Source organism: Diadema setosum, chromosome 10 (assembly GCF_964275005.1).
Source record: "Diadema setosum chromosome 10, eeDiaSeto1, whole genome shotgun sequence".
Taxonomy (NCBI): Eukaryota; Metazoa; Echinodermata; class Echinoidea; order Diadematoida; family Diadematidae; genus Diadema; species Diadema setosum.
Window position 1 is genome coordinate 19756920 of NC_092694.1, and position 224235 is coordinate 19981154.

At 39.2% G+C, this 224235-nt stretch overlaps 5 protein-coding genes across 5 annotated transcripts; all 5 read right to left on the reverse strand.

The window, feature by feature from the left end:
* Positions 1-20429: 20429 nt before the first annotated feature.
* Positions 20430-21080, reverse strand: LOC140233839 (3'-5' ssDNA/RNA exonuclease TatD-like). Its single transcript, XM_072313931.1, has 2 exons — positions 20983-21080; positions 20430-20727 (listed from the first exon to the last, which is right to left on the reverse strand). The coding sequence occupies exons 1-2, from the start codon at positions 21078-21080 to the stop codon at positions 20430-20432; spliced, it is 396 nt and encodes a 131-aa protein (XP_072170032.1).
* Positions 21081-26450: 5370 nt separating this feature from the next.
* On the reverse strand, positions 26451-27509 carry LOC140233840 (uncharacterized). The gene is made up of 2 exons (XM_072313932.1): positions 26989-27509; positions 26451-26715 (listed from the first exon to the last, which is right to left on the reverse strand). The coding sequence occupies exons 1-2, from the start codon at positions 27507-27509 to the stop codon at positions 26451-26453; spliced, it is 786 nt and encodes a 261-aa protein (XP_072170033.1).
* An 11047-nt stretch (positions 27510-38556) lies between these two features.
* On the reverse strand, positions 38557-43300 carry LOC140233841 (uncharacterized). Its single transcript, XM_072313933.1, has 2 exons — positions 42773-43300; positions 38557-38593 (listed from the first exon to the last, which is right to left on the reverse strand). The coding sequence occupies exons 1-2, from the start codon at positions 43285-43287 to the stop codon at positions 38557-38559; spliced, it is 552 nt and encodes a 183-aa protein (XP_072170034.1). The 5' UTR covers positions 43288-43300.
* A 44977-nt stretch (positions 43301-88277) lies between these two features.
* LOC140234098 (mediator of RNA polymerase II transcription subunit 23-like) lies at positions 88278-214702 on the reverse strand. The gene is made up of 34 exons (XM_072314179.1): positions 214573-214702; positions 207622-207653; positions 207207-207294; positions 205316-205440; positions 204709-204820; positions 200827-200867; positions 196327-196384; positions 159745-159849; positions 159014-159083; positions 156286-156398; positions 155214-155309; positions 153915-154118; positions 148107-148250; positions 146267-146412; positions 142714-142787; positions 140566-140743; positions 139918-140057; positions 138632-138806; positions 138116-138279; positions 137302-137496; positions 136444-136510; positions 135641-135809; positions 134202-134273; positions 131715-131885; positions 129172-129288; positions 128420-128519; positions 118886-119015; positions 118527-118633; positions 114851-115010; positions 104070-104142; positions 101880-102115; positions 100828-100948; positions 89661-89746; positions 88278-88687 (listed from the first exon to the last, which is right to left on the reverse strand). The coding sequence occupies exons 1-34, from the start codon at positions 214627-214629 to the stop codon at positions 88519-88521; spliced, it is 4095 nt and encodes a 1364-aa protein (XP_072170280.1). The 5' UTR covers positions 214630-214702; the 3' UTR covers positions 88278-88518.
* LOC140234068 (uncharacterized) lies at positions 197228-200484 on the reverse strand. The gene is made up of 3 exons (XM_072314148.1): positions 200093-200484; positions 199240-199529; positions 197228-199063 (listed from the first exon to the last, which is right to left on the reverse strand). The coding sequence occupies exons 1-3, from the start codon at positions 200370-200372 to the stop codon at positions 197774-197776; spliced, it is 1860 nt and encodes a 619-aa protein (XP_072170249.1). The 5' UTR covers positions 200373-200484; the 3' UTR covers positions 197228-197773.
* Positions 214703-224235: the final 9533 nt, after the last annotated feature.

Genomic DNA, 224235 nt, shown 5'->3' on the forward strand with positions numbered 1-224235 from the left:
ATGACCCTTTGTAACGCAAATATCAACGCAATTACAGTCGTTCCAAAAGTGCATGTCTCAAAAAAGTCGTTCCTTGAGTTTTATGACTATCAATTGAGTTTTATGTTTATGTATAATTATCGTATGGTGCTATAATCATTGTAAATTCTTTTCATTCGACATAGTTTTACGCACCTCATTTTCTGTTACAAAGAAAGTGATGTCTATCTGTTCTTGTTGAAAATGAAATAAGAATTAAATTGAATTGTATTGAATTGGATTCCTGCCATATCAAGACACTTTTTTTTTCTATAGAAATTGTCGGAGTACAGATAAAATAACAACATCGATCTACAATGTCTATGCAGTCCAAAGGGTTCACTTGCAGAGACCACATTGGGAGAGGTGCTCAAAGTAACTCCATGCATCCTAAAGGCGATGAAAAACATGCAGTATATATACAACCGAGAAAAATGTTCCATGGTTACATACCTCTGAAAAGCTGTTCCGCCTGTGTAGCACATACGCTTTTATTTTCGTAAAATGCAATTAAGGTGATATAGGAGACGTTGCTTTACAATATCTATTTTGTTAAGCCCTTGGGAAGTGCCCAGATTACCCCTATCCTTTACTTTTCATGATTTTTAAATGGTAGAGACACTGCTTTACAATCATCATATTAGTCAAAGGGGTGCACATTCAACGGCAACCGAGTGGGATGTGTTCAAAATCATCTAACCCCAGGGCAATATAAGAAACATGCACTAGCATATAGCACAAATATGTTCAATTTTCCATGCCTTCACATTGTCCCGATCGTTACGGTTGTACAGCAGTTGCCCTTTTGTTTGTAAGAAATGCAATATGATTACAAGAAGAAAAATGCTCTACATTAACTACATTGTCAAAAGGGTGAACATTCAAAAGTAATCCCTTGGGAAATGTCCAAAATTACACCGCCGCTCAAGACCCGTAATTAAATCACACGGATACTATGAACGCAAATACCGACGTTCTTTCGTGCATTGTTTTAGAAGTAGTTGCAGCAATACAGCTACACACTTTTATATCAATGAATGTCGTGGAAATGATAGGAGAAGCATTGCTTCAAAATATCTATTTAGTGGGAGGATGCACATTAAATGCCAATCCTGTGGGATGTGCCCCCAAAGTACACCACCCTCATGGCAATATAGAAAACATTGAATATTATTAACGCAAATACACTATATGTTCCAAACGCACATGTTTTCAAACTTCGATCGTGCCGTAAATCAGGGGCACTTTTGCTTTCAAAAATACGTTGTAGTTAATAGAGGAGACATTGCTGTACAATATCCATATCGTCAAGAGGGTGAACATTAAAAGACAACCCCATGGGAATTGTCCAAAGGTACACCTACGCTCAAGGGCCCTTAAGACAAAATATAGATATTAGCAACGCAAACACCGTTGTTCTAGCGTGGATGGTTTTAAAAGCAGTTCCGGCAATATAGCAAATACACTTTTTAACGATGAAAAGTCATGGAAATGATAGAAGAGGTTTAACTTTACAAGATCTATGCAGTGCAGAGGGTGCACATTAAATGGCAACCCTGTGGTATGTCAATTGTATGTGCCAAAAAATATTCCACCCTCACGGCAATATATAAGACATATAAAATCATATAATGCGAATATGTTCCAAACGTGTATGTCTTCAAAATGCCATCATGCCGTACAGCAAAGGCACTTTTGTGTCCAAGAAATACAACTTATTAATAGAGGAGACATTGCTCTACAATAACTTTACTGTAAAAAGGGTAAACGTTCAAAATTAATCCCTTGGGAAGTGTCCAAATTCACACCTAAGCTTACGCCCTCTTGTTACAGAACACATATATTAGCAACGCAAATACCGTTGTTCTTGCGTGAATGGTTGTAAAAGTAGTCCTGGCAATACAGCAAATACAATTTTCATCGATGGGAAGTAATGGAAATGATAGATGGTGCGCATTAAACGGCAACCCTGTGGGATGTGCCAAAAATACTCCACCCTCACCGCAATATAGAAAACATTATAATATCATATAACGCAAATATATATATGTTCCAAACGTACATGTTTTCGAAATTTCATCGTGCCGTATAGCAAAGGCACTTTTGTGCCTTGCTCTACAATAACTACATTGTCAAAAAGGTGAACATTCAAAGGTAATCTTTGGGGAGGTGTCTAAATTTACACCTACGCTCACGGCCTTTATTACAAAATACGGATATTAGCAACGCAAATACAGTTGTTCTAACGTGAATGGTTTTAAAAGTAGGTCCGGCAATGCAGCAAATACACTCTTACATCAATGAAAAGTCATCGAAATGATAGAAGAAGATTTACCTTACAAGATCTACGTGATAAAGAGGGTGCTCATTGAAGGGCGACCCGGTGCCGTGTGCCCCCAAAATGCCCTTTATCCTCTTGGCAATATAAAAAACATATATTATCTTATAACGCGAATATATATGTTTCAAACTTACATGCTGTCGTGCCTTATAGCAAGGGCACGTTTGTTTAGAAATGCAATGTAATCAATACAGATTGTCACATAGTTCTTTACCTCAAGTGTGACATCCCAATTAATATATTTTAATAAATAGAATACACAAGCAAAATGACACTTGACAGATATGTTGAAAAGTTGCACTCTCATTCCATTGCCTAAACCTGTTTCCGAAGCTCTTTCTTGTTGTCATGGAAACAATTTTGGTGACCATGGTTAGCCTTACAATGAGTTGAGTCATCTAGTGACTGGATACTTTTACTGGGCACCTACTTATTTGAAAGTTATTAAGCTTAATTTATAACTATTTGCGTAGAAAGAATTACATTTTATCATTTAGGTTTTTTTTTCAGGAAAGCGTTACCATGGCAATGACCATATTTCCCCCATATTAACACATGATTAAGACGGAAATTGGTTTGGCACTTCAGTGAAACCAACAAGACACATCAAAAAACATATATTTAGACATTCTTATTATATTTCAACAAATTAAATGAAAATTAAGAAAATTATTATGAAAATTTTTGTTTATTTCTACTCCGTCAGTGTAAGGTTGCTACAGAAACGCTACTGGTATGCGTACAACTCACCAGCTCAACTGAAAATGAGCATAATTGATGGCTGATGACCTGAGGTACATGAGAAATAGCATTACAGTAGCTAGAATCACTTCCTTTCCGAAATATTCCATTTTTATTATTAGAGATGTCGAAGTGACAATTACTCTAGCAAAATTGCAGTTCTTAAGAAGCCATTTTGATGACGTCATTTGAGCATGTTCCGATTAGATTTTTGGGGGTAAATTTCCTGTGGGATATTGTCAGGATGTATACTTTTTAAAAAAGTTGAAATTTGCTTGTTATACGATAGTTGCCAGTTGAGCCTTTTTTAAGCCACTTTTTGGCCATCGTCTGCAGGCCTATTAGAACTCGAACTATCCTACTTGAAGATTAAATAATTTATTAAATTGTTAAACCAGTGTTTACTTCTTTAGTTATTTTTAGATAGAAGTCATTGAAGAAAACTCCTCGACTCAAAATTGAAAAAAATGTGAAGATTGACGTTTTATCGCAAAAAGCTGCCAATAAGCGCGCAACGGTCTACTCAGACCATATTAACACCAACTCGTACAATCTGCCTTTGGTGAATTTCTTCTCAATTTGTATGTCCTTTATCTCCTTCACTTTCTCTTCCTTCCGCGCCTAGAGCACTCTGCAGAGTGGATTTGGCGCTATATAAATCATACCATATCAATCAGTATCAATCTGACAGATTTGGCCTACCAAAATCTCTTAGAGAAGCATCTCCCATTGATGGTTTCAAAAAGAATCTCAAGACATACATTTTCAATTTAAATTGACCATACCTGTATGTATATGGGTACGTATATATTGTTTGTTGGTTTATTGTCTTATCATTTTCTGTGATACTGTTGTAACGTGACACAATATGTACTCTGTTCTATGTATAGCGCCTTGAGTATCTTTTTTTTTTAAGGTAGAAATGAATGCTTTATAAGAGTCTCACTATTATTATTATTATTATTATTATTATTATTATTTAAACGCTTTTTCGTCAGACACTTATACGTTCCATACTTGCGTGAGGGAGTTTGATATAACAGTGATGAAATCGAATTAGCGATTTATTAAAGTTTCCCTGAATTTCCTGCAAATTTTGTATTTGACAGTAATAACGCAAAGGACAGAAACATCGAACAAGCATTTTCTATGTGTTCCTTAAGGAGAGAAAATTCTTTTGATTCGGTCTGTCAATTTCTTCTATTTTGTCACTCGCTAGAAATACGGGGAAGGTTCGACAAAATAAAAGAAATCCCTTATTGGGTAAATCTGTCCAAATATTTCACCCAAAGTGTGCACCAGGTTGCTGAATTTCAATTCGTGAATGAAAAGTCTCTCTCGTGTGGAAGGGGGATACCCCTTCCCACACCCTCTCCCGTTTGGTCTATTTTTATGGACTTGGTACACCTTTACATTGATAGATTTACAAATATTTTATCGCAAGTATGCACCAGACCTGTCACTTCACTTAAAAAAAAAAAAAAATTCATAAGTTCCGTCGTGTGTGTGTGTGTGTGTGGGGGGGGGGGGGGGGGGGGCGTAATTAGGGAGCTTTAGATTTTAGACGCGCGGACGTTCAGAGGGAAAAAACTTGTTCTGAGCGTGCGCAGTAGCGCGCGTCAAGTCGATCTATTTTTAGCTTGCGTCGCCTGAGTTTTTCACTATGCGTACTATATACTGGGCTGTTTTTTACGTCCGCAAAAAAAAAACAAAAAAACAAAAAAACACCACTAGCTCTACAGTGACTGGAATGATGCGCTGATAGCCAACATAGTCGCCAAGGTTATAGTTGCTATCCAGCCTATAATTGTCCAAGCCGTATCTTCCGCTGTTACCGCTGCAATGAAGACCTTGCTTGAGGAACAGAAGACTTGGAAGGAACAGAATGAGGAAGGAAGGGCTAGTGGGAGAATGAAAAGGTCTGTTCAAATTGGTCATTTCGAAGTAGAACGACTCGAACAATACACAAGGAAGGAGAACCACTCCTGTCGTATTTTCACCCTGCTCCTCCTTCAGACCGTAGTCTGAAGGAGGAACAGGGTGAAAATACGACAGGAGTGGTGCTAGACCTAGCGAAGCAAATGGGAGTAGACATCAAGGCCACAGATTTGAGCATCTGCCATCGATTGGGCTCAACACCGGCGGATGACCATCAAAGGAAGAAAGAGCGCACCGTCATTGCTCGTTTCACCAGGCGTGAGGCAAAGGCAACCTTCATGCGAGCCAAGAAAGGTCTAAGAAAGAGAGAGGATCTGAAACATGTTTACATCAACGACGACCTCACCCGTCTCAGGAGCAAAGTCGTCCAAGAGATGAGGAAGGACACAGGCATACTACGTGTCTGGACAATAGATGGAAAGATCCATTACATTAGTAAGTCCGATGGGAGGCAGAGCATCAGAGTTCTAGATTCGCTGGACAATCTCCATCAGGATCTCCGTGACATCGGATGGGACGAGGACCGCATCAAGAAGTTGGGGGTTTACCTTGATATCTAGGAACTCGCGGCACATGCCTGCTCCGATGACCATAAATATCATTGCTCATCGATTTCAAGGCTGAAGATTGCAGGGCTAAATGTTTGCGGTATTTCTAAGAAATGTGATTATGGCTTCCTACAAGATTTTGTCAAAAAGCATGATATCAGTGCATTTTGTCTCAGTGAAACTAAAACCGATTTGAATTATTCTGAGTATTTTCCTGGGTATCAATATGTGACGGCCCAGAAAAGAAACGTCTCTATCCCCCTCAGTGGGACTCATGGGTTAGCAATAATTGTTTCTGAGAGATTCAAGGGCTGTTATGAAATTTGGAATCAGACTCAGTCTGATTCTATTTTGTGGATTAGACTTGACTTTTCTGGATTCTCTATTTTGATTGGCTCAGTGTATATTCCGCATGAAGGGTGAAAGTACTATACTGACGATATTTTTGACATAATCTTGAATGATTGTACCACTCTGCGGGCTAAATACGATCTCCCGTTTTTGTTGGTAGGAGTCTTTAATGCTAGAACAGGGATACTTGGTGATTTTCTTACAGTGGAAGATGAGATTCAAAATGAAATTGGTTTGTCATTCATATCCGAGAATATAACTGATTCTCAATCTGAACTTGAATTGCTTGGTATTTGTACTAAAAGGTTCAACAATGATCGTCATGTTAATAATAATGGTCATAGATTATTAGATCTTTGCAAAAATATGGATATACAATTACATGTATAGTGAATGGCAGATTCGGTGATGATTTCGGTATTGGTCGTTTAACATGTGGCAGTGCCAGTACTGTTGATTATGCTCCCGAAGTGTTCACAAAAATTGAAAATTTCTCCATCGGTACTTTTGATAAATTTCTATCAGACAAACACTGTCCGATTTCACTCGAAATTGTCAATAAATTTGCTCATGCTGTAGAAAGATCTACTGGAAATTATAATGTTTTTAGAACAGACGTAGGTAATTGTAATGATGAAAAGTCAATCAAGATCAAATGGGAGGATAAGAAAAGAAATATGTTCCTTCAAAATTTTGATGATGCAGAAATACTTGCATCAATAGATTACATAGAGACACTTACTAAAGGAAACATCTCTCAAAGTGAAATTGATAAGATCGCTGGTAATCTACGTAATATCTATTTAGATGCTGCAGTTGCGTGTAATATGGTTATTGAGTCTAAAGCAAAGAATTTCAAGGCACGCCGAAACAAATTTCACGCATATCCTTGGTTTGATAAGGAATGTTCTGATGCAAGAAAAGATTTTATACGATTAAGAAATGTCTTCCGTCGAACTAAAACTGATCGTAGTGAGAGTGAAATGAAACGTAAAAGTAAACTGTACAAAAATGTTATCCGGTTAAAGAAACAAAATCATACCTGGCAATTAAATTTCAGCGTTAAGGAATTTAAAAAGTTCAAATCCGAAAGACTATTGGAAACTGATTAATAGGAAGAATAGATACTGTGAAACATCTCAAGAACTATATATCATCGCATGATTTTTATGATCATTTTAAAAGTTTGGGTAGTGGTAACGTACGATCTTATGATGCTGGTATTGAAGCACTGCTTAATGATAATTTTATGTCAAATGAAGAATTAGACAGAGAGATTGAAATATCGGAAGTTGTCTATTAAATGAAATGACTTAAGAATAACAAGGCACCAGGCCTTGATTTGATTTTGAATGAACTTCTGAAGAATAGTTAAAAAAATTTGGTCAAGTTGATAACCAAATTGTTTAACCTTGTATTCGACAGTGGCATTGTCCCAACAGATTGGGTAAACGGTTTGATAAAACCATTGTATAAAGGGAAGGGCTCACGAGATTGTGTTGACAACTACAGAGGTATTACATTATAGAGCTGTGTTGGGAAGCTATTCACGGCAGTATTAAATGATAGAGTAACTTTGTTTGTAGAATCACAATGCCTGTAGGGGAGGCAGGAGAGGAACAAGCTGGTTTTAGATGCGGATATTCAACTATGGTCCATGTATTTTCATTACATACTATTCTTGATTTTTATTTACAGAGAAGGAAAACGGTGTATACAGCTTTTGTTGATTACAAAAAAGCATTCGATTTGGTTGATAGATCTTCACTGTGGTTGAAATTGTTTGACCATGGAATTAATGGTAAATTACTCCGGGTCGTTAAGGATATCTATAGAAAGTCAAAATCCTGCGTTTTTTATAACAATTCTAAATCAGATTTTTTTAAAGAGTAACATAGGTGTAAAACAAGGCGAGAATTTATCACCAATATTATTTTCGTTGTATTTAAACGATTTTTCGTCATTTCTGTCTCAGAGATACCCTGGCCTGGATTCTCTTTCGTCAGGTATCAATGAAACGTGTTCTACCGAAGAAGTGAATATGTTTGTTGATTTATTCACATTACTATATGCAGATGATACGATTGTGTTGGCTGAAAATGCTGAGGAACTCCAGTTAGCTCTTGATGCTTTATTTGATTATTGCCAATTGTGGCATCTGACCGTTAATACTGCTAAGACTAAGATAGTTATTTTTTCCCGTGGAAAAGTTAGAACAGCTCCTACCTTTCTTTTCGGAGATGACAAAATTTGTGTCTGCGATGATTATGTTTACTTAGGAACGACGTTCAATTATAATAATAATTTTAAGAAAGCTATAAACAAACAAGTAACCCAAGCCAAAAGAGCGTTGTATTCCATGAAAAGTAAAATTGTACCTCTCCTCCTTCCAACTGACGTAAAACTAGAGCTATTTGAACATTTGATCATGCCTATTTTGCTTTACGGCAGTGAAATTTGGGGTTTTGAAGACCTCGCCCAAATTGAAACTTTCTTTTGTAGATATTGTAAGGAACTTCTTGGATTACATAAGCGAACTCCGAATTGTATGGTTTACGGAGAAATAGGTAAAGATAGATTACAAAAAACAGTGACCCTTCGGATGTTAATGTTTTGGTTTAAACTGCTTAACAGTAATATGTCAAAGATAGCGCATGTTTTGTATAATTTTCATTATGTTTTATCGGCGAGGCAAGAAAATTCGATGACATGGGTGATTAGGATAAAAGAAATATTTAACAACTTAGGTCTTACTGCAATTTGGAACAGCCAAGCATCACATCTCACTTTAGCTGGCTTCAAAAGTTTAGTTAGTACCAGATTAAATGATATTTACAAACAAGAGTGGCATAGTAATGTAGACAAAAATTCTCAATGTTTAAATTATCGAATTTTTAAGCAGGATCTTCATTTTGAAAAGTATTTTCGACACCTTAATGATTCACAGGCAAAAATTTTATGTAAATTCCGTTGCGCTAATCATAAACTGCCAATTGTTTCTGGAAGATACAATCAGATTCCAAGAAACGAAAGATTTTGTACCCATTGTAATGAGGAGAAAATTGGCGATGAATTTCACTACCTTTTTCAGTGTAGACTCTTTAATGAACAACGAAAGAAAAAATTAAAAAAATATTACTGGAAATACCCAAATACTATGAAGATGGATCAATTATTTAATTGTCAAAAGAAAACAGTCCTTTCCAATTTAACCAAGTTTTGTAATTTTATAATGACACATGTTTAGATTATTAGTATTTTTTATCCTTTTTGCAAATACTACATGCCTTTTTTACAGGCTGTGCCTTCTTTACAATTGATATATAACTTATTTGTCTTTTCACTCACTCCTCCTTTTTTCTTCCATCTCTCTACTTCTTCTTCTTCTCGTTCCCGTCTCCATATTTCCTTCATTCTTGTTCACTTAGCGTATGAATTCATGTCCGTATGTCTTTGCGTTTTCTTTTTTCTGTTTCTATTTTTCTTTTTTTTTCCTGAACCAAAAGTCACTCGTATATCTTTTGTTAATTCACCAGTCTTGTGTCCTTCTCACTCTCCCTCTTCACCTCCACATCCCTTCTCTCTCTCTCTCTCTCCCTCTCTCGTCATATTTCCCTTTCTTTGTTTTGTTTTGGTTGTTTTTTTTAACCATATATCGTGTATATATTGTATATTTCTGTACATTTTTTTTTCTTTTCATCAATTGCATTTCATTCTTTTTTTTGTTATAGTTGTTTTGTACACTTTTCAGAGTTATTTGCAATTATTATTTATTGATATTATAATGTGCTATATGTTTTTCATTGGACTCCGATACCCAGAGTTTGGGTTGTGAGTAAATAAACTTTCAACTTTCAACTTTCAACAGTTTGCAACGTAGAGAGCTACTTCATGGACTGATCATATGGGGGCGCGATTTTATTTTTTATACGTTGCGTCCCAGCGTAATCTAAAGCTACTTTTCAACGCGACGCACGGGAGGGGAGAACGTCCAGCGCACTCGTCATCTCAAACGTCCGCGCGTCAAAATCTAATGCTTCCTATAATATCTCCTTTCAATTAACCCTTTGCCCGCTTGGTTTCCCTCCATATTATTGGTACACTAAAAGTCTTGGGGATTGAGAGCTTCCTAAATTCCAAATGTCTTTATGAGCTGTTTTCATTGGAATTCTAACAAGAAAAAGCAGAAATTACGCGGTGCGTATATGTCCCTGATATGTCCCCGCCGGAAGTAGCATTTTGTAGCAAAATGTACAATATGGGTCAAAAATCAACGTCAAAGGTCAAAGAAGTCAAAGGTCAAAATTCTGTGTAGCAGTTTTGAAGCCCTCACCTAGTGCCATCACATAAAGCAAACGGAATCGAAATCGGGTTAGAAATGGCGAAGGAGTAGCATTTTGTAACAAAATGTACAATACAGGTCAAAAATCAAGGTCAAAGGTCAAAGAAGTCAAAGGTCAAAATTCTGTGTAGAAGTTTTGAAGCCCTCACCTAGTGCCATCACATAAAGCAAACGGAATCGAATTCGGGTTAGAAATGGCGAAGGAGTAGCATTTTGTAGCAAAATGTACAATATAGGTCAAAGGTCAAGGTCAAAGGTCACAACTGAAATTCTGTGTAGAAGTTTCAAAGTTCCCATGTAGTGCTATCATATAAAGCAAACGGAATCAAAATTGGCTCATAAATGACAGAGAAGTAGCAAATTGGACGCACACACACACACACACACACACGGACACACACACGTACGGAGCCCGTTTCATAGTCCCCTGCTCGAACTCGTTCGGCGGGGACAAAAATGCAACAGCTTCCTCGTATGCAGGAGCATCAATCCCGGAGGACAAGGGGGCAAACGTCACCCTACAATTCTCGAAATTGTATTCATTTTTTAATAGAAAACTGTCCAAGTATTTAATTCATTGTGCAATTGAACGGACTGTTGAATTTCAAGTCTGAAAATGCAAAATCTTGAAACCAAATAATTTATATTCAAAAATTCCCTCAAGGAGTCATCCTCTTTGATTTATGTTTCCCCCGCTCGGTTCCTACCCACAGACTCGACACATTTGGGGACTGACAATTTTCGGAGTATTTCATGGAAGTGTGCATCAGGGGGCAAAACGAGTTTTTGCCCCCCCCCCGCCCCCTGCCCCCTGTAACAAATAACTGATGAATTTCTCGAAAACCAACAGAAACAATAAAGGCACTTTTCTAGTCTAAAAGTTGTCAATTCTATAACTGAAAATGCGATTTTTTTTTTTTTTGCCCATAACGGGGCGAATAATACACTAACAATCGTATCCGGGCAATTACCCCCCGGCCAAATACTGGTTAGTGGTAAGGTAAGAGTAAAGATTAGGGTTAAGGTTAGGTTTAGGGTTAGGAGTTTGGGTTAGGGTGAGGGTTAGGTTCAGGATTAGGATTATGATTAGGGCCAGGGGAAGGGTGCGGGGTAATTGCCCAGGGGGTTATTGCCCAGGGGGTAATTGCCCTAGACCCCTAACAATTTACAGATACACTAATATCCCCCTCCTACACCTTCCCCCGCATGGTCGCTTCGCCCCCTCGCGAGGATCTCACACCGTCACATAATGTACCCCCGTATAATCTAATCAAAGTCCTTTACAGTGATCCACCAGAAATTTGCTTTTGATGCTCTAAGATACAAACGCGACTTTTGTACTGTGCTTTTACAAAATGTCCCTACCGTGGGAGGGGGTATCCCCACACACTCCCCCGCTCGGTCGCTTCGCTCCCTCGCCGAAGATCTCACACCGTCATTAATGTACCTCCCTATGTTATGTTCATAACAATCCTTCAGTGATATTTTACGTTTAAATCCCTAGAAATTTGATTTAAAATGGCCTAAAAACGCGTCTTCTATACTCTGTTCTTACAAAAAGTCCCTACCGTGGGAGGGAGTACCCCCTCCCACACCCGGCCTCGCCGAGGATCTCACACCGTCACATAATGTACCCCCATATGTTATAATCATAGTCCTTTACAGTGAATTTTCCACCATGTTTGATTCCCAGAAATTTGCTTTTAGATGCTCTACAAACCCGACTTTTGTACTCTGCTTTTACAAAAAGTCCGTACCGCGGTACCGTGGGAGGGGGTACTCAGTAGTCCTTCACAGTGATTTTTTACGTTGTTTAAATCCATAGAAATTTGATTTAAAATGCCCCATAACAAAACGCGTCTTTCATACTCTGTTTTTACAAAAAGTACACTTCCCAGTCCCCCCTACCACACCCTCCCGGGCCGCTTGGTCGCTTCGCTCCCTCGCCGAGGATCTCACACCGTCACATAATGTACCCCATATGTGTTATAAACATAGTCCTTTATACAGTGAATTTTCCACTATGTTTGATTCCCAGAATTTTGCTTTAAGATGCCCTTCAAACGCGACTTTTGTACTCTGCTTTTACAAAAAGTCTCCACCCGTGGGAGGGGGTATCCCCCCACACCTTCCCCCGGTCGGTCGCTTAGCTCCCTCGCCGAGGATCTCACACCGTCACATAATGTACTCCATATGTACTTAATATAAACAGAGTCCTTTACAGTGAATTTTCCACTATGTTTGATTCCCAGAATTTTGCTTTTAGATGCCTTTCAAACGCGACTTTTGTCGTCCCACACCCTCCCCCGCTCGGTCGCTTAGCTCCCTCGCCGAGGATATCACACCGTCATAAAATGTATCCCCCTATGTTATAATCATAGTCCTTTACGGTGAATTTTCCATTTTACTAAATTCCTAGAAATTTCGATTTAGAAGCTCTACACACGCGACTTTTGTACTCTGCTTTTACAAAAAGTCCGTACCGTGGGAGGGAGTATCCCCCTCCCACACCCTCCCCCAATCGGTCGCTTCGCTCCCTGGTCGAAGATCTCACACCGTCATTAATGTACCCCCATGTTATAATCATGGTCCTTTACAGTGAATTTTTCATTATGTTAAACTTAATGCTCATGAATACGTGCCACTAACAATGTGTGTATATACATGTATAAGTACAGCGTATTATATAAATGTACATGATGATACAGGAAACTAAAATGTAAAAATAAGAATTTCGCAGTGTACATTTAGTGTCAAAACGCACCCCCTTGAAAAAAAAGCTGTTGACGCCCCTGCGCTTACGTGCAAATTTATTCTTCTATTGTTGACAATGTGTTACCATGGTAACAAATTTTTTTCTCTAAGAAGTATACAAAGATATTGTGGATTTAGCTAATTCCTTGAGTATTTGGCCGGTCCCCGAAATGTACGACCCTGGATCCCAACACAAACACACTGCGCTGACACATACTCAATCTAGGGACCGGTTACATTAAAGGCAAAAATATAGACTTTAACTCTTTTCATTAATACGTTGTACTAAATATTGTATTTTGTGCTTTTCTAAGACACGAAGTGACTTTGATTATCTGCAATGACTGGTCGGTCCCTGAATTGTACCCTGGATCACAACACAAATACACTGGGCTAATGCATTTAAGCAAAAGTATTGTGTTGTTAGTATTGTTCATTTGGTTGGATTCAAACTGATTTATTACCATTGTTTTACTATTTTAATTATATATGATTTGAGAATGAAATCAATAAAGATCAAGGAAATATGAAAAGATGTGTGATTTGAACAATACCCTTAATACTGGACGCATTCCGACTTCAATGACCGCATCCAGCTCTCTTGTCCGGACTTCTGTTATTATCAAAACGCCTCAAAGCGGTAAGGGCAAGAAAATGGAAAACTCCCATAAAACTCACGCAATCTACATGATAATATACAAATGATGCACAGGATAGAGTGTGTTAGTGAAGGTGCGGCGCGCTCGAGAGTATTGACAATGGTGCGAAATGCACGAGGCGCAGCCGAGTGCATGTTTGCAACCGTTGTCAATACTCGAGAGTGCGCCGCACCTTCACTAACGCCACGAAATAATCCTGTGCATCATTTGTTTTATAAGATGGGTCGAAAACTAACAGCATTATTCACGTACCTTTGTGGGTCAATACCAGTCAGCTACATGTAGCACTCGCTCAAAAGTCAAGATGTCCGAAGATGTTCGTCCCAAACATTTACGCACGTCGCACTCGGAATCCCGCACATAAGTACTGTACGTACGTATAAGAGTATACGTACGCCACGTGTTATGCACAAGAAAGGCCGCCGGCTGTTGTGGCAGCCCGCGGCCCGATCCCGAACTAGAAGTTGTTTACAGGATTGACAGCGCGTATAGTAGCGCGTGACGCACTTGTAACAACTGATTGAGTGCGCACTGCTAGTGTAAACATTGTGACGTACGTCAGGCCAGGGAGGTGGAAGAGAGACCTTTCTTAGTGCATTTACTAAGAAATTAATGCACGCACACGTGACTCATTTCAGCGCTTCCAATTGGCTACATTCTTGAACCCATTTTATGACATTCGCTACAGTAAGACGTTACGAATTTTGCATTTAAATATGTCATTTTCATGACTATGCGCTACTGTTGCGGTGTATAACTACGTAGCTAGCTGCCACGGCACGGGTCAGCAGCCTACTGGTACTCATAAATAGGCCCTACATTTTTTCTCTCATACAGCGTAGCCTAATCTTTTATCCGGACGGGCGCCGGTCCCAACATATGGCTGAATAACAGAGGTCGGACGGTGTATTTGAAGCCCATAGGGCAAGGAGGTTATGTTTTTGTCGGCGGAGTTTTATCTGTCAGCAAAATACATGTAACTCAAAAATGTTGCGAACGGATTCGGATGAAATTTAAAATGGAAAAGTCAATTATGACACAAGAACAAATGATGAAATTTTGGCTGTGATCAGGGAATTTCTATGAATTTTTGAAAGATTTATTATATTTTGGCATATAGGGTCGATGAACTTGGGAGTTCAAGCTGTGTATGTATTTGAGGTTTGCTTACCCAACGTTGCAGTATTATGTTAAAGGAAACCAAAACCAAACTAAAACTATCACTGAAGATTGTAGAATCACGCAAAAGAAGGTAAAAGAAAACTATTATTGCCGTTTCATCCAGATCTTTATTTGGTGTCCGCTCGTGATACTCGAAACGTTGACAATACGTTTCATCCGTGATAGTCTTAATTCAGTCCGTGTTACATTATTCTACATCTCCCCCCCCCCCAAGCTAATTAATCTCACAGTCCAAAGTTCCGTTGAAATCATTCTTCAGTCCAACAGTTCTTATTAAAATTCTTCGGCAGTCCTTTTAAATTTCTATTTTAGGTTAGCTCATTAGTTTATTTTTTTTTCTCAAATCGAGAGCCGCTGTGGTGGTTTTACTAGACGACCTGATCAAGTTCTCGTCTCAGGCGGCGCTCGTGCATGGTTGTGAGTCCCCCTGTTGGCCCCTGGTTACCTGCTGGGCTCGTGGTGGACTCGAAGACGCCTCCAGCTCAGCAACTCGGTTGTCCCGTGGCACCTCCGCATAGACCTCCTCTAGTGGATCCTGCTGCGGCATTGTGGATGACTGCCCCTGGAGAGCAACCAAGGCACTTCTGTTCCGTCGCACTATCCCCTGGTTTGTCTGGATATGGTAGGACCTCGGCTGTTCTGCTTTTCCCACCACCTCTCCGAAGCAAGCTTGATCTCGAACTCGAGACGGCATCTCCTGGCTGAAGATCTCGGAAAACATGCGATGAATGGCGCCTGTCATAGTTCGCCATTTGGTTTGTGCGATATCTGTCCTCCTTCTTTCTCACATTCTCCAAGTCTTGTGTTTGCACTCTAGGCATGAGTGTTTGAGGGAGAACAGGAAGTTGCGTCCTCAGTCGCCTTCCCATGAGGAGCTCGCATGGTGCCATACCATTCTGCAATGGTGTCGACCAGTAGCTTAGGAGTGCAAGCTGCATGTCCTCGTTTTTCCTCAGCAAGGCCTTCACTGTGCGCACTCCCCTCTCTGCTTCACCATTCGCTTGTGGATATCTTGGTGAACTGGTTGTATGGACAAATCCATACTCCTTGGTGAACTTTTGGAAGTTTTCGTTTGCAAATTGTGGTCCATTGTCCGAGATTACCAAATCCGGAATCCCATGGGTTGCAAAGATCTCCTTCAGCGATTGGATCACTGCTTCCGAAGATTGGCCACATAGTACTTTGACCTCGATCCATCTTGAGTAGTAGTCAACTACTATCAAGAACAACTTTCCTTTGTGTTCAAAGAGGTCCATGCCTAGTCGTTCCCATGGCCTTGTAGGAAACGACGATGTCATCAGTGGCTCCTTTGTCTCTTGGCGGTGGATGGCACATGTTATGCATCTGGAAATCATTTCCTCCACATTCTTGGATAGACCAGGCCACCACAATGATTCTTTTGCTCTTGCTCTGCACTTTGTGATTCCCAAATGTCCTTGGTGTAGTTTCTGGAGGATGTCCATTCTCAGGATCGTAGGAATCACCAATCTCTCATCGTAGAGCAACAGATCATCAACGACGGTCAAGTGTCCTCTTTGTTCATAGTACTGTCTCAGGACTGGATTGTGTGGCATGTAGTCTGGCCATCCTTTGACACAGTACTGTCTGATTTGAGCACATATTTCATCTGACTTTTGTCCTTCTCTGATTTGATCCAGTCTTTCTTTGGATGCTGGATGATTCACGGTTGTGGCTGATGCGAATGTTTCAACCTCGTCGACCAAGGCGACTTCACCCTTTCCCGGCATCATGACAGGTGCACGTGATAGGGTATCCGCCGTCAACTGCTGCTTTCCTGGAACGTAGACTGTCCTTGCATCAAATCTCATCATTCGCAATCTGAACCGTTGAAGTCTTAGGGGCATTTTTGCTAGTTCTTTGGAGTTCAAGAGTGTGACTAGTGGTTTGTGGTCAGTCTCTACCTGGAAGTGTAGACCGAGGACATAGTCTGTGAACTTCTCGCATGCCCATGTTGCTGCTAGAGCTTCTTTTTCTATCACCGTATACATCTGTACTGTCTCTGTGAGTGAGCGTGATGCATAGCACACTGGCCTGTGCTTTCCATCTGACTGCTCTTATACAGGACTGCCCCCATTCCTGTATTGGATGCATCTGCGGCAACGATTGTAGGGAGTCCTGGGTCATAGTGGGCTAATACCTCAGGTGATACTAGCTTGTCTTTGATTTGCTCAAAAGACCTCTGCTGTTCTTCTCCCCATTTCCATGCATTGTCCCCGCATAGGAGCTGACAGAGAGGCTCGTTCATGTCTGCAAGTCCAGGTATGAACTTTCCTACCTGGTTCACCATGCCCATGAACCGCGTTGAAGTTCCTTCACATTCCTGGGGGCCGGGAATTCTCTGATCGCTCTCGTTTTGCTTGGATCAGCCTTCACACCAGTTTCATCGATGATATGCCCCAGGAATTTCACCCGCTGCTGTGAGAACTCACATTTGTCATTCAGTGTGAGTCCTGCTTCTTGTAGGCGTTGAAGGACTGCCCGTACTCTGGTGTCATGTTCCTTTTGATTTTGTCCATGTATCAGCACATCATCCATGTGACAAATCACCCCATCATCCAGTCCTTTCAAGATGGATGACATTGTCTTTTGGAAGACCTCCGGTGCTGACGCTATGCCAAAGGGTAGTCTGTTGAAGCAAAATCTTCCATAAGGTGTGATGAACGTGGTCAGGAGTCTTGATTCCTGATCTAGCGGTACCTGCCAAAACCCGCTGTTCACGTCGAGTTTGGAAAATATAGAACTTTTTCCCAGCTTGGCAAGGCTTTCATCCACAGTCGACATCGGGTGTATTTCTCGTTCGACTGCTTTGTTGAGTTGGGTGAGATCCACACAAATTCGTATTGACCCGTTTGGCTTGGGCACTGGGACCATCCCTGAGCACCATTTTGTAGGCTCCGACACCTGAGAAATCACTCCTTGTGCAAGCATTGAGTCCAAATCTTTTTTCACTTTGGGAAGCAGAGGATGGGGGACCTTTCTCGGTGCATACAAACAATGTAGTTTAGCATCCGCAGACAGGGTGATATGGTGTGTCCTCTTCAGATGTCCCAGTCCTTGAAACTCGGGGAATTCCTTTCGGACATTTTGCTTTTCTGCTGAGTAGTGAGCATGGTTGATTTTCGATCACATACATTGTTTCTTTGATTTGTTTGTCTTTGTACTGCAGGTTTGCTTTCATTTGTCCAATGACTGTAAGAACTTTTCCTCCTGGACCATGTAGTTTCTTACTTGTTGACTGAAGAATGCTTCTGTCCAGCCATGGCGTAGAATCTGAGAGTACTGAAACTGCAGCACTAGTGTCCAACTTGAAGTGTGTTTCATTTCCATTCACTTGAATATCAGCACTCCAATACCGTTTGTCTGTTTCTCGGACTTCACCGAGGAAGGGAACCTCAAGAGAGGAATTATCATCTCCTTCCGCTCCATCTATTTCATGGACTCTCCCTTGTTTTGGTTTGTCTTTGTATGTGTTTGGTGGAGGCTTTCCGCTACGGCACACAGACTGAAAGTGGTCCATCTTTCCACATTGATGACACTTTGCAGGGCAATTTACACGGTTATGTCTAGCTCTGCCACACCATTTACAGTTACCTTGTGATGGCAGGAACATCTTCCCACTTCCCTGGTTGTGTGAAGTGAACGATTTGCCCCACGTATTTGTAGCCGTAGGCTTACGCTTGAAGCCAACATGTTCAACAGCAGGGTTTGATTTTGTACCCTCTGATTCCCCTCTGACAACGGGCTTATTTTGTTTCCTTGCTTCAGCTTGTCTGCTTAGTTGTACTGCTTTGGTCAGGTTTAAGTCCTCTCGTGATTGCAAGTGATCTGATAAGGCATCATGCACTCCAACCACTATTCTGTCCCTTTACATCAGTTCATCTTTCAATGTTCCATAAATTCACAGTCTTCAGCTAATCTGTACAGGTCATTGATAAATGAGTCAACACTTTCACCCGGGCGCTGTGTGTGTTTGTTGAACTTTGCTCTCTCAACAATAGTGTTTTTCCGTAGATTGAAATATTTGTTCAGTGCTGTGATCACCTCATCATATTTCGCTGTTGATTCATTCACTCCGAGCATTACTAGTATGTCATCAGCACAGTCACCCATTGCATACAGTAGTGTACTGACCTGTTCGCTGTCTGACTGCTTTGCAAGCCTCTGTTGTAAAATGGCCGGTATTGCCTACTCACCTCTTGTCTTGGCTTGTAGTTATCAGTCCGGGTGGCGAGTTGGCGGTCAGTGGTCTGGGGTGTCTTCTCTCGGTCTCCGTGTTGTCCGTCTCCGTGTTGTCTGTCTGTCTAGTAGATCCGTCCGGGCGTCCCACAACACCTCGGGGTTGTTCATCCGTGTCATCGAGACAGCTCTATACGGGCACGTACGCGCACCTGCGTGTGGGGGTACATATAATCATATATTGTATTTCACTACTTCACTACACACCCCCCGGCAAACAAAGCTAAGACCCACTTTTTCCAACTCTAAAACCCTACGGTTTTCTTTAAAAAAAAAACCTTCACCAATTTATTTAATATAATCTTCAGAAAATTCCTATCAACTTTCCAATTACTGATCAATTTGTGAAATAACGTACCCACGTCATTTTCGGAGAGATCCTTCCATTCTCCAATTATATATCTCAACAATATCCTTTACTCAAACATCTTTCAATATACTGTAACTACATGTACTTTATCATTCCGATTTCTTTACAAAGAAACCCAAGTAAACATATATCCACATGAGTTTCCATAATATTCATTACAAATTTCAATTTCACTGCTGATGTATTTGAACAGTGACCCAACCTAACCTGGCATTTACATGCAATGTAATTCTTAATTTCAAATTGCCGGGGTTATATAATATATATTCCCAGCGGCGTTCATCCGAAGCCAATGGCTCATCAACAGTTGGGGCAGAATCCAAAACTGTCACTAGTGACTTTCACTAATAACACATACTGTAACCAAATTTATAATTTGATATCCCAACCATAAAGGGTGACATTTTCCATATCTGCCCTTAGTCATCTAGGGGGGCGTCCGCAGGGCCGACCGTGAAGTGACCTTTCACTTTGGAACGTATTCCCTGGACAGTTCGGCCCAGTACGTCGAGCAGACTTCTCAGCCTGAAAACAGGCCTAGTCCCCTCAAATACATGAAAGGGCTTCCGGCTAAGCCCACACGAAGCCCACAACCCAGAGACCCTTGGGAGGTATGTTCTGAAAATTATATATGGTGTTAGCCTAAGCCTCCAACCGACCAGGACGGGTACCCGTGAAAACATCACCATCCCACCTCCAGAGAAATATATAAATTACCTATTATTAACCATTAGCTGCAAAAAACAACACAGCGAATAATCATTATCTCTGAAGGGTAACTTTTCCTTTTCTTAACCTTATCATACAAAAAGGATAACTTTCCCTTTTTCTTAAAACGTTATCATTCTATTCAAATCTTACTCTACAATTTTCACGGGTGATTTTCCCTTGTACATTACATTACAGACCATTACAAACTAATGCTATATTAATACCCGTACAGACACTGGGCATTGGCGGTTGTCACCGCCATCAGCCAGGCCAGAGGGAGACCCCTGATGTCGGCCACCAGCCTGCCCATGTCACCCAGGAAGCGTAGCATGTTGTAATGCATGCCGGGGTGAGGGGCGAGGTGGGGCGCATCGATTTCCAACAGGAGATGGTCTAGGGGGATCTCCCTCACTGCTGTCCGCTGGGGATCTGACAGGGACCGGACAAGCGCTGACACCCCAAAATAGCAGTGGGGAAATCGGGCCGTCCAGGCCCTGACCTGGAGGCTATCTCCACTAAAAGAGTGGAGATGAATCCGTTGATCCCCAGGGCAGCTTTGTTGGATAAGGCACTGGCTGATGGCATGGACGCCCGTTTGATCTTCCACACCTCGGAGGTGGAGGGTCACTCAGGATCCTCCCCCTCGTGCCCAGATCCAGACAGTTCTCCTGTTCTGGCCACTGCCGGGGGGGGGGGGCACCGTGAAGTCTAGCCCGACTTCACTAAGCCCGATCACTCGGGGGTGACTCAGATGGTGTAAGAGGGCCCACCAATGCTGGTCGGTGAACGTGGAGGCGTTTTTGGGGTGGATCCCCAGGGCGAGCTTCCAAGTATTGCCCCTGTCCTGAGTCGCCACCACCCGGTCCATGAAGTCGGGGTCCAGGTAGGTCACAGTAAGTGAGTACCCCCCCCCCCCCCGACCAGGTGCACCAGGTGGTCGGGGTCCCTGCCGGGGTTTGGTTGACTCCACATGTGGTTGCACAACCGATCCGGATGGAAATGTGAGTCATATCCTGGCAGGGGCTCAGGAGCGGGGACAAGCCTCATCAGGCCCCTGCCCCGACTCATGGCTGGAGCTGGAGTCATCCTGATAACAGCTTCCAGCCCTTGGGTGGAGCCTCTGTACCCCGGGCCATCTCCACCCATACCCGAGCCACAGCTTGGGAGTGCTGGGGGCCGGGGCTTGGGGCCCACTGGACCTTGCCCTGAGCCGTCGAGCTCTCCTCCTATGGGTTCGCCTCCTCGCTCCCGTGGGAGGTGCCGCCAGGGGTGGAGGTGAAGGAGGAGGGGATGGAGGAGGTGGAGGAGGAGGCAGAGGAGGTCCTGCTTCTACGGATTCCCCTGTGTCCTGCGGCTCCCCTCCTGCTGGATCTTCTCCGTCGAATACACGCAGGTCCTCCATGACCTCGAGGAGATCTTCCATAGTTATGACCTGCAGGATGAAATGGTAAGCATTGCCCGCATTCATATAAAAGCGCTATTTCTTCTGCTTACAGAAGGGGCAAAAATACTTATCTATGTTCATACTGTCTGCCTCTGTGATACGGACGCAGGCGCCATGGAACCATTCATCGCAGCCATCACACTGGATCATAAGGGAACCATCATCAGGCTTCCTGCAGAAACAATACAGTTCTTTCCCAAAGTTACTTTTGGGGATCTCACTGAGATCTGTACACCCCTTGAGTCTATCGTGATTCACAGTAAACACCTTGTTCCTGTATACGACTCGATATAAATAGGGGGTGTACCTTTTGTGGATTACGGCAGGACCCTTCCATGGGGATAGTAACTTCTTGCACTTCCCCTTGGGGGTACCTGAATCAAGTAGACCCTGTCTCCCGAAACTGGCGTAGATGCGTTTTTACGTCATAGTCCCTCTTTATCCGTCTCTGTGTCGACTGGAGTGTAGTTCGGGCAGTGTCATGTGCCCGACGAATATTCTCCGCCAGTGTAGATGAATATTCATCCAGTGATCCGATTGGGACGGATGGGGGAAGGGGGAAGACTAGTTCTGCGGGCTGGTTGGTTTCCTGACCTAGCATCAGCTGGTTTACTTGGTGTGAATCCGGTGCTGCGATTCACAGTGGAACAAATGGCCCTTGCTATTTGAGCAAGATACTGGTCCCACTGGCGTTGGGACTTATCAATATAGCAGCATACTGCATCCATCAAGGTTCGGTTGAATCTTTCAACCTGCCCATTGGCTGATGGCCTGTAGGGAGTTGTCCTAGCCTTGTGGATGTGTAACAGCTTGCACATGTTGGTGAACAGCTTGCTCTCAAAGTTTCTGCCCTGGTCAGTGAAGATCTGGAAGGGGTACCCAAACCGACAGAAAAATTCATTAAAGCAGAATACTAAAGGAAACGCATATTTTGTTAGATTATTCCCCCATTTCAAGCTTAGAGCATGTTAAACACAGCGGCTTTTAATTCATCCATTTAGAAAATTGTGTTTTGGAGAACGGCTGCTTAGAAAAATTGTATCCTGAATCATGTTCAATCGGAAGATCCGTGGTTATTTTGGGGGCATGTCCATGATGTCATGGGGTGAAGGGCAAACCCGGAAGTATCACACAACAGCCTGAGCTTAAGTATGCTCCCGATGAGAGCGAGATGTCGAGGCTCGATCGTACCCCGAAATCCCAAGACAGTTTTTATCAGAATGTCACAAAAAATTAAATAAAATTGTTTTCTACTTCAAGTCTCCCTCGTTTAATTAAACTATGTTACGTGTTATTTAGGCCACGAATACAGAAGTTGTCAGGCCTATAGTGCATGTAGTGGGCGCTTAATTCGTAGTCGATAAGTCACATGCATGTGCCCATCACCGGCCGCGTATGTCGCAGTGCAGTAACCTTCGTGTATCAAAGTGCGGAGAAGCCTGGGCTTCGTACCTCACGTACAATGTACTATCAGCAGCTCCTTGGTACTGCTACAGCTGTGTACGCCATATATTTAGCGAGTCTTTTTTTTTTTTGCGAATCGGGACTTGCCAATAATTTCGCGAGTGCTTAAATTCGTGGTTGTAGAGTACACTACAGAAGGGGGAAATATATACGGAAAGAGAGTTAATATTTTCTCGTGTTTTGAAATTCGCAGAAAGCACCAGGTTCGCGAAATTGGCGGAAAAAAAAAAAAACCTCGCGAAACATTCGGCGTATGTGGATCGCGAATATGATACTGAGTACTACGCAATGTGAGGGCATCGGCCAAGTCGAAGTCTTGACTAGGCGCTAGGCTGGCCGGCTTATATCTGGTGATAAAATAAACAATACAGAGCACTGCGGTTTTCATCGATAGTGATAAAACTTTGATGGACTCGGTGAAGTAATGAATGGATCGTGCAGTGAATTTGTGAGGGTTCCTAGCTAGATAGAATGCTGATGAGCTTTGACCGGGAGTACGGAGTGAGTGTGATGTGATAAGATACTGTATGATACTAGTAAAGGTACGTAGCCCGACCAGACGCCACGCTACTTACAACGACTGGGCTGTGTATAGTTAGATACTGCATCAATGTAGGCCTACTTATGATCTACAGAGCCTTGTTACGGGCCGAAATCGCCAAAAATGTGACACAAAAATGTAGAAACGCTAAGAAATTCACCTTAATTCACCTCCGATTTAGAAGATGTCGATATATCACAAGATTTTATCGCGAAAATTGTTCGAAATGCTCATGTTAGACCTTCTACTGCACAGTTCAATACCAAATCTGTGCCTCCCTTTGCCGATTTTCGGTTTGCTCGGTAGAATTAATGGGTTAAGTTGCTGTGGTGTATCGTGAAAGACGTCGATTATTCCATGACGAAAATCGTCCTGAATTATAATGCGATGTTTACATAGCGCTACAGTATAAAGATAACTTTTCGTAGAAGGGTTGATTTGCAGTTTATTATTCCAAAAAATCAGAGTGAATGATTAGATCTAATTTTGTTTTTTTCGTGCGTCCATGGTAGCTGTAGTATAGGTGTAGGCGCCTATATTTTTTAAACAGACTGCCCGTTTTTCCATTGAAAAGCACGTACAGTACCCTAAATCCAGTGAATGGGCAAGGTAGGGGATACCTTTTACACCTCCCAGAATGCAGCAAAACATTAAATATGAACCTCAGGGGACTTGTTTAAGCCACTGCTGAGAAATTTGGAAGTCAACAGTTATCTACAATTTTAATAATGCACAAAACTCAGTAGTTCTGTGTGTCAGCCACACTTAAGCCTTTTTGTTGCAGTCTTTATCTATAAACACAAATCTAAAAGTATAAGAGCTGATGCAATAACATATAGAGTGTGTGGCAAGAATGTATATAGAAATGTTTGTAAGTTTTGATGAACTTTCTTCACAAAATATACATGATGGACACACATGCAGTGCATGGGTCTGCAAAGGTAGCCTAGTAATGTACTGGAATTTACGGTGAGCCCCGAAAAAATTCAATTCAAAATCTAACGGTCAATAAAAATGTACTAAATGTTACCTTCCACTTTCAATACTTTATGGGAGTTTCTAAAATGATACTCTCTTCAACATGGCACTGTATTTATACAACTCTTCATTTAAGGCATGCAAATGGGATTCTCTACCTAATTATGTGTATTTACTACCTTAATGAGGATATTCTTCAATTCTTTTTCCTCCTATTACCTCAAGTTATTTACATGTAGGCCTAGGACTTATCCCCCTATTTTTTCTTGATTTTTATCAATGTGCGAATGTTTCAGCGTATTGCGCCCCGGCCCACACGTATTTTTGATTTTATACGCGAGAAAGCCTTTGAGGGCCAGGGTGGAAGATGGTCGATCTTCGATGAGTAGAGTAGGGCCTAGGGCCTATAGAAACAAAGGTCAGTGTACGATCTTTGATAGTAAGTCTACTGACTGTAGTAGACTTACTATCAAAGATCGTACACCGACCTTTGTTACTATGTAATTCTGGAATCCACTCTTCTTAACGTTACATATGGCTGAGCTGCGAAGTTGAGATTGTGTGAAGGATAACTAGGGCCTAGGCTATACACAGCCAAGTCGCTGCACAGCTGCGTCTGGTCGGGCTAGGCCCTACGTTACTTACTTACTTTACTTTACTTTACTTTTCCGGAACGATGGTGTAGGACAGAGCCTGTTCATCGATCAGGTAGAGTTATCTCTTGATGCTCTCTTTCCAATCAAGCAATTGTCCAGCGCTGTTACCCTTCTAATACAATTAACAGCTCAACTTCTATTGCTCAACTTCATGGTTACTAGAACCAATAGTGCTACGTAACTTCGTAAGGATATAGATTAATGATAGAAAGACCTAGGCCTACTGTGCTGAGATGACACTGAGACCTGAGTCAAGAGCGATATTACGAAGTTAATGTGTCTCACATTTACATCAAAGCGCATCACACAGCCGAAATTTTGACTTCTATTTTCTAAACGCAGCTAAAATCTTACGGTAGGCCCTAAAGCCTAATAACGTTAGACCCGAGTTAGTACAGCGACCAGCCCGATTTAATATTGTTAGGCCTAGGCCCTACTGCTGCTCTGAAGTATGAGTTCAAGTCAGCACTAAGCTCGGTTCATTTTCAGTTCAGAATAAAAACAACTCTCACCAATCTAAATTTTGAAGTCTATCTGGCATTGGTCCTGCGTCACCAGCATTGTCCCCTGACCTGCCATGTGGCAAGGGCTCGTACTGCCAATCTCCAGGAAGGCCGTCCGCTTCAACCGGACCACCCTGGGTCTTGCCCCCTAGCTCGCCCGCAGCGTCTCCCTCCTGCGCCCGGCCGTGCAGCTCGTCATCAACATCTATCTCTCCAACTTCACCAGGGTCATCATCACTAGTTTCATCATCGCAATCATCACTAGTGTATATCACGCAGTTCATCATCGCTTCCACATTCAAATTCCACCAAGAAATCATCCTGATCATCACTGACCTCAACGTACGATGTCATTATCGAAAAACAAACTTTCTTTTTATACCATGTATCTACAACAACTTGTACAATACAATGCATGCATTATGCGCACGGGGCCCTGCGGCGCTCGAGACCTTGCGCGATTCCCTTCACCCCATGACGTCATCGGCAAAGCCTCGAAATTTACGCTGTGACCTAGATTTCAGGGGGGTGACAGGTGTAAATCTTCAATATCCTCTAACTCCACTTCAAAAAGCTAGGCCATTTTAAACGATGTAAACCACAAATTGTTCTATGTGTCCCACTCTTTGGCTTCATATATAATATAATATCTTCAGTATTCCCCTTTAACTGCGGCCTGGGCTGTGACTTCAGCTGTCTGCGAGGGCAGGGGGACACATTCTATCCATTTGGTGAACTGGTCCACCATCATGAGAATGTACTCGTTGCCCTGTGTGGTTTTGGGCAGTGGGCCAATAAAGTCCAGGCGTACTCGCTCCATGGGGGCTCCCGCATGATAGTTTATCAAGGGGTGCCTCCCATACCTGACCGTTTTCTTGCTCCGGTTACAGGTGGTACATACACCTCTTGATATACTCCTGAATGTCATGTGACATGCCATACCAGAAGTATTTGGACTTTAGTTTGCTTTTTGTTCGAGTCACACCTGCATGTGCTGCGGAGGGTAGGTCATGATTTAACCTCATCACCTCCTGCTGCAATGTTTTTGGCACCACTAGCAAAGACTCGTCATCATCCTGTTTTCGAATGACGCCATCCTTTAAGAAAAACATGTCTCGGTTGATCCAGAGGAAATTGCTGGCGGGCTCCAACAAGAGAATTGTGCCCTCATCTAGCTCTTCCTTTCTTACCACCTACGTAGAAGGGACAGTTGGGCGTCTGCCCCCTGTTCTTTTCGTAGGAAGTCTGTCAAGTCTAAGTCGACTGAGCAACTGGGGGCGGTTTCGTCAGCTGCCACTCCATTAATGGACAGAGAGGGGGAACCTTCCTGACAATCTATGTCTAAATGGGTAACTAAGAGGTTCCCTTCTACACTCTGATCCACTGTGATCTCCGAGATGTTATTTCTTTGTGCTAGTGGAACAACGTCATCTATGACATCAGCAAAAAGGGACCAGTTGTTATGTGCCTTTCTGCAATATGAACATCCACCACAAGGTAGATCATCTGGCTCCATGCCCAGGCGATAATTCTCACAGAGAAAGTCACCCCGGGGCATGCGCGATAATGCGTCTGCATTCTGATGCTTCGTACCGGGTTGATGTTCGACCTTCATGTCATATTGACTAAGTTCTTCAAGCCAATGGGCCAATTGGCCTTGTGGCTCCTTGAAGTTCATCAACCATGTCAAGCTTCCATGGTCAGTGTGCATTGTGAAGTGTTTTCCCAACAAGTAGTGTCTGTACTGATGTGTAAACCTCACGACCGCGAGCAGTTCACGCCTAGTGATGCAATACCCAGAAATGCCAAAGCAATGTCCCAATTCAGCCCTCTGAGGACGAGGTTCATTGCCCTGGAGAAGGTCGCGGGAGCATTGCATAAGCCAAAGCCCATATGCACAAACTCGTATAGCCCATGCTTTGTGAGAAAGGCTGTTTTCTCCCGGTCTTCTTTTCGGACATTACCTGCCAATACGCAGAATTGGCGTCGAGTTTGGAGTACAAAGAGTTTTCAGTCAGAGTGTCCAAACACTCATCAATGCAAGGAAGGGGGTATACGTCCTTTTTTGTGACTTTGTTAAGTCTACGATAGTCGATACACCATCGGACGCCACCATCTTGCTTCCTTATCAGCACTGGGGGGGGGGGGATGCCCATTTGGACACTGAGGGCTTGATCACTCCGGCCGACAACATCTTGTTTAGAAGTGCTCGTTCCTCTTGAATGAAATTCATGGGTGTGCGCCTCATCTTCTGCTTGATGGGGGTTGCACTACCCGTATCGATAGAGTGGGTAACCTCTGTGAAGTTCCCTAGGTCAAATTCGTCTTTGGCGAAAACGCATTCAAATTCAAGAAGTAAATCCCCAAGTACCTTTTGTTCTTCAGGTTCAAGTTGAACCCGAAGACCTTTCCCACAAGCCTTGCAAATGAGGGGGGATTTTGTCCTCAGTAACGTTAACTTGATGGACCTGCATATTGTCTGACATATCACTATTGGGGGGCTGATAACTGAGGCTTCCTGTGCTTGCCCAAATACCTGGTCCCTTCGCCAACGTATGTGATTGTCTGTTGGATTCAGAGAATATATCTCTATGTGATCTCTTCCCTCATGCAGCGTCCTAGGGATTAAACCGACTAGGCTCCGATCCGGCTCCACCACAAACTGTTTCCAGGGTACGCAAGTTTTAATCTTGCATTTCACCCTTTTCACAGATCGAGGGGGATTGTGACTGGATCGGAAATGAACACTTGTGCTACTGCACCTCCTTCGCCAAAGGTCATAGGTAAAACTTCTCCCTGAAAGCAAAGTATGGAACCTGGTATATCTATGCATGCGTGATGTTTACGGAGGAGATCTGCTCCCAGAAGCATGTCATCTTCGATTGGAGCCACGTATATATGCTCATTCAGAACATGTGTCCCCAATGTCATTTGCACCGGTCCCACTACCATGCCTTTCATTTTCATGTCCCTCCCAGCTGCATTCAAAGTTACTTCTCTGATGAGGGGAGGGGTGGGTTGAAGCATCTGGTAAGTCTTATCCGAAAGAATGGTCACTTCAGCTGCTGTATCTACCACCGCATGAACGGGCCTCTGTCCAACGGTGGTGTCAATTCTGAAAAGTGATGACGATTTGACTCGGCACACCACTATTTCATCAGTGTCTTTCAAGGTGTTCATAGTACTATTACAAGGTGGGGGCCGGGAGGGGGGGTGTTACCCAGGGACTCGGTGGAATAGGAGGATGCCCGTCACTAGTAGCATAGGAAGTTTTCACTTCTTCTTGCTCCCTGGGGGCATCCTTTCTTGCTCCTCCTGATGAGGTGTCCCTGTCAGCATTGCCCTGGCCGCCTCCCTTGGAGAGTTCCTTCCTCCCCTGAGAGGCTAATGTTTGAGGGCGCTGGTCTACTTGGATCGGGTTGGGCCCTCCTCCCTTCCCGATCCCCCGTCGTTTCCCTCTTCTTCACCCATGAAGGACACTGACTTGTCACTATTCACTTCGGGGCATTCCCTAGCAAAATGGCCAGGCTTCCCACACCGGTAACACAAATTGCTCCTACCGGGAGAGGGCCTTGGTCTTGCCGGGGAGCCCCTTGGTCTCGCTGGTGAGGCTCGAGTCTTTGCCATCATCTCACTCAGGCCCTGGATGGATCCCTTTAATCCCTGCATGTTGGTTTGTAGGGACTCCATCTTGGCGCAAGTTGCTGTTAGCCCTTGAACTGTGGCTCTTAGAGAGTCCAGTTGGTCGAGGACTAGATTCATCTTGCCCTCGAGGGCTGACGCCCTTTTTTCAAGTGGCCCTTGCTCCTTTCCCTCATTGGGCGGGGGCGCACTCACGATCTGAACAGTGGGCTCTCGGGTGTCTTCCTCAGAGAAGGCGACCTGCCTCACCTCTTTCCGGAGCTTCCCAAAGATGGCCCGATGCGTGTGTTGATACCATTTGAGGACATCAACTGCTTCGTCAAGATTTCGTGGGCGGGAGTTGAGGGCATGTTGCCCAGTCTCTTTGTCCGAAGAACCCTGACAGAAACGCATAACAATCTGCCTCTGCACGTAGCCCTCCGGCAGTCCGGGGAAAGCCTGTGAGGCCAAGGTCAGGAGGCAATCCGCCCACTGCGTGGTAGTTTCCTCGGGGGCTTGCCGCGCATATGTGAAGTGCATTTGCGACACTTCTGGTAGCTCCCGCCGGGTGAAACGGTTCTCGAGCTTCTTATGACCAGAACACAATAATATATGTCTGGTTCTCGCTCTAAGATTGCAGCAATGTAGTTGCTGGCCTCATCCTGCAACGTCCAGCATAACTGGTTCTTTCTCTGTGCCGAGTTCCACTGACTTTCATCAGCGAATAACTGGAATTGGGCAAAGAAGGCCTTCCAGCTCCCAGTGCCATTGAATGTAATCGTCCTGGGAAGGGTGACTGGCCTGTAGTTAGACCCTCCGCTCCATGTTGTCGAATAGGAGGGGGGTGCTGTTTGTGTAGGCCTGGCCCTATAGTCTACCGAGTACCGGGGGGCTTCCACCTCAGAGGCCGCGGCGTGCCTTATTGGCGGCGAGGTTCTCCTTACTGGTGGGGGCGATGCAAACGTGACTGATCGTGAAAAATCTCGGCCGTCTCGTGCATAGGGCGCACAGCCCCACCTGTAACCCCCGTGATGCCCTGGTGAAGGGGCTCTTGCCTCGCGCCTGTGATATTCATTGTCTAACCGCGGAGGTGGAGACCCGCGATGCCGGTATTCCACCTGTTCGTGACGAGGGGGTCTCATAGTAGGGGTCTCTCGGTCGTGGTGGAGAGGACGGCTCCCATTCACTCTCCTGATAGCATCGAGGGGGAGTTTCATATTGTCGCTCTCACCTCGACCGAGGCGGTGACTCGTAAAGTCTGTCCTCCCTCTGCCGTCTTACCTCGTATTGGGATCCCCATGCCTCATAATCGTGGCTACGCGCCGTCGGAGATGAACTACGTTCGTGCCGCCGCGACCCGGATATCGTTATCTCACCTGGCGCTGGTAATACCTGTACCACCCTCCTCCTTCCGTCCTGCGTGGTGAACCTGTGTTATAGCACTGGTCGTACCCAGCATGTCGGGAAGGGGGGGCAGTCATTTACAGAGGGAGAGCTTAATTTCTTACCTTGTAAGGATCGCTGGGGAGACTGATCCGGCCTTACCTGTGCATTGCCTTTGTTGCTGAGGTTATTTTGGGCTGGGGGGGCCACCCAGGCGTTTCCCTTCCGAGTTATCACCCGTGGGTTTGGTCTGAGTTTTTTCCCTCACACCCGTCTTGCTAGCCGGAGGGGGGTATTTTTTCGTATGGGTACTGCACGATCTTTTCCGAGCTAGAGCTTTCCTCGGATTTCATGCCACCATTCGTTATACCCTCAGCCTCCTCGGCCGATGCGGACTTTGACTCATTCCCTGTGGCATGAGGTGGGGTACCCTCTGACTTAATCCTGCCGAGGCTTTCGCGTCAGAAAGAGTTACTTCAGACGTGAATGGGGTGAAGTCAAAGTACTTAACCAACTCCGGGACGTTTCTGATACCAGAAATGGTAGCCAGCCTTTCCGGAGTTAAGTCTTCCCCATCACGAATATAAACGATATGCTCAGCCAAGGTAATTGATCCAATGCCTGGTACCCGTCTAAGTTCCTCAATATCACAGAAGTTAATTGCCACTTTCTCCATTATAAATAAAAACAATCAGCCCTGATTATTCAAATTCACAATTCGGATACTCGAATTTATTCCTGTGTATACCTATGTCCCTTGAAAAATAATGGAATATAGATGTTCTTTAATCGCGTTACCCGAATAGAACAAAACTATCCGATAACTTCCATGGGACTGTGGTAAATTGCCACTATGGCTACTGTGCCAATAACCTAATATGGTATACCAAAGCCGTATGCAATACGAGTATAACTTTAACTGTAAGCTAACTTAGAGAGATTGTTTGCACTCTCTGCTGGCTCATATACTAGTACCTCGACGTCAATTCGCTGTCGGATGAGTTTGTACATATACGCGCATCGGTATCAATCACGAACTATATCTAATAATGATCAGCAATCATAAAATAATACTTATCTCAATATACACACCTCGATTCATTCAAAATTAATCGAAAACGCTCCAGATTCATAACAGGGAATGACAAATAATTGAATATATTCATACACTTCCCTTGTACGTCACAGAAAAAAAAAAACAAACAAACGAGAGATTAAAATATATGCACTCACTGTGAATTGCAAAGTGTACAGCCCTGTATGCAATGATCGCAAATCCTCGGCTCTCCTTGGAGCCGAATACTATATACGAACGTCACTCTGAATTTGCACTTCACTTAAGATGTCACATATATGCATATGTTTTCATCACTGCAGTGAGTGTGCATATGTGGTATATTTATATGCGGATTCCGCGGTGATGACAAAACACGATACAACACAAACCAAAATCATAGAATGATATATTACTTACTGTGTTTCGCAGCTGTATCCAAAGTTCTTAGCTTGAAAAACGACAGTGCCCGTGCAGTTATATAAATCAGTATATCTATCTCCTATATATATACACTACAAATATGACTTACATAACTCCAACCCCCACTATCTTTCATGTGGCGCCTGAGCGTGCACCAGTACTAAATATACAATTCCTATTGCAGCGGTGCACAATTTACAGTATACTTATGACGTATAATCACCAGTATTGCCACAATAAATCACGGAAACCGCAAAATACGCACTGTATACAGCATACCCACTAAACTTATTATGTTTGAAACAACCATATGAGTAGGCTATGCCTATTGGTCTAGTGACCAAGTCGTATACTTACCCGCTTTATACCGAACAAGTGCGAACCAAAATAAGTCCGGTCAGCAGTGCTTATATCTGCACGACCTATATATATCTATATGGCAGCCTATTAAAAAACAGGTGCCGAACTGATCGCGCGACTATAATTCGTAATACGAAACTCTTATTTAACCCCGTGTGGGAATATGAGAATTTTTATACAAGATTGTTAAAGAATGCTGTTGGTATATTTAAGGACACCATAGCAGGAAAAACAGCTGAGAACAGTGAACACAAATAATCACAGCACTGGGGAACCGAATCACTATGGTTTAGCTGTGTGTTTTGATAACCCTATACCCCACCATAAAGTAATCCCACACCAACCTCTTTTGTTTGTTTAGATTAAGGGATTAGCACCCTATAACTTTTGTTTAAAGGTTGAACATTGAATATTACTTGTATATGTGTAAGTACAGTGTATGTCGTGAAAATGATACATACCGCGGCGAATGGATATGTAAAGTTTGTTCAGTGGTCAGTCCCCAACTTTTCTTGGGAAAGTGCTGACCATGTGAAAAGATATGACCATGCTGAAGGATGACAGCACAGGATGGGTCATCAAGGGTGCTGATTCAAGAGCAGAATTTCTTGTGTTTAGATACAACATTGAGGTATGTACAATAAGTATTTTAGTTTGTTATCATTTGTACTTATTCTAGATAGAGTATTAAGACGGAAGGATACAGTTTGAGAGTTATGGAATGTTGGAGTATGTTAGTAATGTGCTCGTGGTGAGATGGAAAGTTTGTATTGTTCATACAGTGCACAAGAACAAAGAGAGTTTAGGTCAAGCTGTAGAAGGTGTGTATCCACTAGACTTTTATCAAAGGGGAAAGTAAATTGAAAGTCTGGTAAATGCAAGCAGAGGATGTGTAAGCATAGGACACAGTAGAGATGTGATATAAAGATCAGAAAGCCTGTGTATGGCAAGATAAATGAAAAAAGTTAAGACTCACTTTCTTTGGTGTGTGTGCATGCTAGAGGATGATCACAGGGCACACATGCAGTGCAAGTTCAGTAGGTTTGTTTACTCTGTTAGATAACACATAGTCTACTAGGTCAGACAATAGAGAGGCAATGCATGTTGAGAGGCAATGCATGTTGAATGTGCATAGAAATGGCCTAGCTTATATGTTGATGGTCAAGTGGATAATTAATGGTTACTGTCAGTGACAAGATTATGTTATATGAAAAGTGAGTAATTATTGTGTGAAGTTAGTGAGATTGGAAATTGCTCACTATGGGTTGAATAAGGTGCTTTAGTTATGCATATAGAACTATTTAGTCTTTTAACCAGACCCACAAGGATGTGTAGATTAAACAGTGTCCCACTAATTTTATGGATGCTCTTTGAAGAGATGCAGACGTTTTTATTTAACATATTGCATACATGTTATGTGTTACAAGACGTGAGATGACTCCTATCAAGATATTTTTGGAATGATAGATTTTACTCACTTTTTGTATGTTATGTATACATGTATATCATTTACTTTAGTCAAACACATGCTAACGTGTGTGTGTGTTGTAACAATCATGGTAATAGGAGTGGAGAGAGAGTGACTTTCCCAATTAAGATTTACATACGAAGAATATGATATTTATGTCAATTTCATGTTTTTGTTAACTGTTGGGTTACAGTTATATAATTGATTATGGCCATGCATTTACTGGTTGTTTGCTTCTGGATTACTACACCCAAGGAGTTAAACGTTTCTCTGATATTAGCTTTGAGCTAGAGGGGAAGAGTGATCAGTGGAGTGAGCCAATACATTTATTTTAGATGAGTAGTGCATAGTCCACCATGATTATGAAAGATAATCACTAAAGTCTTGTTAGGTTTATGAGCTGTGTTGAAAGTAGTTGTTTCATTGTGAACATTCAATACCGGATAATAATCATACTGTAAATGAAGTCAGAGTAGTGTATCAATGATGTGAACAAATTGGAGCAAGCATGTATTTATGATTGTTCTTTTTGTTCTCTTCTGCATTATGCAGAGGTTTTTCTTTTTGTCCTTTCCTCTCTCTTCCTCCTCTCCCATTTTCTTTCTTACATCTGTCTTCTACTACCTGGACGTTGAGTTTGTATACAGCGGAGCATAGCCAGAATGAATTCCTATTCAACCATACAACCCGAGTCTTCGTATTTCGTCTGGTAGTGCCTGTCCTGACAACCCCCTTACCAGACTACGACACCCGCAATAATTAATCGAAGAACAAAGTCAAATAAAACTCAATGTTTTTCATTCACCTCCAGGTGCGAAAACAGATGAGCTCATATGAAAAGGAACGATGCGAAAAACAACCGCTCGATGTTCCCGACAAAGGGCTAACTTACGCGAAAGATGCGGAAAATAATTTCCCAGCGCAAGCCAGCACGTATAATAGGCTTACAATGGAAATCGATGGAAAAGCGAAAACAAGACAAAAAGGGAAATACGAATATGCTTCTACTGAAATTATCTTGTCTCCAATATTCGGATCATTCCTCTTTGTGAAGTTTTCTTCACGTCAAGAACGTCCAAATTGTGGAAAAAACTGACTGATTTACGTGCGAAAACAACCAACAGAAATTGCGTATTCAAAGTACAGACATTAATTATAACAAGAGAGCGTCAACAAATATATAGCATAGAAATCAAAATAGAAATTGCGTTAACAGAAAACAAGCGTACACAATTATGAGCATCAAAAGTAAAAAACAGATGAATGGAACTTATCACCAGCACTAACGTACACGCATTCAATCATCAATCATCAAACAAACTCGTCGGATAACGATGCGATATGCAACTGCAATTCTTATATGATATGCCCTAATGCAAAATAAATGCAATTATTATCGGGGATGCTGCGATTATCTGTTCCGCAACGCGATCTGGTTAACGCGAAGTTATATGAAAACGCAGACCACCGCGAAAATCCAAGTTCGGTATCCGAAAAGTCGCCGAAAATCAAGAGGCGAAAAAAAAATACAAGTATTAACTTGAAAAAGAGGAAGAAAAGAAAAGCACGTAAACAAATGTGGGCAGTAATCCAATATATATGCCGCTAACTCTCAAGTAAAGCCGTATCAATCGTCTTCAAACCAGAGAGAAAAGAAAGAGCAAAGAAAAATATAACGTATCAATAGACTTATACTTCAAATAGACACAATATGATTCGAAATACTCTGCAAAACAAGTCAGAACTACAAGAATTGATACTAAAAATCTTCTCCACTTATACAAGTTAGATACTAGGCCTAGTTCCGCAAAGAGGGAATGAAAGAAGAAACCGAGAACAAAAACGCAAGATATTCTACCTAAGGCATACACGGTACCAGATAATCTAGTCACGCCTGTTAGCCCTGATGAAACAGAAGCAACTACCAGAAAAAAAAAATCGAAGTTTGTACATACACCCTTTCTCATATGCACGTGTACAGTGTAGCGAGGAAGAAAGAAAATAGTGCGAATCAACGAGAGGAGAAGGGGCAAAAGAGTATAAACTTTTCAAATCCCGCAAGTTGTTTCGTCACGTATAGAGCCACACACATCACTTTACAGTCATGTATACAAGTACAAAATATATGCGGAACTTTTTAGAACGAACAAAGTGCGGAGAAAGTACAAGTAGCAAAAAGAAAGAAAGCCGTGACAAAATGCCAAAAAGGAATTCTACTTACGTCCATGCGGTATCCACCACCCTGGTGCGACGGGAGATGGGGTTTTGTTCTATCCCAAAGGAAACAGGTGGATGCTCACAAGTCGCGAAAAATAATGAAGCTTAATGGGAAAAACACGCGAATCGGTGATCACGAGCTGCAACAAGCGCGCTTCCCGACAATGGCAGCATCTGCACGTGTAACCGATTTAATGTATAGTTTAGCCAAAATTCCAAAAATGCGAATTTTAGACTTCGCCTGATCTAGCCCTTCTCTATCTCTGACAGGGGGCAATGATAACCGAAAAACCACACACACAAATCGAATGAAAACGTGCTCTTACCGAGCTCCCGTTCCTCTCGAATCCGGTTTCTCGCGGCGGAAAGGTTCACAGGATCCTCCTCGGAAACTCTCGTATAAGGTCCCCGAAATTCGGGACACTTAAATAACTTACAAAATAAGGAAAACGAACTAATCCTAACCTAATGCTCTAACGGAACAATATTTGACTAATTCCCCTATCCACGTAGTATCTCAAAAAAAAAATCCATTACATGCCACAACACTTATACGCAGAAAATAAGAAGAAAGAGAGAAAAATATATATAAACATATCTACTAAATAACTATTAAATCCAAATCTATTATCACAGTAATACTAATACTGTAATATCAAAAACTGACTCGGAAACTCCGTCCAGAAAAGGGTAGGCGGCAGGAGTCCTAAACTCCCGCCAAAACGCAACCCTGGAATTCTCGGCACGCCGTGGGACAATGAAATGGTAGACGGACAAAAGCTCCTACTTTGCTTATAAATAGCCTGCGCGGGAACCGATTCTATACCTTAATGTCCCACTCAAATACCCAAATATCCCATAGACTGTTTAAATCTGCTATATTTCTACGGAAAAAAAAACTTCCCCACAATAATATTTAGTGCCCGAGGACCTAAGAAATCCTAGAATATTAACACTAGTCATAAGCGGTACTTGCAAAAACGCGTAAACTTTGTAAAGTTCCTGCGCTGCTGCTATATTCTAGTATAGTAGTAACTGAAAAAACAACAACAACAACAAAAAACATAACACGAATATAACATTATGAAAGAGACCGGAAAGAAACTCTTGCCGGTACCTTTTACCGAAAAGAACACACGAAAACGCAGTTTCTTTTTGCTCGCAGCGCCACTGTTGTGAAATGGCCTACTCACCTCTTGTCTTGGCTTGAGTTATCAGCCCGGGTGGCGAGTTGGCGGTCAGTGGTCTGGGGTGTCTTCTCTCGGTCTCCGTGTGGTCGGTCTCCGTGTTGTCAGTCTCCGTGTTGTCGGTCTGTCTAGTAGATCCGTCCGGGCGTCCCACGACACCTCGGGGTTGTTCATCCGTGTCGTCGAGACAGCTCTATACGGGCACGTACGCGCACCCGCGCGTGGGGTACATAAAAATCATATATGTGATGCGCTCCGTCGGAATGAGTCAAAAGTCGCAAAAAATGAAATCGTAGTTATGCCTATATGTGAATTCTACAGACTCTAAGCTTTACTCTGATATATAATACAACTCATTTCGACATCCCTATAGATCATAAAAGTGAATATTAACTACGCTTATGATGTCAGTCCATTTTCTAAATAACGGAGAAAATCGCTCTCAAAGTTCAGGCTATGTTCAAGCTCACGACCTGTTTCTTTCATGGGACGAAACAATACAACAGTCCTGCTTAGCGACGGCGTTTACGCTCCATCGCACGCACTACCATATAAGGCGATAGCTTGAGTGTGTTATGCTAGGAGTCCACTGGGCCGGCGCCAGTTCGCGCCAGTTCACGCCAGTGCAATTTGCTGTGGCGCCTATTGTCGCCAATAAGGTGCTTAGTGGCGTGCAGTGGCTCAAACTGCCTCCCAACTGGCGCGCGGTGGCCCGTAACGGCGGCAAAAATTGAATTTGGCGGCAAGAAAATTTCAAAATGTTTGAAATCTTCGTCGTCGCGCCACTTTCAGCGCGAAGTGTCCACCAAGTGGCACCAAATGTCGCAAACAATCCGCCTATTGGAATCCACTGGAATGTAATGGCGCGCGCCAAGTTGCGCCAACGAGATTTTGCGCCATGTGGCGCCACCTTGCGCCACAGAGGCGGATAGTGCGCGCCAAAGCGCTCCAAATCAACAGTGGCGCGAGCCAAACGGCACCTTGGATTGGTGACTATTTCGCGCCAAATACCACTTGGTTTCCGCCATTCGGCGCCACTTGCCGCCTATGAAAGCATGACTGCATCGCAGGACTTTCTCACATAACTTTCTGTATTCGACTCGACAACACCTCTGTAGACGTTTGTCCTTCCTGTTTTTCCTTCACAATTTCTACAAGATTTCGCATAATTTTCAAAGAAGATGCCCCCAAAAGGCAATAAAGGCAGGAGCAAGGAGAAGAATGACAAACTTGAGCAGTCCATGAATAAGAACCCCCAACCCAAGAAGCTCAAATTGAGCTCCAGAGCGAAGCCCCCTGCAAGCAGAAAAGATGACGAAGAGGATGAAGACCTCCGCGCGGTGGCGCTGGGCATGGCTCAAGCTGATAGAGGCTCGGCTCCAAGACCTGCTACCCCTGTCCAAGATGTTGCTCCAGACCTTCCACCCCAGGCCCAAGAACAAGACCAGCCCTCCCCAGCTTCACCTCCATCCCCTTCCAGTCACCATACAAGTGAGGATGAAGAGGAGGTTGCACAAGCAAGTCCTGGTAAGTAATCACATTGGTCCAGATTATCCACTGCCTCCTATGGTAACTTTATGGACTTAAGTTGTGGACTGTAATTGTATTGTGTTAGCACTATACTGCGTTGTCATTTGTTATGTCAAAAACTTAGCGGGGGCATAAATGGTGTCTTTTTTTGATCGGTGCATCTTGCTAGTAATTGGTTGATTGTTTTGTTGATAAAAATGTACTATTTAGAGTGGTCTCGGTAATATGTTATTACTTATTTCTTACAGCAGTACCATATCATTTATATTTATTTCAAATATGGGTATTTGTTGTTTATGTACAGCTGGGCCTTCCTCTCCCGAGGAGAAAGAGGAAGAACCCACAAACACGAGGCAGACTAATAGGGGAGGTTCTGGAGCAAGGCGGAGGACCGTTAAGCTCAATGATGCTCTGGAGGAAGAGGCAAAAGAGTACTCGCTGGGGTGCCCGGGCCTCTACAACAAGCGGGATGCCATGTGGGCCGAACCTGGCAAAGAAAGATGAGGCCTGGAAGAGGCTGGCCGACCAGCTAGGGGTGGACGTCAAAGACATCCACACTTGGTACAAAACGCTGCGCAAGGACCTGGGCAAGCTTCGCAAGAAGTATCGGAAGTCGGGGCAGGCGGGCTGGAGCTTCCACAGTATGCAGAGGTGGGACCGGTGGGAGTTCCTGATGCCGTTTGTTTATGAAGTGAACATTCGCTCGACTCCATCTGTAAGTATTTAATGCTATGTCCAAACTGTCATAACCCTGGTTGACAAAATTATTGATGTCATTTCCATTATAAGAACAAATAATAGCAAATGCTTCAAAGTAAATTTATATATCCCAAGTACAACATTGAAAATAAAATCATGTAAAATGGGATTGAACAATGCAACCAATCATACTCGTAATAACTACCTCAAAATAAACCTAAAACTGTTAAGTTTATAAGAATTTATTGACAATTTGTCAAGATATAGCATGCAATTTGATATCTAGGAATTTTTGAAAAATTTTCCTCAAAATAAACTGCAAATAAATCAAAATATTTTCAACATAAACCTCATATAGTAATACTTAATTGATACTTTGTCATATACCATTGCAGCTTCAAACACCTCTGGCCGCAGCCCGCACAGCAACAGCCGCAACTGCTGAGAGCGACCTCGAGGAGGATGCTGAGGATGGAGATGGGGACCGAACAGCCCACCTCCTGCTGGTGCTGGCCGTCCAGCCCTTGCTCTTGCTGCTGGCTGTGCTCCCCCTCCAGCTGGGCCTCTACCTCTTGCTCCTGTTCCCAGAGACCCATTCCGTGCCATCATCGCAAGTAGCAGAGAGCAGACCAGGGACATCCTACAGTACCTGGCAGCCCAGGGTCAAGCCCATGTTGACCCCGAGGTGCAGCAGCGCATAGACTTTGGGAAGTACGTCACCTCCTCCCTCAGGATAATGCCAGATAACATTTATCACCAAGCCTCTGGTGCTATTAATGACATCGTGCAGGGTGCTCTGAGGGACGTGGACGAGAGGCGTGGTCATCCAGCAGCAGAAGAAAGCTCCTCAGCAAGCACCCCAGTTCCAGCCACAGACACAACAGCAGACTGCACCCCAGTTCCAGCAGCAACAGTCAAGGCAGCAGTTCGCTGAACCTGGGCCTTCTTCTGGACAGCCTCCTCTCCAAGCCCAGGTTGATACTTCTGGTCACATGTGGCAACCCAACCCCTGGCAGTGGCACGCTAATCCTCCGACAACTTCAGTGTGGGGTAGCCAGTCATGTGACTACATGAGGGAGTTCACAGCCACACAGGCAGAACCTTCCACTAAGGACTTATAGAACAGGAGTACCAGTGTTTTATTGATGGTTATGGAGCATTGCGTTTGTCACTTTTATTGACACTTAATGAGCACTATGTTTCTTACTATGGCTGACACTTATTCATGGAGCTTTAATGTGTTCATGGATGTAATTGGATAGTTGGGTGATTGTTTTTTTAAGTGTGTGATGTATGCATATTTTCCTTATGTCATTAAAATTCCATAAAAATGTCATTTGTGATTTATTGTTGTCTTGTTATAAAGGTGTTGTATATAAGTTTAGTAGAGCACACAGCCACACGGACAGAACCCCCTGTAAGGACTTATAGAACAGGAATAGCAGTGTTTTTATTGACGGTTAATTAGCATTGCGTTTGTCACTATTTTTACATTTAATGAGCATTGTGTTTTTACTATAGTTGACACTTTTTCATGGAGCTTTAATATGTTTATGGATATTATTGGACAGTTGGATGATTGTTTTTGTTTGTGACGTATGCATACTTCCTTATGTCATGAAAATTCCATAAAAAATGTCATTTGTGATTTATTGTTGTCTTGTTATAAAGGTGTTGTACATTGTATATAAGTTTAGTAGAGTACACAGCCACACAGGCAGAACCCTCCAGTAAGGACTTATAGAACAGGAATAGGAGTATTTTTATTGACGGTTATGGAGCATTGCGTTTGTCACTATTTTTGACACTTAATGAGCATTGTGTTTTTACTATGGTTGACACTTTTCATTAAGCTTTAATATGTTTATGGATATAATTGGACAGTTGGATAATTGTTTTTGTTTGAAATGTATGCATATTTTCCTTATGTCAATAAAATTCCATGAAATTGTAATTTGTGATTTATTGTTGTCTTGTTACAAAGTTTTGTCATGAATAATATATTGTTCGGGGCCATTTGGTAGAATGGCTTAAATGTTTAACAGTGAAATACTAAATACTGCCAAATATTAATGCATGTATTTTTCCTTAAATTACTATTTACTTTTGCTATTTGATGATTTACCAAAACAGCAAAAGTATTTTAGTAGTTTAGGAATATTTGATATACATTCTATTTTTTTAACTGCTAAACATGGATAAATTTTACTTTCTACAAATAATATGTCAGCACTAGACCTTTATCATTCATAGAACATATTGACACAAAGAAGTAATTGTCATGAGTGTTGAGCTTTATTGCAATGTGATAAAGCTAAGTTTTTCATAACACAATTCAATATGACAAAAAATTTCATACAACAATACAATATGACAAAGAGCACTATGTTAAAGGTAATCTGGAGTATCACGGTAATGGGTGAAAAATCTTTCAATAGAGTTCCCATCTGTTTGCTTCCCTCCTAAAAGCATCTTATTTTAATGTTGTTCTATGAAAATAATTAAACCAAAATGTGCTGAATATTTGTAGAATTCGAAGTTAAATCATGGTGTTATTTTTTGTGTTCGCCACTCGGCAAATATTATACAGCCCCATATATACTTTTCTGTGTTGCTACTTTGCCAACATGGTTATATAATTTTGACATTTCTTTAAATCTAACATGTTCTCTAGTTCTCAACAACATCAATGTGTACCAAAATGTCATTTTATGTGACATGAGCAATAAAAGAATGATTTCTAGCAGTGTCTGTCAAAATGAAATCAGAGTGCAGGTACTCCTTATTTATACCTATAACCAGACTAGTGCATCACATCAGTCCACAGTGAAATACAATATCACAATCAATGTTTTCTAAGACAGTCTTTACTCCTGTGCAAAAGTACTACCATGGTACAAAATGTTGTCTAGACCATCTTATCCTGCCATACAACCGCTCCCGCACTGTTGAAGTAATACTTGAGCGTATCCCTCTGGCGTTTGGCTAGCTCAGTGTCCCTGTTTCCTCTGATGGGCCTGTCCAAATCCTCTGTGATGGCGGCAGTTCTCCAAGCTCCAGGGATGAGGTTGTGCTGGGCATCCTCCTGGTCCAACATGCGGACGTCCAGCGCCTGATAGCGCTTCCTGATGAGGTTGTGCAGCATGATGGCAGCTTCAACGAGCAGGCGGACTGTGTCTGGTTCCTGTCTCATCTGACCAAGGAAGCACTGGAACCGCAAGGCCAGAATACCAAAGGCGTTTTCAACAACACGCCTTGCCCTAGACAGCCTGTAGTTGAAGATCTTCTGCTGTTGGTCAAGGTTACGACGGCCATAGGGTTTCATCATGTACGTCCTCATGGCGAAGGCATCGTCTCCCACGAAAAAGTACGGCATAGGGTGGTCGTCATCATTATGGGGTAGAGGAGCTGGATCTGGGATGCCTAAAGTGCCAGCATCAATGCACTCCTTCAGTTCACTGTTGTTGTAGATCTGGGCATCAGATTGATGGCCAACCCCACCCACATCGATCCACAGGAACTGGTATTTTGAATCTACGAGAGCCATCAGGACAACCGAGAAGAACTGCTTGTAGTTGAAGTAAAGGCTGCCTGAGTTGTTGGGCTTCTGAATACGGATGTGCTTTCCATCCAAGGCTATCAGACAGTGAGGAAGATTCCATCTGGCTTCAAAATCACCTGCAACCTCAAGCCAGCCTTCATTGGTTGTGGGGAGGGAGATGACTTCTGCAGCATACTCATCCACTATCGCTCTAGCTACATCAGGGACAAACTTCTGGATGGTTTCCTTGCCCACTCGGAAGTTGTAACCCAGCTCGGCATACGTGGCCCCAGTGGCGAGATGGCGCAGGAAGACGCACAACTTGAGACCAGGGGGAATGGCCTTCTTGAAGTTTGTGTCCTTCTTCTGCAGGTGGGGTGTAAGCCTGATCAATAGCTCATCAAACATCTCTGGGGACAACCTGGTGTAGTTCTTGAAGTTCCTCTTGTCATTCTCCCTCAGCTCATTCATGAGGGTATGGTACTGTCCACGTTCGGCCCTCAGCTGTGGGTGGAGCATGGGTCTAAACCACCATGTGTGCTTCCTTTTCTTCTTACGAGGCTCTTCTTCTTCAGGATTAGCCACCATAAGTTGATAGGCAGTGGCCACCTCAGCATCTCTCATGATCTTCTGATGGAGCAGCATCATCACTCCAACATTATCAAAAGCCTCGGACATATCGAAATTGTAAATATTTAGTAGATATGTTGTTCATACAGCAGCTGAAGAGGTTCTGAACCAGGTAGTCGATGGCCGATATTTATATTGTCGGCAAGTAGCGCAAAGTGGCGGCAAGTTTAAACCAATTTTGCGACCTTTGGCACAAACTAATCACCAAGTGGCGCAAAGTAGTCGTCCATCGGCGCAAATGGCGCCAACATGGTGAAATTTGGAATCAAATGGCCGTGTAATGGCGCGAACTGGCGCACCATTTTGAAGCAAGGCAGGTGGCAAATGGCGCACGCCATATGACACCCAGTTTATTCCACTTGCCGACACACATGCCGAGCGAACATTAATTCGGCGCCACAGCGAGCCACTACGCGCCAATCACATAATCTTTGGCGCGAACTGGCGCGAACTGGCGCCGGCCCAGTGGACTCCTAGCATAAGATAATTAAGCAATCGCAGGACAGGTCTATCAACGATTCTGACCAATACGGCAGCCCGAATGTAAACTTCGGTGCGGTTGTGTCGGTGCCGCTGCCGCCGCATGAATGAGTCGGTACGCGTTATGGGTGTGTCGGCTGCGATGTAGTTTGCCGCAAGTTTTGAACTCACAAACAATGGGAAACAGTAGAAAGAAAGAAAAAAAGGCACGCAATGCGTATTACGAGAAGCGTCTTTTGGTGAGGGCGTTGATTGCTTCCATTCTCCTCCCATGTTGTTGTCAATGGAAACGTTTAGCAAGTACCAATAGCTAAATAGAACCTGTGAACCCATTGCAGAGAAAATCAATGAAGTTAATTAACGATAGTCGTCTTTTGAGATCGTGTTCTTTGCATGTACTAAAACCCCTCAAATTATGCACATGGTCGTAATGTTGCAGAACATCAAAGACTGCTTTCGCGTCTGTTCTGCTGCAGCTGTATACAGTCGTAACATTCTGAATTCCTGCCATATTAGGCATTCCTTTATAGACGTTGCGTCCACAGTAATTATCGCTTATCACACTTGCCAATGCTGCACATACTATACGTATCAGAAGCAAAGGTTGATGTAGGCCTGGCAGCCTCACGTTGGGTTTATATGATTGTATCATAAATATACTTCTTATTCTCGGTCACTTTTGTAATACCATAGCATATAAAGAACCATTAATTTAATGTTTTTTTACATCACATTTACAGTTACAATCTTTCTGCATTTGAGATAGATAATTATACTGACAAATATTCGGAATTAATACTTAGGCCTTCCTCATTTCGTTTTGTATTCACAAACCTTACTAAAATAAAAATGATTGCTTGATTACTTTCGGGTAAAGGAACCACCGGAAAAGGAACCGCATTTGATTTTCTTGTTAACGAACCTAAGCTAATAGCGAACCATATTTCATTGTGTGATTAACGAACCTTCAGAACAATCAATTGTATTACCCCCCCCCCCAAAAAAAAAAAGCGCATTTCAATGTCATGCGTTGTCAATAGTGATAAAGGGCCCTTTTTTATTTCGTAGTGTGTCTTAGTACTCCTGTGTTTATTTTTAAGGATGTGCCTCTCTTTATGATTGCGATTGATGTTCAACTATTTCTTTCCCACAAGCTTGAAAAGGAAGAAGCTAAAATTGAGGCAAGGAGACGAGTTTTCTTCCATGAGATACAATCATTAAGACATACATTTATTCCCGAAAGTTGTGTGATTGCTTATGCGCTAAAGAATTATGTCCATTACATGTATCAGGCACTATACAAAACGGTTGAAATGTGCTGAAAGACGAACTTAGTTTTTTTTTTCTATTTCCATTTCAAGCGGGGATAGACTAGAAATTAGTTTGTCTATATTGGCAGGAGACATTAGTTTTCCAGTACATACTCCGCATTTAAACAGTCGCCATATTTTCGTGGTCAGAATCAGATAATGGACACGTGATATATTATAAAAATGAAAATACAAAACAACGAACATGTCATATGTACAAACATTATGAATTTATACTTACCTGTAATATTCTGCATAAAAAACAAGCACGCCGATTAAATAATTTCATAGAATTAATAGAACACACTGTACACAGCGATATCATGCATGACAGATCAAATCAAGTTCAATTGGTGAGAAAGCTAAATGCAGTTAAAAAGTTGACTTCTTTACGTTTCTCTTTCAATTTATGAAAACAGAATTACATTGTATATCTATTGAAGCGGATTGTCTCTGTTGCGAACGATCGTCATACATGTATATAGCATTGTTAGTCTTCTGAGTAAATCCGAAACCCTTAATACTTTAATTTTTGCTTGATAATGTTATAACCCTTATAACTTTATAAAGGACTCGCAAATTCAAAGTTTCAAACCGTATACTAAAACATTACATTTTACACGATGTATTTTAATGCGTTGTGGCATAGTGGATAAGACTCCCGACTCCCGATCGGAGGACCCGAGTTCGAATCCCGCCCAGTGCTTACGTCCTTGGACAAGATGATTTTACCCATTGTGTCCCTCTCGACCCAGGTGTATAAATGGGTACCTGGCAACGCTAGGGTGATAATGATAGCAGGGCCCTCTAGTAGAGCAGTGGCAACACTGAAGAGGCTACCCTGGGTAAATAAGACATTATTATTATTATCATTATTTTTATTGCGCGTTATCATGTTAATAGCATCAATCTGCTTTCTATTTTCCGTACGTAAAGCGCACAGAAACGTAACCAGACGTTACCAAATACAGTGGAATGCATTGTACGGCGTGGTATTATCATTAGAAGTATATCCCATTCCTTTTTACTTTTATTTGCTTGAAGCAGTAGTCAAACCATGTGTCATTTTCGTAGCGACATCACTTAGGAATTAGAATGTATGAAGATAATCGTTACTTAATTATTTTGCGCTATCATTATAGCATTTACATTTTCCAACTGTTTTTGACAGGATTATGTTACTGTGATGGTTACGATTACGAATGTTGGTTATGAATCCAAAAGACTGGTTCATTAATCGAACTATAAAGGTAATAGCCGTTTTGAAAGTAGTTCGGTACAAGTTCAAAACGCAGTCGAAGTCATCGTCATAGGGAGAACTGATAGCTCTAGAAAACTTGTTTAGGCCAGTAAAGATTGCCGTATGCAATCTTTGTAGAAAGTTTTGACTTAGGCCATCTTTTGAGTATTTTTGAGAAATTATATAAAGAACTAATTGTTTTGATTATGCTTAGAATTAGTTTGAACTATGAGAATAAAAAGGCGCGGTTACCTCAACAATGTCGTAGTGCGATTAGACATGATTGGTAAAGTGAATTCATGACTTGTTGACTTATCCTTACTGAATTGATGATCACTTCTGTAAACCATCAGTTAAGTCTTGTAGATGATACCTCTGTAATCGTAGTCAAAATTCTTTTGAGCGATGAGACGAAAACCAACAAACAAAATGCCATGTATCATCGCTCGAGTTTCCAACATTTGGCGTCACCCGACCATTAATAAGTGCCGAATCAAATGAAACATTATATTGTGGGATAGCAGACTGTGTTACGATTTTTAAATATTGCGAGCAATTGTTAAAAAAAAAGAAAGAGAAAATGAGGCAAAGTTCAAGAAATTCGAAAAAGCATGTAAATGCAGGCGATCATGTTTAATAGTCAAAGTAAGATATTACAATCGGCCATGCGGATGTATATGATTGCCTTATTTACAATCCCCATGTCTGATTTTTGTAAACTATGTTATATTCAAATGTAAGTTCCCTTCCCTCCTTGATAAAAGTTGTGTTGGGTTTTCGCTAAAGGCATTTATTAGGAAACGCTATAAAAAAACGACAACAAATGCCTACTATACATCAAGAGATGACCTATATATACATGAAACACAAAAATTCTGTACGTTCTGATATAATGCAACTGCTTGTTTTTTTGTTTGTTTGTTTGTTTGTTTGTTTTGAATTACCATGGTCTTTGTCGGGGTAAAGATGAAGAAAAATAGTAGAGTGTATCACTCTCAAATCGGATTATTGCGATAAGTGTGTATTCCCGCCCTTTCTATACAGGTAAACGATTTAAGCTTGGTATGCTTTTATAAAAGCCTGGTGTCACGCAGAAGAACTGATTCCGCGATCGCTTTTAACCTTTCATAAAATTCACGTTTTAAGATAGTAACGATAGCTTGTAAGAGATAAAGTAAGTTAGCGTCCCTGACTGTGGTTCTGAACACAAAAGGGGACTGAAAAATTCTTTTACAAATTAGCAGACATAATGCCGATCCTCCAACACTGTTGCTCCATTAGAGTATGTCACTGATTCTGCTATCAATGGCGAAGAAAGAATGCTGGTTGCGTGATTATCCATCCCTTGATAGCAGGAAGTTTACCTTTCATTGTTCAAGGCTTCGTTGATGCGGGGTTTACTCGGATAAAAGGCGTGAACAGTGTCGCCCGAGTTCTTTCATTCGAATTCCTCACAATACACAATTCAATAAGCAATTAGCGCTGCTACTTCGCAAAGCTGTTAGCCAAATTCTTTGCAGACGTCTTGACCTCTCACAATGTCAGCTACACGTAATACACGACAAAAAGCTATCATTACAAACATTCTGATTAAAAAACAAAACAAAATGAAGCACACTTTTGCGTAGCGACACAGCTTTCTGTCACTTTCTCAAATAGGTCTTACTTCTAAAAAATACACAGATGACAAGAGTCAGAATATCCTCCAAAGGAAACACGAGCTATTTGGGCATAATAATAATGTTTGCCTTCCGATTTCTCTCCATGCCGTCATGGCCCAAACCATCATAAGTAAATAGGGCAATAATTTTTATTAACCAGGGAAATAATATTACGCATTTCATACATTTGGCTAATTATCACACGAATTGTCGACTTTATAAAAACGAGAATAATTGACAACTTAGGCCCTACTATATCTCCAAAGATGAACTTTAAACAGCAAGTCACATACTAGGGAACGAAAGTTATAATCATTTGAATGAATGCATTAATGAGGCCAATAACCGTTGTAAAAGTACACACACACATCACTAGAGAGGTTTCAAGTTCGATATGTGATCATTTTAGCTCATTGATAAAGTATCATAAATTTTGCGTGATCGTCGTTGGAATAAAAATTTTCAGCGCCATTTGTGCGTCACATCAATCACCACTTCATGAAATGTGGTGCATGTATCAAACGCAACTCGCTGGTCATGCAATTGATAGCCTTGGTCAGTTCACTGTTATTGCGTAATTCTAAAGCCCTCGCCGCCGCCGCCGCACGCACCATGCTTTGTTTTGTCTTCAATGGGGTCAAGAGCAATGCTTCATTAGCATACGCCCTAGCAACGGAGGCGGAGTCTCCATCGGGCGAGAACAATAGGTGCGAAACGCAACGCAAAAGCGAGCGTTCGAAAAAAATGGTCTCAGAAAAACTGTGATTTGGGACACTTGTACTCATTTTTACACGCTGAAATTTTCTGTACAAATAGATAAAACATCAAGGAATCAAAATCCGTCATAAAAAAATGTCGACCCGAGCAGTGCTTCCCCTTCATTTTCGGCTCATTACGGGAAAACTCCCCGTGCGACTTATTGGTCTGAATTCACGAAGGTGGTACAAATGAAACCATGGTTTAAACCATGGAGCGTCAAGTGCGGCATGGAATTTTTCGTTAAGAAATTGGTCATTTCGTCGACAAAATGACCGTTTCGTCAAAGAAATTATCATTTCGTGGACGAAATGTTCATTTAGTTACAAAATGTTTTCATTTCGTTACAAAGTGATAATTTCATCCACGAAATGACTGATTTTGTAACGAAATATTCCATGCGGCACTTGGCGCTCCATGGTTTTTGTCCATGGTTTAAGCCATGGTTTCATTTGTACCACCTTCGTGAATTCGGGCCATTTTGTTGGAGCGTCACACATATTGTATTTCACTACTTCACTACACCCCGATGCAGTGCGATAGCGGCTGAATCTCCGAAGCCATTTCGGCCACTGTTCTGCCTGATTTAGTCCAGCGATTTTCTCGAAACTTTCTGGTAAAGGCAGATTTTTATCAATAGTTCGTTTACCGCCGCTGCCACCATGTAGAATCACACAAAAGAGGGTAAAAGGAAACTATTATTTCCGTTTCATCCAGATCTTTATTTGGTGTCCGCTCGTGATACTCGAAACGTTGACAATATGTTGTTGTTGTTGTTATTTGAATTTATTTGGCGTTTATCATTCCTCGATGAATATTTACGCCAAATCTATATTCATAAAATTTCTATAAATTTCCAAATTTTACCATATATTATTTTCATTGTATTGCAAATAATTCAAAATTAATATATCATATCAAATCAAATAAATCTCCCTCACTGGCCTCGGTTCGAGTTGCCCAATCGACGATCGTATTTTCTGGCCAGTCCGGCTCGGTGCCTTGAGCAGACTTCTCGGCAAGGAGGGGCCGTGACTGGCTGTCCACCTGCCTAGGCCACTCCAATACACGAGAGGGGCTCGATCGGTGCTCGTGATTAATCGGGAGTATTTAACGCGAATTTTATCACAAATGTACATGAAATTAGAAAAACAAAACAACGCTAAGATATAAAGCAAACATCTGGGCTGTGTGCAATGTGCAAAATTATTAAATCAAAACATCCTCTTATGTAGTAAAATTATGTGTTTGAGTAAATCTTTTTGTCCTCTGGACATACTGAACAAAAGCACGCATATGCTTTGAGTTAGTAGTTCCTATAACAAGGAATATAACTATAACAAAATATGACGCGTCAGTGGTATCTATTTCTGCTAATAACATACTTCTTTCTATTATATACTTTGGACATTCACATAAAAATGAGTGACTGTTTCAAAAATATGTGGACAGTTCGGACACATTCCATTTTCATGGATATTCAATCTAAACAAATCATAATTCAAAGAAATATTTCCCATTCTCAATTTATGCATAATAGACTGTTCCTTCCAGTTGCTTAGGGAACATTGAAAAGTTTTCTTAACTGTTTTTTGTATCAACTTCAGTGGAGATTCTGCTTTTTCCCATCGTTTTTGCCATTTTTCCATAAAGTGCTAAGTTATATATTTACATTCTGCCATATTCAAACCATTTTCAATATCGATAACATTTCGACACAAAGCAGCTTTTGCCTCTTTGTCCGCGACTTCGTTTCCATTAATGCCACAATGGCTGGGTATCCATTCAAAATTTATATCTATTCCTTTATATTTTAATTCCGTACATCTTATAATAATTTCCCTTACAAAACTCTCCGGCCTATTTGAATTTATAGCCTGTAAAACACTTAATGAATCACAAAAAATAACCTCTCCAGCATACAAATTCGAGACTTGTTCTAACCAGATCAAAGACATAATAATAGCAATCCGTTCAGCTCTGATGTACACAGACGTAAAGTCTTGTATGCGTTTTGCTTGTGCATATTTCCAATAAGGAACATAAAAAGCAGCGGACACTTTGCAAGTTTTGGGGCACTTTGAGCCATCGGTGAATACAGGAACATAATGTTGCCATTTCCTGTTTATCAATTCAAGAGCCATTTGCTGCTGATGTATAACATGATCACACTTTGATAACATCATGTCTGAACTTAACTCCATGGACACTGCTGGCATCTGCCAGTGCCAAAACGGTTGATGAAAAGGTTGTAATTTTTCCATACATTGGGAAAATAATATGTCTTCACTTTTCATGATTCTTTCGTCGAAAGGGGAGTGGGGATTTTCACTTTCGTAAAAATCAAATTGCCAGCACTTTTTGATATCCCGTATTAAGGGATGGCTTGGAACAGTGTCAATGTGCCTACGAAATTGAGCAGTCAACATCTGCCTACGCAGATCTAGTGGTAATTACTTCACCTGATTCTACTTGCAGGGTTGTCAGAGAGGTGCCTCTATACTGGCTCCTAGACAGATTTTGAGAGCTTGGTATTGTACTGAATTGAGAATGTTTTTTACATACGATGAAGCTGAATCATATGCTTCACAGGCGTAATCTATCAAAGAACGAATTATTGCTCTATATACAGACAGTAAATCATTGGAGCATGTAATCCAATTCACATGAGTTAAACTCTTTAGTATATTGATATTACGTTTGCATCTGGATGCCACTTCTTGTATATGGGCTCTCCAATTTAACCTCTCATCAAAGATCACTCTTAGATATTTATAATCATCCTTTGTCGTTAAAACTTCTCTCCCTATCTTGAGGGACAAAACATGTGAGAGAACAGCATAGGTGTGGATTTTGTGTGAGAGATTTTAGGTCCCCGCGATGAAAACCACCCATCCAAGGTGTTCAAATGTTGTTCTAACGCAGTGGTCATTATCATAATGTCCTTTCCCGACTGCCAGATTACACAATCATCAGCATACAACAAGGTGTGGATGTCGGTCCTGAGCGGAATGTCAGACATCATAACATTGAATAACAATGGGCTCAATGTGATTGATCGTCAGTTGTACCAAAAGCAGAAGAAGCATGTTAACTACCTTATTCGCCAACGTAAACAATCTTATTACAGAAAACTCATCGATGATTGTGGCAACGACTCTAGACAGCTTTTCCAGGTGGCTAATCAGCTTCTCTATCGGAAGCAATCATCTCCACTTCCATCTGCCACATGTAGCAAATCCCTTGCAGATACATTCAACAATTTTTTTGTTGACAAGGTTGAGTCAATCCAGCGTAGCCTATCTCCAGATATCTGTGATCGACCACTGCTGACGGATCAAGTTTTTTAAGTCTTCGAACCAACCACGGGAGACGAAATTAAGACACTCATCTGTGATACTCCAGCAAAGTCATGTGAACTGGACCCCGTGCCAACTAAGCTGCTAAAGGAATGTGCTTGTGTAGTTGCACCTGCGATTCATTCATTCATTCATTCATTCATTTATTTCCATATCAAAACATAACATCTACAAATATCAAAACACAATTACCTTAGTACATTTATGCATTTTGAATGGAGGGATCATAGAAAGCACACACGAGGTTTGTTGGAAATGATTCCCTACAAACAATTATCATTACATTTCAACTAAACAATTATACAAATTCAGTTGATAAAACGAAGGTCAAAGATACAATGAAAAGAGAAGAAAAGAGGCAGAGGTGGAAACAATGCATACTTATGCTTACAGTTTCAGATACATTTCATCAAAAATATATTTTTTTAAAGCCTTTTAAATTGACGTAAGGTCTTACTACTCTTGACTGTTGGAGGAAGAGTATTCCAAAGAATAGGGCCATGGTAAAAAATGGAGGATTGAGTTTTTGAAATCCGGTTTAATGGTGTGTGAATATTTTTGGCATTCCTGGTATTATAATTGTGTATAGAACAATTCAAAGTGAAATGGTTGTGAAATACTTCAGGAAGAACATTGTTGGAAACTTTAATCATAAAAATCATACTTTCCAAAGAAATAAATTCTTGAACAGGTAAAATTTTCATCTTAAGAAATAATGGCTTACTGGGAGCTAAATATGAAGAGTTGGTTATCAAACGAATACTGCGTTTCTGTAATTTATGAATACGATCAATATTTTTCTTTGTAGTAAAACCCCAAACAATACTACAATATTTTATGTGAACTGAAACAAACGAATAATGCAGCATCTTTAAAATATTCTGTGGAAGAAATTGTAATTTGTACAGAACACCAATACTTTTCGATATTGTTGAACATATATGATTCACATGAGAATTCCAGGACAATTTATCATCAATAAAAACACCCAAAAATTTTATATCATATACTCGTTTAATCTCCTCATCTCTATACATCAATTTCAAATTACTGTCAATTTTAGTTCTTGTTCCAAATAATATATAATTGGTCTTATCAACATTCAAAATCAATTTGTTTACTGACAACCAATTTCTTATACAATCAAGTTGAACATTCATATTATAAAATAATGTCTTTGGGTCTGTGCCTCTACAAAATACACTCGTGTCGTCGCCTTTACAAAATACACTTGTGTCGTCTGCAAATAATATATAATCTACATCATATGTTGAATGCGGCAAATCATTTATATACAATAAAAAAAGAAGAGGCCCAAGAATAGACCCTTGTGGTACTCCACATTTTATTTCTTTAAGTTTAGATGGGACACCATTAATATTTGTTAATTGTTTACGATTTGAGAGATAACTTGTAAATAATTTTAATGGAGTGCCCCTCACACCATAATAACATAATTTTTGTAACAAAATGAAATGGTCTATAACATCAAATGCTTTGGTTAAATCAATAAATACAGTTAACGCATATTCTTTATCATCTATAGCCTGATTTATCTTATTAATCAGTTGAAATATTGCCGTTTCTGTTGAATATCTCTGCCTAAAACCATATTGATTACTCATAAGTATATTATGTTTATTCAAAAATTCTATTAACCTATTATAAATACATTTTTCTAATATTTTCGAAAATATAGGCAATACTGATATTGGACAATAATTATTCACATCAGTTAATTGTCCTTTTTTTATGTATTGGAGTGACTCGTGCAGTTTTCATTTTTTTAGGGAAAGTACCAGTACGCAAACATTCATTAAAAATAATACATAATGGAACACAAATCAATGAAATAACACATTTTACCACCTTGATTTCAATATCATCGATACCAGAGCTGAATGTTGTTCTTCATGTTATTAATTATAGTTATTATTTCATCATATGTTATTGGCTTCAAAAAAAGAGTATTACTATTTGGCATTTTCAAATAATCTTGAAAAGACTTATTCTCACTGACATCATTTTGTAAATCTTGCAATTTTGAACCAATATTAACAAAATATTCATTGAATGTGTTAACAATATCTTGACTGTTGGTAACTTTTTCATTACCGAAATGAAGAGACTCAATAACTGTATTTTTCTGTCTTTTATACAAAATACTATTAATCAATTTCCAAATACTTTTCATATTACCTTTTACTTTATCAAATTTCCTACTAAAATAATCTCTTTTAGCTTGTCGTATCTTCATAGTTACATAATTCCGACATTTTCTATACATTTCCTTTCGATACAAAGTGGGATTCAAAAGATATTTCTTATACAATTGTGATTTTTTATGACAAAGCTTTAATAAATCCTTTGTTAACCATGGTTTTTTATTTCTATTCTTTGGACAAAATGATTTCTTCGGAAAACATTCTTCATAATTTTCTCGAAATATTTGCAAAAAAATACCGTAATTATCATTTACATCATCTTCAACAAAAACATTTTCCCACCGTATATTAATCATCTTCATAAAAAACATCCGTAAATTTGATTCATTAATCAAACGTCTCTGATTTTTACATGGCGACACATTCTTGATATAAGTAGGGTCTGATAGAATGGCAAAAATCGGTAAATGATCACTGATGTCATTTACAAGAATGCCTGATTGCATAGGGATAGTTACCTTCTGTATCTGTACGGATTCTTTGTTCGTCTTCTTCTTCTTCCTTCTTTCTGGACAAAAGTTGTGCATCTACTTATTCAGAAAGTTCTCAGAGTATCAATTTCAAACTTATAGCATATATGTATCATGTCCCAAAGACGACAAATCTAATGTATCATTGTGATTGGTCAACCGTGACGTCACTATGACGTCATTATAGGAAAACACATTTTCATTCTCATTAATGGAAAGGAATTTTTCAATGAAATTTACGTCACATATATTTCAAGTCAAGCGCATTCTGCTCACATTATCAAAATTCATATTTATTATTAAAAAGCGCGCGTACGCGCGCGTTGAAATATTTGTATGCTCGAGCTCAAATTTATTTTGCACACGTTTCAGACCATTTGCAGCATTTTTCGAAAAATTGAAAAAATTGGACGGGCGCGTACGCGCACGCATATACGCACCCACAGCTCATATGCAATAGAAATTTCCCGTTTTTTCACTTTGATCGGATGCCTGAAAAGTCAAGGAAGATTTCTACCAAGTTTCAAGTCAATCCGACTCAATATGACGTCATACGGGCCCGTCAAAGTTGAAATTCCGCGCGCGCGTCAATGGCGATATACAGTGCAACTATGCCAAAAAACCGCCAATTTTAAATCCGATTTTACTCGTCAGGATGGACGGTGACCCCCCATTTTCTTTACATATTCTGAAAGCTGATGAGTTGTACATGTCATTTCATGGGTTGACGATGCAGAAAAAATGATTAAAAGATATCAAATTTCTTAATAAAATAAAAGAAGTAAATTTTCAAAATGACGTCATCAAAATTCAAGTTCACTCGAGCGTATCTCACTTATCCTTTGCCGATTTTCACACAAATTTCAGTATGTTGTAGCTTATTAAATGCTCTTTCATTGGTATTTTGATTGGATGACGGCATCACCTCGTAAAAATGGATTGAAAGTAATCTTGTCAAATTTGACCAGTTTACGTGTTATCTCTATGGGAGTGCAGTTTTTCTGGAAATGAAAATTGACATGACTATCTTTCTCGAGCACTGGCTCACTTATGCTTCGGTGAATTTCTCCCAAATTTTAATATGTTGTAGCTGAGACTTTAGGCTATCGCAAATGTGCCCTTCGTTTTTTCATGCGATGTCGGCATCACGTCAAAAAATCTGGTTGAAATTAAAGCTTATCTTCGATGTATTGAGATATTTCTTTCTTTCTGCAACTTTCTTTGCAATAACTCAAAAAAGACAGTCCCTATCACCTCCATGTTTTGCACATGTTTAGTTCATGTTACGTACATTATTTCATAAAATAACAACTACTTGATCGGACACCATCTTGGGTATGTAAATTAGGGTCAAAGGTCATAAATATTTCATCCTGTATCTTAGTAAATACATATCCTATCTTTCCCATATTTTGCACACGTAAAGACCATGTTACAACAATCCGTTCACAAAATAACCACTTTTTGCTCAGATGCCATCTTGTCTGTGCAAAGTGGGGTCAAAGGTCATATGTACTTTTTTCTGTACCTTCGTTATGACGTGTTATCTCTATGGGAGGGAATTTTTCTAGATGTGAAAGTTGACATGATTGTCCTTATCGAGCACTAGCTCACTTACCCTTCGGTGAAATTCTCCCAGATTTTAATATGTTGTAGCTGAGACTTTGCGCTATCGTCAGTGTGCCTTTCGTTTTTTCATACTATGTCGGGATCATGCTAAAAAACTTGGCTGAAATTAAAGCTTATCTTCGATGTATTGAGATATTTCTTTCTTTTTGCATCTTTCTTTACAATAACTCAAGAAAAACAGCCTCTATCACCCCCATATTTTGCACATGTTTAGTTCATGTCACGTACATTATTTCATAATATAACAACTACTTGATCGGACACCATCTTGGGTATGTAAATTAGGGTCAAAGGTCATAAATGTTTCATCCTGTATCTTGGTGAATAATTGTCCTAACTTTCCCATATTTTGCACACGCAAAGACCATGTTACAAGAATCATTTCACAAAATAACCACTTTTTGCTCAGATGCCATCTTTGGTGTGCAAAATGGGGTCAAAGGTCAAAATATACTTTATTCTGTATCTTCGTTAGTGCATACGGAATTCGGTACCAAAGATGGCAGGTCTGACTCCCTTTTCTAAATGAAACTTCAAACATCACATGGCCAATGTCCCCTCAACACAGATGAAACCTGTATGGTCATGCCTATTGGGATCTGGACTCAAATCATTGATTTCCCAATAGATTGGATCACCTAATTTGTCAGTGTTGACAAATTCCGAGTGTAGTTACATTTGTAAGGATATTATCTAACAAAGAAGCAGATGTTTGGGTGATCCGTGTAGGACTATTGATAACTGGTTGCATATGAAAACTTAACAACAAATCTAGAAATAAATTAACCTTACAATTAACATTCAGTTTTGTTAAATCGACATTGAAATCACCCAAAATAAAATAATTGCATAATTTCAAGTCTATCTTATCCAACAGAATTGTAAAATCTGTAATAAAAGCATCAATATTTTGACATGGTGGGCGGTATATAACACCTATAACAGTTTTTTTTTTTTTTTTTTTACAGTGAACATTACCAGAGATTTCTACAAAAATGCTTTCATATGACTCAGAAAAAGCTGTTAAATCATTTCTTACAAAACATTTCAATGACTCATGTGTATACACACCTGTTCCACCACCTCTCTTATTTTTCCTATTATTACAAAAGCATTATAACCATCAAGGGAATACATATCTATTGATGATGATGAATTCAACCATGTTTCTGTTACTCCTATAACTTTAAATCTATGACTAATACTACTGAGACAGACATTCATATTTTCAAAATTGCATGGTAAACTTCTGCAATTAAGATGAACTAAGGAAAATGAATTTAAATATACATCCCCAAACTTTAGATTGAATTCAGAAACATCAAGGTAAGTATTTAATAAATGTGACCCGCTACAACAAAATGATCCTAAAGTCGGGCGAGGTCGATTATTTGAAAATTGCACGATATAATCCCCTAATCTTTCTGCTTTAGATTGATATATAACACATTTTAAAGAAATAATCGGCTGCGGAGATATCGATGTTTAAAAGAGAGCATGTCGAGACGTCTGGAAAATCACTGTTTCGCACATCAGCGTCGGAGGTCTCCTCACCAACCAATCAGTGACCAGGATGTGAGAAGCGGCTGAGCATAGCGCATCCCGCCCGCACGCACCAGTCGACTGGGCAATGTGCGAGCTTCACGCTTCGGTTAGCAGCAAGCAGCAAACTGACCAATGAGATCACTCTGGTCGTTGTTAGGGGCGGAACCAATCTGTGGCGCTCAATCCAAATTTTCGAACCAGTTTCTGCTTCGTTGAAACGCCAAAAAACATGGCTCAGAAAAACGCTATTTTTTGGTCTTTCCTTTGATCATTTTGCTTCAAAATTTCGACAGATGATAGAAGACATGTTAGACTCCAATAATGTATCAAAATCAGAAAATCGTAAGTTTTGACCAATTTTAATGCTCTGACTTCAAACTCGATTTTCACGGCTTTGACCGTGCGCGACTTTAGGACCTTTTTGTTGTAGCGGGTCACAAATCATTACTACTCATTGCATTGGCATTATCCATTTTGAGGTGATTGGGGGTTATTAAAAATAAGACTTTTTTTACACTTTTTGGGTACTGAAAGTAAGACTTTCGACATTTTTTTAAGGCAAAATTTCATACAGTAGTGTAATTGTGCATAGATGAACATACATGTATCATGACTAATTGAGTTTCCAATAGAACAGAGGTTAGAAGTAGAATGAAGAGAAAATACACTAAAAACAAAATATTGACACATTAAAAAATGTTATTTTAATCAAACACTACAAACTAACAACCAAATTGTGATCTCACAAATGACAATGATAAGCTGGGTAGGAGCACTGGATTGATCATATATTAAAGTTTACCAGGAAAATCAATAGCAGGAGGCATATCAGAAAAAAAAAGAAAAAAAAAAATCACTGTTACATTTCTGTGAAAATACCCTAACGCAATTTCTGCAGGTCCTCTTCGCAGGTGATCAGCTTTGTTATGTTTTTCCCCCCAGATGCAGCGACAAGAGCTATTATGCGTCCGTCTGAAGACCAGGCCGATTTGACGTTTTCTGCACTGCGAGCCATCGAGAGAAGTTTTTGATTTTTCATGGTCAGGTCTTCCACAATCACAACTCCTGTTCCTTTCAGCTTTCTGCGGTTGGCGATGATTTCCCTCCTTTTTCTGTAGCTGGAGAGCTTGACGATGATTGGGCGGGGATGAGCTTTTCGGTTGGATGCTCCTTCCGAAGGAGGGACCATCGTTGAGGGTGATGATGCGTCTCGCACTGATCCTGTGCGATGAGAGCGATCGATGTCCTTCATCGGATCCAATGACACGCCCAGCTTTGACCTGATGATGTCAGCAGCTAACGTGTCAGTATTCTCCCCTTTTCTCTCTTGCAGGCCGAAGATGCGGATACAAATGACCTCCTGGAATACTGCTCCTGATTGTTCAGAGAGTTTTCCAAGCGTGTGCTGTTTTGTTCCAGCTTGGCTATCTTATCCTCCAGGACTTTCACTCCTTTGTCTTTTTTCTCCAAATTTTGTTTCAGGTCAAAGACTTCGCCTTGAATGGTTTCCACTTTTGTGTAGATTTCGCCAAGTTTCTTTTCGATGGCATTGCAGACAATGGACTCCAGCAGGCCAGCAAATTCCTGATTCTTGACAAGGTCTGTCGTCACTTGGCTTGCAATGGCAGCTGTTTGCCTGGTGTTCAGCTGAGTTGCCATTGTGCTGGATGTGAATGGCAGGATAGCTAGAGCAGGAACAAAAGCTTCAGTGGAAAGGCGATAAGCTGGCTTCCAGAGAGAAGGTGGCTTGAAATCCTTACATGAAGATCAGAATATGGGACCAGCACAGAAATTTCCTTTAATCATTGCTGTACATTTGCCTCAAGTTCCAATCCAGAATAACTCCAAATGGGAAAGAATTAGAGATCCAACATAGTCCCTGCCTGTCTTGGTGTTATTCCTGATGAAGGTACAGTTTTCAATTTGTTGATTAGGGCAGATAAACCAAGTAAAGTTGAGCTCAATTACAGACACAAAAATTACAGGACTTCAATGAAGGCCGCCATCCAACATGAGTCTAACTAGCGGAGAGGTTCCCAAAGCACTGAAGTTGGCCTACATCCATCCGACACTCAAGAAACCCTCTCTGGATCCCGAGTCGCTCTCTAGTTACTGGCCTATCTCTAACCTCCCGTATCTATCTAAAGTACTGGAGCGTGTTGTTTTCTCAAGGCTGTCAGACTATCTACTTACCAATGATCTGATTGACAGAAGACAGTCTGCATATCGCCCGAGTCACAGTGTCGAGACACTCCTGGTGAACTTATCGAACGATATATTGTTAGGGATGGATGTTGGGCGGGTAACAGCTGTTGTTCGTCTAGACTTGTCTTACGAACTGCATTTGATACTGTTCACCATGGTATACTTTTGAAAGTACTGTCATCTCTTGGTCTAAGAGGAAAGGTCTTAAGCTGGTTCGAGTCTTATTTAAGTGATCGGTACCAACTGGTGTGTGTAAATGAAGCAAAATCTGCTCAAGTTCACCTCAAAAGCGGAGTCCCCCAAGGATCTGTAGGAGGGCCCCTGCTTTTTTCTGTGTACCTCAGTCAACTCCGACATGTGTTACATTAGCATTCTGTGAAGTACCACTGTTATGCTGATGATGTGCAGTTGTATACATCTTTCGTACCTGGTCAAGAAAACATTGTATCTGCTATAAAGAAGCTTGAAAAATGTATTGAAGATGTTATAGCATGGATGCGCTCACACTCACTCAAAGTCAATAATGCAAAGTCTGAATTTATATTGTTTGGTTCTAAGGCCCATCTGTCAAAGTCTGGAGCATGTGTTGTCAAAGTAGGGGACTCATTAATTCAATTGTCAAACAAATGCAGAAATCTTGGTGTTACTTTCGACTCTACTATGTCTATGTCATATCAAGTCTCTAGTATCTGTCAGTCTGTACGATACCAACTGCGTAACTTGGGATTTATCAGAAAGTACCTCACTCAGTCTAGTACAGAAAAGATAGTGCATGCACTTATTACTTCTCGTTTCGATTTCTGTAATGCTCTACTGTATAACACGTCAAAATTACAACTAGACCGCCTTCAAAAGCTTCAAAATAATGCTGCCCGTTTAGTTTCATTGTCACCTACAAGAAAACATGTAACGCCCTTACTTATCTCTCTACACTGGCTCCCCATTCATTATCGAATCATGTTCAAGTTACTGCTATTTGTTTTTCATTCATTAAATGGAACTGCTCCTCACTACAACTGTAGTTTGATTACCCCTTACAATCCTTCTAGGCGCCTTAGGTCTTCAAACTCATCTCTACTTGCCGTACCACAAACTCACAATTCTTGGGGTGATCGATCATTTCTGTATGCTGGCCCATTCCTATGGAATAGACTCCCACACAACATTCGCAATCTGTCCTCTCTAAGCGAGTTTAAGAGCTCACTTAAAACTTGGTTATTTAGACAAGCTTTTTCGTAAACATTTTCTTTATTCCTTTTCTCATACCTCCTTTTCACTGTTTTTTTTCTCTCTGCCTCTCTTTCTTGCGCCATGAGCATCTTTTCATGATGGATACCGGCGCATTACAAGTGTTCATATTATTATTATTATTATCATTCAGTAGTTTCATTGTTTTGGATAATTCATGCCCAACTCGAACTTGAAAAGTACGTTTCAATAAAAATGCTCTTAGAAATAAGTACATATTCTCACATACGCCCAGTTTCGATAACTTTATGAAAAGAGTTTTATTCAACACAGAATCGAAAGCTTTCTCTAAGTCAATAAAAATTGCCAAGGTTTTGGCGTTCACTTTCAGATGTTTCTGAATTTCATTTTCCAAATTAACAATGTTATCCACACATGTTCGATTTTTCCGAAAACCTTGTTGTACTGGGATCAAAATATTATGTTTTTCTATGTACATACTCAAACGTTCTTTCACCATTCCTTCCATGATTTTCATAAAACATGAGATGAGACCTATCGGTCGATATGATGTCATTTTGTCTGACATCTTATTTGGTTTTAAAATGGGTATCAATATGGAATGCAGCAGGGACTCAGGTATGTCCCCTGTTACCCATATCTTGTTATATATTCGTAACAGTACTAATTTTGATAATTCAGGTAAATGCTGATATACTTCGTATCCTACCCTATCTTCTCCTGGGGTAGACCTTTTCCTGGATATTAGATACATGTCTAACTCCGTCATATGAATCAATTCATTTAGGACGGACAACATTGATGTATTTTCGGAATATTTCACTTCTTCAAACGCTGTATATAATGTCATCAGATGTTTCTTCCTGTCCACATGATCTATAGTATTCTCTCAAGTAATCTGCTTTCTTCCCATCTTCCACAATGGGAAGCCCATTCGCTTTTAAAGTTGGGATGGTTGGTATACCGGTGGAAGGGGTTCCATTGAGGGTTTTTAAAGTTTTCCAGATTTGAGATACTGACGTGAAACGATTAAGACTGAGTTGAAAAGATAACCAATAATTTCTTTTTGCTTGTCACATTATTCTTTGAGCTTGAGACTTTTTCAAATGGTAATTTTCTTGCAATTTCGTAGTCCAATGTTTATTTAATTTATTTCTAATTTGGTTACGCTCTCTTATGATTGTGGAGCACTCTTTTGTCGTCCATGGAACTGGTTTGCTTTTGCCCTTTGATTTGATTGGACTTACTTCTTCTAATATTTGTGTCAAACATCTCATGAATTTACTATGCAGGTCTGATGTGGATATTTCAAAACTTCCGAAACACCTTTCGTTTAATTTTTCCTCACACTTTTCCTGAAATATGGCCCAATTTATATTTTTTGTTGACCATTTCCTTCCCACTTCTTTCTGTTCAGTGTGGGATTTCAATGTACTCCCTAAAAATAACTTTGTACCAACTATAACATGGTCACTCCTGTGTTCCACTGGTATGACTTCCCAGATGCATTTGGTAGCCATTTCAGCTGACACTATAGTCAAATCCAAACATGACATTTTTCCTGAGGACGGGTCCTTTCTAGTACCAGATCCGTCATTTAAAACAACCAAATTTGTATTTAACAAAAACTCTTCAATTATTCTTCCATTATTATCTGTTTTTACACTGCCCCATAAAGTGCTGTGGGAGTTCAAGTCCCCAACAATGATTACTTTCTTGGGGTTTGTTACATGCGTCATTAATGCATTCATGATTTCCATGCTGATCTTTTTGCATGGGTTATAGTAGTTAACTATCGAGATTTCTGAATTTTCTATATACAGCTTAATCGTCTGCATTTCTACATCACTATCATCTGTCAAATAATCAAAATATAATGAGTTATGTATATAAAAAGCCACGCCTCCTCCACACTGGTTTGTGCGATTTTTCGAAAGACATGTATAATTCGGAATTTGGAAAGACTGGTTATGTGTAAACCATGTTTCTTGTACACATAATTATGACGTGGACTGTTTCATGACACTCAGACTCTCTATATGCTATTAAATCTCCTCCATGTGAGTGCATTCCCTGTGCATTCCACTGGAGGATGAATAAACTTGTTATCACACAATGTGACATTAGGGACATGGTAAGAATTGCTCAGCTATGGTTGTTATTATAGTGCGCAATTCTGATTCCGACTTATCTTTAATAAAAGTCTGAATCACGTGAATCATAAAACCAATAATATCTTGGTTTGATGCTGACATGAAAAAATTTGAGTGCCATTTGGTGGGTTCCTCATTCTTTCGTACTGAGTGGTGGGCTTCTGGCTCAGGCTGTCTAGGGATGGTTGTGTCCTTTACGTGTTGAATGCCACTGCCATGGTTTTGTTCAGTTACATCATCCTGCTTATTCTGGTTGGGAGTAACAGGTGCTCTTGCCGATTTGTTTAGCCCGTTCTTCTTTGTGACTGCCTGTGTCGTATTACAATGACTATCTTTACCTAATTGATTTGGTTGGTTGTGTGGGATTTGCATCTTTTCTTCTTTTTCCTGCCACTGACGGGCAGCTTGGGCGTAGGAAAAGTTATTCACTACTTTGATTTTCTGAATTTCCTGAGCCTGTTTAGCCATTTTACAACCATTGTATGCCGCGGAATGTTTTCCGCCACAATAATTCACACATTTCGGGTCGTCTTTCTGTTGGCACTGGTCAATAATGTATCTCCCCACATCTGACGCATCTTTGTGTAGCTCGGCAGTTTTTGATGGTGTGGCCGAATCTCCGACAATGAAAGCATCCGACTACGGGGGGAATGTACCGCTTCACGGAGAATTTTTGAAAACAAAGGGTCACTTCTTCTGGTAATTCTGTCTTTTCGAATGTTAGAATGACGCTGCGCGTCGGAGTGGGTGCTGCTTTGTCACTCTTTTCTTCTTTGCTTTGATTCTGTTTCTTATGATTTCGCATGATTCGCTTTGCATGCGATACTCTCTGTTTCTTTAATTCCGTTTGTATCTCAATATCCGACATTTCTATCGGCACGCCAGAAATGACACCCTTTACGTTGAGACCCTCCTCCCGAGCTTTCACATGTACGTACATTGCCAATTGACTGAATTTCCAGACGTTTTTGACGTTGCTTTTGGTTTGTACACTTTACCATAATGCCATCTTTGGTTGGCTTGATAAACTCTGGGGATGAACCACGACATTTCTGAATGTCACGAGCGACCGTTATTAGGTTGATGTTCTTCAAGAATTTGCGTGAATCAATCGGTGAAATGTACACCTTCAAGTCGGGAGGTTTGGATCTAGGGGTGCCAAATGTAGAGTTTTCATGTTCTCCGTCTGAGGAAGATTCTACCCTAGTTGATAGTTCTTCAATATCTACACTTTCTTCGCGCACCTTGCGCTTTTTTCTTTGAACTTGTTTCTTAGACTTAACTACACGAAAGTGCAAATCCACAGAGGTTTCTTCCTCCATACCCTCTGTGGTGCCCGCATCAGAATCCTGATGGGAGTTTAGGGGGGCAGAGGCGGCCATATCGGTGCCCCCTTTCAAAAGGCGGGAAATTGAAATTGAACCCTCAACCTCGGGTTACTGGTGCAAGTTGCGCAAAGAACAACAAAATATCCCAGAGTTTGCTTACCTTAACGTAAACTGCCTTTTCGATGCTCCGTGTTTCTGCTCTACTATGTAACCGAATTCCGAAATATATATCGGAATAATTTAAGTAAATTTCAGAAAATATTCTCCACTTCGATGATCACTTGCATGCGCCCTGGCTGCGCTGCATGCTGGTTCGTTTCATCCGTGATAGTCTTAATTCAGTCCGTGTTACATTATTCTACAAAGATGATTAATATCCCTGCTCCAGCAGCTCAGATTCCTATGAAAAAGAATTGGACGCGAGTTACTGCGATCACAAACTGCAACTCAAAATTAAGCAAGATCTCTCACGATCTCTAATTCAAATTCAGATGTGAGGTGTTCAATTTTGTGTCCGGGCAAGGATTTCCAAATTTGTGCATTAAAATTAGGTAAGATAAGCAAATGGGCACTATAAGCACTTAAAGGTCCTGTTGACCTTCGGGAGCAGTGATTAAAAAAAAATGTTTGAGATATCACATTTGATGCATACGTTATGTAAGTCAGTAGTATCACAAAACATCCTACCATATAAAATTTTTGCAATAAAGCCTAAAATGTTAAATCACAACTGTGTACAGTTTAGTCTGGAAACATTTTTATTATAACTACTGTTCAAATTTTGTATATTCAACAATACTTATCATCTATTATACTGGTTATAATTTTTACATTGTTTCTATCTCTAACTCACATTTTAGAACTATTTTGAAGCACTATTGCTGGGTATTTGTTTCATCTGCAAATGGTAAATTATGCCTTTAAAAACAGCATTTATTTTTAAGCAAGTGATTTTCAAAATTTAGCATTCAATTTCGTAATGCATGTATACATGTACTTGTAAGTAGGCAAGAGTGATTACATCCAGCTAGTCATTGAATGTGACTTTTGCTTTTAGTCTTACATTTCATCATGATAATCAGCATTCATTTGAGTTATTTGAACATCCAGATTGCTTTCTTTTACTTAACATGCTATGTAAATGTCAATATAAAATCCTAATTTCCCTCGTCATCTCATGGCTTTATCTCTAATTTACATCTGTATTTTCACTAAGATCATTATATAAATTGTGTGTTCAATTTCATCTATATCTTAATTATGATCATCACACAGATTTCTGATCTTCATCTATAGTAGTAGGTCTAGGCTCTCTAGCAAGAGATATTGTTTGAAGCGGAGTGTATGAATGGAAGGATTAACGAGTGACAAAAGGCGACGGAAGAAAAGGATTAGGCATATTGATAAAAGATGCAGCCGCAATAGTAGGAATAGAATTAAAAGATTAACTAGTGTAATCCATTCTTTGTGAATAACTTTGGCGTTGGTAGTATAGGTGCAGCTGCGGTAGGAAAGGGGAATGAAAATGAAGAAAGTTGGTTTGGTTAATGGAAGGGGAAGTGATAAAACAAAGGTCCGTCGTTGTATCATTTGTTGCTGGATGGAGGATTATTCCGGTGCGCCAGTGGAAGAAAATGAAGAGAAATATAGAAAGCCTTTCTTTGTAAATGACTTTGGCGTTGCCAGTACAGCCACAGCTGCGGTAAAAAGGGATGAAAATGAAGAAAGTTGCTATGGTTAATAAAAGAGGAAAATGTTAAAACAAAGGTCCGTCGTTGCATCAACTGCAGCTGGATAAAGGATTATTCTGGTGCGCCAGTGGAAGAAAATGAAGAGAAATGCAGGAATCCTTTCTTTGTCGTTGCCAGTATAGCGACAGCTGCGGTAAAAAAAAGGATGAAAATGAAGAAAGTTACTTTGGTTGATAAAAGAAGAAGTGATACAACAAAGTCCGTCGTTGAATCAACTGCAGCTGGATGGAGGATTAATCTGGTGCGTGGAAGAAAATGAAGAGTAACATAAACAGTGGAAACAATGGCGCTGGGAAAGAACCAGACGAAAGATAGAAGCTATATAGGGTGCCGAAAGATAGAAGCTATATAGGGTGCCGAGCGTCAATCTCTTGGTTACTTCTCCTATATATATTTACATAGAGGAAGGAGTAAAACGAATGAAATATATACAAGTGCAAGGAATGGTACGTTTATCAAGCTGTTTTACGGCAATGCGAAAGATAATTGTACGCTTTTCCCCCTTAACGTTGATTTGAATATCTACATAAAAAGCATTGACACTGTATTCATCTAGACAAAATGAGTAACAGAGTATTTGTATAATTGTTTTTATTTTGTATGGTATAGGCACGGTTGTGAGAGAAGAAGGAGAAAGGGTTGTCGGTATGGCCAAAAAATAGATTACGATCTCTATGAATTTGAATCGGGATTTTCACCATTTCAGTTGGGGGAAACGTTTTGCCGTTGATAGCAGGCAGCGATGAAATATTTGCTGTCCATGGTGTTTGGAATCATTGCTTTGGATGAGGAGTAAGAGCAATATCAAAATGTATAACAAATTACAACGAACAAAGATGATAACATTGCAGCTTCGCCATATGAAAGCATGGGGAGGGGGCTCAAGGAAGCAGAACAAAAGAAGAAAGCATGCGTACATTTTACAGAGGCGATGTAATTGAATTTACATTGGTACATGTCATGAAATTTGAGCATCTATATCAGCTTTCTTATGCGATTTTTTGTTTTTTTGTTTTTAGAGCAGTAGGTTGTTTTTTTTTCTGCTCAAGCATCACAATATAATTCCACATATCTAAGACATGTAGCTGTAGATTTATATAGGGCTTACTACATGATATGACATTACAGTAATCGTACTGACGTTCCCCTTTAACAATATACTGTAGTAGTCTGCGATGGCAAGAAGATCGTGAGCGCGTAATATTTTTGTAGAGAGTCATGATGAACGCTTTGATTTGACTTTATTTACGTGCCGATTATGCAAAAGTCAAGAATATCCATCGGATTGACGAGATGATTGCACAGCATTAAGAGAAACGCACTTAAAAAATACATCTGCGGTGAGATTTTTTGCTTGTTTGTTATAGTCGCAGTGTACGATTAAAAAAAAAAAAAAAAAAAAAACACCCAGTAAATTGCAAGACGCAGATGGTCCGATCAAGTTTATTATTTCTTTACTTCGAGCGTACTCAAAGTACTGGCGAACACGTACTAAATCATTGCGTAGCGCAAAAAAAGTCATATGTAGCAAATGTTGCCACTGTAATTTTGAGAGGGAGTGTTAATATCATGCGGTGATGAAAGGATGAAACGCTGTCAATGAGTACTGCAAGTGGCTGTTTGGAGATGAATCGAATGTGAATTTATAGCGCGCAATTTAAACGCTACGATGGGATCTTTGTTCAAAAGTATCTGTACAGTGTCAAACCTCATTTTCACCGTTCAGGGGGCCCGTTTCATAAAACTTGTTATTAGTGACAACTGCCACATTTCTATGACAAATTTGTTCTCAGCCAATCAGATGCAAGGATTTCAGTAGCTTGTCACATCTATGACAACTTGTCACTGACGACAAATTTTATGAATGGCTCTGGCTTTTATGTCGAACACATTTGCGCTGTTAGAACTGAAACAAAGAGTATTTCCCCCATTTTTTTTAACACGATTAAAAAAAAAAACAGTGAAGGGAAGAATTTTTGATAACTTCATGCAATTACTTCAGAGGCTCCTATATTCATCATTCCTACTTTCTCACCGGTGAATACCAAACATGGCTCCTTCTTCAACTTTATCATAGGCAGCTGTACCTGTGGTAGCAGCTATACTTGAGAAAACTGTGCGCGTCAGTTGGCAGAAAATGCTTTTCATGTAAGATGCAAGACGCACTCTGGTATCGTACTGTTTGTGTTGTGGATAATTTATCACGTTGTAATGATCGAGTGTCGCTTGCCATATTTTTGATGATGTGAGTAATGTTAAAGTCGATGTTGAAAGCTTAACTATATTGTTGAGTAGAATAAAGATGATTGTGACACGTGATAATGTAGGCCTAGTAGGTAAAACACGTATCTGAAATTGTCTGTACCGATACGATGGCTATGTTTTGACTTTTCAGGAGAAAAAAAGAAATAATTTGCCGATATCTGAATTTAGTTTTGAAGATCTCATTTTAATGTATAGTCGTAACAAGTCGAAACAAGTTTGATTTTACAAAATGGATAAAAAAAAAAGCAGACATACAAGGAACGAGAGCATTGACTATTAAACAAGAATATAAAGTGAAAAAAAAAAAACCGGTGGATGAATTGTGTGAGAGGGGATAGATTTGAAGCGTTCTGAAAGAAACAACAGAAGAATAACTGAAGGTAGTGTGGAATTATTTTATGCTTGATTTCTTCACTATGCATTATCACCGCATGCTTTACAACAGGATGCTCACACTAAAGTGAAAACCAAAAATCATCAACAAGAAAGACCAAAGTTGCCGTTCCCTGCCTGGGTTATTGAGCTGGAGAAGACATTGATGGAGCTTTTTGAAAAGAGGAGGCAAGCACGATGCTTTCGATGTGGAAAGGTGTGACATTGGAAGAGAGAGTGCCCTGTTAGACTGAAAAACAAAAACACGCAGGTAAGAAATTTGGTGAACAGTGTCTCTATCAGACCCGTTAGATCGCACAAAATTCGTGTTCAACAAGAGAATCATAACGCACGATTTTAAAATTATGCCGTGTACATGGTTATTGTCAAACGAAGAAATCAATCGAGTTTCTTGCACTACTTTTTTAGATTACAATACTGTCGGTGAATTTCAGTTTCCATATTGCGATGATAAAGACTAATGTAGATTTCTTACAAGCGGATTTCATAAGAGACAGAAGTGTATATCGTATTAAACATTTTCTGTGAATATCGTTAGTTTGTCATAATAACGTAGTTCCGGATCTTTGACAAGATTTCGATGTGATATCTTTTTATCGATTTTCCCAACCTTATTTTAACGTATTTGATGTTTGACGAATATTTTTAAACTTTACTGATTTACACTTGTACGATTGTTCGTCACGAGCATCACGTTCAGTAGCATTTCTTAACGATAAAAATATTTCGTAAGTGGTCAGAATGTCTTTGGTACTTGGAGATTATATTTGATAGTTGATTTGAGTGTCATGACATACCTACGTGTTGTGAATGTTCACACATGCAGTCATTCAAGCGCGTGAATATGTTTAATGAAGTGACAAGAGAAAACGAAGCAGTTTGAAAAAACACAACAACAACATTGAAACGTGATACTTGTTCATTAAACAGCTGATATTGTGAACGAAGGAATACAATCTTTGAAAAATGCGTTCTTTTTCTGACAGTATATAGATGATTAGCTCATGGTACATGTACAGTGTGTTTGTGTGTGTGTGAGTGTGTGTGTGTGTGTGTGTGTGTGTGTGTGTGTGTGGTGCGTGATTTATCCTACATAAACTGTTCCCTTTCGAGAGGTGTTTGCGGCGTTCCCGGTATATCCTATACTATCGTAAATCACGATGTAAAGTTAACGTTTGCAGTAACATTTCGATACGTTACAAATTTCTAGTCACATATTTTCTATTCTACATCAAAGATTTTGATGTATTCGATACAAACATGAAATAATTTACAATCACAAAGAAACACAGGTGCGCAAAAATTCGTACTCATTGATACTTTTCGCAACTTGTCTGAACATCTTTTGATATTTGACAAATATTCCTGTCTTAATAAAGAGTCTGTATGGTTGTTCATCGCGAGCATCATGTTCAGCAACATTTTTTTTTTTCTAACGATCAAAATATCTCGTACGTTGTTACAATGTGTTTGATATTTGAAGTTTTTGTTTGATATTTCGTTTAATCTTGTCAAACGTTCTTTAGGTAATAGCATTAAAAATGAATTAGTGTTGTTTTTTTTTCCGGAACGGACTTAAAGAGCGACGACAAAAAAGTCAACGATTGTTTTAATCGACGAAACAACAACAGAATGTAAATGATTGTTTTAATCGGAAACACAAGGCATTTCTACTCCGCATACACACGTTTCTTTCACTCTCAGACAAATTGCAAAAAGTATTGACGACTACGAAGTTAGTCTAAAAGATGAGTAATATCTTCCTTTTTTTTCAACTGCGCTGTTTTCTCACACAATATTTGTACAGAGTCACGCACAGAGCGCATGATTTATTTCCGATTTTATTCAAGCAACATTTACAGCACGCTTTTAAATGAAAAAAAAAAAGATACGATAACATGTATTTATGCGCACCTGTGTTTGTTTGTGATCGCAAATTATTTAATGTTTGTATCGAATGCATCTAAATCTTTGATGAACGTACATAGAAAACGTCAAAGGACGAATATTCTTAGATTAATAAACAGTCTGTATGGTTGTTTGTCGCGAGCATCACGTTCACTAACAATTTTTTAACGATCAAAATATCTCGTAAAGTGTTACAATGTGTGTGATATTTCAAGTTTTGATTTGATATTTCGTTTAATCTTGTCAAACGTTCTTTAGTGGCGACATAAAAGTCAACGATTGATTTAATCGACAAAACAACAACACAATCGACAAAACAATAAGACAATGTAAATACTTCTTTTTATCGGAAACATAATGTAAATGTTCTAATCGATCACACAACGCACTTCTACTCATGCACATGTTTCTTTCATTCTCAGACAATTTTCGAAAAGTATTGACTATGCACAATGTAGATAATTGTTTTAATCGGAAATACAACGCATTTCCACTCCGCATACACTGTTTCTTTATACACTCTCAGACAATATGCAAAAAAAAAAAAAAATTGACGACTACGATGTTAGTCTGAAAGATGAGTAATAACTTCTTTTTTTTTTTTTGAACTGCGCCATTTGTTCACACAATATTTGTACAGAGTCACGCACAGAGCGCATTATCTATCTCCGATTTTATTCAGGCAACATTTACAGCAAGCTTTAACCTGAAAAATTACGACCACATGCCGTATTTATGCGCTCCTGTGCTTGTTTGTGATTGTAAATTATTTAATGTTTGTATCGAATGCATCTAAATATTTGATGTACGTACAGTACATAGAAAACATCAAAAGACGAATATTCTTAGATTAATAAATAGTCTGTATGGTTGTCGCGAGCATCACGTTCACTAATAATTTTTAACGAGCAAAATATCTCGGAAGTTGTTACAATGTGTTTGATATTTGAAGTTTTAATTTGATATTTCGTTTAATCTTGTCAAACGTTCTTTAGGTAATAGCATGAAGAATGAAATGGTTTTGTTCGGAATGGACTTACAGAGTGACGACAAAAAAAAAAAAATGTCAACGATTGTTTTAATCGACAAAACAACACAATGTAGATAATTGTTTTATTCGACAAAACAACAACACAATGTAAATAATTGTTTTTATCGGAAACAACGCATTTCTACTCCGCGTACACACGTTTCTTTCACTCTCAGACAATATGCAAAAGGTATTGAAGACTACGAACATCAAGTTATATATATCTAATTAGACTATAAACTTCGTAGTCAATACTTTTCTTTTTGGCGTTTCATCATACTAGAGAGATAACTTTGTCAGCGTTTGTAGGACCTACACTCTAAAAACGCAAATGTTGAATCAACATTTAAAATGTTATCATAAAAGTTGGATGCAACACTTCAAAAATGCTGTCACTCCTCGGCCCTTTTAAATGTTGATTCAACATTTGCGTTTTTAGAGTGTAGGGCCTACAAACGCTGACAAAGTTATCTCTCTAGTATGATGAAACGCCAAAAAGAAAAGTATTGACTACGAAGTTTATAGTCTAATTAGATATATATAACTTGAAGTTCGTAGTCTTCAATACCTTTTGCATATTGTCTGAGAGTGAAAGAGACGTGTGTACGCGGAGTAGAAATGCGTTGTTTCCGATAAAAACAATTATTTACATTGTGTTGTTTTGTCGATTAAAACAATCGTTGACATTTTTTTTTTGTCGTCACTCTGTAAGTCCATTCCGAACAAAACCATTTCATTCTTCATGCTATTACCTAAAGAACGTTTGACAAGATTAAACGAAATATCAAATTAAAACTTCAAATATCAAACACATTGTAACAACTTCCGAGATATTTTGCTCGTTAAAAATTATTAGTGAACGTGATGCTCGCGACAACCATACAGACTATTTATTAATCTAAGAATATTCGTCCTTTGATGTTTTCTATGTACTGTACGTACATCAAATATTTAGATGCATTCGATACAAACATTAAATAATTTACAATCACAAACAAGCACAGGAGCGCATAAATACGGCATGTTGTCGTAATTTTTCAGGTTAAAGCTTGCTGTAAATGTTGCCTGAATAAAATCGGAGATAGATAATGCGCTCTGTGCGTGACTCTGTACAAATATTGTGTGAACAAATGGCGCAGTTCAAAAAAAAAAAGAAGTTATTACTCATCTTTCAGACTAACTTCGTAGTCGTCAATTTTTTTTTTTTTTTGCATATTGTCTGAGAGTGTATAAAGAAACAGTGTATGCGGAGTGGAAATGCGTTGTATTTCCGATTAAAACAATTATCTACATTGTGCATAGTCAATACTTTTCGAAAATTGTCTGAGAATGAAAGAAACATGTGTATGAGTAGAAGTGCGTTGTGTGATCGATTAGAACATTTACATTATGTTTCCGATAAAAAGAAGTATTTACATTGTCTTATTGTTTTGTCGATTGTGTTGTTGTTTTGTCGATTAAATCAATCGTTTACTTTTATGTCGCCACTAAAGAACGTTTGACAAGATTAAACGAAATATCAAATCAAAACTTGAAATATCACACACATTGTAACACTTTACGAGATATTTTGATCGTTAAAAAATTGTTAGTGAACGTGATGCTCGCGACAAACAACCATACAGACTGTTTATTAATCTAAGAATATTCGTCCTTTGACGTTTTCTATGTACGTTCATCAAAGATTTAGATGCATTCGATACAAACATTAAATAATTTGCGATCACAAACAAACACAGGTGCGCATAAATACATGTTATCGTATTTTTTTTTTCATTTAAAAGCGTGCTGTAAATGTTGCTTGAATAAAATCGGAAATAAATCATGCGCTCTGTGCGTGACTCTGTACAAATATTGTGTGAGAAAACAGCGCAGTTGAAAAAAAAAGGAAGATATTACTCATCTTTTAGACTAACTTCGTAGTCGTCAATACTTTTTGCAATTTGTCTGAGAGTGAAAGAAACGTGTGTATGCGGAGTAGAAATGCCTTGTGTTTCCGATTAAAACAATCATTTACATTCTGTTGTTGTTTCGTCGATTAAAACAATCGTTGACTTTTTTGTCGTCGCTCTTTAAGTCCGTTCCGGAAAAAAAACAACACTAATTCATTCTTAATGCTATTACCTAAAGAACGTTTGACAAGATTAAACGAAATATCAAACAAAAACTTCAAATATCAAACACATTGTAACAACGTACGAGATATTTTGATCGTTAGAAAAAAAAAATGTTGCTGAACATGATGCTCGCGATGAACAACCATACAGACTCTTTATTAAGACAGGAATATTTGTCAAATATCAAAAGATGTTCAGACAAGTTGCGAAAAGTATCAATGAGTACGAATTTTTGCGCACCTGTGTTTCTTTGTGATTGTAAATTATTTCATGTTTGTATCGAATACATCAAAATCTTTGATGTAGAATAGAAAATATGTGACTAGAAATTTGTAACGTATCGAAATGTTACTGCAAACGTTAACTTTACATCGTGATTTACGATAGTATAGGATATACCAGGAACGCCGCAAACACCTCTCGAAAGGGAACAGTTTATGTAGGATAAATCACGCACCACACACACACACACACACACACACACACACACACACACTCACACACACACAAACACACTGTACATGTACCATGAGCTAATCATCTATATACTGTCAGAAAAAGAACGCATTTTTCAAAGATTGTATTCCTTCGTTCACAATATCAGCTGTTTAATGAACAAGTATCACGTTTCAATGTTGTTGTTGTGTTTTTTCAAACTGCTTCGTTTTCTCTTGTCACTTCATTAAACATATTCACGCGCTTGAATGACTGCATGTGTGAACATTCACAACACGTAGGTATGTCATGACACTCAAATCAACTATCAAATATAATCTCCAAGTACCAAAGACATTCTGACCACTTACGAAATATTTTTATCGTTAAGAAATGCTACTGAACGTGATGCTCGTGACGAACAACCGTACAAGTGTAAATCAGTAAAGTTTAAAAATATTCGTCAAACATCAAATACGTTAAAATAAGGTTGGGAAAATCGATAAAAAGATATCACATCGAAATCTTGTCAAAGATCCGGAACTACGTTATTATGACAAACTAACGATATTCACAGAAAATGTTTAATACGATATACACTTCTGTCTCTTATGAAATCCGCTTGTAAGAAATCTACATTAGTCTTTATCATCGCAATATGGAAACTGAAATTCACCGACAGTATTGTAATCTAAAAAAGTAGTGCAAGAAACTCGATTGATTTCTTCGTTTGACAATAACCATGTACACGGCATAATTTTAAAATCGTGCGTTATGATTCTCTTGTTGAACACGAATTTTGTGCGATCTAACGGGTCTGATAGAGACACTGTTCACCAAATTTCTTACCTGCGTGTTTTTGTTTTTCAGTCTAACAGGGCACTCTCTCTTCCAATGTCACACCTTTCCACATCGAAAGCATCGTGCTTGCCTCCTCTTTTCAAAAAGCTCCATCAATGTCTTCTCCAGCTCAATAACCCAGGCAGGGAACGGCAACTTTGGTCTTTCTTGTTGATGATTTTTGGTTTTCACTTTAGTGTGAGCATCCTGTTGTAAAGCATGCGGTGATAATGCATAGTGAAGAAATCAAGCATAAAATAATTCCACACTACCTTCAGTTATTCTTCTGTTGTTTCTTTCAGAACGCTTCAAATCTATCCCTTCTCACACAATTCATCCACCGGTTTTTTTTTCACTTTATATTCTTGTTTAATAGTCAATGCTCTCGTTCCTTGTATGTCTGCTTTTTTTTTATCCATTTTGTAAAATCAAACTTGTTTCGACTTGTTACGACTATACATTAAAATGAGATCTTCAAAACTAAATTCAGATATCGGCAAATTATTTATTTTTTTCTCCTGAAAAGTCAAAACATAGCCATCGTATATCGGTACAGACAATTTCAGATACGTGTTTTACCTACTAGGCCTACATTATCACGTGTCACAATCATCTTTATTCTACTCAACAATATAGTTAAGCTTTCAACATCGACTTTAACATTACTCACATCATCAAAAATATGGCAAGCGACACTCGATCATTACAACATGATAAATTATCCACAACACAAACAGTACGATACCAGAGTGCGTCTTGCATCTTACATGAAAAGCATTTTCTGCCAACTGACGCGCACAGTTTTCTCAAGTATAGCTGCTACCACAGGTACAGCTGCCTATGATAAAGTTGAAGAAGGAGCCATGTTTGGTATTCACCGGTGAGAAAGTAGGAATGATGAATATAGGAGCCTCTGAAGTAATTGCATGAAGTTATCAAAAATTCTTCCCTTCACTGTTTTTTTTTTAATCGTGTTAAAAAAATGGGGGAAATACTCTTTGTTTCAGTTCTAACAGCGCAAATGTGTTCGACATAAAAGCCAGAGCCATTCATAAAATTTGTCGTCAGTGACAAGTTGTCATAGATGTGACAAGCTACTGAAATCCTTGCATCTGATTGGCTGAGAACGAATTTGTCATAGAAATGTGGCAGTTGTCATTAATAACAAGTTTTATGAAACGGGCCCCCTGAACGGTGAAAATGAGGTTTGACACTGTACAGATACTTTTGAACAAAGATCCCATCGTAGCGTTTAAATTGCGCGCTATAAATTCACATTCGATTCATCTCCAAACAGCCACTTGCAGTACTCATTGACAGCGTTTCATCCTTTCATCACCGCATGATATTAACACTCCCTCTCAAAATTACAGTGGCAACATTTGCTACATATGACTTTTTTTTTGCGCTACGCAATGATTTAGTACGTGTTCGCCAGTACTTTGAGTACGCTCGAAGTAAAGAAATAATAAACTTGATCGGACCATCTGCGTCTTGCAATTTACTGGGTGTTTTTTTTTTTTTTTTTTTTTTTAATCGTACACTGCGACTATAACAAACAAGCAAAAAAATCTCACCGCAGATGTATTTTTAAGTGCGTTTCTCTTAATGCTGTGCAATCATCTCGTCAATCCGATGGATATTCTTGACTTTTGCATAATCGGCACGTAAATTAAGTCAAATCAAAGCGTTCATCATGACTCTCTAAAAAAATATTACGCGCTCACGATCTTCTTGCCATCGCAGACTACTACAGTATATTGTTAAAGGGGAACGTCAGTACGATTACTGTAATGTCATATCATGTAGTAAGCCCCATATAAATCGACAGCTACATGTCTTAGATATGTGGAATTATATTGTGATGCTTGAGCAGAAAAAAAAACAACAATCTACTGCTCTAAAAACAAAAAAACAAAAACAAAATCGCATAAGAAAGCTGACATAGATGCTCAAATTTCATGACATGTACCAATGTAAATTCAATTACATCGCCTCTGTAAAATGTACGCATGCTTTCTTCTTTTGTTCTGCTTCCTTGAGCCCCCTCCCCATGCTTTCATATGGCGAAGCTGCAATGTTATCATCTTTGTTCGTTGTAATTTGTTATACATTTTGATATTGCTCTTACTCCTCATCCAAAGCAATGATTCCAAACACCATGGACAGCAAATATTTCATCGCTGCCTGCTATCAACGGCAAAACGTTTCCCCCAACTGAAATGGTGAAAATCCCGATTCAAATTCATAGAGATCGTAATCTATTTTTTGGCCATACCGACAACCCTTTCTCCTTCTTCTCTCACAACCGTGCCTATACCATACAAAATAAAAACAATTATACAAATACTCTGTTACTCATTTTGTCTAGATGAATACAGTGTCAATGCTTTTTATGTAGATATTCAAATCAACGTTAAGGGGGAAAAGCGTACAATTATCTTTCGCATTGCCGTAAAACAGCCTGATAAACGTACCATTCCTTGCACTTGTATTTCATTCGTTTTACTCCTTCCTCTATGTAAATATATATAGGAGAAGTAACCAAGAGATTGACGCTCGGCACCCTATATAGCTTCTATCTTTCGTCTGGTTCTTTCCCAGCGCCATTGTTTCCACTGTTTATGTTACTCTTCATTTTCTTCCACGCACCAGATTAATCCTCCATCCAGCTGCAGTTGATGCAACGACGGACTTTGTTGTATCACTTCTTCTTTTATCAACCAAAGTAACTTTCTTCATTTTCATCCTTTTTTTTACCGCAGCTGTCGCTATACTGGCAACGACAAAGAAAGGATTCCTGCATTTCTCTTCATTTTCTTCCACTGGCGCACCAGAATAATCCTTTATCCAGCTGCAGTTGATGCAACGACGGACCTTTGTTTTAACATTTTCCTCTTTTATTAACCATAGCAACTTTCTTCATTTTCATCCCTTTTTACCGCAGCTGTGGCTGTACTGGCAACGCCAAAGTCATTTACAAAGAAAGGCTTTCTATATTTCTCTTCATTTTCTTCCACTGGCGCACCGGAATAATCCTCCATCCAGCAACAAATGATACAACGACGGACCTTTGTTTTATCACTTCCCCTTCCATTAACCAAACCAACTTTCTTCATTTTCATTCCCCTTTCCTACCGCAGCTGCACCTATACTACCAACGCCAAAGTTATTCACAAAGAATGGATTACACTAGTTAATCTTTTAATTCTATTCCTACTATTGCAGCTGCATCTTTTATCAATATGCCTAATCCTTTTCTTCCGTCGCCTTTTGTCACTCGTTAATCCTTCCATTCATACACTCCGCTTCAAACAATATCTCTTGCTAGAGAGCCTAGACCTACTACTACTATAGGGCTTTTTACACTTGTGTTTCTTAACCCCGGACTTTCTCTGACCCAGGACTATCGTTAGTCCCGTACCAATTTTTTCAGCTTTTTACACTCGCCAATTAGTCCCGTACTATCTCTTGTCCGGGGCTAAGGAGAAAACTGACCTTTTTACACTCGTCTTTCTTAGCCCCGGACTTTCCAAACCACATGAATATTCATAATTACGCTGTGTACTGTACACGTACACGCACGCACCGGCAGCACTTGATTACCTCGTTTCTGATTGGTCAGTGAGGGTCGCACTTCGTCTCCGTCGCTTAGCCCAGGATTATTTTTTCGTTCTGTTTACACTCACTTGCTTGGCACCGCAATTGCGGTGCTAGCACCGCAATTGCGGTGCTAACCCCTGCTATTTTGCAGGGCCAGATAGTACCGTACTATCGATGGGGCTAGCCCACTTTGGCAAAAACGAGTGTAAACAGAAAGTGGGCTAAGGATAGTCCCGTACTATCGGTGGGGCTAAGGCCCCCCCTTAGCCCCACCGATAGTCCGGGGCTAAGCAAAAATTTACAAGTGTAAAAAGCCCTTATCTATATCGTAATTATGATCATCACACAGCTTTCTGATCTTCATCTAATATACTTATTTGCTTTGTCATGTGTGATCCACATGTAGACGTTTTCAACATTCAATTTAAAATGCAGTACAAGGAATGTACTTTTTAATGGACACTGTACAGGTTTAACTTGAATGCTCCTTTTATTAACTTGTCTGCCCATGTTTGAACTTGATCAGACACCATTTTGGGTATGTCAATTAGGGTCAAAGGTTATAAATGTTTCATTCTGTATCTTAGTGAATACATGTCCTATCTCTTCCATATGTTTTACATTGATATAGCTGATTCTGGGTACATGCACTGGTCGGGGAGGAAGGTCTCGAGCCTCGGTGATTAAGTTTGCCTTTTCCTCCCCTGGCAACCAGCAGCATGCACCTGGAACCACCACAATTTTTATATCATGTATTTACGATTTTCTGTTTGTATTTTATATCAGCTTGTATTGTACATTGTATATTGAATTGCCGAAATAATAATAATAATAATAATAATACTTGGAAAGAGAAAGAAAAATTGGTTGTCAAATTAGTGAATTTGCATGAGGAAAATGATTTTGACTGACCGTATTTTGATGAGTGCCCAAATTTGACAAAAATGCATGTTTCTAATACAAAATTGAATGACAAAACAATGAAACTGGCTGGGAAAACCTATAATAGCGAGTTGGAACTCCAGCTCTTGATCCTCCTCGGTTGAATTATCATTCTTGCATATTTGTTCTTTGTCTACAGTGAAAGCATAAAATTATCACTGAATGAAGCTGTTGAATTTAATGCCACATACCTTTCTTTTTATTCTACACACATTCATCTTCTGTAACTAAATATTAGATGGTGAAATTACATTTTCAAGCAGACCTTTTCTTTTCTGGAAGTGAAATATGCCTCTTCTCCAGCATCATCGGCCTATATGTATATATTCTCCCCTCCCCCCCCCCCCAAGACTGTCCACTGTAAGAAAGCAATGACAATGTGAGTTGGGATTCATTTTTTTCTCAGGAGGCAGTGTACATGGTGCTTATCAGTACTTATAATCAACAAGAGACCCGGAGGTCTCGCGCTCACCCGAGTATCGCAAGTTCACCTTCCAAGCATTCTTGCAGACTCTTGCTTGAGAACATCGGAAACTTGTGGTGGGGGTACCTGGGGGCATGGCGTCCATTTGCATATTCCATCACACTGGTAAAAATACCTGCCAGGTACACTGTACTTTATAGAATGTTGGATTATGCAGTTTGAAAAAAAAGAATTAAAGCCCTATCACTTTTGATTCTAGAGAAGAATATTACTGGATATTCCTTAATATAGGAGGTTTGGGCCCCCTGGGGCCCCCAAGGAAAGCATGGTGCCCATTCAAACACTTTGAGATCCTATCCTCCCAAGGAATGCTACTTGCCAAGTTTGGTGAAAATCCAGTTTGTTGTTTTCAGCAAGAAGATGAAAATTCAGGTCCACATTTTGCCCTGGATCTGCAATGAACAAACTTCGAACTACACTCATCAATGTACAAACTCAAAGTAACTTTGCTTTATCACTTCTGGTTCTAGAGAAGAACTGTAAATATTCCTGAATGTTGCGGGGGGGGGGGGGGGGATTGGGCCCCCTAGGGACCCCCAAGGAGAACATGGTGCCCTATTGAACAAATTGAAATCTTAACCCCTGGCATGCTACCTGTCAAGTTTGGTGAATATTCATCAAGGGGTTTTCAATTATTATAAACATGTACAATTTACAACACTATTTGGACCCATCCCACCCCACTCTCTTGGATCCCAAGGGGGAAGGGGGCACCCCTGATTCTGCCATGAACATACTTGAAACAACAGTCATCAATATACTGACTCATTGTATTAACTTAGCTCAATCATTTCTAGTTCTAGAGAAAATCTTTACTGGGGTGGGGTGGGCCCTCTGGGGGCCCCTCAGGTGGGGCATGGTGCTCATTTGATGGAATTGAGATTCTATCCCCCTAGGTATGCTACCTGCCACGTTTTTGTAACAATTCATCATGGAGTTCTCAAGAAATTTACAATTTAGTCCCGAATTTAGGCCCCCTTGGGGCCCCCATGTGGGACATGGTGCCCATTTGATAAAAATGAGATTCTATACCCCTAGGGATGCTACCTGCCAAGTTTGTTAAAAATTCATCATGGTATTTTCAAGAAAAAGATGAAAATGTACAATTTGGGCCAAACTAGGACCCCTCCCCACCCCCTCCCTGGGTCCTAAGGGGGGCACCCCTGATTCCGTCATGAACAAACTTGAAACTACAGTCATGAATATACTAACTCATAGTACAATATATTAACTTAGCTCTATCACTTCTGGTTCTAGAGAAGATTTTTTTTTTTTAGGATTCCTTAATTTTTTTTTTTTTTTTTTTTTTGGGGGGGGGGGGGGTTTGGGGCCCAACCCCCCCCCCCCCCAAAGAAAAAAAAATGGGCGCCATGCCCCAGGTGGGGCATGGTGCCCATTTGATCAAATTGAGATCCTAGCAACCTAGGGATGCTACCTGCCAAGTTTGGTGAAAATCGTCATGGATTTCTCAAAAAGAAGATGAAAATGTAAAAAGTTTACGCACAACAGACGACGAACGATGCACTACAGACACCGGATGCCGGACGAAGAGCGATCGCGATAGCTCACTAGAACCTTTGGCTCAGGTGAGCTAAAAAGGGCTTAGAGTTGCTATCTTTTTCATGAGCTGCACTTCATAAAAAGTTACACTCCTTTGAAAGTATATATTATCTCATTCGCACATTTTCAGTTTATTCACAGTGGATACAAGATAAGAGCATTTTCATTTACACAACACCATGACACGAGACACATGCAATTTATCACAACATTGAACAGGACTGGAATGGCTCTAGAGCCACTTCACATACAATCAAAATTGAAAATCAATGCATTTGTGTAAAAACAGATATTCAGCTTACACGTTCACTACCAAAATATGACATTCAAGCTTACAGAGTATGTAATGTACACATTAATACAACAGCATATAAACAATATAGAAGTCCTACTAAAATGCTGGATGCTGGTTGAGGATTTGTGTGAGTGTGTGTTTTGATGACACAACAAACAATCCACTGTTACGTGGAATATGCCATGCTTCCCCATTTTGCAAAACTGCCATTTTGAACTTTGTTTACTTTAATTACAGACAAAGGTGACAAATAGTCTTGCATGTTCATCACCATTTTGTGAAGAAAGTGGGTACAGCAGTCTACGTTAAATCAGATACTGTTAAATTGGGTACTCCACTTAATTGACGTACAAGCTGAAAAAACAGTTCTGATGTGTGTTACATTTACCAGATAATCGGTACATGTACAACGTGTACATGTGTACGTTGTACATGTGTATTTGGAAAGAAGCCTTTACAATTTGCCATATCACTGGTGCAAATAGATCATTCACTTGTAGTATGCATGTCGTGTACAAACCCTTGCACAAGCACCACATCCCTACCAACACACAGAGTGACACGCCAATCATACATGTGCCTATAGCTACATGTAGCTCTCAAGAAAAACAAATAAACTAACTCCACTGAGACTCTAACCCTTCTTTGAGTCGTTCATGAAAAATGAACTTACCATCCCAATAAAACACGGGGACAGCAGAATTCAATGCACGCAGTATTCTTGGCTGCATACCATGCATAGACATCTAGCTGAACATGACAAATGTTTAGAAATGTGCATGTGGCTTGATGAAGACTTGGTTTACATGATATGTTGGGGCTGTATGGAGATTGTTTATAAACTGCTGTGTAGACAATAAGTAAGGCTGTTGTGTGACTTATGAGGCACTCCACTTCATTGGGTAAGAAATGCTCTGCCAGACACTTCTAGATTTGGTGCGGACTACTGTGCCTGTAATACTTTAGCTGTTAGTGGTCTGTCAGAATGAAATGAAAATATAGCATGAGAACCTGATATATACAACAGTTATGTACAAACAAATAAATAGTGGTAAGTAAATTGAAAATAGGAGCCCTTGGGGCCTGATGCTTATCTAAGCTGGAAAAACAAATTCAATCTTCCTCAAATTTGTGAAATTCTACCGTCGAGACGTTTTCATTGCAACTGATTGACAAATTGCCCTACACTGACGTAAATAAGCATCAATTTAGGGCAATTTGGCAATCAGTTGAAATGAACACATATTGAAGGAAGAATTTCACAAATTTGAATAATTATGCAGTACCCGCTGCATGCTATAAGGATAAGAACCAACACTTGCTGTCGGGCGGAAGCTCAGTGGTCTAGTGGAGATGATGCCTGTCTGGAGATCAGGAGGTCGTAGGTTCAAATTCTCCTGAAGTATGTACGCCCACGATTATTTTATCATTGCTACTACTAGAACACTGATCAATTCAGTACACCAGCACTTATTTATATCGATTTTAGGCAATTTGTCAATCACTTGCAAATTCAAGCTTGTTGCATCTTTCCTCTGATGCTCCTTGAATATACGTCATGAACTAGACTTTGTTATAAAATGGATTCAAGAATGTGGCCAATTACAGCAGAAGCGCTCAAATGAGTCGTGTGTGCACTCTTGATTTCCTTACTAACATGCAAAGTTGTGCAAAAAGTGTGCAATGAAAAAGCATAACAGCATAGCATGTTATCCTATGGGACATTACAAAGAAAGGATAACTGCTCACTCACTGACGTCACAACGTCTATACTAGCAGTGCACACTCAACCATTTGTTACAAGCGTGTTGCTTGAGAATTCTTACTTGACTTTTGACCCTTTTATAAATTTATGCATTGAGTAATTTTCAGGGTGTGGAGAAAAAAGTGTAATTTCAGTATTAAATAGTAAAATAAGAGCATTTTAACCTGGATTTTGACCTTTGACCCTCTGGCTCTAGAATTCCCAGGAGAATCTCTGTCAGATGTAACATACATGTGCTAAGTTTAATGATACCTTGAACCACTTTTGAGATAAGAAGGGAAATTTAGCACTTTCACTTGACATTTGACTTTTTGGCAAGAAACTTCCCAGAGAATCTGTTGACTAATACGTGTGTTGCAACATAAATTGTTGCCCCCGGCTCGGGGCGACAATTTTTGACAGAGTTGGCGGCACAAATTGTCGCCCCGTCAAATTGTCGTCTGGCGACAATTTTTAATGCTTGTGCAGTTCCCAATTTTTGACCTCAATGGGGACAATTTGTGATGGCAAAAACAATTGTTGTGACATAAATTGTCGCCCCATCAAAAATTGTTGTCAGCCATGCACTGTGAATCATGTGGTTGGGGTGGTTGCTGCGGTGTTATGCTTTGGTGGGGTGGGTATGACTGGTAAGTTATGCGTATGTGTGTGTGTGTTAGGGGGCTGCATTTTATGTGCTGTGTATGATTTGTAGGTGCGTACACCGGTAATATGTGACTTGTGTATGCGTTTGCGTATAGCTGTGTGTGTGTGTTTGGAGTATGATAATACAATATGTGGAAACTGTGCATGTGTGGTGGTCGTATAGTGGTAGTGGTTTGTTTGTGTGTATACGTGTGCCTGTATGCGTACGTGTGTATGTAGGTACGTGGCGTATGTGTATAGTGTGTGTGGTGATGCGTGTTTGTAGGCGCAGTTTTGTGCCTGCATGAGTGTATATCTGAGGGGTTTGGTGTACGTGGGCTACGTATGTATGTGTGTTGTGTGCGAGCGTTCGTGTGTCTACATAAGCACGCAGGAGATAAAAGGAATGAAACATTGGAGCGGCACAATTCCCACAACACGCACAATGCTCCATCACACACACACACACACACACAGGGACACTCAATTATCACGTGCGCGCGCACATACACACTTCCTTGAAACCTCACTGTGACTTTTTACATGGCTTGTTTGCATGGATGTAGCCATGTAAGTTATGTTTTGGTATTTCAATGACTATGTCAAGAATGATAATACCCAACAAAATGTGCTTCGAGGGCGGGCGACAATTTTTGCTGCCAGCTGTCATCATAAATTGTTGCCAGACGACAATTTATGACGGGGCGACAATTTATGTCGCAACATACGTATATGCATTAAGTTGAAAAAATATGCTGCAGGCATTGTATAAATATGAGGGTAAATAGTGACATTTTAAGGAGTTGACCTTGACCTTTGGCCCCTGATCTTTGACCCATGACCCCCAAATTCCCTAGATAATCACTGTCAGTCAATACATGCATATATTCTAAATTCCATGAAGATACCTTGAACCATTTGTGAGATATGGAGAAAAAAGTGATATTTTAACATTTCCACTTAACCTTTGACCTTTAACCTCATAACCCAAAACTCTTTCTGGAGAATCTTCATTTGGTAGTACATGTATACACTAAGTTTCAAGAAAATACCTTCAGGCATTACATAGTTATGGGGAAAATAGTGAAATTTTAAGCATTTGACCTTGACCTCTGACCTTGATGAGCATGTGCACCTAATGTTGATAGGCACAACTTCCCCCACTCATACAAGTACATATACATGCCAAGTTTCAATAGGATACCTCAAACGGCTTTTTAGTTACGCTGTCCACAAAATTGATTACAGACGGAAGGACAGACGGACAAACCGAAAACATAATGCCTTTGGCACCACTTTGTGGCAGAGACATAAAAACAACTGCATGATACGTAAACACACAAATTTGCATCTGGGACACTCTCCTTGAGTCTTTAATGGTGTCACCACAGTAATGTGTCACCGTTAACTGCTTCTAGGGATGTTTCCTACTAAGTCTGGTACAGAAAAGGCATTCACATTGAAGAGATGAAAATGTTGGTACTTACGATTGACCCTCACCCTACTTATTCCCTGATATATCCACTGTAATGAACTCTTTCTGTTCATCTATAACAGTATCTAAATTTAGTACAAATAATTTGTACTTTTCTAGACTTGAAGAAGACCTTTGGAACTTACTTTTTGGGCTTTTGCACCAAACCCTCAGCCTCTACACTTGAAAGTAATTTTAAGCTGTTTGTCCCATAATGGTTTAATCATAAGCATCTAGTGCTTCCTTTGCTGCTAAGTGAAATTAATCTAAGACAAAATATTGACAAAAAGGCATTGCGATAGCTCATTTGAGCCTCATACTGCAAAACTGGATAATTCTGAGACCGCTGTGCTCACATTTTGGCATAATACATGTAGTAACACATATCTTTACTGGATACAAGAAATCAGTGCTTCAGTAAAGTAGTCCACTTCACCAGCTCAAATTGTTAAATGAGAAAAGAAGAAGCCATCTTTGCTAATTCCAAAAGTTTCAACAAAACTTTGCACTGAGAATCAGAATGGCTAGTAGTACAAATCATAACTCAAAGGACAAGAACATTAGCAAATAGAAGAATATGTCAATAAAGACATTGGTCAGTGACTTGACATAATAGATTATCAAGACAGCTATATTGTTTAGCTGGATGTCCTTAAAACTGCAAAGTCATAAGTGGTAAGTTGTCTGCCAGTTTACATCACTCAAAGACAACAGAAGCGATGGCATCAAAGGGCCTGCAGGGAACTAGAACAAGCCAAGAAAGAATACAAAAAACAAAACTGTCCTGTAAAGGGTATTCCTAAAACAAGCTTGACAACTTCAGTGTTTGATTAATGGCATCTTGTCAATGATCTTCAACTGAACACTGCAAAATCAACCAAGTTTGGTGACAACTTTGGAGCAGACAGGAATGTGATGAAAGCAAGTGTGGGGACTACAAATGTTACCATGTTATTGTCAAGTTCAATTATTGTCAAACAGAAAATTATGTTTGTGCAGCATTGCACGTTGAAAGATGCAAACATAATGACATGACAAAATATGTGTAACTATAAGCTCCTTAAAAGTGATAAATAGGTACAAATGGCCTCATCAGATGAATGTTTAATAGGTGTGTGATGGTGTTGTTTCTCTGTTACAAACAGCATAATACAACCCATAACTCTGTTTGTGAACACATACAAATTCTGTAATAGAGTTTAGGGGAGGGCATTCCTCCCATGCTCAGCATCTGAAGATACTTTTGACCCTTTTGCTATGAAATATACACATAGCCATGGTAAGACCCTGTTTACAGTGCAGGCCTGGGCCGAGCCTAGCATCAGTTGTGGTACTTGGCCCCGCAATTCTGTTCATTTACAGTGGAGGTCTCGGCTGGGGCTTTTTATTAATACCTTTCAATATTTTGTCGTAGTGGCACTCTGCTTGTAAACGAACGATTATTTATTTGGAGCGCGCCAGGCGCAGTTTGGTACTGCATTTGGCCCAGTTTGCATTTACAGTCTGTAGCTGTAGTACTGAAGAGATTGACCTGCAGCAGTATCAACCATCTCAGAGTGCATTGATGCTGTAGGAGGCGGGTCTGGAACTAACAGCAAGGCTCTCCACACCCTTGCTGATAAACCGCATTTTGGTGCGAAGGGGAGGCTTGAGTCCTTTTATGACCTTCTCTGCTTCAGCCTTGACCAGATCCCCTGTGAACATGTACTTCATGTGGTAGCTGAATGGCATATCACTGGTTAAGGAATCCAAAATCACATTTTAAAAAAGAAAGAAAGAAAATATATATATATATATATATATATATCAAGAGTAAAAACAGTTGTATAAACACCGCAGGAGCCAAAAAATTGGACTGACGTCAGTCCAATTTTTTGGCTCCTGCGGTGTTTATACGACTGTTTTTACTCTTAATATCAATTTATTACACACCGACGCAGAACTTTCATATTTTGATGGTACATATATATATATATATATATATATATATATATATATATTACAATGAAGTAGGGATTCCGGCACAAATATTGTGTTGACATCAAAAGGCAAAAAAAGAAAAAAGAAATATACGTGTATCACTGAAATTACTCTTTTAGAACAAAATGGCTTATTTGATACATTCAGATTTCCCTCACCTCCTTTGCCCTCTTTTTTTTCTTTGCATCTTGTATTTCTCCTTTCTGGTCAAATTTTCTTACCCGTTAACTGTGCATATTAAGCCCATTATGAACATACTACAAAATATCAGCTCTAACGAAATAATGATAATACAATTAACTTTCGTACAGTTCTTGATCTTATCATGTCATTTCTGTTTTTATTACTTGAATTTCTCAGTGACATGGTTTGATGCAATGATAGACAGTTCTCTTCCTTATGCTTTTTACATGTACTGAAAGCTAATAGGACAAAGTACCATAAACTCTGAGCCAATTTACAGCTAGCAGGTGTCTCCTCATGTGCTTTCAAAACTACATGGCATTGTCTACTTCAATGCCTGAAGTCATTATGGCTACACGTGGTACTTACAGTCTGTCACCCACACATGCATGACACCTACAGGTACAATGTACATTGTAAATGTCTTGGTGTTGAGTGCTAAAATACCCTACCTCTTGCAAACATCACATCAGTAAATCTACATATTCCTGGTCCAGGTTCTTCAATGTTTTAATGACAACAAAGGATACAAGAAGTCACAAATTGTGTCAGCATGGTTGATCTGTTGGCTGTGCCTGTCCACACTCTGCAACATCTCATACAACTCCACAGCAATCTTCACAATATGGTAATATGAAAGAAAACACATTCTAGGGTGATGCTATTGTCTTATATCGTCACTGGGGTGACAAGACCTCATATCTTCACAATGGCAAATGTTCAGGAGAGCAAAAAAACATGGCAGCCAAAGCACTGTATCAAATGGGAGAGCCTTTCCTTTGACATGCCATGGTGGCTTCATTTTTGGGTTAAGACAGCTATGATTTGGACAGGACATCATTTAAATCGATTAACTTACCATTAATAAAGAACAAGTCATTTTTACCAAAAATTCAGATCCGAGGTCTGGTCGCCACAGCAATGATATTCAATAGACAAAGCAAAGGAATAATAAATTACACAGATACTGTGGATTCTCGAGACACTGGATCTCTTTCACGCATTTATATGCTCACACTGGTGTAAGAAGTGCAAAATACTTGGGATGTAGTAAAAATTTCAGTATATCACATTCCCACATGTATCTGCAAACTCAATAAAGATGGGTAAATTTTATGTATATCATCATCTTCAACACTATACCACAATTCAAAATTAAATATGGACATATATGGAGATAGGACAGTGACAAATGCGCCCTGCCATGAAATGCAAAAGACACTCAGACGAAGACTCATTTTTTGGTGTCTACAATACCCCTTTTATACTGCAAGCGGGTTTCAGAGCCTCCTCGAGGCAGTTCAAGAGCCCACTCTGAAAAAGCAGCTTCTCGTTTGTCTTCACTGCTTGCCAAAAGCAGGCACTAGCAGGTCTTAGCAGGGCCAAGTGGCTCCTTCCCTCTGATACATGGCGCAGGCTTTTGCATGAAAGTGTGTAAGTTGAAAGGCTTTCTTCAGCGGGGATTGATCAAGAAGACTGGGTTGTTTATGTAAGCAGCCGATGACCTTCAGCAATTACCTCCGGGTCGGCTAAAAGCAACTTCTCGAACCCCCAGTGTTTATACTGCAGTCGTGGCTCCTCGAGGCTGTAGCAGCCTCTGAAACCAGCCCCTGAAGGTGGTTTCAGAATCTGACCTGATCGGATCTCCTTTTCTGAATTTTGTCTGTTTATATTGAGCTGAAAGGCTGCTTGAGGCTGCTATAGGAGGCTTCAGAACCCCCTTTTTGCTTAGTATAAATGGGGTATGAGTCATAATGATGTGGGTGCTATCACAAAATATGATAGAGGGCTACATTTCTAATGTCCACCTTCACAGCAAGTGTGGATAAGTGCACAAATGAATAGCAATGTTGGTCTCATACTTGTGAATAATTTTCTCGAGACACACTTGTTTAAAAAGCAGACTCAGGGGTCTCACGCTCACACCAATATCGCAAGTTCATCTTCCACGCATTCTTGCAGATTTCTACCTGAGAACATGGTGTCCATGTGCATAATCCATCACACTAGTAAAAAAAAAAACTACAAAGTACACTGTATTTAGAAAATTTGACTATGCAGTTACAAAAAAAAAACAACAACTTAAATGTAAAAACTGCTCTCCCATTCGATCCCTGCCAACCTGGATCACTGGATCTACTATGAATAACCTCAAAAGGGAAGTCATTAATTTACTCCAAGTATATCTACTTTTTAACAATATTTGTGTGTTCACTTTTTTTATTTTTTATTTTTAGAAATGGGGTTTTGGGGTCCTTGTGTAAAGTACATTAATTGCCACCTTTGTGATAACGCACTGGGTTCGGTCACAAATTTGACCGTGTGTTTCCGAGAAAAAGAAGGAAATGTGTTGGTCCCCCCAACTTGAACCCCCTAGAACTACAGTATCAACTTAATAGTATTTCACTCATATTCTCAGTCTTGGTAATCATAACGAAGAATGCCGCCTGTGCGTATGCGCTTACTCATAATGCTGGCGCCATTTTCTAGAGCTAATTTTCATCGAAGCAATCCTTCAACATCGTACATTGTATTTTGTTGTTACATTCCTTTACCTGACTTTCCTGTATTGGACAACAAACAGCATCATTTTCAAGGGGTATATGGTTACCAGCGGAGAAAAATCTCTGTTAAATTTGGCTGTTTTTACTGCCGACATGATTGCCACGGGGGTAGGGCGAGCCCTTTGGGGATCCCTGCAGCTGCAGAGATAGCCACCTGACTCGTACGAGCAAGGCAAAGCCAAGCCTGGTGATGCAGGGAACACTGTTAAGAAGAACGCGATGGCAGCGAAGAGTGGGAAGGCAAAAGCAAACCCCCAAACCCAAAATCGCACTGTCAGGTGAATCTAAGACAAGTTTGACAGTGGTGCAAAAACTAGTTTCTGAGATGAGATCCCTGCCAACCTGGATCACTGGATCTACTATGAATAACCTCGAAAGGGAAGTTATTAATTTACTCTAAGTATATCTACTTTTTAACAATATTTGTGTGTTCACTTTTTTTATTTTTTATTTTTAGAAATGGGGTTTTGGGGTCCTTGTGTAAAGTACATTAATTGCCACCTTTGTGATAACGCACTGGGTTCGGTCACAAATTTGACCGTGTGTTTCCGAGAAAAAGAAGGAAATGTGTTGGTCCCCCCAACTTGAACCCCCTAGAACTACAGTATCAACTTAATAGTATTTCACTCATATTCTCAGTCTTGGTAATCATAACGAAGAATGCCGCCTGTGCGTATGCGCTTACTCATAATGCTGGCGCCATTTTCTAGAGCTAATTTTCATCGAAGCAATCCTTCAACATCGTACATTGTATTTTGTTGTTACATTCCTTTACCTGACTTTCCTGTATTGGACAACAAACAGCATCATTTTCAAGGGGTATATGGTTACCAGCGGAGAAAAATCTCTGTTAAATTTGGCTGTTTTTACTGCCGACATGATTGCCACGGGGGTAGGGCGAGCCCTTTGGGGATCCCTGCAGCTGCAGAGATAGCCACCTGACTCGTACGAGCAAGGCAAAGCCAAGCCTGGTGATGCAGGGAACACTGTTAAGAAGAACGCGATGGCAGCGAAGAGTGGGAAGGCAAAAGCAAACCCCCAAACCCAAAATCGCACTGTCAGGTGAATCTAAGACAAGTTTGACAGTGGTGCAAAAACTAGTTTCTGAGATGAGATCAACCTTGAAAAAATCTAGAACATCTGGACCATCTGGCGAAGTCATGTTGGGTCTCGACAAGCTGGAGCAATGTTCACCAAATGGATAGAGTCTCTGATCAGCCCTTCAGTGGGTGAGCAAACTTCAGTGCCTACAGCGCTGAAGTTACCATGCAAGAACAGGAGTCAGAGCTTTTTGTCGACTCTCGATCTGATTCGCAATATCCTTCCTAGGAAGCTGAGGATTATGAGAACTTAGGTGCACCCTCAGAGGGGGAACCAGAATACAAGATCCCATTCATGGCAGCAAAAAATTTCTACCCTGGGGGTTGGTGATCCAGTAGGTGATGACACTGCAGAAACTATCGATTTCATGATGGGACAGAAGCTAGATGAGAAAGCCATGAGACATCAGATAAATATCCATGCTCCCAAAGATTGTGGTGCGAGTCTGGAAGTACCCAAAAAGTGAACTCCATAATTTGGGAAAACATCTCTATGCTAGTACGTTCCTGAGATTGAGACTGCAGTCCATTCAGAAATCCCTTGTAAAGAGAATTATTGCCCTTGCTCAGACAGTCGACTCAAACATGTAAGAAATCCACCAGGATGCACTGGCATTCCTTTGTGACACACATTTTTCATCCAACTATTTCTGCAAGGAGTGCATCAAGCCAGACATGAAATCAAAATCAAAGTTACATCCTTCTTGTCTGGTGATGACCTTGGCCACCAGGTAAACTATGTGTAGATTTTCTGAAGAGTGACTGCATGCTCAAAGCTGTAGGAAATTTAATACTGGGAAGTAAATTACATGTAATCTTCTCTCTATAGAGGTCTCTTTAGTTCTCTATAGAGGCAGCATCACCCAAATCCATACATGTGTAACTGTCTTCTTCCACCTTTACCTTTACACCTCTATGGAAACTTGGAAGACAACTAACCCATGAATGTGTTTATTCACACTTTCATCCTGTGATTTTTTTTTTTTGAACAATGAAGGGAAATTTTTATAAAACTGCACTCTGTGAAAGCATTTGTTCTGATGTAGTAAGGAAACTACTCTTCCTACAAGTATATGTATCACCACATTTGCAAAGATGAATCTAAAGGGTACTGCCAGGCAAGGAATTATTTTTGCTATATGACAGATACATTACATACATCTTTCACAATCATATTAAAAACTCTTTCCCTCTCAAAATTTTTACCAACTCCACACAGCATTTGTGCACTCTTTTGGCAGGTTGATGCTCTGCTATTAATGATACATCACTCAATCCAATCATATAATAAGATGGGTTATCTCTGGCCTTGCATGCATCCAGTAACAACCTTTACGTGTGAAATGCCTCATAACATACAAGAAGCTAGTTTAAACCTACATGTACGGTATGTACATATCTGAGCTGCTTCGAGGCACTATCTGTAAATGTAGTGCTGCTTGAAATTCCTGTTGCTGAAAGTATGTGACTTGTACATAATCATACTCATTTGTGTTATTCCGTGTCAGATTTGCAAAGGTTACAAACTGTTAGCAATCCCATACATTGTAGTCAATGCCAGTTTGTCAAAACTAGGAACTTATGTACATATGTCTAATGTCTAGACATTGTAAATGTGTTCAACTTCAAGTTTCCACTTGTCATCCTTATGATTGTTGAATTTAAGCAAAAAGACTGAATGCCAGAATCCTAACTGATGCTAGTCTAGCCTCTACATCTATGCCTAGATCTAGGCTAGTTCTTTAGCATAGAGTTAGATGATTAGATCTAGACACCTAGATCTAACTTGTCAGATCTAATATAGAGACCGATAACTCTAATTTGCCTGTTGGGTGGCCGCTTCTTGAGAATTGAGGAAGCCTGTTGTTAACAATTTTCATGGTCAGCCCCTCACTTTATAGACATTAAGAGCTAGGACCTAGCTCTAGTTCTAGAGTAGACAGTAGACAGACATAAATTCAGACAGAAATCTCCATTCACTCTGTCTGGTAACTAGTAGGCTCTGATGCTGTAGATGTAGAGTCTGGTCGGGGTAACCATACAACTGCAGCCAAGTAGACGACACATAGACACATGATAGAATTTCCCTTTTCTGTTGGATAAGAGATGATAACAACTGGCAGACATACTTTCATATAGACTCTACTCAAGGAATGAGTAAAGCTCACCAATTTCATGATTTATTCCTCTTTTACTAAAATTCCTGTGATTTATTGGCATGATCGGGTAGACACAAACTAGCCAGTAGTGTATGGTCTTCCAAGCTGACTGATGGCTCAATAGGCTAACAGCCACTGCGTCCAAACCAAGCGAAGTGGATAGTGGTGTACCTGTGTACACGCAAATACTCTTAGTAGATTGGGCATCTGTACACAGAATAGCAGAATGAATGAACTGTCCGTATTACTCGCTCGACCGTATCCATACACCTGCCAAACAACGAGGCTGCTTAAATTAGTACTATGCCAATAGATTCATTATTACTTTTATCTAGATCTACATTTTACTCAAAGGACAAATGTCCTTTTATTATGTGAGAAAAGTGAAAATATGATGCAGTATTTGGTACCCTGGGGTACCAAATGAAAATTCGCCATTTTGTTGAATTATTTTTTTTTTTTTCAGCGCTCTACCCTGGCTTACCAAAAAATGTGTCAAAATATTTTTTAGTATTATTATGCACAAAAATGTTTTCTTATTTGTGATTATGCATCAATTAATGCATGCAAGTGTACTTCGGAAAACACCTATATGGCGGTAGTTCATTGCGACGACTTTGCCGTATCCGAATTCAGAATCGGCGTGTCTGAATTCGGATACGCATTATAAATAATGGGCATGAGATGGCGCTATACAACGCGGTACCCCGGGTTACAATGGTACCCCGGTGTACGGCGTGCCGAATCATATGTTGAATTTTCTTTTTCTTTATATCGTTGTACACATATGACATCACAGGCTGTAGCAGTCTCCTCATCCAGTAGTGACTGAGCAGAAACTTGAAAAATTCATAACTTTTTAACGGGTTGTCATATTTTCCTCAAACGTTCACTGATGTGTTCTACTGGATATTGCTGCATTCACTCAATCCAAATGTCTATGGAGGTGGATTTGTCCTTTTCAAGTGGATATAAATCAAATATGCCATGCACTGTTTTCGAGGTACCAGTTGAAATGTGGACCCTCTGAATCCATAATTTCAACCGGAACCTCTCACTGCATGGTATATTTGATAATTATGCACAAATGAAAGTCTTAGGTAGAACAAACAAGGGGAAGAGGCCTTAATATATATGTATTGTCGCTGGGGCGACAAGACCTTGTATCTACAAAATGTCAAATGTTCAGGAGAGCAAAAAAAAACATGGCAGTCAAAGCACTGCATCCAGTGGGAGATAGTGGTGGCTTTATTTTTGGGGTAAGACACCTAGGATTTGGACAGGACATCACTTAACTGACTATCTGACCATTTGGCATTAATTCAAAAAAAGTCATTTTCACCAAAATTTCAGATACGAGGTCTTGTCGCCTCAGCGACGATATACTGTAAAAGTGGAAATTTACACAGTATTGAAATTTTCGCGCATTTCGCGCAACCAGAAACAAGCGCGAAAATAAAAGCACGCGAATATTTTTGCTTGCTACGTATATGTTCCAGTAGTTGATGTCTTGATCCCGCCGAATTAAAACATGCGAAACTCTTCTTCCCGGCCGAGTGTGAAAAATAAGTCACGCGAAAATATCCACATTTACAATATATATATATACATATATATATATATATATATATATATATATATATATATATATATATATATATATATATATATATATATATATATACATATACATATATATATTATATATCTACAGTTGAACCTCTCTTATCCGGCCTCCCTTTATCCGGATCTCTCTATTATACGGACGCAATCTCGCTGTGATTTTCTTTTTTTTAATAATAATTACGGGAGGAAAGGGGGATTCCCAACTCCTTGAGAACTCCTACACAAACACACATAAATTACATATACCTTTCTTAATAATTATTTAGGTAAATCATCCCAAGAATTTATAAAAGAAAATGATTTCATTCTTGCAAACACGAACCTCTATTTTGGGGTCTGTTACCGAGTGTAACAATCAAAAGGTTGCAGTATACACATTACTACATGTGGTACTACAATAGGCTACATCAGTACATGTGTATGTACATGTACATGTATAAAGCATTGAGTCTCCCGTATCCGGCCAAATCCCTTACCCGGATGAGCCCCGGTCCCGACTTGTCCGGATATGAGAGGTTCAACTGTATATATATAGTTTTGGCCATGGGGGAATTTCTAGGTGAAAACCAGGTATCCTAAGGGGAATCCGTCCTTATGGCGAAATATTCGATCCCCCTTGGTGTTAAAGCTTGTTTACACGTTTTCCTGTACCCTTACACTCTTGAAACTGCGTGAAATGAAACATAGAGGGCAAGGAGAATATTACACTATAGGAGAGTTCTCCCAGTGCACCCTATATTTAGCCACATGGATTTGTCATATAATTCACCTTAGCGCATTTCAATGCACTACGTAAGGGCAACTGTTAAAGGACAAGTTCACCTTCATAGACATGTGGGTTGAATGAATGCAGCAATATTAGTAGAGCACATCAGTGAAAGTTTGGGGAAAATCCAACAATTTGTTCAAAAGTTATTAATTTCTAAAGTGTCTGCGCAATCACTGCTGGATGAGAAGACTACTACAGCGTATGACGTCAGATGCGTACAATGATATAAGGAAAATAAAAAGAGAATTTCACAAAACTTTACTTTTTGAAGAAAGTGCACATTTCTTCAACTGTTACTGACATATATTAAGGGTAATATCATTACCCCGGCCTTCTAAAAGAGAGAAGTCGAGTGACCTTTTGTTATGCGAAAAAAGTGAAAATATGTTGAATCTTCTTTATACTTTCTTTATATCGTTGTACACATGTGACATCACAAGCTATGGTAGACTTCTCATCCAGCCGTGACTGAGCAAAAACTTTAAAAAATCGTAACATTTGAACGGATTGTCCGATTTTCCTCAAACTCTCACTGATGTATTCTACTAATATTGCTGCATTCACTCAACCCTCATGTCTATGAAAGTGAACTTGTCCTTTAATGTACAAAAAAATCTATAATACAATATCAATCTATAAAGCAAAGGAAATAATATTCTTTTGTTATACAGAACAGTTTAGTTGGGTTGCTAGTTTTCATTCATGGGATCAACTGTTTCATTAAAATGTTTGTTTTTGTCTTTTTTATAAAATTCCCCCTAATTACCGAATTATCATAAAAATGCCAACAAATTACATAATTCCCCCTTTGCCCCAAAATAGCATTTTATATATATATATATATATATATATATATATATATATACATATATATATATATATATAATAATAATAATAATAATAATTGATGTGATTTATATAGCGCCAAATCCACTCTGCAGAGTGCTCTAGGCGCGGAAGGAAGAGAAAGTGAAGGAGATAAAGGACATACAAATATCAAGTACATGTAATGAGTAGTCAAATTGAGGCTTTAAACAAGTGAGTTTTTAGACTGCTTTTAAAGGAGTCTGATGAAGAACAATTTTTTACGGCTGAAGGTAAGTTATTCCATAAGGTGGGAGCAGCATGGCCAAAGGCACGTGTGCCCCATATTGTAGTGAATATAGCGAAAACTTTGAGCAAAGAAAATGGGTTTTCATCGGGATCCCGATGAAAACCCATTTTCTTTGCTCAAAGTTTTCGCTATTTATTATTACAATTGTTTCTGGTCACACACACACACACACACACACATATATACATGTATATATATACATATATAGATATTTTTTACTGTGTTTTGCATCTGTTGGCAGTGTGGAGGTGCTAAGAGATGAAGAGATGAGATGGTAGGTTTTATGAGCTTGCCTGCAAAACTCAGTGCTTCTGTCGAGAAGTGCAAGCTCCCTTAATAATATCGATTCAGTGAACCTGATAATTTAGAAGCAATAAGCACTGGATGTGCAAATATCATAAAAATGTAAGACATAAATTCTGTAAACGGCGTCAATTAGCTATTGGTTTCCTCTTCACAGAAATCTTAGCCATGTTATAGATATTTCATTGGCATGTGTTTTTTAACAGAATTGTAACAAGGAAAATGGCTTAATATTCAAAAATAAGGAAAACCATACATTTCTGGAAAGCTTAAGCAATAGCAATACAAATGATGTTTCACAACATGATCATCTGGTCCTCCACAGTGACCTGCAGCTCCTCCACTCTTCCAAAGAGGTCTGCCAATAAAATGGAGTGTATGCATATCCTCTCCCCCATAGAGGCCGCCGTCTCCATGAATCACCATTTTTTGTCAACCACGCGAAAAGCCAGTCTGTGAAAAGGAGTTGCCAGCGAACAAGATAAAGATTTGCTGAACACAACGGTATGCAGTGCGAGGAAAAGAATTGGTCATGGTCCTCTTGACAGAACTTAAAAGCAGAGCGAGTTCCGTCGTGCCAGGGTTTAATTTTTTTGCCTCATCATCCACACTCGAAATCGAAATCCATGAAATGGTTTGGTAACTTGATCCCTAAATCGGCATAAGGCGCACGCGAAGAGAGTCCTTTAGCGAGGGAAGAAGCGGATGCATCCCCCCACTCCCCCTTGATTACCAAAAGAGGGAGTCACCGTGGGAGCTCTCTGTAAACTGGAAACGCCCCCAGAGAGAGGAACCCTGAGACATGTCTCTCCCCCCCACTCCTATATCGAGCAATTCGAGGGAAAGCCAGAGAGGGAACAAGCTCAGGAATTCAGCCTGAGACTGACTGCCGCACAGCAGGGACGGCCCATGCTACAGGATTTGTTGCGTACACTGTACACTTGTTGCAGGTCAGAGGGGGGCTACCGCGTATATCGGCAAAGGGGTACCCACAATATTGAACATAGAAGAATGAGCCGTACACACACTGCAATGATATAGGAAAGTCAAGAAATCTTGAAATAGCACAGAACAATTGAGAAACTGACCCTTCGGAGCAGGGGCCTGACTGGAGGGACTCCCTGGCGGGAGTATCATGGTCTCGGCGGAGGAGGTACTAGATGCCACAGGTGTACTGGCTGTATCATTAGATACATGCCTGCCTGCACTTGTTTCCACAAAGCTCGAATCAGGGGGTGGGGTAAAGAGTGTAGCGGGAGCCGCTGAGGTTTTACTAGAGCGAGGCATGGTAGGTAAATATTATTCCGCAAAGGAGTAAAAAAAAGATTTACGTTCAACGCAGTCCACCAACTTTCAAAAGAGAAAATAAGGAAACACATAAGAAACACAAGACAAACACTTAGCCATATGAGATACACACCAGTCTACCAAGTAAGAAAAGAAGTCTACAAAATAAGAAAATTGGTGCGAGATCGAACAAAGGGATCCTCCTTTGTGTACGGGAAGACTTCTCTCTGCAGTGACACAGAGAGGGGTGGGGGGGGGGGTGGACTCCTAACCAAATGAGTCCCCGAATTACCGGCGTAAATGCAACCGCGCAAGCCAATTTCTAACTTGGGGTAAGAAGGAATTCAGCTGGGAAACTTTTGATTCCTGAAAAACACTTTTCTGACTTCTATTAACTGGGCCGAAAACCTATCAAAGGTGTCAACAGAAATTATACTTAATATAGGCAAGCACATACATCTCACCAAAGGATCAAGAAGAAGGATCCAACATCAACGGAAATTTTGGAGAGTTCAGAAAGAGCCCAGAATGACTATGGCGCGATGGAGAAAAGAGGAAGTGTTGGGGGCTGATGGGGCATGCTAGCATTGTACGCAGTCAATTTTCAGTTTGGGATCATTTCTAGGGAGAATACAGCGTTGGTTATGAGATAAACAAAAGGTATGATATTCCTAGAAGTACATAAGAACATTTGCTTTAATGGGAAAGAATATCTTAGTGTTTACATAGTCTCATTGTTTTACTTGTGTTTCACTTTAGGAATGACTTTCCTCACCTCAATCAAACACCTGGTTCTTTCTTCATAAAACCGCTGAAGGAATGGTCCAACAATGTGGCAGATAAAGAGGAACTGGTCCTCTGTCTTGACATGGGGCTTGACTTGCTCCCTAAGAAATCTTACAAAGACAAAAACACACACAAGAAAAAATAGCCCAGGGGCATGATGCTCAAGTGCTCTGCAGTCAAATTAAACATAAATACAAATTTCTTGCTGTAACCCTTGATGGAATGCCATTACTGAATAAGAACTAGAACTTTTCAGAGGCTTCACAAAACAATCGCCATGTATTATAATTTCTATAAGTTATTCTATGCAAAATACAATTACTGTAAAAGTGGAAATTTTCGTACATTTCGCACAGCCAGAAACCAGCATGAAAATAAAGACCCACAAATATTCTTGTTTGTCATATGGTCCATGTTAATAAATGTCTAGATTCCACAGAATTAAAAATACGCAAAATTCATCTTACTCAGCAGAGTTAAAAAATTACTCGTGCAAAAATAACCACTTTTACAATAACTTGACAGAGAGGATGATGACTGAAATTCACTGCTCTTCCTAACAGTTTCCCTACCCCAACGTTCCCATGGGCACCACAAACATGTTTTGAAAACTTTGCACTCTCTACCCGTAAAAAGGATTCCTGCCAAGTCTGATTAGCATGCACTATGAAAGACAGGATCAATTCCATTACTGGGTCCCACCCTGGAGATGCCACAAAAATCTCCCCCATAAATAATCTGCACACAATAGCACTTGTGTCCCACATGATCTAGAGATGTTATCCATCATCAATGCTTCAGATATTTGAGACAATTACTTTTAGGGCCCTGATCTGGCCTAAAAAGGGGTGCCAAATTAAATATACTCCCCCCCCCCCCAATATTCCCATGGTGTTTTTGGTCCTGAACCAATCAAACAACTTTTATCTCCTGCAAAGTTTGGTAAAAATTGGACCTTGGTATGTAGAGGAACAGATGAAATGTGAAAATGGTTTATTGACATGCAGACTGAACAAGCAAGTACACATATGGTTAACTCACTGTGGAAGCGGTGTTAGCTGCCCAATGTTAGAATGGTGCCATATAGCATGGGTGATTGCAATGACATAGGCACTGGCTGTCTCTGTGTAGAGCGGGTGAGTAGAGGCAAAGTTGAGCTCTGCAAACAAGTGGGTAAGGTTCGTTCGGGAGGTCAGTGGCACAACCTTTGACCAACCAAGGTGCTCACTGCACACAATCTCTACAATCCGGTCCTGGATGACCTCACAGTAGGACTCCTGAAATGCAGAAACAAGTTAGAATTAAGTTACTCTACTGAATCTAGGAATTCTGAAAACTATAATAAGTACATTCTGTTTAACAATGAAAACACATTTTTGTTGACTTTATGTCAGTGACATATTTTTATTTTTTCGATTCAGTAAATGACCAAGTTATTTCATAAAATATCATGTTTTCATTCCAAACATGGTTGATACTGACTTCTTGGAATTACAATTAAATTGGAATTTTAACATATATCTGGAATTGCTTTTCTGACCACTTTATGCCAAAAGGGAGAGTAAACTTGGGGTATTTTCCTGTTTATATGTATATCAATTTGGGTGAATATATTTTCATCTGTGAAAACCATACAAAAGTACAAATCACATATCATGTACATATCAAATAGCAACCCTATCAGTCCTCAAGAAGTTTAAGTTCTCACTGTATACTATTCATTCATTTTCTAATCTTCTTAAAGCTTATCACAATTTAACGCTAGAATCTAGGTAAGACTTTTCAGATTGATAGATGCACCAAACTCCATGGATACTAGTAGCAAGGAACATTATGATATATAGGATCTATTGGATGGAAACATATATCAAAAGGTTCGATATGCTGCTGAAGAAGACTATGATGAGAAAAATGTGTATGATCTGTACAGCAGAAGTCATCATCTGTTTAAACATGGGTTAGTCATCATCTGTTTAAACATGGGTTAGTCAAAATCCTTTTAAAAATGCAAACCAGGTACCTTCTAAGTTATCTATTCATTTATCTTTTTTTTTAGAAGTCATCAAAATGCAGTATCACTGCCAAGACCACAGCATGCACAGCCTAGGGTTTTGCACCTCATGTGGGCATTGCATATCTGAATTTGTGTTCCCAATTATGATGCACAACTTCCCCAAATAACACTTCTGTAAGCATTACAAAATATTGGTTGCTAGGGTTTTAGCACCATACAGAGTAGGAATACTTATTCTATCATCTGTAACTGTAGTAACATATGATCTACACTGTATATGAAAATATTTTTGTATGGAAGAATATTTCCAGAATGTGAACATGAAAGAGCACAGCAAATGATCTTGTTTATGCATACATATGTGATCTGCTACAACAAAAGGATCCTGAAGTCGCTGACGGCTGAGATGAGAAAATTGAGTTTGAAGTCACATCCTCAAAATTGGTCAAAACAATCGGATTTCTGTTTTTGACATAATTCTGTACTCTAATGTTTTGTCTAACATCTGCCGAAATTTCGAAGCTAAATGATCAAAGGAAAGGCAAGAAATCAGCGTTTTTCTGGGCCATGATTTTCCGACTTTCAATGTAACAGAAACGTGTCCGAAGATTTGGATTTAGCGCCGCAGCTAGGCTCCGCCCCTAGCAACGAGGGAGTGATCTTATTGGTCAGTGCGTGGCATCCTGATTACTGATTGGTGGTGCGTAGACCGCTGGCGCTAAGCTTGAATGAACATCGCAGAGGTAGCTAAGAGCCTACCTTCTATTGTCATGCGGTGAAAACTGTCTCGCCTCCCCTTGATCATGATAGTGTCAGAAGGATAACTTTGAAGGCATTTTTCTTGAAACACTGATTTCCTCAACCACTTGACATGCGCTAATAAAATCATTGATATCTCTGTAACCAAGTACTTTTATGAGTTGTGCTACATATGAAATTAAAGTAGAAAAGTAAGGAGATAAATCCGTGCAGTTTTCAGAAAATTGTCCTCCCCCGACTTTTGGAGCCTTTTGTTGTAGCGGGTCACATATAATATGACAAGTTCATGTAGATGCTTGTCCTTGTCTATTTTGTGGTCAATCTTGCTTTTTTTTAAGGGCAAATAGAGCATTTGATTATATAACAGCTTTCCATTATGTGTTTCATAATCTTTTTCAGATCTGAAAATCTGACTAAAATGTCATTACAATGCATAAAGTACAAGACAGTGTATTTACTGGCAAGGAGGTGAGGACAAGAGCAATGGCATTGATCCACATCATGATGTTTTCACGAGGCAGCTCTGAGGGGCTGTAGTTAACACAGGTGTGAAGGAGTACATACAGAGAGACTTTCAATTGCAATCAGAAGCACATCAGAATGTATACCATTATCATCACAAATCATCTGGACATTATTATAAAATTCAGACAAATCAGAAACAGAATGGCATTTACAGCAGATACAATAATTGCACAAGTAAGGTCAGAATAAAACTTGAGAACACACACACACAAGAAAACAATGTATATATATATATATATATATATATATATATATATATACATATATATATATATAAACCCTTCAAAAAAAGTTTGGAAATCTGATTTCAGTTGTAAATTTCTCCAGTTTGTAAGCATTATACAATACATGCTTGATATCAATGGAAGAGTATTAAATTTTCTTTAAAATGATATCCTACTCATTATGATTATGCTATCAAGTAAAGAACTGTACTCAAAAGTGTCTGATAAGGTCTGCATTGAAAAGTTGCAAAACGAACAAGAACTGTCCTTATGAATGAGAATGGTCGTGAAGAGTACATAAAGAACATGTTCTTTGGTGTTATCTTTTGTTCTCAACTGGTCAGCCATGAAGGCAAATTTCAATAGACATCTTAACTTCACATTCAAATTTTCAGTGGTGGCATGCCAGGCAATGTTGATAGCTCATCAAGTTTTATGGTTTGTACATCATGCCACTTGTAAGCAATTTCCAAAAACCCCGTGCCATAGGGCAAATTTAAGCTGAGATGCTTCAAAAAGATGACAACGCAAAACCACATAGAGCGAGACATGTGCGCAACTTTCAAGAGAGAGAGAGAGAGGGCATCATTAGAAATGGACTGGCCTCCATACAGCCCCGACCTCAACCCCATAGAACATTTTTGGGATCAACTTGGTCGAGCTGTGGGGAAGAGGGTCACAAATGCAACAACATATAGGCAGGACTCCGTCAGATACTGGTTGACACCAACCAACAGCATGAGGACACGGTGCCAGGCGGTGGTGCAAGCACTTGGCTCGTCCACCAGATGCTGAGCCCCGATCATGTTCATTGACAATATAAAGACAAAGTAAACATAAAGTAAACACAAAATAACGACAAAATGAAGACAAAATAAAGATGAAATTCCAATAAAATCAAGACCATGCCATTTCACTTCTTTATGTCTTTGTTGCGGTTAATGTGGCGAGGTTCTGCGAGATGAAATGGTTTGAGTCATGATCGTTTGTGCGTGTGTGTGTGTGTGTGTGTGTGTGTGTAATGCTGTGTATGTGTGTGTGTGTTTTTATCTGTTTGGTTGAACGCATACATGTTTCACTCCATAAAAATGCTGATGTTACAGTAAATGAACACCAAAGAAAAAATGGGAACTCACTCATCAAGAGAAAAATGCATTACGGATGTCAAAAACTGGGCCATTTTGCAGCTTTTCAATTCTGACTTTACCTCAAGCACTGCACCTCCATGTATACAATAATCATAACAAGTATGGTATCATTTTTAAAGAGAATTAAACAATCTTTCTGTGGTACTAAGCACAAATGAATCATTTCTAAGGAAATATGAGAAATCATTGATCAAACTCAAATTTCCAAACTTTTTTTGAAGGGTTTATATATATATATATATATATATATATATATAAATCCCAAACACTAACCCTAAACACAAACCTGCAGTTATGGAGGTTAGCCTTTTAATGTTACCACTTTCGTTTACAGACCCATCCATTCAGTGAGAGATTCATTGTTCCTTCATGTGACACTTAAACTTGGAAAAAGTGTAATATGTTTTTGTTTCTTAAAAGTTCATGTGTTCAGTCATGCATGACATTTTCAGCATAATTAGGTATCAGCGGAAAGAGAAAGCGTTCCCCTTTCCTCACAACCAACATTGTGCTCTCCATAGCTGACAATTATGAATATATATATATATATATATATATATATATATATATATATATACAACGCATATAAAAAAAATCCAGCTTTGGAGGGCTAAAATTTCATAATTGTCAGCTATGGAGAGCACAATGTTGGTTGTGAGGAAAGGGGAACTCTTTCTTAAGACTTCTTAACTCTTTCTTATATATATATATATATATATATATATATACAATGCATATAAAAAAAAATCCAGCTTTGGAGGGCTAAAATTTCATAATTGTCAGCTATGGAGAGCACAATGTTGGTTGTGAGGAAAGGGGAACTCTTTCTCTTTCCACTGATACCTAATTATGCTGAAAATGTCATGCATGACTGAACACATGAACTTTTAAGAAACAAAGACATATTACACTTTTTCCAAGTTTAAGTGTCACATGAAGGAACAATGAATCTCTCACTGAATGGATGGGTCTGTAAACGAAAGTGGTAACATTAAAAGGCTAACCTCCATAACTGCAGGTTTGTGTTTAGGGTTAGTGTTTGGGATTTCTATAAAACATCTTATGGTTAATTTAATATGGCCACCTGTCTGAGTGGTCACTCCTAAGACCAACCCACACAGTCCATTTTCCCCTGTCCATATTCAACACATATTAGCTTGCATCGCTAAACCATGTCTTGAATATGAAGAGAGAAAAAATGCATATGGTTTAGCCTTTGTGGGAGTAACGAAGTTACCAACAATGGTGGCCATACTGAAGGTTACAGACCATAAAAGGTTTATATAGAAGAAACCCTAAACACAAACCTGCAGTCAATGCACGCTGGCCTGTTAATGTTACCACTTTCATTGACAGATCCTATCCATTCTGCGAGACAAGAATTGTTCCTTCACGATAACACTCAAACTTGGAAAAGGTGCAATTTGTCTTTTTAAAGTTAATGTGCTCAGTCATGCATGATATTTGTCAACATAATAAGGTATCAATGAAAAAGAGTTCTTTCCTCACAACGTTGCACTCTCCAGAGTAGACAATTATGAAATGGTAGCCCTCCAAAGTTGGATTACCTTTTTTTTTTTTTTTTTTTTGATACGCACTGTATATACTGGACATGGTGTCACAGCATTTGGCAAGTGCAATCTTTCTGCAATCTCTCAAATATCAAATATAACCAGACAACATATATCATATCTATACTGAGGTACAGGTAGGTAGGAACTGGAACTGGATGTTTGAAACTTTCAGATATCACTGTGGTACAGTCACAAGTAGAACTATCACTGAATGTGATTAATATTCCAGTACCTAAACCTGAGGGTGCTAGCTCATTCCACAATACTCACAATTTAGTATGTTCTTTACTGAAAAATTTTACCATGGTAATGCATTGTTCAACATTATGACTAAAGATGTGTTTTGCTCATTTGAAAATTGGTCACATATACCAAATCTCAATTCAAATGCCCCCAAACTAAGGGAGTAAGCAAAATCCACTGGTAATTGATATAATTTTCTTAAAACATTGCTGTTAACCATGGCAACACACTGTTTGACATTGACAAAAGATGAAGTTTGCACATCTACATGACAAAGCAGTCACATGTATAAAATTTCAAGTTAAGTGCTGAAAAACTGAGGAAGTTTGTTAAATCCACAAATTTTTCTTGTTGTTTTATTGAAGAAGATGTGGATACCTTGGCAATGCGTTATCTAATACTTCAAAAAGATGCGTTTTGCACATCTTAAAATGCATAAATTAGCATAATTTAGCATAAATGATAATCGAAAAAAAAATTAACTTCATGGTACTTTAGATTATGTCATGGGCAATGTGTGTGCCAATTTTTGTCGCGATCACGCAGTCGATGGCCGAGATCTGGGCATTGCTAAAATATGTGTTTGGCACATTTGACATTTATATTGGTCAAATGTGCCAAACCTCAAGTCAAATGCTCAACTAGAAATGTCGCTACGGCAACTGGTATGCCTCCGCCATAATGCATGGTTCTCCTAATAGGTCTATAGTACATGTGGACAATGTGTGATTACATTTTCACAAAATTGGCAAAATATCAAAATGACAAGTTTGTCACAAATGTGTTATATGCTCACCTTCCTTGACCTAGGTTTAATTGGATGAATAGGAGAGCATGTATTTGGAGATTTAAGAACTTAAACTTGACTTTGATCCATTCATAAGTTTATGCACTGAGTAATTTTCAAGGTATGGAGAAAAAGTGCAATTTCTGTATTGAATAGTAAATTGTTGCCATTTTCATCTGGCCTTTGACCCTAAAATTCATATTAAGATAATCACTGTCAGGGAGAACATGCAGAAATCTGTAGTAAGTTTCAAGATAACTTGAACCATTTCCTAGATAGTATTAACAGTCAGTCCGCAACACGTATGCTAATGAGCCGATCTGGCAAGATTTATTCAGCACTCTCGTTGACGATCTTTACGTTCGAAAGGTGTCTTGTCGTGCGAGATTTTGCGAGACTTTGATAGGGCTATGGTTTTCACAGTGTAGCGACTTGTACATACATTCGTCATGGCTACAAGTCACGGTAGATTGTTCTCCAGACTTTGATCTTTATTTTGATACTAAATTTACGTATAACATCGGATCTTATCATGACTATAGAATCAGTTGAATTTGCGTAAATTTTACCTGCTTTTCACGGAAGATTTTGTCGTCTAAATTTCTTTTTTGGTTCCTGACCGGATTAAGAAACTGTTGTTTCTGATTTTGGCTTTTTCGTAGAGAGGAAACTTAGATGCTCATCATATGTTGGAGTCAAGGAGACGCAAGCATGATTTATACTAGTTTTTCCGTTTTGAAATGTCTGTAAAATTCACTCCTAAGCCGGAAGTTATGCTCCACACAAAGTGTACAGTGGCGCGAGAGAGCTCTCTCATTGGACAGTGCTTGCCTCCAGCACTTGAACTTGGCTTGAACTACACCCGTGCCAAGAAACCGCAAGTGGCATGAAACCGTTATGTAGCAGCGCAAACGTAATGCAAGTGCTTAATGCAAGCGCTGTCCAATGAGAGAGCTTACTCTTGAGATTGCACGGTTTCAAGCTGATCAGCACTGACATCGATGTATATTTTACTGGTTCCTGACCGGATTAAGCAACAAATTGTCAAGATATTTACATGGATACAAAGATTTGGAGATGGACTACCAAATAAAGCATTTTCATTGAGACGCAAGGTGAATTTGGTATTTTTTGAACGTCTTGAACATGTACTGCATGAATTACTTTTTTCATCATTTTTCAAGCTCAAATTACGCTATGATATTTTTCATTTACAATAATTTGAGTAACATGTGACGATAGTTTACATATTTTCCTTGAATTTGATACCAAATTTGTGAACATAAGGTGTATTTTTGTTGCCGAAAGCCCAAGGACAAAATCCCCTTACGCAGCTCATTACGTATGCAAGCCTAGAGCGGGCTTGCATACGAGTTGAATAAATACGAGCGAATTATCGGGTGCTGCGGACTGACTGTTATGGAGGAAACAGTTAGTTCAGCACTTTCACTAGATCTTTGACCTTTTGACCTTTGAAGCAAAAAAGAAAAGAAAAGAAACTTAACAGAGAATCTCTATTGGGTTATACATGCATACACCAAGTGTACAAAAAAATAATCCTGCTGGCATTGCATAAATATGAGGGAAATAGTAAAATTTTGAAGTGTTGCCCTTGACCTTTGACCCCTGACCTTTGACCCCATGAACCCTAAATTCTCTAGATAATCACTGCCAGTCAGTTCATGTATATATACTATGTTCCATGAAGATACCTTGAACAATTTCCAAGGTACAGAGAAAAAAGTGAAATTTTAATAATTTTACTTGACCTTTTGACCTTTGACCTCATGACCCCAAACTTTCACCAGAGAATCTTAATTGGGTAATACATGTATACACTAAGTTTCAACAAAATATCTTCAGGCAATGCATAGATATGGAGGAAATAGTGAAATGTTATGTATTTGACGTTGACCTTTCGACCTTGAGCATGTGCACCCAAAAGTTGATAGACACAACTTCACCCCCTAATACACATACATGCCAAGTTTCATTAGGATACCTCTAAAGGTTTTTTAGTTACGCTTGCCACAAAATTCATTACGGACGGACGGAAGGACGGACAACCCGAAAACATAATGCCTCCGGCACCACTTCGTGGCGGAGGCATAAAAACTGAGAGTTAGCTAATTCCACTGGTTATTTGCATGATTTTAATGAAAAAGATACCATTACCATGGCAATACATTGTCCCACAATGAAAAATATGAAGTCTGCACATTTACGTACTATAGCAGTCACATGTGCCAATGTCAAGTCAATGTTAAAAAATGAGAGAATGAGCCAAATTCACAATATTTTCATATAATTTTTGTCAAAAATGCTCTTATCATGGCAACACATTGTTTGACAATGACAGATGAAATCGCACATCTACATACTGTAGCAATCACATGTGCCACATTTCATGTCAAATGCTCTAAAACTGAGGGCGGTAGGTCATCCACATAATTATTTTTGTATAACTTGTATAAAAGCTGCTGTTGCCATGGCAACTGATTACATAACACTCACAAAAAAAGGTGCCTTGCACAACTACACATTACATTGATGGCATGTGCCAAAAAGTCAGCAGTAATTGCTTCAAACTGAGTGAAAAGTTTGTTCCACCACATTTTTTTGTGATTTTTATGAAGATTTGTGGTTGCCATGGCAATGCATGTGATCCTCACAAAAAAGGTATTACGTACATCTACCTATGATAGAGGTCACACATGTGAAATCTGGGGTAAATCGCTCAAAAACTGATACCCCCATCTCACTAGGAAGGTGATCACAGTGACCGTGGCCATCTGTGAAGATTTCACAAATTGTGGCACAATCACCCTCCATCTTCATTTTTGGCCTACGAGGCAATTATACAAGGTTTCCCCACATTCAACCTGCGCTGAAAGCGATAGTACCATGATTATAGTACAACTCTGCCATGTTGTTGCCACTTTCCAGGCCCAACGAGATGTGCTGCTTCTGCCATCAGACAAATCATATTGCAATAGACCTTGCTCCAACAGTGGTACGATCAGAGCACTGTGATAGGGGTAATGCCAAGCTCATGATATGATCTCAAGCGATTGGGGTATAAACGTGTATATGGGGCTACATGATTGAATTTCTTCAGTCAGATGCCAGTGTTGCACTAACAAGGTTGTGCATAATATGTTTCAACCTAGTAGCATTCTAGAACAACACCAGATGAACCTGGTGTGAAATTGCACTGTTAGTTAAGTCATCCATCCAACTAACAGGCCATGGGTGAAATTATGCATACTAAAGCAGGCCTCGAAATAGGATTTTGGAGGGGCAAGGCCATTTAGAAAAGGGCACTTTTTCCAAGAGGCCAGGGCACCAAGGCCACATTGGAAAGGGCATGTTGGGTGTTTATACGTGATGTGAATGCCCCATAGAGCTGTATGCTATTGACCGTGCTGCTACACTCCAGCAGCGCACGCATGCATAAGATCTCTCCGCAGCAGACAACGTTAGGCAGTAGGCCATACGCTATACGATGTAGGTTCTGTAATACAGTACGTTCTCAACGTGTATGCCGCGCTCGCTTTGGAGCACTTCCGGCGCCATTTTGCTTTGAGTATGAATGCAGAGCGAGAGAGATGGTAATGCTCGCAGCCGTCCTACAGGCCTGGCATTTTTTAGCATGGCTTGCGACCACTTGCTCTGGCCCGCCGCTGCCTAGCTAGTAACTCTGTGGCTGCTGCGCTGCGGAGGCAGTCGGGACGGTAAAAGCCGGTCGGACGTACATGTACGTAGACTTCTACACGTCGTCTCGTATCTCGAAAAGATACTTTGAGTTTGAATCAGATATATTGGGACGCGAGTGAACTGAAGGTATGATATTTGAGATCAGGAAAGTTGTTCAAGCTTATTAAAGTGTAGACTTTGAGAAAGGGCATATTATTATACGTCATAAATAATAACTTTCATTCTAAAAGGGCACCACGGCCACAAGAAAAAGGGCACATTTTTTTTTTTGCCATAACTTTTATCAAGGAAAAAAAGGCATTGTGGCCAACGAGAGGGGCACCGATGGCCATGGCCTTCGGTGGCCGTCGGTTAATTCGAGGCCTGCTAAAGAACCGGCCTATGAGCTACAATATAGCTACAAATCATATCGAACAATGAGCCAATTTTATGAAGATATTTGCAATGATTGCAACTTAAACCACTTGCATTGGATAGCAATGGTAGATGAAAAACAAACAATTTTTTAGGTGAAAATTTTCATGGGCAATGGCGGCCACTAGCTTTGATGCGCTCGAGTTACACTTTACAAGTTGCTACCACGTTAGAGCTACAAATATGCCACTTTTGATACATTCATGAGCTGATTGTGATATGCTCTAAAACCACCCCACTGTCTGTTGTGGAAGTTTTGGACATGTTCAAAACTTGATGGTGACCATGGCGATGGTGGCAACCCTCAACACTTCTGAAAGGCTCAACATATGATGGAGAAGATTTGAAGTGATCAAGCCAAGATATGCCACGCTTTGTTGATTTTTGAGGATCATAGCGGAATCACATCTTGTGAGATGGTGGTATGAGGGAGTTAGGTCAGTCTACAAATTTTTAAAGGATTTGTATAGAAACTTGTTGGCCCATGGCAACAGATTTTTTAATACTCAAGAAAAAGGTGTCTTGTACAACTATACATTACATTGCTTACATGTGCCAACTTTCAGCTGAATTGCTTTAAAACTAAGAGTAGTTTGATCAACAATATATTGTGATTTTTATGAAAATTTGCTGTTGCCATGGTAATGCATAACGGGGTACTGAAAAAAAAAAAGGGTCTTGCACATCTTCTCAGGAAAGTGGTCACACAAGCCAAACTTTAGGTCAATTGTTCAAAAAAATAACAGAGCATTTTGAGCCATGACATTTCGCCCGATTTTTACGAAAATTTGTGGTTACCATGAAGGTAATGCATTGCTCCAAACAGACGGATAAGGCGTCTTGCACATTTTCCTATGACAATGGGCGCACACGCCAAATTTGAGGTCAATTGCTCAAAAAATGAGAGAGTAGTTCAAGCCAGAAGTTTTGCAACCAACTGACTGACCAACTGCCTGACCGATTGCCTGGCCACCTGACCTCAGTGTGATTCCTACATATATATCTGGGTGGGGGTATAATAAATCTGGTGAAATTCATTGTAAAATGTCATGTAATACAATCTAAGAGTGAACAAGGAAAAGTAGAAATTACGCGGTGCGTAAAATATGTCCCCGCCGGAAGTAGCATTTAGTATCAAAATGTACAATATCGGTAAAAAAATCAAGGTCAAAGAAGTCAAAGGTCAATAATTCTGTGTAGAAGTTTTGAAGCCCTCACCTAGTGCCATCACAAAAAGCAAACGGAATCGAAATCGGGTTTTGATAGAAATGGCGAAGGAGTAGCATTTTGTAGCCAATTTACAATATAGGTCAAAAATCAAGGTCAAAGGTCAAAGAAGTCAAAGGCCAAAATTTTGTGTAGAAGTTTTGAAGCCCTCACCTAGTGCCATCACATAAAGAAAACGGAATCGAAATCGCGTTAGAAATGGCAAAGGAGGAGCATTTTGTAGCCAATGTACAATATAGGTAAAAAATCGAGGTCAAAGGTCAAAGAAGTCCAGGGTCAAAATTCTGTGTAGAAGTTTTGAAGCCCTCACCTACAGACTGTAGTGCCATCACATAAAGCAAACGGAAATGAAATTAGGCTAGAAATGGCAAAGGAGTAGCATTTTGTAGCAAAATGTACAAGGCAGGTCAAAAATCAAGGTCAAAGGTCAAAATTCTGTGTAGAAGTTTTGAAGCCCTCACCTAATAACATCACATAAAGCACACGGAATCGAAATCGGGTTAGAAATGGCGAAGGAGTAGCATTTTGTAGCAAAATGTACAATATAGGTCAAAAATCAAGGTCAAAGGTCAAAGAAGTCAAAGGTCAAAATTCTGTTTAGAAGTTTTGAAGCCCTCACCTAGTGCCATCACATAAAGCAAACGGAATCGAAATCGGGTTAGAAATGGCGAAGGAGTAGCATTTTGTAGCCAATGTACAATATAGGTCAAAAATCAAGGTCAAAGGTCAAAGAAGTCAAAGGTCAAAATTCTGTGTAGAAGTTTTGAAGCCCTCACCTAGTGCCATCACATAAAGCAAACGGAATCGAAATCGGGTTAGAAATGGCGGAGTAGCATTTTGAAGCAAAATGTACAATACAGGTCAAAGGTCAAGGTCAAAGGTCACAACTGAAATTCTGTGTAGAAGTTTCAAAGCTCCCATGTAGTGCTATCATATAAAGCAAACAGAATCAAAATTGGCTCATAAATGACAGAGAAGTAGCAAATTGAACATTTTGATCACACACGGACGCACAGACAGACAGACAGACGGACGGACAGACAGATGGACGGACACACGGACACACACACGTACGGAGCCCGTTTCATAGTCCCCTGCTCGAACTCGTTCGGCGGGGACAAAAAGAAAACCAACTTATTCACTTCAGCTTTTCTACTATCAAATTGATTTAAGTAATTAAATACTTTGCGACTGCTCCTTTGGGAATAACTACTGGATGCAAAAATAAAGACATATTTGCCACATAAAGCTATAAATTGATATCTATGTGTATGTAATCATTATATCATTGGCACCATGCATAAGAAGGCTACTACGAAAAAGTAGCCTGATGTCATAAAGAATAAATGTTAAGTGTGCAAACATGGTACATTCACTTACTTTTTCAGCACCACATCCAAGACAGCATTGCCTACCATCTTTGGATAGGCTGGGAGAGCCATCAGCTCAACACATACACAGTACAAGGCATGAGCTGTGATGTTGGGAAACTCATTGAAACGCCAGTCAAAGGATGGGAAAGATGACTTGTCCTGCAAGGCTGAGAAAGGGCTAATATCAAGGGCCACAAGAACTAGCCAGAACAAATCATAATTCTGTCATGCACTCTTAAACAATATTACAATTGATCAAAATACTAAGTGACCAACAGTCCTCATTGAGGTATACAAGTACATATTATCAGTAACTCTTAAAGAATATGTCACATACAATATTATAGGCAAGACATCAATCCCATTTGGTAAAACATTAAAAAAACCCACAATAATTACATGAGGCCATTCAAATGAAGTCACTCTATGAGCATCCATTGAACCTTTACTCTTATCCAATGATGCACATGTACTTTGAACTCTGTACATTATTTCATCACTCCCCAAGCTATGTATGCCACACACTATGGGCTCCAACAGTCGTAGAATAACAAGCACATTTCTGAAATTTAGACAGTTATTGGTATATGTGGTCACAAAGGCTCAGAATCCTAGACCCTGTTTACAGTGCGAGGCTCAGCCACGGCTCGGACCGAGCCGAGCCCACCTTCATTTCAGTGTAAACGCGCAAAACGCGAAAACTAGTATAATTTAAGGTGGTTTTGTCCTGCAAAGGATTTTTTCCTTCGGCAAAGACCTTTGCCTGAACGGCGACTTTGTCGCCTTGGAATTTAGTTGGCAAAGGGTCTGAAAACCAGACTATACCAAATTACATTTGTTTACAAGCAGAGCGCCACTACGACAAAATATTGAAAGGTTTGAATCAAAAGCGCGGCCGAGCCCAGCAGTGTAAACGGACAAAATTGCGGGGCTCGGCCTCGCAATTGAGGTTGGGCTCGGCCGCGGCTCGGCCCAGCCTCACACTGTAAATGGGGTCTTATTGTATAAAACATAAAACCCCTCATCAGACTGAAAATTGTCCAGTTTGGTTGAAATCTACCATGCATTTTCCACATTGCTGCTCTCCACCCAGGAGTAAAAATTGGTACTCATGGTTTATGTTGGTCGATCAACATGTATTTGCCTGTAAAATGGCAACTGGCTGAAACATTCCCAAGGGAGTGGCAAGTGAGCACTGTCAGTGGTGGTTGGAGGTATCGGTAATGTATCCTGTGACTGGGGTGATAATAGTCTGCAAAGCAACTACTTTATTTAAAGGGACTGTACAGTACTGGTTGATGTGGGGATTCATGTTTTGCACATTCCTAAGTGAGATAATGAGAAACCTCTTATGAAATATGAAAGAGCATGTAATTTTAAGAACGGTTCAACGTTTGTTTGATGAAAATTGGTTTTCAAATGGCTGAGATATCCAAAAAAGTGATAATAATAAAAGGCGACATGCCACAACTTTATTAGGATCTCTTTGTTTCACCTTGTTTTTGGAGATCTCGGCCATTTCTTAACCGATTTTCATCAAATAAACTTTTGATACCCCATGGAATTGGATGCTCTTTGACATCTCATAGAGTGGTTTCTGAATATCCTGCAAAACACTAAAAGCTAAATTCTCGCCTCAACCAGAACTGTACACACCCTTTAACATACATTTAAATATATATATATATATATATGTTTTAGCTGTGAAAACAAGCTTTTGTGATCTTGCATTTAATTCTTGGTCAAGTACACTATCAGGGTGATAATTTCAATGTAAAAGTAGATTTGTAAATGGAATCAGGGCAAAGTGATTTCTTTTTTATAAAATCAAATATTAGCTAAGTTCCACAAATTTAGTCCGGGGAGAGGTGTGGATAAGTGGTTAAGAAGTAGATAAGAGATTATCATTAGGCCAAAAAAAAAAAAAAAAATGGTTTGTTTGCCCTTCGCGACTGACCGAAAAACACAGAAATTTTGGGTCGGGTTTTTTTTTTTGCTCTTTCAAGATTATTTTTTTTTCCACAAATTTCATCTTCTGCAAATTTGTGAACGGTTTTAAACCCAAAATTATCCATTTTAAGCTACAGGAAGAATGAAAAAAAAAAAGTCTAAAAATGTTATTTCATCTCATCGACCCGTCGTAATCATGTTCGGGCCGCGCAGGGCCGCAGGCTACGTTTTATAGCATGCACTGCATGCTAGCAACCTTTTTGGCTCACGTGCATAGGTAGTGCGCTAGCTAACTGCGACCAGCAGCCCCATACGCATAGCGTAATGAGGCTGTGGACTGTAGCATTCAGGATCATGACAGGGTAGTATCGCGGACAAATATCAACTTAAAATCGAAAAATTTCTTCAATTAGAGGACTTACCAGTGAAGTCGAGAGGAACCTGGGAGAGCTACAATGACATCTTATCCAGTCAATGGATTTGAAATTTGTGCGCATGTGATGTGTGCGCATGCGCTGGCCATCAATTCAATGTAGCTCTCCCAGGTTCCTCTCGACCGAGTCACATTAAGTCATCAATTCGAACAGAAAGGGACTATTGGCAGAACCAAACGTTGCACGAAGCCTGTTGTCAATACTTCAACTTCATTGGTAAGTCTTCAAATTGAAGAAAATTTTCAATTCTAAGTTGATATTTGTCCGCGATACAGTCATACTACCCTGTCATGATCCTGAATGCCACAGTCCACAGCCCCATTACGCTATGTGTATGGGGCTGCTGGTCACAGTTATGCGCTAGCTAGCTAGCTACCGTACCGGCCGCAGCGCAGCGCGACTGCCAAGATGGCTACTTTTGCAGCATCCGTTACCAGCTGTCATGGCACCAAAACTGTTTGGAGTTCAGTTGCCAGCATTTTACTGGAAGGTGCTTTTTTGGAGCTGTTTGCAAAATTTAACAAAAGGGGTCATATACTTTAACCACAGTACAAAGCCGTTTCAAAACAGCTTTGCTTTTATCTTGCTTCAAAGGGCTTCTAGAAACAGGTTTCTGGAAACATGTTTCGGAAACCTGTTTCTGAAAGCACAAATTTGCGGCTTTCGAAAAGGCTTTCCAAACCCCATAATCAAAACAGCTTTGCATTTATCAACTCGTAAAAATTCCTTGAAAGCTGTTTGGAAAACCTGTTTCTGCCGAGAAAAAGAGTTGATAATCGCACTCAAAGATGAACGTTATAGGTGTTTGTCAGTGAGTGTTTCTGCCTCACCAATATGGGTCCTGGCAAGACGTAAATTTGAATGAATCCCTTGTAGTTTTGAGTGCATTAAACTTGCGCCCCATCCTGTACGAAGTTGAACGAGAACTCAAAGTACTGCCAGAAGGATGAGTGTATTACGAGATGCCCTACCAAAGTTACAAAATTACATGGGTAAAAAGGGTATTTAAAAAAAAACAAAAAAACCAAAAAACAAAAAACAATTTTTTTTTTTTCCCTTATGCATTCGAATGAATGGAAATTTGTACCAGGTCACAGGATGCACAATGGACAACACATGACGAATGGTGAATGGTAAAAAATACAAACAGAGAATGTGAAGTGGAGTAAGTTAGTACACTTATTCAGATACTGTGACATTGAAATACTTTTGAAGACTGTTGCAAGGAAATAAACCCTGCTTAACCTGCAGAGAATTGCTGGGATGTGCATGACTCAGCAGCACAGATAAAGAGGATACTGTCCACCAGCCTCTTGATGAGGTTTATGTAGAAGTCATGGTCAGGCTCCCAGCCAACATCATCCTGGGGTTTGGCAAGGAAGTCCAGATAGGCCTGTGTTAGGCACCTGAAAGAGATGTCAGAGTTCATGAAGGTCAGACCTTAGACATGAAGATATTGCTCTAATGAAGTACAAACTATGCAATTGTATATTGCAATGAATTCAAAAAGTTTTAAAAAACTCTCAAAAGTCATGGTCAATATGCTTGGTTTGATTACATTTTAACAGTAGAGTAGTTTAACTTCATTCGAACTGGAAAAAAAGTAATACATGAAGAAGACAGAGTGATCCCATTCTGAAAGAAATGAAGTTGCATACCAAGTAGGTGGCCTGATTCCCTTCTGGGCACTGATGATTACTCCAACCAGCTTCCTCTTTAGGGCAGGACGATCTCTCAGCTTCTTCTCATAGTAGTGCAGAGTATTGAAGAGATATGTCACAGGACGATCTAGGAGATACACAAGACAATAAGGCAAATACTATGAAGACAGAGGAAACATACACAACATAGACGGCACACATTCAGCATGAAGATATTGATGAGGTATAAAGTATTGACATTGGCAATCTTGTAAACATGTTCTGGGGCCTGCCACATAGAGAGTTAAGAGTAATTGCAACTCCCAAAATCAAGAGTAAATCTTTTGAATCAAATGCACCTTTGAGGCCTTGAGTGTGAACCTGTGGCTTTGCAGATGATCTAAGAGCTTGTGCAAAGTTGTATTTGGTTTTTCAAGTCAACAGGACTGCCTTCATTGTAACAAAAGGCTACAAATCAGCATCCTCATGCTGGTAATTTGAAAATTATCACAAACAGGAACAATCCCTTGCAGTGAGGGTGCCATACAAATTATCAGAAATATTTGTTTAAAAGCCAATTATCATACAGTGAGTATTCGATGTGATTGCTGTAACACAAAACTCCCACTTAAAAAAACACACACAAAAAAAACACAACCCCCCCCAAAAAAAAACAACAACACACACACACACACACACACACACACACACACACACAAAAAAAAAAAACGGTCACACTACTCAACCTACAGGTACTCAGGTATACTGGATGAACTTACTATCATTATAACAATTGCTCTGATTGAACTTAGAAGTATGATTAAAACTGTTATTATCTGCAACTGCAAAATCCTGGTAGTACTTAATTCTAAGGCAACCATTCATGTCATCTATTATGGTAGATGAATTATTATTGGATCATAGAAGGCATTGTACAATCACAGAACGAAAGCTAGCCTTGATTTCTATTATCAATTTTGACAGCAGACAACCATTTATATACATGTATAACTTACATTGACTTTTAAAAGAGATGGGCATACATTGTAGAGATACAGTAGATACTATGAACACTAGAGGGCTTACTCTCTCATATTGCTGTGTGGATATGCAGGAGCACTCTGCAAAATGTCTGTTTGTGTGTAAGACTCTGTATGTGTGTATGCATATGCATGTGTATGTGTGTGTGTGTGTGTGTGTGTGTGTGTGTGTGTAGGCAAAGACTTTTAACTACGGGAACAATGCAAACTTCCATACAATGCAGTATCCATGATCAAACATTTTCAGGCAGAAGTCTTGAGCACTGTCAAACATGTACTCACAGACTCGAATGACTACTTACTAGAGCAAGAACTATCTCAAGGAGATGACTACGGCAACCAACATGTCCAATGACCAATTACTGACTGCTTAACTGGTACAAACAAATTTGTATAGATTTTTATTGTCTCAACAAGTTATAGTAGTTGTGTTTGACCCACAGCCAAAGCCAAATTAATACGAGTTATTTGCTTCTTTCGTGGAGAGTACCAGTAAGTACTTCAGCATTGGCAAATTCCCATGAAAGTCACAGACAAAACCAAAACTGCACTTGTAACTCCTGTTGGTCAGTATCAATTTCAGTACATGCCGTTTGGTTTGGTGACTGCAGGAGTACAGTTCACTAGAATAATGAGCAAGTTTTGAAGGACATTCTCCACGTAGCGAATGACATAGATGACATACTAGTCCAGATAGAAACATAGGAAGAGCATCTAAAAATTCTAAAAGTATGACGATTGGGGAACAAATTAATCACTTGTCTCGTGAAGAAAATCGTAGTAGGGAGTACAACTTGTCCCTCGCTACTGCTGAGCTTCGTCAGGTACAACAAGACATGGTTGTGTGTGCACATAGGTTATAGGTCTAAAACCACTATTTCGGCACAATTGGACAATCTCAAAACGGGAAAATTAAAGTTGTTAGAACATGTTTCATTTTGATACCAATCCACGAGACAAATATTCAAGTTTGTAGTTGAAAAATATGAACACATAATTTTGCTTCATTTTTGTGGTGTGATAATTTCTTTCATGGGATGTAAATTTCATCATGTAACATACGTTACCAATGTCACTCTATCTCAAATGCTTTAAGATTGGTGACTACAGTCTATGATTGAGATAATTACGCGTCAGATGTGAAGTATACCATTGGCTGCCATGTTTGTAAATGCTGCCTGCAGATGGGAAGGATGGCCAATGACCTGTATGCTATACAAAACACAGCATGTCCTATTGTGTTAAACCTTATTTCATGTAATGTTAATTTGTTTTCTTGATAATTTGATGTCAGACTTTCTTCAGAAAATATTTTCAACATTTATCAGTCCAAAATTGCCAGCCAGTTCTTGAGTATCATCGATGAAACATGTGAAACTATGTGCGTAAAAATATATTCGTTAGATTCCATGTAATGTATGTTTCACGTTAATGTAACGTAAATTACAAAGATAATACTGCTACATGTGCAACTCCTTTTGGTACATTTTCTTTTTGGTTTAGGTATATATTCTTTCATTAATTTCTCATCAACTCTAAGTGAACGTATATTATAACATGATGTCGCAATATTATGGCGATACAATTCTCAAAAAATACAATTAAAATAGTTGTAAAACTGCAAGACTTTATAACATGTTCGCGTATAAACTCTGAAGTAGAACAGTAATCCATAACTGTTGATATTTTGAAGACAATTGGCTTCATACTACTGATTTTATGGCATTGAAATGATAAGAGTTCGGAACATGCTGTTTTGTGCCTTAACGGACGAAAATATTGTCATGATGTACGTATAATATAAAACGAGTGGTGGGTAACGTAGGTTTCACTTTAATTTTATAATGAAAGTTTTCGTATGGTTGATGTCTTGTAACTTGTTATCTTCATCATTGATGTCTTGTAACTTGTTATTTTCATACTGTTGTAAGATATGTTTTGAATCCATAACTTTGCAGTCTCATCAGCTGTCTAAACAGTAACTCTATGCAGGAACAGTCTGAAAATAGCAGTTGCAATAAAATGTTAAGTATTTACAAAATTTTTTTATGAAACAAGAAACGGCAGAAACGAGATGATTACTCTGTTAAAGTGCTTCATAATGAACAATAACGCCGTATACACAAGATTTAAAATGTCTGAACTCGGTAAGCAAGAGATAGGGAAAGAAGAATGTTCTTTGTTAATTAAATAAATGACCACTTTACTAAGTTGGCTATAGCAAATGAGGTCCATGAAATAACGTCAAATTACATTTATTAGTTGCATTAGCACAATACTGGGTAGGATGAATGAAATTGTCATTAGTAAAATGATGTACTCGTTTTCATTGTTATGTATGCATAAAACACCATAATCCACAAGGATAACAAGAATAACAATTCTTGCATTAACAATTCTTGCCGCATGTTGAAACTGTCTCCTGCAAAAAAGTTTTGAATCTTTAAAAAGAAAAATGAAAGGACAAATTGCTAAATGTACAACAAAGGTACTAATAATGATTACAGGCAGGCCCGTAAGTAGGATTTTTATGGGGTGGGGGTGGGGTCAGAGTTAGAAAAAGTGGACCACTTCCAGGTTTAAACACCTGACAGGCAGAAAAATAAAAGCTCCCTGTGCCATTTTCTTTTGTTTCATTTCTTTTGCTGTTTTTCATCGGCTGACAAGCAAGAAAAAAAGAAAGAAAGAAAAGAAAATTGAAAAAAAAAAAGGCTTCAGCTCAATTTTATGCTGCCAGTACAAGCCCAATTTCATGTTTTAATTTCAAAGGGGGAGGGGGGATTCCGCGATTCACTTTTTTCTTTTTATTTCTTTTTGTTTATATTTTGACTGCTGACAAAGGGGCGGGGACCCCCCGAACCCCCCTCCACCTATAGTTACCCTGATGTGGTAGGGTAAAAAAAAAAGAAGGTGACTTTGCTTCTTTTCTTTGTCAACTATGTGACGGGTACATGTTTTTTTTTCTTGAATCTTTGCCTGGAGATAGATGCTTCTTCGCCAATCTGATTGCAGCTTACGTTCCCTATACTACTATATATGCGGATTGAATCTCAGCTCTGCTCTTCCCCATTGCAGCTATATTAACTTCAACGAGAAGGAAGAAAATAAATGTTAATGTCTGAAACATATAACTTACTGAAACATACATTACTATGATTATTATATAGGCCTAATCTATGATGTTATACACAGTAATAGTTGAAATTACATTCTTTAATATTTTTGTTGCCTTTCTTCATTCAAAATGTGTTTTTCTTCACTGTGAGATCATCAACGATATTACGATACAAATTTGAGGTAATTTTCTTTGTTAAAAATAGTCAGGTAGTAAGTCACCAAATTGGCTTATGATTACCGAAGATAAATATAATTGAAAAGACGTATTTCCCTACAGAATTTCTTCAACAATAGTTCTAGAACAATTAAATATTATATTTATCCACGCACATTCTCTAAAATACCCTTTTTCAATGACATGAACTGATGAAACTTACATTACCAAAACTAGAAACTTAGTACATTACTACTTTATTGCAGGGGCCTGATCCACTAATTTTAAAGTAGAAATCTGCATAATCAATGATTTTACTAGCTATTCATTGAATTTTCTTAAAACAATGTTAAATTCATTGTTTATACTTGAAATATGACATCATTAAAGCCAAGTTGAACATCAACGCCCACCAAACTAAATTTTTAAAAAGATACTATGATTATGTCCCCTTTCACTGCATCCTCCAAACAAACAAGAACATACAGCTGTAAATGAATTTCATATGTTTTGACGGAGAAACTCATCAACATCATAACTGCAACAATTAAATTGTTTCAAATTAAACATTCTTTTCCGTGGATTGTCTGTTATTAACATGAAAACATCTTGAAACTTACGTTACCAAAATTTGAAACGTACGTTACTTAATAAATTGAATAATTTATTTCAAAAGAATAGACCTGTACAGCAAAGTAATAACTGGATTTTTATGGTGGAAACTACTGACTTCATAAACACATAATAAACAGATTTGTGAAGTAAAGCATGATTCTATGAAAAACAACAACACATTTCCAACAATCAAATACTTACACAGTTTTCAACACATCATGTTTGCAGGTTTAAAGGTATTTTGCGCGCTGCCAATGCTCAAGATGCCAGTGAAAGAGGTTGCTAAGCTATCCCATGACCTCAAATCGATGGCACAGATTCGAGAAATGTACATTTAGAAGGTAATTAATGGTGTCATTGAGCTTCCTGTCATTTGGTGGTAACGTAAGTTACATCACGTATGTTACATTTGTGGATTAAATCGTTATAAGTTAGCAACATAATAATGAATCTTTTACCACCCATGGGTATAAGGACAGTCTACTCCATCAGTCTCAACTCTAGAACAATCATTCAGAGCCATGCACCTTCATACTTTTCACAAAGATGGTAACGTATGTTACTTCTCTTAAAACTCCCTTTTTAAAATCTATATTTTCGAGATTAGCAGTTGCATGTCTCTTGAAGCTGAGTGATAAATTTTTTTTAACTTAAACTTAGACCCCTTTTGGTCAGAAAAACAATACAATTGTGTAGTACTCACTGTAATAGCATAACCAAGTTTGCAGTTCAAAGATGGTAACGTAGGTTTCAGCAGATCGGGAGACACATTTCGTTCAGGTATTTTGTTGGAGAATGGTTAGTTTAAAAAGTTGTGTTAGGTTTTCATAGAACGTTAAGCTACTTTTCTGAAACTGCAAGTATGCTTCTTCTTTATGCTCATATTTTCCCACAGATTTGAGAAAACATAAAAAATCATCGTTGGCGGCATGCACTTTTTAGCCTGTTGGCCGAACTTAACCCTCCATCAATGACTAAGTGGTATAATCTCGCCTTCGAAATGATTTCAGTTTTTGTTTATATGTCCTTTGGCATCACATAAAATCACAGGAGCATTTTGAAAGAGTTTTTTATCTCTCCTAGGTGAGTAGGAACATAAGCGACACGATTTTTGACCAATTGCGCCAAAATAGTAGTTTTGGGCCTATAGCGTGTATGTGGACATGGTAGTGGGCACGATGTTACCGAGGCCGGGTCGGGCAGTGCGCCATCCTGTGTCCGCTGTTTGCTGCATTCATGCAGACCTAGTTGGCAGCACGCCGCCTCCCACAGCGGGGCGGGCAGTGTGCCATCCTGTGACTGCTGTGGTAGAGTTATTGAAAACAACAACTACAAAAGAAAGGTATTGCTAATCAATCTGTTGAATTGTCTTCCTTCATAACAAACGAGAAGTTGTGTTTTATCTGTGCTTAAGGAGTACTTAAGTCGAACAGAACCCTTGCATCAGGTTTACGGTTTGACTAAACTTTTTATTTCTACTAGAAACCTCACAAAGAAGTAACCACTTCTACCCCGTCTAGGTGGTTTAAGGGCACATTGAATAAGGCAGGCATAGATACATCGGTTTTCTGCTCACAGTTACCACCGTGCCTCAAGTACTGCAGCTTTTAATCAAGGCGTTACATCGAGGAGTTGCCAAATGCCAAAACCTTTCGAGATTTTTATTTTAAGCCAGTTCAAGAAGCAAAATTTACTTCAACCATGCTCAGCTCATCTTCATAAGTTATAAGAAATATGGGAGACACTGGATACATATGTAACTCACAGAAGTTGTCAAAACTATATTGTTCTTTCCTCCTTGTGATCGTGTGTTCAGACGGAACATACACCTTGTCATGGTACTATCAAGATTTACTCATGAATGAAATTTGACCTATTATGAACGTCCATGTGCGACAGCTGTTTCATTGCCTGAAACATATCTCACCTGACAGTTTCTGTGTTGAACTTTGAAGCTGCTAACCCTCTGAAAGCTTGTATGAAGTGTTATGTAATAGAATTCCTAAATTATGCGAATAATATTATGAAGTATAATTGGAATTCTATTGATAACAATGAAGTACAAGATGAAGAGGGTCCCACCCAACGCGTTGCGGGTTCATAACATATTGTTTGATAACCCTCCCTCTATCTTCTCGTCACAGAAACTAGGTATTCTGCCCTGTGCAAGGTTATTGGAGACGGATGTTGAGTGATCGTGTGGATGTTTGGATACTGCCTCGGATACTTTGAAAAGATGTCGAATAGTGGGAATGCCAGCTAGGGACTGGGGCGCCAAACTCATTATCATAACAAAAGACTTTGAATTTCCTTGGTGTGATCTCTCTGCCAAAGCACGCAGGAATATGCTAACCCTCTTCATCTTGAACTTCATTGTTAATAGAATTCCAATTATACTTCATAATATTATTCACATATCTTAGGAATTATACTGCAAAGCAAGATATTCTCGTGGCTTGAAGTTTTTGAGAATTGGAGCCGACAGCCTTTTTCATGCTTTAAAATTTTCACTAATTGTCACTGACATTCAATAGTGTAGATAAGAACTTAAGCGTGCCTTTTAATTTTATGAATCATGTTTCTAGAAAAAGGTAGTCGAAGTTCAGAGGTCAGCTTTGTCAAGAATACTTGGTTTATTCTTGTGAAATGCTTACTACAATATGAAGTAACTCATCAGCTTTAATTTGACACCTTGCTTGCATCAACATTGTTCTGCATCACAAAGTTAGGGTCCTTCGAAGGTGAAGGGTACAAAATCTCCTTATTCCAAGTTTTGGTTTGTAAAGTACTATATCCTCATAAAGTGCAGAGCATCATCAACTGCTGGAGAGGGATTTCCAAGAGGCTCAACTTTCGAGGCGGCTCCTGGAAAGGATTGAGGGCAATGCCAATTTCCTGCAAAACATGTTGTTGGTGATGAAGTCGCATTAGCATGGATGGGAAAGTGAACACCCATAATGTCGTGGAGTATGCGGCTGCAGGACATCCACCAGAGTTCAATTATGATGTGAACATGAGCAGACAAATATGGAGTGTGGGGGCTGGCCTGTGTGGAAGTGGCCAAATAGTTGGGCCATTCTTATTCAAAAGAAACATGAATGGTGGCATGTACTTAAGACTTGATCAACGAGGATATTGTGCCCCAGCTGGAAGAAAACTTTGAAAAACAGGATTAAGGAGTGTTCCGGCACCTCTGGTGGGTACAGGATGGTGCTCCAGCTCACCATGTTCGAGCTGTCTGTGAGAGGCTGGTAGAGCTACATGTATTTGGCCAATGCATAATAGTTCTCAATCATGAGGTGGAATAGCCTCCACGACCTCCTGACTTGACACCCTGTGCCTTTTTTCTTCTGGGATACCTAAAGAGCAGGGCATACACATCCCCGTTACGTGATTTGGATGACTTGGAGGCACGTATTATTCGGCATGAGATCAATGTTCTTCGTCATGATCCCACAATGATTAGAAGAGCAGTGCAAGACAGGCAGCATTGTTCACAGCTTCGTGTCGATAGGGGAGGTGGACACGTCGAAGGCGTTGGTGCATAAAAGGTTAGGGCGGAATGATGTGGTTACCACAGATTGTTAATTAGAGTCACTTGCAAAATGTTAACTAAGGGGACAGCATTTCATTAAAACTTGGTGTGAAAAAAAAAAAAAAAATGAAAGCAAAAACTTACAGAAAAGTTGGTTTCGTACCTTACAAACCAAAACTTGGAAAAAGTAGGTTTGGTACCCTTCACCTTCGAAGGAACCTAACTCTGTGATCTGTGACAATGGTGACGCAAGCATGGTGTCAAATTAAAGCTGATGAGCCACTTTGTATTTTAGTAAACCTTTCACAAAAACAAACCATGTATTCTTGACATCCACTCATACATAAACATATCGTCGCTGGGGCGACAAGACCTTGTATCTACAAAATGTCAAATGTTCAGGAGAGAAAAAAAAAATGGCAGCCAAAGCACTGTATCCAATGAGATAGACATTCCTTTGACATGCTGTGGTGGCTTCATTTTTGGAGTAAGACATCTAGGAAACAGCCCGTAATCTACGTGTCATATTTGATCAGGAAATGTCGTTTCGAAGTCATGTAACTCAAATTCAGCGAAATGTGCAATATCAGCTTTGTAATTTAAGTTTCATAAGGAAATATTTGTCTAAATCTGCAGCTGAGATACTTATTCATGCTTTGATTTCTTCTAGGTTGGATTTTTCGAACTCATTGTTGTGTAATCTTCCGAAAAAATATGTCACAAAACTTCAACGGTTGCAAAATTCTGCTGCCGGATTGTTCACTTTTACTTATAAGTTTGATTCCATATCACCAGTTCTCCGTTCCTTACATTGGTTACCTGTAGAAAAAAGGATTATTTTCAAAATTCTGTTATTAGTACATCATTCAGTTCATTCTTTTTCCCCCCGTATACATAAGTAATTCTGTTCAATAATACAATCCGATATGAAGGCTACGTTCATCATCAGATACATTGTTCCTCCAAACACCCATAGTGTTTTTACAATCTTTAAATTTTTTTCACTTTTTGTTACTTCTGTTGGTCTCTAATATCTTTACTTTGTAATAATAATTGTGACTTATTTAAGTTTCTCCCTGAAAGTTACCCACCATGAAATTTGAAGAGACCACCAAGGTGTTCCAGGATAGTTTCTAATGACTTGGTAACTGGTGGCAGTTCCAGGAATCGATGGATGAGGATGTCGAACACCTGTAGGTTGCAAGCATATTTTCCAGTATCATATTAACAGGCAATGACACACAGATACAATTGTATACAATGACTGACTGGTTACGATTGTACATGATTGGTTAAAATACAGATCAGCTTTTCCTTTCATCTTTTTTTCCCCCTGTACATCTAGCACATTCAGTCAATACACCCTTAAACAAACTAGTGGTTATACTTTGGGATTACTTTATATGTAACTGTAGCTATAGCCACAAAGTAAAAGCAAATATTTGAATAGAAATCACTCTTGAAACTTTGTTGTTGTAGCACAAAAATATACTTGAAGTCACAGAGTTTTTCAAAATGAGACAAAACCCAAAAATGTACACTGTATACACAATAGTGGAAGAAAGATATGATTCATATCATCATATCTGACCCCAAGGCTTGAGGAAAAAATGCCTGTACATTTCTCTTCAATACTTCAAAAATGTTCAATCATACTCAGAGATGAAATGACTTTTTCCTAATCTAAGTGTTATATTCATGCCATATATCAAATCATTCTATGTTTACATTACTAGGTGGGTCTGCATGTCTCAAACTCCACACATAATGATACATGTAGGTAGGTAAGCAAATGTAAATGCCCTTTGAAGACAAGACAATTAAAGACATATAGGTAACATACTGGCAAAAATCTAAGGCAGACATTGCTGAAATAGACAGGCAGATACTGGGGTGGGTTCTGTAGGGTTGCTCCTGTCTCCTCACACAAGCCCTCATAGAAGAACTTCTCAGGGTATCTCTGGGATGGTAAAAACATAATAACATCTCAACTTTCATACTACAAATGTTTAAAAAACAACAGGTATAGAGGCAAGAAAATGTTGAGTTGCACACTGTATATCTTGCTGATTTTTACTCTGATGAAAAATAATGAAAGCTTCCAGTGCTGATTCCCATATCACAATGTTTAACCTACATTCTTCTTCACTTCATGCTGGATTTAGTTAAGTACAATGTAAATTTTGTGTTACCTTGCTGACTGGACTTATGATTGATCCTTTTTTTTTTTGGGGGGGGGAGGTTGCTTGCATAATAAAATATGAATTAAAAACAAACAAACTGAATGAAAGGTCTGCGTGAAATCATGGAGCAAAAATTAGCTATTAGCAGCAAAGTACAATTGTATGCACATTACTTCACGCACCAGCTCATTACAATGTATCTCTTTTCTCCATTTGATGCTTTAAGCTGGTATCTCACTGAGCGGCGAACGTTTGCGAACGTAGCGAATTTGAGATTCGCCAACTTTTCTGACGAATGTTTGCGAAAAATCAAAGTTCGCTTCTGCCATTAGCGACAGTTAGCGACTTTTAGCGATGTTTAGCGACAATTAGCAACACTTTAGCGACAATTAGCAACACTTTAGCGAATGTTTGCGAAAGTGTTTGCGAACACAGGTGGCGACTATTAGCGAATGTTAGCAAATGTTAGCGACGATTTTGCAAATGTTAGCGACAGTTTTGCAAATATTAGCAACTGTTTGCAAATCCTTTGCGACAATTTTGCGAATGTTCTTGGACCTAGAAAAGTACCAGGCGATTGTGTATAGTAAGACCCATAAAACGACATAAAACCTTCCACTGAATTCAGATCTCTTGTGACAACCGTTCAAGATGGATTTCCAGGATATGGAAATAAATTTCTGCCAAGAAGAGGCTCAAGGTGTTGCTATCCTTGAAGAGCTGCTTTGTCAGGCTGCTGCTACAGCTAATGTGCAGCATAAGAGAAATTAAATAAAGAAAAAGAAGAAAGGAAGAAGAAAAGAATGAGAGTCAGAGAGTGCTTGTTGCAGAGGACAGACTTTAGTCAATATGAAAAGCTTCTGAAGCAATTGCAATCATGATGGAGATGTCAAGAGCTTCAAGAACTTTCTTAGAGTGGCACCTTGTCTGTTTCAGAAGCTTTTATATAGGAACCATGTGGTTACTTGTTCGCTAGCAGTGGCGAATCATATGAAAATGTTAGTGACACCGTATTACGACCGTTTGCGAATTCTTACGAGTGTTTTGCGAATGTTTGCGAATGTTTGCAACTGTTAGCGAAAATACAAATTCGCAAAGGTTCGCAAAGAAATTTTGAACATGTTCAAAATTTCTTTGTGACAAGAAAAACTGTTTGCGACAATAAAAACCGTTTGCGAACTTTCTTGCGAATGTTAACGAACCTTTTGCAACCGTTTACGAACCCTGGCGAATTCCCAAATTCGCTACGTTCACAAACGTTTGCCGCTCAGTGAGATACCCCCTTTAGCACTTATTCAAGTGCAGTGGGATCTTTGCAATCACCAGTGTCCTTAATTCTATTAGTGAGTCTTAACCTCATATATTATATGTCTATTCAATATTTCAGCTATTGCAAAAATTAGATACTGTAAGTACTCTAGGACTGATTACAAGTAGATATCATCCAAAGAATTTCATTATGCTTAAACCTGTAATATTTGAAATACATGCATGTGCTTCACCTTAATGAATGAAAACAACACAAAATCTATGCATACTATGCAATATTAAAACTTTTCTTTACTGTCACTGCTTAGATTTCATGAAGACGTATGAGCCCCATCTGTGGTACAGATGACCACCTGAGGGAGGGATTGGAGAGATGGGAGATGGGGTGCAGAGGCATTTAATACAGCATTAAGTTTTAAGGTTTAGTATTGTACACTGCACATAGCCCACTACCAGAGGGATAAGCTGGACAGACTTGAAATAGACCTATTGTACACGGATACTACCATGTGGCAAAGTTACACATATCTTCTGTAATAAGTTTACTAGCTATCAAACATTTTAAGAACAGAAAATGTGACAAAGAACTGACAAAATCTGGATACAGAAAATAAAATTAGTGTACAGCTATTGTCATGTATTCTTCCTTCCTACATTGTATAATGTTGTGATGTCTGTCAAGCTGGAAAAATGAAGTAAGTTTGTAAATGAAGGATCATAAATGATAGCAGTAGCAATGTATTCCTATCTGGGTGAAAATGCTCAAGAGACTTTGGACAGAATTGTTAAAATATGCTTCAGGCATAGATGGAACTCTTTGCTTTTCACAACTATTGGAAGTTGACACATAAAGCTAGGCATAGAAGAAATCTACTCAAGTTGGGAATGCCAAGCATTAAGAATCTGACAATGGATTTCAGACTTTGAGACTGACCCTGTGGTAGGCCATGTGTTTGCTGTGCCAGTCAGACTGGGTCCAGTGCTCTGGTGAGTTCTCCTTGATGAAGTCACTGACTCTGGTGCGGAACTCATTTGGTTTTAGGATGAGAAGCTGGATGATGAAAAACCCAACCTGAGCCTCATTCCCTTCATGACTCCTAAGGGCCTGATGGGAGAGAAAGTATCAGCAAGAGAAAAATGTCTGTCTCTGTGTGTACACTGATTAGGGTGTGTTTGTCTGTGTGCATGTGTATGTGTGTGTGTCTGTGTTTTTGTGCACTTACCCATGGTGTAAAACGTGGACACACATACGAACTTTACATTTAAACCGAGGACGTCCTCGGTATGCAGACCGTTTCAAACGGTCTGCTTTTGCATGCTTTTTCAGGTAGGGGTACATGTTTGTAGGTCCTCGATTAGCATTATTGTAATAAGCCCTCGGTTGGATGGTAATATACGAATGAGTCCTCGGTTGACAAGAGTCCTACTGACACACAGGTTCTCGGTTATGTGGTAAAATTCTTATGGGTAAAACAGGTCCTCGATTTAGGTGCCTAGTTGAACAATTTGAGATCCTAACCCTTAGTACCTGCCAAGTTTGGTGAAAATTCATCAAGGGGTTTTCAAGAAAAACATGAACATGTACAATTTAAGTCCCCATTTGGACTCATCCCATCTCCCTCCCCTGGGTCCCAAGCGGGCATCCCTGATTCCGCCACAAACAAACTTGAAAGAACAGTCATCAGTATACTAACTCACTGTATTAACTTAGCCCTATCACTTCTGGTTCTAGAGAAGATCTTAAAGATTCCCTCATTGGAGGTGGGTTGGGCCCCCCTTGGGGCCCCCAGGTGGGGCATGGTGCCCATTTGAAGAAATTCAGATTCTATCTATCCCCCAGGGATGCTACCTGCCAAGTTTGGTGAAAATTCATTGCAGGGTTTTCAAGAAGAAGATGAAAATCTACAATTTAGGCCCCCATTAGGATCCATCCCACCCTCCACCCTCCCTGGGTCTCAAAGGGGGGGGGGGGCATCCCTGATTCCGCCATGAACAAACTTGAAACTACAGTCATCAATGTAATAACTCAAAGTATTAACTCAGCTCTATCACTTCTGGTTCTAGAGAAGAAGATCATTTTTTAAAGATTCCCAAATTTGGGGGGTTTTTGGCCCCCTAAGGCCCCAAGGAGGGGCATGTTGCCCATTTGAACAAATTGAGATCCTATCCCCCTAGGGATGCTACCTGCCAAGTTTGGTGAAAATTGGTCACATGGTTTTCAAGAAGAAGATGAAAATGTAAAAAGTTTATGTACGACGCATGAAGGATGCCGGATGCCGGACGCCGGACAAAGAGCGATCACAATAGTTCACTTGAGCCTTCGGCTCAGGTGAGCTACGTGTCAAAATGGTTTTAAAGCCAGAGAGTGGATGACTCTTGTAAATGGACTGACTTTTTTCTGTGTTTTCTTTATAGATTTATTTTGACTTCCATACTGGCATGTCCATCTTTGTATATCCCTAACTGTTTCACCACTAATGAAGTTATTTTGATTATTACATACATTCCATAGAAAATCTTACAAACAAACAGTGGTAGAAATTGGGTTGATTTGTCATGCCTATATGCAAAAAGTATCTATAGAAATAACGGCTTATATTGTACTATGTAACTTTAGTATATTAATCTAAAAAACATGGAAACACAGGGTTGAAAGGTTTGAAAATGGGTTATTACTCATCATAGTCACAGTTATTAGAGAACTCATCTAGGTTTATATCACAAATGAACATAAATACATTTGCTACAGTGAAAATGTTTGAATGTACATAATGGGCCGACAACATTAGGTAAGATGGCTAACCTCATTCGTGGCTACATTGGCGCTTCTACATTGTAGATATTTGAGCAACACAAGACTTACTTGTCAAGGGGATAAGCTATTCTGTTCTGAAGTTTGCAATTGTCAAAATGCTACATGTACTGTACCATCAATGCTACCTTCCATGTTATGTTACCCTGAAGTAATTGCAGGTGTCTTTCTTCAGATCTAGATGCCATTTTTAACAGTGATATCTGTGGGAATAAGGGTTCTTTGCAAGAATTGCTAACCTGCAGGTCTGACAGGTCTGCTGTGTGCATACTTCCATGTATTGTGCAAGCTGTGATGGTTGTATATGATTTTGTGTGACACTGTGAAAGAGACACTATTTAATCAGCTTAAAAATAGTCTTCCCCATCCAACCCAATTACTATATACCTGGAGAACACAGCACTCCCTTCAAAATAATTCTACGACAAACAAAGGGACAGAATAGAACTGTATACCAAATGTTGTTGTGAGGTTTCAAAATTGGTTATGAAGAGAACCCATAATCATATACTGTTTTTTTTTTCTTCTATTAATGATATGCTATATTTTCTTTTCCAGTATATTATCATTTTATCTTTGGAAATAGACGCAGAAGAGAGATTAACTCACCAGACTGAGAACAAGCCTGTCCAGAGTCAGAATGTTGAGCTTCCACACCATGGCATTCAGTTTCTCCACACACTGGTCAAAGTACAAACACAGATTGCATCAATGCTACTATGGATATTCCTCATATCAACAGAAAGACTCAAACCATATTTGTTTAATGAATTATGCAAACAAATTTTAAAATTACAAGGCTATCATACTAGAAATGATATTGTGACAATAAAAGCTTGAAAATGACACTGAACCCAACTCTTTCTGTATTCTTAAATACTGAAAAGTTTGTGTAACATCGTATTAACATTTGAAAATAATAGCTATTTACCTGAAGTACAAAAATCTATAACACAAGGCCAGATAATAATTGCAAGGCTTATGAATCTAAAATATAGGAACACCAATCACACATGGTCCAAAATATGATGATGTACCAATCTCTATAAGACTGACAAGGATGGAAAGACAAGGAGAGAGAAAAATACTGGATATCTGAAGGGACATAAATATAAAGGGAATGGAATTCATATATTATATGGATTGAGTGAATGAAGCAATATCAGAACATATCAGTGAAAGTTCAGAGGAAATTTGATAATCTGTTGAAAAGTTACATTTTAAAGTTTTGGTGCAGCCATTACTGGATTAGAAGATTACTACTGTTCGTGATGTCACATATGGAAAATGATATACAGAAAATATGAAGAGAAGTCCACCAATTGTCATTTGTTATAAAAATTGAATTTTACCTCAGAACTTGATACTAACATTATCCTGCTTTCTGAAAGAGGTAAGTCAAGTGTCTTGCCGTATGCCAGAAAAGTGATAATGATGAATTTTTTAATATTATCTTTGTCCATGTATGCTTTCCATAAATATAATAATAATAATAATAAGGTCTTATTTACCCACGGTAGCCTCTTCAGTGTTGCCACTGCTCTACCAGAGTGCCCTGCTATCATTATTACCCTAGCGTTGCCAGGTACCCATTTATACACCTGGGTCGAGAGGGACACAGTGGGTAAAAACATCTTGTCCAAGGACGTAAGCACTGGGCGGGATTCAAACTCGGGAGTCTTATCCACTATGCCACAGCGCCCCCACTTAGTGAAAGTGAAAAAATAATGTCACAAAGTGTTGTAGACTTCTCATCAAGCAATGGCAGCACCAAAACTTTGAAAATTCACAACTTTTTTCACGGATTGTCTGATTTCCTCACACTTTCACTGATGAACTAATATTGCTTCAATCCCTCAAGTCAAATATATATTTTGGTTTCCTTCTCCTTTAAGGAACTATGGCTTTAATGATAAACTGGAGTACTTTATTATCCAACGATTTACAGAATTAATGCATCTGTTCATGAAAAGCTACTGGTGGGACACAGGAAGACAATAAATGTGCTCTTATAAGCTTCACACATGGGTAGACTAGTGATACATTACCATATTTACGTGAGAGCCCCCTGCTGAAGTGGAGAACTCACAGACTAGATAGTCTGCAAAAGTTCGGATATGGCTAGAGAGGCCTCTGGGCCCAATTCGCTCAAGGACCTGGACCACTGTGGGTGATATGCGCTCCGTGTCCTTGACAAGCAACATCTTCCAGATAATGCTGGCAAAGGTGATAAGAAATTTCAGAGTATGACTTGCTGAAAAACAAAAGAGAGCTGTAAGAAAAATAGACATGAAGCAAATAGAAAACAACCCGAAAACAAAATCCCTCTGGTGACACTTTGTGCCGGAGGCATACGGTTGAGAAAATGACACTGGATGTTCTTTCTCCGTGCATGATAAGCAAACATCTACAGAGCATGCAGACACTATATATGTTTCCAGTGTATTTTTCAGTGAACTGGCAGATATAACTTTTCAACACATACATGTAATTAGAATTGCCCACATGATGACTCCAACAATAATGTGGCCATTGTCCTGATCTATATGCAGCACCAAAACAAGGAAGTGATGGTGGCCTTAAGTCTACAGTTTGGGAGAAGAAGAATCTACTTTTTTTTTTCATTCTCAGACTAGTGTTAAGATATCCATGTTGCAGTGCAAAAAGAAAAATAATGCAATCATTTTTTCAAAACTCTACATGTGATATACAACATATTCATTACCAGTAAGTCAACATTAATTTTCCCAATCCACAGATACTGATCAATCCCACTGGATTTGTTAGTTTCTCTACTCATTTCTGAAAACCAATTACACAGTAATAAGAGAGAAAAACAATCCAAACTCACCACAAGAAGTAAGGTGGTGTAGTGGGTGTTGAGAAGTGACAGACTCTGTCTGCATCTGATGTCATCACTTGAAAGGGGCAAAAATTGAAATAAAGTGCTATGACTATTGTTCACAACTATGGTATCATCTACATCGCACAACATCTATCAACATTGACTGGCCATTTCTCATGATATATACATCAGTAAAAGAGTGATAGCAAGCAAGCCATCTTTTTATTTGGAATTAAACATGTTTAAAATGAATCTTCAGGACCTGCCAATGTTTTTTGTTTTTGTTTTGTGGTTATTTTTTAACCACCACTACTACACTGTATGTACAAGCAATGATAACTTTTGAATGGAATTAATGCTTTAAAGCTTGAGATGGGGATTCACGTTTCAACTTTTTGGGATATAATAAGAAACCACTTGCATGAAATGTAAAAGAGTACACATTTTAAGAGGAATTCAAAGTTTATCTGATGAAAATTGGTTTTGAAATGACTGAGATATGTACCCCAAAGCAAAGTGGTCCTTAGAAAAGGTGGGACCAACCTTATATTAGGTTATACTTTGTTTTGCTTTGTTTTGGATAAAAACCTGAATCCCCATCTCAACCAAAACTACACCATTCCTTTAATATCAATTTGCAACTCCTGATCTAGCAACTTGCAATATCATTCTTTTTTAAATTTGAACTTCTTGCTTCACCATCCAATCATGACAGAAATTATATGAATATGAATACAGGCATCCTGCATCTACATAATCAATTGTATTTTGAAAGTTACACCAACATAAAACACACTTTGCTAAACTTCATCATGACATTATATTTCACAGCACAAGACTGTTGAGTGCAATTTATCTACATACTGGTCCACCGCCTGTATTCATCTTCTACTGCCCTCTTGAGTCCCCGCATCTCTGTTGGCATGTTGCGCTGCTGGAAGAACTGTTGTAGGGCTGAAGGAAAGCACTTGAGGGTGTGGGAGGCCCAACTGTGGGGTGTGTTTCTGACCAGAGTGGACAAGATTTCAGTGCACCAGCTTCCACTCAGTGTCTCAGAGCCTGATAATACATATAACAAGCAACAGCATCACTGAAAATTCCTGTAGTCCCACAACAGCATGACTTTGTTTAACTGTTCACAGTATTTGCATAGACAAACATCAAGTTGATCACAAAGTCCACAGAACTTCAGAGCTAAAACATTCCTTGACAATTAATCTCCACCCTGGAAAAGTCATAACAAATAGTAACAAAAGGACAAACTCTATCTCCTAACAATCTTTCTTTCAGAAATCTTTAGGGGAAAATATAGACTTATGAAATTTTTAAAAAATTAACATTGGACAACTTGAGTGTTCTTTTCTAGACTGTAATTTGGTTTGAAAGTCAAAGGGTAGGCGAGAGATATGAAAATCCTTTGTTTTGGTAGGCAAGGGGTATGCGTTACCTGTGATGTGAAAGGCATACATTTGAGAATCCAAGGGGTAAGTGTTACATGTGACATGAAAGGCCAACATTTTGATATCCAAGGAGTTTGCATCATGTGTGACATGAAAAAAACAAACAAACAAAAACACAAACAAAAACACAAACAAACAAACAAACAAACAAACAAACAAACAAACAAACAAACAAACAACCCCCTCCCAAGTTTTGACAGTTGGAGGGCATGCTTTACCTGTGACATGCATGGCTCTGGCCAGAGTGAGGACAAGAGCTCTGTTCAGCTCCTCAGACTCTTGGGACAAGAGCTGCATAGGTTTCTGAAGGAAGCGTGACAACTGGGGCTGGACCTCTGCACTTCCAAGGCTGGTAATGATCCTCAGGGCAGTACTCTCAATGCTGCGGCAACATTAATCACAACAAGTTACTATTATGAAGATTGCCTTTAACCAACGCCTTAGCCAGCTTGATAATTTTCTTTCCCCCAAATACTACAATTCAGATGTCTTTGGAGCATATGAACTTGTTTTATAATCACTATACAAACATTTGTCAGTTATCAATGTCATCATGAACAGTGAACATTTAGTTACATTTGCAATCATAAAAATTAGGATTTGGTAAAATGTTCTTGCTTCCTGAAGTTGGTAAATGCCCTGTATGTTGTGAATCTGACTAGTACATTGTACATGTTGTTTGTGTCTCATGTCACAAAGAAGTGAACAGAAACAAATAGTTTAATGATTCCTACCAATAGAACAGCTGATTGTGATTCGTCTGAGGCAAGGTGCTGAGGCTATGGAGATTGATCAGGAGTTGGACTCTGAAGTGGGGTTGGATGTGGTGGAGACGGTAACTAAGCAACTCCAAGAGTGTGTTGAGGATGCCCCAAGCCTGCACTTCACATACCTTGGGAAACACATTGCCTGCAGGTGAAGATCAGGAAAGAGATGAATTTAGATTCTGTTCAAGTAAATTTTTACCAGAAATGCATGAATAATGAATGTAAAAGCAGATATAGGAGGTGCATACAATCCTATCCAAGCAAAATATTTTGTATTGGGTTGTTTGTTTTCAAATTCATGAAATTTCTGAATCCTGCCCGAGTATGCATGCCAACGATTTCTTTTGTCATGGCTACTACTGAAACACTGATCAATTCAGTGCTTATGTACGTTGAGGTAGGATAATTTGTTGATCAGTTGTTGTTTGTTTGTTTGTTTGTGCGTAATTCGAAGATGCAATTAGTAGACGCAAAATAATAAGTCAACATTTTATCAAAACTGATTCTGACTTTACCAGTAACAAAGTGAGAAATCAACAATAGCACTATACTACTCTCATCTTTGTCAAATTTATCAATAGATTTTTTTTTTTTTTTAATGATTGGCAAAGTGATTCATGTCAGATCTTAAAGCACACTTGAAATCACCCCCTCTACTCCACTAGAAATACTGAGACACACATATGGACATCAAAGTACACAGTAATTGCTACTAAACTACAGGGTTGAGACATTTTAAGTAGAAGTCTTCTACTTGAAATATGGTAGGATATTGTACTTACAGTCATGAAAATTGAAATTGTGCAGGGGGAATAATATTACCCTTAACATATGTCAGTAACAAGTCAAAGAAATTTGCACTTTATTCAAAAAGAAAAGTTTTGTGAAATTCTCTTTTTATTTTCCTTATATCGTTGTACGCATGTGACATCATACACTGTAGTAGTCTTCTTATCCAGCAGTGACTGGGCAGATACTTTAAAAATTCATAACTTTTAAACGGATTGTCCAATTTTCCTCAAACTCTCACTGATGTGTTCTACTAATATTGCTGCATTCTCTCAATCCTTATGTATATGAAGGCGAACTTGACCTTTAACTCAATTCATTTCACAGGGAAAGAAAAGGTTACATTGATAATTATTGAATTGAGCTGGACAGCATTCTGGTATTGTAAATAAGAAATGACAGCACTGAATCTGCAAGAACAAAGTGTACAGGGGGGATTGTGGACTTGATCATGATATACTCACAGGTGAAACCTTTGATGCCAAGGGTTTCTATTTCAATGTACACCAAGAGTCTGCTGTAGGTTTCAACCAATGCAGGTGATAGAGCTGTCCCTGGATGCTTGTGCCACTGAACAATCTTGTTCACAATCACATGAATCACACTTGAAGAGGGAGAGACAATGTTTGGTCATGAAATTGATATATCTGATCTCATTCTAGTAACAATTACTGTGCTTACCACAAAGAGAAAGAGAGGGAGAGAGCAGCATAAATAACATTACAATTACATATACCAGCTTGAGCAGTTACTCATTCCATGAGAATATCATAAAAGCACTTTAAATGCTGCCCATGAACAGTGGAGATACAAACTGTACAGTCAAAATCAGATATTATAGAGGTAAAGGTGCACAATTGTTTTCCCACATATTTCTACTTGCTGCTGCTCTTGGTACAAGCTTGGGATTTGTGGCTGAAGTCAACCGCAAGATCTTGTTCAAAATGCATGCAAAGCACATCTATCACATTTTTTTTTTTAAATTCTAAGAAGAAAATAAATCCCTAAAATCCTTTCCTACAAGTGACATTTCTTTTCCCAGGTTTTTCCTAGGTACATTTTCAAGAGAATTGTCTTAAACTGCATTATAGAGAACTGCATCTGCCACCTACCTCATTTTGGCATGGACAGTGAGTGAGTCCAAGAGGGTGAGAGGGATGGGTGTTGTCAGTCCTACTGCCACACAGGAGCTTGGTCCTGGCAGCGGTACTGTTGAGTTGGAATTGGTGATGTAAACATTTTCCACCAGAGTTTGGAATGGGCGTTGTGAAACCTCTTCAGCTGTGGAGTCTATCATGGACCAATGGGACAAGGCAAGCCACAGCAAATGCATTCATCACAGGCAATAGACCTCTAGTGACCATAAATACGATCCTCTTCGAAACATGCCTTATGAAGATGTAACATATTCCTTTGAACACACCACCTACACACACAGCACAAAACTAGAGCACTTTGCCTGCCATGCAGTCAACTGGGATGACATTACTTTTCATGCAATCACTATTATGTGATGCATATGTACATGGCTCTTCATTAACAGTAGGTTTATTGAATTTAGATCACTGACCACAGATTGACCTCTAACCCTTGACACAAAGGAAAAATATTCACATTAGTTTCTATCTATTACACCAAAAATAGGATTATTGAAACTACCTAATGGACTTCACCACTAGAAAATGGTACAGTCAAACCAGTCTATAGCAGCCACCCAAGGGAAACAACAAAAGTGGCAGCTATAGACAGGTGGCCACTATAGACAGGTTGGTGGCCATTTTGAATTTCAATACTTGCATTTTATAATAGCAGAAATGGACTTCACCACTTCAAAATGGTAGAGTCAAACCTGTCTATAGCAGTCACCCAAGAGAAATAACAAAAGTGGCCGCTACAGACAGGTTGGTGGCCATTTTGAATTTCAATACTTGCATTTTATAATAGCACAAAATGCTGCATGTTACTCTTAAAAAAAACCCCAGTAATTAAGTTTGCATGTGCAGCTTTTTTGAGGATTTTTGTTGTGCAATTCACTTAATTTTATTTATTCATTTATTTATTTTTTGCCTGCTTCTGTTCTTTTGATTTCAAAAATAACATTTCGGGCCTGGAGGAACTGCACTGGTTTGTACTGGTTTGCATGAACGGGTTCACGAGTGCCGAGTTCTATGGAGATTGATAATGTGTGAAGCTTACGTAAACAACAAACAATACCCAGACAAGTACATGTACCACCATATCATCCTTATTCAAAGGGACTTAACACTAATTAGTCGGCATTTTAGTAAAATTCTAGGATGTTATTGGGAGTTGTCTTTGCCTTTGTAGCATCTTCAGGGCAACATTACTGAAGCCTAAATCTAATCTATTCAAGTTAGTGGTAAGACAGCTTTTCATTTCAAAGAGCTGCATTAATTTTGCCAATCGTGTCTGTGTGAGTGTGACTGAGCTAGAACTCGGCAGAATTCACGCAATGAACGCAAAAGACATTGTATTCATGGCTGATTTCAAGAGGAAATCCAGTCCAGTCCACATTTAAGTTAGTCTGATAAAAAGAGTAAAATCTTACGAGTTCAACGGTAAAAATTTTACTGAAATCAGATGAAGAATAAGGAAGTTATGACATTTTGAAGTTTTGCTAATTTCTGCAAAACAGTTCTTGTACAGTGGATATGAACATGCAAATGAGTGAGCTAACCATGTCATGCCCTCACAATTTTCCATTGATCATGTACAAAAAAATGACGAAAATTCAATGTTTCTGTCACTGAAGTCTGAAACATGACATTATCCCTGGTTGTATAACTTCAGAATAGTGATCAGTTAGATATATGAGGATTTGAGCCGCAGGCATAACTGCGTTTGAATGAAAAACTGGAAATTCCACAATTTTATGTAGAAACTATATGATAAGTTGTGAGGGAATGACATGCTCACTTTGCCATTTGCATATTCATATTGACTGTTTAAGAACTGTTTCCCCCCAAAATAGTGAAACTTCAAAATGTCGTAAGTTCCTTATTTTTCATCAGATTTCGATCAAATTTATACCGTTGAACTTGTAATATTTTACTCTTTCTTATCAGACTAACTAATATTTGGACTGGGTTTCCCCTTTAACGGTTCAGCTAATTTTTTTTTTTTTTGTGGCCGCTATACACAGGTAGATATTCATGACGGGATACAAAGTGAGTGGCTGCTGGCTGCATTAGACAAAGGGTCCATAATATAGCAATTTCGTGCAGAACTCAAATACTTACATGCATTGAACTGCAGAGCTATCCTGTAGTCAGTCAGTGGAAGGTGCTGAGTCTTGAATGTTTGCTGGAGATACCTGATGTGTGAGACAAAGATAAAGAGAGGAAGGTGGAAGGATAATAACCAGTGGGGATCTTTAGCCTTACACCCCACAACACCTGACATTGCATTGTATAATTGTGCTTTAGTTCACCAAAGCATTTTGTGACAATATGTTACAGAGGAGTAGCAGCAAATGTAAAAGCAGATGAATAGAAGTCAAAAAATGAATTGAAATAGGCCATACTAGTGTGGTGTAGACAAGCACAGAAACGGCATCTTTTTATTCATTTTTTGTGATGAACAGAAGTCAGAAAATGAATTGAAATGGAACATACTAGTGTGGTGTAGACATGCACAGAAAAAGCATCTTTTTATTTATTTTTTGTGAAAAAAAAAGGTGAATCATAAAGATTATGTTGTACCTCTTTGAAACCTTGCACTCTACAGTAGACACAAATTTATTCTTCATATTTATTTTGTACTTCAACTTTTATCATCTACCCAACATCAAAGGGGAATGATTCTCTGAAATATCTGGATTAAGTGAAATGTAGTGATATTAAAAGAACACAGCAGTACAATTTGAGGAAAATCACGCAATTGCTGGGTGAGAAGACTATAACAGTTTCTCAACGTCACTGCAGAACGATGATATAAAAAAAGATATAAATTTACAAATTCTGTTTTTCTGGAACAATGAAAGAGTATTGACTAATCTCTTTCAGAAAGCAGGGGAGAATATTGTTACCTTTGACATATTATGCCAGTAAGAAGTTTAGGGAATGTGTGCTTTTCATACAAAATCAACTTTGAGGCATCTATATTATTAAGTAATTTGCTAAGGCGGTGTGTGTGTGTGTGTGTGTGTGTGTGGGGGGGGGGGGTGGTGGTCATGCATATGTATTCCTTATCTATTTCTTTTGTTTTTAATTGGCAATTTGGTACGGCTATCTCCTCTGAAGCCGTTGGCTCTGGGCTGCTAAGACCAGTGCTGTCGGCCTCAGGAGGGTCTGCTCTACTTGGCCAAGAAGACAACCCTTGAGTTTCCATGGGTTCTGCTCATCTCTTGATACCCAGGCAGGCAAAACAGGGGACAAAAATGAAGTAAGGAGAAACCAGAAATGTTGCTATGGCGACTGGCATAATCAAAATTGATTACAGACAGAAGGATGGACAGACAACCTGAAAAAATCATAATGCCTACGGCGACACTTCATGACAGAGGCATAAATATGTGTTTATCTTTTTCCTCTAATAAAAACATTGGAAAAAATATGAACAAAGAAAAACTATGAGGCCCTGAGACCTGTGAATTTCCACTTTGAGGCGGGGTGGGGGGGGGGGAGGGGGGTGTGGGGGTGTGAGATAAAAGGCAAATCTCAAGGGCAACCCCTTCCCCACCTTGTTTCAACAGGAAGAGAGATCTTTGGGCAGAACACACTCAGATGGGATTGCCATTGGGTGAAAAATTCACAAACCGGTGGAAGATTATCTTTTCAAATGTTTAAAAGGAAATATGAATAGTGATATAAGCTATTTGCACCTTTTAATAAGCTGAAAAGGTGTGTACAGTATGTGTGTGTGTGTGTGGGTCAGAGGGGGCTCCTGTATTTTTCTTTTTTTTTACGTTGGGTGGTGTGACTGTGGGGAAAATGTCGGGGGATCAAGGACAAAATGTGGGTATCACTATGTTTGTGTAAGGGTCAGAGATCTCCTGTATTTTTTTCTAAAGGGCGAGTGGCTGAGGGAGAAATTGGGGGGGGGGGGGTGGGTGGGTCAAGGGCAAATGTTAAGAGATCCTTTCCCCACCCCTTGAGTCTTTAGGCAGCATCTTGCGGGAGGTAGAGGATTTTGTTGTCAATCTTTTTTTTTCTTTTTTTTAAAGCCAAGTGTGTGTGAGATGAAATTTTTGAAGCTTCTCTCATCTGGGAGAGTAAACTCTTCCCTACCTATAACTGTTAAATTTTAAAAACCTAAATATATTAGCAGAATTTCTGGACTTTTTTTTTTTTCCTCTGGACATGCATTTCTTTCACTGTGAAATACAACACATTTTTTTTTACGCTTCTGCAGATCATGCCTTAGTGATCCCAATCTTTAAATTTGCTTTTCTCTCTCTCTCTTTTTTTATTTATGAAACTGCACCTCCTCACTATCTCTTATTTCAATCAATTTTTGAATGGGTCAACAGTTAAATACATTTCTTTTTTTTTTAAGCTTAGAGCTTGGTACTTTGAAATAAGTTTAAGAATGAAAAATTCATTTTGGCTTATATACACTCGGCAAAAAAAGAAAGTAAACACTTTTTCGAGTTTATTCTTTCTCATAGACTATTTGGCAAATCCATAGTCAAAAGATATGAGAAAAAGTAATGGTAACAGAGAAGATTAGATTAAAAACATTATTCCAAATTAAGAAAATTTGAAATGATATTTGGTTCTTGAATTTGTCTCATGCATTCTTAAATTCCTTAATCGAAAGGTGAAATGAAGAAATTTTGTCAATTTTATCATCTTTGTGGCTTACTCCCTATGTCATTTAAAGTTTGAATTGATAGAAAATTCTTATGTTCCACATTCAGTTTCCCAACTATGTTTTTATTTTAGAATATAAAGAGAAAAGAGGAAACGGAAACTTATTTCTGCCATTTCATTCATGTCTCTCATTGCGTTAAATTGGTCTTTTGTTATCATTGCTATCTTGGAGGGCATTTGCAAATGAATTTCAATATGTCAATTTTTGCAATTTTTATTTTTCTGCCTTGGAGGACAAAAATGAATGTGTTCACTCATGTATAAAGTTTCCATTTGTATAAACCTACTAGGTTAATAGCCAATTAAATAATCTTTAAAATGGTATATGACACAAGGACTTTTATCAAAATCTTCTACAAAAAATATTAACCGGAAACAGTGTTTACTTTCTTTTTTTGCTGTTTGTTTTGTGTTTCATAGGCATAATGCTGCATTTAGTTTTGACTTTCAAAATCCTTTTGATCATTGGAACCTGTCAACTCTTTTGTGTCTTGACCACAGAGGTCCACAGCGGCTTCGCACACTTGCATTTTTAGATCTGCAATGGCACTGCACTGTCCTGACATATTCTGGGTGCCTTCCACTTTCATGAAGCTGCCTGCACTGCAGGATTCTTTTAGGCATGTTTGCAGAAGTGTTATGGAACGACGGGATGTCCTCGCGCTATCCTCACAAGTTACCAAAGGTGTCAGAAAGTTTACTTCCGTGTCCAAATTTTGGTCTCGATCAAAATTTGGACACGGAAATTTTTCTTTCTCCCAAAGGTGCCGAAATGCCCGGACATGTTTATGAACAATAAAGTCAGTGAATGGACTCTTTCAAGAACATACAAAGAGTTTGCCGAATAAATGTGGAATTACTTAATTTACTTTCCGCATCTTCTTGCGTCAGATGCTATATGTGGGTGCAGAGACTGTCACGTTATTTAATATTAGAAGGAAGAAACACTGGAGCCCATTAAAGGTAGTGAATGACTCACTCTAGGTGTGTCCTGATGGCAGGAGGGGGTGGTCTTTGGAGAGGGGTCTTCTCCTTCTGCGCCTTGTGGTCCAAGTGGTTCCAGATGCAAGCCATGGAGAAGACATGGGTGCAGGATGGGTGATTGACGTCTGGTACTTTCAGACCCTGCAGAGAAACCCATGTATCGTATGAACGAATGTAGTACATGTGACTCATCAACTGCGCAAAAATATGACCTAACTATATTATGGTGTTGTTCAAAAGTCTGGGTAACAAGGAAAAGTAGAAATTACGCAGTGCGTAATATATGTCCCCGCCGGAAGTAGCATTTTGTAACAAAATGTGCAATATAGGTAAAAAAATCAAGGTCAAAGGTCAAAGAAGTCAAAGGTCAAAATTCTGTGTAGAAGTTTTGAAGCCCTCACCTAGTGCTATCACATAAAGCAAATGGAATCGAAATTGGGTTAGAAATGGCGAAGGAGTAGCATTTTGTAGCCAATGTACAATATAGGTCAAAAATCAAGGTCAAAGGTCAAAGAAGACAAAGGTCAAAATTCTGTGTAGAAGTTTTGAAGCCCTCACCTAGTGCTATCACATAAAGCAAACGGAATCAAAATCGGGTTAGAAATGGCGAAGGAGTAGCATTTTGTAGCAAAATGCACAATATAGGTCAAAAATCAAGGTCAAAGGTCAAAGAAGTCAAAGGTCAAAATTCTGTGTAGAAGTTTTGAAGCCCTCACCTAGTGCCATCATATAAAGCAAACGGAATTGAAATCGGGTTAGAAATGGCGAAGGAGTAGCATTTTGTAGGAAAATGCACAATATAGGTCAAAAATCAAGGTCAAAGGTCAAAGAAGTCAAAGGTCAAAATTCTGTGTAGAAGTTTTGAAGCCCTCACCTAGTGCCATCATATAAAGTAAACGGAATCGAAATCGGGTTAGAAATGGCGAAGGAGTAGCATTTTGTAGGAAAATGCACAATATAGGTCAAAAATCAAGGTCAAAGGTCAAAGAAGTCAAAGGTCAAAATTCTGTGTAGAAGTTTTGAAGCCCTCACCTAGTGCCATCATATAAAGCAAACGGAATCGAAATCGGGTTAGAAATGGCGAAGGAGTAGCATTTTGTAGCAAAATGTACAATATAGGTCAAAGGTCAAGGTCAAAGGTCACAACTGAAATTCTGTGTAGAAGTTTTAAAGCTCCCATGTAGTGCTATCATAGAAAGCAAACAGAATCAAAATTGGCTCATAAATGACAGAGAAGTAGCAAATTGAACATTTTGATCACACACGGACGCACACACGGACGGACGCATGGACGGACGGACGCACGGACGCACGGACGCACAGACACACACACGTACGGAGCCCGTTTCATAGTCCCCTGCTCGAACTCATTCGGCGGGGACAAAAAGGAGATGCGATACAAGTACACCAAAATACTACAGTGAACAAATGCCAAAATCTGATCTTAATGTTGAGCTGAACATTTACTAAACCTTTGATTCCAGTGTAAATGGAGGAGGACACATTAAAATTTATCATGATGCTAAGCATTAAACTAGGGAGGTGGAGATGATGAGCACCCACCATCTCAACTGCCCACTGGTAATAGGCACTATGATTATTCTTGACCACCCCCTGAATATAAGCACAAAATTGATGTCTTTCAGCAGTCCAATATTATCAATCCAATACTTTTTTTTTAAATGCTACAAACCAATACTTATCAAACAACCATTGCACTCTTTATCAAAACACAATTCTAACATGTTTGTCAACACAAGCCAAAAAAACTTCAAATCCTAGCCTGCCAGTAGAGCCACTTGTGTCATCATCTAAGAACAAAGAAGCATGTATACCTTCTTCTCAGGGTAGAGAAGGTCAGACAGCCGGAGAACAGGAAGAAACTCCTCCAGAGAGGCCTTCTTGATACTCCCAGAGATGAACTGCAGTAACACCCACATCAGGTGGTCCCGTCCCTTGGTCAGGCTTCGCCCATTTAGCTGGATAAAATAGAGCCACGCTCAGATGTTAAGATACATGCGGGATGCTGATGGTATAAGATACTGTAGTCCCCATGCAGAATGTAGATTCTTCCCTTCATTGTTTGTGCAACATTCTCATGAAATGATTCGATAAATCTTACTCAGCAAGCACTAATGCTATGTTCATGTCGTGACCATTTGGTTGTTTGTGCATACAAGAGATGTTAGAGAGCAATTCCACACCATGTCCAGGTTGATTTTAATATCAAAAGTAGAGTTATACCAACAGATTAAGAAATATCAGAAATACCATGTTCTGGTTGATTACGTGGCAACTATGTCTTTTCTCTTCAAAAATCATAAGTTTTATTGCTAGTTTCTTGCAACACACAACATATTGATGCAAAGGATGCAAATATGTCTTTTTTATTTTATGTGGAAAAACCAAGGAAATTCAGTAAAGATGTGATTCTCATGTGATTCTTGAAATTCCAAAACATGAAAATCTTTATTTCAAGTCTGCTTGAATAAAACATCTGTCATACTGTGAGATTTCTTGAAGCCTACAAATATTTAAGCAAAGTTAAACTAATGAAGGATTTCTTAAACGGACTACCTGTTGAAATTTCTGAAGTATGGTAAATCATATACAACGTATCAATAGAAAGCTAAGAGCATGAATAATGTCAATATGTCAGTTAAGATACCCAAAGGCTAACTGTAATATAATCAGACAAAATCCAAAAGCTGTATTCTTTTTGCTTTCCTGAGCAAAAGAGAGTTACGATTTTGGCTCTCTTTTGGATGATGTCAGCTTTTGAATGAAGAACAGTAGCACTGACAGCCAAGTGGCTGGGCGAACTGCGAAACAACGATGATAGCGCACTGCAAAGCTCTGCTCTAAACCGGCTTTTGCTGCAAAACATCTTGCATGGCGTGCATGCAATTTGTGTTTGTGCAGAAATCAACCCAAAGATCAGGCGGCGTATGGTTAGATGGTATCAGGAGTATCTGTCAATTCTTGCCATCTTAAATATGTGCTGATTGCAATGATGGATTTGTCAACACCTGCAACATAAAAGACAAAATGCACGGTGGGGAGAAGGTGTATGATCTTTGGTTGTGGCAATACCACTGTAGGGAAATACATTGTGCACGCTACGCCGGGGAAGATGCCCGTAAGGACAGAAAGGTTCACGCCGTACCAACGGGCATGGGTGAACTTCATTGGAACGCGTTGTAAGTTTGACGTCATAAATGTAAGGTTTGTTTCTCTTTCCCATAAGTGTGGTTTTTAAAACATGGTGTAGGCCCCATCTGTTTCTATTCGTTGGGCTTGTCATCTACTGTTGGTAGATGTAACAGAGCCATGGTCAGCCCCGAGTAGACCCTAGATCTAGTACAGTAGAGAGATCTTCTTGTAACACGTTGCTGTCGTGTGTCGTGTACTTGTCAGCGCTGATCCTTAAAATTGTCAGCTAAAATGTCCTTACAAGGGTATTTCATCCCCATTGAATCAGCTCTAGTGGAATGTCTGAGCCTAATTCATTCCTAATCTATGTTTAGCTTACCAATTTTATGAATTAATCACAGATCTCACATCTGCCTTCCAAACCACGGCGCTGTTCAAATCAACTGCTGTGGCAGCTGTGCATGGGCATACACATAGCTAGCCTTTTGGCAAGGCCTCGTGGCTGTGAAAGAGACTATGAAACTGCGAGAGAATGGGTGAACGCAAGACCGAGCGCCGCCGTGAGGCCTTTTGAAACCTGACATGAATTTCTTATCTTGAGCCTTGTTTCTCGCCGATTCTGCTACCGTATATGGTAACGGCCAATCAGCGACCGCATTGCTCACCACGCCGTCACATCTAATGAATACGCATAAGTATGCATGTCGGCGGCTCGCTCATCCGTAGCTGCCTGCATTGCCAGCACAGCGTTGACACGTCCTCATTAGCATACCAACTGTGCTCTGACTCATGAATATATGAATAATTCATATTTGCCTTCGTCGGGAGGCAGTAGGGGAAAAAACCCAGGTTTCAAAAGGCCTCGTGGCTGCGCCACTCGGTCTTGTGTTCACCCGTTTCTCACAGTTCTCGGTGTGGCGAGTTAGTCTCAATCTTCAGCCACGAGGCCTTGTCAAAAGGCTAACACATAGCCTATGCTGTATACAGCGCACGCAGTGCAAGCGCACGCCCTCTATACTCTTGGGTTGTAAGCATGGTAAGCAGTTGATTTGAATGGCGCTGTGGTTTGGAAAGCAGCAGTGAGATCTATGCAAGAAAATTTTTTATTTATTTTTTTTAAATAATTCATAAAATCGGTAAGCCAAACATCAATGAGATAGGCTTAGTTATTAAACTACAGCTGATTCAGTGAGGCTGAGCTGTATGCCCTTTTTTGGGTGTTTTGACTAGTTGGTTCTGCATGGCAATAAATACGAGATCTGTCTCTAGCTGACCATGTTTGCTCTAGTCCTACCATCGTTAGATAAGAAGCCCATCGAGAAGAGACAGATACCATTCGTCTATTTGCTAAGATGACAAATTAATTTTGTATTTCAACCAAAAGTTGTGGTATCGCTCACAGGACAGTCAGTAAAACGGGTCTAACGTTAGAGATAGTCTGTGCAAATCGTTGTAGGCCTATGTTACAGCTTACAAATTACATCACATGGCAGGGACTATCCACGTGGATATCTTAAACTTTCAGAAACCCAAATTTCACCATAATCACAGGATATACGTAGTTGCTTACCGGTATTCTAAATCACTCATGTAAATTTGTAGCATTTCCTTCATTGTTTAGCATCAATATCCATGTCACTTTCATGTCAATGCTAAATTTTCCTTCAAAACAACTTGTTCTTCCTGAGCGATTGCGACGTACGTACATTGCATGCAAAATATGAAACTGAAGTTACACGTTGTAGCTGTCTTTACTACGAGAGAGTGATGACGGAGAGAAAAACAAATTGCCAGTTAAATGAAGTCTGATAGGAAATGCAATTCCTAGATTGTACAAGACTACAAACAGACAGATAGACACCCACATACATGTACACACACACACCCACATACACAAATTTCTCAATAATGACTTAATTTTAGCTTTTTAGTGGAAAATGAGCAGAGAAAATGGGATTCCATCGGGATTTGATCCCGAGACCTCCGGATTGCTAGCCCGGTACTCTACCGACTGAGCTATACAAAGTCCTAGTTCAGTGTTCATCCCAGAAACCCTAAATTCTCAATGCTCAAATGGTCAGAAGCTACAGCAGTGAGTTTGTGTGTGACACACATACTTATTGTATGCACACACTTGAACCTGGCATAAACCCGAAGGATATTCAACTTGGGGATAAATGCGAGGGATCACCGACGTGCTGCAGCTTTCTGAGTACGTAACAAACGCAAACAGAAGAAAACTGACCAGAAATGAATATAATTTATTAGTGAAAAAATGAGCAAAGAGAATGGGATTCAATTTTTGATATTTACAATCGCTGCACAATGAACTGTTGTTCAATACATTACACAGCTAACTTCAATTCTAGATTGTGCAGGTAGTGTACCCCACAATCTATTGCGAAGATTGAGTTTGTATTGAGCGGCGCTTCCCCTCAACCGATTTCGTTCAAATTCATGTGAGTAATTGGAAATAAGCTATTAAGTATATCCTGTGATTTTGGTGTAATTTTGTTTTATGGCATTTGAGATGTCTACATGGATATGAAAGTACATAAGCCAGCTTTCCCATCTTGTCGGCCTTGACCCCCTGGCCTGCAGGAGAGCATGCTAATGCTGATCATACAACCGGGCTGCGGCACCACTACCTACTTCTGCCGCTTGCATGCCATCTTCCGCACCCCCAAATCTCCATCATATTTGTCGCTGTCATCACTCCTGGTTTCAAGATCACTCGTCTTCATCCTCATTGACTTATAAACTGAGGTTGAGATCGTCTTGGGCCATTTTGCATAAAGTATCAGATTGCTTGAACTCCATTCACCCTGACTTTTAAAAAAAATGCACACAAACTCACATGCAACGGCCGGCGCGTTTACGCCAGCGGAATGCGTCGTTTATGTGAGGACGTCATCAAGTGAGTAGCTAAATTCTAGATGAACTCCGAGGTCCTGAGTAAGGGAAATCAACACTCTGTTGTTTTTAATGCGAAATCTCTACCAAAATGGTAGCAGACAATGAATCTTTCCTGTGACATTAGCCTATATCCAAGGCTGCACACTGGCACTGGTCCGACGATCCCTGACCAGTAAAAATCACTGTCGGACAAGTAACTTTTCAGGAATGGACCAGTAAAACATAAAAAAACTGGGTACCTACAATGTACTCGTCAGACAGATAAGTTGGACCAGTAGAAAAAATGGGTTAGTGTGGAGCCCTGCTTTATCTAATATGCAAATTTCATGCAGATGAATTCATTCAACAATGTTATAAGTTCCTTCCTACAAACACAACACAGACGGAATGGTTTGTCTCTCAGCAATACTCAGACTCATTGAACTCTTAACATGCACTGCACTGTCGGCAGAGTGTGGATTCAAAGAAGAAAGCTTGTAACATCCTACACACTCAATCAAGGTTTCTTCCACGATGTGACATCTTTGATTATTACACACACAGTATGTATTGTGTAATGTGCTGATGGTACAAAGGGCATCATGGAAGCATGAAATGCATCTATCATGTGCAATAAAATGGAAAGTGGTGCTTGATGCAAAGCAAATACGCTGTTGACAATTCTTCACACATGCTCTTTGTTTTTTTTTCCCCAGGTAATAAGAATTTGTTTAACAAAATCAAAATATCATAATCTACAAGATTGTGTCATAAGATTTTTTTAAACAATCAATTTCTAATTTTAATTAATTAATTATGCAAATTAAGCTCAAGATCATATTTTAGCCTAATTAAAAGCATTGAGAGTATAATTTTTGATCTGTAGATCTGTTTTAGCATATTCAACAATTGTACATCACAAAAAAGTCATTTCAATTCTTATATATTTTATTGTTTTCAGAATTTCTTATGTATTTCCTTGTTTTTCAACTTTTGTTTTTCTTTGTTTTTTATTGGAAATTGTCACTGACCACTTTTCTACCATAAATAGCATAAAATTAATCAATGAAAGTGATTAATTGTAAAAATAATCAGGTTTTTATGACTTTCATGACAGAGCGCTGTTTTCCATAGGAAATGTACACAAAATCACAAAATTTGCCCGTTTTGGGACGACATTCCTTTACATAAATGGGCGTGGCTTCGCAAAAGTATGTGTGGACGTTGCAAATTTAGTCTCAAAAGTTTTGCGAGACTTTAACGAAGAAAATCAAGAAGCCTCGCAACGAGGCCTTCTCGTGTTACAGAATTATAGCGCGAAACGTCCAGGGGGGCGGATTCCGCCCCCTCCCCCCCCCCCCCCCCCCCCTGGCCCTTTTAGGGTTAAATGCATTGAAGCGAGGAAGCCATGTGGAAAACAAAAATACTGTAAGGCCCTCATGGCTGTGTCACTCACTCTTGTGTTCATCCATTTCTGTCAATGCTCAGTGTGGCAAGTTAGTCTCAGTCCTTGGCCAAAATGCCTTGTCAAAAGCCTATGACTGGCATGAAGCTCACTTCAAAATAGCTTTCTTCAGATACCTAGTTTTACAAACCTTTTCATGCAAAGATTGCACCATGCTGGGAAAGCTGACAAACTGGAACAATGCAAAGATGATAAGCTGTGTAGACAGGTGTTGCCATGGTGCCATAGGCCATGAACTCGGCATGTTGCTGCCATCCTGTGTCTCCACCCTTTCCATGGCTACAATCAGGAGATTAGCTAGCTCCTCTTCGAGTGCAAGGCTCCGAGTCTTTTGCTATCAGACAAAAATAACAATAGAAGAGTGGAATTAATATACATACAGCTGTACAGCCATCTTCAAGTAGATTTATTGATTATATGCCGAAGAAAATTTGAAATGAAAGTCTAGGCAATGTAATAGCATCACACTGGTTGAGCACGACATCATCACATCTTTAACACGACCTGAAAAGACATGCTGAAAATCACATACTCTCCACCATGTGGGAATGTGGTAAATGCCGAATTTCAAATAGTAAAGCATACAAATTCAGCCAGACTAAAGCAACAACTGAAGAACAATAGCTTTTACAGGGTGTCACTGTTGGTATTTTAGTCATATCATAATAGTGCTTTGTCCATCACACACTGCAGCAGTGGTTTATACAATTGCAAATATACCAGTAAATGTGGCAACACACTCCTATCCTGTGGTAATAGATGCTTGTTCAAATCCAAAGTCTAGTATCTGTTGGACTTATGCCAGCGGTCTTGACACTGTCTTCTTATCATATATTTTGTTGCATGTCAGCCATCATGAGACAAATCCCAACAATAATGTCCCTCAAATGTTGTATCAGTTGGACACCTTACAGCAGACAATCACTACCATCATATTCCCCAAACAATACTGATTGCCTGTAGATTAGCATACAGAATAGTCAAAAATCTATAAAGTGGTACCTGATTCTTGATTGATCATTCTTCACATATGGTCTCACAAATCTACAATAAACCAAAATTCTGTCACAGCACTGCTAAATCATGCTGTAGTAATGCAATTTTGGGGGTTAACTTTGTTATTACTAGTACTGAGGTCCCTTCTGACACACAATTACATTTTAATAGGAGATGCAGTATGCCCAGATGTGGTAAGAGATGTTTCCATGAACCCAATACTTATCAGCCAGATTGGATTGGCTTAATATGCAATGTAAATTATAAATCCAACAATGAATCAACATGTTCTCTCGAGCTAGAACTTGACAGTATACCTCCACAAAAACAAGTTGTATTCAAGTTAACATTTTATCATGGGGAAAATGCCAAGAAGCAAGCAGAAAAAGAAAATTCATAATTCTTAAAACAAACATCATGATGATGTTCTTACCACTTTGTTGAGAGACAACAGGGTGCAGACCATATCTCTTGAGTAAGGCTGCTCTAAGACATACCTCAGCAGGCCAGTTTGTGGTTTCATCGCATACTGTGATTAAAAAGGAATTACATCATTGATAACTGACTTTAAATATCTGCCTGGGATTGGAAATTGCTAATAGCAAATGAAATGACCAGAGACTCCAATTCTCCTGCTTTGAGGGTGTTTCTCAAAATCTTCAGCTCTCCTGCTTTAATCTAAATTTCTCCTTCTCTAGCTGTGTGTCTCCCACGGAATGTGTATCCTCCCTGCTTCAACAAAGGCTGCTTTCTCCTGCCAAACTTTAGTTTTGTCATATTTATATTTTAAAAGATAGGGCTAAGATAGCACCAGAGAGCATCATTAACCACAGAGCCTCCAAGGCCCTTTAAGCCATCCATGGCAGATTACAATGTCTAGCATCATCATCAAGCATATTTGCTTAAGGCAATGCTTTACATAGAATAAAGGCAGTCTGTTTGTTTTGATACAAGATATGAGAGGAACAAAAAGAAAAACAAATTATCTGAATATAAATGTACATGTAATAGAAGAACATGAACAACTACTTTAAAGATGATTTCAACACATCAAATCAATGCAGCTCTCTCAACATTCATACAGCATAATCAGGAAGGTTCTTAATAGCGATCAGGAGACACACTTGTACTTGTATTTCAATAGGCCAAAATCAGAAAGGCTTGGATACGTGTAGGTATTCTCTTGCCAGAGCATGGATACATAAATAGGTTGTCAGAGTGCCTCCTGCAAAATCAGGGAGATTAGCCCTAGAAATGTCATAACAAATATATTTGCCCAGATTTGTTACATATATATACTAGGTATGTGATTGCATTTGTTTGTAAACAGCACCAAAGATAAAGGGTTCATGTCATACTTTTGAAGCCAAATTTGGGAAAATCAAGCAAAGTGTGTCTTTGAAATATCAGATCTAAATGTACATTTAACCAAAGCAGGAATTAAAGATATTGCCTGCAATAGTTAAACTGATTTTAGGTAATCTCCAAATATGGGAAAACCTCACCATGTCAAATGGAAGCAGGCCTTTCATTGGGAAAGCCAGGGTCACTGCATCCAGCTTCCATGAGTTACTGGTGTTGTTTGAGTGACCGATGATTGGTAGCAGGAAATGACGGCCTGTTTGGTATGACAAAAAATACTTTGTATTAAAGAATGCCAATACTACTCATAACTATCTACAAGACTGGACTACAAACAACACCATTCCCCAATCTTTATAAGATGGATCATGTGTCATGGTCTCTACGACTAAAAAAAAAAACCAAAACAACAAACAAATGTGGAGGTACTTCTACCTAGCAACAACTGTACAATTTTTAACACCTGTTTGAAATCTTGGTGATAAGAAAACAACAACCATTTCTGTTAACTACAAAAAGAATAATAATAGTTCAGCATATAAAGCACTTTCAGAATTATTTGCTACAATAGTTGATACACCATTCTAATATTACAGGTTTGTTTTTGCATCAACACTAACTAAATGTGGGCTGTCATGTTAATTCAAATATCAATTCTACAGGCAAGGCACTATGTATCTAATAACAGTTTAATCACAGGTCATTACTAATAGCAAAAACAAAACAAAACAAACAAATAAACAAACAAACAAACAAAACAACAAAAAAAACGGTCATGCAACAATGTATTTCAATCACTTATCATTCAATCATGTCCGACAATATGCAAGTGATCCTTGGTCACACTGTATGGAGTAAATCTTTGTATCAGGAATAAGTGCACATGAAAATAAGAGACCCAATGGTCTCACACTTGCCCGAGTATTGCAAGTTCACCTTCTACACATTCTGGCAGACTACTATCCAAGAATTGTCTCACAAATTGTAGCCAAACATCTGTATTGAAAGGCATTTTATTGGTCATGGTAAATATGTGTGGGAAGGGATAGTCAAGGAAACAACATGTACATTGTAAATGAAGGAATATTCATCAACAACTTCCAATTTACTGCCAAACTATGTATCATAGTTCACTGACATGCTGAGTCTAGCCTTGTTACTACAGACTTAAACAGACTTAAAGCTGCATGGTCCCTGTGTACATGGTTCATGTAATACAGGCTATCCATCTTGTCAGATCTCCTCTGATGGAAAATGTAAACAAACAAACCTGTGTTGTTCCAATATCAAGTGTGTGGGCATTTGTTTTTAGTGTTCAATGTTCAGTGAATAGAGTTCAGTCACTTTCTGTATCAGGTGTCATGTCTGATGCTATCATAATTTACATAGGTTTTTTTTTTTTTTTTAAGGGTGTGTTTTATCTTAAGTTCTGTTCATACTGTATACCAATGCTTTCATTTCAGTTGCAGCACATGTTGACACCACCATTCACATTTGTTCTACTCCGTAATAGTGGAGAGTACATGTATATTAGTGTTGAGATGTGTGGGTTGGTATAGCAGTCTTAGGAAAGGGATAACTGCTCAAATCATAAGGACACTGAAACAAGCAAGCAAAATTACTGGTGTGCAATACCAATGGGATGATATCTGCACACAGAGAATTATTAGGAAGGTTGAGTATATTGTCTCATGCGCAAATCACCCCCTGTCTGAGAAATATGTGCAAATGCAAATGCCATGAAACATTCTTGTGTGTGTGTATTTTATCACTCGCATTCTTGAGTGTGCTGTAGCAGTTACATTCTTGTGTGTGCTGTTTCAGCCACATTCTCTGTGGGATCTTGTTCAAATTTGTTGAGTTTCTAAGGGAGTTTTATTCCAGGTAGTAAGTTTTTATTGATAGTGTTGTTCCAGATTTTCATAGGATGATATGTCAATATTTTGTTTGTATGTGCTGTATCAGCCGTATTTTTTTGTTGTAAGTTGTATTTCATTGTATTTCACAACTGTTGTTATATATAGTACATGGATAGATACAGAAAAAAACAGGTGCAATATTGGATATCATGGATGTATATTTTGTTATTGAGTGTTAAGTTTTTCTTTGTTATTTTATATGAATTAATGATGTGTGTTGTTATTTTCTGTGTTTCATTTTGCAATGTGTGTTTTTTATATATGTGTGTATCTATGTACATTGTATGCCACTTGAATCACAAAAAGATTTCCATTTTATGGCCAATAAATAAATGAAATGAAATGAAATATGGATCAAAAGTTATGAACCCTAATCGAAACACGTTTGTAAAAGTTCGTTGACCCATGTTTGAGACCTTTAACCTTGAGATGACCTTCAACTCCCCAAGGAACATCTACCATCCAAGTTCGGTCACAAACGGAAAAAGGATCAATAAGTTATGAGCCATAATCTAAACGCGCCATAAAAACTCTGCATTGGGCCCTACAAGTTCGTTGACCCCTGTCTGTGACCTTTGACCTTGTGGTGACCTTCAACTCCCCAAGGGACATCTACCATCCAAGTTTGGTCACAAACGGACATATACTGTATATTGAAAGTTATGAGCCATTATCGAAACGCGCCGTAAAAACATAACATTGGGCTCTCAAATTCATTGACCCCTGCCTGTGACCTTTGAACTTGAGGTGACTTTCATGTTGGTAAAATGTGTAACTCTGTATAACTATTCTCCCCTCCAAGTTTGATTGAAATTGATGTCATTGGTAGAGAGTTATTCAAGATTTTGTAGCGTTACAGACGGACGATGGACGGACAGACGCCGCAGGTGATCCCTTAGTCTCCCCTCACCTCCGGTGGGCTCGACAAATAGCAGTGGCATTAAAAACTTACCAGTGATTGTCACCAAGTTAGCTACTGGCCTGAATGAGTCAATGTAGTTAGCAAGTTCTTCTCCAATAGCCTAATAGAAGAAATAAAGATGAACTGCAAAACATTATGGACAAATTAAAGAAAGTGATGAAGAAAGCATTTAGTTTCTGACCATCATTTAAAATTCATGCCATCTCACACATATTTTTTGAACCAAAATCTATGCATGCATCAGTACATCTATCTCAATTGATAGTATTAATCAGAAACTCTGGGATGTCATGAGCACTAAAACTTACATTGTATCAGCATGGCACTTAACAGAAACACGCCTTTGAGTAATCACTTGATAAAGTAGTCGGTAGATAATTTAATACATGAATCTGCAGATTTTTTCTTAATGTACTTCTATCTAAATCTGTTACTTTTACTGGGTAACATGTTCATTACAATAAAGGTGGTCTTCCATGATGGTTCGTGTATTTGTGTTTAATTACTCAGAAAATAAGTTGAATTTGTTCTAAATCTTTACCATGGTATATCAAAGATTGTTTCATGATTGAAGAATTGATGTTTCTATATCTTCTTCCAATGATCAAAAGCACAGAAAAGTCAAAAGCACTCTTGATAAACAATCATCATTTACCACTAGTCTTAAATCAAAGTTCTCAGAAAGCATCCCCATTTGTATTCCACTTGTCCCTGTGTAAGGCTGTGGAAAAAATGAATAAAAATCATAGTACTAGGTTTACCCAATGTTTGGCAGGTCCATTTTCTGGGAAGACTTTGAGGATTTCAGTCACTGCAAAGTATGCTGGAAGGAGGCAGACATTTCTATCGATGATGTGCATCACAACCTGGAATAAGCAAGATATAGACAGACACATATACTGCACAAACCATTTGGCTTCACACAACACTTTGCACACAAATAGCACAACATCAATTTTTACTGAAAGTTACTCTTCACTCTTAAATTATTGACATGTAAGTTGCTTTCAGGTTTTCTTCAAATAACAAGGCAAGTGCCAAAATGTGTCTCGCCCTTTCGCGTAGAAGAAATTAATGTTTTTGTAACTCCTGGAAGTTCATAGACACCACCTATGACCTTTGACTTTGTGGTGACCTTCAACTCCCCAAGGGACATCTACCAGCCACGTTTGGTCACAACCAGATATATGGATCAAGTTATGAGCCATAATCAAAATGCGACATAAAAACTTAACTCGGGCCCTAAGAGTTTGTTGACCCCTGTCTGTGACCTTTGACCTTGTGATGAACTTCAAGTCCCCAAGGTACATCTACCATCTAAGTTTGGTAACAAACAGACATGTACATCAAAAGTTATGAGCCATAATCGAAACACGCAGTTAGAAACTGAACATTGGGCCCTAAAGTTAATTGCCCCTGCCTGTGACCTTTGACCTTGAGATGACCTTCATGTTTGGTAAAATGTGTAACTTTGTATAACCACTCTTCCCTCCAAGTTTGAGTGAAATTGAAGTCCTCAGTAGAGAGTTATTCAAGTTTGATGTAGCGTTATGGACGGACGAAACGGAAGGACGACGGACGGACAGACGCCGCAGGCGATCCCTCATAGTCTCCCCTCAATTCTGGTGGGCTCGACAAAAAACTGCAGTACTGTGAACTGACTGGAAAAAATAAAACTAACAAAGTGGACACATACAATGTACAGCACAGTGTCAGTATACATGTCTCCACGAAAACAACCAAAAATATCACTGAAAGGCATGACTACATTGTGTATAATCCTATCAAACAGTGCTCAATGTGGAAAGTAATCAAATTCACATTCGCATATTCTTACTGAAAATTGATAGCAATGCATATGAATTTATGTTAGGGCTAACTTCACCACAGCCAATAAGTTAAAGTTTCAAGTGTGGATAGATTGAACTTGATTGCTTTTAAAGTAAAAAAAACAACAACACAAACATCATAAAATCTTTGTACACAGTTCATTGATTCACTCTCACCTACATTCTTCAAAAAGATGAATCCCTATTCAGACACCTACTCTTTGTAGCCACGAGTAGGCTCTACACTCATATGAATTTTAAATTACTTTGAATTTCTTCTTGTGAGGCACTGCCTAAGCACATGGAATATGTAAAACCTCTTTAACTTGTACTTCATTATTATTAATAGAATTTTAATAATACTTCATTTCATTTGCATAATTTAAGAATTTTCTCTTACTTGGTCATATCTACACTGAATGTTGGTGAAATAACTTCCATTTCATTATGCAGTCTACTGTATAGGCCTATTTCCATTTTATATGGCACGAAAATCAACACATGTTCTCCCCCAAACATTTCACTCCTTTTAGCCAACATGTGAGCAGTATCTCTGCCCACTGCATGGGAGTACAGTTCGACCTCGATTATCCGGCCATGTCGGGACCGGCGCTCATCCGGATAAGCGAATTGGCCGGATATGGGAGACACAATGTTAATGTAGGCTATATAGCTGACGTTCAAGCTGCCGTCCCAATGAACTGGCAGCTATAGGCAGGTAGCGTTCCCCGCAACGGTGGTGTAATCTATGCTAGCCTGCGCAAAATTGTAGTCCCTTCTTCACAAAAATAAAGTATATCTTTATGTGAAAATCATACATGTTTCACCTAAGGCACAACAGAAAAACTGTGTTAGGGAGATATCTTCGTCGCGACGATATGAGACAAAAGAACGTCGCCAATCGTCCCCGACGATCCAAATTTTGGGCCTCATGTGCTCATTACTGCGCTCTTTTTGGCTCATTATAAATATCAACAAAAGATGGCTCCGACGAGTCGGAACAAAGTCGTCTCTTTTCGTCGCGACTAATCAATTAAGGAGGTCTTTTGTCGATCGGCGAAGCGTTTCAGTGATTGTTCAAACGTCGCACATCGTCCCCGACGACTGCGTATTCAACTTGACTAACCGTTTTGTAAAGGTTTTGGTGATGGTTTCGCGTCGCTCATCGTCCCGACGATTGACCATTGAATTTAAATCACCGTTCCGTGGCGAGTTTGTTAATCCATAATTGTTCAAACGTCGCACTTATCGTCCCGACGATTATCCATTCACCTTGAATCACTGGTCAGAGACGCGTTTAGTAATTGTTAAAGCGTCGCGCATCGTCCCTAGGCTTGCCCATTGAACTTAAATCACCGTTTGGTATGAGTTTGAAACGTCGCACATCGTCCCGACGATTGCTCATTCAATAATAGAAATTGCTCGATGCTGAGGTGTTTATTTTTTCTAACATCGCGAGTGGTCCCGACGATTGCCCATTGAATTGAAATTGTCGTTCAATGATTGCCACCAGGGTAATTCATCTTCTATGAAGCCTTGCTCTTATGTTTGCCATACTTGTCTGTAAACATTAAAAAAACATCGTAACGAGATCCGATGGCTGTCAGACTCCCGAAATTCTTGAATGAATCATGAAAAAAAAGTGATAAACGTACATTATTATCTTTCCACAAGTCCAGAGCTTGAAAGAAAACATCCGGCATTTATTTTATCATCGTACGGAGTTGAATATCATTGTTATTCATTTCCGAACGTCAAAGCAAATTTCCGACACTTATATTAACATCTTTCAGAGCTGAATGTTATTGCTATTCACTTTCGAACGCATAAGCAAATATCCGGCATTTAGTATATCATTAGTAGTCATTTCCGAACGTCAAAGCAAACATGCGATATTTATTTAATCACCGTACGGAGTCGAATATTACTGTTATTCATTTCCGAACGCAAAATCGAATTTCTGACATTAATTATAGCACCGCACGGAGTCGAATATTACCGTTATTCATTTCCAAAAATAAAAACAACATCTGACATTTATTTTAGCATCTTATACGGAGTCGACTGTTACCGCTGTCCATTTCCAAAAGTAAAGGCAAACATCCGACTTTTTTGGTGGCCCGACGTGCGTTTTTGGTGGCCCCGGTCCACCGAGCCACCGTTAGTGTCGAGCCCTGGTGTATACCTCACTAACCTCAGCTTGTTGGGGGAAACTTATACTGCCATACGAGGGGAAATGCTTTCATCTCTTCTAGAGAGCTTCCCTATGAGCGAATGAAAATCTTTGTTTGGCATTTTCATTTCTATACTCCATAATCATTCGTTGTTTCCAAACATTTTCATGATGTCGGTATTTCAATATCATAATATTTTTCTTAATGTATTCCATTTTCATTCCTTGACTAAAGTCAGTAAGTCCGCCACAAGTACGGTAATCGCTACGTTTCGCGCAGTGCAATATGTGCCGAAGTGCGAAACACGTGGTTATCAAGTTCAATGAAACGCGCCGTCCATGCGTGCTTCTTGTTTGGTTTCGTAGTAGGTCCATGGTTACGGCAAAGACAATAAACGGAGGAGGCACTCCGTATAGTGTTTTTCGTTTACAGTAAACAGTTAACATTCGATACAAATAAATTAATAGTCACGTCTTTTACTGTATGATGATTGCCAAGTCGGGAAGAAGTATCTAGAGGAACTTCTCAGTTGATATGTCCGTTATGTTCATTCTAATTTTCACACGCAGTGGTACGCAGATTTTATGAGTGTGAGATCGAAAGAAGTTTCAATATAAATGTTGCCATGATATTATTTAGGCCTACTGTTGTGTAATTGGGTAGGTGTAGCTCTTACACTATAAACTTCAGCTGGTTGCAGCGGCATCTAGGAAAGCGATATTTTCTTCGGCATTCGGGACCTTTTTTATATTATCATTATTTTTTTGACACGTGATTCGATTGTAAGTATGAAGCGACGAATAACCCCTTTGTTTTGTTTTAGTGTTAACATTAATGTGTAATACACCAATGCTGTTCAACGTGTGGTTTTTTACTGTTAAAGAAGCCAAGATAAGGCGACATTTTAATAGAATTATGCCGTTCGGTCGGTTTACAGACTACTTATAACCTGAAATAGTTGCAGTGCGCGCATTTTTTTTTTGCCACCTGTTTTCGCAGAAATTTACACTAGAAAGGATGTCAGCTTTTTTTCTTCTGCCATTATTTCCTCTGATATGATTTGTCGTGGCCATTAAGTTAGTTTCAACCTAAAAGATACGTGTCACGTATGTCTATTGGTTGCCAGCACGCATTTATCTGACTTGTTGTGCGGTTAAGTCTGTTGTTGTTGTTGTTGTTGTTGTTGTTGTTGTTGTTGTTGTTATCATTCATGGGAGGGGGCAAACAAGAGTGAGAAATGAGGGAGAGGTGAAATCAGAACAAGGAAACATCTGTTCATTTAGCTGTCACTTATGCCAGCAGTAATTTAATAGTAATTGTCATCACCATTGCTATTCAGATCAGTTTTAGTCATATCCTATAACATTCAATACACGACTATCATCATCATGACATGAGAGAGAGAGAGAGAGAGAGAGAGAGGAAAAACCGCCACCCGTTCAAGGCCGTGTACAAAGCAAACGAATCGCAAAGTAGATCAACGGGGGGGGGGGGGGGGGGGGGGGGGGGGGGGGGGGGGGGGGCGTTTCATCAACGAGTTCGTCGGAGGTTTTCACCGACAAATTTGCTATCAGCCAATCAGACGCAAGGATTTCAGTAGCTTTTAACAGTTGTCAGTGTAAATCACTGACAAAAAGTTTCATGAAACGGTCCCCAGGAAAGTGGATTCATGGTACAATATTCCGTATGGCATACCAGCAATACAAACAGACACGTTTCTGCAAAATAAATGATAGAACACAGCAAGCGAGCAGGCTAGAATCAAACCTCCTTTTGTAGGAAAGTCCAACAAAAGTCTTACAACATAACTGTAATAGGGGGTTCACACGTACACAAATTAGCATGTTACAGAACTCAATTTTTGTTACCCTTTAGCAAACTCCAGTCTTTTGCACATGTGGACACACACACACACACACACACACACACACACACACACACACACACACAAACACACAACAGAAAATTAGTGCGAACCAGTAGCGCGATGCATAACCACAGAAATCTTGCTGATATTTCTGAATGAGCGCGGTATTTGCCCCGGCAGTACTTGAACGGTCGGGTTTAGAAACTTGATTGAGTTCTTTTATTCCCATCATTAACAACAGCGTGCTCTCCACACCACTGTGAGGCACAAGAACAATAGTTTCATCGATTGGCAATTAGCGGGTTATTTTCTGTACGTGTGAACGGTTGCAGAAAAAAAAAAAAAACAAAACTCAAGTTTCCGAGGGTGGCTGGAGCGTCTGAACCAAAAAGTGTACAATCCTCGCGTGTACGCTCTTTTGTCTGAGAAGTTGGAAAAAAACCTCGAGTATTGGAGCATGTTCAATAACGCGCTGTTTTGCACATGTGAAGGCGGGTATTGATATATCAGACTCAGCATGGGGGGCCTGATGAAATCTACCATTAAAAGAATGAACTACACTGACATACTAAAAATGATAAAACTGGACATGAAGTTCATGACCTCAATCCGAGTGCCTCGGACACGGGAAGTACTATGCATGTATCTACAAGCTACATTAAAGTAAAGCATAATGATATAATCATAAACGCTGCGATTCGAAGTGTTCTTCTGTTTTGCTTTCAGCAATAACCAAAACTGTATTTTACGCTCGATTCACAGTGGAGCACTAAATAAATCGAGCGTATAATATCAATACTAACTCTTTAAGAAGCAGGCCTGTGATTTCTCTATCTAGTCTGTTGAAGTATGTCATTGATATGATTTTTTTTTTTTCAGTCAATTGTGCTTCCCTGACTAAGCTATCAAGAGTATAGCTTTTGGATATGGGTTAGAAACTGGATTCACGCAAAGCATACATTCACCATGTATAGTACAATGCTCCAATATTGATGAAAGCGGTTTCGTGTGTGATACGTATTCCTCTTTCGGGTGAGTTTGCTGTGAAATCCGGTCATTTTGTTTTATTTTCAACTACATCTCCTTATTTTGTAAATGTCGATGAGACTTTATTTCATTTTCTAAATCAGGCAGGATGAGCCATACGTTTATTTTTCGGCATAAATAGATAATTCGCCTTTTTGAATGACGAACCTTCGTGTAATTTTTGGATGAACAGATTTGTTACAGCTGCACTGGGATGTCTTCTAGATTATATTTTGAGGCCACTGAGATCAAGATGATCATGCGTAGGCATATGTAACTCTCTACACTTTAATGTACATGAAGTTGTTCAATTAAGAAAAATCAACATATTTACTCTTGCTTACAATCCAGCACATTACAACGCATCGCACATTAACCTGCCAATGCCCAATAATCTTGGTAACAGCTCGTTATTCCGAAGGTTCGTTATTCACAAGACTCTTTAGTCTGAAGATTCGTTTTTCCGAAGCTTCGTTATTCCGAATTTCATTTTCGAATTAACGAATCTCCGGGATAACGCCACAATGTTCGGATTAACGAACCCTTTTTCATTTTCGGATTAACGAACCTCGGTATAGGAAATGTGTGTGTTTCAGATTAATGACCCTTCGGAATAGCGAACCTGGGAATAACGAACAGCACCAATAATCTTATAAAGAGAAAGGATGCCCGATATATACATTAAAAATATTGAGGTATAATTAAGATACAGCATTATGTACATAACAGCAACAACAAGAACAACAAAATTAGGATTGAGTAAGCAGACAAGTTTTCAACAATGATTTGAACATAATTTATCAACACTTTCAGCTATACGAATATAGAGAGGGAGTTTATTCCAAAGGGGTGGGGAAATACAGAAAAGGTCCTATATCACCATAGCGGCCTAATCAGTTACACTAAGAAGCTGTCCGTGATGGATTGTGTGGTGTTTGCACCAAAATTAGTATGTAAAATTCATACAAATTTTACACCATTAAAATGGCTTACATGATTTCTTAGCTAGTTGGCAAGAGGGATACCCCAACTCACAAGCGAGCGCACCCTCTGCGAGCTGTGTCTAAAACATGTCTCGTTGTGTGTGGTGTTGAATCAGCGTGTCTTATTCGATTCTTCCTGTATTGTTCCGCCAGGATGGTGTCTTTCAAGACATCTGGACACTGCTTTCATTGTTCCTGGGAAAGGGTCATCTTTCTTTTGACGGTCAAGCCTTTCATTATTATCGTGGTGAACTTCACTAATCGTCCCCACGCTAGCGTACAAAGGAAGGAAATGCTTTTATTATGTATCAATGCACGCGTAACACCATCAGTATAGGCCTATAAAACGAAAGTTTGACTCTATGTCCCGAACTGTAGGCCCTGTAATAGCAACTATACATGAAGTCAAGTATGGAAACGATGGATTCCCACTGCCAATCAAATCTCTCTCGACAAGGACGCGATCGGAATCAATCTGGATGTGATCGATCTATTGATCGATATTGGTTTTGGCTTCCTCCTATATACACGATATTTTTTAACACTCTGTCGGACTATAGATCATAACAAGCAGATTTGATCAGCAGCGGAACCCAGCCCTAAGGCGGATTCTTGTTCGAAAAGTAATAGCAGAAAATATCCTACACGAAATTCAGCATTGCATATACCGAAAGACAGATAGAGAGGAAAACATCGAGAAAGTAGTTCCAATCTAGGATTGAATGGAAGGTATATATTATGTAACTGAATGCCATAAAAAGACAGATAAATAAATAAACAAATACAGCTCCAAAGTTATTCGCTTTGCGACGATCGCCACGTACACATCTGAAAGTGAAGTTGGCTGTATGATTACATATTGCGCATAATGTCCGTTGGTCTGTCGAGGCGGTTGCTCAACCAAAATACGTAGCATTACGCTCTTAAAAAGAAAAGGGTAAAACAGCGTTTTAAAAGGGGCGAGGAGCGACAGCGTTTTCAAAATGTTGTATTCACCCTTTTTCTATATCTTTTCTATATCTATCTATATTCTATATCTTTTTTCTATACCCTATTTTCTGTATCTAGCACATGCTAACGTTGGATTCAGCTGGATAGATAGGGTGAATGCAACATTACCTTAAAAACGCTGTCACTCCTCAGCCCTTTTAAATGTTGATTTACCCTTTTCTTTTTAAGAGTGTAGGAGGCTAATTTCAATTTCAGATCGAACAGCTAGTCACGAGTTGTTTTGATCGATGCCATGCAATTTGCCGTAGTTCGCGATAACGGGTTCTGTTCAAATTTACGAAGGTGATCGGAAATTCTATATTTATCGTTCTCGTCATTTTGGTGCAAGTTGGTACATTGAAATAGGCCCCACACCTGATTCTCTTTATTCGAGACAGTGTGTATATTGGTATTGTGCCATCATCACACTTGTGCTTGTTTTGTTCAAAACAAACTGTTTTTTTCTCCATCCTTTACAAGTTACTTTCAATACGCAGTAGTTCAAAGGATGTTTTGATATACAGGAAGGTAAATGCGTAATTGCTGTTCGATCACCGCGATCCCCTGACTTTCAGCTAGAGCCGCGTCGGCCAGCACGCAATGCTAAATCCCTCTAACCAAAGATTCTACGGAACAGTATTACCCAGTGATGAAAAAAAAATCCAACAAATCTTTATTTCCCGTTTTTTGTTGTTGTTTTTTCTGTCTCAAACACTGTCATTTCTCGTTGTAAAGTTATCTTTCGACATTATTGCAATAGTCGGGTAACGGGAAAACAAAACGTAAGGATTTTGTGTTTGATTCCTCACATATTCTCTTTATTTTACATATGTAGAGAAAGAAAGAAAGAAAGAAAAAAGAAAGAAAGAAAGAAAGAAAGACAGGCAGAAAGAAAGAAAGAAAGAAAGAAAGAAAATGATCCCATACTCGTCTAAAGAAGTTTAAGCTTTTCACGCTGCAACCTACTAGGTGACGTCTATTCGGTGCACATGGCGCTCTCTCAAAATGAGTACTATGTCGCACGTGGAGTTTTCCTGTAATGAGCCAGAGATGAAGGGGATGCACTACTCGGGTCAAATAGGGAAGTTATTTTATGACGGATAATGATTCCTTGGTGTTTTATTTATCTGTTCAGAAAATTTCAGTGTGAAAAAATTAGTAAAAGTGTCCCAAATCACGGTTGCTTTGAGACATTTTTTTTTTTCCGTTACAATTTTTTTTTTTCCAACCATCGACTTTACGGTGCGCTTTGCATCTATTGTTCTTGCCCGATCGTAGCCTTTTGTCAAGGCCCTCTCGCTGTAATGGGCGAGCGAAGCGAGCCCAGCCGACCGCGCCAGCGCGCAACCCCACTCAGCTACATTTGGGCTTTCTTCACCATACAGCGAAAGGGCCTTGACAAAAGGTTAGCCCGATCGAGGCTCCGCTTCCGTTGTAGAGCATAAGATGCTAATGAGCATTGCTCTTGACCCCATTGAAGACAAAAGGCATAGAGCGTGCGGCGGCGAGGGCTTTAGAATTGCGCAATACTGATGAGCTGAGCAAGACTCTGATCGGCGATATACACGCACCACATTTCATGAAGTGGTGATTGGCATGACGCACAATGGCGTTTGAAAAGTGTAGACACAAAGTACGATATGTATATATATATACTCAATATATATATATATATATATATATATCGTACTTTATATATATATATATATATATATATATATATATATATATATATATATATATATATATATATATATATATAATGTGAGATATTTTATAACAGCTAAAACACAAAATAGCGAACTTACGACAACTCTCCGTGTGTACATTTACAAAGGTTATTGGCTTCATCAATAGATAATTCATTCAAATAATGATAATAATCAGCTGTTCCCTACTATGTGACAGGCTGTTCAAAGTTTATCTTTGGAGATATACAAGGTTAATTTCCTTTTCGCAAAGACAATTCGTGTAATAATTCATTCGCTGATTCGCCAAATGAATATATGTGTACTTTTCCCAGTCCAAAGACTTATTGAATAAATTATTGCCGGCAGGGAGAGAAATCGGAACAATAACTGATGCCCATTTTTAACTCGTGTTCTCTTTGTGAAATTCTTCATCTGAGCACTTTTAGAAGTAGGGCCTATTTGAGAAAATGACAGAAAGCTTTGTCGCTACACAAAATGTGTTTGTTCAATAAGAATGTTTTTCGTGTAGTACGTGTACCTGACAGTTCAGAGGTCAAGTGTGCAAAGAATTTCCCTCAACAGCTTTGCGAAACTCGAATCAGTTGCCTGTATTGAAATGTGTAATCAGAATGAAAAGACTCGGACCTTCACGCCTTGTAACTGAGTACCACAGAACCACACACAACGAAACACACACACAAGAAAGGTGAGCTTCCTGCAATCTCAAGGAATGGATAATCAAGCAGCCATCATCCTTTCTTCGCCATTGATAGCAGGAAGTGACGTAATGGAGCGATGCTGTTGGAGAATCGGCATAAATGTCTGCTACAAGTACTATGTACAAAAAAAAAAAAATTTCAGACCCCCTTTGTGTTCATGTTTTGCCAAAACAAAAGAACCACAGTCAGTGAGACGCTAACTTACTTTATGTCCTATAAAATATGGTTACTATAAGTTGAACGTTGAAACTGCCTTTTGCCTCCAGGCTTTTATAATAGCATACAAAATTTTTATTGTTTGCCTGTATAAAAAAAGGCGGGAATACATGTACACCCTTCTCGCAATCATCCTGATCTGATAACAGAGTGATACGTTTTTTGTTTTTGTTTTTTTGTTATCTTTCCCCCGACCAAGACCGATGCCATAAAAAAAAAACAAGATCAATGCCATTAAAATAATGACCAAACAAACAAATAAACAGATCCATGCATATAACGAACAGAATACGCGTGTGTTTCATGTTTGTATAGGTTATCTCTTGATGTATAGTAGACAATTGTTTCCTAATAAGTACCTCTAGCGAAAACCCGACTTTTTTTTTCTTTTTCTCAAGGAGGGAAGTTAACTTCAACGTAAAGATAGCTTACAGCTACATGCAAATGGGGCAATCATACATTCGCATTGTCAATCGTAAATTTGTCGGATGACGCTTAAACGTTTGATGATTTTTGTCTCCTAAGACATTTTGGTTATGATTACAGACGTATCTATTTACAAGACATAAGTGATGGTTTAAAGAATTGATCTTCAATTTAGCAAGGATTAGTCTTATAAAGTCATGAGTTCCCTCTACCCATCATGGTTAATGGAACTGCGACATCGTTGAGGTAACCACACCTTTCAATTTTCATAGTTCAAACCTAAATCGTAACATAATCAAAACACAAGCAAAATATCTCAAAATGCTCAGAAGATGGCATGAATCAAAACTTTTTACGGAGATTGGATATGGCAATCTTTATTGACCTATATTTAATACAAGTTTTCCACAGCTATAATTTCCGCCTATGATAGCATTCTGATGATTTCGATTGCGTTTTGAACTCGTACCGAGCTATACTATCGAAACAGCTTTGACCTTTATACATGTAGTTCAATATGAACGAGTGTTTCGGACTCATAACCAACGTTCGTAATCGTAACCACACAGTAACAAATCAAACGAATATTGAGTAACGACTATCTTTATACATAGGCTGCCTGACTGATCACATGGTTTGACTACTACTTCAAGCAGGCTGAAAATAAAAGAAGAATAAATACACTTTTAATAATGATACGATGCTTTACAGCGTATTCACAGTATAATGTTTGCTTGCGTTCCTGTGTGCAATACGGACGGAAAATAAAATGCAGATGGATGCTATTAAATGCTAACACCCAACGCATCCAAATGCTTTTGAAATACATATTATTGTTTTACTATACTGTTTGAAACGTCGAATTTGCGAGTCCGTTAAAGGGTTACTACTCATATTATCAGGCAAAATAAAAGTATTAGGATTTTGATTTGCTCGCAAGACTAACGATGCTATGGCGATCGTTCGCAGCAGTGACAATCCGCTTCAATAGATCTATTCAATTATTCTGTTTTCATTGAAAGAGGAAGGAGAAGTCAACTTTAAACTTCATTAGTTTTCTCGCCTTTTAAACATGTTTTCATGTATCATGCGTGGTATCTCTATTCCTTCTCATGGTAGTGCGTGAGATGGAGCGTGAACGCCGTCGCTAAGCAGGACTGCTATAGCGTTTCGTCCGAGAAAAGAAACAGGTTGTAAGCTTCTCTGATATACAATTCAATGGTACGCGGCAGTTTCTTTTTGAATGGACTCCTATATAATACTAGCTACTTTCAGGAGATTAAGATGGCCACGCGCTTAACGTTTCACATAATAAAAGAACCTTCTTCATCCCCATCCCGACAATAGAAAGCGTCGCCTAAGCAACCACATCCTGTGTACCACCGATGCTTTTCGTCCCGTCTCTTTCGCGTATACTACTGGGAATGTCTAGACCATAAAGTCTTTATAGATCCGAGCATGAATCATAAGAGGGCTTGCTCCAGTCGATTTGAGCAACATCATTAGTCGTCTTTAAGATGACAATAGCCTTTCAAACACAAAGTTCAAAATTGATGCGCCCCTCTAGCCTGAAATAACTATAATTCTCATATTCTATATAGACACTGAGGTGTCCACCGCGTACAAAAAAGGGAAATTTGGCTCTTGCATAAAAATGGGCAAATGGTGCAATTCTAAGCATACTAATTCTTAGTTGTAAACTTACTAGACATTTGATAGAATGCATGGTACTGAAAAAAAAAGCAAACCGTTGTCAGGAATAACTCTATTTAATATCTAAAGTCAAGAATAACTCTATTCAACATCTAAAATGGCGCATGTCCATTTTGATACATAATATATATACTGAAAGTTAACGTAAAAGACGAAAATCGCAAAACTAGATTACAGGTAACAGTGTATCGTATAAGACTCGATAACGTATTATGATAACATCCATAAGTCGGTTTTCATTGTACACTATTCCGCTGCTATCAAAAAGAAATAAATCTAAACATGTAAAAAAGTACAGCCTCAGTATTGCAGTTTCATCAAATCAATGTGCTACATGATGATAAACTGTCCGCATTTTTTTTTTTTCCGAGGGGCAGAGAAGTATATTCAAGGACTGGTGTTAAGCATGAAATAGTATAATTGGTTGAGATGAGGATTCAGCTATTAGCCTTTTTACAGATACAACGTACTTTGAAAAGAAAGAAATATTAAAGAGCATACAATTCTGACAGGAAATCCAGGAAATCAAATTTCATTTGGTGAAGATCGGTTCTGAAATGGTAGAGATATCCAGAAACAAAGTGAAACATAGCGATCCTTGTAAAAGGCGGGCACCTATATCTCAGCCATTTCAAATCGCACTTCTCTTTGGATTTTGGATTCACGATGAGCCCTTCCTGTCATACTAAAAAAAAAAAAAAAAAATAATCATTGTCTGATTATGTCAATTACTATCGCAGTATTTCAAAGTGAAATGAATATCCCTACTAACTAGTTACTACCTGTAAAAGTGGAAATTTTCGCTGTGTTGAAATTTTCGCGCATTTCGCGCAACCAGAAACTAGCGTGAAAATAGAAGCACGTGAATATTTTTTGCTTGCTGTATGTTCCTGTGCGTGATGTCTTTATTCCGCGGAATTAAAAACACGCGAATCTCTTCTTACCCGGCCAAACGCGAAAAATAAGTCGCGCGAAAATATCCACTTTTGCAGTAGTACATGACAGAAACATAATGATATCTTGAAATTTGTTGTGAAGATGATAGATGAATGTTACAAAGAGATAGGAGGTAGAACATATCCTAACCGCATTCATGCAAGACTAATGATATTGTAGCAATAGTACCCCCCCCAAAAAAAACACCACAATAATCATAACAATAACAATAACGATAATAATGATGATAATTGCAAAAAAGTATTCTCTATTTAGAGTAGCCTCTTCAATGCTATCAGTGCTCTATAACCATCAGAGGGCCCGCCTGACATTATTGTCCTATATAGAGTTGCTATAGGACGGAATAGGACGTAATCGCTGCGGGGAGGGAATTGAACTCGGGTCCTTCGACTGGGAGTCGTGAAGCTTAACCGTGCCACGGCGCCCTCGCCCCCCCCCCCCCCAAAAAAAAAGAAAACAATGTTATTTGGCATAAAACAGTCATGATTATGCTTGATTTTTATGGTTCATCCCTGCAATACTGAAGATTTGCGATTCTTAATATCATTAAAGTATCCGTGGCATAAATAATTATGCTTATTGTCGCTGGCATTCAATGCATATAGTGTAGGCAAGAACTTCCACTCGCATGCTAATCTCTTGGTTCTCGGGAAATTTGCAAAATTATCATGCACGCAATTATTCCTCGTTTTACAGTAAAACCTTGTGTTCGCATGTTGCAACTTAAGCGGTAAAACAATACAAAACCAAAGGCAAGGTTAAACTTCGTCTTCTTTACACATCATTCTTAGGATGATCACTGACATGACAATTTTGTGTGTCCACCGCTTCAGAAAGATTAACTGTCTTATAATTTGATCGACATTGTGGGATTAACATCTGCAGGAAGAGAACCTGAAGCATATTCCAAAATTCGGTTCAAATATATTAGGCGCCAAATCTTCAAATTTCATTCTATGTTGACGAATTCATATACACGGACGAAAGGAGAATGGTTAGCAATGTATACAAATTTCCGTCAAACTTCCAATGGCCCATTTGAAATATTATGCAACATGTAGGTTAATTGTCAGATCATCAAGTGATCAGCAACAGTCTGAATACCGCTGTGCCAGCGTGTAGTCTTCACAACAAGCAAGAATAGCTTTTTCGTATAATGTACAAGCACGTCAACAGTACGCGGCAGTTTCTTTTTGAATGGACTCCCGCTATCTACTTTCAGGAGATTAAGTTTGCTACGCTGAACGTTTCACGTTTCATAAAAGAACCTTCTTCATCCCCATCCGGACAATAGAAAGCGTCGCCTACATCATCATCCCCATCCCGACAATAGAAAGCGTCGCCTAAGCAACCACATCCTGTGTACCACCGATGTTGTTGTTGTTGTTCTTTAAAAAAAAAAAAAGAGTTCCGTGTGTGTGTGTATGTGTGTGTGTGTGTGTTTGTGTGTGTGTGTGTGTGTGTGTGTATGTGTGTGGTTTATTTTGTATGTGTATGTGTGTGTTCCCGAAATTAAGACTCATCTCCCGAAACATAATGGCAAGTGAAAACATTTGCATAATTTTCCTTTGGTGCTAGTTTCTGGTTGCGGAAAGTGGGCGAAAAAAAAATCCGCCTTTACAGTAAAGTTAAAAGGCGAACGCAGATGACATTCTTTGGTATGTTGACAACATGAAATCAATTTTTTTCTTTGTTTTGTTTCTTTTTCTAAGAATAACAAACAATAAGAACAGTTAACAGGGATCGACAAAAGCGGGATGGACAGCTGAAACAAGTTCTTCAGTCGAATTCCCGTTCGAAAGCTGGACGGAATCTCTCCTCCCGCTCTAAAATTTTACAGGACGACATAAATTTTAACAATTATATTGCAACCATGACGAAGGCCGACGACCAGTTGAAGTAAATGCCGCAAAAAAGTAAATAGGTAAAGCCTGGTATTAAAATACACAGATTTGATTCAATGATGTGTCAAAGAACACAGAAATCAATGTATTCTATGCAGCTACAAAAATGACAGAAGTCAACGGAGTTTAACAAAGAAAGACAACCAGCTGAAATAAGTATAAGAATGTTAGTCTAGTTCCCGTTTGGAAGTCGGACAAAATCTCTCCACCTGAAGCTTAACAATTAATTCGATAACAGTCAAGTTTCCTTACAAATCGTCGTAGCTACCATCAACCATCTTAGTGACCAATTCTTCGCACTCGGCCGTGAAAGAGAGTTTCGTATTTTACCGAAACCAAGACATCATCTCCTGAAACATAATGGCAAGTGAAAACATTCGCATAATTTTCTTTTTGCGCTAGTTTCTGGTTGCGCAAAGTGGGTGAAAAAAAAAATCCGCCTTTACAGTAAGGTTAAAAGGCGAATGCAGCTGACATTTTTTGGTATGTTGACAACATGAAATCATTATCCCTTTTTTAGCATAACAAACAATGAGAACAGTCAGCAGGGATTGACAACTGAAACAAGTTCTGCAGTCGAATTCCCGTTTGAACGCTGGACAGAATCTCTCCGCCCGCTCTAAAATTTTATAAGACGACATAAATGTTAACACTGATTACAACCACGCGAAGGCCAACGACCAGTGGAAGTAAATGCCGCAACAGAATAAATAGGTAAACACGTTGTTAAAATACAAATATTTGATTCAATGTTGTGTCAAATAAAAAAAAAAAATCAATGTATTCTACAGCAAAAGATATGACAGAAGTTGTCGGAGTTTGACAACGAACGGCGACCATCAAATAAGTTTTGCAACGATGGTCAAGTTTTCGTTTGTAAACCGGACAAAATCTCTCCGCCGTGTTTCCTACGCGTAAAGACAAGATAATACAAATTCAATGTCTATCGAATGCGGTCAAGTCTCCTTTCACATCGCCGTAACTACCATTTGCACAACAGACGGAAAGTCAGCCTGTTATTCACAATTATCTATAGCAGCGAGAATAATGTTTTTTTTTTCTCGTGAAAACACAAAACTTCCCATTCATTATCATACTCGGCATTGCGAATCATATCAGCCACGCGTTTTGGACGTTGCTCGACGATGGAACAGAGACGGAATTTCGGTGGTACAGTAATGGTAATTCGTCGGGACGATATGCGACGTTTTAGATCACACGGATAACGGGCTTTATGCTGTGACAAGTAAAGCTGAACAAAACATAAACTTGAACACGAACGGCATTGAAACGAAGCCATATAGTCAGAACGTTTCCCGACGGTTGAACAATGATTCGTCGGGAACGATATGCGACGTTTTTAACAAAAAGAAACGCAAGGCACAATAGAAGCCGAACTTTGAAAATAGCTAGTAAGTCGGGACGAAGAGCGACGATTAGTGAAAGGGAATCCTTTCTCTATCGTCGCTTATCGTCGGGACGAATAAACAAAGGTATGAATAGAAAGTACGTGTATTCATATGCACGGTTGCTTATTCATATGCACGTGACGCCTGTTCATATGCAAATCATCAAACATGCACAATGCGACATCGTCGCGACGAAGATATCTCTCTATCAGGTTTTTCTGTGGTGCCTAATTAGATATTGAGAAACCTATCATGCACATGTTATGAAATAAGTGAAATAGATCCATGAAAAGATGTTAAAGTCACTGTTTTTTTCTCAATTTTTGGATGAAAAAAAAAAGTCCTTCACTGCGTGAACGCGTCCGGATAATAGAGATTTCTGGATAAAAGCAGGCCGGATAATCGAGGTCGAACTGTATTATTGGAGAATTGGATATTATCGTGTGAGTAATTTTTTGCGCTCAGCTGGCTAAGGCTACAGTCACGACTCAGAGCGGCAACCGACCAATATGTAGCCTGCTTGGTCGCCGCTGAAATTGTGGCACCTCCCAGTATACAAATGACGCACAGGTCTGAGTGCGTCAGTTGGAATTCTGTGCATAAGGTAACCATGGAATGCTTAACCCATGAGGCGAAGCCGAGTGGGTTTAGGCTAAATTCCATAGTTACCGTATGCACACTATATTCCGCCTGACGCACGAAAAGACATGTGCGTCATCTGTTTTATAGAATGGGTAATTTTCTTGCAAAAAAAACATTTTTCTATCGTGTTACCCGATGACAAATTTACTGGATGCATTTCCTTTTGGCTTGCCATAGACGAGAGCCTGAAAACTATGCATCAGTTTTTACTGGATGCATGGTTTTTCTTCAGAACCATGCATCCAGTATACAAATGACGCACGGGTCTGAGTGCATCAGTCGGAATTGTGTGCATAAGGTAACTGCGGAATGCTTAACCCACGAGGCGAAGCCGAGTGGGTTTAGGCTAAATTCCATAGTTACCGCATGCACACTATATTCCGACTGACGCACGAAAAGACATGTGCGTCATCTGTTTTATAGAATGGGTAATTTTCTTGCCAAAAATTCATTTTTCTATCGTGTTACCCGATGACAAATTTACTGGATGCATTTCCTTTTGGCTTGCCATAGACGAGATCCATGCATCAGTTTCTACTGGACGCATGGTTTCTCTTCAGAACCATGCATCCAGTAAAAACTGATGCATGGTTGTTTTAGCCAATAGGCGTCTCGTACTAGCCAAAAGGCGTCTCGTACTGAGTGCACAAACGCTTGCTTAATGCGCAAACCTTTGTTACAAGTGCACGTACTCTTGCTACAAGTGTGTGATAACATGTTTACAACTGTGACTCAGCGTGCGGCCAGTACAAAATAACACATAGCTCTCGACCAATGAGATCGCAGGATTCTCGCTACCCATTCTACAGTGTATAACAGTTTTTGAAGATGTCGAGCAGGCTGTACTAGTAATTCCCCAGGGATGCCCGAGCGATGCCCTGTCCGTCTCCCATTGATCACCAGTCGATTTGGGGCAAAAAATTGTGAAATATGGGGGTCTTCCCTGTGCAGAGACTGAGCAGTCACCGAGCAATGCCATATCTGTAACTGGGTGATCTCCTACTGGCCACCGGCAAATTTTAATGAAATCGCTGGGTGATCCGACGGTTGATCGATGGGTCATCTATCGGTGTCCCATTGGTGTACCGGTGGTCTCTGCCGGAAATTTCTCACGAGCTACCTGGTTATATACTCTTTAAGAATTGAGTGAAGATGCTCACTCTTGAAAGAGTGAGTAACAGAAGAGAATGAGTTTAGAGTGAAATTGGACTGAATTTTGAGTGAAAATGTTCATTTTCACTAATTTTGGAGTGACCTCCGGGATCACTCCAAAATCTTTGAGTGATTCAATAGGCCTAAATAAAATAACCAAACTATACATTACTAAGCTTACATAACAACCCCAAACTTAAGCTTTCATCTCTTTCGCCCCAAAGTGGTTGTCCCTGTCTTCCATGTCCCTTATGTTGCTAGCCGAGTCCTCTTCTGTGTGGGCTACGTGTACCTGCCGAGGATGTCTCCTCTTCCCCATCTAGTCCCTTGGTTTTCTTCTGTGCTTTTGTCATTTTTATCTTTAACATTTTTATTCCCCAAATGGCTTGACGGCGACCACTCAATGTAGTCCCTTGGTTTTCTTCTGTGTTTTTGTCATTTTTATTTGTACTATTTTTGTTCCCTAAATCGCTTGACAGTGACTGGTCGAATAGGTCCGTGCCTGGGCGGTTGCCTCTTTGACACCGAGCGTATTTTGAGCAGCGAGTGAAAACTGATTAGTCGCCGGTGAAATGTTAACTCAGCGTTAAAACTTTGGTGGTGACCGACCGATGCCCTAAAAATCAGTGGTGCCCGGTCGGTCACTGGTCCGTGTCCGACCGAAATTGGCTAAAAACTTGCCGACTGGTCGCTGAGCAGGCTGATTTGGGTTGGTTGTGACCGTAGCCTAAGATGAGTTTCACATGTTTTTAACCCGTTCCATACGGGAACCGTTCACATTGGAGTGGTTTTGCGGCAGCGGCAGCGGTTTGCCGCTACTCCCTGCCGCAGTGGCACGCTATTCACACTGGAGTGGTTTGCCGTGCGTAATATGCAAATTAAATTGTTCCCCTTGGACACCTGCAGTTAACTAGTAATCAATTACATAATATGCACATACAATGTATGTATACCGTGAATACATTCCCCTGGGTCTGAGACTTATAAAATCACTTTTCCAAAATGAAACTTACAATCACAAAAGTCAAGGATTCGTAACATGCAGGAATATTATTGGGCAATCAGTACTGGAATCTCAGCTTTTCAACTTTTTGCTTTAAGAAAAAAAAAATTCGACACGATTCAAGGAAACTGCAAATTATTCCATGTGTTACTGATATGCACGCAGAAATTGTGTCGGACGACTGTGTCATACATTTACATGTAGTGAGATGAACATACATAAAAGGTGCGCATCCAACACCACAAGATCTCAAATATAAACTGCAAAGGTGACCTTGTTTGTATGTTTTGGTGTTTTTTTTTGCATGTGTGTGTGTTTGTTTGGTTTGGTTAGGTTTGTTTGTTTTTCTTTCTTTTTTTTAATTACTAAGCATCCAAAGTAATAATGTCTTATCTTGCTTCGTGTTGATGTGAATATGCCTATTTTTTTCTGGTGTCGGCAAAGTAGCCAAACAATGAGCTTTTTAACAACAACCACCCCCCCCCAAAAAAAAAAAACAACAACAACAAACAGCAACATACTTCTTTACTTGTCATTCCAATCTTTACAGATAAATTCTACAGATGGAATGTAAATGTTTGATTTAATATCTGTCACACTTCATACTCTTTCTGGAAGAGTACAATTGTAGTTACAAAGGTTGAGGGGAAGTCACTGTCAATAGGATATTCTGCCAAGGATAAGTATTAGGTAATAGGCCTACCATTCACTCTCCTACTGAAACCTACTATAGACTAGTCTGGCTTCCAGACCCTCTGCCCATACTATTTCGCTATCCATGATATTAACGCCCTCAACGTCGAAAACTAGTATAGTTTAAGTTGATTTTCTCGCGCAGAGGGTCTGGAAGCATTCGTCTTGGAGTTAATGGATTCCGCCCGATTTTGGGCGGAATCCATAAATCTGTCAGCGCTCCCGTCCTCTGAAGCGCGAAATTCGAATTATCCTGCTCAGCGTGTTATCAGAGCCGGGTGGTGGGAGGACTCTCCCTACTACCTGTGTGTTGGCATTGCGGCGTGTGTGTACCAATGGTGTGGATGCTGTATACTGTAGTATGCAGGATGAGGGTGATGGTATACATTCAGGGAGGCGTATATTCTACCTCTCTGCACACGAACATTCGGACTTTTCTAAGATCTAAAGTAAGGTCGGATGGAAGAATCGGCAATCGTAGACAGTGTGTACTCCATGATGTGTATTCCTAAAAGTTTTCGATGTTTTTGATTGTTACTCACGTTTTTTCCTGTTTACTACTATAGATGCGCACAATGGTCAAGTGAACTATGTTTCCAATAAAATTAAAGCAGACCATTTTGTGTCATTGTGTCTATCGACGAAATCAAAAATCACATATCCTTGTTACTTATGTTGTAAGCTCAATGAGGAATAGGTGTCCAAGGAAGATTTTTTTTTGTTTGTTTCTTCATTTGTGCTGGGTTGTTTGTTTTTTTTTTTCAACTAATGTAGGGCCTATAGTGCAATACAATCAGTAAAGTTAACAATTGCGAACCACATTCCCCTTCCTTCCTTTACAAAGTATCTCAATTACCATCTGAGTCGTTTTCTCGTTTCCACTATGTTGTCTAATGGATTTCTTTTGTAGGCTCGACTTGGGGAAAACCAGCAACATTTTTTTAACCTTTTTTTTTAGTAGGCCTTATGAGTATGAATGTAAAAACCGGTCTAATTTGACTACTAGTAGGCCTATACTGAATCCTACAAATAAAGCAAAATTCACGGATCTTTGACTAATGAAAAAATACAAAATGGATGCATATTTTGATAGAAACTGGCAATTTCAGATACACATTTTTTTTTTCTATATGTGATATTGAGTTCACTTCAATGATTTAATCTTAAAGGGTGTGTACAGTTCTGGTCGTGGTGAGGATATAGCTTTTAACGTTTTGCGAGATATTCAGAAACCTTCTAAGTTCTAAGGGGTATCAAAAGTTTATTCGATGAAAATCGGTTTTGAAATGGCCGAGATAACCAAAAACAAGGTGAAACAAAGAGATCCTAATAAAGTTGTGGCATGTCGCCTTTTATTATTAGCACTTTTTTTTTTGGATATCTCAGCCATTTGAAAACCAATTTTCATCAAATAAACATTGAATCCTTCTTAAAATTACATGCTCTTTCATATTTCATAAGAGGCTTTTCATTATCTCACTTAGGAATGTTCAAAAGATGAATGCCCACCTCAACCAGTACTGTACAGTCCCTTTATAGGTGCTATAGACGTGGAATGCAATCATCAGCTCAATGTAAATGAACATTATCTGAGGTCCCAAATCTTTCCGACATTCATCAATGTGCGAATTGGTGCTCAAATATCTAAATGAACAGCATCAACAGTGAAGTATTTTAATTTGCTGCTTTTTTTTGGGGGGGGGGGGGAAGGGGGGATGGTTTGGGTTTTTTCAGAGAGAAACAAGTTAACAATTCATGTAGACATTATTGTTGTTGTTGTTGTTTTAAAGAACGAAAGAAGAGAGAGAGAAAATGGGGCCCTCTATTTGCCCCAGACAGCACTTAACAAAAAACAAACATTATAAATCTTAGAGAGATATAATTATTGTTCTCATGATATCAATGATCATTTTCGACGAACAATGAAAACTCTAAAGAGGTTTCCCAAATCAGGTATTAGGAATTGTCAGTTTCAAAATCAGGCATCTTTGTGGATGAAAAAATTGAGGCCCTCTAAAAAAGCAAAACAAAAACAACAACAACAACAAAACCCTGCAAGTATAATAGACTTGATTGTGGCGATATTGATTGATGCACAACGCCTTCCGCTGTATTTGTTCGTATAATGTTAAACTCATACTTAAGAGTCAGAACGATGAGGTACATTACAAAAACACACACAATTTCTCCATCTGAAAAGCATAGTGCTTCCACATGCTCTGTAAAATATGTTGATGACAAGCTATTATTATTGCATAAGGCAGGCTAATATTCGGAGAAGAGCTATGATTCAATACGACCTGTGCACGGGAAAAAAAAATTATTCAAGCTAAAAGTATCTGAATTGGACATATTATATTCTTTAAATTTCTGTCAATGCTTTCATACGTATAATTCTCATTGTTATAATTCGTTACGTTCAGAACAAAGTTCGCTAATGCGAATGATTAAGTTCATTACTCCGAAAGTTTGTCAGTGCTAAAATGTAATAAGTTTCGTGAATCAAAAAGTTATGATTAATCCCAAATGAATGCAGAGTCGTAATTCTTCAGAAGGTTTGTTGATCAGATCATGTTTTTCGGAATGACGAACATTATTCAATATCATCAGATGATATTGAATAATGTTTCTTATTCCGAAAAACTTAATTGGGTTCTTTATTCCAAAGTTTCGTTTATCCCAAAATGAATGAAGGGTCGTTATTCCAAAGGCGCGTCAATCTGGTGATGAAATAGGATTCGTAATTCCGAAAATAAAATATGTTTTATTTTTTCAGCGAAATGCGGTGTTGTTATTGTTAAGATACTTTATAGAATATTACGCAATGAAATTTAAGGGAAGAGCGCTGGAATACAATTGGAATTTTGGATTGCATTATTGATACAAAACGAATATTTCCTCTTCTTCCTCCGTATCCCACCTTTCCCATATACTCTATAGCCAACATCGTCATCGAGATGAACCATTCTTTGCCACATTCACCATTCAATTATCGGAATCAGGAATGTAACAACATCAATATTTACAAAAGGTCACACAAGTGCTCGGTTTTCCCACCTCCCTGGTTATACCACCTATATGGCCTACATGCTTACATCCTATAAGGTCCAAGGAGCATATCAACTAAAGACATGCATATGGTGAAATGGAGAAGTTTGTCGTCGAGGGATTAAAAAGCAAAAATTACAGGATGGAGACCAAAATTAATAATTGGTTGTGGTGTGCCATATAGCACCGAACTTATTTCTGTTCTCTACTTATCTACACTCAATTTTCATTTTGCATTGAATGAGGTAATAAAAGCAGCCAACTTGCGTTGCTTCTCATACATAGAAATAAAAAAAAAACAATTAATAGTCTTACGATGGGGTGATAATTGTCTCTAAACATATCATTTGCCATAAACTTGGCACCTGTTTCTTTTATAGAAAGTTTATTATGATTAACTAATATGGACGGGTCTCTGAGCATATGAAAAACAATGAAAAAAAAGTACATGAGCATCTTTTGAGAATTTGAATTGAGGCAAAATATTCCACAAAACCGATACTTTCCTATATACAAGTGATAAATCTGCAATAAGCCGAAAAAATATATGAGTTACATGGACAAATCTATATCAAATGCTAGAGCTTGTCATATCTTAATTATGTGAATACAAAAACTGTAAGTCAGAGTCTATTATTGTTTGTAACGTTTGGCCGTTAATTTTGTTGCATGATGACCTTGGGAAATGAAGTCTTTCAGCTGAAAATATCCAAAACCAAGCTGCAATGATAATTCATTATGATTGCACTGTATACGTCAACTTGATATGCCAGCGATGAACCATGTTAATTGCGACTTAAACTAAATAATTAGTATTCTTTCTTGCATATATACCCATGGATGTTCTTAGCAAAACAAAGCTTTTTAAAGGGGGGGGGGGGGGCATATTGCCCCGAAGCGCATCATGCTTCAAACAATGGCCTTCTGTCAAAGAAAATAATATTTTTTTAATTATTTGTTTCATTATACATAACCACTTCAGACAAGGTTTTTATCATCACGTGACTTTATGAAAAATAAATTGGAAATGAATAGATGTGGCTCTTATCGCGCGTTCTTCTAAAAACTGGTCCCCCTATATCAAAGATGCTATAATTGCTAAATGAATGGATGTTGGAGCATATAGTGGTATGAAGTGACCTTGTACTGCTATCAAGCGGGCTATTTCAAGGGATAGAAGATGGTGTATGAAGACATCTTATGTTGAGGGGCCACAATACCCCAGCTCACCTACTCTCTAAAAAAAAATCGAGTGAAAATATTCACTCTTAAAAGAGTGAATACAAAAAAGAGTGAATTTCGAGTGAAATTGGAGTGAATTTTGAGTGAAAATGTTCATTTTCACTCATTTTGGAGTGACGTCTGGGATCACTCCAAAATCTTCGAGTGATCTTCGAGTGATCTGGGATCACTCCAAAATCTTCGAGTGATCCCTGACGTCACTCCAAAATGAGTGAAAATGAGCATTTTCACTCAAAATTCACTCCAATTTCACTCGAAATTCACTCTTTTTTGTATTCACTCTTTTTAGAGTGAAAATTTTCACTCGAATTTTTTTTAGAGAGTATACATGCAAGTGTACTTCATTTTTCTTGTGTGGGTTCATACATATCCCGATGTTATTATCTTGGTGATTGTATGTGTGAGGTGAAGAAATACTAGTAAACAATATCGTTATATTTTTAAGTTTAGTCAGTTGCCGCAATGTTTCCACGAGAGGGACACGATATTATGAAGACAAGAACTGATCGGAAGAGCACGTTGCTAATCATCTGTTTCTTTTTTATTCACTAGCTGCTATTAAGTTATAGAAAGAAGGGTCTCAACTGAACGTATTCATCAGCAAACACGAACATAAAAAATACATGTACATAGAATAATGCATTATATATCACATGGGCCGCCCACCCACAACTCATCTCCACATACAAAGTTTTTACAAAAATTTTTTCACAATACTCCGCTGCACTTTCTTTTTTCGACTTCATTTTTCGCTCTTTGGATGCCATGTGTCTTGGGCATGGTGTATAGCTCCGTGCATAGTGTGGATATAGTGACTAAATAGGCCCTATCAGAAACAGGATTATCGCACCAGAAAACCTTTCCATGCAGTAAACAGTGCATGGAAATACTCCACGGACAGTGGATGCATGCATGTAATGTATATGGAGAGTGTCCTTGGGACCTCTGGGTGAGGATGCAGGGGTCACTAACGTGACCTCTTCCTTATTACGTAATGACAGAATGATCGCCCTCGCTCACTGGGGGTAAATTTAGGCTCCTCCCACTTGAAGCGAATGTGCCCAGACCCTTTGCCTTCGGCAAAGGCGGCGACTTCGTCGCGGGGCGGCGACTTCGTCGCCGCGGAGTCCAGTTGGCAAAGGGTCTGGAAACCAGACTAACTATAGACCTACATGTGTAGAGTATAATGTGGTTCACAACTGACCATAATAAACTCGCCCACATACTCCTAGCTATGGGAAAACCAGGAAAGCATTTTTCACTCTCCAAAATGTGTGTGTTATGCATGGGGGAGAAAGTCACGGCGGTTTTTCGTCCTCTTTATAGACAAAAACAAAAAACAAAAACAAAAACCACACACACACACACACACACACGCACAAACAAACACCCTTTCATAATCACAGTTTGGATTTCAAATTTACACATCTGTATTAAACCATCAAATCTACACTTTCAGAAATCTGGAAAGAATTTAAACAGACAGTAGATTTCCAAGGGAACAACTGTTGGGTAGAGTGATTACCAAAAACCAACAGAGGTCAGTTTAAGTTTCAGCAAGTTTTGTTGAATTGCACTAAATAATTGCTTCCATCAATTTAACCACCCAATATTAGTTAGCAGGATTTTAACCAACTTATGTTGGTAAATGACAAACATCACACATGAGTTATCTGACATCGGAATGCAAGCACAGTACAAACTGGGTGTTCAAGATGATACAATACATGTAATGTAATACACACGACATGTATTCGATGCCATGTCAACATTTATAGATTGGGTTTCAAGGTAAACTTGCAGCTTTCAAAAACTGTAGTGACATGCATCAGGTACACTATAAAGTGCTTGCTCTACTGCCAAATATTTCACTGATTGCCCAGCAGCATAATATAATATTGCATCCATATTCCAATGTATACACACATGTAACAGGTACTATGTAGGTAAGTGTGCATAGTGAAAAGGTGGAATTTTATCACGTTTGAACAGTGTGTTAGCTACTGGCAATGCAAGGAATTCTTGTGTTGTGGGCCTGCATATATGCAATCAGATTTCTTCCAAGTCGAGTTCTAACTGTGAAGTGATACACATTAGCCTGCCTTGTATGAAATAATGAAGAACTTGATCACTTCTTACGAACAGATGAAATTGCTTGGGGTATGTCTTCACTACTCAAGTGATACATGAAGGATGCCAGTTAAAGACAATTATATATCTTGTGTTTTCAAATTACCATTCACATTATAAAGACTGAAAGTAGTTTGATCCACAATATTTTGATTAAAATTTTCAATAGAATTTGTTTCATTACCATGGCAGCACAATAACTGCATATTTACCTGTAATAGTGGCGACATATGCCAAATTCTAGATCAACTGCTAAAAAAAGCAACAAAGTTGTAACTTGGGTTGGAACCAGGTGCAAGCATGGTTAGCAGCAATAGTGTTGACAGATATTTGGGCCAGGTGAGGCCATTGAGAACTAGTTTCTATGGCGATGTCACAGTTTGGTGCTCTATACATTCCTTGTCAACTTGTACACACTACGTGTGGGCGTGGTGTATAATAATGGAATTAGCAGCTTATCAAATCTTAAGTACTTGTCTACATAATAATAAGTAAAACTAACTCCTTGAAAAGTGAATGCATGTTTCAAAGAAGCATTGACCACTAACAGTATCGATATAAATATAATGTACCTTATCATTCATACCTGGTACAGGTGTATAGTCAAAATGCAACAATATCCGAATGGCAAATGACTTGTGAAAGAACATGGTCACTGTTATATGAGACCACAATCAAAGGTCAGTGCCTATTTCCCTATAACATTGTACGTACTTCTCAAACAACTGCTGTTTTACTTATGCAGACTTGATATGGGGAGGGTGGAGACGAATAAATGGTTACATTATGGTTGACTCGGCAAATTTAGAAACTAAGGGATGGAATGCCAAAGTTACAAATCTTCCTTGTTTGTACAGGAGTCCCTTTTAAAATGGTCTCACTGCCATGCAATGTGGCCAGTAGTTGAGATTTAGAACGAAGATCAACTTGAAGACAAGATCAGCTGCAGCCACAATGTCTTGACAAGACTGTGCCCTGTGCTCAACTGCAGATACATGCACCTGAAGAGGGTTTCATTTGCTTTCTCCAATAAGAAGGTTGAAGTGCTGTGACTGCGGATGTTCTGTGTCGACCACATATGAGCAGTTTAAACAGTCCTTTCTGGAAGAACGAAAAAAGCAAATCAAATCTTTTGGGACCACTCCCCCCCCCCCCAATAAAAAAAAAAAAAATCAAAATGACAATTTTACATTCAAAGTTACATATGACTTGCATTTTTCATGTCCTCTGAAACTGATTATATTGACATGGGCCAATTACTTGACCCATGCACCTATGGCACACTATAATATACGCTGCATGATTGATTGGTCCACGCTGCATATCGTATGGGATGTTGCCATAATAGAGAAGAAAGAGAAGAATCTACATTAGTCCAGTCAAAATATGGAATGACCCAAAACTAATTGCAACAGAAACCATTCCACTTGCATTTAACCTGGAAGAGCTATCAAAACAACATATTAAAAGTTCCCTAAAATTCGAGTGGTGGATCAATACCTTATTTGCATAAATTCAAAATGGCCGCCATAAAACCTATTTATGCTTAAATATCTTGGGACATAGAACCCATAGAAAGTCAGTTCTTGTGTCTAAACCTATGTTTTTTAGGTCAAGGAGTACAATTATGACATCAGTAAAAACTTAAAAGTATTTATTTATACATAATTTGCATAAATTTGCATATAAATGCATTCAAAATGGCCACCATAATGGCCTTTTAATATCTCCATACATAAAACCTGTAGAAAGTAAATTTTGGCATCTATATTTATGTTTTTCATGTCAATAAACACAATTGTGATGTCAGTTGTAACTCAAAAAGCATTCCTACATACATAATTTGCATATATATGCATATAATTATATGCAAAATGGCTGCCAAATGGCTTGTACATGCCCCTATCTCTGATTATTTCATCCATAAGTGGTTCCCTTTGTGTCTCTTATCTTCACTGCCAGGAATAATTGCTGCAGTACCCACATTCAATAGTAAATCAATGAAAATCTGCATAAATATACAAATAAATATAATTATTCAAATCACCAATATGAATACATTTCTACTTTTAGGATATACATATACATGCAGCCTGCACAATGTTGATTGTGATGCCTGTATCTATTAATTCAAGGGCAAAGAACATTTACATTTCACAATCTTAATGAACATCCTTACACCTAGTTGCACAAATTTCCATGAATTTATAAGTAGTTTTAGGCCTACTCTACCACCCATGATTTCTTCAAATAAAGCCTCTGGACAATAATCAATGTAAACAGCATTGAACAGAACCGATTTTCATTTAACTTTAACTTCAATTTAGCTTCCAAGTGTGCCCAAGAGGTACAGAAAAATTGAAATCTTTGAATTGTATAATGCATATTTGTAACTACAAAATACTTTTTTTTTTTTTTTTTTTTTTTTTTACAAGGAGGAGGGTACATCAATTCATTATGAGCATGTTTATCTATGAGTCTATATACAAAAGTTACATGAGTTTGGTATACAATGTAGTAGATATTTTGGTCACATTTTGGTGCCTTGGTCACTCAATGACTTTCTGAACAAGAGACCTATGGGTTCAGAGCTCACCTGAGTATCTCAAGTTTACCTTCCATGCAGTCTTGCAGACTGTTACCTAGGCAGAACACATCAAAGTTGGAAGCCTTTAGAGATCTCCAGGGCCCAGGGAGACATGACATCCATATGTTTTTATTCCATGACACTGGCAAAAACACCTGCCACGTCTGTAGAAAATGTGATCATGCGTTTCCAAAAAGATCAAAACTTACAACTGGTCCCTAATGAATTAGGTATGGCAGCGACCAAACCGGGGCACTCCTGGATCTGCCATGAAACATTTGAAAGTACCTTCTACAGTATAGGGTCCCTGTAATCATGGCCTTTATTCTTTTACCCATTTCTGATTCTAGAGGGAAAAAATGCTTTCAAAGATTCCCTAATTTGGGGGATTTGGGGCATCTTGGAGTCAACATGGGGTTCATGGTACTCATGTGACTAAATAATATGATATTTTATCACCTGCAAAGTTTGGTAGGAAAAAAAAAATGACCACACTTTTTGCAAAGAAGAAAGTGTGAAAATTGGTCCCTAATTTAGTACAGACCCAAAGAGGATCACCCCTGAATCTGTCATTAACAATCTTACGAGTCCATTCACTTCTGCTTTATACGTTATAGAAGTACGGTAGATACTCTAACGCTATTTCTTTCAGTGGTTGATGGGATGCTTTTAGACTGTTTTCTCAAAATTTCCCTGTCTCCCTCCAGAGTTTGCAGCTATCCCGCTCTAGATGGCTGTCTCTCTGTCTCTCTCAAGATTTTTTTTTTTTTTTTTCACATGTCACAATTCAACATCCAAGAGTCATACGGCCCATGAGCTCGACACTAAACAAATAAGGTCCATGAGTCTAGACACTAGGCAATAAAAAAAGAGCCCACGAGTCCGACACAACGCAAATAAGGCTCTTAAGTTTGACACAGAATTATTAAAGCAAAGAAGACCAAAGACCTTTTTTTCAATGCTGACCTCATTGACTTGTGGGAAAACCCCAAATGTTTAAAGCAGGAGAACAGATACAGGGATGATCCCCTTCGGATCCGAACCAAACTAGGATCATCTTCAGATCTTTTTATTTATTAATTTTTTTTTAGAGGGGGGTCTACACCGCTGAGGGTACTTTCAAGTGTTTCATGGCAGATTCGGGGGTGTTCCCTTTAGGCCGCAGCCAGGAATAATTTATTGAGGACCAGTTTTAAGTTTTGATCTTCTTTTTGGAAACATGCATGATCACATTTCTATACAACTTTGGCAAGTGTTTTCGCCAGTGTCATAGAATAAAACATATGGATGCCATGTTTCCCTGGGCCCTGGAGGTCTCCAAAGGCTTCCAATTTTGGTGTGTTCTCCCTAGGTAACAGTCTGCAAGACTGCATGGAAGATAAACTTGAGATACTTGGGAGCTCTGAACCCATGGGTTTCTTGTTCAGAAAGTCATTGAGTGACAAGGCACCAAAATATGATAAAAACAATTTCCACACCAAACTCATGTAACTTTTGTTTATCAACTCATAGATAAACATTCTCATAATGAATTATTGATGTACTCTCCCTCTTAAAAAAGATATTGCATGTATGCATTAAACATTAAGGCAAATTCTCACATTGTATGCAAACATGAGATGTTTTAAACAATTCAAAGATTTCCATTTTTGTGTACCTATTGAGCACGCTTGGAAGCTAATTTGGAGTTAAAGTTAAGTGACAATTGGTTCTGTTTGATACTGTTTACATTGATTAATGCTCAGAGGCTTTATTTTGGGAAGTTATGGGTGGTACAGTACTTGCAAATTCATGCAAGTATATAGGTATATAAGATAATCATTAAGGTTGTTAAATGTTAATGTTCTTTGCCCAACATTGTATGTATATGTATGATAAAAGGAAGTGTATTCATATTAGTGATTTGAATAATTACATGATCTGATTCTGATTTTATTTCTGAATTTCTTTTTCATACAATAATGAAGTACAAAGTCAATTGAATAAACAAATTGAGCACAGTATAAATTGAATCTGACAATTAAAGCAAATAAATGATTAATTCAAATATTCAACTTTTTTCCATGATACAATTCAAAATGAAAATATACTATTTTGTGCATATTTATGCATACATAAGTTACAGTATATCTCTTGCTCAAAGACAAATCAGGCAATTCTTGATGTACAGAAATTCAGGAGACCATCGTCATAAGCAAGCACTTGACGATGACAATGGCCTCAGAAATGATTGTCTAAACAATACAACATTGTAGGAATATAAGTCACCACTCACTGAGTGGCGATAAGGAGAAAGGGAGGGAAGAATGAGGGGAAAAAATGCAATAATTATATGTATATTTATGCAGATTTTTCATTGACTCACTCCTAAATGTAGGTACTGCAGCAATATACTCCTGGCAGAGAAGATAAGAGACACAAAGAGACCCAATTACAGATGAAATAATCGGGCATGCACAAGCCATATGGCCGCCATTTTGCATATAATTATATGCATATATATGGAATTATGTATGTAGGAATGCTTTTTGAGTTACAACTGACATCATGATTGTGTTTATTGACGTGAAAACATAAATATAGATGACAAAATTTACTTTCTACAGGTTTTCTGTACGGAGATATTAAAAGGCCATTATGGCGGCCATTTTGAATGCACTCATATGCAAATTTATGCAAATTATGTACAAATAAATACTTTTAGGTTATTACTGATGTCATAATTGTACTCCTTGACCTAAAAAACATAGGTTTGGACACAAGAACTGACATTCTATGGGTTCTACATCCCAAGTAAAGCATAAATAGGTTTTATAGTGGCCATTTTGAATTTATGCAAATTAGGCATTGATCAACCACTCAAATTTTAGGGAACTTTTCATACGTTGTTTTGGTAGCTCTTCCAGGTTAAATGCAAGTGGAATGGTTTCTGTTGCAATTTGTGACCCGCTACATAACAAAAGGATCCGAAAGTCGGGGGAGGACAATTTTCTGAAAATGGCATGACATAATTCCCTTACTCTTTTACTCTAATTTCATACATAACACAACTCATAAAAGTACTTGGTTGTGGAGATATCGATGATTTTATGAGCGCATGGCAAGTGGTTGGGGAAATCAGAGTTCCAGAAAAATGCCTTCAAAGTTTTCCTTTGGACGCTATCATGATCAAAGGTAGGCAAGACAGTTTTCACAGCTTGACAATAAGGCATGCTCCTAGCGACCTCCGCGATGTTCATTCAAGCTTAGCGCCAGCGGTCTACGCACGACCAATCAGTAATCAGGATGCCACGCACTGCCCAATAAGATCACTCCCTCGTTTCTAGGGGCGGAGTCTAGCTGCGGCGCTAAATCCAAATCTTCGGACACGTTTCTTTTACCTTAAAAGTCGGAAAATCAAGGTCCAGAAAAACTCTGATTTCTTGCCTTTCCTTTCATCATTTAGCTCCAAAATTTCGGCAGATGATAGATAAAACATTAGTCTACAAAATCATGCCCAAAACAGAAATCCGATAGTTTTGCCCAATTTTGATGATTTGACTTCAAACTTGTTTTTCTCGGCTCAGCCGTCAGCGACTTTAGGATCCTTTTGTTGTAGCGGGTCACATTTGTTTTGGGTTGACCCCCTTTTTTCATATTTTGACTAGACTACATGTACATGTACATTTCCTTTGAATGAAGGGGCAGGGTAAAGATTAAAAAATGTGCCTTCACAGAAATTTCACTCTTACGTTAATTTTACTCTTAAGTTCTAGGTGACATACAAAATATGTACCTGTGTTGTAATTAGAATTATCAGGTACAGCACATGTACCATCACTTCCCAAAGAAAGTTGTTGTTTTTTTTTCCTCCCACAGGAGTAAGGTCAAGTTCTGAACAATGGTTACGGAATACATGTACCTAGAATGTCAATCTTTTGAATAATGTACTTTCAGTAAATACTAAAAGCTAAAACTCACAGCTTTCCAGTCAATGAGTGAGCTCGCATATCAAAGCCTGGTCAGGGATGCACCCTCCTTTGCATGGTCTTTCCACATCCCCTGAATAGGAGGGCTGCAAATTCAATCACTGTTTACCCGAGGGTAAATAATATCTATACAATTGATGTGTTATACAATGCATTATAATGTTATTTCCTTACATGAATAGGGGAAATTTTTACTCAGCACAAAGAAAATGTAGTATATACAGGTCTCTTTTAAATAGGACCTTAGTCCTTCACTCCCATAACCATTGCCATCTCCAGGAATTAATTGCCTGAACTTTTGATAACTGATTTATGCTCTTAAATTGCTCATTTTGCAGTATAATGTACATGTGTAAGTGCTACTAATATGCCAGTGCTTATCTCAATGAAACTATTAATGAAAATATATATTAGGTATTGTTACCAACATGAATTAATGCACTGAATTACCTGCAGAACACAATACAGAGGGTCATCTTTCCTACCGAGGAATACAAAGGACTGGCACAGCCTTCCAGAAGAAGTAGTGGCTGCTTCAACCTTTGATACAGTATGATGTCAAGGGTCAGCAACTAACCAACCACTGCATCACTTGGCATTTTTTCCCTCCTTATTAAGAATTAATTGTACATTGAAGGAAATCTCCCAGTCTATTGATTGTGGGAAATGAGGGCATCTTTGGAAAGGCAACACAAGATAATGCACATGCTTACCAGCTACAGTTAAAGTTAAAGTGATTTTAAAACATTACCTGTTACTTGGTCAGACTCAGTCTGAGGGGATTTAATTCACTTTCTCACAAGATAAATCAGTCCTACTTCATTGCCTGTCTGATGATGCGAGACTGAGTGCGAGTAATTTTAAGTAAATTTAGTCATTGTCACGCCAACGGACATAGTTGTGGTCGTGTGTATACATTTATACCACTGTGCGGTGGCAGTATGGCAATGCAAAAACACCTTAGGCCTATAGAGGCAGAGTCAATACCTAGAACATAATACCTATAGTATTAGGGCCTAGGTCTAGAAACTCTAAGACTAGAGTCCAGAACTATGTCTAATGTTAACAGTACTATCACTGTATCAGACCTCACCTTGTTAGGTGTTTTTGTTGTTGTTGTTATTTGAATTTATTTGCCATTTATCATTCCCCTAAGAATATTTATGCCAAATCTTTACTTATAAATTACTTTAATTCCAAAATTTTCCCTGCATCATTTTCATTTTATTAGAAATGATAAAAAAAAAAAACAACCTCTATGATACCAAATAAATCTAACGTTAGAATGTCTAGTCTACTAGACCATAGAAGCCTACAGTAATAATTATAAATAGGTTGTCTATGGACCCCTATATGGTAACTTAAAAAAAAAAAAATGAATAGAAGGTCTATACCGGTATACAATCGACTGTTTGTGGTCCATTTATGGGAAGCCCTTCCCATCTATGAACCCCATACATTAGTAGGTGTGGGACTAGTAGGACAATAGGAGTGCTCCTATCAATGGACCTAGTAGTTCTGGATCTACTCTAGACTTCAAGTCTTTAGTACCATGTTGGCAGAATACCATATCAGACATAGATAGGCGTATATGGGACTGTGATATTGGTAGACTGCTTTCTTTCGCTGGCGAGTCTGCGTCTATGGCTAAATACGTGGAAAGTTACAATCTGCAATGTAGTCTCTGCAAGAGAGTGACTGCTGTCTTGCGTCGAAACAAATGCAAAATCTCTAGAAAACCAAACGAGTAACTTACCACTTAGCCCGATTTCATCACCAATGGGCTTCAATCGGATATTTTCCTCAGGAGTGTTTTTGTGAGCATAATTGCGTTTATTGTACAAAAGTTGTCTTTTCTGGACCTCTTCGTTCAGCTCTTCGATCGACGTGTTGTACCTTAATCTTCGCGAGACTCTTTTCAAGCTAAAGTTTATGACCCCACCCACATTATAACGTCACAAACTATGCTTTATTATGATTGGTCAACAGCAACCTCGCCGCAGCGGCAGACTAGAAAAATCGCTCAGCGGAGCGATTCAAGAAAACCGCTTGCGCTTGCTGCTCTGAAAAGTCGCCGCTACCGCTCCAGTGTGAACGGTTATACATGAACAACACGCGAGGGATTTTTGCGGCACACCGCTGCCACAGCTGCAAAACTGCTCCAGTGTGAACGGCCCTTAAGGAAGCTAATCAATCCACTAGATTATTGCATGTTTTAACTATAAAAAAAAAAAAAAACTGTTACCATGACAAAACACATAGAAATTCTTCTTTTTTTGTTGTTGTAAATCTTTGTCCACTGTTCTGTAAAACAGCTGATGCACATGTATGTTTTTCTGTGTGTGGGTTGGAGTAGTGTGGATTTAGTAATTATGGAAATTAGTTAAAACCCCAAAGTGCCACTGAATGGGATAACAATTCAAATCCACAGCTACCTTCTACACACAATTCCTAGTGATTTACTTAGACATGTGCATTATTTGCATATTATTACTTCTGTTCAGTATTTATTGTTCGTAGGGAATTAGGAAAACAGAGTAAGTCACACAAATTTCCACAGAAATAAAATCAATATAGCCTTTCTTTACTTAATATGAGAAGGGAAGGGGGTTAAGAGATAAGGAAAGATACCTACTGTAAAATCAGAACTTTTTGAGTGCATTCTAAGTTTGCAAATTTTGCAAGGGTCAAGATTTGCGAAATTAAAGAGCATGCGAAAGTTCTTGTCTACACTACATATATATATACTGACAGTATGCATTGAATGTCAGTGGCAATTTGTGAAGATTTTATGCCGTGAAAAAAGGCTGTCAGTTCCAATTTATAAAAATTTCATGCTGTGAAAATATTTCTTGCTTTACTATGCATAACTGACAGCAAGATTTACTCATGTATAACATATTGGCACAAACAGTAGAGGAAATCTATAATGTACATGTATACTTTGCCATTTCTTTTTCCTATTTGGCTTTACCTTAGTTACTGCCTCCAGCTGCTTGCCTGTAGACACATTGATGCTGTTAGGGATCTTGTTAAGGGGATATCACACCTATTGTGTTTAGGGTCTGTATTTCCTACCAAGGTTATATTTTCATTGTTTTTTTTGACATAGGTGTATAACATAAGCCTTCAGGAGTATTTTCTGCCCATATGTAATCCGACACCTGTTCCGTTCTACATATAAAGAAAATAATAAGAAAACACTGTTTTGCTCTTATACAGACAACCCCTAGTGTTAATCTTTCTAAATTTGGTATGTAAATGAAGTATGTAAGGATAAACAGATTAATCGTTTTGGTTTTGTGATTTGACTTGTAAAATATTTTTAATTAATTTTTTTTCAAACACTCATATCCAAGTTGGCTAATTATGTATTCATGCAACTAATTAACTAACTTCTATGACTCTTATGAAAAAAGGGAAACGGTTATGAGCTCAAGTATCTTTTCAGAAATCTTCTTACCAACTCTCAAGTCATTCTGTTAAACCATGTATTTTTAATGAATAAAACAAAATACTAATTTCTTAAGAAAGTAGTATTTTGAGAAAACAAAGGAAACAAAAAGGTATTACAATATGCACAATACATCGGTCATTACTCTTCTAGGAAAAACATATGGAGCTACAAAACAACTACCATTCACCAAAAACAGCTATGGATATATCACAAACACCATTCAACACCATTCATATCTCTCTCACATGAAGTATATGGTTGATAGTTATTAATTAGGGGGAATTATAATTATTCCTAATTGACCAATGTAATATTCTTGTCTACGCAGCCACCTTCACTAACATACCACATGTACTTCACTTCTCAGGCCAAAGTTTGATGCTGTAATAAAGAGGCATTGAAGCATCTTTACATAGCCAATATATACAAACATTTAATCAGCTGAAATTCAAAGTATTTACATTTATGACAAATAATTGCTAATTAACTAATCTACTACCAAGAAAATGATTAACAAAAAAAAAAAAAAAAAAAAAAAACTTATTTACACACGAGGCCAGGTCGCCAGCGACAGCGTGCAGTCTGGTTCACCACTGGCGACCTGGCAAATAATGGCAGTTGGTGCTGGATGAGGCAGTGGCTGTAGCAAAATAATAATCAAAGTTAAACTCAATAAATACAATTATTATTTACAAATGGAAAATGAAAAATTCAATAAAATCATATAAGCTATAACGAATATGTACAACTGGAAATGTTACATTAAATCAAAATCATATGTCTATAAAGGATATTTACAGCTGGAAATTTTCTACAAAATCAAAATCATGAAATAATCAGCATATATATAACAAAACATGTGTCATAATAAAACATTGCACCATAAATATACATATCACATCATACAAACTATATACGACTTAAAAAATTACACGTAACCCCTACTACATGAAAACCCACACACCTAAAACCCTCCCGCCTCATACAGTACCCCTTCCTCTTCCACATAGCCCTCCTCCCTTTCCTTATTTCCCTGCCTAATTGCCTCCCTTTTCTTCTTATTAGCCTCCCTTGCCCGATTATCTGCATTACTAATCCTAGCCTTATCCTTCCTACGTGCAGACAACAAGGCATGAGCTCCCATGCTGAGATTGAGGCTCTGTAGTAGTCTGTGGCGACCGATCTCGGCGCCGCTGTTGAACGCCATTACAGCCATGTTGACTGCAATGTGAACAACTTTGGCAGTCCTCCATACGTGTTTGGGACACCTTTTCCAGATGAGCTGGTTGAAGGCTTCATTCTGGTTCTGGGTGTACCCTGGAAGACATCTCGAGAGAAGACTTTCATCACTGAGTCGCTGGAACACAGGCAAGAGGGGTTCGAGGAGCCGCCCATCAAGATGGTGGTCCTTGTCCTCCATCTTGCCGTGTTTTCTATACTCACACCAATCGTCGTTAGGGCAGTACTGGTGGCGGATCTCATCATCAACTTTGCAGCTGTGATAGAGAATAGCCAATACTGCCCGCTGCAAATCCTGTGTTGCCCTCGCCTTTTCTTCACTATTCCTAATTATCCCCTTGCTAGCTTTACGAATTGTTGTTCTATATAACTTACTAAGCCTACCTACTGTCCCCTCATCCGCATTACCATGTAAACACCCTGCCCCACGTCCAGCCCCCCGCTTATTTAGCAACTTCCTAAACTCCTGACTATGGCTATCGCTCTTCCTAAACTTATCCAAATGATTAAACATACGCTTCCCTACATGCCCTACACAATCTAACTTCTCTACTTTATGACCCTCCCCATATGTTTCCTCTACTGCCTTGAATGCCTTACTATCCCCATCACTAACCATGTACTTATACCTTAGCCTATGCTTATCTACTGACCTACCCCATATTGCTACTGCTGCATCTACTTCCATCTTCCCACTAGATCCCTTATGCCCTCCCAAACAGTTGTCCTTATGCCCCTCCCACCAGTTCCTATACTCCTCTGTATCCCTATCCCACCCCTCCTTTAGTTTACATTCCCTACAAACCTTAGATAATACCTCCCTGTCTAAAACCTCCCCACTGTCCATGCTAATAACTACCCCCACCCCATGATTAGATACAAAGCCCCTTTTATGCCACGTGCCATCATACGATACTGCCACATCCAGCACCTCCTCCTCCTCCAGTTCCGGGTTCTCTGCCACCACCATCTCCCTGACACGCTGCCCAGCCTCTGCCATCTGCTGATCTGCAGTCTGTAAAAACCCAAACCAAAAATGGATGAATAGATAAAAACAGAGAAGAGGAAACAGAAAACATTTGATAATCAATGTTTATACCTATGATATAAAAACAGTAGTGGTAGGCTTTTTACAAAATTTAACAACTTACAAATTGTAGATCTGTGGGAATGAAGATAAGTATCTCTTACCTCACTGCTAGTAGTGTGCAGGTGGTTCAGGTGATCCTGAAAGCTCTTGCTGTTCACCGGGGCGGGAAGGTTCATGTAGGCACACAGGTCAGCCAGAGCTTCCCGCCCGAGTCCCACCTCCATAGCTCCAAGAACGGACCGCCGATTGATGGCTGCAGATTGTCCAGCACCCCCTGCTACATTTGGTGATGTTCTGAATGTGTGCTCCATCTTGCAGATGGAGCACCGGAGGACAAGGGTGCTGCACAGTCCATTACGCTGCTGGTCAGCCTCATCAATCTGCAGGAAAGCTGCATACAATGAAAGAAATATGCAAATTATGTACCGTAGTATTTGTACTTTATATAGAAATGAAGGAAAGGAAATGACAATAAAAAAGCATACTTATTTTAATCCTAATGATAACATTCCTACCTGCTCTCTTTGCATCTAGAAATACAATAGCCACTACATTGTAGGTCTAACCATCATAATACCATCACAGAGCCATGTCACAATAATCCTGGGCCTGGCATGATAAATGGGTGTGAGCTTTCCGTGACATAATATGAAATAAATTACATACAAATTATGCAGATAAAACAAAATTACTAGAGAACCTAATCATACATTCTACCTGACCAAATATCAGCGGTGAGTTGTTACTTTATCAGAGTCAGAACCTTGGATATGGCCTACGTTAAAAAAAAAGATTAAAACTGCGGACAGAAGTTATTTACTGACATTGCCTTTCTTTTAGACTGTTGACTATAAAATTTACCAACGGCGAAGTCTGTTCATGAACACTGCACTGACATTGAACAATTACAACATCTACATAAATAAAGATGATAAACAATGCAAGCTTACTCACCTTCTGGGCAAGAATGGCCCTTGAATTCTTCAAGAGCTTTACCAAGGAGCCGCTTGTTGACTATGATGTTCTCGTTCTCGGGCTCTGGATCGGGAAGGGTTGGGGGATTTTCAGCACACAGAAGTCTATGTGTGGGACTGTGTTGTGAAGAAAGCTTTCTCCTGGAAGCAGTGTCCTCCTCAGGTGTAGCAGCTGCTCCAAGCTTCATTTTCTTCACAACATTTGCTGAAATCCCCCTGAAACCCTTTTTCTTATAGTAGCTGCCTTTTCTTTTTCCCATTGTTGAGGTTTTGTTTGGAATATCCCAGCGATAAAACAACAGAAACTGAACTAGGTAGTGAAAGTATTATGAAGTGCCACAGCAAAGGCATGAGTCAGAGATATCTGTCACATTCCTCCCACTAGATGGCAGCATATTGTTTTTCAGTGCCTCTAGTCTAAGAGCCCAGGCTCTGCCCTTCATTTTGATATGTCATTTGTGAAATTTGGATAAAAAATGATAATTTTAGGACAGTTTGAATTTCTCTATATTTTCATTGTTTCTGGTCGCCGATCAGGTTAAAAAAACAATAAGAAACATTAACTTTTAATCAATTTTTTACATACTTAGAGTGAAATTTCGAAACTATTTTTTTTTTGGTAGATCTAGTGATAGTTCAATATTACATTGCCATCAAAATCTCAAATTACAATTTTTATTGATATTTTGGCCCCATTATAGGATATGTAGCACCTTAATTATCTCAAGTACGAGACGTAACACATCACGGCAGCCCTGGAAGAAATAAAACAAGCCTTGAGATATATGATCTGGAGATAACACCAACACTATGGGTGCCGACACTTAACAGAATTACTACATGAATGCAATGCAAATTTCATTTCTCACACGTAACATTGACCAGCAAAAATTATTGCCAAAACTTTTAGGCACACTTAGGTATGAATGTGGCTCACAATGACCAAAAAACACACTACATTTTGTTCCCAAATTAAGATTCTGTTTGAATTTGATTAAAACCTGCCTACTTGAAATCATGTATGCTGTATATTGTAGGGTAATGTGATTGTTGCACTACACCACCAGCACCATCACCAGGGGAGGATCCAGGAATTCCGTAAGGTGGGGGGAGGGTGCCTTTACAAAACTAGAACTGTCCATTGCCGCGCAATGCGATTGTATCCCCCGGCACTAGCAGCAGCTTTTGCTTCATCTTCACATTGGAGCAAGGGACAAAGATCCCCTCCCCTTCTTCAAACATAAAGGTGAATATTGTGAAGACTCTCACAAAACAATATTTATGTATATAGATTAGAGTATAATGCACCTGGATACAAAATTCAAAAATACTATCTGAAGATATGTCACCTAAATGCAGAGTGGCTACAGGATAGCCGCTAATGCCCCACACAGTTGCTCAAACAATGTTCTGGGTCTGGCATTGCATTGTAAAAAGTGTAGTTTTTAAATGGACTTTTTGGATGCAACGCTGGACGCAGAGGATTGTTTGAACACCTGTGTGACTGGGGCTTAAAATGTGATATTTGACCATGTATTTAACTCTTAATGTGACAGACCCAAAACCCCTAACGTGCCAGAGGTTTTTACCCAACGCCAGAAAGTTTGCGAACTGAATTGACAATGTAATTTAAAACTGCCATATCTTTGAAACTATTTACTGTTTTGAATTGAGTTCTACACAACAAATATCACGAAATGATTGTTCTTTCGTGTTATGTAGTCAGTTTGCTGTAATATCTATCTGAACCTGAAATATTGCAGAAATAATCGATATCATTAAAAAATTATTATAAATCTTTGTGTAGCATGGAAAGAAAGAGTCAGTCGTGATTTTTCTTCAATAAAATGCTCCCTTGATTCTGCAAGAAAGTTTTAGAGCTACATTTCCTCTTTCAAATGATAACAAATTTGTCTTCTAGAGTTGTCTAATTCCAAGGATATTGGCAGTTCAATTTGTCTTTTCAATTTCTTTTTCTGCCTTGGTAATTCATTCCCAAATCTGAGTCCTTTAGTCCCAGATCCTGTATTTGAAACTAAAGTAAATCCCGGGTCCTGGAAGAGTGTCTTTTGTCCACTTGAGAAGCAAGCACCTACTAATCCTTCTTTTGTCTCTATATACTACTGGCGGGCGTACTCTATTGAAATCGGCAGGCCTTTGTCCACGAGGGGTTTGTGCTCGCGCATTTCCTTGGTTTACAGGTCTACTTTCCGTCCACTGCACATGTGCATAGACAAGAACAAAAGCGTGTTCTTCTTTTGTATATAAAATGCTAGCGTGAGGATGATTAGTGAAGTTCATCAAGACAAAAGGATGAAAGACTTGACCGACAAACGAAAGCTTGACCCTCTTTGAGGGACAAAATGAGAGCACCCAAGCAGAACAATGCGAGTGGAAATGCATAGACAACACACGCAGATTCAGTAGCATACACATGCGTGGTTTATCAATGAGAATTTTGATCTATACACAGCTCGCAGAGGGTGCGCTCTCTGCGGATTTTCCCCGACGCGAAAAAAATACATCTAGCTGATAAATCATGTATTTACTCAAAATTTTCCTATGTAAGTATACTCATATTTTTAGTGGAAACGATGGCTATGCTAATCAGCTACCAGTGCATATCAGTGGCAGTTTCCTGGTGTAACGCATTATGGTACCACAGACCATGGCACGTCAGGACTAAGGTCACCGTTAAGAGTTAAGGAACATCAGGAGGAGCATCAAAAACTGTGGAAGAGTAAACTACGATGTACACTGTATAAAATCTGCAAGAAATCAGTCTAAAATGTGACTGTCGAGCGGATGCAAGACAGCAACCAATATGCAACATTTGACCTGTAAAAGATGGAACACTGGGGCAGCATCAGAATAAAATCAGGTAGATTAAAGTTCATGTATGCATATTGTATGGTACTCCTTACAAATCTGAATGGAATCAACTGAAAAAAGAAGGTGATTGCCGGAGAGGAAGCGCGACAAAAATTAAAATGTGATATTTGTCCCTGTAAAAAAAAAAGTGGATCCATAAGAGCATTACATTGAATATAGACACATCCAATTAGAAAATCTTTCGACTTGTAGCTCATATCATGGTAGACCTTCATACTACATTTGAACAAAATCTGTCAAGAAATGTAGCCTATAGAGCGCACACAAACCAACCACCACCAACATGACCTTTGACCCTATAAAAGATGGAACACTGGGGGCAGCATATCCCAAATCTATAGGCTTGTAGATTACATCATGATAAACCTCCATACCAAATTTGAACAAAATCTGTTAACAAATGTGACCTCTAGAGCGCACACAAACTATGCACAAAAATATGGTATTTTACCCTATAAAAGACGGAAAACTGGGGGCAGCATCACCCAAAGTTATACATGTGGAGATATTACCAATATGAACCTCCATACAAAATTTCAAAGAAATCTGTCAAAATTTGTGGCTGCTGGAGTGCAATCAAGAATGTGATGCGGCAGCGGCGGTGTAACACTGCTGAATCCAAAGTATCCTCCGGCATACATGCTAGGGGATACAATAAAAGGGGGTGCATGCGCCCTCTCCCCCCACATCATACATGTCATTTTTTTCCTTGTTTCCTCCTTTTAACAAAAAACAAAACAAAACAAAAAACAACAAAAAAACAGGGGGCACCTGGTGCGCTCCCCCTGGATCCACCACTAATCACACACTTGTTTCCTTAAAAGCATTCTAATTGGAAGCCAAATTCAAAGTGCTAAGTATGTAATGTTACAAATGCACAAAGTGCAAGTGACAACCTTATAGTACAGCATTATATTCCTTTTACCTCTAAACAAACTTAACAAACAAATCTGTCACATGAAATCAAATATACAGTCAACCTCCCATACCTTGAATCAGTCCAGCATGTTGTTACTGTATAGTGATCAATGCATGTGACAGGTAACTGCTTGACTGTGAATAGCTGAGTGATGTTGGAATTTTGCTACGAATAACCCTCGGGAAAAATAATTAGTAAGTGAAGTTAAGATTGGAGTTTTGGATTTTCCTTCCATGTACAAGGAACTGAACTTTGAGTTAAGTAATTTCAAAATATACAGGATTTAACAAGAGGAAGTACATAAGGGAAAAATAAGGACTTTTATTTTGCCTTTGAGGTATAAAGCAATACTAGGCTAATTCAATGTTGAAGTATGAGAAGTTGACTGCATTTCACATTTGGATTTGGTGTTGTGGTTTTTTTAGCATCAAATCATGTGAGAGAAAAGGGATGGCTGGCAATTGGTATTTCCTACATGGGTAGAATCTGTTTAGTAAGACTTAGATAGCTATCATCAGTGGAGGATCCAGGGGGAGCGCACCGGGGGCACGCCCCCCTTATTTGTTTTTAGAACAAAAGGAATAAAAAGAAAAAAAATGGGGGGTGCATGCACCCCCCCCATTATTTTGTAAAGGCACCTCCTCTTTACGGAATTCCTGGATCTGCCCCTGATCAGACATATTTCACTTATGAAACAATGTAAGACATCCCAAAAAAAAAAAGTTTAGTAAAAAAAAAAATTTAGAACTTCTTTGCAAGTTTTTGTGCAAGGATTTACAGTGTACCTTGTAGTCAGCACTGTTGATGACTTTCTGTACAACATGGAATGTCTGAGCCCAGGGGTAGGCTACCTGGTAGTCCAAGCCCTTGGCAGTAAGAAGAGCTTCACACACCAATCTGGAGAGAAGAAAAAGTTAAAACCTCCAGTTGATCTCATATTTCACTGCAGCTTGGGAGGTTTGGAATGTCACTTGGTTAGCAACATACATTGAGATCTGCTTGTCTGAACGTGACATTTCACACCACCAGGAATTTGCAACTAAATCTTCTGTTTTTTTCTTAGAACCTATCTAAAATGTGAAATCTAATTGCTGTCTCTCTGAAAGCTAAACATTCCAAAATGAAGGATATAAAAAATAAAAGTGATTAGTCACATTCTTGAAAAAGTAGTGAGACAAATAATTAAAATGGCTAAGACCCAAAATTCAAAATCGTATGAATGTGGAAACCTTTTAAACATCATGCTTGTAAAACCTCATTTATCATGCTCAATGACAACTATTATCATTACAAATGTTGGCGTGACACTTGTCCATATCATGAAGTTTTTATTGTAACATTGCAGAGAGGGAAATTGTTACAGTATTTAAAATTTATCTCTTCATAACTTACTTTGCTGGTATGTGACCCTTGTCCACAGCAGTGCCAAGGATGTCACAGAGTAACCTAATTCTCTGATTGGATTTGAGGGTGTGAATATTATTCACATACAGCTTCAACATCTGTTCCTGTGATTCCTGTCAACAGAAATATTGATATATGACAGATACCCAGCAGATGACATAGTTATACACAGACAAAAGTTGGGGGGGGGGGGGGGAGGGAGGTGTGATGCTCATCTGAGCTCTAAAGATACATTCTACCTTGATGCTATCTCCCTGCAGTCCCCTTTCTGGTACACATTACCAACACCTAACTTTAAACCATTTCTTCAGGGACCCTAGGAATAATCTCTGCTCTGTACACAAACGAAACTCCTTGGGAAAGGAGTGTGGGTAAAATTGAGACAGATGCAGATGCAACTCAAACTGTACGGTACCTATAACCCTAATAGAAAAAAATACACATAAAATAATGAGTCATTATGATTTATCATCACCAAAACATTTAATAACACAACATGCAAGAAGAACACAGGGACATTTTTAGGCCTAGGCAAATTATGAAATTGTGACATAGTACATTTATGTGAGTCAATTTTGTAAAATCCAAAAGTCAAAGCTTTCATTCCTGGGAAGGAAGCACCAACTCAGGAACATGCAGTGAGACGCAGTGAGACCAACCAATGCGAGCAACCTATGTATTACTGTAATCTTACTGCTATGAGCAGCAGTGTGCTGCAGCAAGGTAATAGGGAATTCTGGGCAACTGTATACAGTCTTCGTACAGATGGCATACAAGTTACTTACAAGCTACAAATATGCAATAGGGTGACTGCAACCTTCAAAATTGCTGCATATTGCTGCGCATGGCTGTGAATTGATCTACCCCTCAAAGCGCAGCAATGCGCAGGAATATATGTGAAGGTGTGACCGCGACATTAACCTGTTGAGGACGGTTTGATTTTGCTATAACATGCATTTCCCATAGACACTTGCCTGAGTATACTCGGGACTCGTCCTCAACGGGTTAATGACATTATATAGATGATGACTGGCCGGGGAGGGAACATACCGAATGTTCCACCCGAAGGGTTTGAAATGCTATTGAGGGAGGTTATAAGTCCCGAGACGAAGTCGAGGGACTTATAGCCTCCCGAAATAGCATTTCAAACCCTTCGGGTGGAACGTTTGGTACATGTTCCCGACAACAAAAGTCATCATCTGTTATATTATATGGGTTAGTCAAATACGATACGTCAAATACGTCAACGTCAACCACCGGTCAGTACCAGCACAACGCACTCGATCGCTCGCTTGATCGCGCAGAGCCAAATTCATTGTGCGCACGTGGTCCTAGGCCTTACTGTCATTTGTTACGTGAAAATGTTTTCCCATGGGAGAACATTACAAGAATGTTCGCCCATGGGCGAACACAACGAATGTACCTCCATCACGTGACTGTGTTTAGCCAATCACTAACCGGTATTTGACTAACCCATTTAATATTAAATCATGTGAAAGGAAATAGGCACAAGATAATTGTCTTGCATGTAATATATAAATAAAGTACACACAAGAGGGCTCGACACTTTTTTTTTTGGTTGCCCATTTTGGCTACTAAAATCTTAAAATCTGAAATTTTGGTGGCCAAAAAAAGGTATATTGAGGCCCTAAATAAAAGCAAATGTAACAATCCATTCTGAACCTTACATTGTAGTTGTTCGACTCGGCCACCAAAAGATAACCTTTTTTGAAATTCAGTGGCCAACATCAATTTTAAGTGGCTCTGGGCCACTAGGTAACCGCGAACGTCGACCCCTGTTTACATATATTATACATATAACATATTTAATATCCTCTCAATTTCTCTGATCTATTTCTTCATACTAGAAAAAACTTACCACAGGTACATTGGACCAGAATCGCAAGAAGTTATCATAACAAACCAAGATCTTGTTTCTCTCGGCCTCATTAGTGCTTACAACAAACCTGAAATGAGAAAACAAAAAACTCACAACAAACGTGTACTATTTACAAGAAGCTTTACATGGCTTACAAAATCTACCTAAGAAAGAAATTGGGAGAGATAGGGCACCTTTCATGATTCAATCTTGAGCTGCAGTACAGACTTACAATAATGAAACACTTTTTCTCAACTGAAAGTAAATGTATGTGTAAGTATCGGAAAAAGAGTCATGATTTCAGAAATGGACAAGTCTCAACTCTTCACATACGTTTCATGGAGTCACATCTGTCTGCCAATTTGGCAATAAAGGCAGGAAGAGGGCAAAATACTTAGATAATTGGTAAACTTACCCAGCAAATGCTTCTTCAATAGCAGTTGTTCTCTACCAAGAAATAAGGAAGGAAAATGAAATGGATAGTAAACATTACTATGAACAACATGAACAACCTTCAAAGATAATTCAACAAATTTTGTGTTTTTTTACTTGTGCATTTTTTAATGGGAAGGACCGTCAAAATAGGGAATGGTTAATTTGCATTTACAGCAGAGTTTGTATACAAAAAAGCAGTCTAAATAATATGTCAACAGTTGAAGATCCTAAGAGGACCTTCTACAACAAAAAGTTGACAATTTTTGTTGTTGAAGCATATCGGGTAGTATATCAAACTGCATAAATAAGGCCAAGTAAAAAAAGAAAGTAGTTTCTCGTCCGGGTTTTTTGAGCAAGGCGATGAGGGAGGTCCTTACTATTTGATATACTATTTTTTCGAGAATTGTCAAAATAAAAGTAATATGTGTTTCTCGTCCGGTAATTCTGAGAAAGGTAACGAGAGAGGGCTTTACTATTTTCTATATCCAAAATATGAAATGAAATATCACTCTGGTAGCTGTGTTATGAGAGACCAGGTCCCAAGTGTATGTCTTGCCTGCACTCTGTGCATTTTCAAACAAATATATATATGTACCATACTTGAAATGAAACTTCAAATGTCAAGGGAAAATGACCATCTTAAAACTGGTATTTAGTGTTGTAATGGCATTTCTGATACCAGTGTACTTGCAATTCTGATGTATTGTGCTATTAATTGAAACAGGTATAAAACATGTCTTTCAACAAATGGGCAATTCCACGGTATATAGGACACAGGTGCCAAAAATTCAAAATGATATTTGTTTCAAACACCATACATTCTCAGACAGTACTTGAGTTGAAGTTTTAAGAATCATTATGTTTTTCAATAAAAGTGGCCATTTTGATTTTCAAAATGGCTGCCAAAATATACCTATAACTCAATGGTAAAAAGAGTGTATTGTCACATAACTTACTCTCTGTATATCCACTTTACTAGTACTCTAAACAACAATCTTTTATATGTATGCAGTTACCAGAGAAGTCTTTTATCACACAATTTAAAAAAAAGCGGGTTGCTTTAAAGAATTTGATAAAAACTTTTAATTAGTTTGACAATGATGGGTGTAACGTCAGTTACCAAAAACAAGGAATATTTAACTTTATTCATCAAAGAAAGTGAGCTGTATGATGTAACTTGGGATTTCTAATGTATGCCCATATGTCTTCCTTTTAATACCAGAAGTAAGGATACTTGGCATACTGGAGAGTCAAAATGAACACTTGAAAATGTGTAACGTCAGTTACCGAAATGTCATACATGAGTATGTAACGTCAGTTACCATGACAGTAATTATAACTGAGGCAAATTTTTTGACTTTAGGCCATTTCAATACATCTGGGAAGTCAAAGGTTATCAACAAAGAGCAGCAATCCCTTTTTATAGGGAATGATGCCATCACCATGGTATGTCCATGGATACAATTTTTTTCATTTTATTTTATTTTTTTAAATTTATTTGTTTATTTATTTATCATAATTATCTTCTTTTTTTTTTGGGGGGGGGGAGCTTTTGATTTTTGATTTAGCACAAGTTTAAGGTTAAACCATCTGGAAGTTTAGGTTTACCACAAGCAATATATGCACTCAAATTACTATACAGTACATTCCCAGTCCTACAGCATGATAAAGCTACCAAAGTTTGTAGGCCTAATGGTTGCATGGTAACCACCTTTTCTATACAAAGCTTGTGTACAGCTGTATACCAACAGTTTTATAATCTTTACTAATGATTGCTTTTGCTAGCATTTTTCTTTTTTTCTGGAAGCTTAGTGAAGTTTCTACCTCAAGGCAAATGCACAAACAGATATTTCTTCGCTTGCACTTAAATGTGTGGTTTAGTTAATGTGGCACATCTTGTATTATGGTACATAAGGCATGTACTCGTTACTGTTTGAAACTGAACACTGATGTTGCCAAACGTTTAACACTGATGTTGCTCAAAGTGAGAGGTGATTCTAGGGTTTAAAAAAAAAAATGTTCATATTTGTCGATTACTTTATTTCATTCATGCAGGGACATTTTGCAGTACATGATAATTATGAACAGGAAGATTTGTTTATATTGGTCTTAGAATTCTTTCGTTACAAAGTCCTATTTCTTGGTATCTGGGATGTATTTGCAAGCCTTGATATATCATTGAAAAGGAAAAGAAAAACAGTTACATTACTTCAAGCAAGGGTTAAACCAATAATGCTCTTTTGACCAAAAAAGCATAGTGTTTCTGCTTCACAGAGAAATATTAAAAGTGCAACACTTTTCATTTAAATCAATTGATGATGGAGATCATTTTTTTTTGTTATTTATGGCCCTAACAATGCCTTGAAGGAGAAGGAGTAAAATACAGAAAAGAAGAAGAAATATATCACAGTAGATTTCATACATATTTATGCATATTTATGAGTTGATATGTGTTTTTTCCCCATTACCTTAAAGATATTTTTTTTTTTCACACACAAAAATATCTGTGTTTTGTGTAGTCCTGCAGGGTATTATGGGTGGGGCACTCTAGATAGAAACTTTCCTGTTCATAAAAAAAAAAAAACCAACCCTTATAGTTATGTCAATATATATATTTATACTTGGAACTGCTGAATCTAAATGGCTCTGTGTAATCATAACTGTTGAATAAGCATTCAATCTTAAGACAAATGTCAAGAAATATCCTCTGGTGCATTTACATTATTTTTGCCCAACTGTGCTATGGCATGGGGGGGGGGGGGGGGTTGCCTCCTAAGTGCCCCACCCCATTTGTGTCTTTAGATTTTGTTTTAATTTGTTGCTAAGTAATTGCCTGGGATTGTTACTGGTATACTGCAGCAGTATAATAACCTGTTAAATAAATTAGTTCTCTGTAAGCCCCATAGCAAAAGTACATATGTGTATGTGTAACGTCAGTTACGTAACGTCAGTTACTGACATGTTTACCTTTAAGTTTTCATAGAACACAAAGAAAATGGACTAATGTTTCATTTCATTAGTGTATTTATAATTGATGAACCAAGGTATGATTCCATATCAAACAAATTACTCTGAAAGGTCAGAATTATGAAATATCACAAAACTATTCCCAATCATGATTTTGCGTGTGTAAACCCTATGGCAAATGTAAGCGTAACGTCAGTTACTTAACGTCAGTTACCGTCATGCCTTCACTGAAATTGGCATGGTACTAAAAGGATATATCTAGGGTGCACATTATTTTGCACACCTGTTCCTAAGAACCTAGGTGTATTGCCATATTAAACACATAAAGGCTAGAAGTCAGGGACACGAGATATTTCCATTTGAATCTACACCATAATTTTCCATGTCCTTTTTCTGTAACGTCAGTTACCGACACATTTTCACTTGCTATCTGATAAGAAATGCAGTTTGAGAGAAAAACTTTCCACCTATTTCTTCATTCTCATGAACTCATTCATCAATGCCAATTGCAAGCCCCAGGTGCTTTCATTCACAAAACTACAACGTAAACAATTTCATGAAAATCCTTACGCGTAACCTCAGTTACCGTGGAATTGCCCAAATGTATAATACGACTGAAATAAATTCCATGATATTCAAAACACTGCTTTATTTATCATTGGTGTTTGTGACTTTTTGTGTCCACACAGCTGGTATGTGGTAGGCCTATCTGCATTTCTTCACAGTACAATTGTAGCACATTCAACTGGAAACTGGCTTGTACAATTGCAGATGGATGTCAAAATGATACTGATATGGCATTATAGCATTAAACATTTAAAGATGTTTCTTCATGTTCTAAAAAGACATTTGATAATCACTCATCATTTGGATGATGAATGATTGTATACCACACTACAGATGATACGACTCACGCCAGCCGTGTCCGTGAATTTACATCGTACAGAAAAGTATCCCGCAGAAATACGAGACAAACCAGAATCCGGAAAAGTTATTTATTTTGTAGATACACCCATTTAATAATTCTACATTTGCTGGAAAAGCGCATTCATTTTATCTTCAAAATATAACAATACATCGCCGTCAGATGCAACGTTACAGAGCAGAGTGTACGGGCCTCTACACAGCTACAGACACGCACATGGCCAATAAACGGTGCGGCACGGCCATTGCATTACCGTACCTTCCGACACTGCACGCACATGCACATAGTCACAATGACAGGAAAATGTATACAAACTCCATACAATCCTCACAAGCATTTGTACAGTACAATTCATCCACTTAAAATATGAGAAACGGGGAAAAATACGAACAATGCGCGAAATAGGCGTAGAATATCAGCGATTGTTCACAAAAATGTTGCCGCTATCGCGTTCACGACGTACCGAGTGCGCTGTACATCACAGCCCAGGCCCGCCCGCGGCCCGCCCATCCAACTACAGTTCGACTGCTTTGTGGAGCAGTGTGAAATGCATGCGTTTTTACATACGCACTACAGAAGCTACAGCTGTACTACAGCTAAGTAGAGGACGCAAGGCGTAATTAGAAATGAGACATCACCATTGGTAAGAGAATGTTATTGTCAATTTCTTTTTTCGGCGGCCGAAAAAATAGTAAATATCAAAAAAGTCGATTCGGCAACTGAAAATCGATGTGGGTGGGGAGCGGGCTGGGACGAGAATTATGAATTTCTTGGTATTTTCAGCGCCATTTTGAAAATAGTAAATAGTAAAATAATCGATGCGGCGGCCAAAATCGATGCGCGCGAGGACGAGAAACTGGTTTCTTTTTTTACTTGGCCTAATCTAGATTTTAATAGCTTAGAACGGTAAGCAACATTCTATTCTCTGCTAAGGTTCCTTAGCACTGCAAAGCACACTCTCTTTCAGCCATAATTACTAATATTAAATAAACACAAATGCCTGTTGACCAGTTTAATAGACTATGCAGACAGCAGCAGTATGGTAACATTTACATACACCAAATAGGAAAGAATACTTGTACCTTCTCACTAGGCTGGACTTTATCGTTTGAATCAAAGAATGAGAGTAAAATACTGTAAAACACAATATTTTCGTGAATTGGAGCCGACGGCCTTTTTTTGTGGCACGAAATTTTCGTGAGTTGCCTCCAACATTCAATGCCTATAATGTAGACAAGAACTTTCACATGCATTTTAATTTTGCGAATCTTGGCTCTCGCGAATTTCGCGAGATCAAATTGCATGTGAATTTCGCCAAATTATATTGCACGTGAACATTCCTTTTTTTTTACAGTTAGCTAAAGTTGATTTGTAATTAAATTGAATACACAGGTTTGTCTTTGTGGCTTAATGTGTATAATATCTCCAGAGGCAACATCACATTCGAATAGTTGAAAATTGTGCTACTTGACAGTAACACTGGCTACGGAGAAAGATATATAAGGGAACATCAAGTTTAATGGATATCTCAGTTTGGCTTTTGCCGATGCAAAATTCAAAGTCCTTGCTTTAAAGATGCAGAGACCAAGTACACCTTTATTTCCTTCTTATGCACTTGTAGTGAATTTCTTTGTCTGATTGTAATGAAAATGGCAACTAACATCTCCCACTAGCCAGGTCGGTGGTACATTCAAATCATGGATAAGGTTAACACACAAGCAAATTTAGTAATCTGTAATCATAGAGGAATCTTAATTATACATTATGCACAGTAATCATGAAAAAAACAACAACAAAACCAGCTTTCAAACATTTATCTTTACACTCCACATACATTGTACATGCTTTATGTGATCAGCTCCTGTTACCGTACATCACATGCACCTGTAATATAGTACTCTCCGCTTAATGAGATACTGCCTAATCAGGTGCTCCACTTAACTGACTTACAAAGTGAAAAACAGTTCCCGATGCGTGTTACATTTACCGCATAATGGGTAGGCATTCCGGATAAATTTCAGGGTAGAAATTTTCCAGATTAACCCCATTTATTTCCATGGTTTTCTGCAGGAAGTCTTTAAAATTTGTGAAAATATAAATTATGAAGAAATTCTGGGGTGCTGAAAGTCGGCAGAGAGCTTAGATTGATGTTTTCACATATTAAATGTGCAGTGTCTGACCAATATGCCATATCAGTTATCACTGATACAACTACTGTAGACGCATTTTGCATGCTGTGTATGAACCCTTGCACCAGCGCTACACACACTACCCAACACATTCACACACAGACAGTGACACACTGATCACTGTACATGTGCCTATAAGCTTTGGTGAGCTCTCAAGAAAAATGAAGAATAAACTAACTCCATGAAGACTCTAACCTTTCTTCATGCTGTTAACTAAAAAAAAAAAAAACACTTATGGTCCCTGTGAAAAACACGGGGACGCAGCAGAACTTGTTGTGCAGCATTTGGCTGCATACCTACAAAGGAATCATGTGGCTTGACGAGGACTCAGGACTGCAACCAGGGGCCCGTTTCATAAAACTTGTTATCAGTGACAACTGCCAAATTTCTATGACAAATTTTCTCTCAGCCAATCAGATGTAAGGATTTCAGTAGCTTGTCACATCTATGACAACTTGTCACTGATGACAAATTTTATGAAACAGGCCCCAGATTGTTTGCAAAATCATGCTGCAGATACTTAAACTAAGGCTACTGTGTGACTTTAGATGTGCTGTAGCTGTGACGTACCGTGCTGTGTGCCTGTTGCAGAGAGATGTGTGACAAAAATGTGGTACAGTTGTATCTGCATTGTGAATAAATGAACATGCTTTCCGGTTAACTGGCTAAAAAATGCTCTGCTAGACACTACCTGACTATTAAAGCGGAGAGTACTGTAATAATGTCATTATAATTACTGGAAGATTACAATAGAATTGTTCAGTCCCATTTTGCCACACTTTACTGTATGATGTTAAAAACAGAACTTGATCTCTTAATGTGCCTTTGAAGCTTTTGCTATTTCACTTACCAGGACTTCTGACAGCATATCCTGGAGCTGCTGCTCAGTGGTTATTCCTCCAGCCATGGTTCAACACCAGTGCCTGCAGTGTTACTTTCTTGATACTTATTTAGCAGTTTCAGCCATTCATCAACAGAACGTGGATCCTGCATCTGGCATGATCTTTGGAGAGAAAATAAATAATTGTGCACAATATGAAAACTTTATCAGATACAATACTGGTATGTCTTTCTGTTGACCAATTCACATATCCATAGTGACATTGAAAATTAACTGTTATAGTAAAACAGCATACCAGTATGTTTAGGCATGTTCCGGTGCTCTCCTAAAGCGTTCTGCATTATACCAAACCAGTAGCAGAGGAGTACTTAAATGCTCCAAAAGTGTACTGTACCTACCATACCATGCCAAAAGTAGATCATTTCCAGATGTGCTCCAAAAATGTACCATACTGTACCGCACCACACCAGAGAACACAAAGTGGTCCAGAAACGTACCATATCATAGGTTGACATGAAAAAAATGCACGTAACACGCACTACGTCATCATGCAAAGAGTTGATTTTCTCTGTTCAGGACACCTGTATCAAACGAAAGTGCACCAGGTGCATGACCCCATTGCTACAAAATGTGTGACCCCTCTGATTCAAGTAAAAAGCAAACAAACAAACAAACAAACACTCATGAGTTACTACTCTATCTCCACAGAGCGCTTGAATGCACCCAATCTAGCATGGCACGGTATGGTACCGTATGATTTAGTTTGGTTTGAGTCCCTCAAGGCAATGTCCCAAGGGAAATATAAATAAATTGCTTAATGTAAAACATTTACCATAGGAATGGAACTTCTGGGGAATCATTCACCTAGTGTCTTAAAGAGTCAGCACACTGAGGTAACTTGATTTTCCCAAGGGACTCCTCCATAGCAAATCTGAATGACAGCACGGAAAAAGAAAAATGTGGCTGGTAGAGCATGTGCAATAAATGTGATGCTGGTAATTTGAAGCAAGCTGCATGGCAGCCAATTTGAGTTTACTCTTCCTGGCAATACTGTTTCAGGATTACATCTGGTCAGCTGACAGGACGCATGCTGTCTAATTGACTTGTTTGCTTCAGCTACGACGAAGTCCATGGCTCTCTTCAATAGACACAATAATGCTCAGAGTTTACGATCTATAATGCTCTGTATCTTGCACATGGGCATTAAACGACTTCAATAAAAAACATTGTCACCAGCCAATCAGCTTTGAGCAGCTTCAAGCAGTCGCTAGGGGGCAGAGCTTTTGAATATGAACTCGCCTTGCAAAGCCCTCAATCAAGCTGTTATCATGGACCTACCATGCTGTAATGAATGCAAGCCGTCCATAATTCGACGACAACGCAGGCCAAAATTCAACCGCCCGTAGGAACCTACTTGAAGTGTTTTGCGCACGGTTGAATCTTGCCATATGAGTGCCATACACAAAACATAGACAAGCTGAAAAAATGCCTACAAATAAAGCATGTTGCCCATGATTCGACTGTTTCCATGATTTGACCACTCTTACGAAGTGCATTCCCTCCTAGTTTATGAATAAAAAATGGCGTAAATCAAGTGCGAAATTCAAACTATGCAACTACAATGTACCTCCACACGAGTTCCGAAGAGCATTTAAAAGTGGAGTTCCGAAATCATTGTCGCGACCCTCCCAAGGTCAGCACACATAAGCAGTTCAAGGTTTCATTATCAACTTACGGGTAAGTAAAGTTGCATAGCAACACACCATAGACTCGTTTCATTTTAAGGTTTGAAGTTACTAGTCAGTTTATCTGTATTGAACGTGTACACAACATGTACACCTACAGCCACGGTGGCAGTGCAGTTTCTGAGACAGCTTCTGAGTTTAGCGCTATTTATATGTGCATGCCAGGATTTGCGAGATGTGCCATGGTTCGGCATAAAAGTATGCGTGTTGAATCTGTGCATATATGTAGACAGCCTGGAGTATATCGAGTACTGCGTTGTCATAGTGCGATGCATACAGCCCTCGTCCGCGCATTGTAGATTCATAGCACGCGCTAATCCATTCATATAGGTGTACGGCGGTATGTTGTACGCATGGGCATAGGTGGTCGAACGGTGGGGCACAGGCGGTTGAATCATGCTTGCTAAATTGCTTCCGCAATTAAGACCCCGTTTACAGTGCGGGGCTGGGTCGAGCCGCGGCCGAGCCCGGTTTCAATTGCGAAGGCTGAGCCCCGCAATTTTGTCCGTTTACACTGCCGGGCTCGGCCCAGGCTTTTAATTCAAACCTTTCAATATTTTGTCACAGTGGCGCTCTGCTTGTAAACAAATGCAATTTGATATAGTTTGGTTTTCAGACCCTTTGCCAACTGGATTCCGTGGCAATGAAGTTACCATTCGGGCAAAGGCCTTTGCCGAAGGAAAAATCCTTTGCAGTACAAAACCACCTTAAACTATACTAGTTTTCGACGTTTAGGGGGTTAAAGGGACTGGACAGTACTGGTTGAGGTGGGGATTCATGTTTTCAACATTCCTAAGTGAGATAATGAAAAGCCTCTTATGAAATATGAAAAACCATGGAATTTTAAGAAGGATTCAACGTTTATTTGATGAAAATTGGTTTTCAAATGGCTGAGATATCCCCAAAAGTGCTAATAATAAAAGGCGACATGCCACAGGTTCTTTATTAGGATCTCTTTGTTTCACTTTGTTTTGGGATATCTCAGCCATTTCAAAACCGATTTTCATCGAATAAACTTTTGATACCCCTTAGAACTGCATGCTCTTTGACATCTCATAGAGTGGTTTCTGAATATCTCGCAAACGTTAAAAGCTAAATCCTCACCTCGACCAGAACTGTACACACCCTTTAATATCCTGAATAGCAAAATAGTACGGGCAGAGGGTCTGGAAGCCAGATTAAAATTGGCCGCGCATTTGGCCCAGTTTGCGTTTACACTGAGAAAAGGCCGTGGCCGAGACCACCTCCAGAGCGTGGCCAAATGCGTGGCCAATTTTGGCCCCGCATTTGGCCTTTTGCGTGTTTACACTGAAATGAAGGCGGGCTCGGCTGCAGCGCGGCCCAGCCCCGCACTGTAAACGGGGTCTTTGTCTCTTTCAATACCTCGATCTAAATTTTGCTAGTAGACAGGTCTATATCCTTAGCTTAGGTTGGTGATTGGTAAGTAGATAGATCTACTTTATCTGCATCCATGCATTTCTTATTTGTGTATTAAAATAGTAACTAATTTATTGTGTGAAATCTAGGTTTCCGTTCGTAGCACGGTCAGTCAAAAATAGGCAATGCACTTTATACAAATATTTCACACTTTTCTAGTTAACAGGACACCTAGGCGTCTGTCCTGAGGAGTCTTTTATTTTTTTGACGTTATTGCTCTCCTCCGGCCAGATGCTGTCTCCGCGCCGCGGAACATATCCCCCGACGACCACATACAGACCGGTCTTTCAGTCAACATGACACCTTGAAATTCGAGTTAGGTAGAGGATTCTGTTAGTGGTTTCTACCTAAAAGTGGTATAAAAATCCTGCTGTGTAAATCTGGAGTCTAGCTGTAACATATAGGGCCGCAAAGTGCACAATTGCTGTAACATATTATTATACATAAGTTCTACTTAGTAAAGAAAAAACTAGTAAATTATCTAAACTCTAATCCTAATCCCAAAGCCACCTAAACTTATTCATGTTACTTATACATAGCGCATAGCGGGGGGTATGATTGAGGGTACCACCTATCGGCACCCTAAGGATTTGCAGATCGTTTATTCCAAAAGTATAAAACAAATTCGCCTAAGTTTTTCCTCAAATATGCCGTAAATACTGCAGTTTCGAATCTCGTGACCATCATGTTGATTCTGCATCTCCGTTGTAAAATAACACAATTTTAATGTATGTGATGCATTTTCTTTTCGCAGCTGAAAAGGGTACCTCACGATCGGCACCCCCTCCCTCTATATGTAATACATGTGAATTTCACAGTCATGCGTCGTTACTGAGCTGATGTGTAATTGAAACGTGTTTAATTTGTTAATGAGTTTGATTTTCGTTTCGTTATCATTGTTTTCATAGCTAATGACACTTAATCCCACGCATACCTTTTCATTCTATGTACGCAAACAGCCATGATACGCAGGGTGCCAATGTCAAGGTACCCTGCCGATAGGTGGTACCCTTACAATACATATATGGAAGTCTTGCCATTAACTAGATCATAGATGTCTCGACTTGTCTAGGCAAGAGTTCCTTTTGGGACAGCCACCCAAATGTGAGTGCGTGCATCCGTGAGTATCGCAAGCAAGGTTAGGCTAGGTAGAGTTGTATAGATCTGCACTGACCCACTGTATAGTACTGGTGTAATTGGGGTGGCTGTCCCAAAAGGAACTCTTCCCCTAGTCTACAATGCCATTGACAATGCTAGCTGTCCCTCAACTAACTATAGGGTCTACACCATGACACAGCCCTGTCGCTGTACACAAGTGTCGCCATGCTGACGGTACGCGTACGGGGAGGTGTCTGGCTGGGCTATCCCAGGTCCTGAACGAACCCCGGGGCGCTCTTTGTACACAGTTATACTGTGGAATGCTTCGCGTTTGGTGTTCGGGCTGTGTTTCACAGTTACCCCTGAACTAACTGCAAAACACAGGCCAAACGCGAAGCGTAAAAATGTGTACAAGGAGTGCCCCGGGGTTATCCCTGAACTAGACAAGATCTAACTAGATCTACCGGTAAATTTATGTCTATTTCTAGACCTACCCTACTACTCGTAAATTACTACAGTTAGACTCTAGTTAGGCTAACTATACACAGCCCAGTCGCTGTGCCTGTGTCTGGTCAGGCTATAGTTAGGCTAGAGTTTAGAATCAGCAAAAAATCAAGATTTCGAATTTTTCACAGTTTCACGGTATCATGGTCGAAAAGCTCCATCTGGAACATCACTCAACGTTGATAGCGGTCTGTGAGGGAACGGTATCTAATCGAGCTGTGTGCTCTTTAGCTTTTGTTCAAATGAATGCCATCGAGTCCTTGATGGAAATTAATAAGTGGGGGGAGGGAGTTCCAATCTTTGGCAGATTTGGGGAAAAAAGACTGTTTGAAGCAGTTGGTCTTGCTAAAAGGAACCTCAAGGGAGAGCAGGTGAGATCTTCTTGTAGACAGAGAGGGGTCTCATTTCTTAAATTCCAAGAAATCCGAAACAGGGAGATCTACATTGCTGTGGATCATCTTATGCATCATGACCTGCCTGTTGATGAATCTTCTATGTTGGAGGGGTGGGAGTTGGAGGGATGCAAGCATGGCTGTGACAGAGCTTTCACGTTTATAATCGTTAAGGATGAACCGTGCAGCTCGCCTTTGCACAGCTTCAATTTTCTGTATATTGCTCTTGGTATGTGGGTCCCATACTGAACTGCAATATTCAATATGGGGACGGACAAGACTTTTAAAAGCTTGGATTTTCACTTTACTAGGGGCTGATCCCAGGTTGCGGCGTAGAAAACCAATCATACCATTAGCTTTGGATACTGCGTTGTCCACGTGAGTATTCCACTTCATGTCGGATGACAGAGTAAAGTTCTCAAAGGTACTTATGCTGGTGGACTGGTTGGAGGTCTTGACCGCAGAGCCTGTATATGTGCTCAATTTTGGTCTTACATCTGGAGAACCGAATCACACTACATTTGTCTGGTTTGAAGGACATTAGCCAGCGTGAGGACCATCTCTCCAAAAGTTTGAGATCCCTCTGGAGCAGGTTACAATCTGATGGGGTTTTGATAGGCCGATAAACCACACAGTCATCCGCAAATAGGCTGACATTGGATTCCAAACCGTCTGGTAGGTCATTGATATACATAAGGAAAAGTAGGGGGCCCAGCAAGGTGCCCTGAGGTACCCGGAGATCACTTCAGTAGGCTTGGAATAGGAACCTTGTACTACCACTGTCTGTGTTCTACCTTTAAGAAATGCAGAGATCCAGCTATGTAATGATCCCTTAATCCCATAGTGGCGCAATTTGTGCAGTAGCCGTTCGTGGGGAACCATGTCAAATGCTTTAGCGAGGTCGAGGACAATTGTATCTACTTGCTTAGTGTGCTCGTTGGCCTCCCAGATCTTATGAACTGTGGTAAGTAATTGGGTTTCGCAGGACCGCTTGGCTCTGAATCCATGCTGTGCCTGATGGAGGGCATGATGCGAATCACAGTGATTAATGACATGGCTATATAACATGCTCCATCACCTTGCAGCAAATCGATGTTCGTGAAACCGGTTTGCAATTTGCAGGGTCTGTACGGGATCCTTTTTTGAAACTTGCAGTGACGTTGGCTCACTGTCCAATCTGATGGGATTCTGCCCTGAGTGAGACTCTGGTTAAATATCTTAGTCAGGAAAGGAGCGACTTCCGATGCACATTTCTGAAGGATGAAAGGGTGTATGCCGTCAGGGTCTGGTGATTTGTGTGGTGATAACTTCATGAGTATTTTCATGATTCCATTGGTATTGATGACTAATGAAGGTGCATCAGGGAGTTCTTTACTTGGTACCTTGGGGGGGGGGGGGGGGGTTAGTGGAGGAGAGTGTGGGTTCCCTAGTGAAGATTGATTTGTACTGGTTACTAAGTGCCTCAGTCTTGTCAACAGCTGAGCTAACTAGTTGAGTCCCGTTCCATAGAGCAGCAATCCCACATGCATCCCGACGCCTGCTTTTAATGAAATTCCAGAACCGTTTGGGATCATCTTTCAGGGAGTCAAAGACTGTAATAGAGAGGTAATCTTGCTCTGCCTTTCTTGATTGTTTCTGGAGTTGTTTCCTGATTGAACGATATCGCTGCCAGCATCTTGTGTTATTGGTGTATTTGGCTGTGTAGAAAGCCCTTTTTCGTTTCCTTCTTGAGAGCCTCCTGAGAGATCTTGAAAACCAGGGCAAGTTAAATCTGGAGCTCTTTATAGAAGATGGGATGTGCTGTTCCATGGCGTCAATCACCGTTGTACGGAACCATCTCCAGTTGTCATCTAAGGAGTTAGTGTCAGCCTTAGTAAGAAAAGTGGTGGTGAATGCTCCTAACTTTGCTTTCAATCCGTCAATGTCAGCCTTGGCGAATCTGAAAACTTCGCGGTGAGAAGATCTCTGTATTACAGGTTTTAAGTTGACATCTGAGCTGAGGATGAAGTGATCAGAAATTCCTGGGAGGGTCTTCACTGGAGAAAAAGCATCTGGATTTGAGACTAGAAGTAGTTGCAAAATGTTTTTAACACAAGGAACTCTAGACTGATGCGCATGATTAACTTCCTTTGCAAGCTGAGTCAGTGAGAAATCCCCTAATAGATCCAGTAGGGTGACGACTTCTGCATAGTTACATACACCAGGCGGTTTGCGTGAGGGGATGTCCCCCCCCCCCCCCGAGCCAGATGGAAGGATGTTTTGTTAAGTCAATTTTTCTAAGTGAATCATGAAGTTTCTTTAATGGATCTGCTCCTAACTTGGGTTGTCTATAGAAGACTCCTATGTAAACTGGTTTGATGTTTACAATTTGTAGTTTGACCCACAAGAGTTCCGTATCCGTATCCAGTTCAGGGGCGTATGATGCTACTAGGTCCTTGCGGACAGCTATGAAGACCCCCCCCCCCCCCCCACCCTTGGTTTGGCGGTCTTTTTTTTTTAATACACTGTATAGTTACTACATGGAGGGAGAAATTCGCTATCAGCTATACTGGGTGATAACCAGGTTTCGGTAGCTAAAACAATGTGGGGATTATACTTCTTGAGTTCATCAGCAAAAGACTGTGTCTTACTCATAATACCTTGTAGGTTTAATATGAGTAGGCGAATACAATGGACATCCTTCACTGTGTGATTTTGCCCCTTTCTGCGATGCTGAGGTCCTGGGGGATAAGGGGGGGGGGGGATGAAGGATTCCTTCTCCTATTTGAAGAGATGGGCGATGATGCCATCAGAGGGGAACTTGGCTCATCATCGCCTCCTGTGTAGTCAGCGAGGACTTCAAACGAGTTTGAAGTGGAGATTGATGACTCAAATAGAGATGAGCTGAATTGAAGAAGACCACAGTTGTCACATATCCAGTTGTGTGCAAGAGGAATTACTCAACTGGTTGAAGATTGTGCTGCTCATACCAATAAATTGCTTGTGGAGCCATGTTTCATATTCATCACACACAATGCAATTTTGGTTCCACTTGCATGCCCAGGAACATACTCCACAGGGGTACTTAGTGCGAGGGCTGGGGTTAGGGTGGATGTCACCAGACTGGGCAACTATGCTCAACGAGATAAAGGTCTGACATAATATCATTAGCTTTAAAAAAGTCAGTACATATCCATACTTTGTAGTAGAGAGTTCATGCCGGGACATGAAACTGAGATGAAATACTGATCTTAAAGGAGGTGCTTTGTGGGAATTGCTGTCACTACTAGCTATGTGACTGGGGATGTACGGATGCACATCAAAGCAGTAAGTGGTCCCACCTAGTGAATTTGGACAATAGCTGCTCGTTGCAGGTTGACAAGATACAATGAGTGCAGTTAATGTCAGCCATGGTAGGATGAAGAAGTAGCATGTGTTCCTATGTGGTCCCATAATGAATACAAACTTCAACAAACCGATATGATCATAAGTTGACCAGCAGGAACAAACCAAATCTTAAAAATCAAATTATGCACTAATAAAATGATACTGATCTGATCTTCAAAAGTAGATCGTTTTAACAATGTACAATTGCAAATATGTTAAACTCCTGTTAAGTGCTGGTAATAATTATACACAGACTCAAACTTCTGAGAAATTCATAAGGATACTCAAGCTCCGTCCTGAAAAGCAGGTGATCCAAGTGATTCCAGATCACAATCTTATTGCACGTCTAATCGCAGCAAGATACAGTGCAGTGCAGAAAATGTTGTGATACCGCCGGCTGTATTGGTGCCTTGAATGTTGAACATTGACGGGGGCAATCAGAACTTGTACGATGCCAGGGCACACAGGGATGAAGCATCTGGTACCAACGGTAATGCATGTCAGCTCCAAAAAATTCTGAATACAGGTTCCATCCTCAACATTTCAGCAGATCATATCCATTTGCAGGCATTTGTAGTCTAAAAACAGGTAGGCAGGAGATTTTATTGCAGATCATAAAAGCAGCTCAATTACGAAGTCGGTGGCATGCGTGGTATCCGAAGTTAAAAAATACACATCAAATACACACGAGACATGAAACTCGTCACTGAAGACGAGTTGGTGATACGCTGGGTTGATATTAGATACCGGTCATCCGTGGTCGACAACGAAAAGAATGTGAATATGAAACGTTATCTGAAAAGAGTTAAACAATAATCAAAAACAAAAGTGTCCTGCGAACATCGATCCCTCAAATGCGTGCAAGGGAAACCGTTACTCTAACCACTCGGCCACGGAACATCGACGGAAAAGGCATGACAAAAAACAATGTATACAGAGTGTAGATATAACAGGCGGGAAAAGTCAATGCCCACTCAACAAACGTGGCCGCGTGAACATGTAATGTATTGCTAGACGGCAAGGAGGCCTTGTTGCAACTAATGGCGCTATGCCATTTCTGGCAACTGGGGAAAAATACGTCCCGTAGACATAACACGTAAATCGGCTTTTTTTGATACCTTGCCTTTAAT

Excerpts from the sequence above, each read along its gene's own strand:
- LOC140233839 (XM_072313931.1), bottom strand. The coding sequence starts at position 21,080 with ATGGACCGGGTGGTGGCGACTCAGGACAGGGGCAATACTTGGAAGCTC. Across the intron at positions 20,728-20,982 it reads ACGTTCACCGACCAGCATTG|TGGAGATAGCCTCCAGGTCA; the intron begins GTGGGCCCTCTT and ends CCACTCTTTTAG.
- LOC140233840 (XM_072313932.1), bottom strand. The coding sequence starts at position 27,509 with ATGCACACTGACCATGGAAGCTTGACATGGTTGATGAACTTCAAGGAG. Across the intron at positions 26,716-26,988 it reads CTGTCCCTTCTACGTAGGTG|GAGTATATCAAGAGGTGTAT; the intron begins GTAAGAAAGGAA and ends CATGACATTCAG.
- LOC140233841 (XM_072313933.1), bottom strand. The coding sequence starts at position 43,287 with ATGGCTCTCGTAGATTCAAAATACCAGTTCCTGTGGATCGATGTGGGT. Across the intron at positions 38,594-42,772 it reads TGGAGAACTGCCGCCATCAC|TGTGAGAAAGTCCTGCGATG; the intron begins AGAGGATTTGGA and ends TACAGAAAGTTA.
- LOC140234068 (XM_072314148.1), bottom strand. The coding sequence starts at position 200,372 with ATGGGAAAAAGAAAAGGCAGCTACTATAAGAAAAAGGGTTTCAGGGGG. Across the intron at positions 199,530-200,092 it reads GGGCCATTCTTGCCCAGAAG|CTTTCCTGCAGATTGATGAG; the intron begins GTGAGTAAGCTT and ends CATTGTATGCAG. Across the intron at positions 199,064-199,239 it reads TGCACACTACTAGCAGTGAG|ACTGCAGATCAGCAGATGGC; the intron begins GTAAGAGATACT and ends GGGTTTTTACAG.
- LOC140234098 (XM_072314179.1), bottom strand. The coding sequence starts at position 214,629 with ATGGCTGGAGGAATAACCACTGAGCAGCAGCTCCAGGATATGCTGTCA. Across the intron at positions 138,280-138,631 it reads CACAATCAGCTGTTCTATTG|CATTGAGAGTACTGCCCTGA; the intron begins GTAGGAATCATT and ends ATGTTGCCGCAG. Across the intron at positions 135,810-136,443 it reads ACACCACCTTACTTCTTGTG|CATTATCTGGAAGATGTTGC; the intron begins GTGAGTTTGGAT and ends CACCTTTGCCAG.